The 216020-nt window shown below is 23.9% G+C and overlaps 39 protein-coding genes across 39 annotated transcripts; 17 read left to right on the forward strand and 22 right to left on the reverse strand. All coding sequences in view use genetic code 6, as the record gives it.

The window, feature by feature from the left end:
- Positions 1-1141: 1141 nt before the first annotated feature.
- TTHERM_000139729 (hypothetical protein) lies at positions 1142-1564 on the reverse strand (the record flags this gene model as incomplete). Its single annotated transcript, XM_012798497.1, has 1 exon — positions 1142-1564. The coding sequence occupies one exon, from the start codon at positions 1562-1564 to the stop codon at positions 1142-1144; it is 423 nt and encodes a 140-aa protein (XP_012653951.1).
- Positions 1565-4244: 2680 nt separating this feature from the next.
- On the reverse strand, positions 4245-7136 carry TTHERM_00139730 (hypothetical protein; the record flags this gene model as incomplete). Its single annotated transcript, XM_001019855.2, has 8 exons — positions 4245-4583; positions 4658-4791; positions 4851-5018; positions 5078-5238; positions 5294-5529; positions 5579-5712; positions 5776-6324; positions 6422-7136. 8 exons carry the CDS (start codon positions 7134-7136, stop codon positions 4245-4247), a joined length of 2436 nt encoding a protein of 811 aa, XP_001019855.2.
- A 1209-nt stretch (positions 7137-8345) lies between these two features.
- On the reverse strand, positions 8346-13125 carry TTHERM_00139720 (hypothetical protein; the record flags this gene model as incomplete). Its single annotated transcript, XM_001019854.2, has 3 exons — positions 8346-10617; positions 10703-11819; positions 12081-13125. 3 exons carry the CDS (start codon positions 13123-13125, stop codon positions 8346-8348), a joined length of 4434 nt encoding a protein of 1477 aa, XP_001019854.2.
- Positions 13126-15291: 2166 nt separating this feature from the next.
- Positions 15292-17246, forward strand: TTHERM_00139710 (MFS transporter; the record flags this gene model as incomplete). Its single annotated transcript, XM_001019853.2, has 3 exons — positions 15292-15367; positions 15457-15876; positions 16510-17246. 3 exons carry the CDS (start codon positions 15292-15294, stop codon positions 17244-17246), a joined length of 1233 nt encoding a protein of 410 aa, XP_001019853.2.
- Positions 17247-17963: 717 nt separating this feature from the next.
- Positions 17964-20907, reverse strand: TTHERM_00139700 (hypothetical protein; the record flags this gene model as incomplete). The annotated part of the gene is made up of 11 exons (XM_001019852.3): positions 20326-20907; positions 20100-20198; positions 19871-19969; positions 19668-19802; positions 19202-19612; positions 19118-19149; positions 18953-19046; positions 18732-18887; positions 18420-18673; positions 18197-18366; positions 17964-18145 (listed from the first exon to the last, which is right to left on the reverse strand). Exons 1-11 carry the CDS (start codon positions 20848-20850, stop codon positions 17964-17966), a joined length of 2157 nt encoding a protein of 718 aa, XP_001019852.1. The 5' UTR covers positions 20851-20907.
- Positions 20908-21824: 917 nt separating this feature from the next.
- Positions 21825-23549, reverse strand: TTHERM_00139690 (MFS transporter; the record flags this gene model as incomplete). Its single annotated transcript, XM_001019851.1, has 2 exons — positions 21825-22765; positions 23030-23549. The coding sequence occupies 2 exons, from the start codon at positions 23547-23549 to the stop codon at positions 21825-21827; spliced, it is 1461 nt and encodes a 486-aa protein (XP_001019851.1).
- A 764-nt stretch (positions 23550-24313) lies between these two features.
- On the reverse strand, positions 24314-26057 carry TTHERM_00139680 (Serine/Threonine kinase domain protein; the record flags this gene model as incomplete). The annotated part of the gene is made up of 2 exons (XM_001019850.1): positions 24314-25161; positions 25226-26057. 2 exons carry the CDS (start codon positions 26055-26057, stop codon positions 24314-24316), a joined length of 1680 nt encoding a protein of 559 aa, XP_001019850.1.
- Positions 26058-26770: 713 nt separating this feature from the next.
- On the reverse strand, positions 26771-29157 carry TTHERM_00139660 (rab-GTPase-TBC domain protein; the record flags this gene model as incomplete). The annotated part of the gene is made up of 10 exons (XM_001019849.3): positions 26771-26909; positions 26965-27134; positions 27183-27347; positions 27413-27559; positions 27620-27703; positions 27758-28007; positions 28065-28132; positions 28255-28639; positions 28721-28839; positions 28945-29157. 10 exons carry the CDS (start codon positions 29155-29157, stop codon positions 26771-26773), a joined length of 1740 nt encoding a protein of 579 aa, XP_001019849.3.
- Positions 29158-30458: 1301 nt separating this feature from the next.
- On the reverse strand, positions 30459-32392 carry TTHERM_00139650 (hypothetical protein; the record flags this gene model as incomplete). Its single annotated transcript, XM_001019848.2, has 7 exons — positions 32034-32392; positions 31857-31980; positions 31643-31796; positions 31356-31567; positions 30949-31302; positions 30816-30896; positions 30459-30746 (listed from the first exon to the last, which is right to left on the reverse strand). The coding sequence occupies exons 1-7, from the start codon at positions 32228-32230 to the stop codon at positions 30459-30461; spliced, it is 1410 nt and encodes a 469-aa protein (XP_001019848.1). The 5' UTR covers positions 32231-32392.
- A 1168-nt stretch (positions 32393-33560) lies between these two features.
- Positions 33561-36447, reverse strand: TTHERM_00139640 (ROOT HAIR defective 3 GTP-binding protein; the record flags this gene model as incomplete). Its single annotated transcript, XM_001019847.3, has 10 exons — positions 33561-33649; positions 33708-33858; positions 33912-34063; positions 34128-34342; positions 34429-34900; positions 34963-35471; positions 35566-35843; positions 35899-35970; positions 36028-36298; positions 36389-36447. 10 exons carry the CDS (start codon positions 36445-36447, stop codon positions 33561-33563), a joined length of 2268 nt encoding a protein of 755 aa, XP_001019847.2.
- Positions 36448-37998: 1551 nt separating this feature from the next.
- Positions 37999-39031, forward strand: TTHERM_00139630 (hypothetical protein; the record flags this gene model as incomplete). The annotated part of the gene is made up of 5 exons (XM_001019846.3): positions 37999-38061; positions 38123-38239; positions 38295-38526; positions 38584-38879; positions 38939-39031. The coding sequence occupies 5 exons, from the start codon at positions 37999-38001 to the stop codon at positions 39029-39031; spliced, it is 801 nt and encodes a 266-aa protein (XP_001019846.1).
- An 873-nt stretch (positions 39032-39904) lies between these two features.
- Positions 39905-41152, reverse strand: TTHERM_00139620 (hypothetical protein; the record flags this gene model as incomplete). The annotated part of the gene is made up of 1 exon (XM_001019845.3): positions 39905-41152. The coding sequence occupies one exon, from the start codon at positions 41150-41152 to the stop codon at positions 39905-39907; it is 1248 nt and encodes a 415-aa protein (XP_001019845.2).
- A 19-nt stretch (positions 41153-41171) lies between these two features.
- Positions 41172-41615, forward strand: TTHERM_000138609 (transmembrane protein, putative; the record flags this gene model as incomplete). Its single annotated transcript, XM_012798498.1, has 1 exon — positions 41172-41615. One exon carries the CDS (start codon positions 41172-41174, stop codon positions 41613-41615), a length of 444 nt encoding a protein of 147 aa, XP_012653952.1.
- Positions 41616-46992: 5377 nt separating this feature from the next.
- TTHERM_00138610 (IPT/TIG domain protein) lies at positions 46993-58518 on the forward strand (the record flags this gene model as incomplete). The annotated part of the gene is made up of 3 exons (XM_001019843.2): positions 46993-47044; positions 47133-47330; positions 47534-58518. 3 exons carry the CDS (start codon positions 46993-46995, stop codon positions 58516-58518), a joined length of 11235 nt encoding a protein of 3744 aa, XP_001019843.2.
- Positions 58519-62327: 3809 nt separating this feature from the next.
- Positions 62328-73842, forward strand: TTHERM_00138600 (IPT/TIG domain protein; the record flags this gene model as incomplete). Its single annotated transcript, XM_001019842.2, has 3 exons — positions 62328-62379; positions 62491-62688; positions 62888-73842. The coding sequence occupies 3 exons, from the start codon at positions 62328-62330 to the stop codon at positions 73840-73842; spliced, it is 11205 nt and encodes a 3734-aa protein (XP_001019842.2).
- A 4016-nt stretch (positions 73843-77858) lies between these two features.
- TTHERM_00138590 (IPT/TIG domain protein) lies at positions 77859-89574 on the forward strand (the record flags this gene model as incomplete). The annotated part of the gene is made up of 4 exons (XM_001019841.2): positions 77859-77868; positions 77934-78035; positions 78156-78353; positions 78614-89574. 4 exons carry the CDS (start codon positions 77859-77861, stop codon positions 89572-89574), a joined length of 11271 nt encoding a protein of 3756 aa, XP_001019841.2.
- A 904-nt stretch (positions 89575-90478) lies between these two features.
- Positions 90479-95505, forward strand: TTHERM_00138580 (hypothetical protein; the record flags this gene model as incomplete). The annotated part of the gene is made up of 14 exons (XM_001019840.2): positions 90479-90949; positions 91023-91278; positions 91422-91594; positions 91646-92040; positions 92116-92429; positions 92482-92687; positions 92751-93278; positions 93334-93558; positions 93606-93734; positions 93792-93917; positions 93971-94274; positions 94356-94722; positions 94774-94936; positions 94996-95505. Exons 1-14 carry the CDS (start codon positions 90494-90496, stop codon positions 95503-95505), a joined length of 4152 nt encoding a protein of 1383 aa, XP_001019840.2. The 5' UTR covers positions 90479-90493.
- A 260-nt stretch (positions 95506-95765) lies between these two features.
- TTHERM_00138570 (hypothetical protein) lies at positions 95766-97921 on the forward strand (the record flags this gene model as incomplete). Its single annotated transcript, XM_001019839.2, has 4 exons — positions 95766-97179; positions 97232-97505; positions 97555-97720; positions 97772-97921. The coding sequence occupies 4 exons, from the start codon at positions 95766-95768 to the stop codon at positions 97919-97921; spliced, it is 2004 nt and encodes a 667-aa protein (XP_001019839.2).
- Positions 97922-99509: 1588 nt separating this feature from the next.
- TTHERM_00138560 (inositol 1,4,5-trisphosphate receptor type 3) lies at positions 99510-110380 on the forward strand (the record flags this gene model as incomplete). The annotated part of the gene is made up of 22 exons (XM_001019838.3): positions 99510-99970; positions 100231-100517; positions 100585-101047; positions 101101-101600; positions 101661-101915; positions 101972-102229; positions 102283-102653; positions 102704-102885; positions 102947-103267; positions 103318-103936; positions 103989-104347; positions 104407-104810; positions 104863-106508; positions 106556-106727; positions 106785-107113; positions 107173-107573; positions 107688-108063; positions 108119-108787; positions 108924-109234; positions 109292-109731; positions 109785-109961; positions 110025-110380. 22 exons carry the CDS (start codon positions 99510-99512, stop codon positions 110378-110380), a joined length of 9357 nt encoding a protein of 3118 aa, XP_001019838.3.
- Positions 110381-110945: 565 nt separating this feature from the next.
- Positions 110946-115610, reverse strand: TTHERM_00138550 (hypothetical protein; the record flags this gene model as incomplete). The annotated part of the gene is made up of 6 exons (XM_001019837.2): positions 115537-115610; positions 115423-115476; positions 114682-115325; positions 114453-114631; positions 111479-114396; positions 110946-111366 (listed from the first exon to the last, which is right to left on the reverse strand). The coding sequence occupies exons 2-6, from the start codon at positions 115473-115475 to the stop codon at positions 110946-110948; spliced, it is 4215 nt and encodes a 1404-aa protein (XP_001019837.1). The 5' UTR covers position 115476; positions 115537-115610.
- Positions 115611-116407: 797 nt separating this feature from the next.
- Positions 116408-118570, reverse strand: TTHERM_00138540 (MORN motif protein; the record flags this gene model as incomplete). Its single annotated transcript, XM_001019836.2, has 10 exons — positions 117793-118570; positions 117702-117743; positions 117577-117644; positions 117399-117525; positions 117266-117334; positions 117044-117203; positions 116839-116990; positions 116748-116789; positions 116632-116686; positions 116408-116555 (listed from the first exon to the last, which is right to left on the reverse strand). Exons 1-10 carry the CDS (start codon positions 118475-118477, stop codon positions 116408-116410), a joined length of 1548 nt encoding a protein of 515 aa, XP_001019836.2. The 5' UTR covers positions 118478-118570.
- Positions 118571-119708: 1138 nt separating this feature from the next.
- Positions 119709-121668, forward strand: TTHERM_00138530 (fatty acid desaturase). The gene is made up of 3 exons (XM_001019835.3): positions 119709-120132; positions 120241-120489; positions 121059-121668. Exons 1-3 carry the CDS (start codon positions 119824-119826, stop codon positions 121557-121559), a joined length of 1059 nt encoding a protein of 352 aa, XP_001019835.2. The 5' UTR covers positions 119709-119823; the 3' UTR covers positions 121560-121668.
- Positions 121669-123542: 1874 nt separating this feature from the next.
- On the reverse strand, positions 123543-125184 carry TTHERM_00138520 (hypothetical protein; the record flags this gene model as incomplete). The annotated part of the gene is made up of 2 exons (XM_001019834.1): positions 123543-124201; positions 124386-125184. 2 exons carry the CDS (start codon positions 125182-125184, stop codon positions 123543-123545), a joined length of 1458 nt encoding a protein of 485 aa, XP_001019834.1.
- A 7708-nt stretch (positions 125185-132892) lies between these two features.
- Positions 132893-133775, reverse strand: TTHERM_00138500 (hypothetical protein; the record flags this gene model as incomplete). Its single annotated transcript, XM_001019832.4, has 3 exons — positions 133577-133775; positions 133189-133508; positions 132893-133069 (listed from the first exon to the last, which is right to left on the reverse strand). The coding sequence occupies exons 1-3, from the start codon at positions 133614-133616 to the stop codon at positions 132893-132895; spliced, it is 537 nt and encodes a 178-aa protein (XP_001019832.4). The 5' UTR covers positions 133617-133775.
- A 1655-nt stretch (positions 133776-135430) lies between these two features.
- TTHERM_00138490 (hypothetical protein) lies at positions 135431-138877 on the reverse strand (the record flags this gene model as incomplete). Its single annotated transcript, XM_001019831.3, has 7 exons — positions 135431-135497; positions 135555-135607; positions 135668-136714; positions 136767-137186; positions 137280-137922; positions 137981-138794; positions 138838-138877. The coding sequence occupies 7 exons, from the start codon at positions 138875-138877 to the stop codon at positions 135431-135433; spliced, it is 3084 nt and encodes a 1027-aa protein (XP_001019831.2).
- A 312-nt stretch (positions 138878-139189) lies between these two features.
- On the forward strand, positions 139190-154980 carry TTHERM_00138480 (calcium-activated chloride channel protein; the record flags this gene model as incomplete). The annotated part of the gene is made up of 42 exons (XM_001019830.3): positions 139190-139441; positions 139504-139894; positions 139954-140732; positions 140796-141379; positions 141446-141478; positions 141537-141768; positions 141843-142160; positions 142505-142846; positions 142912-142992; positions 143054-143193; positions 143253-143381; positions 143635-143809; positions 143866-143952; positions 144001-144114; positions 144186-144401; positions 144472-144608; positions 144661-145127; positions 145190-145284; positions 145340-145490; positions 145567-145641; positions 145698-146038; positions 146103-146240; positions 146297-146362; positions 146441-146561; positions 146621-146769; positions 146838-147141; positions 147198-147365; positions 147835-148127; positions 148189-148571; positions 148628-148754; positions 148816-149266; positions 149320-149764; positions 149814-150480; positions 150526-151019; positions 151084-151249; positions 151310-151689; positions 151747-152583; positions 152646-152798; positions 152851-153262; positions 153315-153846; positions 153911-154236; positions 154309-154980. 42 exons carry the CDS (start codon positions 139190-139192, stop codon positions 154978-154980), a joined length of 12423 nt encoding a protein of 4140 aa, XP_001019830.2.
- A 501-nt stretch (positions 154981-155481) lies between these two features.
- TTHERM_00138470 (hypothetical protein) lies at positions 155482-158889 on the reverse strand (the record flags this gene model as incomplete). Its single annotated transcript, XM_001019829.3, has 6 exons — positions 158083-158889; positions 157603-157716; positions 157341-157526; positions 157176-157280; positions 156923-157048; positions 155482-156864 (listed from the first exon to the last, which is right to left on the reverse strand). Exons 1-6 carry the CDS (start codon positions 158869-158871, stop codon positions 155482-155484), a joined length of 2703 nt encoding a protein of 900 aa, XP_001019829.3. The 5' UTR covers positions 158872-158889.
- Positions 158890-159861: 972 nt separating this feature from the next.
- On the reverse strand, positions 159862-173650 carry TTHERM_00138459 (ATP-dependent metalloprotease FtsH family protein; the record flags this gene model as incomplete). Its single annotated transcript, XM_001470817.2, has 10 exons — positions 159862-160055; positions 160159-160287; positions 160369-160619; positions 160674-161040; positions 161120-161373; positions 161708-163964; positions 164128-167102; positions 167203-172387; positions 172465-173386; positions 173549-173650. 10 exons carry the CDS (start codon positions 173648-173650, stop codon positions 159862-159864), a joined length of 12636 nt encoding a protein of 4211 aa, XP_001470867.2.
- A 1352-nt stretch (positions 173651-175002) lies between these two features.
- Positions 175003-178059, reverse strand: TTHERM_00138449 (metalloprotease m41 ftsh protein, putative; the record flags this gene model as incomplete). The annotated part of the gene is made up of 16 exons (XM_001470818.2): positions 175003-175046; positions 175101-175194; positions 175259-175419; positions 175479-175605; positions 175674-175882; positions 175940-176078; positions 176134-176426; positions 176477-176602; positions 176673-176833; positions 176887-177122; positions 177211-177334; positions 177390-177507; positions 177569-177617; positions 177670-177744; positions 177813-177970; positions 178035-178059. The coding sequence occupies 16 exons, from the start codon at positions 178057-178059 to the stop codon at positions 175003-175005; spliced, it is 2139 nt and encodes a 712-aa protein (XP_001470868.2).
- A 1370-nt stretch (positions 178060-179429) lies between these two features.
- On the forward strand, positions 179430-181442 carry TTHERM_00138450 (pyridoxal-dependent decarboxylase domain protein; the record flags this gene model as incomplete). Its single annotated transcript, XM_001019827.1, has 7 exons — positions 179430-179875; positions 179964-180214; positions 180268-180583; positions 180661-180809; positions 180863-181086; positions 181138-181308; positions 181356-181442. 7 exons carry the CDS (start codon positions 179430-179432, stop codon positions 181440-181442), a joined length of 1644 nt encoding a protein of 547 aa, XP_001019827.1.
- A 1310-nt stretch (positions 181443-182752) lies between these two features.
- TTHERM_000138428 (transmembrane protein, putative) lies at positions 182753-183463 on the reverse strand (the record flags this gene model as incomplete). Its single annotated transcript, XM_012798499.1, has 1 exon — positions 182753-183463. The coding sequence occupies one exon, from the start codon at positions 183461-183463 to the stop codon at positions 182753-182755; it is 711 nt and encodes a 236-aa protein (XP_012653953.1).
- Positions 183464-185641: 2178 nt separating this feature from the next.
- On the forward strand, positions 185642-185962 carry TTHERM_000138429 (hypothetical protein; the record flags this gene model as incomplete). The annotated part of the gene is made up of 1 exon (XM_012798500.1): positions 185642-185962. One exon carries the CDS (start codon positions 185642-185644, stop codon positions 185960-185962), a length of 321 nt encoding a protein of 106 aa, XP_012653954.1.
- Positions 185963-186645: 683 nt separating this feature from the next.
- TTHERM_00138430 (Sec23/Sec24 trunk domain protein) lies at positions 186646-190203 on the reverse strand (the record flags this gene model as incomplete). The annotated part of the gene is made up of 16 exons (XM_001019825.2): positions 186646-186736; positions 186799-186867; positions 186922-186992; positions 187055-187121; positions 187183-187435; positions 187486-187567; positions 187623-187929; positions 188041-188083; positions 188137-188250; positions 188307-188514; positions 188574-188681; positions 188743-188976; positions 189039-189189; positions 189251-189390; positions 189522-189629; positions 189763-190203. 16 exons carry the CDS (start codon positions 190201-190203, stop codon positions 186646-186648), a joined length of 2487 nt encoding a protein of 828 aa, XP_001019825.2.
- A 2059-nt stretch (positions 190204-192262) lies between these two features.
- On the forward strand, positions 192263-194013 carry TTHERM_00138420 (MFS transporter). Its single transcript, XM_001019824.2, has one exon. The coding sequence runs from the start codon at positions 192269-192271 to the stop codon at positions 193898-193900; it is 1632 nt and encodes a 543-aa protein (XP_001019824.1). The 5' UTR covers positions 192263-192268; the 3' UTR covers positions 193901-194013.
- Positions 194014-194917: 904 nt separating this feature from the next.
- Positions 194918-196060, reverse strand: TTHERM_000138409 (hypothetical protein; the record flags this gene model as incomplete). Its single annotated transcript, XM_012798501.1, has 3 exons — positions 194918-195194; positions 195244-195444; positions 195501-196060. 3 exons carry the CDS (start codon positions 196058-196060, stop codon positions 194918-194920), a joined length of 1038 nt encoding a protein of 345 aa, XP_012653955.1.
- Positions 196061-196646: 586 nt separating this feature from the next.
- TTHERM_00138410 (kinase domain protein) lies at positions 196647-199094 on the forward strand (the record flags this gene model as incomplete). The annotated part of the gene is made up of 17 exons (XM_001019823.2): positions 196647-196723; positions 196788-196823; positions 196881-196973; positions 197041-197133; positions 197219-197311; positions 197394-197486; positions 197538-197630; positions 197686-197778; positions 197840-197929; positions 197980-198072; positions 198124-198216; positions 198276-198368; positions 198423-198512; positions 198572-198664; positions 198725-198817; positions 198874-198966; positions 199019-199094. 17 exons carry the CDS (start codon positions 196647-196649, stop codon positions 199092-199094), a joined length of 1485 nt encoding a protein of 494 aa, XP_001019823.2.
- Positions 199095-200024: 930 nt separating this feature from the next.
- Positions 200025-202220, forward strand: TTHERM_00138400 (amidohydrolase). Its single transcript, XM_001019822.3, has 5 exons — positions 200025-200398; positions 200458-200663; positions 200743-200835; positions 200982-201232; positions 201296-202220. The coding sequence occupies exons 1-5, from the start codon at positions 200074-200076 to the stop codon at positions 201738-201740; spliced, it is 1320 nt and encodes a 439-aa protein (XP_001019822.2). The 5' UTR covers positions 200025-200073; the 3' UTR covers positions 201741-202220.
- Positions 202221-205511: 3291 nt separating this feature from the next.
- TTHERM_00138390 (hypothetical protein) lies at positions 205512-206324 on the reverse strand (the record flags this gene model as incomplete). The annotated part of the gene is made up of 1 exon (XM_001019821.1): positions 205512-206324. The coding sequence occupies one exon, from the start codon at positions 206322-206324 to the stop codon at positions 205512-205514; it is 813 nt and encodes a 270-aa protein (XP_001019821.1).
- A 5561-nt stretch (positions 206325-211885) lies between these two features.
- TTHERM_00138370 (ubiquitin-like modifier-activating enzyme) lies at positions 211886-215753 on the forward strand (the record flags this gene model as incomplete). The annotated part of the gene is made up of 12 exons (XM_001019819.3): positions 211886-211957; positions 212007-212232; positions 212374-212585; positions 212680-213228; positions 213437-213604; positions 213901-214008; positions 214140-214268; positions 214467-214545; positions 214708-214935; positions 215175-215250; positions 215437-215530; positions 215682-215753. 12 exons carry the CDS (start codon positions 211886-211888, stop codon positions 215751-215753), a joined length of 2013 nt encoding a protein of 670 aa, XP_001019819.2.
- Between the last annotated feature and the right edge of the window lie 267 nt (positions 215754-216020).

A 216020-nucleotide genomic window follows, 5' to 3' on the forward strand; every position in this document is an offset into this window, starting at 1 on the left:
CCCCAACCCCAACCCCAACCCCAACCCCAACCCCAACCCCAACCCCAATTTAATAGATTAAAATTCTATATATATTTAGTTAAGTATTTAAAATAATTTAGGAAAAATATTTCTTTTAAAATTAAAAATTCCAATTAAAATGTTTTTTTAGAAGATAATGTTAATTTTATCTTTCATTAAAATATTTAAAAAATTTATTTTTCTTATTTTTAAAATTAATAATTAAAAGAAATAATTTAAAGCATCAAAACATACTTACCAATGATTAAAGACTCAATACTAGAAAACTGATAGAAAAAATATATTAAACAATTAAAAATTTAAATAATTTGCTTTTTGTATTTTTATAAAAAACAATTGATGTCTTTCTAATATTTTTATTGTTTTATTTGTTTAGTTTTAAAATAAATATTTAAATTACTTAAGTTAATATTTCGATTTGTATTTTATGTATTTGCTTTTTATAATTAAAAATCATCTATTTATTTTTCTATCTACATATCTATTTTTTAGCCATTTTTAAATTAAACTGTGTAAATCCACATTTTATTGGTTTAATTAAAAATTGGTTCAAGTAGAACAAAAATTTCTAGAATAATTATAAGCAATAGCAATTTGAATTTAAAATGTTTTTTAGACTACTTTTAACTAGCTTTTGAGCTGGATTTGGAATAAGCATTCAATCAGTTTTTAAAAAATGATAGATTTAACATTTCTGCGTTTAAACAAGTCATTTGATTCATGAGTATATTTCAAAAAGAAAAATGTTAAGCTTGTTTTCTTTATAAGTCATTAGATCATACTATAAATTTTTTATTTAAATATAGGAGTTGGGAAAAAGAAAAATAAACTTGCATACAAATAGGAACTAGATGAATATTATGCAATATCTAATACCCTAATAAATATTCATATTTTATGTTTGTTAGAAGATCATTTATTTCCTTTTTTATTATCATAAAAATAGTTGTAAGCAAAGGAAGGTTAGCTTAATTTTAATAGAAGAGATAAATCGAAATTAATCTTTGAGCACTAAAGGAAGAAGAAAAAAATATAAAAAAATAGTAAAACAAAAAAATTAAGTTTTTAACAAAACAATTTATTTATTGTCAATCAATCAAACAAACAAACAATCATTCATTCATTTATTTAAGTTGAAGATACACTCTTACAGCTTTCTTATATACTGAATATTTAAATTATTTACTAAAAATGACAAGTGATAAAAATAAGAGCCACTCGCTTTAATAGTCTGGCATTGAAAATAAACCTTACGCTTTGAGGAAAGGAAAGGCTATTCATAAAAAGCCTACTTTAAAGTAGTAAAAATAGAAGCTTCTTAACAAAAGCTCTAAGTCTAAAGATGTTAAGAAGGATGTAAATAACTCCAAAGTAATTTCTTGCCCTGTTCTCCAAAACAAAATAAATTAAGGAGTTATTTCAGAGAGCGAATCCCATCTAAATGAAGAATCTAACTAAAGCTTCTCTGTAAATACAAATCCTTTATCTAACTCCTCTTCTATGTAGTAATCCAGCTAAACTAAGTAAAGATTAAGTCTTTCATCTAATAGCAATTACAGTCAAGTCAAATAAGAGGATATCGATATGACTGAAAATAATAGCTGTCTCTTATCTGTTTCTCCTTAATAGTCATCTGCTAACTCTGATTAAGTTTATATTAGAAATAGAATCAACCATGAACCCATGCTTTTCCTTCATAACAAGTGGGAAATACTTCCTAATAAGGACTATAACATATTTGGAGATATCTTGATTGAAACTGATTTCGTTTCTGATAAGAAATTTTCATCCTAAAACCACTGGAAGCCTCCTCTTAATGTAGAAGTTCATCCTGGTAAACTTATCAACAAAATGAACATTGGATCATATGGTACAACTATGCGCGACTTTTCAATAATTAGCAACTTCATGAAGATGTGCAATCATGATGAAATTTAATCATATGCTCATAATCTCGACAGATGGTAATAGGTTTGCAACAAACTCATCTTATCAAAGTAGCGCTCATCTATTCTTAAGTCAAGCAACTTAGTTTCCAGCAACTCATCAACCATTGAAGAAGAAGATGAAATTTATGCTACCCGTTTGAAAGAATTTGAATAGTAATGTGATTAAACTTTTGCTTAACTTAATAACTAGGGTAAGATCTTTTTATACTCAAAGAAAAGATACAACATTCACTCACAAAATCTCGAAGAATATGAATTTGGATTTAATTAATTCCTTCTTGCTATCATGGGATGTGAAAATGAGCATCTCTCAACAATTATCATGAGATAAGGTCGCCCTAACTTTTTTGACACCAAGAGCAGACTAAAAATTTCCTAATAATTAGTTTTAAATTATCTCAATATTAATCTCTCTGTAAATGAGCAAATTGCAAGCACTCCCGAACTCTTGTAAAAAGTTAATTTAATTACTTTCGATGACCTCCAGGTTCCCTCTTCTGCTTATTCATATTGTCTCAATTTCAAAAATTGCAAAGTTGAAGAATCAGGAAACCTAAATTCCAGCTTCTCATCCGAATCTTCTAGCTCAAGTATCTAAAATAATACAGACTATGATTTTGTTTTATAAATTATTGAGTTAGACACTGAAGCCTAAAATATATGTACTCTCTTAAATATTAGAGAGTTTAATGATCATGAATAAAAAATAATTGATCTTAAAGAAAACATATAGTACGATTTCGACATACATATACTCCTGTAAAAGTATTACAAGCCTGTAAACAATAACAACAACAACAACAATTTAAACCAAACTAACAACTAATTTTCTTCCTTCGAAGAACCTAGCTTTTGAAATGCCCTCTAAAAGCATTAAAATGAGTAATCTATAAATCAATAATGCATGAAAAACAGCTATATTAAATATATATTAAAAAACTAATTATTAAACATTGCTTAATGAAGTAAAAACTACCTTATACATTCTTTTATTATTAACTCTATATTTTCTTCAAAAAGCAAAGTAATTATAAAAATTAAAAACAGTATAATAACAAATCCTTTTTAAAGGCATTAGAAAGTATAAAAAATTCTTTTTTTGACTATCTTATGAAGGAATTTAGAAAATTTCTTTTCCATTTCCATCATTTGCCTTTTAATTATTTTATATAACAAATACTTAAAATGTTCTTTTACATAAATAAAAGTTAAAACTCATATTCAGTAAAAATGTATCATAACATAATATTTATTATTTACTTATATTAATAATATTTTTTAAAACAAATATTCATCATATTTTTTGTAGTTTATTATATTAAAAATTGGATTTTATGGAATCGATTACTTAAGTATTTTGTTCCATTGTTAAACTCATTCATTTCAAATAAATTTAATTTATCAATTAATCAAAATATATTGAAAATTAATCAAATTTTTGAAGAAAAGAAAGATTTTTTGTGCATTTGTAAAAGTAATAATCGAAATTTTTAAATATCTGAATTAACAAAAGCATTTAATAATATTTTTCAAATTATTAGTCTAATTATATCCAAGTAAACAAATAAAAGTGGATATACGTATGTATGTATGTCAGTGTTTTTATTAAATAAAAATTAAAAATCGATTGAAATAATAAAGCTTAATTAAAAAATTCTTCTATGAAGTTTCTGTAATTTAAAGAGAAAATTTAAAGAATGTATTCATCTTTAAAAAGAAATTCTCTTAAATGTTAGTAAAAGAATTTAAAATTAAGTAAATAAGCTTCATAAAAATTGAATGTAAACAGATTATTAATCTATGATGGGCATTTACCTATCCATCAGCATTCATTCATACATTCTTTTTTTAATTATTTTAATTTTATTTAAGATTGCTTAGATACATATAAGCAGATTGCTAATTACTTGCTAAACAATAACACATATTTAGTTCTATTTACGAAGTTTTCTATTTACTTTAATACCAATAATTTTGATATCTACATAGTAATTTAATTTTTTTTATTAAGTTTAAATAAGCAAGTGATTAATATATATACTATTGAGGTAAAATTTATTTGATTTTTAATTTGTCTAAAGGAATCTACAAACTTTCCAATCAGGATATATCTCTGTTACTCTCAATAAATACTCTATTTACATTTTTCCTGAGTTTTTAATAATTAAATTAAAAATCCCATTAAAGCCACTAATAATTTTTATGATTTAATTGTTTATATATAGTTTTTTATAAAATGAGTGGCCCCTTCCGTTTTCTTTTATTTGTTTTGAATCACATATTTATTTTTACATTTTTTTAGTATTGTTAGGATATTATTTTATTAAAAAACATATTAGATTTAGAGATTTGAATATTCTGGGAGTTGTCAAAATTATCAACATTTCTATTTACACCTAAATGGTTTATTTGCACTATTTAATTAATTTTAGAGTGTCCACTCTTAATAAATGGGTTGCTCATTAATTTTCCTAAGTGATCTCTTTTTTCCCACAACTTCAGCTCTTCTACTCTATCTTTAATTTTTTCTTCCAAAGATTTTTTTTTCAAACTTTCATTCAAATAGAAAGTGGTATTGTAATCTTGCTTTTTCATCAAATGCTTTGGAGGAATCTTGTAAAAAAATTAAAAGTATATTTTTATATTTAATTAAGCTAAAAATAGTTTAAGGATTTCAAATTATTTACAAATTTTTAAGATTCACTTCTATTGTGACCGAATCTAATGCTTGATTTTACTAAATAATCTTATTCTTTTTCATCTAAATCCTTTAAAATGATTTCTTCTTCGTTGTTGGCAAATCTATTTAATTGAGAATCATCTACAAACAATATTTTTTTTTTATTATTAATCTAGTAAAATTTAGTATAATTTGATTACTTCTAGGAGTTTAAATCTCAATATAAAATTCATCACTTGCAAATATTTGCTCTAATTAATATTACTCACTCATTTCTGATTTAAATCCTTTTGCATCAAATATCAATTTCACCTTGTTCTTTTTCATGTAATTATTTACAATATGTTGAGGAATTACTTCATTTTCTTCTTTTAATTTAAATAAACAAGTTATTTATTGAATTTATTTTCAAATCATTATTTCATACCAATTGGAACAAATTAAAATGGAAGCATCGGTATTTTTAAAGTTATATATTTGTCAATTGATTCTATTTTATTCTCTAAGTTTGACAAATAAAAATGCAGATTTTTGCTTGCCTACTACCTTTAATTACTATTAATATACTCTACTCCTCCATTTATTGCCCTAACAGAATTAAATGAACATCTTATTAAATTTTTATTATAGAAAATTTAATTACCTTTGATGGAATTATGCAGCTTTTTCTAAGTTTGAAAGATGAAAAAATATGAGTCCTATCTCTTCATATATATGGATCTCTGTGTCAACATCCTTTATTTCCCACACATATTGTAAAGCCTTTTTCATAAATTTTAGTGCATACTAGTACAACTTGAGCTTTTTTGATACTTAAGATAAATGCAGATGACATTCAATTTTTTTTTTAAAGTTTTGAGTGAAGTCTGAGAGGACTCTCTAGGTATAAAATATTTTAATCAATTTATTGATTTATAAAAATTCATACCACAGTGTTAAAAGCATTTAAAGCTGATTGTAGATCTCCAAACATAACATAAACATCTCCCATAGCCATAATTACTTCCATCATTAAATCTAAGTCATCATATTCAATTCCAAACTTCATTATATCCATTAGTTCTATAAAATTATATCAAGATTTATAAATATTAATCTTAATAATATATAAATAATATATATTACATAATATAGTATTATCTAGATTAAAAGCTTTAAGGTCTTTTATTATTTTAGTTCTAGAATCTAAAATCTTTATTATCATTAAAAGCTTTTAATCAATGCCATTATTCTATGCATGAACATCATTTTAATAAATAAAGGCCATTTTTTTAAATTAACTTGAAATTCTATTAGATTAATGCTTTTCCATGTGCATAGAAGGCTGCTTGTTCAAACCAACTATCTAAGAATTTTAATTTGAGCTTTATTGAATGTGAACTGACTAATCTTTGAAGTGATTTTTCGAAGAGCTAGATATTACAGACATAGCATTTCTTTCGTTTGAAAAGTTTTAAGAAGAAATCCTTTTTTGATTTCTAAGCTTCATATTGGCAAGGAGTTTAGATTAATGATCACCTCTAATTTCATCTATTTTAGCTTATTTGTTTAAAGCAGAAGTAGCTGAATGTATACCACTCATATCTTCATTATGCATGTTTCTATTAGGAGACAAATGCTGTACATTTAGCATTTTAGGGATAAAATTTTATTTTAAATCATCTGAAATAATTGCTTTTGGACATTTTTTAGAAAAAAATATAAACCAATATTCAATTAATTTTAAAGTAATGATATAGAAAAATATTTGTGAATTTAATGTTATATTTACCTTATTGAAATATTGTTAACTGTTAAAGTTACTTGATTGAGTCTTACTTAATAGCATTTTTTAAGCAATAAAAAACTTTTTTACCTTCAATTTTCTTTTCCTTATTTAATAAAGATAGTGTAAATTTTCTATTTTTTTAATCCTAATTAGGTGATCTCAATCCACTTTACTATCGAAATTAATCTCTATTGAACTATACTCTATAATTTTCAGATTGATCATTTAGAAATGTGTTACTTGATTGATTCGCTTTGCTAAGATGATCAATATTTTATGAATGAAATTTAGACTAATCTTAATCATATTCGTTAGATTAAAAAGATAATCCTAAAAAAGTCTAATTTTTAAATTTTTTTTTCTAGATTCCATTCTAGCTGTTTTCAATCTGTTTAGAGAGTATATTTATTTTATCTACATTATTTTATAAATTCTTTGTAGAATTAAAATTGAGTTATTTTTATTCCATTTATTTTGCAGTTTAAGGTTAAAAAAAGTTGTTTCTCAACTTTTGCTTACCATTTAAATTGAAATCATCAAAATTTATGTTATCTAGAACTTTATTATATATTTTTTCCTGTAGAGTTTGTTTGTATATAGGAATAGTATTAATTGATTAACTATTTTGCTTGTGGCCAGGCTATGACTAATGAAATTATTTGATTTAGTTTTGTTGCAAATTTAGACTTTGTAACTAACTTATTTATTTATCTTTCATACTTCTGGGATAATAATATGTTAAAAAGTGAATAAAGTAGTATGATATATCTTGAGCTATAATGTAACTTTAACAGTTAATACAAAAGTTAGCTATTTATGTATGAATTTTAAAAAAAATTATTGTAATTCGATTAAATTTTAGCTAATAAAGTTTTATGGACTAAAATCAAACAAAAAAAAGTAATGTTATATTAAAGGTATATTTCTGATAATAAATTTAATATTTTTTACTCTAAAAAATAATAATTCATTAAATTAAAAGTTATTGTATGATTTCTAAATTAATCAATGAATTCTAATAAACTCATTTGTTAAAATGATAAAGATTTCTTTGTATCATCAAAACAGCTTGTATTTTTAAAACTGTAATCTTTCATAAATATTAAATCTAAAATAATTTACTGATATCCTTATATAATTAAATTACTTCATAATTTTTTCTAAAATATTTGTATTCAATTAATCAATTTAAATGATTCAAAAAGAAAATAATAAAAAATTTTTATTTTAAAACTTTAAATTTTTTATAAATATTTTAATTAACAATACCATAGTATTTGATTTCTCTTTACTTAATCCCTATAAATTTGCACATACTAATCTGAGGAATATATTATTGCTTTAATATGGTGTAAATTAAATTGTATGAAAACAAGTAATATTGTAAGTAAGTATTTAATTGAATATTTATTAATATATTAAGCTTTGTTTAACTTCTTGTGATATATAATGTATTATTTCACTGATAATCTCTTTAGCAAATCAAGTAAAATCTAAATTATTCATTAATTAATTTTTTAATTGACTTCTTATTTTTTTTTAATTCTTTATTATAATAACTTACTTTGATATATTATTTTTTCTTCTTTTAAAGAATTATTAAAAATAAAATTTTGATATTTTATAAAATAAAATGAAAGAAAAAAAATAAACAGAAAATTAATTGCTAAATTTATTTGAGATATGGTTAATTGATAATAAAAGTCAAACTCTTTAAAAAATATTTATAAAATATAAAATATTTAAACATTTAAAAATGAAATATATATTGATTTACTATTGATTAACTTAAAATTGTATTTACAAGTAAAAACTAAAATATTCTTAAAAAAGAACTTGGTTGACAATTTATGATTTAAATTTTTTAAATTGAATTTAATGTGTTACATTCATTTATTTATTTATTCTTGGGCTTAATTGTATTATTTCATTTTAATGTTTCTTAAGTATTCATTTTCTTAAGTTATGAATTTGTAGGAACATTCTGTAACAAGGATGGGTGAATGTTTGTATTTATTCTTCTTTAATATGAATTTTTGTCTTAGACAAAATCTAAATCATCTTCATCTACCACAAAAGAGTAAAAGGGTATATTTTAAATAATGGCATCTAAATCATTATGAAGCATACCAAAAATAAATGGTGCTCTTATTAGAAAGGCATTCTACTCTAAATCGTTTAATATCATTTTACCTCCTTAAATTTAATCTCTAAAAATAAGAGAAGTTTCTAAATTTGTATAAATCTTTTTTTCTGCAAAAATGGAGGCTACATCAGTATTTTTAATAAGAAGAGATTTCTTTTTAAATTACGGAATCCACACATCACCTTCTACTTACTGCTTATCATCAACTGATTCTAAAAATTTACGTAAAAATAGGAATAAATCTGGAGGGTTTTCTTTAGCAATATATTCTCTGGCATCTAGGAAAAACATAAAATTATTATAATCTTCAGTAGGAATCAATAAGAGTTGATGTTCTCCGTAAACAGAAGAGCTCCTTAATTTCCAACAAAGACCTTATAGATCTTCAGTTATTCTTATACGTAAATAGAAAGAAGGTTTATCTCCTACAGTTGTTAATACTGATTAATGGAAATTAGGGAGATGGAAACCATGCTGTAAGAAACCTAGATTTACTTTATTTTTCTTGAAAACTGGAGCATCTTTAAGCAAAAATACATTTTAATTTAACCCAGTCAGATATTTGTTTAATCCTTGTATCGAAGGAAATTCTTCGTTTTTGAGTATACCAGATTAAAGTAAAAAGTTATTAGGATTATTAGAAGACTTCTAGTTATCTTTAATCATAGATTATGATTGTTTCATAGGTTATATTTCACTTTTTTCGTGTTCACTTTACATACCTTATTCTTCTTTTTCATAATTAGCTTAATCTTAGATATTTTACTAACTCTCACGTACGTTTTTTATTTGTGAATTGTTGCCGCTGCTTGGTGTACGTAACTAGCTTGCTATATTAAAAGTTTCTTTAACTTTTTTGTTTGTTTTAACACTGGCCAAATCTCTTAAATTTTCTGAAGTAAATATTTATACTAAAATAGATATCAATATCATAGTAATGTCAACATACTTTCCTGGTTTTTCTTGATATTATAAATTCATTAATTTCATATGATCATCCATTTCTAAAGGTTCCTTAGATATTATAACACTTTATTTAACAGTTAATGCGTGGTTTTCAACATATTTTAAATTCGGTAGCTTAATTTTTGGTTTTGAATTAGGTCTTTAAACATAGAATACTTTGAGGGTTGTAGTCTATGCAGTAGTACCTTATTGGTATGCCTAAGAATTATTTAGATCTAATGGATTAAGACCTTCGCTGTTTTAGTTTTCATTTTCTTCTTCACTAGTTTCTACTTCTCTCCACTTAAAATGGTTCTCGAAAAGTATTTCTTGTATACTTTGGAATGGATTTAGCTCATCTGGCTACTCATTACAACATATTTTGAAGCTAATTTCATCAGCAGAATCATTATTCCAGATATATTCAAGAAGTTTCTTAAGAATAGGATCAAAATTTTCTAACTCAATTACAGAAAAGTGGTCTATCTCAATTTTTCTGCAAGAAATAGTTTAGCGATCAACATGGATTATGCTCAAAGCAGCTATTCTTTCTGTTTATTATTCCCTTATCTCAAGTAAATGGAAATTAATTTCATCTTTTAACTTATTAATAAATTGGTTTTCATTGTGGACCAAGAGCTTGTAAAGAATATTTGGTATACGTAAAAAGTAATCTTTTAGTGTAACTTTTATTTCTCTTTCCATAATTGATCTAGGTTTTACATAATAAACTTTTTATCTAGGTTCTTTCAGCTTATTTTCAATATACTCGCTGATTGCAATACCTATTTCTTAAACATTCATTTTTACCATATCTCCATTTGGTCCTTTCTTATTAAGTTGCTAATTTTTACCATTATATTAACCTCCTTTATTTGCTTATAAACCAGTAGCTTAAGTTTTAACTCTATTTTTTTAGTATGGTGTAATCTACTTTTAAGATTAATTGTTTTGATTATTATTACTACTGTATGCTCTCTTTTACTTTTCAGTAGGCTAGGCTTGAGAAGTTATTTTTTTTAATTAATTTGCTGGCTCTTTACTATTTACATAAACCATTCCATTATTTATTGAAGATTAGCTTTCATTCACTGCATTATCCTCATTACTAATAAAGAAAAATGTGTTAAATATTTAATTAATTACTAAGTATAAGAAAATTAATCAAGATTTTGAAAAAGAAGTGAAATTACAATTAATTTTAAGAACCGTTTGACTGTTTGATTGCTTTTTAGTTAGGACTAAAAGCATAAGTTGGTTGAGATTTTGATGGTGAGTGGCTCATCTGTAAGGAATAAGGAACATTATTCGAATAGTATTACTAATCTGAGATGGTATTTTTATTAGGAGTTATATTTACATCGTTTGGAGTTATTTGATCTAAATTTAAATTTGATGGTTGCTGATTTTAATTTGGGAATCTTTCATCAGCCTTTTGAGGTGAAAATGTTTAATTAAATTATTGATCATTATATTAATCTCCTCCATTTTCAAATTCAAATTCAGGGTTTTGTTTAATGTCTGATAAGCTTAAGCTTTAATTATTAAAATTTTTATGGTTTTTTTAGTTTTTAAAATCATTTGTGCTATTGTTATTACTAAATCCATTTATACCATTTCTATATGATGAATAGACTTAATATTTATCCTAGCTTCCTATTTTTTACTTGGCACTCATTGATTTTCTCGAGCTTTATAACCCTTACCTAGAATTATTTCTTAATGTATTATATGATTTATCAACTCTGAGTGATGCCGATCCATGCATTTATTCTTATTCAAATTGAGTTCTTGGCTCATGAGATACGTTTCTTTACATTTAATTTGAATATTAAGGCATTTATCTTTCCATATTTATCATTTAATCAGAAGTATTAAGTCGATTTGGTTAAAGATATTTTGGTGTTTAAATGAGAAGTAGCTCTTTGCTTATTGGATGAAGTTTTTTATTAGCTCTATCCATTATACACTCATTAATAATTATTTTCTCGCAATTTTGAATTCTTTATTTTAAGTGATCAGAAAGATCTAAACACCCGTTTATACTTTCTTAAATTTTGTTTGAAAATTAAGAAAATTAGGCACAATCTCCTTTTATTTTGTTAGGATATACAAAAAAAGGATCATATTTAGTGCTAAAAGGGATATATCTATTCATAACTGAATGATTAACGAAATGAGCATCACTTCTTATCTTCAACATATAATTCATATGTTCCCAGAAGAATATTAGCATGATATCCTTCTTTTTGTACTTCTCATAACCCATAGCATACTTTTAAATAAAGAAAAAGTAATTTCTCCATTAACCTTTTGAATTAGAAATTATAAAAAGTTTAATAAACTTGTTTCAATATTAATTATTTAATTGAATGGCTTAATAAAATTTTGTATAAAATATTTTATGATTTTATTGTTTGCTTTTGATATCTACTTTAAAAACTAATTGCTTCTTTTTTTGTTAATCATTAGCAAAAATCTTAAATTCATAATAACTATAATCATGTCCAAAATAAATTTTATTTGATTTGTTTTTATAATTTTATTTAAATGATTTTTGAATAATGTTACTTATGGCCTCAACTGCTGATATTGTTAGGATTCTAAGATGAGCTAATAGTCTACAACAATTATCAAAGCAACTCTCTTCTATTTACTAATCTTTCTTTTCATAGCAGTCTGATAGGGAAAATATAGCATCTTTTAATTTATCAAGGCAGTTTTCTCTTGCTCTAATTGTCTTCATTGTTATTTAATACAAAGATTTTTTATCATTTATCAACTTAATTTCTCTAACTAAAATATCATAAAGTCTCTTCGAAGGCATATCTTAAATAAATAAGTCAAAATATTCCCTATGGAAATGCTAAAAATTATGGAATTCATATAGACCTATTATTTGCTGATAAAGTTCTTCCACTTTCTCTTTAAGAGTAAGAATTCTTTTATTTTTAAAATTTTAATTTTACATCTGCTATGCATCTGAGAGAGATTCCATTCCAAATTAATTATAAGCAACATTTAATATTTAATTTTATTAGTTGTTTGTGCTCATATTACCGTTATTATTTTAAAATTTTTAATCTTTCACCCTTTTATAGGTTAAACTTCTATTTCTCTACTGCGATAACATTTGCTTCTTTTTGAAATTCGCTGAAGAATTTCCCATCATTTCATCCTAATAAATAGCAGATTAATTCATATCATGTGAGTTCTAAATATTTCCATCGTTTAGCATAATTTGATGCTGCTTATAGCCGATCATTTTCCTTTTTCTACCACTTTACGTATTTATGGATTAGCTTAGCTTGTAACTCTCACTGTGTCTATCGTTGTAAGAACTGTAATGAGGCAAATCAGCATTTACATGATGGCGAGGATTCCAACTTGATTCCTTACGCTTCAATATGTCATCCATTTAAATATTCTAATTTAAATTCTGATTGCTATTCATATTTTAAGTAAGATTCATATTATAACCATTTGAACTATTCAAATTTTATCGATTTTACATTGCCATTTATTATTAAGAGCTGCTTTGCTCATTTTTTGGACTAAATGGCAACGTAGAATTTTTATCTTATTAAATAGTTTAAGCTTATATTTTTGGTAGCATACCTATCTAATTTATTTTCAAGTGATTTGTAATAGATAAAGCTTGCTTTTTTGCTTGATATTCCTTTTTTAAAATAATTACTAAGTTATACTATTATATATTCTGTTGTAACCTTTTTATTAGATTTTGAAATAATTACTTTTGTTGTTTTATTATTTTTTTCTTTAAATTTTATAATGTATTAATTAGTATCTAAATAACCATAAAATAAATAAAGTATTGGTTTTGTGATAAATATAAAAATAAATATAATTTTTCTTTCTCTTTGGAAAATACTTGTTAACTATTACCAATCAAAAAATAGAGCTACTATCTCATACTATTATCCTAATACCTTTTTAATGTATTCACAACTAATATTATTTATTGCTAACGTTGTGTGTGCAGTATATTTCTTATCATTTTATATCTAATCTTTTAATTACATAATTTTTTATAGAAGAAATCAAATGAAATTAATTGTATTATTTTATTATTGAACTTATTGATGGAATAAAGAAGATTAATCCATATTTACTAAAACTAAATAAATTATTTATTTATTTAAAAAATAATAATCTACTTTCATATTAGTAACATTTGTTATATTTTAAATTTATTTTATTTATATTAATATAATTTAATCAAAATTATGTAAATTTTAATATTTTTATTTCCTTTAATAAGATAAATAATTTTGTTAAAAATGTAAATTTTAAATATTTTTGCTTTTTTTTTATAAAATAAATTTATTTTATAATCAGATGATAAATTTAATAACTAAATTTTTAATTATTTAATTTTCTCCAAAAATAATAAATAGAAAAGCTTAAAATATTTTTTAGTAAATGACCTGATAAAATTTTAACAAAGAAAAAAATTAAAGAAGAGTAAATTAATAGGTTATTTTAGATATTGAAAATCAAATTTTAATTAGTTTTGTTAAAGCAGCATTTTTTATTTCTTTGATAAATCTAATTATATTCCATATTAATAAAAAGTTGAATAAATTTAAGAAGATATTATTAATTAATTTAATTCTTCTATTTTTTTTATATATCTGTTTTATTTGTAAAAGAATATATGAATAACTAACTTTGTAATTTAAGTATATTGTAAAATTTAAATACCTTAAAATTTACCACAAATTTTCAAATTTTAATGAAATTGTAAAGAATGTAAATCTAACTAAAACTTTTACATATGTTAATTTTTACAGCAAAAGAATAGATTGTACTTTTATCTTTTCTTTAAATAATAATTAAGGTATCTTTCTCAATTTATTACTTATTTCTTGTTAAAATAAATTTTATTCTCAAAAATTAGTTCAATAAAAATGATAGATAGTATTTTTGTAAACCAAATTAAAAATTTCAGTAATAAATTTGATCAGTATGTTAAAAAGTTATTCATTAATTCTTCTTATTTTCCATTTCATTACTTTGTTAATAATTGAAATTTTATACACTTTAATAACTCTAAACTAATTATAATATTTTAGTAAATATTAATTTTCAAAAATAAATAATTTTTTTTTTAGGGAAGAAAAAGATTAAATCTCACAAAATATCTAATTGGCAACATTTAAGTATAAAATGGAAAATAAAGATAATTTTCTTAACTAATAAACAGCGAGTTAATTCACTGAAACTGATTAAATAGAAAATAGAAGTAAATCATTTTTATTTATTGAAAACTACACTATTTATATTAAAACTTATTAATGGTAATTGTCATTAACTAAAAATTAGTTTCAAAAAAGAACGTATTATTACATCTGAAAATATGCAAATTGAGAGCTATCAAGTAAATTAAACTAATTTTGTACTCTTATCTTTTCGTTATAAAAAATTCAGGTATATTTCTCAATTTATTACTTATTTGTTAAAAAAAATTTTATTCTCAAAAATTAGTGATAAATAAAAATCATAAATAGTATCTTTGTAAACCAAATTTAAAATTTCAGTATTATATTTGATCAGAAGGTTAAAGAGTAATTAATTATTTCTTCTAATTTTCCATTTAATTACTTTGTTACAAATAATTAAAATTTTTTTCACTTTAAAAACTCTACATTTATTATGATATTTTAGTAAATATTAGTTTTCAAAAATAAATAACTTTTTTAAAAGGTTAGAAAAAAATTAAAGCTTTTGAAATCTCTAACTTGCATATTTTAAGAATAAAATGGAAAATAAAACTAATTTTCTTAACTAATCAACTGTGAGTGAATCCACTGAAACTGACTAAATAGAAAATAGAAGTAAATAATTTTTATTGAGAACTACATTTTTTATATTAACATTTATTCATGGTAATTTTCATTAAACTAAATACTTGTTTCATAAAAAGAACGTATTATTACATCTGATAATATGTAAATCGAAGAGCAATCTAGTGAATAAAACAAATTCATAGAGACAAAAAGATTTTGGATACTTCCATTCCTTTCTACAGTAACTTTTGGAGCTTACTTTAATGTGAACTTTTAATCTTTCGTTAAAGAGCAGTTAATGACATAAATGAATATGGATACTAGTGATTACAGTTGGTTCCTTCTTATACCTACTTTACCAAACATAGTACTTCCATTAGTGGTAGGACCTTTTATGGACTTAGTGGGAGCACGTACATGTTTGGTATTGTTCACATTTATAATTTCACTTGGAATGTCTTTATGCATGATATCAATTAGCGTTAGCTCATTGGGTTGGTTAATTTTTGGAAAAACCTTGCTAGCTATTTCAGTTGAGTGCCAAAACATCTCATTTAGTAAAATCAAATTAAAAATAATAAAATATTTACTAATTTATAACAATTTATTGAAAAAATTAATTATTTTATTAGACTTTTGATCATTAAAAATATTTTCCAAATTTTTTCATCCAATCATGAAAATAAAATTTTTATTTGATTCAATTAAATAAATAAATTACTAAGACTCTTTAACTAAATAAAATTTTGATGAAAAATTAATTTGATCAAATAAATCAAAGACAATTAAATATGATATTAATTAAACATCGAAAACTTATTCAAGTTGTTAAAAGTCTAAAATTTTATATAACAATTCTATTAATATATTTATTTCTTTCTGATTATAAATTGACTTTTTAATAAAAAGCAAAATACAAAATTAATCCATGGAATCAAATTCTGATATTACTCAAATTTAATTAAAATAAGCAATTGATATATTAAATACAAAATTTTCCAACTAAATAACTTTACACTTAGAAAATCTGACTAATTATTCTTTTATATTAATTAAATAAAATATAGCTTAAATTTAATTTTATTGTTTACAGTATGATTAAATATTAAGTTTTTTTTTAGACTTATATTTTCATAAAATTTTTTGTAATACACAAAGAAATAATAAAATAATTTTTTCTACTTTTAAAGGTACATTAGCAGGAAAATGGTTTACCTCTAAGGGGTTAGCGATAGCTTTTACCCTATAAAGTTTCTCAACAAAAATAGCCAGCTCTGTATCAGGAATAGCTTATCCATAACTTTATAGCCAACATAACAATTTGATGTCTCCATTTTATCTAGGAATATCTTTTTGCATCATGAATTGTTTTACTTCGTGGATTGTCTTTTACTATGATAGAAATGCGGATAAATAGACTACTCCTACACCAACTAAGGAAGTTAAAAAAAGTAAGTTTAAATTTGACGATTTAAAAAAGTTAAGTAAAGTATACTGGATGTATGCTAGTCAATGTTTTCTCATGTTTGGTGGATTCTATGCTTATGAGAACTATCTTTAAACTATTTTTACAAAAAAATTTTTAATTTAAACAACACTTGCTGGAGAACTTGTATCAATTCCTTATTGGATTGCCTTTGTCGTCCCTTTACTTGGCTTATTTGTTGAAAAGTTTGGTTATAGATGCATAGGATTAGTATTTTCTTCTTTTTTAGCTTTACTTTCAATATTTATATTGTTAGTAGCACCTTAAGGTGAAAATCTAGTACTTGTTTGTGCTTCTTTAGTAATATTTGGAATATTTTTGAGTTTTATGTGCGCTTATCTTTTCCCCACTATTCCATTCCTTTCATAAAAATAAACACTTGGAACAGGATTTGCAATTTGTTATTCATGTAAAAATGGAGGTAAAATTAAAATTTAATGATACAAAAAATAATATTTTGACGCTTTTAATTAATTAATTAATTAATTATAGGTTTAGCACTTATGAATTATATTTGTGGATAGATCATGGCAAATAAAAGTACGGGAAATAACTCTTTCTTATTATTTTTTGTAATTAACTACTTAATTTCATTGATTATATCTTGTTTGATATATATTATTGATCGTAAGTAAGGCTCACATCTAAATTCAAGCTGTCCATAAAATTATTGTTAAGAAATAAATGACAGCTAATAATAAAATACTACAGTAACTGAACTAAATAAAGTTTGAATTATAAATATATACAAATTCATTTGTTTAGATTTTTTTTTATAATCAATTTTTCTAACAAAAATTGTCTAAATTTATGCAATAAATTTCAAATAAATTTAAATTAAAAAAAATACAAATTTGACGAATCTTATTTTTAAAAATGTAAAAATTTTTCATATATAAAATATCCTCTTTTAATATTCATCTAAAATTAGAATTAGATGTTTTTTATTTAAAATCTTCTTTTAAACCCCTTTTTAAAAATGTAATTTTAATAAATTTATAGTTTTGCTGTTTTATATTTAATAATAAACTTAGCTAATTGTTTTTAATTAATTTGAATAGAAATAGATTAATAGAAATTACAAAAATTAACTTATTTAATAAGTAATAAATTAGTTTGTTAATAAAAAAATTTTTATTAAGCTCTGATATGAATTTCTCAAGAATGTTAATTTTCTTATTTAACTTCTTATTTAGCAGGGCTTTCTGATTCTTTCTCCTGCTAATTTTCTTATTATTAATGTTACTACTCGTGATTATGATTATTTTTTTCATGAGCTTAATTGAATTATCTTTCATGCTCTTCATGATCGTGGTGATCATTATTCTAATCGTGTTGATCTGAATAATATAATTATTATTAATATTTTTTAAATCCTTTTTTATGTTTACCTTCCAAATTTGTTTGGCTGCCTCCTCTGAACTAATCTCTGCTCATGTTTTAAAGTTCTCTAATTTTTTTCTTTCTTTGTTATTCCCATTCCTTCATTTACTACTCTCTTTTTTCTTCCATTTATCTTCTAACTTATTCACTTAGCTTAATCATTTTTTATCTCTCCATCCTAGTTTATTGAAAAATAAAGCTACCTATGATAATACATAATATATAAATTACTCAATAATTTATCTCTTGAGGTTATCCTTTTCAATTTTGACTAAGAGTTTCTGTTTCTTTAATTCTTAAATGTTTTCCATTCTTTTAATATTTTCTTCCTTATCCAATTCTTTTAGAAGTTGTTTGTTTAATTTTTCCTATAATTCCTGTTATTTTCTTTGTTAAGCTGTCAATACCTTTTAATCAGTTTCTCCAAATCTTTTTAGTAAAGTCAACTTTTTAGACTCCATCAAAGTCTCATTGTTTTTTAAGGTCTTTTAAATATTAGTGAATAAGAATATAAAAGATATTAAGTCAGTAAAAACATTTTACTTATTATATCTTCTGTTCTTTTTCTTAGAAGTATCTTTATCTTTCAGATTACTCATGCTAGATCTACTTGTTAATTTCTTCCTTTCTCTTTTATAATTATTCTAGTTTATCATAATATTGCTTCTTTTTTTATTCTTCTTTTTATTCGTTAGTTAACTTATATTAAAGATAATATTAGTTACTTTTTTGAATTATTAACCATAAATTAAATATTTTATTACTAACACAGTAGATATTTTCATTTATTTTTCTTAAGCTTTTTGCTATCTTTCATAAAGAGTCTCATATTTTATTTTTTCAAATTCCTTACGTTTTCTAAAAATAATTCAAAGAGTTTTATAAAATATTATTTTTTAAATTTAAAATATTATTTTTTAATTTTTTACTCTTCAACATGCTTTTATTTCTTTTCGAATTCCTTTAATAAATAAACGTATTTTAAATCAATTCAATTAATTAATTAATTTTACAATTCTTTTAGTAATTAGAATATCATCATTTGTTTTTTTGCACTATTCAATTCTTTATTCATGATGCTTTCTCTTTTCTTCTGCATATACCTTTCTCGTATAATTCATTTCATTAATAGCACTTATTCTCTTTTTATCTTACTCTTCCATTTTCTTTCTCCTTTCTTCAATTAACAATTATTGCTTTTGTAAAATTGACTCAGTTTATTATCTTAACTTTTCTTATCTCTCTGCATTTTCTTGCTCCTTTTTTTAAATATCTTTTCTCTTTTCCTTTTCCCTTTCTTACTATTATTTGATTCTTTCTTACTCTTTTTCAAAGGCCAAAGCTTACTTTTTTCTATTTTCCAATTCTTCTTCTTATTCTCTCTTTCTTCTTTCTTCTTCTAACTTAACTCTTTTTTCGTCTTACTATTTATATTAAAATTTTATGAGAAATATTTTGAAGAATAACATATTTTTTTACTTCTCTTTTCTTCATTCTAAGTTCATCTTAACGCTTAGCTTCTCTATCGTTTTATTGTCTTATTTTTTCTTCATTTATCTATCTTATTTCTTCCATTTTCTTTTCATATTCAATCATTTTTTCTATTTCCTATTGCTGAATTAAACATAAAAGGATATTTGTGTAGGCAGCTATTTGTTTAAACGATAAAGAAAATATGTTACTTATCTGCGTTTTATTTTTTCAAACATTTTTCTCTCTTTATCAACTAAGCTAATACTTCCCATTTAAGTAGTATTCATTTGAGATCCTTCATTGTTATACTATAAAAATATATATAAATTAATATAATATCTTAAACGATTAAATATACAAATCAGGCTTTTTGAAAGTAAAACTAAAAAAACTGCCTTATATTAAATAGATATATGTAACTAAATTAATTTAAATTACATAAGAAGACTTCATTTATGATTAATTATTTGCGTTGTTATTGTTAGGCCATAATCCATTCTTTTCATCCTCTTCAACTTCCTTACGTGCTTCTTTCATCTATTCAAATAAATAATTGAAATAAACAAGAATTAAGCATTTTTAGTATAAAAATAGTATAACTTAATAATTTAATGCAAAATATAAACCATATTAATTAAGATTTTCTTTTTAGAAATTAATATACTTGATTGATTTTCTTTTATCTCTTTTTTTCGAAATGAGCTTAAAACATATTAATTGTATTTTGATCAACATGATTAGCACCAGTTTTTAATTTCACTAAATGAGCAATTTCTTAATCTTATTTTTTTCTTAAATCTTCAGGGGATAAGCCTATACGGCGACAAGCTTCGCGACTCTTAGGTGTAAGAGCTCCAATGTTAATCTCTTCAACAACAGGAACCTCATATTCTTTTTGTTAGGTTGATTAATTCTACTTATACATAGAACTGCTAGTTTAATGAGGGTTTTATCTTTCTAAAGATGAATTTGCATTTTTATTGTGCGCATTTTAATTCTCCTTATCTTATTTATGATGAGCTTCATGCTTATTTTACTAGTTAGAATGCTATTATTATTATTCATGTTAATTCTCAGCATTATGATTTTCTGTTTAATGGTTCTACTTTTCTTCATGGTTCTCAGCTGCTTTTGTCTATTCATGATTTTGATTCCCTTTATTTTCTTCAGGGAGTTTGGAGCTGGACATTTTAGTTAAATTATAAATTGATTGATTTATTGTCTTTAATTTAGATAGTTTCTTTCTTTTATTATTATTTATAATTATTTGCAATAAATATTATTCATGATCAAAAAAATTAATAAAGGTTCTTCTTTATTGTATATTGATTTGTATTCGTTTTATTTTCTTATTAAGAATGAAATGAAATCAGTCTTTAGCTAAATTTTTACAAAGCTTAAATGAACTTGATTATTGTGTTAAAATTCAGATAAAAAATACATGAAATCATATTATATTTATTAAATTCACAAATCTAGCTAATTAATTAAATTAATTTAGTAATTTTATATGAAAAATATTTTATAAAAATATAAATTATTTTTAATTATTAAATACTATTCAATAAGTTAAAAGGTAATACACTCATTTCTTAATAATAAATCAAGGTTTTTAGTAAAATTTTTAAATTCTTATTATTAATTTTAAATACTATTTAAATTAAATAAATTTATAAAATTTATTTATTTAACATAAAATTACTTTAAAAATCTAAATTTATTTTATTTATCTATTTTACTAATAAAAAATATTATAGCTTGTATTGTTTAAGTGGTTATATTTCTTAACTTTAATCTATCAAAATTAACTAAGACAAATTCTTAATTAGTTTAAAATAGTAAACACTTTGCAATTATTAAGTAATAATTTGATTTTCAGAATGAAATATTAACTTTTAGATTCAAAAAAAGTTTTTATAAATAATTCAATAATAACAATACAATAATTTAGAATATGTAATAATGTTTTAATTTATTTAATTTAATTTTGATTTTAAAAATAATTCTCTTTATATATCAAATCAAACTTTTTATTTAAAGTAATAATTTCACTTTTAGAATTTAAGATAATATAACAACTTATTTATGCTTTTAATAATTAAATTTTAATTAGAAATAAAATATTTTTTTGAGTTGAGTTTTTACAGTATTTACTAAGACATATCATTAAATCATTGATCCTCCTAATGACATTCTTTTAGAAATTTCTTCTGCAACATTTGAGACGTGTGGCCTCTTAGAGTTTATGTTACCTCCAGCTTTTTTGTCTAAAATGAACCCGTATACAGAAACGATTATTGAAACAACAAATATACCAATGAAGAAGAACAAATAAGCATTGTAGTTTTCTTCATCACTTCCTAATATTTATCCTCCAACATATCCAAAAAGTGAAAGCCCAGCATTTTTAGAAGCATATCCAATACCAAAGGCTGCTTTGATAACCTCTAATTTACAAAGCAAAGGATAAACTGGGAATAAATAGGCAGCCATCATACTTAAGAACATACCAAATGCAACTAATGGAATATAAATAACAGATTCTGCAGTTGAACCTGGCATTATTAATATGACAATAATTGAAATTAATGCAACGAAGGCAGTTGCAATTAAACAAAATATTCTTTTGCCAAATTTATCAGCTATAATACCAAAGACTGGAGCTGAAAAAGAAACCCAGAAAGGAATAGAAACCATTGAGCCAGCTGTAGTTTTATCAATACCGAATTTGTGTTACAAAATTGCATGAAGATAACTTTCAAATGCATAAAAAGTTCCATATAACAAAGCTGCTTATGATGCATATATCCAATAAAGACCAGAAAATTCCTTAAGCTATTTTAAAGTTAATCCTCCTTTCTTTTTATCTGCATGAAATAGCTTTTCTGCTTGATAATCATAATAAATAACTACTAAAACACACAAGAAAGAGAATGCGCATGTACCAACGCTTACAAATAAAGGTATCTAAAGATCATCTTCGATATTATATAATTAAGGAAAGACTATACCAGCTACTGATCCTGATAACTTAGAAACAAAGCTGCCCCAAGTAAATGCAAAAGATATTGTTGTACTGTCAAACCATATACTAACTAGTGCACCTAAAATTATTAAATATTATTAAAATTTTCCTAAATTTTTAATAAGCCAACTAACTAATTTTATCTCAAATTATAAAATTATAAAGTGGTTTTCTCATGAATAAATTAAAATCATATAAGTAAAATTTATGCAAATACATTTTAAATTTGATTAATATTTAATAAATAGCTATCTATATAGATATGCATAAGAAAATAAAAAGTATTTTGATAAATAGATTATTCACTCAAAATTAATTAAAAACTGAAAAAAAGTTAATTTACTTTATCCTATACAAAGCATTTCATTACCAATTTAATGAATAGTTTTGCCAATAATCATTAATGGTAGAGATTTAGGATAAGAAGCGATCAAACACAGTGTCATACCAATAAGCACCATACTTGAAAATAAGAATAAACCTCTCCTTAAGTTTAGCCAATTAAATATATGACCAGAAAAAACTGGGAGAATAATATTAGGTAGAGGAGGAATGAGCACAAAAAGGTTATAACCAGACGAATCTATCCCCATTGAATCCATAAATTATTGTTTAATAAATGCTTGAAAGGTATTATTGAAAAAACCACCTATAAGAATAAAGCATGCAAAAGGAAGGAAATAATATCTTTTTTATTTTCTGTATACATCTTCTTTGTGATTGACAGAATCCTCTTCAAGTAAATTCTCTTCTATAGAGTTGTTTGTATAAATGGCCTTATCTTGCTACTTTAACTCAGCTGCTTCCTTAGATAATTTATCATTGGAGAGATCACTAGAAGTGCTTTAATTTTTATTTATCATATGTCTAAACTAAAAATTCTAAATATAATATTGATATGAATTCTTCTGTTAGTTGTACTGAATTTTTTAGTATTTCTACTTAATAAATAATTTATATAAAGAAAGGATAATATATATTTCAGATCATATGCATCAAATTTTTAATATGCTCTCAATTAAATTAATAGATTATTTATGAATTAGTAATATTTTATTTTTGGATTTCTAATGCCTAAAATTTTATTTGGTGAGTAATTAAATTACCTCAAAGAGTTAATAGTTTGTAATTTAGATTTCTTTTACTTTAATAAAAAAATTTTTTAAATCTTTTCTTCTGTAAAGTTTTTGATTGGTTATATTTCCTGTCGTATTTTAATAATATAAATATTTAATCTTGAATTAATTAAAAACTCTGTATAAGCTAAAGGTTAAATTTAGAAGTTATTTAAATATTTTGTAACTAAATAAAATTGGCTTGTTAGTTAATTAATTAATAATATTATAAACATATAAAAAAACACACATTAAAATTCATCACATTTTATATATTTCAAAAATATCTATCTGCACATATTTTACAGCAAATTATTCATTCTTATTTTTCCTAAATTTATTAAAAATATTAATTTTTAACATCCAGATTAAATTTGTGTATTAGTTGATTTTAATTATCTCAAGTATATTATTTAAATTTAAAACTTTATTTTTATTTTTTAACTACTTTAAATATAACATAGAAATAAATATGAAAAAATTTCTAAAATTTATTTTTTTTGTTTATTAATTCATTTAATTTTTTTATCTTTATTTTAGTTTTAGTCATCTTCGTCATTATCATCATCATCTTCATCATCATCAGACTAATCTTTTTTTTAGTTTCCTTTATCAGCTAATTAGAAGTCTTACCAGAAGAATTCTTCTATATTAAACATCTGCTTTGCTTATTTATGCATGAATTATAATCTTTTCAGAATTTAACCTTTCTCTTATTCATCAAATTCATCAATTGTTTCTAGTTTTTATTCCCATTCCTTGAATTTTTTATCTACCATATCAGCTTTTTCATTCAAGTCGTTAAAATTACTAATTAAATCACCTTTTATATTTTAGAAAAATCTTTCTTCTTTAGTAAACTTCTACAAAGACTCTTCGTAAGTTGGGAGATTTCCCCAATCTATGTTTTTAAAGTAAGGATGCTTCTTAATCTCAGGTATAGTAATTCTTTCCGTCATTTCTTTCTTCATCATTTTTAGTATTAAGTCTTTTAAATCATCTTGATTTTACCAAAGTTCCTCTTAAAATATAGGATCCTGTTTTTCTGATTGTAAAAAGATTAAATATTCACTTCTACCTAAAAATGGAGGGAATCCTGTTTAAAGCTAGAAAACTAAACCTCCTAAACTAAATATATCGCTGCTATATTCACTTGCCTTATTTCTAACACACTCAGGAGCCATAAAATTAGGAGTTCCTACAAAATGTTCAAACATCTTTTTACCAGGTCTTCCTGTACCTGCACCTTAAATACTATCATCTAAAGCATCTCTACTTGTACCAAAATCACAAAATTTAATATTTTTATCATCTTTTGTAACTAAAACATTTTCTGTTTTAATGTCTCTATGAATAATACCTAAATAACAGTAAGAGTAATTTAATTTTAAAAAAATATCTCTCAGAAGTAGTTAATTAATTACCTTTAGAATGTATAAACTCTAATGCAACCAATAATTTTGCAAAGAAATATCTTACAAGTGAAGTTCCTATAAGACCAAAGATACGACAATAATTCCATAATTCTCCTCCGTCCACGAACTCCATTTACATATACAAGCACAATTCGTCAGAAAAAGTATCAAATAATTCAATTACATATGGCGAACCACTGAGCTTTTTAAGGACATGCTTTTCCATGATTATATCTTTCTCTTTTCCTAACTATTTGAGTCTTTTCTTCTCTATTACCTTAATAGCATATATTTTTCCAGTTGATATTTCCTTCATTTTTTAAATGACACTAAAATTACCCTAACCACAGTTATCTATTTTCTCAAACCAATCAATATTCTTTTTCTTTTTCTTCTCTTCTAATCTCTAAATTTCCTTTATTTCTTCTTATTTAATTTAACAAGGCTTTTTATGGTTTTTCCAATCTGCTTTTTAACATTCAACTGAACAGTAATATACTTCTTTGCAACCAGCACAAGAACTTACTTTTTTGTCTTATTGCTTACAATTTTAACAAAGTTTTGTATTAGTATTTTTGCTTTAAGAGCTTTAACTATTCTGAATGCTTTTACTTTCTTCCAATTTTTTTTATGTTTCCTCTTCCTCTAACTAATCTAAAGCAATTTGCTCTAAAATATTCCTTTCTTTATTTTCAGAATTCTATTAAACTTCTTAATTTTTCTCCTAGCATTTTCTCATTTTTTCTTCTATAAATTACTATTTGACTTCATTTATAATATTTTAAATATTAGGGTCTTCTAACTTTCCGTCTTTCTGAAGCTTGTCCCAATCTATATTCATATGATCTACCTTTTAAACTTTTTTTAAATAGTTGAAATTTTCAGTTTTTTAGTTTTTGATTTTAAATTATTAATTAATTTTTAAAAGTAATAGACCCAACAATATTAAAATTGTATATTTTTTCTATTAATTTCTAATATTTAATTGCTTATTTGTTTATTTATTAAAATAAACAAAATATAATAAGATTTGATTACTGATTTTTCCTAATGCTTGAAAATAGTATCTAAGATAGTAGCAAATACTAAATCATAATTTATGTTAATTATCAAGTACGATTCCTTAGTGTAGTGGTTATCACGTCAGTCTAACACACTGAAGGTCCCGAGTTCAAACCTCGGAGGAATCATTTTTTATTTTTAAAAAAATGTATTATAATCCAGTAAAATCTAAAGAAAATTAATTAACAAGCAAAATAACATGAATAAAACTATTTAAAAAAGATTATTTTATTTTAGTTAATTTGTTTAGCAGATTTAAAAGTTTGAAATAATTAAGATAATGATTAATATAAATACAATAAATAGGATGTCTTTTGAAAAAATAGACAGATATTATACAATGTAACTAACTAATTAAATTTCAATTGATTATCTATATTTAACCATTTATGATGAGTAATTAAGTAAGTAAGTATCTCTTTTGATAGATAGAAAGGATTTTAAATTAAATTAATTTTAATATTTAAAACAAGCTTTATTTAATTTCTTTTCTCATTCAAAAGTATAAACTTCAAATTCTATGCATGAGAAATGTTTTTTATTTACATCACCTGTTAATACAGGGTTTTTATATGTTTTAGAAACATCTGTAGATCCTCTACTTAAACTACTATCAATTTAAAGAGCAGCACTATATTTATTAAATTTAAAGTAAAAAAAATAATCTATTTATTTATTTATTTTACTTGTCTGCACCGAATGAAAAGTAATCTAAGCAGCAGAAGAGGTGATTAGTCTGATCTTCTTAAGTTTCAAATTTGACTGCTTCAGGCTCAAGTTAGAAAACAAAAGACTCAAATGAACCAAAATAATTATTTTAAGGTTTTAAAATTTGATCGCAATAAGCTCCAAAAACCTAGTTTGAAATAATAATTATATTTTATTATCAAATAAATAAGCTTACTGAATTGTTGCAAGCTTTAACCAATAATAACATTTGTTTTCCCTGATATTATTCACACCTTTTATATAAATTTGCTAATGAATAACCATCTTAATTAGAACACCATATCTAAACACCATCTGATAATTTTAAAATCTAAGGCAGCCAGCCCCATATTGTTTCAAGCTTAATTATTTTGAAATATTTTGAAAGTATTAATTTATTTTTAATTCTTGATTAATTTTATTTACTTGTTCTTAGTTAATTATATTCGATTCTTGATCTAAATGAGGAATAAAGTATATTTTTTTTGTTGCCATTTCCACTTCATCACTTTTACGTATGCTATAACGCTACAGTGTTTAATTAACTTTTACCAATCTCAAACTAAAAGCTTTCTATTTTAAAAATTAATTTAACAATCTTATAAAAGAGGAATAGAAAATCAAATCAATTACATTTATCATTTCTTTAATTTATTTTGGTTTCATATTTAATCCCATCTTTCTGATTAGACTTTTCATTGTAGAAATATCTCTGACCTTATTTAATCAATAAAGCTAAATAAAAACTTAATATAAATATAAAATAATTACCTTTAAAATATCCTTATAAATAACTCTGCAAAGAGCATACATAAATCTAAAATAGACTTTGATTCCTTCATTCATGTATATTATAAAAATCTTAATTACAGTGCTGAAATTAAGATATCCAGAGAATATACTATTTGTAATATCTTTGAATAGATCTAAATAATCAAAGCCTATATCTTTAAAATGCTAAAGTATTTATTTAAATGTTTTGCTTTTAGATGAGACTGTATCAAAGAATGACTTTGCAAATCTAGTTAGATTAAGTATATTAAATTATTAAGTTTTGAATGCAAATATAATATAATACCTTGTAAAATCAGCTTTTTTCATTAAAAAGTGCCATCTAAGAGACCTTTCTTCCTCTGCAGATGAATTCTAGTTATAATTTTTACAAAAATATTTACTCAGAATGAGTTAAGCTAATTTTTATTATTTTAAGATATTTTTAGAGATAAATAATTTCTTATTTTATTTTGCCAACAATAATTTATAATTACTTATTTTGATTCGCTCAATAATTTAGTGGAATCTTCTATCATTAACTTTAAAACAGCATACGCTTCCTCTTCTTTCAAAAATACCAAAAGTAAAGCTGCTATTTAAACAACCATAGGATTGTAATCGATTTAATGATACATTTCTTTTAAAACCCATAATATTCTTTTAAGTGCTTCGTATCCTTTTTCATTCAGAATACTAAACTTAACAACCTCTTCTATAGGGCGATCATCATCCATTAATAGAGGTGCAGTTTTTATCTAAGATGGTATATTATCTTTAAATATGATATTAAGAGCTATCGTATATTCTTAAAGATTATCAGTAAAGGTGCGCTTATAAATATCTAATATAATTGTCCTCATCAAATTCATTGGAACTCCTCTATTTTGATTAAACAAGCATATATAAATATCATAAAACAAACTGTTATTTCATTCTAATAGACTAATTAAAGAATTTTACTTTCTTATGAGGTATTTCCATTTTAAGGCAAGTACTTCATAATTATTTTCTCTTTAAAATATGCCATGCTTAATTGTTTATCTTAAATCTAATTTTTCCCAATGCTTACTCATGTCATCCTATTAGTTAAAATGAAAAATAAGGATCTGCTATTTTTAACAAATGCTTTTAATGGTAAAAAACAATTTAAATTGATTTAGTTCAATTATCCTTAAATATTTTACATGATCTTTTTTATAACCGGTATAGAGAAATATAAATTTATCAGGATTAAAAAGAAGTTTATTGTCTTCTTTAATATACCATTGCTACTAATTGAAAAATTCTTAATCTATCTAAATTTGTTGAAAATCCTGGTCAAATTGCAAGTATCCTCCTTTTGATTCAGAGTTATTACAGCAGCATTTATTTTAAATTGTAATAGCTAATTAACCCATGTTTTTATAAGCAGTAACTAAATATAATACTACAAGTTTACTTACAATTCTAACTAAGTTTACCTAAATCTATAAAACTTGATTTTTTAATTATTATCAAAAAGTATATTTTATATAATATTTATTAATTTTGAAAAAAAAGATTAAACTGAAAAATATATGTGTATGGTTTTTATTAAAGACTCATTCAAAAAAACTTGAAATAGCAGACAAGAATAAAAAAAATACATAAAAAGCTAGTTGTTCATGCATTCTAAATAATAGAAAAATCATATTAATATATTTTGATTTATCTATCATTTGTTTATTACTATCTAATACCAATTACTATGAAAAGTTTGTCTATATCAAATTTTAAATACTTTAAATCCTATAGGCTCAGAAATATAAGTATGTTTAATCATTTTAGATTTGTAAAAACCTATTTATATATCTTTAAAACTTAAAATAGGAAAAAAAGTTCTGATAAAATTTAGAATTTAATTTTACTGGTTAAATATTTTATGAGTGCTAAAAAATTTTAGGACTATTATAACTAGTTAAAAGTTATGAAAGTGATTTTAAATGTTTTAATTTGCAAGTTCTTTAATTTATCATAAATGATAAATGTTTTTTTATGAAAGAATATATGTATTAGCGTATTAAAATTTATAACTATCAAAATACTACTATCCATTTATTTTTCTTTTTAATGTTAAATTAAAATATCCCATCAATTCTTAAAACTTAAAAACTTTTAAAATTTATTTAATAAACTCTTCATCTTTTCAAAAGCTTAAAAATTCTAAAAATTGTTGAATTCAGTCTTACAGAAAGTAAATATTACTATCCATTAAATATTTTTATTAATAAGAATTGTATTATTATTAATCATTCAAATAAAAAATAAATTTTTATTTATTATCTGAAAAGCAGATTTAAAAACTAAAATAATAAACCCATCAAAAATACTTTTTAAGATTAATTTACAAATAAATAATAACTAAAGTTTTCTGCATATAAATTTTGATAAATTCAAATGGATATTTCATCACTTTTTTAAATAAATAGCCAATATATTTCTCTTTAAATTATCCAATTATAAGCATAAGTATATATTTATTGTAAATATTAAAAAATTAAAATAAATTATTTTTTGAATCTGTTTTTTAGTAATTAAATAAATTATTTACATATTTTATTATAAATAAAAAATTAACGAATTTAACAATTTTTGGTAATTATTTAGCAAAGATTAAGAAAACTTTAAGCAATCTTTAATATATAAATAAATTATGTTAAAAATAAATTTATAAATATAGTCAAAACATATCGTTATTATAAGAATTAGTTTGATTTTTTTCTAAAGAAAATTAAATTGTATTTTCATTCTTTTTTTTATTTTTAGAATTTGCTTTGAACAAAGAAGGAATTTAATGGTCATTTTTGAGAATTAAACTGTCTTATTTATCGTTATCTTCATTTATCTAAGAAAGGCTGATAATATTTTTAGATGATGCACTTTAACTTTGGATATTATTTTTATCTAAAAAATCTTAGGAGAGACAACTTGTGTTCACTTTATGAAGAACTTAGTTTTATAAGCGAGCCTTTTTTGATGATTTAAATACAATTTATTTATTTTCAAAAAACGACAAAAAAATAAATATTTATTTTACCTTATCAATATATTTCTTTTCTATGCAAATCATTTGCTTGTGTTAAATTTGGAGATCTTTAAGAATCTTTTCTTTTTATTTCTTTTAATTTAACATTAAATAATATAACTTCATTTAAAAAATAAAATATTACATTCATATCTAGTTAATCCTTCTTATTCTGATAAATTTCACCTTTCAGTTATTCAATCTACAGTTTTTCGTTTTCAATTTATTCTAAAATTTAAGAGTTATATTATTTAATTTCCTCTTAATCAATTTTAATCTAATTTATTTCTTATAGTATTTTTTATATTTCTAATGATTTGTATAACTATTCTTAAGCCAAACGATCATTAGAAGCCATATTATTGTTATTTTCTCTATTGTACTTTACTGTATTATCCTTGGATATTTAAATTAAAAATTTTTCATTGGTGATCTCTTTTTTAATTCTCTCAATATATTCTTACATAGACTACTTTTCATATTGCAGTTCTTATATTTTCTTTATAAATATATGAATCTTAGTTAAAAAAATACTTTAAAACTCTATTTTACGTTATTTAAATTTTCATATTCATTAATTTTAACTTAAACTTAGGAATTGAGATTATCTGATTTTCTAAAACCTGAAGACTCACTTCTTCTCATTTGAGAACTGTTTGCTGTTTTTGGTGTGTTTTAAAAATTTGTGCTAAAAGTTAACATTCCTCTACTTGAGTCTAACCCTGAATTATTAACTTTTGTAGGAGAAGCTGACTCTTATTTAGCTTTATAATTAGTAAATTTAAAAAATTGTATAAAGGCAAAAATGAGATATTAACTCTCATATATTAAATATTTACTCATGTTTAAATTGCAGGAGCTTATAGATCTTATATGAATGTTTCTTTAACCCTTATTAAGAGGAGTTTAGCTTCTTTAAAATTTTTTCAATACCTCTTCTTAGTCTTTTTAAGTTGCTTATATAATCAATTCACTCCTTATTGTTGATGCTTACTATATAGAATATTAAATAATAATTTTAATTGATCTTTTTATTTTTAAAATTCTAATTACTGTATTAAGCGCTCTTTTTTTTATTGGTGAGGCGTCTTTACTTAAAAATAGCTAATTATGACCACTACAGTCGCGAATAGATAAAACATTTAAATTGTGGAACCCTAATGTTTGCCTTTATACCCTTTAAAATTGACAAATATAATATTTCATATAATATTGTTGAGTACTATTTACTTTTTGTAGGGGGAAACTATTCTTAAGGCATTCTGATTTAACAAAAAGCTATTTAGGCTTCTCTAATCTAATGAAATATTTGGATTTTGAGAAGAAGATCTTTTCATCTAAAACTTCATGGAATCATAAAGACTTTACTTTGTTTGATGAGAAATTTAAGAGCTAGTCTTAACAGGAGAATAATTTCTAATTAACATTTTTTTAAAATGGTAACCTAATGCTTTTATCTATAATCTTAATTTTATTAGATGTAAATTAGCCAAATAGTTAATACTAAAATTTTAATTTCGCTGAAATTAAATGATTGTATATAGTTAGTAACAATACTGAATTATCCAAATCTTTTTACTTTTGCCACAAATTTATTGTTTTTGGTAATCAAATTATATGTGGATAAAAATTAATATATTAATTATGTAAATGATCTAATCAGATTATTATTGAATTTATATTATTAAATTTGAGTGTACATTATTAAATTTCATATTCTTAGGTAATAATATTGAGTAATACATTTTTTGATAAAAATTATTTGAGACCATCAAATTTATTACTAAAAAATGCTTAAATTACAATGTAATTTTATTCATAAATTTTTTAAAAAATTAATTACTCCAAAAAGTATTCTAACACTCAAAAAATTAATGTATATATCTATATTGCTATTAAATAAACACCATATAAAGATATTAAATTTAAACTCACCAATTTATAATGTTTTATGATAATTTTATAATTGTATTATAAAAATTAATAGATTTATTATATTTTTTATCACAACTTTTAAAATTCTAAGCATATATTTTAAAATGTCATCTTCAAATAAGAACTTAAAATTTAAATATTAACATTAAAAATTATAAAAATTTTAACAAAATATTTACAGCCAAAATATTTCCTAATTAATTAAAAGAAAAATCTTGCTGATCTTTATTGTTTAAATCTTTTCTATATAGAGAAAATTAATAATATTTTTCAAATAAGTCTTAGTAATCTCAACTTCAAAAAAATAATGCAATTAGCCATAATAATTTTAAATTTTCATTATTTAATAAAAAAATTTAAATGAAAATTCATTCATAATGTTGCTTCTTAAAAATTAAAAAATATTATTTATTTTTATATTTTTTCATCAATAAGATAAATAAGGACAAATATAATAAAAGACATTCTCAATAAAATAAAATTAAAGAAACTTTTTATATATTTATACTTTTTAAATTATTTAAAGTTAATAAAAATTATCTGTACATTTTAAGATTTACTTAGTGCTTATTAAAATTATAAATTAAGCTAAGAAAAAATAAATAAACAAAAAATTTAAAATAAATATGAAAGAAATATTGATAAAATACTTTTTTAATAATTTAAAGAAAATTAAATTTATTTAAAGTAATTATAGAGATGATAAAATTATTAATATTATTTAAAATAATTGATAACTAAATATTTAAAAAATAAATATGATTATATAATTAAGAATATTTGAAACATTATAGTTTTTAAGTTTGCCATTTTTTATTTTTATCACTTTATTTTTAGTAAAAGTGGACCTAATAAAGTAGTAAGCTATCCAAATATTTATTAGAAAAGGACTTTAGGAATAGATTAGTAACCTATTAATATACAAAAAGCTTTAATTCAAAACATCATATTTATTTTAATTAATTTTACCTGTAGCAACACAAAGACCAATAAAGGATCCAAGTAAAATAATTGGATATAATAACAAAGGGTTAGCCATCCATCTAAGGACATCATCATACATGAAAAATACCAAAACTACCCACATCCACTTAGGTACATTAGTATTGAAAGATGTATTCTATTTTATAAGTAAATTTATAAATTAATTGAAATATTATTTAAAAGAATTACTCTTTATCTAAGAACTTGATTGTATTCTTCTTCTGATTCATCTATGAATTATTACTTAATTTTATTAATTTAAGAAGTATCTAACAAAACAGAGAAATCTTCACTTGAGAAATCTAAGCTTTACTTAGCTTAACGCACTTCATCATTCATTTCTATTTAAAAATATTTAAAATTAAAAATTTTAATAAAAAGAATATCATCAAAAAAATTTTTTACATGCTCTTCCAACAATTTCAGAAGAGAACATATTGCTCATACGAGCGCTGAATTAATGAGATTAAGGTGGACTGACTTTAAATCTTGTGAATTCCTAAAGAATATCTTCTATGCTCTTTCTAGAGTCTAAGAATAATTGCTAAATAACTGGTTCTTCTAATTCCTTCCATTTTCTGGTTAAACCTTTTTCATCCTTTAAGAAGGTTCTCTTGAATCTATTTTTAGTCAAATAAAAAATAAAATTTAATTTCAAATACAAACTTTGTATTTAATTTAAGGTTAAATTAAGAGATTATTTTACCTTTTCAATAGATAATATGAAAGCTCTCTTATTTTCTTTTAGATATCATCCTAAAGGAATTAATGGGATTAATGAATAATATTGTTCATTTCCTTGTCAACTCTGCTATGATCAAAGAATTAAGAGATCTAATCTCTGATTCTAGTTTCATTTTCTTTTAAGATTTGATTAAAACCTGATCTTATAGTTGTCCAGAATTCTAAGTCTAAAGTATCAAAGCAATTGCTTATCAAATTATCGATGCTATTTTTAATAGTCTTTTCTTAAGAATTGATATATTTAACAAATTATATTTCTCTTGCATTGTTAATAATTTCTTCAAGAACCTTAGAGAGTTGGCTATCAATCTTTGTTATCTCCCAATCAACCTTATACTCATTAAATGGAAGGGATTAATGTAATCCTTAAAGGATAACTTGCTTAATCTACTACCTAATGAAGCTTAAATCATCCATATACTTAATAAATGAAGCTTTTATGTAAATAAAAAAAATGATTTATTATATTATGTTTTTTTGATTAAAAGTAAGTTACTGTTTCTAGAATCAAGAGCATCTAAATTATTTTTGAGTTCATTTTTAATATTTTACTGAAGAGAGGTAATTTATTAATTAAAAATAGGATATAAAGCAGTTTTTAATTCATCATTTAGTACTTTTCTCATTTCAAGTTTTATTTTTTCTACATAATATTATGATTCAGTGTCATAGTGATGGAGACTACGAGTGACTATGTTCTATGCTCTTTCATTGAAATTAGTTAAATAATTGCTTTCAGCATCTTACTTTAATTTTTATAAATCTTAATTTATCAAATCGATTGCTTAATCCTTTATTTTTAAACATCTAACTTGTGATGCTTAAAGCTTTTAGTTAGGTAAGTTAAGATCTTCATTTTTCTGAATTGTGTCCCAAAGGGTAGTTGCCAAATCTTCCAAAGCTTCAATAGGGATGTTTGTATTATAGTTATAACCCTTAAAGAGATTGAAAGGGTTACCAGGATTAATAAATCTGTCTCTTAATTAAACCATATCTGATTCAAATCTGTTTATTATTAAGATTAAAATATTAAATTCTAGCAAAAGCAGTAGTAGAATAAATAAAAAATAGTCTTTTTAAAATTTAAGCAAATATTTACTTTTGTCTTTAATATTAGAAGTGAGAAGATGTGAAGAAATCGATTTTAAAGATTTATTCAGGTTGGACATTGGCAAACTCAGGAGGTTTTTGAATTTCACCCCAAATTCCATATATTTCATTTCTAATGGATTCTGTGACTTCTTTAAAGTTATCAACCTCATCATTAAAATCTCTAATAATGATGAGCATTTGCTTCACTTAATCTGATCTAAAAAGTCTTATGTTCATTTCCATAATAATTTTTATGATGCTATATTCTGATTCGTGTCCTAAATTCTGTTCGGTAGATAAAAAATTATTGTTGTGCATAATAAAATTAGTAGTTATTTACCAATGAATTGCAGTTTATAATAAGAATTTAAGAGAAAGCTAATGCAAAAAGAGCTGTTGATCTTTCATAGAACTAAATAGAAAAAAATATTAATAAATCATTTCAATAAATAAAAAAAAGATAATTTACCTCAGAGCCCTTCTCAGCCTTTCCTCTTTGACGACTGTTTGAACCTTCAACATCAAGAATTAAGATGTTTTATTCCTTATCTCTAGAAACCCAAATACCTTTAGTAGTTTATGTTCTGCTTGATCCGGAGAGCATTTGGAAATTTGTTCCAAAAACTCTATTCAACAAAGTTGATTTACCAGAATTTTATGAACCTATAATTGAAACAATATTATAACTGTTATGAGATTGGCCTAATCCGCTCTATCTAATAAAGTTTGTCAAGCCAGGTCTAATTTATATAAAAAATAAGATATTGATTTTTAATATGCTTAAGAATTTTCTTCTAATATATAAATAAAATGCTCCTAATTTTTATTACATTAATTGACACTAATCATCAATTAAATGATGATACTGATTTTAGCTTTATTCTGACATTTTTATTTCTTTTCTTCTAAACTCTTTTTTTTATTTTAATAGGTAATCTTTTTTGAGAAATTTATTTATTTATTGAATATTTATTTTTCGCCAAAAATTGATTTTGATATTGATAAAACTTTGAACTAAGTGTTTTTTGGGTGATAAACTATTTAATACGTATATAATCTAAATTAAATATGACATAATAATAAAATTTAATGTCAGTCAGCTAATATAGATAAGTATTACTACGTGTTTCATAAAAATATTGTTTAGCTGGTTTTTCTTTATTTTTCTAAAATTTTAATAAATTTTCATGATCATATGTTTTTTAATTACAAAGTATTTTCAACTTTATACTCTCCATTTACTTTAAAAATAAATTTTTATCATCTTTTAACTTATTTAATTATGTGATTTTTAAGTTTAGCATAGACAATAACTTTATATCAAATGATTTATAATATGGTAAAATTAATAAAAATTTTACTACTTATTATATTTTGCACTTAAGAAAAATTTCTTTGTATTTTAAATTGATAAAACCTTGCTAACTCTAAATATTAAAAAAAATTATTCTCAAATATTAAGATTTAATTTAAAATAAAATTTGATTTTTATCATAGTGTTGGGTAAAATTAAGCAAATCTAGTAAAATAACATTAATTAAAAAGAAAATTAACTTTATAATTATTTTTTTGTAAGTGGCTATAAAGTATGTAGAGTCCTTCAAAATAGTGCCCTATAAGTAAATAAAAAAATTACATCATTTGAGATTAATATTATTATAATTTGTAAGTTTCTTAATAATAATTACAAAAACAAAAAAAGTAATATTAAAAAAATAAAAAAAGGAGTTTACAATAAAAATATTTTATATCACATAAAATTATAAAACTAAATAAATAAATTAACTAAAAATTCTCAAAAATAACTGAAACAAAAGATAAAGAACCAAATATATAAAAAATAACAACAAGTATTAAAATGAATAAGAATTTGTTGTCAAAGGAACTAAGAATCTTTGAATATATTCTAAAATTTGAAAAAAAAAGTTCATTTAATATTAAAATCTTAAAGCATTTTAATTTACTGTAGGACCTCTAATTAAAACTCATCTATTTCTTAATTTTTTTTAGCATTTTGGTTTTAATTTAAATAGTGAAATTTTAAACAAGCATTAATAATATTATAATTGTTTATTTAGTGAAATCACAGAATATATTCTAATTTATATTATGATATATACTTTTATTCAAATTAGAAATATTCTGCTAAACATTGATGTTTAAAAAATTTTGGTTTATCTTATTAGTTTATCTTTAATCATAAATTATATTTAATGAAAAATTTCATTTCAAAACAATTTCTACTTTTAAAAAATATTCTTAATAACTAAATTATCGAATTCAGTAATGTATTTGTTTCAGCAAATACCTATATAATGTGATGTCTATCATAATAAAAGTTATTATTTTAAATATACGATAATAAATAAAATCTAAGTTTGATAAAATTTTATTAATTAAATTTTGCAATAATAAATTATTTATTAAGATATTTTTAGTTATGGAAGACAATTATTTGAACCAATCATCTTATTTTAAAGATACAATTTCATGTGGAATAAAGGTAATAAATTAGCAAGCTTATCAATTTTTAAAAGAAGCAATAATTAATCATATTAATTTAGGGAGATTACAATGAAATAAAGTTCCTCAAAGTTTATCTAGAGAAGAATCCACATTTAAGATTATATATTACTGAGAGAGAAATACCTCAGGAAAGAAGTGTGGGACAAAAAAGAAAAGTATAAATATGAAAATAATAATTGCAAATAAATCAATTAAATTTCATTGTTATAGGTAGAAGTTGCAAAGTATTTAGAAATTAGAGATTAAGAAGGTGATAAAGAAAAAATAATTATTTAAATTAAATTGGAGAATGACGAAGTGTCTCCAAATTATCCAATATTAATTGCATCAAAAGAAGTAAAGGAAGTAAAAGAAGTAAAAGAAGCATAAGAAGAAAATGTTTAGTAAATTGTTGAATTTAAAAGCGTATGCTAATTAAAATCTATGAAAAAACTAGAGAGAGGTAAAATATTAAGTCAATAAATAATAATAAAAATAGATTTACAAAATATATAAATAGGATGTATTAAAGTAATAATGAAAGAAACTGAGAAAAAAGGTTTTGATGAGACTGGTTATGATAATCAAAGTGTTATTATACCACGTGTTTATACTTAAGAAGATATTTTACCACCAAAGCCTGAAAATCAAACTGATGATGAAAAAAATAAGCCAGTTTAATCTAAAGAAGATATTTATGTAACAAATAATAACGAATAATGGGTTAAGAAATAGTTAATATCAAAGATCAAATAATTAGAAAGTAATAATGTAGATACTACTTATGCATGTATATAAGCAGAAATTAACATCAGGGTATGTTTCAAATACTTAGCTGTTTTACACTAATTATTTTTAAATTTTATATTAATTAGCCAGAAAAAACTTTTAAATCAATGCTAGATGAGTTGTGTTATCAAGAAAAGAAAAATTCTAAGAACATCTACAAACTTAAATAAGGAATATGAAAAAATATTAAAAATATGTATAAAATCTTTGATAAAGTATTTTATTATTACAAGAAAGAAATTGATATTCATGAACCTATATAGATTTCACTTATTAATTTAATTCATATTAAGTAAGGGTCAATTTACTTTTAATGCTTTTTATACAATTTTTAGGTTTCAACTTTTTACAAAATATAAAAATGTTTTTTATGAAGAAAATTATTTAATTATGTCGTGACTCTGGATATTTTAAATTACAGTTTAAAGAAATAATAAATAAAAAATAATCATAAATTTAATTTTTTATAGATTATAATGTATAAATTTCTTTTATATTAATTAAGGTTAAATCTACTTTCAATGCTTATTATATAATTTTTAAGATGTATATTTTAAAATTTTGAGTTTCAGTATTTTTGATAATTTAAATTAAGGTTTAAACAAAATAATTCATCAAATATAATTATCATTAATTTTTTTGAAAAAATGTTAATTTAAATATTTTTTACTTTAAAAAAGTATATTTTAATTTATTCTTTAATAATTTTTCATTTGATAAAATTTGATATGAAGCAAATTGATATCAAATCTTATAAATATTTAACCATTTTAATTAAATAATAACTTGAATGATAAATATCAATTTAAATTAAATAAAAATAAATCAATTTATGTTTAAAAATATTTTTTTCCTGATAAATATAGAAAAATAATTAAATTTATCTTAAATTTTTTTTATTTTCAGATTAATTTTATGAGATAAAAACAGAAATAAAGCAAATTAATTTTATAATATAATTCAAAATTAATATACTTTTTTAGTTTTTTTAGTAGGTTTAAAATAAATTTGTTTTATTGAGTAATAAAAAAATAATCTAATTATTATTTTAATCAATAATTACTTTGCTTATAATCATCACATTCAGTCACTATTTTTTCTATTTTTCTTATGTATTTTTTCTTTTTTTAATGTATATTAAATTCGGATTTTTCCAAGACTGATTTCATAGGGAGTACTCCATTTTGAATGTATTAACTTACTTTGCTTGGTGATTGTATTTTAGGAAAGAAGTCTTATTTTTCAGTTGCAACTTTGACCCACAATGGAAGCTCTTTATATTTTTCTAGGTCTACATCTTAAATGTATTTCTTAAAAAAACCTGCTCCTTTATCATTATTTTGATTAGACTTATTTTAGTAATTCAAATCTTAGTCATTATAATGTTGATTATTTTCATCTTTAAAAAAGTATTCATCAATTAAACCATCCTTATACGGTACTTATTTTTTAATAGGTTTTTGGTATTTTATTGAAGGAGTTAAAGACTTTTACTCAAGATTTTTGTAGAATTTATCTATTTCTTCATCTAATTAATTTCTATAATTTTTTAGAGCTGAATCTGCTCTGACTTATTCTCCCTTTGAGCAGCATTGAGGTTTCATATGTTTCTAATGCTTATCTATTAGATTTTAGATGTATAATTTATTGTTATTGTTGAAATTAGTTATATTATTATCTGTTATATCTTTGTAGTCTAAATGTTCAATTATTTTATCTTTCCCTGTTTAAAAGTAATCTATTAAACTTAAATCAGCATTTTACTTCTTAATGCTTTCAGCAAAGCTCACTGGCTTATAAGTAGGGATATCAAATCTATCATTTATCAATTTTCCTTTATCTGTTACAAAAACCCTTGCAGGTTAAATAGGAGTCATAGATTATCTGCTATTTATTTCATCTTTTTGCTAAGCTTAAATCAGGTTTTCTTTTAAAAATTCTTAATTTTCTGATTCGCTTGCATTGGTGGTATTTTTATCAAGCTTTTTCTTTTATTTATCGCATTTTTCTACTTTGCTAGACTATTTCTTTTATTATTTGTACTCATAATTATTGAAGTTATGATACATTTACCTAAATTACGATGACATATCTTGATTTTTATTATTTGGTGAATTTCCAATTGTTTTGCATCTTTTTTAGCGAATTGGAAGAGTCCTTTAAAGTAAATCAGGAATATCTAACGAGTTTTTTGTGGTGGTATTACTTTATTTCTATCCTGATTAACTTGAATTAAACTATTTTTATGTTAAACTTGGAATACTTTAATCTAGTTCTTAGTAAATTTTTTAAATTGGCATTTAATCTAAATCTACTTTAATGATCGTATTTTCTTTTAAATATTTCATTTCTTCAATAGAATTGAGGTAGTCTTTCTCTATTTTAATGAAGACTCTTTAGTTGAAAGTGTCTAGCGTCTTTCCTCTCCCTATTAGAGAGTAAGATTTTTTATGTTAGAGTGAAAATTATGGTTTATTTTCATTTATATGCGCTTCTTTCTAATAATTAAGCATTCTCCATCCAAAAACTAGTTAGGCTTTGAAATTTCTAATACAAAAAATAACAAAAACGAACTAAAAAGATTTATTATATTCCCTTTTTAAACAACAAAAAAATCACCATTCATTTATTATAAATTTAATAATGCATTTTGCAAAGCTTTTTGCGACCATCATTTTCTTTTTTAAATTCATAAATTATTTTAACTTTATTTCTCATAATACTATGATAAATTTCTTATATCAAACTGGGCTAATAATTTGATTATTCTTTTAAAAATAAAAAAATTTCGCTTTTTTAATAAAAAATAATTTTTGACATGATATTTTGTTTTTTGATACTTAAAGATGAAGTAAATATCATTTTAAACTAAATTTTTTAATTTATTTTTGTCAAAAATATTTTTAAGTACACTATCTTAACTATATAAACACTCAACAATATATTGTTCAATATTTCTTTAATTTACAAAATTTAAATATAATTTTCTGAAAAAACTAAAAAAAAATACAAAGATATAAAAGATAATTAAGAAAAAAATTAGTAATTTTTTGGATAATATACACATAAAAAAAAATATATGATAAAATAAGATATATATATTACATTTTAAACAAAAATCAAAATAATTTAGTTAATGTTAATGAATAAAACTAGATAAAGTTAAGTTTGTGCGATAAACATCAATTAAACTAGAATACAATTTAAAGAAATTGAATATATAAAAATGATAATAAATATTTTACAAAAAATATACAAAATTCATAAGGTATTTAATAAAATAGTAATTTTGTAAATCAAGAAAAAAAGTTTTTTCTCATATAGTTAATTAGTTAAACCTTCTCAAACCTTACATCTTCTTTTTTGTAAAAAATTAATTATTTATTATTACTGAATCAATTTTTTAAAAAAACAGAAAAAAGCTGTACTATCTTTCCATAATATACTTTTATGTAATTTTGTAAAATTAAAAAAGTATTGTCCTTATTTAAATATGCTGTATATTAAAATTTATATTCTCAATCTTATTGTGTTAAAAAAGCTATTTCAAAAGAAATTATTTTAAATATCCAAAATATAATTAAATTTAAAACAATCGTACTTAAAATTGATATAAGCACACTCTATATTATTAGGATGAAAAATTAAATATTAAATTCCACAAATTCGATAAAAAATATTTAGTTAAAAGAATCTAAATTACAAATAATCAGTTTATTTACTAAGTAATTTGTAAGATTCTTGTTAAAATTAGGTAAATATTCATTTTCTGTAATTTAGAAAACTCTATAAATTTTACATGTTGGATTTATCATAATTTTTAGGTTCAAGTGAATATTTGCTTGAATAAAAGAACAAGTAGATATTTGCTTGAATTAAAAATTTAGAAATTAATCTTAAATAACATACCTGAATAAAATTATCAAATAAATAATCAAGTGATCAAATAATTATTTGCTATGAAAAGACTATGATGCTAAATAATGAAATTATTTGTAATTACGTGGAAATTAATTATTTTCCTTTATTTTCATGAGAAAACGGTGGGAAAAACTAAATCAAACTAGGGATTTAATAAATAATCACAAACTTGAGTCATCTTAAAATATTGTTTATTTAATTAAAAAAGAAAGAATTTTTAATTTGGCTAATTTTTGAAAACAATTAAAGATTAATATTTATTTATCTTTCATGCTTCTAGTTTTCTAAATTTAAAAAAATATATATTTCATAATTTTATATGTGCTCGAGTTTAACTTTTTTAAATTTTTTGTGATATGAATGTTATTTATTTTTGTTTAAATATTTTAATCTATTAGCTAGTACAATGAAAAATTAAATCATGAGAGATGAATTCCTTAATATAAATAAATGATTTATCTCAATCATTTTGAATCTGAATATTTATTATTATATTATATAAAGAAATTTTTATTTTATTTTTTTCAACAAAGCAATAATTATGATGTGTTATTTTATATAAAATACTATCTCAAAACTAATATAAAATTTTATTTATTCATTTTTTTATTTCACAAAATAAATATTAAATATTATTTTTTAAAAAATAAATAGCTATATACCTAAATAACAATAGTACATTATTATTATCAAACTATTTGTTTCATAAATATTTGCTTAAACCAAACAATAAAAAATGTGAATCCTCTTATATTAATACCTATGTTTCTATAATTTAGTAATAATTTATAGACCCCTAAGAAAGATTAATAGAATCTCATTTCTTAGTTGGCTAGGTAGGAATTAATGAAGAATATAGGTATTCTATATATAAAGCCAAGTTACAAAAACAACCTCAAGTGAAAAAAGAATATATTAATTTCAAGCTTATTATTTGTTTTCATTATAATTTAATGTTAGTTGTTTTTAACCATGCATTTTATCAATTAAATTTTAGCCAGTTTTGAAAATTCATTATGAGTAAATATTTACTGGTTTAGAGATGATTACTAAAATCTGAAAATAATTACATTTAATATTTCTTTATTATCTATAATCAAATATTTTTGCTCACTCAAGTCTGTGTGCATATGAAGACACAAATAAAATTTTTGGTAAAAATAGTAAAGTAAAATTAAAGGTTATAAAATAGTTCAAGTCTATTATTATTATCATTTAGAACCAAAAAGATTACCACTTTTGTTAATATGTATTTTATGAATTAATATTTTATTATTTAAATAATATTTAGAAATAAAAACTTTAATTGCTAGAAGTTCAAATTATTTATTATATTGAATTGTTTTAAAAGTAGAATTATATAATTTATTGAATCAGTAGTAAGAATGCACTTTTTTATCTAAATATGAGAAAAAAGCTTTTATTTTGATTTTAAAGTAACTTTATGCACTATTAAATACATTTTGGCTAACTTAAAATGTGACAATTTTATTGAAAATAACATAAATTTATTATTTTTCTCATTTAAAATATTTTCTAAATGAGTATTTGAAGTTTATTATATTACATATAAAGAAGAAAATCAAATGCAATTATTTAAATATTGTGAAATTGTTAGTAGATACAAATATGTAAATTATATTTTCTTTTTATCATTTATTAAAATCACTTACAATAATTTATTTTATGGTAAATTAAGCAAACAATTTTTTTTAATCTTAAATCATATTTAAAGTAAATTTGTGTATTATAAAAGCTCTTAGAAAACAAAAAAATGAATATACCCCATTTATAAAAAGTGAGGAAAAATCCTTTTTAAATAAAATAATGAATTAAATTAAACTATTTTGCCATATGACAAATATTTTTTAGTTTCTATGTATTGATAAAAATCTTAGGATATTTTATTTATATTTTTCAGCCACTATTAATATATTAATGCTTCAATAAATTTTATTTTAACACTGTAAATATAAAAAAAATAAAGAAATATATTATTTCAAATCAATTTTTTTTAAATTATAGTTTAAAAATTTAAAAATATAAACATTAAAATCAGGAAAATTATTTTATTCACAAAAAAAAATTTGCTAATTTTATTATCAATTAATATTGATAAATAAAAGTAATAAAAATTTTAAGTAAATAAACATTAATTGGGATAATTTAAAACTTTGTTAGAAAAATTTTATGTTTATTAAGTTAATAAATAAATATTTATCTAATTTAATAAGGAAAGCAGATTTACAAAAATCATAGATTTGAGTGTTGTAAGAATAAATACTTAGATATAAAAATGACCAACTTTTTAATTAGAAATGTAAATATCTATCTATCTATAAAGTATTAAAATTATCCATAAATTTTATCCATATGATTTCTAATTAATTAAATTCTAACTAATTAATATTAATTTATATTTTGAAAAATTTGTGGTTCAGTTAACCATATTCCTAATTTCCTATCAATATTAAATTAGGCCTTATTTTTTTTCATATTTTAGTTGAAGTGAATATATGAGAAAATTTAATATTTAAATATGAATATATTTTTACTTTATTTTTTTTATATAGATTGCTTTGACTTTTATTTTGACCATATTTAAATAATATCTTTTTTAATCCTTTTATATTTTATTTCAATTAAAAAATATGTTAATTTCCATCAAGTTTATTTTGATAAAATATATAATTTTTTATAGATTTTAAGCACAATAATTTTTAATATGCCTTTACTTTGTTGAATAATAGCCTTTATTACTCTATATATCTCATAAACAAAAAAAATCATTTTAAATTGCTTGTATAAAAATTTTAAAATTATGGTTTAAGAATTGATTGTAAACAAGTTTTTCTAAATTGAACATGAATCTTGATCATTAAAAAAAATTAATAATTATTCAAACAAATTGAAAGTGTTAGATAAAGAGTTAAGAAGAAGCGTGAATGATAGTTAGTTTTAAAAAAATTTAGGTGCGGCAAAAGATATTGAAAAAGTGGTAATTTTAATTATGATACAAATGAATATTAAATTTTCAGGTAAATAATTTACTTTGCTTTAAATGTATGTATTTTAATTAGAAAAAAGTATAAAAGCAAACTCAAAAACAACTCTTTATTTTTATGTATGATATTTTTTTTGGAATTAATTTTTCAGTCAGAAATCTTATAGATTTGACAGATTTAACTTTTTAAACTATAAATTTAGATAGTAAAGTTCATAGCTATTGATTATATCATAAAAATTTAAGCTTTTTCTACTAAGCTGATCAATTTAATAAATTAGCAAGTTAGAGAAAAACACTGTTTACCTATTTTTATTTAAATGTAATTACTTTTTTAATGGAATATGAGGACTTTACATCTAGAAAAGATAAAAATTAATAATGATTAATAAATGGTATTTATGGATAAAAATTATTAAAGATATTTCATTTTATACCACTATTTTTATTTTAAAAATACATTCATAATCACAAATAATTAAGTCCACAACAAAAATCTTATTTTATAATACTTGATGTAAAACTATCTAGATGGAACAGCATAGGCTAAAAATTATAGTTTGGTTACAAATTTTGCCAATATTATTTACTTTTTTATTAACCTGATTTGTTAATATAAATTTCACAACAATCTAATAGGATTTTTATATTCACAATCTTTTTTGATAGTCCAGTACCTCATATTAAAGATCCTGAAGAAATCGGAAAGTAATTATTAATTATGTAGAAACTCATGAATGGCATATGAATACTAATGTAAAAACTCTTATTTTTGTAAAAACTTTATTTTTTGTGGGGATTTAATTAAAAAGATGTTGGTTCACTTCCCCTTTTATTTTTTATTTAAAAAGCCAGAATCTTATTATCTGGCATATGAATGTTACATAATATAAAATTTGAAGTGATGGGTGAATGATACAGTTTTAGATTAATTTAAAGAAGAAAGTTGCTTTTGATTACACTGATCTGCTCACTATCATATAGTAATATACAGAGATAGAAAAGAGTTTATTTTCTTTAATAAAAAGTGAATTTTAGATTTAAATGCATCAGTCAATTAGGAAAAAGACGATAATTAAATAAATTAAAATAAAAATAGAAAAACTCAACAAAATAAGACCTTCAGAAAAAAGAAGATAAACTAACTAACTAACTAAATAACTCCCTATTTATCTTTTTACATTAGATAATTACATTAAAAACTCAAAACATTAAATGAGAGCCAAACATATTACCTGGCTTCTTCTCTGTCTGCTGATAGCTCAAAGTAATCTAATAATTTTAATTTAAATTTATAATAATTAAGTACATATTCTCCATATTTAACTAAACCTTCTTCTACTAATAACTAAAAGGCAGTGCAGTTGAAATTGGTGCTGCTTAAAATTCAGTAAGAATTTTGTCAGTTTCAACTATTCTTGATTCTGATAACGCTTAAAGACTTGGTTCTCTCAATGGTGGTACTAGAGTCTATATTAAAATGGTTGGTCAAGATGCTAGTATGGCTTCAAACAATTAAGTAACTATTGGTCCTTATCCTTGTCTTATTCCAGGTAAAAAAATGATATTTATCTTTATTATTTTAAAATTGCATCATACATTAGTAGAAATGCATTTTAATAATATTTTACTTAATTATATTTATTTTTTAATCAAAAATAATACAAAATATAATTATCAAATTACTTCATAGTTGAAATTTTTATTTGGAATATTGAAAACATGTTTAAAAATTATTATTATTATAATAAATTAGATATGGGTGTTAATGAAGTTTTTGTTACTTGCATAACTACACCTGCTTATGATAGCACTTAACAATGGAATCTTCCAGTTGTAGTTAATGTTGTTAATAGAAGTGCTTCTCAATGCGCTCAAGCAAATCCTTCTTTATGTACTTTCTCTTATTCTGGATCCTACACTCCTATGGTTGACATTATCTTCCCTCGTGCTGTACTTCCAAAAGTAGATTTTGAATGGTGGGGTACCTTCAGAATTAGTAACACTAACTAAATTAGCAAGATGCTTGTTGGTAATCTTCTTTGTGATAGATTCGATTTAGGTTTGAATGAAGACACGCCCTTTAATGGAAACGCATACACCCCTCTTTCATGTGAAATTGATTATTCTCACCCAGCTGGTTTCTATCTTTCTCAATTTGTTTCTACTCCTGGTTAAGCATCAAATTAGAGTCATTTAACTACTGTACGTTCTACTACTTTGGATACTCCTTACGACATCCAAGTTGTTTCCCAATAATAAGGTTCAGGAACAGCTCAAAGTATTACTTCTTAAGGTGGTTAATTAACCGTCTATGCCTCTAATATTCCTTCAAACGGATAAAATGTATAAGTTACTTGGAATAATGCTAACTGCACTATTAATGAAATTAATACTGATTAAAACTATTTCACTTGTACTTTACCTGCTGGTTTATCTAACCCAACTGTTGATTCTACCCTTCGTTATGTATCTGGTTCTGGTGTTCATCTTTAAGCTTACAACACTTCATCATGGGATTTAAATGGATTAATTAACTAATATAAAACTAATCCTACCTAATTGACCTTAGTTTAAGACTCAATTATTCCATCCACAGAATATTACTATGATTAAGATTCAAATTAAGATGGTCTTAATAGATAATTCATTGTCCTATAGGGTTATTTTAATCCTCCTAGAGATGGAAACTACTATTTCCATACCTCTTCAAGCTATTAAGCATAAGTTTTGCTTTAAATGAGTGGAGATAGCACAAATGAATCAACAATGACAGTTATTAACAGTATTTCTTAAGGAACTAATCTTAGAAATCCTTACTCATCACAATATGACTTACAATAATCTACTTCAGATAGCATAACTATCTCTTTAAAATAGGGTTAACCTTACTATTTTAAAATTTATGCTCTAGCTTCAAGTTCTAGTAGTTTCTACCACAGTACTGGTGTTAGAATTCCAGTAGCTTAAAATCCCAACAATCCTAATAACGTTTATGTCAATTCAGTTAATTAAGTTACTAGATTTAAAATTAACTACGCATTCACAAAAGAAGTAGCTAGTATCTCATTCTAAGACTTGAGTTCTTCAAACAAGGGTACATTTGGAATCAATTTTGTTTATCCTTTCGGAACTCAATTAAAGACAAACGCAAAATAATGGGTATTTACATCTCAATAGTATAATAGAGACACCACATGTGCATAAATTGTTTGGCATTTCAACAACTACGCTGGAGATAATAGCACTTGTATTTAATAAGATATATTAGATTCTAACAAAAATAAAATTGGTTCTACCTGGGAACTTACTTTCTAATATCATCGTAATTATGACGTATAGCCAACATTCAACTTTAATTCTACTTTGTCCACTAAACCTGTTTATACAGTTATAACTCCTGCTGGCCCACCATTGTCTGGAACTTTCCGTTTGAAAGCTAATGGTAATTATGTTTAACTTAATAAAAACCCTGATATCCCCTTTAACACTTGGGAATGGGATCTCTGCTCGGCATTATAATAGACATTGAACACTACAAATATTCAATGTTCTCGTATTGTAAATTTTGTAGATGGTTCTTAATGGACTTTTGATTTTTACGGAATTGCTTCTCCTGTATTGATTGAAGCTGTTTAAGCTGAATCCAAGCTTAATGGTTAATCTGGAACTATTACTTTAGTTGTTGAATCTCTTAGAGATGCTTCTTCATCATACTTATAGTATGCAGCCATCGAAACTGAATTGTTAACTCAACGTTCCACAAAACCTTATGCTAACATTTTTGTAAATGGAGTTTTGACTCTTGCATCTTTAACAAATTAATAACTCATAGTTAATGTTCTTAATGATTCCTAAGCAATTAGTTACACTAGTTTCACTGATGACAATGTTAATACCCTTACAATCTCAGGAGTTACTGTTTAAGGATTCACTCCTTTAGTTAGTAATTTTGATGTATATTATAATGGAGTACCATGTATTGTAACTAGTTCTGATCCATTTTCTGGTACTTTAACTGCTCAATATCCATATAAGGTTGCAGGTACTTATAAACCAGTAGTATTTTATTAATCTAATGGTATAGCTCTTTCAGCTAACGTTTCTCCATAATCTACTTATCCTGTTATTACATAATTAAGCTCCACAACTGTCTATAGCTTTGGTGGAACTACTTTAACTATTACTGGCTAATTCTTCCCATAATCTAATGATAGCAGCCTATCAGTTGCTATTGGATCTGTTAATGCATAAATATAATCTGTTTCGAATACTTAAATTGTTGTAATAACACCTGCAGGTCTTTCTTAAGGTTCTAATTCTGTTATTGTAAATTATAATGGACTATCAAGCAATGCTAAAAGTATATAAGTAAATGATAGCGGTGCTATTACTATCACTAATATTGACAAGACTATAGTTTCCCCTGTAGATAAGACTCTCATTACTGTCACAGGTACTAATTTTGGTAGTGATCCAACTTTATTAACTGCTTATTTAGATTCTGTTGATAAAGATGGTAAATTGCTATAATATGCTAAGTACAATGTTAATGTAGTTACTGCAAATAGCAATTCAGCATAAGTACTCTTGGGTGGAGGTCTACCTGGCTTTTACTAATTGAGAATTGTCTAGATTGGATTAGGTAGCAATATTCCAGCTCCATCTGTTACTAAAATATAATACAACATAATAGTAAACTCCTACAGTGTGAGTAAAGTTTCTGCATACGGTGGTGCTTAATTAGTCATCTAAGGTTAGAATTTCCTAACTTCTGCTTTAAACGACAACTAGGTTTTAGTAGTTTATACATCAAATATGTCTGAATTTTGTATTATAACTGCTGCTACTTCTACTCAATTAACTTGTACTCTTCCTAACATGGTATCTCACTTCCCACCAGGAGTTACATCATAAGCTTATAGTGTTGAAGTTTGGGGTAAGTTAATTGTTTAAGCAATAATTAACCCAGATTCTCCTTTCAATAATCAAATTACTTTTGATTAAAGTTTAGCTTTATCAGTAAGTTCTGTTAACAACAACAATTAAATATTCAATTCATAATATACTATCCTTGGTAATAATCTTCCAACAGCTTCTGGAGCATATTCAGTTGTATTTTTAGGTTAAGAAAGTGTTCCAGTAACAATTGTTTCAAATAACTCAACTGCAGTAACTTACATAGTTCCTAATTTATCTTATGGCAACTATAATGTTACTCTTCGTGGGTCTAATGGTGATAGCCCTTATGTATAAATCTCTTTAATTGAATATACATATGCCCTATCTAATCCTTCTCTCTACACAGTTTCTGCTGCAGGTGCAGAGATTACTCTAACAATGTCAGGTACCTTACCTAACTAGAATCCTCTCTTCAAATTTAATGGAGTTTTAGCCACCCTTATTTCTTATAACAATTCTACTGGCTAAGTAGTAATTAGACTTCCTGCTACTTCAGTTGGATCTAATGTTTAATTATTTTCTGTAAGGAGCGCTTTAGTACCATTAGACAATAATGGAAATTTACCATGGAATGCTCACAGCAAAACTTTTACTGTAGTTGCAGCTACTTGGTCTGTTTAGAGCTTATCAGTAAGTGGAAATACAGTTACTCTTATTGGTAGTGGACTTAATAACTTAAAAGTAGCTTACCTATAGCAATCAGGTTATTCTACATAAATTTAATCTACAAACTTAAATGTTTAATCAAGCACTAACGCTGTTATTACATTTGCAAATGCTCCTGCTGGTACTTACCAATTATACTTGCTTGATTCCTCTAATAACTACCCAACTATCTCAAATAATTAAGTTGTACTTGCACTTTCAGGTCTAACTTCATCTGTAGTTACTTCATCTTATGCAGGTGGTTCATAAATAATTATTAATGGTTCAGGTTTTAATACACAAAATATCAACTAAAATGTTGTGACAATTTGTGGTAATTAAGCTAATGTAGTGAGTGCAACATCCTCTACTTTAACTGTATCTACACCTCCTGCTTACACAAGTTTTTCAAGAAATAATTATAATTTCCAATCTGATGATATCAATCCTTTAACTGGTTTCACTACTTTTGGTGATGATGCAAATGGAAATTCAAATTACTTAAATGACGGCGATTTACTTTTTTACTATTCCAGCTCTAATTCAGCTTAATGTTATTGTGGTTTCAATTTTGGAAGCTCAACCTAAGTTGTTTTAAGTAAATTCTAAATATATCCCAGAACATAAGGAGTTACTGATGCCTCTGCATTCTTTGGAACATAATTCTAAGCCTCAATTGATGGTACCACATGGTAAACTTTACTTACAATCGGAAGTGATTTCCATTTAGGTAAAAATATGTACTTAATTAGTTCATTGGTCTCTACTTCTCCATCCTAATCAGCTATATTGTTAGGTGCATACTCATAATTTAGATTACTTGATTCTACTGGTAAATCTCAATGCTAACTTGTTGAGATTTAACTTTTTGGTTGGAAATAAGGTACTTAAACTGAAAGTGGTAATACTTTGTCCTGCCCAGTTTCAGTTCAAGTTAATGGTTCTCCTGCTGTTAACTCAAATAACAATGTTATTTATGATTAATCAAAGACTTTTGTTATCTAAAGTCTATCACCTAATTATGGTAGTATTAGTGGAGGTACTTAAGTTACTATTACTCTTGACTAAGCTCCTAGTGGTGGATCTACTGCTTAAGTTATAATTGACGGAGTTGTATGCAGCAATCCCACTATATCTACAAAACAAATCGCTTGTACTACTGGAGCAAAAACAGGTTCAGCAAGTCCCTCTTTAGTAGTTTAAGTAAATTCATATAATGCAGTAAATAATGGAATTGTGTTCTATTACGGTTATCTATGGTCAGATAAAAATACTTGGGGTGGTGATTTTGCTCCTATTGATGGTGATCTTGTTTATGTTGCAAAAGGAAAGAGCATTATTGTTGATGTTCCAAATGTGCCTGCTATTGGTGTCTTGAATACTATAGTTGTTTCCTAAGCTAACCTGATTTTCGCCAATGATAAAAATATTCACTTACAAGCTCATAATATTTTAGTTTAAAATGGTAATGTAATAATTGGTACTTAAAGTTCTCCTGTTACAGGAAATATAAGAATCACATTATATGGTAATATTGTTGATACTTAATTCCCTACTGTTGGTAACAAGGGTCTTTCTATCTATAATGGTAGCATAGAAATTAATGGTTAACCACGTCCAGTTACATGGACTGAACTCTCATCAACAGCAAAAATTGGTGATACTAGTATTAAAGTATTCCTTAAAGATCCTGGCTTCGATTGGAAGCAAGGTGAAGAAATAGTAATTGCCCCAACTGATTATTCAGCAGGTCATGCTGAACGTCGTGTAATTACCAATGTTGTTAAAAATGCTGATGGACTTACTGCAACTATAAGTTTCTATGAACCTCTTCTTATTTAGCATGTTAGTGTTGAAAATGAATAATATGCTAATGGAAATTTCAAAGTTAATATGAGAGCAGAAGTAGGTCTACTTACTCGTAACGTAGTTTTTGAAGGTGATGATAGTTCTGTGAAAACTCAATATGGTGCTCATATGATGCTTCATGGCTCCTAAACAAGTGCTCATATTAGATTTGCTGAGTTTAGACACACAGGTCAACCAGCTATTATTGGTAGATATCCTATTCACTTCCACATGGTTGGTGATGTTTCTGGTTCTATTGTAGAAGGTAACGCAGTGCATGACTCTTTTGCAAGAGTTCTTACTATTCATGCTACTCACTACCTTCATGTTAAAAATAATGTTGGTTTTAATTGTGCAGGTCACAATATCTTCCTTGAAGATGGTATTGAAACCAATAATATAATTGAATAAAATCTTATTTTAGGAACTAAATAAGTATGGTCTATGCTCTAATCTGATATCACAGCTGCTTCTTATTGGATTACCAATCCTCTAAATTATGTATTTAATAACAGAGCTGGTGGTGGTGATTTCTATGGTTTCTGGTATGAAATTAAAGAGCACCCTGATGGCCCATCTGCTAGAAACGATATTTGCCCATAAGGTATGGCTTTAGGTAAATTCACTGATAATATTGCTCACTCCTATGATCGTTTTGGTTTGAGAATTTTTGTTATGACTAATTTGTAATACCCATGCAATCCCTATAGAGATGATACTCAATCAAATCCTTTTGCTAACAATCCATCATTTACTACCACTTGGTCTAATTTCCTTTCTTATAGAAATAATGAAGATGGTGTTTTGGCTGAAGAAGTTGGTAATATGGTCTTCAATAATTTTACTTTGGTTGGAAATAAGCAATCTGGTTTTAATGTTTACTTAACTAACAGAACAGATGAATACGTAATTCTACAAAATTCTCTTGTTGTAGGTTAATCATCTGGAAATCCTGCTGATGTAGCAGATTTACAAAATACTTATGGTATTATCACTCCTCGTACTGATGGTTATAAAGTTTAAAATGTCCATTTCGCAAACTTTATTCCAAATACGATAGTTTTTAAATCTTGTTCTTTCTGCTGGCACTTCAAAAAATGGGTTTAAGGTGGTAAACTTACATTATTTTCTGGTATTTCCTATGAGAATATTTAAACAACTTAATATATGTTCTGGGAAAATTGGCGTAGAGAAATTTATTAAGATTTGGATGGTAGCTTAACTGGAAGAAATTCTTAAGTGTGGCTTACTCCTGCCGGATTACATCTCATTAATTAACCTGCTTGTACTACTAGTTAGGCTGATTAAACTAAATGGAATAATGCTGTTATTTGTACAGTTCAAGTTGTAAGAGTTGAATTTAGTAACCCAGTTGATTCTAATGATTTCAGATCAAAAGCCTTGTATGTACTTCCATGCGATAATACTGGTAAAGCTGTTGGAGGTACTAAAGACTCAGATTTTTACATTTCAAAGTCTGTAAAAATCGAAAATAAAGCAGATGATCTTACTCTTGGTTTTGTTGGTACCTTCTTGGCTGGATAAATCTTCTAGGTTCAATGGGAATTATCTCAAATTGATTTTACCCACTTTAGTGTTGGTCTTTCTCCTTACCATTCAGGTGAAACTGCTGCTGATACCATATTACTTAAATTCCCTGTCATGGATTACAGAGAAACATGGTAAAATTTCTAAACTATTGCTGGTAAAAATGTTTAGCCATATAAAAATGTTACAGCTGGATAAGATCTATCAGCATTAGCAACTATGAAGACTCTAAATTGTAATCATGGTGATTGGTACAATGATATCGCTGGATAAGCATTTTATTTATGTTTAAATTCTAAATAAAGACCTAAAGCAACTACTAACTAATATTTAGAAAGAATAGATCTTAATGCTTTAAGCTGCTTAGATAACTGTCCTTTCCCTCCTTTCAAGTGCAAAAAGGATGGTATTCCTAGACAACTTAGCAATCCTTAAACTTGGTAAGGTATTACTTTTGATGGAAAAGATGGTATTTTACTTAATACTCCAGGTAACAGTACCTTATACATTCCTTGTCCTTGGGAAGTTATTGTAGATTAAGATATTACTTAGTACTCTTAACTTATAGTCGAAGGTAATTTACGTGTTGATCCAACAAAGGATATTAACGTTAAAGCTGATGGTATGTGGCTAAGAGGTGGTATGTTTATTGCAGAAGGTGCTACCCCTGGTACTCCATATACAAAAAGCCTCACAATTACTCTTACAGGAGATAGAAATTAACTCACTTAGTTTGTTGTTGATTCTTAAATAGATGTTGGAAATAAAGTTATTTTGAATACAGGTAACTTCACTTTACTTGGTAATCCTCCTACAACGACTGCTACCCGCTTATCTGCTTCTGTAAATCCTGGTGTTAACTAAATTACTGTTCTTAGCGCAAGCGGTTGGAATGTAGGCGATGTTATAGCACTTGGACCTACTCAACTAGATGCAACTGAAAATGAAGTTTTCAGTATTTAATCAATTAATGGAAATACCATAACTTTGAATGCAACTGTTTAATTCTATCACTATGGTGCTTCTAGTGTAACTATTACTGAGACTTGGGGTTCTTATACTTAAGAACTTGATCTTCGTGCACAAGTTCTCCATCTTACTCGTAATATTAAAATCGTTGGAGCTCCTGTTAGTTAAGGTATACCTTGGGGTTGCAGAGTTCTAAATCATTATTGGTAAATTGTAGCTGATTCAAATGGAAATCCTCTTCCAGATACAAGATAACTCCATTTACGTGGTATTGCAACTTGGAATGGTGTTGAAATGAGAAACTGTGGTTAAGCGGATACTTCAAGAGGTGGTCTTGATTTCTTGTTTGATGATTCTGACAGCAATAATTAAATTGTAAGTGTTGTCTAAAATTCAGCTTTCCATGATTGTCCAGGTTTCTGTGCTAATATCGAATCATCTTCAAATATCAATTTAATAAACAACAACTTCTTTAGAGGTAAACCCATCTTTATTAGAATCAATCTGTCTACTAAAATTACTTTGACAAACAACTACTTCGTTGCAGCTCTTAAGCGTGATTATGCTTACGATACATAAGGTATGCTTTATGACATGAACACTGCAATCTACTTCTTGTCTACACAAGACCCTATTGCTGATAATATCCTTATCAACAATAACTATGTTTAAGGTTCTTAAGGTCCTTGTGTTGCACTTATTCATACCCCTTGTTCTAGTGTATCTGGTATTTCAAATAAGGTTGGTATCTGGGGTAATTAAGCTTCAACATGCTTAGTAGGTGCACTATTCAAAACCTCGATTGATGGTTGCTAATGGGCTGGTAAAATTGCAGTAGCTCGTTCTACTAAAGGTATGATAGTTAATCCTACTTAACCCAGTCTTATTGTAGAACATGTATTAGCTGCTGAATCTAATCGTTCTGTTGTTCTTCGTTTTGCTCATAACGGATACAGAAATATAGGACAGTTCTAAAACTCAGCAGTTTATGCTGTTGCTATAAATAACGATCCAACTGCTTATGACAATTCTTAAAAGGCTTAAGTCTGTTCAGGTGGTTCAGGTACATAAAATTTAGTTGTTACAGAAGGTGGTGAAGATTACCCTCTCAAGACTTTCCCTCTTTCTTTTGATGTTATTTGTAATTCTGAAGTTTTTGATGCCTCCCTTTATTAAACTAATGTAAAATATGTTAATTTCAAGAAGACTTATACTGATGCTAATTTCAGCAAATGTAGCGATAATCATATGATGGTTACCCATCCTAGTGCTTCAGATCATACTGCTGGTACTTATAACAACAATGTTACATGCGTTAATTGCAGCGAAGAAGCTTATTTCAATTTCATGTCTCCTAACCCTGCCTGGGCCGGTTGGTTTGGTGGTTGTGGTCTCTTTTTATGCACTGGACCAGAAAATGTACTTAACGTTGATTTTACAGGTAGTCTCTTCAATGGTGTACCTACTACAGGTATTTCTCATAATGCAGGAATAGCTTAAGGATGTAAATCTTAACCAAATTGGAATAATGCTTACTCATGCTAAGGTACTAATTATGTTTAACTTGAATGGTAATCAGAAGCTCCTGATCATAATTTGAGATCTACTGCCCCATGTATGCTCACATCACTTGATGGAACTACTTATAGCAATAAGATAAATATGTATAGAGAATGGTAATGGGATGGTAATGAGCCTATGAATTTAAGAGAGAATAGATATTATGCTACTGCCCTTATAAACACTGTTTATAACATTGCATACAATGGTTTAAATCCCTACAACATTATCCATAGAATTTAATAAAGAACAAATGACAACGTTGGAGAACCTAATATTTGGGTGATTTTCATTTCTTAATATTAAATTCCTAATAATCTTGAAGTTTCTATTGATGGCGGCAGTCCTGTAGATCCTTTCATTAATAATGAAGTCCTAACAACTAAAACTAGTATTTGTGGTGCTAATGTTTATGACTGGCGTTCTCGTACTATTCAATTTGTTATCAATGGTGCTGCTAATTGCTTAGTTCGTGTTTAAGTGCTTGATACTGTTCGTATCTAAGTTAAAGTAGTTATCCCTGTTTCACAATTCTTCTAAGGCAATAATAAATTCAGTTTTATTTCAGCTGTAGCCTCCTTCTTAGGTATCACTGATTATTCTTAAGTTAAAGTAGTTGGAGCTACTTCAAGTAGTAGATTTTTACAAGCTGGATCATCAAGTTCTACTTCTTCATCTTCAAGCTAAAGTGGATTTGATCTCACTTTAGATATTGTAGATAGACGTTCATAAACTAGTACAGTAGATCCAAAGACAGTCCACCAAGATTTTGTAAACAAGGTTGCTAAATTACAAGCCGGTCTTTAAAGTAACTCTATTCCAGGAATAGCTCCTAATACATATTCAGTTGTTTCATCTGAAGTATATGTATAAACTAATTCTGACGGTGGTATTTATGGTTAAAATGCTAATCCAAATACTCCTATTGTCAAATAATCATCTTCCGATTCTAACAACACTTTGGCTATCGTACTTGGTGTAGTAATTGGTTTGGTTGTTGTGATTATCGCTGTTGTAGGTTTCTGTGCTTATAAGAGATACCAACTAAGAAAGACAATGTTAAAGGTTCAGCATGCTGATCATGATCACTCTGTAGAAATTGAACCTGAAAAGGAGACAGTTAAGGCTCATGCTCCTTTGGGTTTAGATCCTGCTACTGATTAATTATAAGAAAAAGCTAACAATTCATAAGCTCCTTTCTAATGTTGATTGGAAAATTAAATTTATATATATAAATATAATATTATTAAAGTTCATATTTTTTACTTCATGACCATCTATATTTATGTGTCAGTAATACTAAGTCTAAATAGTGATTCATATTTTTAAAATCTGTCTCATTTCTAATTTTTTAAACATGTTAAATTATTTATTAAAAAAATATATTTATTATCAAAAATACTATTAAATTGTTACTTAAAAACTTTTATTAAAAGTAATAAATATATTTTTTCAACAAACATTTTTAATTAATTTCAATATGTTTAAAAATAAATTTATTTATGTTACTTTATAGTTTTATAATAAGATTTTTCTTTCAAAAAGAAAAAAATATGTTATTTGATTTGATTTTTTCTAAAAAACATTGAAAAAATAACAAAATAAAATCAATATTTCAAAATTTTAAAAAATCATAATATTCTTAATTCTTTTGAGGTAAAAAGAACTGAATGAATAAAATTTTGATATTTTGAACTTCAAACTAAGAATAAAAAAAGAATCAATAATCCTATTAAGTTATTTTAATTTAAAAATAGCTAAAATACAACATTTGAAGCTAAGAGAAAATTTAAAATGTTTAAGATATTTTTTAAAAAAGTTTAAAAAATAAATCCATATTAATTAAAAACTGTATCATTTACTATGTTTATTATTAAGGTATGATTATTAACAAATAGATATAAAAAATTTTCACTCGTTTGTTTTTATTTAAATCACTATTTTTATTCATATAAATTTTTATGAGTTTTGATTGATCTTTATCATTTTTTATACAATTTCTATTTAATCTACAAAATTTATTTTTTAAATATTTTGACATATTCTTTTAAAATTTTAATTTCCTCATTTTAACCTATTAAATTGCTTAAATATTTAGTTATGATTTTATTTACCCATAACAAAATATATTATTTTAAATAATTTATTTCAGAAGGAACTTAATCTTATTGAATAAAAATTATTTAACCTTATTTTAAAAATAATAATATTTTAATAATACTATTTAATAACACATACTTTATAACATTATATCTATTTCATAATTAGCCTAATCAAGTAAAGCAAAATATGGAAGCTAAGTTAATTAAACTAATTTTTTTAGAAAAATATATTTTAACATTAAATAAAATTTTTAACCACAAACAGATTTATGAAAAAAAAGTTATGAAATTTGATTTTAATTATATCATAATTAATCAAATAAAATTTAAAAAATGTAATTTATTTTTGTTAAGCAAATGAATATGTTTCTTATTGTTTATTAAATTATTCACTAAAGTTTTTATGGCTTTTTCCTTAATCCAGTATTATATAATTAATTATTGATTATATGTTAAAAAAGGTAAAAAATTTCATTTTGAAATAAAAGATTAAATATATTTTAAAGGTAAAATCCAAATGACTTACTATTTATATCTGTTTCTAAAAATAAATTAATTGCTGAGTAGCATAAATTGTATTTAAAAATTTGATATTTTTAACATAATTTAAAAAAGAAATGTAATTCAAAATTTTTCATTTAAAATCTTTGGAATTACCATAAAAAATAAAATTTAATTATTTTATACTCAGCAATCTGTTTCTTAATTATAATTATCTATTTAAATTTGCTCTCTAATAAATCTTTGAATAGAGAAAAATTAAGCTTTTCTTAACTTAAATAGATTATAATATTTTTACACCTTTTTAATGTTTTCATAAAAAGAAAACAGACTTAAAATATCCCTTAAATTATTAATTTTAATAATATCATTAGCCTTGAATAATTGGTAAGAAATATAATAATTAAATTAATGTGGCTATAAATTCAAAATTTTGATTTGTATTATCAATATTATTCACAAGAATTGTAAATGTTAAAAATAAATATTTACCTAAATAAATTTTTTGCTCTCAGCTTAGAGATTTTAATAAAAACAATCTATAAATAAAGTTTTTGTTATTTTTTACTATTAAATAGCAATTTAGTAAAAAAAGCTGATGCTGCTATATGCTGCTATGATAAAGATATATATTAAAAATAAAAATTTCAATTCAATTTTTATTTATAATAAAATATTTTTAATTTTAATTTATTTAGTGAATGATTTTAGATTGTATATAAAAAAGCAATATGAATTTTTTTTATTTTATATTATTTAAACAAAATAAATATTATTTTTAACAATATATAAAAAAAATATATATGAATAAATGAATGAAATGTTAATATTATTAGTTAAATTTTAAGTCATTTATTTCTTCTTTTATTTTAAAAAAGAAATAAACTATAATTATTCCATTACATAAAACTAAATTTGTGATGTTTTATTATTCGATAATTGAATTACTTGATTTATTTATAATTTACCTGATTTGCTTTTAAAAGCAATCTCTGATATTAAATGTCGCTCGAGTGGTGTCCAGCTAAAAATATTAAATAGATTAATTTATTTTCTTTTATTACATATTATATGTAATTTATTCATAGTGGTAAAAAACTTAGCTCTTTATTGAAATTAATCTTAAAATTTAGGTTTGTTATTCAATATGAGGTTTACGGCTGAAGTTTTTATTAAAACCTGAATTATTTGAGCATGTGGAGAAAAATTAACTGGGGAGAAGATTTATTTTTAAAAGTAGTAAATTTAATAAAGATATCTTTTCATCAATATGACCTTACAAATTTATTTGATTTTTATTAATAATACCATTCAAATTAAAAGCTTTAAATTTGATTCTTTTTAAAAGTATGTTTCCATCTATCTTTATCATGTATGGTACAAGCAAGTTTTTCTAATTTATCAAAAAACAGATTCTAATATCTGAGTTTGCTATTTTTTTCTCCTAATCATTCAAGCATTTAGATTAAAAATAATTTAATCACATAGTCTCTTTTCTCAAATTTTATATTTTCATCAAGATTAAAAAAAAAGAAATTAATATTTATTTTATTGTAAGGTTTCATTTAGAGTATATTATTTGAAGCGGATAGGAGGATAGGAATTATAAAATTTATGGTTTATATTAAGAGATTTTATCTTATCACTCAAATACTACCAACCACTCATTAATTAATAAATTTAATCTTAAACCTTTTTTAAAATAAAAATAACATTACTTCTCTATTAATTTTTATGAATGGAGGACTTAATAGAAATTCAGAATATATCGCGCTCATATTTTTCTTAATGAGGTGATATGAAAGTATTTAAGGTAAAATTTTTATCCTAAATTATTCTATGAAGAATTTATAGAAGTATCTGTATTCCTACTTATTAATATGAATTTTATAGAAAAAAATATTAATTTCCAGTGTTTCTTTGCTAAGTTTTCTGTGAAATTCGGAAAGACAAGACAATAGAAATAGATATTGTTTCATTCATAGTTATCAAATCAATAAAGTGTAAAAAACTTGCCTCTCAAACTGTCAATTACATTGATGACAATAATCGAAGAGAGAAATTAATTAATTAATTAATTAATTAAATGGTAAATCTAATCAAATAAATATCATATTATCTAAGAAAATACAAAATTGATAAATTCATGCAAAATTTAATCAACTGTAATCCATAAACATACTTTTCCAAATAAAAACTTTAAAATTACCATTGAATTAAATTATTGAAAATCTAGAAGAGCCTATAAAAATATTAGAGGAGCAAGCTGTTGGATAAAAATAAATAATTAATAACAAAATACAATTATAAAAACTACGCGCAAAAAAAACTCAAAAAAATTAGAATAAAACATATAAATATAAGTTTTCTATTTCACTTTTCATAATTACTATAAATCCACTTGCTTATATTCTAATGAGAGTTACTAAAGCTTTTGGACTAATCTTGCTCCTACTTGCAGCTTCATGTATGTTAAGTTTGACTATAATTATTACAAAGCTAACTTTCTACTTAAATTCTTAATCTTAAAATTTTTTCTTTTAGTATTAATATTAAAAATGTTATTTTTAATGAATAGGTTTGGCTGTAGAAATTGGAGCTAACGTTGATTCTGTGAGAATTCTCTCAGTTTCTACTTAGATTGATACAGACAATTTTTAAAGACTAGGCTCTATAAATGGTGGTACTAGACTCTACATAAAAATTGTAGGTCACGATTCTCATAATGCAGCTAATAACTCTATCTTCGTTGGGCCATATCCTTGTGTTGTTCCAGGTAAAGTTTTTAATATTATTTTTATCAGATAAAAATTATGGTTTTTCAATCAATCCAAATTTTGTTTAATTTGAATCTATCCATCTATCTATTATTTCGCTTAACTTACAATACAAATATTTTAAGAAAAAAAAATTTGATGGTTTGTTTTTTTTCAGATTTCAATTTAAAATTATTAATTTTTAAAAATATCATATAGAAATGGGTGTTAATGAAGTTTTTATCACATGTATTACAACTCCTGCCTATGATAATAATAATCAATGGGGTCTTCCAGTTGTTGTTAAAGTACTGAACAGAAGTGACTCTTAATGTGCTTAAAGCGACGCTTCTCTATGTACTTTTTCCTATTCAGGATCTAAGACACCTATCATTGATTTAATTATGCCTCGTTCTATTCTCCCTAAAGTCGATGTGAATTGGTGGGGTAATTTTAGAATTACTAACACAAATTAAATAGATAAAATGCTAATTGGAAACCTACTTTGTGATAGATTTAATTTGGGCTTAAATGAAGACGAACCTTAGAATGGAGATTCATACAGCTCTTTAACTTGTTAAATTGATTACTCTCATCCTGCTGGATTCTATGGCGCTACATTTATTTCAAAGCCTGGTAAAGCCCTCAATAAAAGTAGGCTAACTACAGTACGTTCTACTAAAGTTCCAGCTAATCCTAATCCATATGATGTCTAAATTGTTTCTTAATAAAGTGGTAAAGGAGATCCTTAATCAATTACTTCTTAAGGTGGTATTATTACTATAAATGCCTCTGGTCTTCCATAAGATGGATCTAATGTCTCTGTAACTTGGAACAATTCTGTTTGCTAAATTTAAAGTATTTAAAATTCTTAATTGACTTGTAGATTACCTTCTGGTCTCTCAAACCCCACTACAGATAATACACTCCGCTATGAATCTGGTTCTGGTGTCCGTCTCTAAATATATAATACTGATTAGTGGGATATTAATACTTTAATTAATCTATTCTAATCTAATTCTCCTAAACTTACCATAGCTCAAGATTTAATAATTCCTACTACAGAATATAGCTATGAATTAGACTAAGATGGTCTCAGTAGATAATTCTTTGTTTTTACTGGCTACTTTAACCCCCCTACAACAGGAAATTACTAATTCTAATCATCATCATCATTCACTTCCTAAGTATATCTTTAATTAAGTGGTGATAGCACTGATGAAAAAACTATGACATTAATTAACTAAATAAATGAGTATACAGAGATTAGATCACCTTATTCTGGAAGATATGATTTCTAACAATCTACTTCAGACAACATAACTATCACTTTAAATAAGGGATAAGCCTACTACTTCAAAATATATTCATTATCTAGTAATCCTCAAAGTTTCCACCATAGTACTGGTGTTAGAATACCTACTCCTAAAGACGATAAAAATTCTTATATCAACTCTGTTAGTTAAGTTTCAAGAATAAGAATAGATTACTAATTTACTTAGGAAGTTGTTACTATCACATTCAAAGATAGAAGCAGTGCTAAAAAGACTTATTTCAACATTAACTTTATTGATCCTTTTGGTACTCAATTGAAAACTAAGGCTAAGATATGGACTATTACCTCTGAAAACTATGGAAGAGATACTACTTGTGATTAAATTTCATGGCATTTTAAAAATTATTTTGGAGTGAGAAATACTTGCAAATAAAAGGACATACTTGATGATAGTAAAAACAAGATTGGTTCTATTTGGGAACTTACTTTTACTTAACACCGTAATTAAGTCCAACCTACTTTCAAATATGATTCTTCAACAACAGATTCTCCTGTATTTACTGTTATTACCCCACCTGGGGCTAACTTGGCTGGTACTTTCAGGATTAAGGTAAATGGTAATTATCTTTAAGTTAATAGCAGTCCCGATATTTCTTTTGACATATAAGACTGGGACTTAAACTATGCTTTCTAATAAGCTCTAAATACTACAAATATTGATTCCTCCCGTGTAGGCAATTTCATTGATGGTGCTTAGTGGGTATTTGATTTTTATGGTATCTCATCACCTATATTGATTGAAGCTATCCAAGCTGAATCTAAGTTTGGTGGTGAAATTGGAAAGGCCACTCTTTACGTAGATACTCTTAGATAAGCATCTAACTCTATTTTATATTATCCCACAATTGAAAATGAATTACTAACATAACGCTCCACTTCACCCTATGCTACTCTTAAGATTAATGATGTATTATCTCTTGCTTCTTTGACTAACTAGCAACTTATTGTTAATGTTTTGGCTGATGACAAAGCTATTAGCTTCACAGGTTTTACTGATGATTAGACTTCAACCCTTCAAATAACTGGAATTTCTGCACCTTTCACTCCTTAAATATCAAATTTTTTAGTAACATACAATGGAGTTTAATGCGTCATCACTAATAAATCTACTGATACTTGGGCTAATTAGTTGACATGCAAATATCCCTATAAAGTAGCTGGTTCTTATAAACCAGAAGTTTTCTATCAATCAAATGGCTTTGCTCTCTCCACTTCAGTTAATCCTCAATAAACTACTCCAACTATAAATTCATTAAGTTCAGACACCGTTTATAGTTTTGGTGGAGCTGATGTTACTATTACAGGTAATTTCTTCCCTACTTCCCTAACTTCTGATTTATTGGTTACAGTTGATTCAAAACCTGCTACTATTTTATCTGTTAACAATAAATAAATTATTATCCGTACTCCAGCCAATCTTACTCCTGGAACGGTTAATATTGTAATAACTTATTAAAAAATTTAGTCCACTCCAAAATCTATAAAAGTAGATGACTCAAATGCAATAACAATAACTAATATTGACAAGACTGTTGTTTCTCCTGTAGATAAGACTTTAATTACTGTAACTGGTACTAATTTTGGCAATGACAAAACTAAATTAACAGCATTCTTAGACTAACTTGATGATTCAGGAGTATTATTAGTTTATGCAAAATATCAAGTAAATATTGTAAGTGTAGAAAACACTAAAGTGTAAATCCTTCTTGGAGGTGGTCTACCAGGTAACTATTAACTTAGAGTTGTATAAGTAGGTATTGGTAGCAATAATCCTACTGGAGCTAATAATAAATTAGAATATAACATTATCCTAAGCTCTTTCAGTGTCAATAAAGTCTCTGCTTATGGAGGCGCTCAATTGGTAATAAAAGGTACTAATTTCTCAACAAACAAACCTGATAATTAAGTACTTATTAACTATGGAGCAAATGACTCAGAGTTTTGTTTGATTACTGATGCTACTCCAACTTAACTAACATGCACTCTTCCAAATATGTTCCCTCATTTCCCTAATGGAAGTACTTCATATACTTTCTAAGTTTAAGTTTGGGGCAAGTTACTTGCATAAGCTAAAGTAGATAAAAACACACCATTTAAACCAGAAATACTTTTTGATACTTCTTTAGGTATTGCTGTTAATAGTATAGACAACAAGTATCAAGGCTATACTACTAAATGTACTATAACAGGTACAAATATCCCTACTGCACCAAGTGCCTTTTAGGTAGTATTTATAGGTTATGAAAGTACCTCAGTAACAATAAATTCTGTTACATCAACCACAGTTACTTATACAACTCCTAACTTGCCTTTTGGTACTTACAGTGTTGTCCTTCGTCAATCTACAGGTGATAGTGCACCTTTTACTGTTAATATTTATGAAAAAACTTACAGTTTAAACCCTGCTTCACTTTATACTATTTCTAGTGCTGGTGCTGAAATCACTCTTACAATGTCAGGTAACCTTCCTGATTAAGATCCCGCTTTTAAATTTAATGGAATAAAAGCTGATGTTATTTCTAACAATATCCCTGTTGGCTAAGTTACTATTAGGCTTCCTCCAACTAAGGTTGGTAGTGGTTATAACTTATTTTCAGTTAGAAGCCCCCTTATCCCTCTTTAAAAAGATGGTTCCCTTCCTTGGACTTAACATGGAAATACTTTCTAAGTTGTTTCTGCATAATGGGCAGTAACAAGTATTACTGTTTCAGGAACTGATATCACAATTTAAGGTACTGGAATATCTTCTTTGCAAAAAGCTTATTTATCATATCCTTAAAATACTAAAAGCTAAATTTTTTCAACTAACATTAGCTCTAAGACATCTACAAGTGCTACAATTTCATTTAGTACTGCCCCTGCAGGTACATATAATCTCTACTTATTAGATGCATCTAATAATTATCCAACTATCTCAAATAATCAAGTTGTAATCAAATTGCCAAATCTAACTTCCTCTTAAGTTACCTCTTCTTATGCTGGTGGTTAATCTTTAACTATTTCAGGATCTGGATTTAATACTAATGATTTGGCATAAAACATTGTGACAATTTGTGGAAATTAAGCAAATGTTGTTAGCGCTACTTCCACAACACTCATAGTCACCACACCTCCTGCTTACACTACTTCTTCAAGATAAGATTATAAATTTGTAGCTGATAATAATACACCATTAAATGGTTTCACTACTTTTGGTGATGATCTTTCTGGTAATTCTTAATACCTAAATGATGGAGATCTCCTCTTTTACTATTCAAGTTCAAATGCTGCTTCTTGCTTCGCTGGATTTGATTTTGGTAGTACGTAAGTAGTATTAACTAAATTCTAATTATATCCTAAATCTCAAGGTGTCACAGATGCATCTGCATTCTTTGGTGTTATATTTTAAGGAAGTACAGATGGCTCTAACTGGAAAGATCTACTTACTATTGGAACAGATTTCCATCTCGGTAAAAATATGTACTTAGTTGATAATTTAATTTCAACTACTACAGATAGCACATTACAAAACAATTTGAAAGCAGCCTATAATAAATTTAGAATTTACGATGCCTCAGGTTTATCTAAATGTTAACTAGTAGAAATTGAGCTTTTCGGTTGGAAACAATCTGCTATTACTGAAGTGGGAAATACTTTAACTTGCCCTGTATCTATTTCTGTTAATAATTCCCCTTCAGTTTCTACTAGCTCTAATGTTGTATATGACAAAGATAAAACATTTTTAATTAGTTCTGTAACTCCTAATTATGGTGATGTGAGTGGAGGAAGTATAATCACTATTAATTTAGATAGAAGTCCTTCTCCATCTGCAACTATTAAAGTTTTAATTGATGGTATCGAATGTGGAACTGTTAGTTTATCATCTAGTACTATTACTTGTACTACAGGAAAAAAAACTAATACTGCTGAAAGCTCTTTAGTTGTAACCATTGATTCTTACAATACTGTGAATAATGGAATTTATTACTACTATGGTAATCTTTGGTCTAATCCAGTTACTTGGGGTAATGATTTTGCTCCTATTGATGGCGATTTAGTATATGTTACAAAAGGTAGAAATCTTATTGTTGATGTTCCATATGTAGGTGTTCTCAATACTGTTGTAGTTGATAATGCATCTCTTATCTTTGCAAATGACAAAAACATTCATTTTGAAGCTCATAATATATTAGTATAATAAGGTAGAGTCATTATTGGTACTTAAGCTTCTCCTGTAACTGGTAATATTAGAATTACTATGCATGGTACTTAAGATGAAAAATAATTCCCTACTGTTGGTAATAAAGGTCTCTCTTTATATAATGGTAGCTTGGATATTTAAGGTGCCTTGCGCCCAGTCACCTGGACTGAACTTTCATAGACTGCTAAAATAGGAGACACTAGCATTTAAGTTTTCATTAAAGATCCTGGCTTTGATTGGAAAACTGGTGAAGAAATTGTAATAGCATCAACTGATTTTGCCCATGGCCATGCTGAACGTCGTGTTATAACAAATGTTTAAAAGAGTGGTGATGGAAAATATGTAACCATTTCATTCTCAGATCCTCTTCTTGTATAGCATGTTAGTATTACTGGAGAATCATATCAAGGAGGTAAAAAGTTAGTAAATATGAGAGCTGAAGTAGGTCTTCTTACTCGTAATGTTGTTTATGAAGGTGATGATTCATCTATTTAGACATAGTATGGTGCTCACTTGATGCTTCATGGTTCAAAGACAAGCGCCCGTATTAGATATGCTGAATTCAGGCATACAGGTTAGCCAGCTATTATTGGTAGATATCCAATTCACTTCCACATGGTTGGTGATGTTTCAGGTTCTATTGTCGAAGGTAATGCAGTTCACGACTCATTTGCAAGAGTTCTTACAATTCATGCCACACACTATCTTCATGTTAAGAATAATGTCGGATACAATTGTGCTGGACATAATATTTTCTTAGAAGATGGTATTGAAACTAATAATGTTATTGAAGAAAATCTTATTATTGGTACAAGATAAGTATGGTCAATGCTCTAATCAGATATCACTGCTGCTTCTTATTGGATTACCAATCCCCTCAATACAGTTGTTAATAACAGAGCTGCAGGAGGTGATTTCTATGGTTTCTGGTATGAAATTAAAGAACACCCTGATGGCCCATCTGCTAGAAATGATATTTGCCCTCAAGGTATGGCTCTTGGTAAGTTCGATGGCAATGTTGCTCACTCCTATGATCGTTTTGGTTTGAGAATATTTGTTTTGACTAATCTTAAAAATCCATGCTCTCCCTATAGAGATGATTCTAAGCCTAATCCATTTATTGATAATCCTTCATTTACTATTACCTGGAAAAATTTTGTTTCATACAGAAATCACGAAGATGGTGTCTTAGCTGAAGAAGTAGGTAATATGGTCTTTGATAATTTTTGGTTGTTAGATAATAAGCAATCTGGCTTCAATGTTTATCTTACTAATAGAACAGATGAAGAAGTAATTTTAAGAAATTCTTTAATTGTAGGAAAATCTCTTGGTAATCCTGCTGATGATTCTGACCTTGAAAATACTCGTGGTTTAATTACTCCTCGTACAGATGGCTTTAGGGTTGAAAGTACACACTTTGCTAACTTTGATAAAAAAATGACTGTTTTTAAGTCATGTTCATTCTGCTGGCACTTCAAGAAATGGGTATAAGGTGGTAAACTTACCAAATTTATTGATATATCTTATGCTAATATTAATTCTAATAAAATCTTTTGGGAAAATTGGCGCAGAGAAATCTATTAAGATCTTGATGGTAGTTTATCAGGAAGAGGAAAACCTTCATGGATTACACCTTCAGGTCCTCATCTCAAATCTTAAACTTCTTGTGCTACTACAAGTGATGAGAATAACTAATGGGATGATGGTGTTATTTGTACCTAATAAGTAGTAAGAATAGAATTTTCAAACCCTGAAAAATTCGATGAACTTTATACTAAAGCTCTTTATGTTAAACCATGCGACTCAAACGGAAATCCTTTGGGTGGAAATACAGACACTGATTATTATGTATCTAAGACTGTAAAGATTAAAAACCATGCTCATGATCTTTAGTTTGGTTTTGTAGGTACATTCCTTACAGGTCAAATCTTTTCAGTTTAATGGGAATTATCATAGATAGATTTTACTCATTTCTCTGTTTAACTTTCTCCATACCACACAGGCACAGGAGCATCTGATACAGTTTTATTAAGATTCCCTTACTCAGATTTTAGAGAAACATGGGAAATTTTCTCAATGGTTGCTAATAAAAATGGCTCACCTTACAAAAATGTTACAGATGATTAAAATACTACTAAATTAGATACTCTTAAGAAGTTAAACTGTTAGCATGGAGATTGGTACAACGACGTTGCTGGTAAAGCTATGTACCTCTGTTTAAATGGTAATGGTAGAACTAAAACTACTACAAATTAATACTTAGAACGTACAGATGTTAATGCACTTAAGTGTAAGATTGGATGTCCTTTACCTCCTGGATAATGCATAAAAGATGGTTAACCTAGAAAACTTAGTGATATTAAATCGTGGTAAGGCATAAAGGTTGATGGTATTAATGGTGATATTGTTAATGCAGTAGGAGCAACAACTTTAGTTATTCCTTGTCCTTGGGAACTTTTAGTTGATTAAGATTTGACTCAATTCAGCTAAATTATTGTTTAAGGTAATCTGCGTATTGATAATACTTAAAATATTAACGTATCTGCTGATTCAATATGGTTAAAGGGTGGTCTTTTTATTGCAGAAGGTGCTACTGCTGGAAGTCCTTACACTAAAAAATTGACTATAACCCTAACAGGTAATAGAGATTAATAGACTTAATTCCTTGTTGATAATACAATCGAAGTTGGTAATAAGGTTATTCTTAATACTGGTAACTTTACTTTGCGTGGTAATCCTCCCACTTCTACAGTAGCTCGTTTAACTAATCCTCTTAACCCAGGTTCCACTACAATTAATGTTTCAGATGCTACTGGTTGGTAAGTTGGAGATAAAATTGCTATTGCCCCTACCTAATTGGATGGTACTTAGAATGAAGAGTTTACTATTACTGCTGTTACTGGTAACAAAGTAACTTTGAATGCTCCTGCAAAGTACTATCACTATGGTGCAAGTGGTGTAACTCTTTCTGAAACATGGGACTCTTATACTTAATAATTAGATCTCCGTGCTCAAGTTGTTTACTTATCACGTAATATTAGAATCATTGGTTCTACACCTACTTCTGGAATAGCATGGGGATGTCGAGTTCTCAACTTTTACTGGTAGATTGTTGCAGACAAAAATGGTAACGCACTTCCAGATGATTAATAACTTCATATGAGAGGTATCTTAAACTGGAATGGTGTAGAAATGGATAACTGTGGTCAAGCTGATACAGTTCGTGGTGCACTTGATTTCTAAAAATTAGGTTCTGATGATAATAATTAGATTGTTAGCACAGTAACTAATTCTGCAATTCACAATTGTCCTGGTTATTGCGCTAATATAGAAGACTCTTCATATATTCAAATTACAAATACAAGTTTCTACAATGGTCGTCCCATTTTAATGAGAATTAAGAATGTTAATAATATAGCTATTTCTAACAATAGCTTCGTTGCTGCACGCAAACGTGACTATCCTTATGATATTACAGGAATGTTATATGATATGAATGCCGCTATATACTTCTTATCTCCACAAGATCCAACTGTTGATAATATTTTGATAAACAACAACCAAATTTAAGGTTCTGAAGGTCCTTGTGCTGTTTTACCTCATACTAGCTGTGATAATGCAAGTAAAATCACAACAAAGGTAGGTGTCTTTGGAAACTAAGTATAAACATGCTTAATAGGAGCTATGTTCAAAAGAAATGATTTAGGTTGCTAATGGGCTGGTAAAATAGCAGTTGCTCGTTCAACAAAAGGTATTATGGTTAATCCAACTAATCCTGGTATTATTGTTGAACATGTTTTAGGTGCTGAATCTGATCGTTCAGTAATTTTACGTTTTGCTAACGAAGGTTATCATAATGTAGGTTAATTCAAAAACTCAGTATTATATGGTGTGGCTATTACTAATGATCCAACTGCATATGATAGTAAAGATAAAGCTTAAGTATGCTCAAATGGTACAGGTACTCAAAATTTAGTTGTTACTAGAGGTGGTGAAGACTTCCCTCTTAAGGTAATGCCTCTTGCCTTCGATGTTATTTGTAATTCAGAAGTTTTTGATGCCGCCTTATTCCAAACAAATGTTAAATATGTCAACTTTAAGAAAACATATGCTGATGCTAACTTATCAAATTGTGGTAATAATTTCATGATGGCTACTCATCCTAGTGCTTCTGATGCTACTGCTGGTACTTATAATAACAATGTCTCATGTGTTAATTGTGATACAGAAGCTTACTTTAATTTCATGTCACCTAATCCTGCTTGGAATGGATGGTTTGGTGGTTGTGGTCTTTTCTTATGTACTGGACCTGAAAATGTTCTTAATGTTGATTTTACTGGAAGCTTGTTCAAGGGTACTCCTTCTACAGCTATTTCCCACAATGATGGAATAGCAACAAATAAGTGTCAACTCTAGAAAAATTGGAATAATGCTTATTCTTGCTCAGGTACAGAATATGTCTAATTAGAATGGGAATCACAAGCTCCAGATCACAATAAAAGATCTACTGCTCCTGTATATGTAACTTCTCTTGATGGTACTTACAAGAATAAGATCAACATGTTTAGAGAATGGGAATGGGATGGTAATGAGCCAATGAATTTGAGAGATAATAGATATCTTGCTACTGCTCTTGTTGGAACTACATACAAGGTTGAATATAACGGACTTAATCCTTATAATATCTTCCATAGAATTCAACAAAGAACCAATGATAATGCAGGTGAAGCTGATAAATGGGTAGTTTTTACTTACACATATCAAATTCCTATGAACATTGAAGTTTCTATAGATGGTGGAAAGGTAGTTGATCCTTACTTAGTATCTGACAACGTTGACCTCACCAAGAAGGCTGACATATGTGGTGCAAATATTTATGATTGGTAAACACGTACTGTATAATTTGTAATTAATGGTAGAGCTGATTGTCTTGTACGTGTCTAAGTATTAGATACTGTACGTATTCACGTTAAGGTAGTCTTAAAGGTTGAAGAATTTTTCTCTGAAACTAATAAGGCTAGCTTTATTTCAAAGGTTGCATCCTTCTTAGGAATAGCTGATTACTCTCGTATCAAAGTTGTTGGTGCTAATACTTAACAAAATAGATTCCTTTAAGGTTCTAACCCAGCTAATACTCAATCTTCATTTGAAATAATACTTGATATTACAAATAAACCAACTGGTTCAGCCACTAAAGATGCAACATCTGTCTTCAAAGATCTCACTGACAAGGCCAATAAGCTTAAGGCAGCTTTGGATTCTAATTCAGTTCCTGGACTTAATCCAAACACTTATTATGTCACAAATTCTGAAGTCATGGTTTCCACAGATTCAAATGGAGGTATTTATGGAAAAAATACTAATCCTGACTAGCCAATTGTCTAATAATCTTCTTCTAATTCAAATAACACTCTTGCTATTGTTCTTGGTGTTGTTATTGGATTAGTTGTTGTAGCTATAGCAGTTGTTGGTTTCTTTGCTTATAAGAGATACCAAAAAAGAAAGGCTTTATCAGTATAAAGTGCTGAAATTGATCACTCAGTAGATCAAGCAGCTCCACAAAGAGAGACTGCTAAAGTTCATCCCATAACTTTGGATCCTTCTCATGATTAATTATAAGAAAAGGCTAATAATTCAGCAGCTCCTTTCTAATATTGATTATATAATTTTATACTTAACTGAAATTTTATAAATTAATAATACATTTTTTTATTTTTGAGTAAACTAATAATATTTTTGATTACTTTTTAATTGAAATTTTATAAACTTTAATTTAAATTAATTTATTATATTTAAAAATTTAATAAATGGTTAAATACTTTTATTTTCGTTCAGTCTTATTAAAAAAGATTGATAAAATTAAGTAGATATCTATTTAATTTCTACATTATTATATTAATTTTCATTTCCTATTTAATATATATTTAATTTAACAATAAATCTTTATTTTTAATTTACAATACATTTTTTTTCAGTAAAACAATTATATTTTGATATTTTTGAATTAGTTAATTGAATTTGATAAATTTTAAATAAAAGACTGACAAAATTAAGTAAATATTTTTCTATTTTATTTTATTAAATTATCACTATTAAATAAAATTAATACAAAAATAACAATATATATTATTAAATTCTTTTTTTTAATTTATTTAAATTATTCTAAAACATAGTAAATTAAAAAAATATTATCTTCAATTTTATTTTTTATTAACTATTTCGTTAATAACAATATTTTTTAAAAAACAATATTTATTGTATTTTAAGATAATATTGATATAATCTGATTTAATTAAAAATAATATTTTTTAAGATAATCAAAATAACGTTTTATTAGTTTTAAATGAAAAAAATTGTAGATTTCAGAAAACTATTACTCTCGTTAATCATTTCTCATCTTCAAATCCTAAAATATAGAGGATGAAATTCAACAAACTTTTTTATTAATTAAGAGATTTAGCCAAATCAATTAGGTTATATTTATATTATAAATATCACTGAGAATTATGACAGCATGAAATTTAAAAAGGAACACAAATTCAGTAAATTTTATAAATTTTTTAGAAATTTTAAAAATAGATTTTCCTTTTAGTACCTCAATTTTCCACATAAATCTCATTATCCAATACATTTTTAAAACTGTATCCTAATACACTGATTTACCAATATTTTTTAAAACACACTTCTAATATCAAAAAACAAAATTTCCTTGTTCACTAAAAAATCCAATTAGAAATCTACCCCCTAAACATTATATTTAAACACTACTCTATATTATTTATTCTTTTAAATAAGAAAGAGGGTGTTTATTTATACAAAAAATTTAAATTCAAATCATAACACTCAAATATTAATTTAATTTTTAGGCGAGATATGAATTATGGAACAATCTATATTTTTGCTAATTCTTTAAAAAATTTAAAGAATTATATTTAATAAATAATAAAATTTATTATTTTAAATTACTCATTTATTTTTAAAATGAAATTCTATTTAATTCAATAAATATCATTTACCATATTTACAAAATAAAAATATGCATTAAAACGTTTTTAATAATAGATATTTAAAAAAAATATTCATTTAAGAAAATATGTAATGATAAAAAGAAATAAACAAATTTTTAGGAAAAAATATAATTATAAACAATATAAAAATATTTACCACAAATCTATTAGTAAAAGAAAGTACGTGAAATTTGATTTATATTGTATCATAATTAATCAAAATAATTATATGGTATTTCCTAAATGTTAAGCAAATGTATCAATTCCCTATTACTTATTTAATTATAGACTTAATTTTTAAGGTTTTTTTCCCCAAAATCATCATCGTATAATTAATTCTTTTTCAAAAAGCTGAATGATTAATCATTTATTTGGGAAAAAGTTAAATTTTGAAATAAAAGATTAAATATATTTTAAAGATAAAATCTAAATGACTTACACTTAAACTTGTTCATTTAGATAAAATAATAGTTATATAGCATAAATTATATTTAAAAGTTTGATATTTTTAATTTTTATTATAATAGAAATGTAAAACTAAATTTTTCATTTAAGAAGCTTAAAAATATTTCAATAATAAAATTTAATTATTTTATGCTCATCAATCTCTCTCATTATTGTAATAATCTATTTAAATATTATTTTTAATGCATCATTGAGCAGATAAAAAATTGACCACACTTATAAGATTATAATATTCATATTTCCTTTTTCAGTGTTTTCAAAAAGTTAGCAGTATTAAAATATCAATTATTTTATTAATGGTAATTATATCTCTAACTGTGAATTGATAAAATATAATACTTAAATTAATGTGGCTAATAATTGAAAATTTTGATTTGTCTTAAGATTATCATTCAACAAGAACTGTAAATGACTAATATAAATATTTACCTTATTTAAATCTTTCTACACTTTACTTTTGAAATCATAGTTTTTAGAGATTTCAATAAGAACAAGGTTTTATAAAGTTTGAGTTATGTTTTTGATATGAATTAACAACTAAATTAAAAAAAGACAAAGTTAAAATATTTTTTTATTCACTCGACATATTATAATTATAGGAAAATATATTTAAATTTTTATTTACTTTTTTTTGTAAAATATATTTAAATTTAAATAATGTAATAATCAAACAATATAGCATGTATGGTAAAGAAATCTCCATAATTTTTTTATTTTATGTTTCTTAACCAAAAGGAATATTATCTACATCATTTCATAAAACAATTTAGGTGAATTCATGAATAAAACATTAATTTTTTTAGCTTAAATTTCATGTTATTTCTTCATTTATTCTTTAAGAGAAATAAACTGTAACTCTTCCATATGGCTAATTTAGTGATGTTTTAGTATTTTGTAATTTTAATTACTTGGTTTATTCAAAATTCACCTGACTTACTATCTAAAACAATCTCTAATATTTAATTGTCACTTGAGAGGCATCCAGCTAAAAATATTAAATAGATTATTTTATTTACTTTTATTACAGATTACGTGTAATTATTCATAGTGGCTAAAACTCAATTCTTTATGAACTAATCTTAAAATTTAGGTTTATGATTATAATATTAGGTTTAGAGCTGAAGTTTTTACTAAAACCTGAATTATTTTAATATGTGGAAAATATTTAATTGGGGAGAAAATTTATCATTAAAAGTGGTAAATTTAATTTAATTATCTTTTAATCAATATGATTTTACTAATTTACTTGATTTTTTTAATACCATTCAAATATAAGTATTGGTATTTGATACTTGCTCTCTTAAAAATATATTTTCTTCTATATTTCATGTATGTTTGACAAGTAGATTTTTCTAATTTACTAAGAAACAGATTTGCTAATCTGAGTTTGCTATTTTTTTTTTTTTACTATTAGCTCAAGCATAGATTAGATGGAATTTAATCACATAATCAATTTTCTCTAATATTTCATCCTCAATGAATTTCACATTTATTTTAATGTAAGGTTTCCTTTAATATATTATTTAAAGTGGAAAGGGATTATTAAACTCGATGGTATATATTAAGGTATTTTGTCTAACAACTCAAATAATTCAAATATTACCAATCACTCTTTAATTAATTTTATCATAAACCAATTTCAAAATAAGAATATAAAATTACTTTGCTACTAATTTTTATCAATGGAAGGCTTAACAATAATACAGAATATCACATATTTTTTATCTTTATGATAATTAATGAAATATTATTAAAGATAGGTTTTTCTCTTAAATTAATATATGTTAAATTTATGGAAATATTTCTATAAAAATTTAATAATATGAATTTTATTAAAACATATTCATTTCCAGTGAGCTTTACAAATTTTTCTGTGAAATTCGGAAATAAAAGTGAATAGAAATAGACAATTTTTAATTCCTATTTGTCGAATCAATAAAGTGTAAAAAACCTGCCTCTCGAATCATGAATTACATTTGTTATAAAAATCAAAACTAAATAAGTAAAGAGAAGTAAATTAGATAGGAAATCCAATCAACAGAATTGGATATATGATCTAAGCAAATAAATTCATAACTAAATTTTATCAACTGTAATCCATAAACATTAATAATTTAAAATTACCATTGAATTTAATAATTGAAACTTTAGAAAAAACTATAAAAACATTAAGTGAAGATGTTGGATATAAATAAATAATTAATGATAAAAAGTAATTATAAAAACTTTGAATAAAAAAAACACTGAAAATTAAAAATAACACTTATAAATTATAAGTTTTATATTACACTATTCATAACTACTATAAATCCACTGCTTGTATTCTAATGAGAGTTACAAAAGCTTTTGGACTCATCTTGCTCATACTTGCAACTTCATGTAAATTAACTTTGACTAAAATTAAGGAATATGATTGTGTAGCAAGCTGTCTACTTTAATTCTTCTATTTTAAGTTTTTCTTATAATTCTAATATTAAAAATATTATTTTATTTGAAAAGGTATGGCTATTGAAATTGGAGCTAATGTTGACTCTGTGAGAATTCTCTCAGTTTCCACTTAAATTGATGCAGAAAATTTTTAAAGACTAGGCTCAATTAATGGTGGTACTAGACTTTACATAAAAATTGTTGGCCATGATTCACATAACGCAGCTAATAATTCCATCTTCGTTGGACCATATCCTTGTGTTGTACCAGGTAGAATTTTAAAATATTTTTTTATTAAATAAAATTTATTATATCAATTTATCTAAACTTAATTTAATTTGAAATATTTTTTTTTCAATTATTTCAATTATATTACAATTAAATATTCTAAGAAAAATAATTAATTAGTTCTTTGATTTGTTCTTAATTTTTCAATTTAAAAAATTAAACCTATTTATTATTTTTAAAGTTTTTTTGTATTAATACTTTTTTTTTAACTAATTTAAATTTTATAAAAAAATAACTTATAGAAATGGGTGTCAACGAAGTTTTTATCACTTGTATTACAACTCCTGCCTATGATAGTACTAAACAATTGAGTCTTCCTGTTGTAGTTAAGGTATTGAATAGAAGTGATTCACAATGTGCATAAAGCGATGCTTCTCTATGTACTTTTTCTTATTCAGGATCTAAGACACCTATTGTTGATTTAATCATACCTCGTTCTATTCTCCCTAAAGTTGATGTTAATTGGTGGGGTAATTTTAAAATTGCAAACACAAATTAAATAGATAAAATGCTTATTGGAAGCTTACTTTGTGATAGATTTAATTTGGGTCTCAATGAAGATGAACCTTATAGTGGAGATTCATACAGCTCATTGACATGCTAAATAGATTACTCTCACCCAGCTGGATTCTATGGAACTACATTTATTTCAAAGCCTGGAAAAGCCTTCAATAGAAGTAGATTAACAACAGTGCGTTCTACTAAAATTCCAACTAATCCTAATCCTTATGACGTATAAATTGTTTCTTAATAAAATGGTAAGAGAGATCCTTAATCAATTACTTCTTAAGGTGGTATTATAACTATAAATGCCTCCGGTCTCCCATTAGAAGGATCTAACGTCTCTGTAACTTGGAACAATTCTGTATGCTAAATTTAAAGCATTTAAAATTCTTAATTGACTTGTAAGTTACCTCCAGGTCTCTCAAACCCCACTGTTGATAATACACTCCGCTATGAATCTGGTTCTGGTGTCCGTCTCTAAATTTATAACACTGATAGTTGGGATATTAATGTTTTAATTAATCAACTGAAAACTAATCCTTCCTCGCTTAACTTAGCTCAAGATTTAATAATTCCTACTACAGAATATAATTAACAATCAGACTAAGATGATCAAAGTAGATAATTCTTTGTTTTTACTGGCTACTTTAACCCCCCTAGAGATGGAAATTACTAATTCTAATAATCATCATCATACACATCTTACTTCTATCTTTAATTAAGCGGTGACAGCACTGATGAAAAAACAATGACTTTAGTAACCTAAATAAAGTAATATACATCAATTAGATCACCTTACTCTGGAAGATACGATTCCTAACAATCTACTTCAGACAATCTTACTATCCCTTTAAAATAAGGATAAGCCTACTATTTCAAAATATATGCATTATCTAGTAATCCTAAAAGTTTCCATCATAGCACTGGAGTAAGAATACCTACACCTAAAGGAGATAATAATTCTTATATCAACTCAGTCAGTTAAGTTTCAAGAATAAGGATTGATTACTAATATACTAAAGAAGTTGTTACCATCACTTTCAAAGATAGAAGTATCGCTAAAAAGACTTATTTCAGCATAAACTTTATCGATCCTTTCGGTGCTCAATTGAAAAGTAAGGCCAAGTCATGGGTTGTTACTAATGAATAGTATGGAAGAGATACTACTTGTAATTAGATATAATGGCATTTTTCAAATTATAACGCAGTCAGAACTACATGCGTCTAAAAGGACATACTTGATGGCAGCAAAAACAAGATTGGTTCTATTTGGGAACTTACTTTTATAGAACACCGTAATTAAGTCTAACCTACTTTCAAATTTGATCCTTCAACTACAGATTCTCCTGTATTTACTGTTATTACCTCACCTGGAGGTAGCTTATCAGGTACTTTCAGAATTAAGGTGAATGGTAATTATCTTTAAGTAAACAAAAGCCCTGATATTCCTTTTGACATACAAGATTGGGACTTAAACTATGCTTTCTAATAAGCTCTCAATACTACAAATATTGATTCCTCTCGTACAGGTAATTTTGCTGATGGCGCTTAGTGGGTATTAGATTTTTATGGAATCTAAACTCCAATATTGATTGAACCCATCCAAGCTGAATCTAAGTTTGGTGGTGAAATTGGAAAGGCAACTCTTTATGTAGATACTCTTAGATAAGCATCTAACTCTATTTTATATTATCCTGCAATTGAAAATGAATTGCTAACATAACGTTCCACTTAGCCTTATGCTGCTCTTAAGATTAATGATGTCTTAACTCTTGCTTCTTTGACTAACTAGCAACTTATTGTTAATGTTTTGGCTGATGACAAAGCTATTAGCTTTACAGGTTTTACTGATGATTAGACTTCAACCCTTCAAATAACTGGAATTTCTGCACCTTTCACTCCTTAAATATCAAATTTTGTAGTAACATACAATGGAGTTTAATGTGCCATCACTAATAAATCTACTGATGTTTGGGCAAATTAGTTGACATGCAAATATCCTTATAAAGTAGCTGGTTCTTACAAACCAGAAGTTTTCTATCAATCAAATGGTTTTGCTCTCTCTACTTCAGTTAGTCCTCAATAAACTACTCCAATTATAGAATCATTAAGTTCAGACACCGTTTATAGTTTTGGTGGAGCTGATGTAACTATTGCAGGTAATTTCTTCCCTACTTCCCTAACTTCTGATTTATTGGTTACAGTTGATTCAAAACCTGCTACAATATTATCAGTTAACAATAAATAAATTGTTATTCGTACTCCAGGCAAACTTACTCCTGGCACAGTTAATGTTGTTGTAACTTATTAAAAAATATAATCAACTCCAAAAACTATAAAAGTAGATGACTCAAATGCAATAACAATAACTAATATTGACAAGACTGTTGTTTCTCCTGTAGATAAGACTTTAATTACTGTAACTGGTACTAATTTTGGTACTGACAAGACTAAATTAGTAGCTTTCTTAGATTAATTTGATGATTCAGGAGTATTATTAGTTTATGCAAAATATCAAGTAAATATTGTAAGTGTAGAAAACACTAAAGTGTAAATCCTTCTTGGAGGTGGTATACCCGGTAACTACTAACTTAGAGTTGTATAAGTAGGCATTGGTAGCAATAATCCTACTGGAGCTAATAATAAATTAGAATATAACATTATCATAAGCTCTTTCAGTATCAATAAAGTATCTGCTTTTGGAGGTGCTCAATTAGTAATAAAAGGTACTAATTTCTCAACAAATAAACCAGATAATTAAGTACTAATTAACTATGGAGCTGGAAATGACTCAGAGTTTTGTCTCATTACAGATGCTACTCCAAATCAAATAACATGCACTCTTCCAAATATGTTCCCTCATTTCCCTAATGGAAGCACTTCATCTACTTTCTAAGTTTAAGTTTGGGGTAAGTTACTGGCATAGGCTAAAGTAGATAAAAACACACCATTTAAACCGGAATTACTTTTTGATACTTCTTTAGGTATAGCTGTAACAAGTATAGACAACAATAATCAAGGTTATAATTCTTAATATACTATCTCAGGTACAAATATCCCTACTATGCCAAATGCCTTTTAGATAGTATTTATAGGATATGAAAGTACCTCAGTAACAATAAATTCTGTTACATCAACCGCAGTTACTTATACAACTCCTAACTTGCCTTTTGGTACTTACAGTGTTGTCCTTCGTCAATCTACAGGTGATAGTTCACCTTTTACTGTTAATATTTATGAAAAAACTTACAGTTTGAGCCCTGCCTCACTATATACTGTTTCTAGTGCAGGTGCTGAAATCTCGCTTACAATGTCAGGTAACCTTCCTGATTAAGACCCAGCTTTTAAATTTAATGGAATAAAAGCTGAAGTTATTTCTAACAATATCCCTGCTGGCTAAGTTACTATTAGGCTTCCTCCAACTAAAGTTGGTAGTGGATATAACTTATTTTCAGTTAGAAGCCCCCTTATCCCTCTTTAAAAAGATGGTTCCCTTCCTTGGATTTAACATGAAAATACTTTCTAAGTTGTTTCTGCATAATGGGCAGTAACAAGTATTACTGTTTCAGGAACTGATATCACAATTTAAGGTACTGGAATATCTTCTTTGCAAAAAGCTTATTTATCATATCCTTAAAATACTAAAAGCTAAATTCTTTCAACTAACATTAGCTCTAAGACGTCAACAAGCGCTACAATTTCATTTAGTATTGCCCCTGCAGGTACATATAATCTCTACTTATTAGATGCATCTAATAATTATCCAACTATCTCAAATAATCAAGTTGTAATCAAATTGCCAAATCTAACTTCCACTTAAGTTACCTCTTCTTATGCAGGTGGTTAATCTTTAACTATTTAAGGATCTGGATTTAATACTAATGATTTGGCATAAAACATTGTGACAATTTGTGGAAATTAAGCAAATGTTGTTAGCGCTACTTCCACAACACTCATAGTCACCACACCTGCTGCTTTCACTACTTCTTCAAGACAAGATTATAAATTTGTAGCTGATAATAATACACCATTAAATGGTTTCACTACTTTTGGTGATGATCCTGTAGGCAATGCTTAATACCTAAATGATGGAGACCTCCTCTTTTATTATTCAAGTTCAAATTCTGCTTCTTGCTTTGCTGGATTTGATTTTGGTAGTACATAAGTAGTATTAACTAAATTCTAATTATATCCTAAATCTCAAGGTGTTATAGATGCATCTGCATTCTTTGGTGTTATATTTTAAGGAAGTACAGATGGCTCTAACTGGAAAGATCTACTTACTATTGGAACAGATTTCCATCTTGGTAAAAATATGTACTTAGTTGATAATTTAATTTCAACTACTACAGATAGCACATTACAAAACAATTTGAAAGCAGCCTATAATAAATTTAGAATTTATGATGCATCAGGTTTATCTAAATGTTAACTAGTTGAAATTGAGCTTTTCGGTTGGAAGCAAGCTGCTATTACTGAAGTGGGAAATACTTTAACTTGTCCTGTATCTATTTCTGTTAATAATTCCCCTTCAGTTTCTGCTAGCTCTAATGTTGTATATGACAAAGATAAAACATTTTTAATTAATTCTGTAACACCAAATTATGGCGATGTAAGTGGAGGAAAATAGATCACTATTAATTTAGATAGAAGTCCTTCTCCATCTGCAACTATTAAAGTCTTAATTGATGGTATCGAATGTGGAACTGTTAGTTTATCATCTAGTACTATTACTTGTACTACAGGAAAAAAAACTAATACTGCTGAAAGCTCTTTAGTTGTAACCATTGATTCCTACTCTGCTGTTAATAATGGAATTTATTATTACTATGGTAATCTTTGGTCTAATCCAGTTACTTGGGGTAATGATTTTGCTCCTATTGATGGCGATTTAGTATATGTTACAAAAGGTAGAAATCTTATTGTTGATGTTCCATATGTAGGTGTTCTCAATACTGTTGTAGTTGATAATGCATCTCTTATCTTTGCAAATGACAAAAACATTCATTTTGAAGCTCATAATATATTAGTATAATAAGGTAGAGTCATTATTGGTACTTAAGCTTCTCCTGTAACTGGTAATATTAGAATTACTATGCATGGTACTTAAGATGAAAAATAATTCCCTACTGTTGGTAATAAAGGTCTCTCTTTATATAATGGTAGCTTGGATATTTAAGGTGCCTTGCGCCCAGTCACCTGGACTGAACTTTCATAGACTGCTAAAATAGGAGACACTAGCATTTAAGTTTTCATTAAAGATCCTGGCTTTGATTGGAAAATTGGAGAAGAAATTGTTATAGCATCAACTGATTTTGCTCATAGCCATGCTGAACGTCGTGTTATAACAAATGTTTAAAAGAGTGGTGATGGAAAATATGTTACCATCTCATTCTTAGATCCTCTTCTTTCATAGCACATCAGCATTACTGGAGAGTCCTATCAAGGAGGTAGAAAATTAGTAAATATGAGAGCTGAAGTTGGTCTTCTTACTCGTAATGTTGTTTATGAAGGTGATGATTCATCTATTTAGACATAGTATGGTGCTCACTTAATGCTTCATGGTTCTAAGGCAAGTGCCCGTATTAGACACACTGAATTCAGACATACAGGTTAGCCAGCTATTATTGGTAGATATCCAATTCACTTCCACATGGTTGGTGATGTTTCAGGTTCTATTGTCGAAGGTAATGCAGTTCACGACTCATTTGCAAGAGTTCTTACAATTCATGCCACACACTATCTTCATGTTAAGAATAATGTCGGATACAATTGTGCTGGACATAATATTTTCTTAGAAGATGGTATTGAAACTAATAATGTAATTGAAGAAAATCTTATTATTGGTACAAGATAAGTATGGTCAATGCTCTAATCAGATATCACTGCTGCTTCTTATTGGATTACCAATCCTCTCAATACAGTTGTTAATAACAGAGCTGCAGGAGGTGATTTCTATGGTTTCTGGTATGAAATTAAAGAACACCCTGATGGCCCATCTGCTAGAAATGATATTTGCCCTCAAGGTATGGCTCTTGGTAAGTTCGATGGTAATGTTGCTCACTCCTATGATCGTTTTGGTTTGAGAATATTTGTTTTGACTAATCTTAAAAATCCATGCTCTCCATATAGAGATGATTCAAAACCTAATCCATTCGTTGATAACCCTTCATTCACTATCACATGGAAAAATTTTGTTTCATACAGAAATCATGAAGACGGTGTCTTAGCTGAAGAAGTAGGAAATATGATCTTTGATAATTTCTCTTTACTGGATAATAAATAATCTGGCTTCAATGTTTATCTTACTAATAGAACAGATGAGGAAGTAATTTTAAGAAACTCCTTAATTGTAGGAAAATCACTTGGTAATCCTGCTGATGATTCTGACCTTGAAAATACTCGTGGTTTAATTACTCCTCGTACAGATGGCTTTAGAGTTGAAAGTACACACTTTGCTAACTTTGATAAAAAAATGACTGTTTTCTAATCTTGTTCATTCTGCTGGAACTTCAAGAAATGGGTATAAGGTGGTAAACTTACCAAATTTATTGATATATCTTATGCTAATATTAACTCTAATAAAATCTTTTGGGAAAATTGGCGCAGAGAAATCTATTAAGATCTTGATGGCAGTTTATCAGGAAGAGGAAAACCTTCATGGATTACACCTTCAGGTCCCCATCTCAAATCTTAAATTGCATGTGCTACTACAAGTGATGAGAATAACTAATGGGATGATGGTGTTATTTGTACCTAATAAGTAGTAAGAATAGAATTTTCAAACCCTGAAAAATTAGATGATCTTTTAACTAAATCTCTTTATGTTAAACCATGCGACTCAAACGGAAATCCTTTGGGTGGAAATACAGATGCTGATTACTATATATCTAAGACTGTAAATATTAAAAATCATGCTAATGATCTGTCACATGGTTTTGTTGGTACTTTCCTTACAGGTCAAATCTTTTCAGTTTAATGGGAATTATCATAGATAGATTTTACTCATTTCTCTGTTTAACTTTCTCCATACCACACAGGCACAGGAGCATCTGATACAGTTTTATTAAGATTCCCTTACTCAGATTTTAGAGAAACGTGGGAAATATTCTCAATGGTTGCTAATAAGAATGGTTCTCCTTACAAAAATATTACAAATGATTAAAATACTGCTAAATTAGATACTCTTAAGAAATTAAACTGTTAGCATGGAGATTGGTACAACGATGTTACTGGTAAAGCTATGTACCTCTGTTTAAATGGTAATGGTAGAACTAAAGCTACTACAAATTAATACTTAGAACGTACAGATGTTAATGCACTTAAGTGTAAGGTTGGATGTCCTTTACCTCCTGGATAATGCATAAAAGATGGTTAACCTAGAAAAATTAGTGATGTTAAATCTTGGTAAGGCATAAAGGTGGATGGTATTAATGGTGATATTGTTAATGCAGTAGGAGCAACAACTTTAGTTATTCCTTGCCCTTGGGAAATTTTAGTTGATTAAGATTTGACTCAATTCAGCTAAATTATTGTTTAAGGTAATTTGCGTATTGATTATACTTAAAATATTAATATATCTGCTGATGCAATATGGTTAAAGGGTGGTCTTTTTATTGCAGAAGGTGCCACTGCTGGAAGTCCTTACACTAAAAAATTGACAATAAAACTTACAGGGAATAGAGATTAATAGACTCAATTCATTGTTGATAACACAATCGAAGTTGGTAATAAGGTCATTCTTAATACTGGTAACTTTACTTTGCTTGGTAATCCTCCCGCTTCTACAGTAGCTCGTTTAACTAATCCTCTTAACCCAGGTTCTACCACAATTAATGTTTCAGATACTACTGGTTGGTAAGTTGGTGATAAAATTGCTATAGCTCCTACTTAATTGGATGGTACTTAGAATGAAGAGTTTACTATTACTGCTGTTTCTGGTAACACAGTAACTTTGAGTGCTCCTTCAAAGTACTATCACTATGGTGCAAGTGGTGTAACTCTTTCTGAAACATGGGGCTCTTATACTTAATAATTAGATCTCCGTGCTCAAGTTGTTTACTTATCTCGTAACATTAGAATTATAGGTTCTACTCCTACTTAAGGAATAGCATGGGGATGTCGAGTTCTCAATTTTTATTGGTAGATTGTTGCAGACAAAAATGGTAACGCACTTCCAGATGATTAATAACTTCATATGAGAGGTATCTTAAATTGGAATGGTGTAGAAATGGATAACTGTGGTCAAGCTGATTCAGTTCGAGGTGGTCTTGATTTCTAAAAATTAGGTTCTGATGATAAAAATTAAATTGTGAGCAAAGTAAATAATTCTGCTATTCACAATTGTCCTGGCTATTGTGTTAATATTGAAGAATCTTCATATGTTCAAATTATAAATACAAGTTTATATAATGGCCGTCCCATTTTAATGAGAATTAAGAATGTTAATAATATAGCTGTTTCTAATAATAGTTTTGTTGCTGCACGTAAACGTGACTATCCTTATGATGTTATAGGAATGTTATATGATATGAATACTGCGATCTACTTCTTATCTCCATAAGATCCAATAGTTGATAATATTTTAATTAACAATAACCAGATTTAAGGTTCTGAAGGTCCTTGTGCTGTTTTACCTCATACTAGCTGTGATAATGCTGGTAAAATTACAACAAGGGTAGGTGTCTATGGAAACTAAGTATAAACATGTTTAGTGGGTGCCATGTTCAAAAGAAATAATTTAGGTTGCTAATGGGCTGGTAAAATAGCAGTTGCTCGTTCAACAAAAGGTGTATTGGTTAATCCAGAAAATCCTGGAATTGTCATTGAACATGTTCTTGGTGTTGAATCGGATCGTTCTGTAATTTTACGTTTTGCTAATGAAGGTTAACATAATGTAGGCCAATTTAAAAACTCAGCATTATATGGTGTGGCTATTACTAATGATCCAACTGCATATGATAGTAAAGAAAAAGCTTAAGTATGCTCAAATGGCACTGGTGCTCAAAATTTGGTTGTTACTAAGGGTGGTGAAGATTTCCCTCTCAAGATTATGCCTCTTGCGTTTGATGTTATTTGTAATTCAGAAGTTTTTGATGCCTCCTTGTACCAAACAAATGTTAAATATGTCAACTTTAAGAAGACATATACTGATGCTAACTTATCAAATTGTAGTAATAACTTTATGATGGCTACTCATCCAGGTGCCTCCGATGCTACTGCTGGTACTTATAATACTAATGTCTCTTGCGTTAATTGTGATACAGAAGCTTACTTTAATTTCTTGTCTCCTAATCCTGCTTGGAATGGTTGGTTTGGTGGTTGTGGTCTTTTCTTGTGTACTGGACCTGAAAATGTTCTTAATGTTGATTTTACTGGAAGCTTATTCAAGGGTATTCCTTCTACAGCTATTTCCCATAATGATGGAATAACAACAAATAAGTGTCAACTCTAGAAAAATTGGAATAATGCTTATTCTTGCTCAGGTACAGAATATGTCTAATTAGAATGGGAATCATAAGCTCCAGATCACAATAAAAGATCTACTGCTCCTGTTTATGTAACTTCTCTTGATGGCACTTACAAGAATAAGATTAATTTGTTTAGAGAATGGACATGGGATGGTAACGAGCCTATGAATTTGAGAGATAATAGATATCTTGCAACAGCTCTTGTTGGTACTATATATAAGGTTGAGTATAACGGACTTAATCCTTATAATATCTTCCACAGAATTTAATAAAGAACAAATGACAATATAGGTGAAGCTGATAAATGGGTAATTTTTACATACACATACCAAGTTCCTATGAACATCGAAGTTTCTATAGATGGTGGAAAGGTAGTTGATCCTTACTTAGTATCTGACAATGTTGACCTCTCCAAAAAGGCTGATATATGTGGTGCTAATATTTATGACTGGTAAACTCATACTGTATAATTTGTAATCAATGGTAGAGCTGATTGTCTTGTACGTGTCTAAGTATTAGATACTGTTCGTATTCGTGTTAAGGTAGTCTTAAAAGTTGAAGAATTCTTCTCTGAAACTAATAAGGCTAGCTTTATTTCTAAGGTTGCGGCCTTTTTAGGAATAGCTGATTACTCGCGAATCAAAGTTGTTGGTGCTAATACTTAACAAAATAGATTCCTTTAAGGTTCTAACCCAGCTAATACACAATCCTCATTTGAAATAATACTTGATATTACAAATAAACCTACTGATTCAGTTTCTAAGGATGCTGCAACTGTCTTTAAGGACCTTAATGATAGGGCTAATAAGCTTAAGGCAGCTTTGGATTCTAATTCAGTTCCTGGACTTAATCCAAACACCTATTATGTAACAGCTTCAGAAGTTATGGTATCCACAGATTCAAATGGAGGTATTTATGGAAAAAATAGTAACCCAGACTAAGCAATTGTCTAATAATCTTCTTCTTCTAGTTCAAATAACACTCTTGCTATTATTCTTGGAGTTATTATTGGTCTAGTTGTTGTAGCTATAACAGTTGTTGGCTTCTTTGCTTATAAGAGATACCAAAAAAGAAAGGCTTTATCAGTACAAAGCGCTGAAATTGATCACTCTGTAGATCAAGCTGCTCCACAAAGAGAGACTGCAAAGGTTCATCCTGCAGCTTTGGACCCTTCTCATGATTAATTACAAGACAAGGTTAATAATTCAGCAGCTCCTTTCTAATCATGATTATAAATATATAATTTTACATTATATTAAAATTTTATAAATATATAATACATTTTTTTTATTTCAGTAAAACATAAATATCTTGATTAATTTTATATTATCAATTGATATTTTATAAACTTTAAAATTAATTAAATATGTTTAAAATTGATAAAAATAAGTAAATATTAGTTGCATTTCTATTTTCTATTATGAAAATATTCAATAAAATCCTTTATGAAATAATTATATAAATAATTTAACAATAAATTTAAACTTGTAAAATTTAATATTCATATATCTTAATACTGATAAATTTTTAATATATTTGAAATTATAAAAATTAATTTGTTCATTTAAAAAAATAAATTATTATTAAATATAATTATTTTCATTTAGTTTATTCATTTCTCCGTCATTTCTAATATTCATTAAAAAATAAATTTAATTGAACATTAAATTTTAATAATTTATATTAGATTTTTTTTTGAGATTAATTTATTGATTAATTTTAAATTTTATTGAGTTTGATAAACTTAATTATAAAATTTAAAACCATCAAATATTCTTATTTTTATTAAATTTTATTTTTAAAAAATGATAAAATTAAGTAGATGTTGGCCTAATTTCTATTTTATTAAATTAAATCTTTACTACTAGATAAAATAAACACAAAAACAAAAATTTAAAATCTTTTTTTATATTTTATATGAATGCAAATAAACATTTTATTTGATTTTTTATGGGTAATTATTCTAAATCAAAATAATATTAAAAAATTATATCAAAAATTTTTGTTTGTTATTCATTGTTTAGCTAATCAAAAATTATTTTGAGAAGCTATATTGATTGTATTTTACCATAATATTGATATAATCTGATTTAATTAAAAAATAATATTTCTTATTATTTTCAAAGTAAAGAGTTTTATTTATTTTAAATGAAAAAAATTGTAGATTAACCTTCAGAAAACTATTACTCTCCTTATAGTCATAACTCATCACCAACTCCAAAAATAGAGAGGATAAAACTAAATACACTTTTGCAAAATTAAGACAATTAGCCAACTCCAATTAATTAGATTGGCCTTATATAATAAATATCACAACATTCGCAGACATAATTTTAACATAAATAAAATTAAAACTATCCTAATCTCTTGGACGATTTACTTTAAAGCGCTAATTTAGGAGGTGTTGTATTAAATTTTGAGAATCCTATCGTATTCAATGATACTATTAATGAAGAGAACTCTAAAATGATAGGGACAGGATAAATCTAGTCACCAAATGGAACAATTTACAAATAAAGTTTAAAAGATTATAGAATAAAGTAGCACTAACTCAAGAAAAGTAATCAAATGGCTAAAAGAATACAAAAGAAATTTGATAATAGGGTATTTTACTTAAAATAAATTTTAAAAAGTTTATTATCTTTAAAAATGTATTAATTCAAATTTAATTTTAAAGCCAAAAATATTTGTGAATAAATCCACTGATACAACTGAAGATTTGAGGATTGCAAGATTATAATATGATAGAATTGAGAAAGAAAATATGTTGAGCTAAATATAAAAAGAAACAGAAGAAAACATATAAGAAATAACAAAGTATCTGAAATCAACAACAGAAATAAAACTTAACTTTTCAGGGGTGTCTTCTTCAATTAAAGAAGTTGCAAAAGCATTATAAAAGAAAAAATTTGACACAGATTAAATGCTTGCTCGTAAATATATTAATTTCCTTAAACAAGAAAATACTCTTAAAATTTTTGTTTGATAATTAATCTACTAATTATAAATAAGCAAATTGTGATTTAAGATTACATAAATTTTATAAATTTACTGGATAAAAATATTTAATTAAAAGGAGAAAATGTGAGAGATGAGGAGCTTGGAGACCTTGAAGAAGAATTAAATTAAATAAAAGAATATTTAGAGTCTGAGTTTGTAGATGTTTAGAAAGAAACCGCTCATAAAATTTTAGAGTTTGTCAACCGTGTGCTTAAAGAAAGAAAAGCAATACCCGAAAAAACTTCTAATGTATTTATATTAAAAATTACTTGATCATTTGGTTCAAAACATTTTTTTAAGAGTAAAAAATAAAAGGGAAATAAAGAAAAGACATAAGTTAAAAAAGATTAAGAGATATAATCTCTGAGAGAAAGAGTAGGATATCTTGAAAATAAAGTAGAAGAAAATATAAATGAGCTAGATAAAAAATAAGATGAGGTAAAAGATCTAAAATTTTAAGTTGACTTTAAAGATAAGGACATTAATAAGTTGAATAATGAAATCAATTACACAAAGGATGAACTGAATAAGGCTGAAGTTGATAAGAAGTCATTATATACTTAAATTGAAAAATCGAAGAATCAACAAGATAAGCTAGCTGAATAAAAAATTTAAGAAGAGAAGTAGAGAGAAAAGATATAACAAAAACTCAAAAAAACTGAAGATAGAGTTATTGATATTGAAAGAGAAAACTAGTAATAATTGCTTTCTAATAAAAATTAACACTTTTTAAATTTGGTTGTTCATGAATTTATTTTAATAAAATTAAGCATGCTTAGAGATGAAATAATGAGGATATCTTAGCTTACAAAAAATGTTGATGAATAAGAAAAAATGAATATGTAGGTTCTTTGTCAGATGGTTATGGATTCTGGTATGTCTGCTGAAGACTAAAAAAGAGCTTTAATGAAAATTTAATAACTATATTTAGAATCATCAAATGGAAATGGTGAAATTAATTAAGAAAGGTAGCGATATATCCAATAAATGATGAATCAATTTAAATCTAATAATGTTAAGACTTTTGAAGAGTTAGAATAAATGAACTAAAGAAGTAAATAATCTTTGTCTAAATTATCTTAATGTAATTTTTAGCAACTTTGAAATATATTTCTTATTTTAATATATTTTAACAGAGGAAATAAGTGATAAAGAGAATCCAAATCAAAAAAATAAAAAAGCTGCTAAACTTTCTAACAAATCTAGCTTAACAAATATAGAAGAAGAATAAACTGAAGTCACATATAGAAAAGAGAAGAGGATTGTAAAATAAAAAGTCATTAAAACTGTTATGCAAAAAAAGAAAATCATAGATGAAAATGGATAAGAAATCGAAATAGAAGTAATTCAATTTTTAATTAATAATTTTAGTTTTTAAATTTATGTAAAATGATAATAAATAAAGGAGCCCATTTAAGTTGAAAGTGAAGAAGAAGTAGAAATTGAAGTCGATATTCCAGTAGTCAAGTAGAAAAATTAAAAAAATTAAAACAGTAATGCTACAGCCAGCAATAAAAATGACTAGAAAAAAACGGATAAAGTAACTAAAAATACTTCTAATAATTAAAGTAATGCTCCTAGTGCAAGCGATAGTAGAAGACCATCCAACAGAGGATAAATAAATTTAAACAATTAAATAAATTAAAAAAATATGGCAATAAATAATAATAGCAATAGTAGTCTAAATACTCCTAAAAAGAAATAATTTTAGAGTGGGAGAAATAGTTTTGCAGTTGAAGAAAAAATAGCTGAAAATCAGTTAATAAATAAATAAAACCCTTAATAAAAAGAAATTTAGAAAAGTGATTCAGTCTAATTATCGAATAGAGAAAAACCAAAACCAGTTGTTCTTAAACTATTTGAAGGTAATTAACAGTTAGGAGATAATGTTTTTATGAATGAAGACGACTTTTTTGAAGAAGTTGAAAAAGAAGTAATTAAGAAATATAATATTTAATAAAATAAATAGTTATTCATTATAAATAAAGATAGAAGAGTAAGATGGTTTTGAGGAAATTGAAGAGTAGGTTGTTGATGAACATGGAAATGTTATGGTTGTTAAAAAGACAGTTCCTAAAATGGTTAAAAAAACTATAAAGATCAAAAAGAAATTATCAAATGTAGATGACCTAGAAGTTGTAGAATAAGAACATGAAATAGAAGAAACTGTTGTTGATCCTATAACAGGATAATAGAAAATTATTAAAAAAAAGGTATTTTTAATTTATTTATATGAGTAAATACTTATTTTTTATAAAAGGTTTTGAGAAAAGTTGCAGTACCTAAAAGTAAATTAGACTAAAATTATGAATTTGTTGACTAAGAGCAAACAGTTGAGGAATTAGTTTTTGATCCAGAAACTGGCTAATCTAAAGTTATTTAGAAAAAAGTAAAATTTAAAAATAAAATATGAAATACTGTATTAAAAATTTCACTGATAAAAAAGATAACAAAGAAAATAGCTATCCCTAAAACATAATTAGACAATTATAAAATTTAAGAAAAGGAAGTCGAAATCGAAGAAACCATTATTAATCCTGAAACTGGTTAACCTTAAGTAGTGAAAAAAAAGGTATATTTAGAAAAGTTATTTGTAAAAATTTTAAACTTTTATTAATAAAATAGGTAATCTAAAAAATAGCATAAAGAATAGATGATGAAAATATTTTAAACAACTCATTTGGATAAAACAGTAATAGAGATACTCCTTAAAACGGTTAAATGAAACCAAAGAAAAAATAAATTAGATAAGTTATGGTAGAACAAGAAATCGAAGTGCTTGAAGAAGAAGAAATAATTGATGAAAATGGTAATAAATAAAAAGTTTAAAGAGTTGTAAAAAAAAAATAAATGGTTCCAAAGTTTGAGGAGATTGAGGTAGATGATTTTGAAGATACAAACAATCCACAAAAAAGTAGAACAAACTTAAGTATATTTATTAGTTTTTTAATTTGAAAATCATAAATTAGTCATTTTGCTTAGATGAAATTTAAAATATATTAATTAATAGATTCAAATAAGAATAATAATGCTCATGATTTTAGTGTATAATCAACTTAAACAGACTAATTTTTATTGTGGCCAATAGTTGAGGCACTTCTTTATGAACTAGATGTAGACCCTTCTAAGATTGAAGGTATATAATAAAAATACTTTAATGAAAACTCCCCTTAAGGAGCTAATGGAATCAGCTTAAATTTAATGGATTTAGCTAACCAATTGTAGGAGAGAAAACAGTAATTTTAATAAAGGCAAAAGGAAAAATAAGAATAAGAGTAAGAACTAGAAAGAGTATAAAAATAATAATATGAATTGAGCTAAAAGCAAAATTAAGCTAGCTAAGATATGTTTAATAGAAACGAAGATGAGTTGTTGATGTAAGCATTTTAATTAGTTTTTTAATAGTTTATTTATAATTATCAACTTAGGCTTAATGAAATTTCTCCTATAAAATATGATAAAAATGGGAAGATATTAGAAGATGATGACGAAATAGATGAAAAGTAAATCGAAATATTGGATGATAAACATCTTTTAGCAGAGTCGACAATCAAAAAAATATTTTTAAAACTTTAACAAAGAGATAATAAGGTTTTTTATTTTATTTTTTTAATAATTTTCATTTTGATAATAATTCAAATAAATTTTAGGGAGCTCTTCAAATTAAAGAATTAATCCGCAAATACTACAATAAGCCTAAAAACTCATAAATTTCATATGATGAGTTCAAACATTTCTATATAAAAGTGTTAACCATTCATCAGAGATGCGGAGATTAGTGTCCACATTTAGCAAGATTTTTTAGTAAAATAGGATTCAAAACAAATAAATATGGAAATCGAAGAGAAATAAAGCCAACAAAACAAAAATTAAATCCTTTCATAGAGCAATAAAATAAAAGTTCTAGTGCAACCCCTTAGAATAAAACTGCAATTGGAAATTCAAATTCAAACTCTATTTCCAAAAACAGTTTTTCACAAGCAATTTAAAATAAAACTTCACCAAACCATTATATGACGGATTCCCCAAAAACTCCATATAGATCTTAAAACTAGAATAGTGTTAATAATTTAACAGGTAGTACGACTAAATTACCTAAGATAAGCAAAGATTCAGTTATTTCTAGCTATTCTGGATTTAAGCAGAATTCAATATTTTGAAAAAACTAAAATTAATTGTTAAATTGGTTAAAATATAAAATTTGTGTTACATTATTTTTATTTGTTTAAATCAAATAAATATTTTCTTAAATATTTTATTATTTATGTTTTAGTATCTGTGATAGTATCATTTAATGCTAAAATAAGCTAATTAACAATACTTATCCATCACAAAATTTATTATAATTTATGATTTTTCAAAAATAACTTCAGCTTACTTAATAATTATAAAAAAATTAGATATTTAGCGAACTATTTGTATGGCTGAAATTAAAAATGATTTATAAAATGAATAAACTTAAGTAAAATAAACTCCATAGTTGAGACGGAGAAGGGGTTCAAACTCTGTTACTAATATATTGTAAGCTAGTAACTCATAATTATTAAACTCTGCTTCATAAGCAGATAATAACTAATAAATACTTAAAAATGATAAATAAATAAAAACTATTAAATTCAAACGTAGCTATTCTTAAATACTAAAAGAAATAGAATAACTAAAGCCACAAAAGTAATAATTCAATATTACTAAATTGAAGTAAAATTACATGGAGATGAAATCTAATAAATCACAAAGATAAAGAGTAGATGAGTTATACAATTAGCTAAGCTAGAAGTATAGACTTTAAAAAGTGAGTAAAGAAGAGCTATTTTAGAAAAATATATCCGAATTCAAGGGACTAAAGACTTTTGTTGATCTTAAGCAATAAATTTAAGAAATGAATATAATGGAGAACAAAGATTTTAAAAAGAATTTAGAGATTCTGAAAATAAGAGAAAGAGTAAGCTAGCTTAATGAGGAGTTAAATAAAAATAATTATTTGGAAGATGAAGATGGGGTTTAATAGTTAAAGTTTAAAGAAAATATGCTAAATTCTATAAAAAAAAATTATGACACTAGCTAAATTAAAAATTAGAGACAATTTTTCTTTAAGAAGTTGACAAGTTTTCTAAATAACGATACCAAAATAGAAGTTATGGATGAAAATTGTTTGGAGTGGAGTAAATTGCCTGGTCCTTTGCATTCTTACCTAAAAAATCTTATGATTAAATAAAAAAAATCTAAAGCTATGAAAATAAGGGAAGAAGAAATTAAATAAAATATTATTGAATCTTAAAAGGAATAGGAATTCAGATAAAAAATTTTGGAATCATAATACGATATTAATGGATAAAGCTAATAGAAATTCCCTCAAAATTAATATTATGAAACTTTTAAGAGAAAAACTGATTAAATTATTCTAGATTCTAAAAAGCAAATAACTAAAGAATTCAGAAAATCTTTTCTTCTAACGAATTCAAATATATCTAATAATTAATCTAGACAAGGAGCTCCTTTATCTCCAACTGCTAAGGAAACCAAAAACCAAAATAGTAATTTGGTATCAAATGAAAACTTTTTTCTAACAGAAAATATTAATGGGAATAGTAACTCAAACAAGATATTACCATTATCAAAAATATAATCATAAAGCAATTCTTCTTAAGGCTCAGTGGTTTCTTCAATAGTAGGTACTCCACGTCATTATCAAGCTTATATCTAACATTAATAAGTACCTGAAATAAAATCAAAGTTTATAGATTTCAAAAAAAAAGCTAGATCCTCAACAGTGGATGATGTAAAATCTTTAGCAGCAGTTGCATCAAGCGAATTAAGAAGCAAGTTGTATCAAAGTAAATTAAAATTAAAATATTTTTTCTCATTTTTTACTAAATGAATATATAGATACAGATTCACAGAGTTCCATAACTAGAAAACCATAAAACAGCTTAGAAAAGATTTCAAGATAAGTTAGTAAAATATTGTGTTCTTATAAAGAAGATGTATAGAAAATATAAGAAGAAAGAGAAAGAAGGGAGTAAGAAGGGTTTAATAGTAGTTCAATTTTAAATGGCTCATTATAAGCAAAATATATTCCAAAAAATGATAAATTAGATTAATCAATCTAAAACATATAAAATAATTCATTAAGATCTAATTCACATAATACCTTCTTTAGGTAAGTTCTTAAATATTTTTTTTATTAAAGATTGTTTACTTAAAAAAAGATAAAAATCTGATCATATTCTTACTGTTTAAAGAGGAGTAATGAAGAAATTTCTTCAGTAAGTAGAATAAGCAGGAGACTGTTATCAAGTAGAAAAATCAGAAATAAATAATGATTTAAAAGTAATTTAAGAAGAATAAGATAAGCATGCAAAACAAATAAATGAGGTAATATATTAATTTATTTGGGTAGAAAAATTAATTTTTTAACATATTTAGGCTAATTAATTTAATTGGGAGGGCTTTACAAAAGAAGAACTTTCTAACTAAGTTGTTAATCATTATTTGTTTAGTAGACTTAGATAAAGAAGAATCAAATCTTAATAAGAATTTCTTAGGTAATCTAAAATATCTAAAGCTACAAATTGAAGTGTATTAAAAAGTAAAAAAATTGCATTTGTAATTAATGATTTTTCTCAGAAACTATTTCTAGTTACTCTATTAAAATTATCAATAAATTTTATAATTTATTGTCTTTTTGAATGAGGAAATTTAACTTTATATTAAAATAAAAACACTCTTTAATATGTTTTTTAAAAAATCACTTTAACAAAATTATTTTAATTGTAACTATTGCTTAAAAATTTTAATATTTATGTTTAAGATATTATATTATTCAACTATTTATATAGTAAGGAAACATTGATATAAAGCTATAAAAAAAATATTTATTTAGTAATCTTGAAAAAATTTTTTTGTTTTTATTAATTTTATTTTATTTTTATAAAATTTTATGATTATAAATTTAAACAAAATTAATGAAATATTTATTTACTCTCTTTTTTATTTTCTATCCAACCAATTAATTAAATTTTATTTTTTAATTAAATGAAACTTCAAATTTTTAATAAAAAACATTTAATGTTTTTAATTTAAAAATATTATTCTAAAAAAAGTTGGCTATTTATAATCTCATAAAATAATTTTAAAATTATACAAATCCAAAATTTAAAGATGTCATAATCTTCCTTAATTAGAAACAGGTTTAATTAACACCAAAATTTAGGAAGTTTAAACCTAAATTGTAGTATAAAATTTGTAATAGGGGAAGGGGTCACCTCACCCTGCAATAATAATGTTTGATTATTCAATGGCAATATAATAATTTTTTTTTAAACCATCTTAAATTATAAGTTTTATTAATTTTAATAAGATGAAAATCAAAATATAATAAGAATAATATTTATTTATGATTTTATATTTTATATTTTAAGAAAAGTTCCTATTAATTAGTTATTTATAATGTAAATTAATTTTATGGCTACTAAAGTAAGATTAGCTATATTATCTTTATTGCAACTTTTCAAAAAATAAATGAATATTAAATTTTAAAATAAAATAGTGATTTTTAATTCAAATTTTAATGAAATAAACTGAATACTTTTTTTAGTATCAATATTAATATGATTGATAATATTAAATTTAAAATTTATTATTATCTCTATATTTATCTAATTAAAGATAGTAAAAATTATTATTTATAATCCCATAAAAAACAATTTATTAAAAAAATGATATTTAAATCCAATTTGATTTTCTGTGATTATTATATGCTATGTAGATTATTTAATAAATATAATTTAATTGAGATGCTAGAACTATAAATACAGTATTAACTCACAGTATTTATAAGTATTTAGTAATATTTATAAAAATAATCTGCAAAAAATGTTATTAAGTTAGATTGAATGAATTCTAATTTTGAATTTTATTAATAGCAAAGAATATTTGTAAATTTTTAATTGAATATTTATATTTTTAAAAATAGTGCTCCTTTAAATAAGTAAAAGATTAAGATTCAGAAGTAATTTTATCAAATTAATAACATTTATTATCAAATAACAATATCTATTCTTTATTTTTTAAGAAATAGTTTAAACAAAGGACTATTTAACAACTTAAAACAAAAGTTAAATAGATACCCATATTAATTTGAAACAATTATTTAAATACAAAGATGGATTTGCAAAAAAGCTTTGAAAACAATCAAAACGATTATAAAAGTTTAAAGGGATAAACAAATTATGATTTTGGTGCTTAAAAAAATTTTATTTAAGATAAAAATGAAGCTCAAAAATATTTGAGATTTGGTGATTATATCCTTCTCTAATCAACAGAAGGTGCTACAAGATTTCTTTCAGCTAGAAGTTTATATGAACAAAGCGTTTTTATGATTCAATCAGATGATCATCCGTTTATGGAATATCCTAATCTCTCAGAATTAATATTTTGTATACATCCTAAAATAATGTATGAAGCTGCTTAAAAATTTTAAAAATTTATCAGTGAAGGAGATATATAAAATGAAGTTAAGTTAAATATGCTTTAAAGAAGAGTAGAAGCTGAAAATGATGTAAATCAAAGGAGAATGCAAAAGTATTTAGGTGAAATAGTTACGATTGGTTAAGAAATACAATTGTAATATTTTTAATTGTTTGTTAATTAGTTAGTAATGTTTTTAAAGAATTGTAATTATATCTTCCAAAATATTTTTAAAAATTAATAAAAGAAATCAATCAAATTATACAAAATTATTTTTTGGAAAAATAGATAAAAAAGAAAATAGTTTTATGAAATTTTTTAACACAATAATAGAAAAGATTTTTATATTATTTGTGATTATTTAAAGAGATTCTTAAACGACTAACTAGAATTTACTGGTTATTTTAATTAAATAGATATCACATTCATTCTAAGGCATATGTCAAAGCAACAAGAGGAAAAAATTCAAAAAGTTCTAATCTATTTTTTTTGAAATTAAGTGATAAATCTTCTTCTGGAACTCATTTTAATATCAAGATAAATCCATTTCTCAACTTTAAAAAAGAGGGTGAAAAAATAACTTTCGAAGACTCCTTTTACTTTGAAAATATTAAGTTTAAAAGTATAATAACTAACATAGAGTTGCCATTGGTTTATGGTATTTAGTAAAACGACAAAACACTTAACTCTATCAACGAGATTGGTAAATTCAATAAGAAATTGTTTTTAAATTTACAGCTTTGTTAATATATATTTAACTTTTTAATTAGGAAAAATAGTTAGTGCTAATCAAATAAATACTACAGAACTAGCAAATGGAAAAAAGTTTATTTTGGATATTCCTCTTGATGTTCCTCCAACTCTAGAAAAAGTATAGAGTTTTATATAATATGATGCAGGACATAGAAGAGATGAGATTAGTCCTTTTAAAGCTTTATTACATACTGCATACGTTTCAACAGTTTAGCTAGTAAAGCAGAGATAACTAGTTTGGGGAGATTATGTTAGGATATCTCATATTTTGCAAAAAGATAAAAAATCTGGTGTTTTATTTTCTGAAAATAATGTTTCAGGTACAAGTCAAGAAATATTGATGGAAACTCATAGTGTTGATATTTTGAGTTCACCTGAAAACTTCTCCAGCATATTTTAAATACTTCCGCCATCGTCTGATTTAATAGGAAAACCATTAAATTTAGAAATCAGTAGTGAATTTAAATATTAGAAAATAAGGTAGATTTATTCCATCATTTAATGCAATTAAAAAACAAATTCAATTATTATAGATTGAGACATGCTTTAAGTGGCAGATATGTTAAATTTAATGAAGAAGATTAACTCATAATAGGCTAAAATTATGATGAATACTAAATTTTCAAATAAAAATAGCAAATACTACTCAAGAAATAATAATAGCTTTAATAATTGTAGTATTAGCAATAGCAATAATAACAATAAAACTCTACATCAAATCAAATTTCATCAAAAAGTAAAATTGGGTCTCAGGTTTTAGAGTAGAATCAAGAATAAAAGAAAGAATAAGTAACAAATGACTAAAAAGGAGCTCAAAAATCAGTTTTTGATTCTATATCAAATATATTTTCAACTAATAAAAATACAAAATAAAATGAAATTTAAAACTAGAATTAATAACAAAGTGGGAAATAAAATTAAAATAACAATAAAGATGGTAAAAATTAAGATTAATAAATTTAAATTTTTGATTAAATGGGTAATTCAAGCTATCCAAATTACATCGTCACTTTAGCAAATGAAGGCATATAAGGTAAATTGACATTTAATTATAAAATAATATTCTTAATCTACTTTACTTAATAAAAACAAGATACAATAGAAGATGATAAATATAATATCAAGCAAAGCATATTTTATGAAAACGGTAATACAGCAAATAAATAAGCTCCTAGTGATCTAATAGAGTAGTATTCTTTTATAATATGCTCAAATAGTAGTGAGGAGAATATACTTACAACAACTTGTGTTTTTTCAATATAAAACCAATTCAATCATAAAAAATTAATTATTGATTATAATGATGATCCTTTACTACTCATCAACCCTGAGCTAGTTTAGAAAGACGGTAATATTTCTTTCTTTTAATGACTGAACCCTTTTACTGATAATATTTTTTTTTAGGAAACTACTTTATAAACAGCGATAATTTTTAAGGTGTTTTTTAGCCAATGAATAGTTTATCCAGACATGTTTACAAACTCAAAGCATAATTTACAAAGAAGCCTGATTATTTCTTCTTTTAAAAGGTGAATTAAAAAGAAATTAATGATATAATGTCAGTTCATAGCAAAATATCTTAGATCTTGCTAATCAGTGATGATTCTTATTTAAACATAGAAACTTAATAACTATTTTAAAAAGCAGAAGATGACCTTTATGGTAAAACTTATCTAGATTATATTATTTAAAATATATTCAATTAAATTATTTAGGATTGGCTTAATGGATGTGTAACAATAATGTAATTGATGATCAAAGAAAGTAATAAATAAAACAATAAATTAAATAACCTTTAAAATAAAGATAAAACTTGTTGAGAGAGCTTGGAATAATAGATTTAATAGTAAAAATTATATGTAATATTTTTAATCAGTAGTGGATGACAAGTGACTTAATGAAAAAAAACTATTATCTTAGAACATTCATAAATTCTACCATTAAAATATTGGAATTAGCTTGTTATGAAAACTATCCTAATTCTGTATATACTTATCAATGGTATTTTTTATTTAAGTAAATCATCTTAGACATTAATGTTTACGAAGATTTCAGATTCGATATTCTAATTAATTAATTATTTTAAGTAAAATATTTTCATAAAATTTAAAATTTGTAAACTTTCTTTTTTTTTAGATAACTCTTCTGAATGTTGGGTTAAAAGCTGATTTAAATTAAATTATTGAATCAGTAAACTTTGAAGACTATAATTTAAAAGCTTTAAATCTTATGACGGCTTTTTGCTAATACAACACTTATCGTGAAAAGTAGGAATAAGAATAGATTATTGAAACTCTTTTTGAAAATATAGAAAATAGGTATGAAGTTAATTGAATTTTTAATGGAGAGAAACTTTTTAATGTTTAATTGTTTAAATAGAGAGCAACTTTTTAAGAGACTCATTGAAAATGATAAGGGAGAAGTTTGCTTAGAAATTAAAAAAGACGAGAACTACTTAGAATTAAAATAGAAAAATTTTGATAACAATTCAAACATTATTTAGCTACAATATATTGTTGGAATTATTTAGCTATTCATTTAGCTTTGTAGAGGTGGAGTGTGGCTTATAGATACTTATATTAATGAATTATTTCCTTAAAGCTATGTAATTTTTTTATTCGAAAGCTAGCAAGTCTCTATGAGAATAAGAAGTGCTTTCCTTGATTTATTTCGAGAGTCCTACATAATGAGAGACTTTTAGTAACATTACATTACAATTAAAAATTTAAAATTCTTATTATTTTTCAAAGAAATATATAAGAAATAAAAATTCCAACATTGATCCACACTGCAAATGATATTTGTATCGAAAGTAAAAGTTTATAGAAATTGTAGGATTTAAGATAAAATTTAACTACAAGATATTTTAATGATAGCTCATTTGGTGATGCATCTCCTTTAAGTCCTATAAGAAGGAGTTATAATATAAATTTGAAACAAATTGTTATTGTATTTTTAAAAGAATTTTAAAACAGAGTTTAAAATGAATATAAATACTGTGAATCTGGCGTTGACCATCAAAAATTTTTAATTTCAAATGTTTTCACTAAAAATAATCACTCTTCCCTTCTTTTGTTGTCTGTACTCAAACTAACATAATATATAATTAAGAGGGATTTTTATACGAGTTTAGAAATAGACTAACTCAATGATTAAATAGTTTAGATTTTAATAAAATCCTTAGAACTGGTTTAGCTTATTAAAAAGTATGACAAAAAAATTGCAAGCTCTAATAATACAGTAGAGAGTGAGAATTTTACAATAGAGAATTTTGAATGGATTAATTTCTGCATAACTTTATTGAAGGATATATGTTAATATAAACAAAATTAATTTTTAAATCAGTTTTATTTAGCTAAGCCAGATTTGGTAAATATTTATTTTTAAATAAACAGTAAAAATAAATACTAATTAATTTTAGGCTTATCAAGCAAAAAGAAAAGAGGAAATTAAGGAGGAATTGGATATAAAAAACGCTGAAAAAAGGACAAATAGAAAGAAAAACAGTAATGGTATGTTATATTTAAAAAGAATGTAGCAACTTATGATAGATAAAATTCTTCTAAAGGAGCACTCTATTAATTTCATGACAAATAATAGCACTCCGCTGAGTGAAGAATTTATAATGTTGTTGCACTTGTGGATGAATTTAGGGCATTAAGAACTGAATACAAACATTATGAATTTAGTTTTGATGTTAAACTCTTCAGATAAAATATATTTGCAATCTATTAACGACTCTCTTACTATTAATAACTAAAATTTTAGCAAATATGAAATGTATTTATTTATTTAATCACAATAAGTAAATTTTTCTTTATAAATTTTTATTTTTATAGGTTTTTAGATTTATATTACGATCTTAATTTTGAAATTACTGACTATTAAAGAGTTAAATCAAACGAAATAGAGAGAGAAGAAGCTTAAATCAAAAAAATGAGCTAGAGGATATAGGAATTAATTAAGGAAGTGTTTGCTATTAATGTAAAATATGAAGAAATCGTTGCAATGGGTGAGAATTTAAGGGAATAAGATATAAATTAAAAAAAAAATTAACCACTAAGTAATGGAACTACTGTCATTTAAGATAGAGGTTATAACAGTAATAGAGATAGTGCTGCTAGAGGCCTTCATGATGTTATAGAAACATATAAAGAACACGAAAATTCAATAAACGAAAACGATTAGAGAAAGTTTAGAGTTCAATCTACTTAATCAAAGCAAGAAAATGGAATTTTAAATTGTAATTTTTAGATATATGTTCATTAATTTATTTGTCTTTTGTTTTCTTTTAGATCTATATTAGTAAAAATCTTCAACTGGAGGAGAAGTAAATGGGGTGGGATCTGAAAATGGTGAAGACATTGTAGAGTCATCTTAGGCTTCAGGTGATTTAAAAATAGTGAATTGTATATCTCCAAGAGATATAAATAATTACTTTTCTTCTCCTGAACTAAAAGAAGAATTGAAACATCTCTCAATCTTCAGCTAATCAAACTAACTAAATGAATATTCATAGAATTTTACTTCAAGATACAAATTTAATTAAAATGGTGAATAAATCTAACCTTTTTTTGGGAATAATAAGGAAAATTAAAATGAAAATTAACTAGGTCCAAATTAAATTAATTTTAGAAATAGTCAGAAAGAATTAAGTTCTAAATAAGACTTTGACAGTAGTAATCCAGGATCACCATTAAGAAATTCAAAGCCTGTATATTATTAGCTATATTAAGGATACATACTTGACATTAACATACTGATGAATTCTCAGAAGATGATGAATTGTATAGGGATTTAAAATTAGCTGATTGAAATATTAATTTAAATTTCTTAAGCCACAACAATAGGAAAGAAAGATAATAAAAATCAACTAATTTATGATTGTTTGGCATTATTAAATTATTTTATCTTAAAGAATAATAACAACCAAAGCTTTCTATTAAAGAGCTAGTAGTTTCTTGAAGAGCAAAATGGATTGCTAAAAAAGCTTATTTAACATTCAGATGTTTAAATTATAGAGTTAACATTCCTTTTATTAAAAAACATATATTCAGACAATTATTAAATATTGTTGTAAATTGACAAAAAGGAGTAGCATGACTTGATTTAAAGATTGAGTAAAAAGTTTCAAGAAAATTTCAAAAAAAAATCAAACTTATTCTGCATACTTTTTATTTAATTTCTTCCTTATCTATTTTTACTTTAAGGCAAATCTTTGATTTAAAACTAATCATTTGTAATTAAGTAACTGAATGAGAATTAATTAGATATGAACTAATATATATTTTATTTTGCCAATAAAGCTTTGGAATCCAAAATTCCAAAATCAGATTGGTATTTAGATGGAGGTTTTAATATACACAGTACTCCTCCTTCTAACAAAAATTTAGTTACTCAAGTCAAGGATTTTGATCCAAACTCACCTTAAAATAGAATTTTTTAGGAACCATAAGTTAAGGTTATCTAAATTACAGAGGATATATTATTTTTGATTAGTTTTTTGAGAACTTTCAGATAAATAGCTAAAAATAGTAGCTCCTATGTAAATAACTATATTCGCTCATTGTTTACTATAAAATAAATCAGCAATTTAATTCAAGAGTTAGATGATTGGTGGCTTCTAAAACTTGAGCTACTCTTATACCTCACTGAAACTTATTTAAGTTCAAACTTTATCGAAGAAGAAGAAACCTTAGAATTAATACACTTGTTTAGTGTGGTATTAGCTGAAGAATTATACTAATTCGAAATTTATCTTTCTAAATAGAAAAATCTCAAATATGATTTATAATTTATATCAGAAATGCAAAATATTTTCAATGAAACTTATATTGGAACATTTCCTAATTAACCTTATATTTAAACATCGTTTGAGGAGTCTTATTATTAGTTCATAGTATTGGGAATATTCAGGTCTTTGAGATATTTCATTTTTAAAGTAATATTAAAATTTTTATAGATTTGACTAACTTTATTTATATACAGTAATAGGATAATCCAGATGATACATTTTTAGGAATCATGAGCTAGTATAAAGAAATCATAGAAGATTTATAAGAATATATAAATGGTCCTAATTTAACAAAATAATTCGTTTTCAAAAGAAGAAAAAACGAAAGGAAAAAAACTCACAGAAGATCTTCATAATTTTTTATTCGTAGATAAATAATTTTTAATTTTTATTTTTTTATTTTTAACATAATATAAAATTTAGGTGAAGTATCACCAGCTAAAAATAACATGTAAGTTTACACTGAGGAAAGCAGTCTAAATCCTTAAGGATAATAATAAATATTATTTCAAGAAGTGATAGCATTGCTAGATTCTGTCATCAAGAAAGATTACATACAATTAGTTAGTGTTAAAAGATTTAGATAGTCAACACTCTAAAAAGAGTAAAGAAATGCTTTTATCCGTTAGTAACAGGTTCTCCATTCAAAAATTATTCCTGAAACGGACATCTAAATATATCATAACCTTTAGAGCGATAAATTAGCTGAGTTAGTTATAGACATAAGAAGAAGAGATACACAACAATTTTAGGTAGAATAGTTTTTGGCAAATTTAATTTATCATATTAATTATTTTATCAATTTAAAAAGAAAACTCTGATGTAATATTTGAACGTTGTAAGTAATGTGAAGGAAGTTGATTCTGATACCCGTTCAGAAACACTTAAAATATTAAGAAATATATCTAATTTCAAAAAAAATTAAACCGTATACGAGAAAATCTAATAGGATTTAGTATCAATTGGGTTCATGAAATTTCTTTGCGATGCTGTAGTTAGTGAAGCAAATCCTTAAATTAAGAGCCTTTATATTGAAGGATTAGTTGATTTCCTGGATGAATCTAACATACTAATTTCAGATAGCTTTTATGATTATTTACTTAATGATGAATAAAATGATTTTGTACATACTTTAAAAGATTTTCTTTTAACAAACTTTAAGTAATATAGAGAATACCAGAAAGCTCAATTTGATAAAAATGAAAACAAGCTGTAATTTTTATTAAATTTTTATTTGAATTGATAACACTTTTTTTATTTATGATCTAAAAGTATCTAATATAAAATATTCATTTTTAAAACTACATTTTTTCATTAAATAAATAGTTTGATTTTGGAAGATTGGAATGAATTTCAAGCTAATAACCTATCTTCAATTTAGTCATAAATATAATAAGAAGAATACTTAAATGCAATTAAAGCCAAGCTAGATAAATGTATATCAATTATCACCTTAATTAGACTATGTTGTGAAGATCACTGTGGTAAATTTTAACATTTCTTCAGGGTTTAAATTACAAAAAATTCCAAGTTGAAAAAAAATTCAATTAATATGATAACTTTTATATGTGATATCTTTGCTTAATTTGTGAAAAGAATAGATAAAAGTAATCTAAAGTTTGGTATTAGTATTTTAGAAACCCTTATCTCACTAATTGAAGGACCGTGCATAGAGAATTAAAGAGAGCTAGTTTCATCAAAGGTATAATTTAAATAGATAATTCTGTTAAAACTAAAAAATTAACCTTTATAAATAGATTCTTGAAAATATTGAAGATTTGATGCTAGAAATTTTTGAAAAAGAAGTAGACGACTCTGAATATCCAAAAGATGTTCTTATGGATTTCAAGAAAAATATTATAAGAATAGCTTTATCTATTTTTGAAGGTAGTGGAGATAATTATATAATAAATAAAGTTGGATAATTTATAAACCCTAGTATACTTTACAAACAAATGTCTTATTATTTTGAAGAGTATACCAATACTATTCAATTAATTGGTAACAAACATAAGGGTGTTTATTTAGAATTTACAAAATACAAAATCCCACCAAAAATATCTCAAAAAATTAAATTGATAGATAATTCTTAATAACTTAAAAGATACGTTTTTGAAAAATACGGTAATATACCTTAATCTTAAAAAAATGAAGAAATGATTATCATTGTTTACAAAAAGGCACATTAATTTTTAAGTTTTTCTCATCAATGCTTAATCCTATTAAAAAATTTAAGATTTCAAAATTAAGACTTTAAACAAAAGTGTAAAGAAGAAAAGAAAAAGCAATCAGCTTAGTTTTAGAAGTAGTATAAAAGCCTGACTGCATAATGTAAATCCATAGAGATTGTTAACTAATTTGGGAAGCTACAAAAAGTATTTTTCCCATTTCCTTAAATAGCTGGATATCTATCATCAACAAAATAAGTAAATAAATAATATTTTTAAAAAATATATTAAAAATTTTCATATTAACATATTCAAACTGCTTTTTTATTAGTTCTATCAATTTTTTGTGTTAAATCTTTAGCTTTGATATAATTTTTATTCTTTTTAACAATAGAGAAGGTTTCTAGAAGATGTCAATAGAGACAGTGCAAATGAAAAAATATAAGGTCTTCTTTCTATGGAAGACTAGTTTATGGATGAAATGAAACATTTTTTAACTTTAAACTCTAAAGGTCTTTATTTTAAATTGAGTGTTTTATAAAACTTTAAGAATACTCATTTGATAATCATACTGATAACAAACTTTTTTGTTGTTAGTGGATTAGATGAAAATATTAAGGCAATTGAAAATATCTATGGTATTATTTAACTGCTTTCCTCATCTTGTATTTGGCTTCTTTGGGCAATTATGGAATTACCACTTGAGTATTTTCTATTTTTTATTTTAAAACAGAAAGTAAATTAACTTTTTAACTCTCATAGCTACTTCTCAGCGAAAAGAACATTTTAGAAAAACAAACTATTATCTTCTCAGTCTACAGAAACTAAAATGTCAATCAGCAATGAGAAATTATTTATATTTCTTAAACTCATCAAAGATAGTCACATGGTTTATTTGAGTTTGAATATATTGTTTAGCATTTTAGGAATGTAGGCTTCAAAGATATTTTATTCATTTCTTCTGATTGATATTATAGATAGATCTCCTGTGTTAAGAAATGTAATTAGCTCTGTGACGAAGAATGCAAAACCTTTACTTTTAACAGGAATTTTAGGTTGTATTTTGCTGACTATTTATTCTAATATTGCTTACTATAGTTATTTATCAGAAACAATTGTTTATAAAGAAGATGAAAATTTACCAATTTGTCACTCTCCTTTTGCTTGTTTTCTTTTTATGGCAGGTTTAGGTTTGAGACAAGGTAAATTAAAAATAGATCAAATTAACATAAATTATTAATTTTTTATTTAAAAGACGGCGGAGTTGGAAATATATTGGTAGATCCTGATCCATATGATTACTCTAATTATGTAGGGAGATACTTTTTTGATATGACATTTTATATATTCATTAGTGTTTTATGGCTCAATATTATTTTTGGTATAATTGTCGATGCATTCGCTGAGCTAAGAGATGAAAAAAAAGAAAAGGGTATTTATTGTTTATTTATAAAAATTAATTTCCATTTTATATTTAAATTTTAATAATTAATAGATAAAGACCAGGAAAGTAAATGTTTTATTTGTAATATGGATAGAGATAAATTTGAAAATGAAGGTCTAAGTTTTTACAAACATAGATAAAAGGAGCATTAACTTTGGAACTATTTGTTTTTCATAATACATCTAAAATAAAAAGTATAAGGCTAATTTAATGGAACTGAGTCATACGTATATAACAAATTGGAAAATGGTGATACTACTTGGTTTCCAATAGGGAAGTCACTAAAAATGTTTAAATTGCAAGGTGAAAATTAATTTAGTTAAGAATAAATACTTTAATAATCAATTGAAAAATTATAAGAAAAAATATCTAATGTTGAAAAATAAATAAATATATTAAAAAATTGATTTTTTATGGAATAAAGAAATATAAATAAAATATTTGGCTTAGCAAAAATTGTTAATAATAAAAAGTTTTAAAATTTAATAAAATTAAATTCCAACACTAAATTTTAATCAATTTAGTATTTTTCAATATATTAAATGTATATTTTATATGTTTATAATTTTATGTCTTCTTTCAATTAAACTACAAACAAACTCAAATAAATCTATCTCCAATAACAATAACAGAAAAAAAAATTTTTATTATGAAAAACTTTTCTCTTACATCTCAAAATAAAAGGCTAAACCAATAAACTTATGAAAATAAAATTTTTTGGAGTTATTTATTTTCATTAATTTAACTTATTTTAAAATTAAATATGATGAATTTTTTTTTTTTTTTAATTTTAGTCAAAATAAATAAATTTTAGATAAGTTAAATTATTTTTTTTAATTTGTTTTTACATAAATTAGTTTAGAGGAGGTTATTAAATTAATATTATTTGTAAATTTTAGTGCTTTGTCAATTTGTTAATGATAGAAACAAACAAATAAATAATATATATAATAAAATTATTAGAAAATTTTTTCATATTTTAGTACTGCTTCCTTGATACATAGTTTAAGATTGTATATTAAATCTTGTAGGATCTCTCCTCGTTTCTTTAGGGACTTCTTGAACTATTAAAGTAGGACATATTATCATTTATCTTTTTTCATATGGCTTGTAATTGAAGTTAAGCTTTTCATAAAATCTCTTTAAATGAATACACATAGGCCCACATCTCCTGTGCTATTGTATCAATTCTGAATAATATTCTTAGAAATCATAGAATCCAATATTATTAGCATCGTATTTACCAGTTGTATTGAGCTTATTTTACAAAGCAGATCCAGAAGATTCTATTGTGTTTAAGTTTGTTTAGCTTTTGATCTATTTAGCACTTAAATCTAACTCTTAAAGTTTTGAAAAATTGATTTGACCTTTTTAAAAGTGCTCATATAAATCCCTTTTATTTATTTAAATAATATAAAGTGTTGTTAAATTATTTTTATAAAATGAAATTCTTTTTAGTATTAAAAGTATTTAATAAAATTAAAAAATTAAAATGCTAAATTTACTAAGTAAATTATTATTCTTCATTGAAAGGTTTAGTGACCTTTATATTATTTTGGTTTGGGATAAATTTAGGTATATTTTTTTTGGGATAGTCAGCTCCTAAATTTTGAGTGGAATGTGAGGTAGTATATACAGGTTTTTACTATAAAACTTAATGAGGATCATGTATTCTAAATTCATCCTTTGTAGATTTCCACTAATTGAGATATTAACCTCTCTTTTAATCTATATTACTAAGATTTCTTTTTTAATTTTTTTCTATTGGCATTTATTAATTGTTTTAGCTACCATCTCTATTTGATGCTTAAAGTGTATCACCTTATAATCTACTCATGGATATTTGGTTCTTTTTTTTAAATATATCTTGCAAAACTTCCTATTTTTCTATAAGCTTTTATAGGTGTTCTTAGTCTACTGGTTTTACTTAGAGATCTTTGAAAGATACTTGAGTGGCATACTTCTTTTATTTGTACTATTGATTTATTTCACTTTATGATTAAGATTAGTATTTTCCTTAAATTGAGGTATTTAAAGAACTTTCATTTAGGTTCTAATCTATTTTTTCAAGTGTAGAATCCTTTAATTCTATTTCTTTGGCACTTGCATGAAGAGAATTATTTTCAGATTTAAAGTATTTTTTATTTGTTTTATCTATATCTTAAAATCTTGTACTTTTTTATTAGTTATTATTTAATTAAGAATCTTATTATTTTTTTTTATCTTAAGCATTTGTATATCTTAAATTCTATTAAGTAGAATAAGGAGAAGAATTAATAGAATTTTATGTCTTCTTATATTATGTCTAGCCTTGATCTGAAGAAGTAAATCCAGTATAGGTGCTTATTTTTTCTGAATATTTTTATTATTTTGCATGATTTTATTATAACTCTTAATTCTCATTTTTATGCTGATCCTGTTAGTTCAATACAGCAACAATTGTATTTATAATCTCTCTCCTTTTAGGATTCTCTTTGTTTGTTAACACTTCCAAAATTTTCGTGGAGTGCTTCTTTTCTTCTTCCTCTTCTTGATTGAGATCCAAGGCATCAAGTATATCATTTAAATCGAATTTAGATTTTAGTCTTTCTTGATGGTTACCTTGCTCATGTTCTTCTAATCCATTTTAGAAGTTTTAAGGAATAGTTTGAATAGAAGTTAAATCTGTATCTCTTGTAGGGAATAAAGAGTTTTAAGAACCTCTCATTTAATTTTATTTGGATGAGTTTTTAATTTAATTTTAACTTTAAGCTTAAATACTTTCTAAGTAAACCTAGCTATTTAAATCATTTTCACTTTTAATTTAACCAATTAGTTATACTTATGCTTCCTTTTCTTGCTATAAATTTAAATTTTTAGAAGAATGAACTTGTGATTTAATTTAGTTATATTATGCAGTATTAGAATTATGATTGGCTTAATTCATTTAAACATTGTTCGTAGAGTTTTAATTCATATTATTATTTGCAAGATTAGAAGAATCTAGTTAATCCTGTTTATTGTTTTGATTTGAATTTGCCTTTAAATTTTGGTGATTACTACTGTTTTCTCCCCCAGAAGAAATCAATTTATTTTTTTAATTCTTATCTTAGCTTATTTCTCTTATTTGTGCTTCAGCCTGCTGTTCATTAAGCTATGAAAGAGAATTTACTTCATGTAAACTGCTAATCGAAGCATTTTTACTACTGCTTTTAACATTCTTAATGTTCTTCTTAGTTTTCTAATTTGTCTATTTATCATGATCAACTCCATGTTCAATTTCTATGCTATTTTTTTTAGATATCTTACCTTTATTTTTGGTATTATGAAGGTTCTTTTCTTCTTTCTAATCATTTTCTGAATTTTGAATTTGTTATTTATAAGATTTATTATTTTTAGAATTTTTATGCTTTGCATCATTTTATTCATGCTCACTATTTATTTAAATATTTAAATGTGCAGCTTAACTGTTCTTTTGATTTTTTAAATCTTTATTTTGAATATCTGCAACATTACTTTAAATTTAGTTTTATTCAAATCCTGATTATTAGAAACTATTAAATTAGCTTTATTAATTACTAGATAGTACATTAGCATTATTTTATTTATTACTTTTATCAGGTGAACCCAAATCAGTTATCTGAGTACTTTTAATTTCAGATTATATACCTTATTATATCTATGGTTTTCCTTAAAATGTAAAAGTATTTGAGCTATTTATGTTTAAGTTATTATTAAAGCTTTAGATAAATTCGGAGTCTTTCTTAATGAAGCTTTCTCTGCTTTCATTAGACTTTAGCTTGTTACTAGATGAGTATCCTTATGGTGAAATAGGTAAATTAAATTACTTTTATTCTGCACCAGATGGGCTTAGAATATTTGTTTGACTTGTTATTAGCTTTTAGCTTGGATTATATTAGTTTTCATCTACTTCAATATCATTTTATTATTCATTTGTCATATCAAGTTAAAACTCTGATTAAGAAAATTGTTAATTTGATTTAATATTTGTTTTACTATTTTTATTTTATTATTAAGCAGCTTATTTCTAGTTTTTTCCCTTCTATTTAATTCCTCCTTTTTTATTTGAATTTGAATCTGCACCGGTCGCCTAATTAGTCTATACCTCTTGCTTAATTGTGATAATCTAGTTTGCTAAAGATTTTTTATCAACATTCAAGTCTATGATGATGTTATTTAATCTCTCTATTTATTTATTCTACTCTTCAATTTTTTACATCAGAAGATGTTCAGGGTTTTCGTCTTTCCCATCTTTTGCTTATTTTAAGAATTTTATTTATTTTTCCAGTTCAGTAATCTTTTAATCTTTATGAAGAGTTTCTTTTAAAACCTATTCAATATTTCTATCTGCCTCATAAACACTTTTATTTAATTTAGTGATTTAAGATTCATATCCATCAATGGTTTATCCAACAATTTAAGTCTATTTGATATAAAATAACTTAGAATTAAGCTTTAAAAATATATTATTTATAGTACTTAAACTGAAGCATTTTTTTTAGCAAATACATTTTTCATGTTTAAAAACAAGTATTCTAAAACTCTTATGAGTCTTTTTTTGGCGTTTTAATCTAAATTTTCAGTAATTGTGTCAAGAATACCTTTTACTTAAGTTACACTATCAGAAAAAGCTAATTACTTAATAGCTTGGAGGGATTCTAATTTAATAAAATATTTTCATAATTAATTTTTAAAATAAGAAATGTACTTTCTTCGAAATCTGTTACAAATGCCTTTTCTTTCTAAACTATTTTCTTGATACCTTCTATTTATCTATAAAGATATCTTCCAGCTTTGGATTCTTTAAGAGTTAAATTACGCCTCTTCTCTTCCAAGACTTCAATTAACTACTATTTTGTCATTGAATATTCACGCAACAGAGGATCTAAACTTACCCCGAGTCTCTTTTTGACTTCATCAGATGGGTCACTAATTAGGTTGTTTTGTTATGCTTTTATGACATCTTCATCTACTGTACCTCTAACAATCTTTACTTTGTGCCTAGACATTTGCTAAATTTAGGAAGATTCCCAGTTTTTTAGTGACTTAGAGTCGTTATATTAAATTGTCTAATCAAGATAATTGAGAAAACACCTTATTTAAGTGAAAAGCATGACTTTCATAGTAATTAAGATATTATTCAAAAAAGAACTTATCAATTTCTCTCCATCTATATCATAAGTTTAAGAAACCTCTTCGATGCATAGAGCAAACAAATCAAACTCCTTTTTCATATGATTAGCGTATTACCTATCAAACTTTAGGTACTAATCAGTCGGAAATTTCATGTTAAAATCCTACCTGATCTTGGCAAATATCTGATTGCATTTATCCAATAAATCTATTTTCTCTCTAGTTATTAAAATTAAATTAATATGAATTACAATTAAAAAAAGAGTTATTATGATGATACTATGAAAAATAATGCTTTTTTAAATAAAAATAATACTCTTCCAGCTCTTCGTTGGTCTTTGTCTGCGCTTCCTTTTTCTTCTGATTCATACTAAAGCAATATATATTTATAAATCTTTGTCCTATGTGCTTTTAATAATTAACAAATTACTAGCTTTAGCAATGATGGAATAGATGGATTGTTTTTAATATTGGATGTTAAATTATCTAAATTTTTTGTATAATTAATTGTTATAATTTAGTTTATTATTAATATTTTAAAGAAACAAAGATTAATCAGTCAGCTGCCGTAAAATAATTGTGTGGAAAAGATAGCTAGTAACTTAAAACACTATAAATAAATAAAGTAATTCAGATATAAATTTTAGATATTATTATAAAAATAACAACATAATAAAATCAGTATTCTTCTTTTACTTTTCATATATATTTTTCATTATTTATTATTCTAAGTTCAGTATTTTTAAGCAAATTATGATTATTTATAATATATCTTTGCTGAATAGAATTTTTAGAATAATATCTACAATCAATTTTCTGCTTAATAAAAATAAAAAGGTGTTTATAGCAATTTTTAATTGCTAATTTCATTGTGCTTTGTATTTATTTATTTATTTATTTATTTATTTACTGGTGAAAATTATAAAATAAGATTGTAAAAATATATTTAAATAGTTTTTTTAATTTAAATGTTGGTAAATATAATAAATTAATATTTTCTTAATGGATAAATAATGGTAATTAAATTGTATGATAGTATAATTAATTACTGCAAATTTTAATAAGAAATAATATAATGGTAATACTCTTCTTCAAATTTATAAAGATTTTGATTGATTTTTATTTACTCATTTATATGGTTGATATATTATTTTATTATTTTTGTAGTATTAGTTCATATTAAAAATTTATTTAGAGATTTTTATTGTAAAAAGCTACTAAGAAAAAAAGTATTTAATCTTTTATAAATAATAATACATAATAACTAAAAATTAATATAAATTATAAATAAAGTGCTTTCTTCAGAAAGGCATAGCTTACTATTACACGTCATCAACAAATACTACATTTTCTTACACTAAATTTCCATTATCATCCTTATAAGTAAGAACACCTTTTCCATGCTTTTTATTATTTCTAAACTCTCCTTCATAATAATCACCATCATAGCTTTTTAATTGAAATTAAATTAACTTCTAATTCATCATTTAAAAATTTATTTATAAATTAATTCAATCATATTTACTTTAACCAAACTAACTTTCCTCTACCCCAGTGAGTATCATTCTTCCATTCTCCTTCTATATTTTAATTTTTATCATTAATATTTTACAAATCTAATGCTTAACCTATAATATTTACCATATTGAATTTACATATCAGGATAGTATTACTTTCCTATTGCTTTATATTAAAATAAAATAAAATTTATTTTTATCTTATATTTGCTTACTTTTTTCTCCTTATGTCCATAGACCTTCGTATATATCTCCATTTGAATATCTCATTACTCCTTAGCCATGTTGCTTATTGAGTTAAAATGACCCTTCATACTAATCTCCGTTGGCAAAATATAAAATTCCTTTAACCATATTTCCGTTGGCTCTATTTATTTTAAAAGTTTTTTATTTAAGTGCGATTTAATAATTAAATTTTACATGTAACCATCGAATGCATCTCCATTTATGAACTCTAAAGTACCGTTTCCAGATGGCTCATTATTTTTAAAATCTCCTGTGTATATTGTACCATTTGCATAAGTCAACTTCCCTTTTCCTTCCTTTACATCATTCACAAAATCTCCAAAATATAAATCACCTATAAATTTAATACATTCAATAGTTTTTAGTTTTAATTACAAAAATACAAATAAACTATACCATTTCCGTATTTTAATTCTCCTCTACCATGTTTCTTGCCATTTAAATACAGACCAGTGTAGGTATCATCTAATTAATAATTTTAAAACATAAAAGGACACATAAAAATTAGACAAAAGTATTTTTAAATTACTTGTCAAATTAGAATGTTTATATCCCTGGCCATTTTTGAGATTATTCTTCCATTATCCATTGAATACATCACCATTATTATAAAAATAAATACCTTTTCCTTCCTTTTTACCAAATTAGAACTCACCCTATATGAATAAAATTACTCTTATTCAAAGTTTTTTTTGAAAACTACTTACTTCATATCTTTCTAAATTATGATGGATATAAACGCCATATCCATGGAACTTGCCTTAGAAAAAATCGCCTTTTTGAATTTAAATATTATTTTTAAGCATAAAACTTTGAATTTTTTATTATTTACCTAAATAAATGTCACCATTTTACACCATATACATACCTTTACCTACAAAAATTAATTAATTACAAATATGTTAGATTGGTTAAATATTTACCTTCATTGATGCCTTATATACTTACTTAACCAAAGTATAAAGAATTATCTTAATATCTCTTTTTTTTTATTCCAGGTTAGTATTAGTTAGTTTATCTGATCTTTATGAATTAATAAATAAATTCGTTTTTGAGTTCATTGTTTTTTTGAACTAAGGCTTCCAAAATTTCTCTATTTGGAGCATTTTAGGGTATCTACTATTAATTATTTAGCATATTGCTTGAAATAGATCCAGATGGTCTATTAGATATCGTAGTTTGCGAGCCTCTTAAGCTATTTGTCTAAATATTATTATACGCTGGTGAATTAAAATTGTTATTCATGATTTGAGGTGAGTTATTATAAAAAGGTGGAAGATTTCCATTCGTAGGTGGAAAATTTATGTTGCCTATTTCAGATTTAGGAGTTTAAAATGTTTATAACTGATTTCCCTAAAAGTTATTTTATTGCTATTGTGTTTAGATGTTTAGATTGTAATTCTAATTTTAATTAAAATTTTTTTAACTTTCTTGATTGTTTGGCATAAATTAATCATCATATTCATCGTCTATGCCTTGCAATATTTTGTTAAAATCCTCATTATTATCATTATGAGCCACCTAATTCTATTCAAATCGATTTGATTTGGTAAAGTTATTCATTCCTTGATTTTGGAAATTTTGGGTTTATTAATTATTTTACAACATGCTTAAAACTTTTTTGATTAACGCTTACCTATTTTTTTATTATTTTTGTAAAGATAGAATCTACAAAAAAAATTTTTTTTGTTATAAATTTTATATTTTTTATTAAAGATCACCAAATATCTAACATATGACTGTTTTATTGAATCTATAATTTAATATTTATATTGAAATGTGCAAAAATTTATTTTTATTATAATTTATGTTTATTTTAATAAAAGCTTTCTAACTTTTAAAGTGTTTATTTTTCTTAATTTATTGGATTATGTTTTCTTACAATTTTAACAACTATTATTCATTTAATTAATTTGTCTTTATCATAAGTATTTCTTCATTTCTACTTATTTTAAATAACTTAAATAATACACAAAAATATAATTTAATATTTTGTAAATCTTTGATATCTAATTAATTTATCTTTTGTTTATTTATTATTTTTTTAAGTTGAGCTTAATAAGCATGCTATTGATAGATAGTAATAGATAAGCTATGTCTAATAGTAAAGGTTGATTATCAAAAATCAGCAAGGTTATTATATTAAAATGGAAATACTTAAATTGTAAAAAATTCAATTAAAAATTAAATTTTTTAACCCAAGTTTTTAATAAAATCCATTCTTAGCTTTTCTTTAAAGCGTTTAAATTACATAAATAAAGTAGTATAAAATATTATTTAATTTATCTAAGATGGATATTTTTATAATTTATAATTTTATAACTTCCAGTTTAATTAAGAATTTTTTAAAGTTAAAATATATTAAAAACTATATTTTAGAATATTATAGATTCTTTGATTTATTATTTATAATATTTAAACATATATTTTATTTCAATTTATAAATAAAATGATAAAATACACTAAAATATGCTAATTAAAAAAGTATTTTTTTGAGAATAATTTTTCTATTTTAATAATTAAGATTTTTTTATTATTAAAACGATTATAAATATACACAAATTAAACCGAAAAAGAGTTAAAGTGCTAATATTAATAATATAATTTATCTAAATTGAAAGATGGTTCAATTAATTTGAAATTATTTTGAAGCAAAATAATTCGATTCGTGTAAGATGGAAATTGAAAGAATTAAGGTTTAGAAAAGTTCTTTTTGTAAAATAATAGAGTTAAAGTCAATAAATTTTATATTACGTAAATCTTAAAGTGTGCAAATGTTATCATTAACAATTCTAAATGATGCAAAATATTTAAATTATTAAAAATAATGATAGTTAATAAAATCAATATTTCATAATAATAATAAGGTATCTATCTATCTATCAATATTTCAATAAATATTAATTAAAAGGTTATAAAATAAGTAAGCAAACTAAATTTAAAAAACAAGCATTATGGGAGTTGATAAGACTTAAGAAGAAATTGTTCTTGAAAATAAACCCGAACTTCTCAACGAATACAAATTTATTTACAAGGATACTGAATATGACTGCACTGAATATGCTAAATCAAATAAGCATCCTGGCGGTCTTAATTTCCTCAATTTGTTTATTGATGAGAAGTAAGATTTGACTGAATATTTCAGAACACTCCATTCTAAGTAGGCTTTGAAAATTTTAAAATCCTTCCCTAAGACTGGCGCAAAATAAGAGGAGACTGAATCTTCAAAGAGATTCTCAATATTAAAGAAAAAGCTTAAGCATGTAAATACATTCAAATGATATCTTTATTGAGCATATTTAGCATAATTTGATAATTTTCATAAGCATATTTTAAATTATAAAAATGAACATATTTTTAAATTAATTTAGTTATTCGAACCAAACTGGCCTATCGAAATTGGTTTATTCTTAACTACCTTTACTTTATTTGTCACTGGATGTTTGACTCAAAAGTGGTATTTCTCTATTCCCCTTCTTGTCTTAATGCAAATCATCAGTGGTTGGATTGGTCACTCTATGAACCACAATCGTAACCCTATATTAAGAAAATTCGCTTTAGTCTACGCTCCTCTTTGTGGTGGTTTCTCTAATAAATGGTGGGGTAGGAAGCACAATCAAGTAACCATAATATTTAATATAAATATATAAAGATTTTTTGGTTTTGCGAGGAAAAAAGTCATATTTTGATGCTTTAATAGTACAAACAATATTTGATTGTTATGATTAAATTATTAAAGATCTTAATTTAGCCTTTTTTAAAAATTTCAAATAAATTTGAAGATAATATTATTAAAGTATAATAAATGATTAAGCCAAAATCTGTACCAAAAATCTGTAAATACAAAATCAACTTCACACAAAGATTACACATAGCATTTTATTTTTTATAATAAAATAAATGAAAATAGTTTTTTATTTTAAGAAATGAAATAACTTTTTTTCCCTATGATTTTCAATTAATAAAAAGCATTGCTATACAAATAATTGAAAAAAGCTAAATCTTTTTTCTATTAAAATTAATTACAAATTGTAAAAGATTAATTTTACCATTTAATTTAAGTACCGCAATAAGCAAATCTCTATTTTTTTTAAGCAATGACGTCACTGATAAATATTATCATACTATTCCTCAATAATAAATCATCTTTAAAATAATTTAAAACTAATTAATATAATTCTAATAAAAGCATCATATGTTCACAAACAACATTCTAAAGGACGAAGATATCTAACACGATTACAAATTGTGGTAATTCCCCTTCTTATTTTTAAAGTGGAAATTAGACTCCATCTTAGCTTCTTATTATGAATTTGAAGGAATCTTCCTTGCCTTGCACTGGGTATTATTATTCAACTAAAACTTCTATATCGTAATTCTTTCTGAATTGATTGCTGGTTTCTTCAGTGCTTCTATTCTTGTTGGAAATCATGAAAATGAAATGAAATTCGAAAGAAGAATCACTTTACCATTTTTCGAACATCAAATAGCTGCAAGCAGAAACTACGCTTTCCACGACATATTCTCTCTACTTATTATGGGTGGTATGTAATATTAGACTGAACATCACTTTTTCCCATAAATTCCTTTCTACAGATTACCCAAAGCTCGTGTCATAATTGCTGAAGAATTAAAGAAGTGGAACCTTAAGATTCATGAAGGACCTATTTTTGAAAAATCTCACCTTTGAAAATAAATAAATTTATTTTAAATGCATATTTTATTAGTAATACTAACAATTGTAGGAAATGTGTTATGGTTTGTTTACTTATTACTTTTTAATCTGAGAAAACAGTCTTAACATTTATTCGATTTTATTTAACATTACTTTTTAAAAAACAATTTTGCTTACTATAAATTTACATAAGTATAGTAAGAAATTAAGTTGATGGTGTTATTTTTTAATTTTTCTAATTAATTTGTGAATAAACGATGATTTAATTTATTAATCCAGCAAATAGGCATAATTATATTACAAATATTTAAAAATTTTACCCTTCTTGAAAATTTTGATAGGCCTTGCAAGCTTACTTATATATTATGTTTGCTTAATTATATAATTATTAATTTATTCTATATTTATAATATGCAAGAATTAAAATTATAAATAGTAAACCAGTGATTTTAAGCCTTAAATAAATAAATTTAAAACATTAATGTGATAGAAAACAAATACATTGAAAAAAAAATTTAACAAAATGATTTATTTACAAAGCAGAATTTTAATGAGAGCTTGATACACATTTAAAAATCCCAATTTTTATTTTATTCTCTAAACTTAGCTTGAAAATTCAACAATTTTAACTATTCTTTTCTTACTATTTAAGAGTCGTAAATTTAATATCGAATTTTTATAATTTCAGTTTTTTTTTTATTTAGACAAGTTTTAATTTAAAAATCATACTTACATATAAATTTATTTATTATATCAATGAATCAATTTTAAATTTTCTATTAAATAACACTTTATGTAAATTTGATGTACTATTTTTTAGAAGGAAGGCTCTAGCAAGTCATTTTTCAGTAATTTTTTTGCTAAGTATTTATAATAATAAATTTTTGTAGCTGAAAACTTATTTTTAAACAAAAATACTAAGATTTAAAAATTATTTTAAATTTTCAAGTAAATATATTTAAAGAAGACATAGGTTACTTTTATAAGATTGAGATTTGATCTATTCTAAAAGATTATATTGATAGAATTGAGTTTTTAAAAGTGTATTTTTCGATAATTATTTGTAAAGAAATGTAATTAGAACTCTGCAAACACAATAAGAAATGCGTGCTGGAAATTATATCAAATTTCGAGTAAATGATGAAATAAAAATAAGCATAGAAAATGAAAAAAACTTGATAAGAACTAAAATAATTTTTGATATGATAGGAATTACTTAAATTTATATATTTTTTGTTTTTCATAGCAATTATCTACATTAATCACATACATGTCTTGGAAATTGCGATATTATCAGATTTAATTAATTTAGAAGGGAATTGATAAAAAAACTACTTTTGATTTAAGTTAGTCTCCGAATAAAAAGAAATTGCTTATATAAAAGTTTGTAAGCAACTAATATTTTTTAGGATAGTATAAACGCAGACAAATATTTACATTTTGCAATTTGGATATGAGGTTAAAAATTGATTAATATAACAATTGTTTGATTGATATCTATTTAAATAATTAGGAAATTTTCTTTGGTAATAATATTTCAATCAACTTTTTAGATATTCAAAAATTTTTAGACAAATAATTGTCTTAAATTTATCAAGGAGAAGGAGAAGATGAATTTTAGATAATTTAGTAAGCAGAATAAAATGAATGATTAATTAAGGGGTAAGGAAGATACTTTTAAATACTGCTTTCTGTGGGAAAATGTAGTAAATAGTGTAAAGTTAAAGAAGGAAAATTTGTATTAAAAATTCTGTAAAGTAAATTAAAGAGTTTGGGTGTAGAATGTGTGTATATATAGAGTTAGTTTTAAGTAATACAAATGTTATTACAAAAGATTTTTTTTAAAGTATATGTACATTTTAAAATATAAATTAGTTCAGTAAGGGTAGTTATTTTGATCTTTTTAAATTATACACTTAATTTTAATAGAAATTATTGAGTATGTGTTTGGTAGTGAGTGACTTAGTTAGTTAATTTAGAGTAATTAGTTAGATATTCTCATTATGAACTTTGAATATTTTGAGTATTTTTAGTAAGTAGGTGCTTGTAATATTTGTTAATGAAAATTTAAGATTTTCTACTATAGTCACAACTGTTTTTTTGCTCTGATTTTCTATTATATTACTAAATGGAGCAGGTTACAGTTGACAAAGGTGAAAAACTTTAATTTAAGGTTTTGTTTGTGTAGGTGTTTTGGTAACACTTTGTCGTTTAGCATTATTAGTATTATTGTTAAGGAGAGTAGTTATTTAAATCAATTTCACTGAAAGTTTCTGATGTGTGTTCAAGTACGAAGTTAGATCCTTGGCTGTCATCACAGCTGTCAATTCCTAAATTTAGATTTAAGGAGATCTACTAGGTAGAAATTGTAGAATTTTAAGATGACATATTCTCTCTCTTGTTCTAGAGAGTTTATATATCACTTTTGTTAAAAATGTATGTGTAGTGAAGAACTTGTTAGTCTCTAGATTCGTAGTGTTTTATGTAATTGAGGGTTTAGTTTGAGATAACTTGTACTTTAACTGTGCATGGTATTTCGAATCCGTCTCTGGTGAGTAGAGTTTAGGAGAAGCTGTAGGCACTCTCTTTACCGACAATATTCTTGATCATAAAAATTGCCTTTGAAATACTCTCTTGACTTCTGAGAAGATGATTTTCTAATTAATAAAATTAAGATTAGTTAGATGTAATGTTAATATAATTCAGGAAATTGTATGTTCAAAATTTTTTTGCTTCCCAGAAAAAAATAATTACAAAATCGGGTAACTACTTATTGAAAAAGAAAGAAATTTGTATGAAAGTAAATTAAAGGATTTTGAAAGAAGTGTAATCTGTAAGTACCTTGATTTTTAGAGAAGGCTTGTTACTTGCGCATTTTCCAAAGTAAATTTTAGTATTCGTTTTATACTGAGACTCCAAGGAGATTTACGAGAGATTCTGAAGTACCGTACTTCTTGATTTCAGGCTATCCAGTTTTATAATTGGTAGTTACAGTTCTATAGGAATAATATTAGCTGGTCATTGATGAAGAATTTTAAGCTTGAATTTCAGCAATAGTTTTTAACTAGAAGGCGTTAAATTCTTCTTAGAGTTTAGATTAAAGATTTTAATCTTTCTTGAGTTACTTATACATACAATTGGATCTATCGAATTCTTGTTTAATGAATTTTTAGTATTAGAGAAGTACATTAGCAAGTTCTGAGTATTTTGAGCTTTAGTAGCGCTTGTATAAATTAATGAGAAATTGGAATTTGTCCAAACAAGGCTTCAAAGTGGAGACTTACATTTCGACTCCCTTTTTTTCTGTAACTTATACTTAGTCTAGTTTGTAATACCCGTTTTCGACTAAACATTCAGAGGTGTAAGGGCATTTTGAAGTGTCTTCGCTGTAATTTGTAAAAAGATTTATATTTCCATAAAGTAAGAATTTTTCAGGAGTTTAATTTTCGCTAAAGGGTGAAGCAATGTGAGCCCACTTAAGAGCCTTCTAGTATTTCTTTTTGGAAATTTTCTTTTGGATACCAAGGGGAGAGTGAATTTGTTGTTATTCTTATTCTTATTCTTGTTCTTATTCTTCGAAGAAGTAATCAAAGTGAGGTTGTTCTTATTCCATGTAGTAGTAAGAGTTCATGTAATCCATCTGTGAAAATGTTAATTGGAAACTAAAGTTATGATTTTTTATAATTTTTTAATTATTTATTTATTATTTGTTTTTATAGGTAAGGAGCGTGTATTTTAAGTTAGGAATTAAACTGATTGATTGATTGATAGTAGGTAATTAGGCAGAAACTATTAATTAATTAATTTATTTATTAAATGAGAGAAAATCTTTTATTTAATAGTATTTATTGTGTTTTCTTTTGTTTTTTTTAATTGATATTTAATATTTTTAATTTAAATTATCAAAAACTTTACTCCTCTACTAAATGTTTTTATAAACTCAAAACTTCTAAGAATCCGAGAAATTAATTTCAAGAAAGCAAAGAAAAAAAGAAACAGAAGCCAGTCAAAAAAATTTTTAATTTTTGCCAAATCTGATGAGCTGCTTCAATTTATGATATAGTAGAGTGCATACAGTAAATTAGTACTGAAAGTCAGCTGCATTTTAATAGTTGATTTTTATAACAACCATAGGATTAAAATCACATTCAAGAATTTGTTTAAGGCGTTCCTTCATTTACTTTGCTAATCTTCATTTTATATTCTCTTCTTACTATAAAATTAACAATTATTCCTTTAATATATCCTTTAATGAAAGTTCGATGCTTTTATATTACGCATAAAGTTTCGTAATATTTAATACTCTTATTTCAAAAACTTTTTCTATAAAATACCTAAAAAGTTATTATTTGTTTAAAATGAAAATAATATCTAGCTTTGTCCTAGGCTATGCTCACTCATCCTTGTAATACTCTCTCAATCAGAGATTCTCTTTAAAAATGGAATGAATGTAAACTAAATTTTACCTATCAAAAATTGGAATTGTAAAATATATTTGATAAATTCAATTAATTCAAGGGCAGGATAGGGTAAGGTGGGCAGCCTATGTTTTCTATTAAATTTGAGTTAATTTTCATACACGAGAAAGAAATAAATGATTAGTATATTTATAATTATTAAATTACTCTAAAATCTTCTTTATTAATTTGCTTATCTTTAAATATACGCGTATCTATTTATCTCTCTTTGCTTGTATTTATCTATTTTTCAAGCATTTATATATAATGTTACTGATATAATTAATCTATTATATCGCTTTATGCATTTCTCTTTTTTAAGCATATTTATGAAGTAACATGTATGAAGAGGACGATATTTTTTGAAAAATAAAAAAAATATTTTAAACAAGAATTTAAAAAAAACCATGGACTCACTAGTCCAATCAATGTACAGCTAAATTATATTTTTATATATAGACTAAAATTAGTTCGAATTCACAAAAAACATTGAATAATTTTTTATTAATTTATTAATATGACACTAGAATAAATATAAATACTAAGTAAATTGTTAAAAATTTCTACTTCCAAATAAAAATGTAATAGTATTATTTTTTTATTGAAGTTCCTTCACATATTCCTAAAATTAACAACCGTATTAACCAAAAGATGTTTATCTAGAATTCTAGCATATCAAATATTTAAATTGAATAGCGATTAGGTTATGGTGAATTATGAGTAGGAATTTTAAAATGAATGAATGGACGGACGAATGGATATATTATGTGGTCAATTAGAAATTAAAACAATATTCATAAGATTGTTTACAAATATTTACTATCAGATGATCTTAATTAGAACTTTTTTTAATTGAAAATGAATGAATGAATATTAACTAATTGCATAGGCTTACTGACTCTATTATTTTCTGATGTATAACAATTAGTTAATTAACTATTTCGAATATAAATAGAAAGAAAAATTATTAACAAACCAAATGGAAAATCTTTAATTAAATAAGCTGACTATTGCTTTAATTTTGTAAGGTTGATTTAAAAATATCAGAGGGATTTTCACATTAATTAAAAATATAATCTAGTACCCACTATGTTATTGAATCCTCCAACACATGTAAGCCAATCTAGTGAATTCGTTTATTCCTACCTCTGTCTAATAATAATAATATTAAAATATTAAATACGTCTTACTTATTATTATTACACACTTAATAGTTAATAATATTTTTAATAGAAATGCTAATAGTTAGTATTAGGTGATGCATAATTCAATAGTAAGTAATCAAGAATGCATTAACCTAAAACAATTTTTTAGATTTATGATATATTTAGATAAGCTAAATTATATTTTACTTTATCAATGTAAGCAAGCGCATTAACATCATATCAAAATAAAGCAATAAATAAATATTTGAAAAACAAAACAAAAAGCTTTTGCAATTTCTATATATGGCATAAACAATTCAATTATTTGTAATTGATTCTTATTTATCTATTCGAGCAAAATATATATTAAATCTAGATTGCAAAAACATTAAAGTATAAAAAACTCTTTGATTATTCACCACAAGTTTATGCTTCCAGAAATAATAATTAAAAAAATTCAATAAAATGTAAATTGCCCAATTATTGATAAATGGGATATTTGTATTACATAATCGTCCATTTCAATTCAACCATCCAAAAGTTGATTCATTCAGTAATTTTGCTAATAATTTTATAATACTCATTATTTTTTCTTCATAAATTCATTTAAATGTTACACAAAAATAATTTAGATCAAAATAAGTATCTTTTTCATTATTATGGTAATACAAGCATGTAAAAGTAAAAGTATTTGCGTATTACTTTTAGTTTAGCTAAATACTTAAAAATACAAATTTAAATAACAAATTTGCTCAGCAATACTCATACTAAATAGTTAGTAAATTAATTAATTTACATACTTGTATCTATAATTAATAAAAAAAAGCCAATTAACAAATCTAGCCAGCCTTAAATAAATAAAAATATCAAGTAATTGAATAGAAGTATATTAGTTAGCATTTAAAATTGAAACATTTTCTTAATTCTTATTAAGTATATGCAACTTTATACTTTTAGCTTTTAACGCTTAATTTCTTTGTTTATTTATTTATTCATAGATCACTCTCACTTAATACGTAAAGGACACTTAGTGAGTAAAAAATTTTAATTGACTGTAAATTCTTCGGTAATCATTAATATCCTATCTTTCTTGCTAATTTAATATTATTAATGTTAGAACTGTGTTTAAGATTAATTTAGCAAATGCTTGAATTCAATCATGATATTTCTTTCGAAACAGAATCAAGTATTCACACCTCGAAATTTATAGTACTATAAAATATTCATTTTTATTCAATTGCGATGGTATTTAAAAACTAGAAATTCTAAAAATATTTCATTATTACTATTATCGCTGAAACTTGAAAATTTGTCTTAGCCTATTGGACTTTACTTGAAAAATGCAAAACCAAATTAAGGAGGAAATTAATTAAATATCATCGAATTTTTTATCTTACATTTTGATACTTTAAATGACATCATAAGATGGATGTTTACTCTGATAAAAAGCATTTTCTCAACATAATTATAATAAATATAAATCTAATGATAAAACAAAAGGAATTGATAAAGTCTGACAGTACTTACTAAGAACTTTTTTTAAGTTATCATCATCAGAATAAAATTTATTTGACTGCTTGCTTGTTTATTTGTATATTTATTTACTATACTTTTACCTAAATTATTTATTTATTTACTATTATTTTACTTAATTCATTCTTTTTTACTTTCATTATTAATATTTACTAAAAATAAATAAAATATATTATTTTCCTTTGCAATCAAGTAATTTGTTACTAACCTAGCGAACTTTATGTGATTTTTTATTTTGATTTTAATTCCTTCTGAAGTATTTATCATTTAATTTTAGTTTTTCTGGGTATTTGAAAATAAATAAAAATTTAAATCAATTAATGATTGAAGGTTTAGGGAAAAATGTAGTAAACAAAATTTAAATATTATTTTTGCTAAAAGCTAGAGTAGCTTTATCAAATATAATAATTAATATACAGATGCATTTATACATATTCTATTGAATAATTAATTGTATATTTTTAAATAATTAGCTCAAGCTTTTTCATTTACTCATTTTTTTTGTAGTTGTATTATTTTTTCTGAATTTTTTTCTAGGTAAGGAAAAAAGAAATTTTTTTCTAAAAGCGTGAGAGGGATAAATAGATAAATAAATACTAACTTATTGTATATATGATAATAAGTATCCGGCATTTTATTGCTTATAGCTCATGTAAAAAATTTTTTTTTAAGAAGTTTGAATTATTCTGAAAAGAAATACAATATATTTTAAAGATATTTATGAAATATTAGGACAAAAGAGATGGAAATGTATAATTTAAAGGACAAAAATATGTACTATGAAAACTAAAATTACTCCAAGCATTCTAAAGTAAAATGCTGAACTATAAAGTGATTTTACTTTACAATTTTAAAATTTAAATTACAATTTATTGGAAATTTATTTAAATAAATTTTATTTCCTTACTAAACACAAATAGATCGCTTATACAAAAATATATAATTTATCAGATATCTTTTGAATTTTTTAAGCAGTAATTCTTAGATGATTGATTGAAAAAAAATAAACAAAGAAAGAAAATTTACTCACAACAAAAATCATAGATTTTGCTTTGATAAATATTAATGATTAAATATTGTAAGTTAAAAATTAGAAATCATATTCTTACATTTTCAATATTATGTATGTGTGATTGATAATATTTATTTTTCAAAACAGAAAGAATAGAAATTTTATAAAATTACAAGGATAGAAAAAAAAAATGAATTATATTCGGTATTTAATTTTATTTTATAACTTTGTTTTATAACTCAAGAACATACTTAACATAGATATTCTAAAAGAGAATGTTCACTTTACACTGAATTTTACAGTTGAATGAATTAATTAATATTTATCATTGAGAAATCAATTTTATTAGCTTACATGATTAAAAAGAATAGCCATATTGCTCAGTAACTTAAAGATTGATTTCAAATCTATACAAAATTTAAATTAAATTAACTAAATTATCTTAACAAATTTTAATTTTTCACAACTACAAAAACTTAGATCAATGAGAAGTAACTTCAATACAACAATTATGAAAAATTTAAATCCAAATAAATCAATAAAATAAAGCAAATTGATTGACAAATAACCCGTAAACTATAATAAAATTAATTATCTAAATTTTAAATATGCGTTGTTGCTTCTGATAAAATATAAAATGAAAGTAAATTATATCGAAACTCAAATTTTATTTAATTAAAATATAATAGCATTACAAATACTTTCTATTTATATAACTTCAGTTAATTAAATGTTTATTTTTGAGATGCTTTAAAATAAAACTTAACTGCTCCTGCTCATTTGTGTTTTCACTATAAGCAAATAACAAAATATGTTTCCAAATATTTACTTTTCATAAAAAGGATAAACAAACAAATTTATTAATTTAAAAAGATCCTCTCCATATAAAGCTGCATTCTATAACTGGCTAAAAAATTAGCCATGCACACAATTTATTTATCACTAGAAGTTTTTGGAATGCGCTGTTCAAAAACTCAATTAGTTGGCTTTTACAATCAGCTGGAATAAACTGATTAGATTTACAACTGATTTATTTTTTATAATTCTTTGATACAAAAATTTGAAGGAGAACCAGTAACAGAAAATTAATTTTTCTAAAAGGAAAAATCTCTTAGGTTAATTTACTTAATCAAAAGAATGCCAAAAAGGTTTTAGACTTAAAGCAGGATTAAAATCAAATAATAAGCTAAAAATTTAATTAACTTTTTACCACTCTTTAAGATATAAAGCCAACCAGCTTATATCTTAACTAATTTATAAATGCACAAATAATACCCAAATCATCTTTTTTTATAGTATATAAATAATAGTTACTGATATCAATCATGCTATAAGTAGTTTGTTTAAATCTAATAAACTTACTATTATTTTTTCAAATTAAATCCATTCTTTTTAACAGAGCTTATACAATTTGATTTACCTAGTGCCATATAAAATAACTAAATTTTTTTTTTTTCTCCACTCATTATTGAGATTCACTTAATTGTAACTAAGATCATATACTTCTAGAATAGGTTCAAATATAAATGTAAGATAAAAAAAAAATAAATTTAATAAATTATATTCTAGATTCTCTGAAACAGTAGCTAGCATTATCATTAACTTAAATATTTAAAAATGAATTGAATCTGTTTCAATTAAATTTATAAAGCAGACAAATTATATTAAAATTTTTAAAATATTTTCTGTAGCTTTTATGAAATAATTAACCAATTAGATCATAAATAGATTGAAAGTTACTTATAAAATAATTAACAAACCAAATAAAAAAGAATAAATACCTCTATCAATTAATCAAAAGTTACTACATAAAATTTTATAAAAGAAAGTTTTTATATTTTTAGATTTTTGAGAAAATTCATTTTTAATTTAATAAAAATCAATATTTAAGGTGTCTAAATCGCTTGCTCACTCTTTAGATTGATATATTAAAGCTAGAAAAAAAAATTAGTTTAACAATAAATAATACCATAATTTTTTTAATTATATTCAAAGTAATATTTTGTAACTAAAAATTAATAAACCAAACTAACATTATTTATTTTTTTATTACTTAAATCTTTCTAAATCTTTTGTAAGCTAACAAAAATATTCTCTGATTAAATTATTTGATATTAATCATGAAATCTTGTATAATTATGAATATATTTTTCACCTTACTTTCTTTATTACTCAATAAACCAAATAAATTATTTGAAACTAAATACTTCAATAAAATTATACCTCAAACACTGTTAAAAAATGAGTTTTTTGTTCTTAATTATTTTATGTATGAAAAATAAATTCAAAAATAATATAAAATTACAAAATATTCGCTGGTTAAAAGCCAATTATTTGGTATTGATTTTATAATATTATTCTCTTTTCATATTTCACTTGGATAAGATTAATCTTGTTTTGGAAAATATAACCATAATAAAATATTTAAAATTCTCTCTACTCATTTTGATAAAATAAATTAAAATAAAATAAATTTGAATTTAAATTCATAAGTTAGAATTATCAATAAAATCTCTTTTAAAAGTAGATGAATTACTTATTCATTTATATTGCTAGAAGTAGAGTTTTTAAAATTAAAGAGAGCAAAAATTTTGGATAATTAAAAATATAATTATTAAAAAGAAAAAGTAATCGCAAAATATATCTCACAAAAGTAAATAAATTTAAAGGAATTATAAAAATTATTGCTTTTATTTTGGTTTTATAATTTTAAAATATCAATGAAGTGACATTAAAATGTTATTAATTTAGAACATTATTTTTCAGTTTTAATTTAAATAATTTTTTTAAAAAGATTTTTTATTATTTAATATTATAAATAAATTAGTGCATTACAAATAAATAAATGGAAGGAACAATAATATAAATATTATAATCTTATAAGTTTTTTTAATTAGTTTTAATTTGAATAAATAATATTGAGGTAAATGGTTTTATATTTAATTAGAATTAAAATGATATTTTAGATTTAAATGTCAATAATATTATTTTTATTTTTTAAATCTTATATAAGTAGCTAGATGATTTGCTGTATGGTTGTGAGTTATAGTGATACTATTCCTTAATTAATCGATCTGAACACTAAAATTGGGTCGATAAATTATCAGGAAATAGATAAATAGATATACATCTCTCCAAATTAGTATTTTGTCTTTTTATAAATTAAATCAAGAAATAATATCAGAATTTAAAACATTAATGTCAAAACCCAAAATCCTACTCTTTTTGTAAAATATTCTTTTTAAAGTAGACTATACCACTAGCAGTATTTGTATAGTGTGATTTAATCGAGTTATTATATAAGTTAATAACTTTTTACTTTTCTTAGTTACTAAACATAACTTAATCCATTTCTAATTTCGAGGAGATCGACCTGTTCTATTTAAATTTAAGTTAAAAAAAAGATTATAAATTCACCATTTTTATTTCCAAAAAAAAAAAAAAATTATGAAATGCTTAAAATTTAAAATTAAAAGATTGAGTAATCTTATATTTACTTTGAAATGCTCGCTGATTCTATATACTTTTTAATCAATCGAATTAGATATTTAGCGTGTATAGTTTGTTTCAGTCTTTATAGTATCATCAATTTATCCAAGAAGAGATACAAACTTATTGTTTATGGAGAATTTTTACGATTTATTTACTTAAGGGGTATTTTTAACATCTCGCTAAGTATATGGTATCCTTGGAGAAATTATAGAAGGTAATTTAATCGATTTTTCACTCTTTATTTCTTTCAAAGTAATGAATTTTTTTTCCTATGACAAAGGACTGTTAAAATTTATAAGTTTCTGAGATCTATTAGGGCTTCTGGCTAATTATAACATTAAATATTTTAATAAATATATCCAACTAAAATACTCGAGTAAAGCAAACAATTACATTCTGGAAGTCTAATTTACTTAAGAGATTTTATGCTCATTTTAGGTATTAAACTTCTTGTTTATATTTATATAAATATTTGTTATAACACAAAGTTTGTAATTAGTTTTTTTGTATTTTTTATACTGATGTGTTATTTTTTGCTATGCTTTAATTCCTTTTACTTTTTTTGTAAATTTTCTTAATTTATTAACTCTTTAATATAATCGACGATTACTTTGCAGTTTATACACTGAATTGAAATTGATATTTTATGCTAATCATAAAATATTTAATATCCTTTTTTTCAAAAAAATATTGCAAACTGCTTTTTTTCAAAAAATGTTTATAATATAATTCTGAAATATTCTACTTGTATTAATTGAATGAAGATAAATATGCACAAAATTTAAAAAAATGTTAACTAATAATGTTTCTATATAAAAAAGTGTAAGAGGATAATCTTTAATACATGTAAAAAATTATTAATTTATTTATTTTTTTAAACACTAATTTTAAGATATCATGAAGTTCTAATTAAAATAAAGTATTTTATTCATTTTTTTGTGAATAAAAATAAAATCACAAAAAAAGTATTTTATTTAAATCCAAATAATTTTCACAAAAAGAAATAAATTAAAATTTAAGATTTTATTTTAAATAATTTTGCTATAATTTAAATTTATTTTAAAAAAATATTCTTGAACTAAATTGTAAATCAAATTGGATACGTTTTTTATAAATTGCAAAATAGTATTTATAATTTTAGCTAGTAATTTTATTAAATTGATATAATTTTTAAATTATTTTTTCCATGTTTTAATCTTGTTTTGATGTGAATAAATTAATATAATGTGACTAGATAAATTATTTTAATCAATATTATTTATTGATAATAAATATTTGTTATTACTTTTATCTATATGGACTTTAAATATTCAAAAAGTTCTATATTTATTATGATTTAATGGTTTATGCATTAAAATTACATAGCTTTATAGCTAAAAAAGTCAAATATTTTATAATTAAGATAAATATTATGGCAACATTAAAAGATAATTAATTGAAAGCAACGAATTTATTGTTTTTAAAATATTAAATCAACAATGTTCTTGTTAATACAGAAATTACTAAAAACTTTTAAGCATATTTTTACTTAGTTTATAAATGTATTTCATTCATAATGATTCTTTTTGCATTTCTTCCCTAATAACTTTCCATTATTATAAACTTTGACACATTTAAATCCTGAGCAACACTTCTTAAATACATCGCACTCATTTTCTTCTTAAACGCATTACAATTCATTTTCACTTAAACTGCGCAAGCGACTGTTTTTCTCGTTTAAAGCTTTACCTTAAACGCAGAATATTGATCCTAAGAAGAAGAAAATAAAAATTAGATAATGAAGTCTCATGCTGCTATTTTATTAATATTTTAATTTATTATTTGTATTTTTAAAAACTAATTTTTTTTGTATTTAAAATAAAAACTAGCCGTTTTTAAATAATTATTTTTTTACAGTTTTTTAAAGTAGAATTACAACTTCAATTTAATAAATATTTTTTTAAATTAAAATAATATTAATAATTTTGATTTTATTATTAAATACAAATAAATAAATAATTTATTGATTAATAAATTGCTTAGCTTGTATTTTGGAAAGAAAAAAATGTTAAAAGCATTAAAAAATAAAGGTGATAAATAAAAATATTTAAGCTTTCATTTGATTTTTCACAGAAAATATATTTTATTCATAATAAATATTATATTAATAATTTAAAATTAATTTGTTTTTATGGTTGATTGTAATGTTATTTAATTTATGCAGATCTTATCTTAAGTTTAAAGAATATTGTTAGTAAGTAAGAGTATTCAAAAAATATTTAAGAACTTTTAAGGAATATTTTTTAAAATATCTATGTTTTTGAGCTTGTTTGTACTTTTTTATTTGAAAAAATATTTTTAATTACATATTTAATTAAAGAAATTTATTTACCTCACAGATATGATGATTTTATTTTCATTAATCTTTCTAAGAAATGTTACAAACTAATTTAATTATTGAATTATTTTAAAGATTTAAACATTGCTTTTATTAAAAATATTTACTTTAGATAAAGAATCTTCTTGCTAATTAGACACCTCAAGAGATACCAAAAGTAAAGCTCTTAAAAATTATTATAAATTCAATAATTAATTATCTAAATTTTGTTTTTAATTTGCAATTTTAAAATTTATTCCTACTTAATTATCAATATCAATCTAATTTTCTTTATCTAAGCTTTAATATTAAACAAGAGTTTTAAATATCTGTTATAGCTTTTGAAATGAAATGTAAGTAGGAAATACTTCAAATTCAGAAAAAAATTTGATGTACATTTTAAAATTAATTTTATTATTAGAGGATGAGTAAATTTAGAATATAGTAGGAAAAGAAGTTTAAAGTGAGTTCAAAACTTAATTAATATCAGCATTTTATGCTAAATTTTAGAGCAAGCTTATATATTTATTTTAGCCTGACTAGTTATTTATAGGCAAAATGAATTATTTTATCAACTCTTCAAAATAATTAGCCTAGTCTAAAAGATTTTAGTCTTACTGAGATGAAAAATAAATGAATATTTTTTCTATAGATTGTAAGAAGCCCTTAAAATTTAAAGAATTTGTTGAATTCTTGCATTAAAAAAATATTATTTCAATCTATTACGAAGGGATAATTTAATCAAGCTGAGAATCTTTTAGAAACTCTTTAAATGATAATTTTTTTAAAAGCTTATTTACCTTATCTATATATTGGTTATAAATTTCTTTCAAATCGTAAGAATAAGAATCAAGAACAGCTTAAAGGTTTTAACTATTATCATTTATATCATTTTAAATTTAATTATTTTTAAAATCAAACATTTATCTGCTATCATCTTTAGATTTTTTTAATGCTTATGTTTAATTTTAATAATCTCTTATTAATACTTAAGATTCTTCTGTTTTAATCATTTATTTAGATTTAGATTCTTTTTAGTTTGACAAACTATATTCAAAAAGAGTGTCAGCTTCACTAATCAATCTATGATTTCCATATTAATTAGCGATTTCTTATTTTTCTTTCTAACAATTATCAAGGACTTCATAGCTATCTTTGTTTATTTCTTCTTTGATCTTTAAATTTTAATAAATTTTATAATAATAAATTCTAAATATTTAAATTTACTTAATTTTTTAGTGTAGCAACAAGAGCAGTGTCTATATTGAAGCCTCTTGAAATAACTCTTTCACAAATTAAATTTATAAGATCTTAAAATAAAATAATATTCATGTTTTGCTACATATTTTTAATCAGCCTTTATTATGAAATAGATGTGCAAATTATCAAAAAAAATATAAATTTAGAAATTGTAAATATCTTTCCTAATGAATGATCCCAAGGAAAAGCACTTTGAATCTAATTTATTTTTAAATCTTGAGGATTCATATCAAAAGTAAATTAAAATAAAGTGTGCATACTTGCAACGCTTATTAAACCAGGGAGAAAATCTAAATCTTTTAGCAACCTTGAACATTAAGTTTCGTTTTCTTTTTACAATACTTCTTTTTTTATTATTTTACTGCTGACATCTTTTATAAAGTATTACTTTTTTAATAAATTAAAAATTTAATCAATTTTTGTAAAAAAAATTCATTATTTAAATATATTTTATTGAATGTTTTCTTTGAAATAAAATACCTGATATATGTCATATAAAAGAGATATAAACTGAGGAGAAAAGTGAAATTAATCCCAATTAATGCTGCTATATTTGAAAAAGATTATAATATTTTGACCATACTCTGTGTGTTCAATAATTTTTTCATATAGAGGTTTTAAGTGTTTCACATATAGCTACGTAAAGTTTGATTGAAAAATAATATTTGAAACAGAATTCAAAATAATTAGAAACCTATCAAAATCAGCATAATGTTTATTTCCATTTTATTAAGTCGACTAAAAGAAAATTAGATCAAACTTTTATTAATGCTAGCTAAATCCACAATCATTCATCATTTTAATAAATTTAGAAGATTTTAAATTTCTCACATTATTTCTTTCACCATATGAAGAGTAATATATAAAAATAACATAAAGAACGCGTTTTAGTTATTATTCATCATAGTCTTCATATAAGTTTTTATCTTAAAACTGCTTAAACTCACTTCTAAACTAATCATCAACATAAATTTCGTCTTTCAAAATTTTTTTTATTTAATTCGTATTATCAAGTTAGCTTCTCTAATTACCAAAAGATTTTAAGTTATTTATTATTTCCTCTTATTTTTATTTATGCTTATTCTCATTTACTATATCTTTATTTAAAAAATGTTCCCCTTATCTGTTTTAGGTTTAAAATAAATATTTTAATTATTTAAAAATTGTTATTATAAATTTACTTTTTAATACTGTCTTAGTTATTTGTTTGATTCAAATAGCTTAAAAAAATATGTAATTCATCTTAATTTCTTAAATTCAAATTATTTTCAAATTATTACTAACTAAAATCTTAACTTTGAAATTATGGATTTTAAATGTCCTCTTCTTTAAAGGTTTCAAGTTCAAAAGAAAGCGCAGATTAATAAATTTCATTTTGTGTTTATTAATATTAATTTTACTAATTCAAATCTTTTTCCTATTGATTTTATATTTAAAGCAAAGGAAGTTTATTCATTAATTTATTTTATTCTTATTCTAAAGAAATATAACATTTTATCTATTAATCATCAAATTAATCATCAGTATATTTCCATTTTATATCATTATTACTGCTTTATTCTTAGCTTTACATGCTTTTTTGTTCATGTTATTAAATAAATGGCTGAACTTAAAATTCATGATTATATTAATATTATATTTGCTTGCTGAGCTCTAAATTACATATATTATTTCTTTGAGTTTCTTCATTTATTCTACTTTCATTTTGTTATATAAAATTCTAAAAGCAATGCGAGGATATTTATGAGTTGCCTTGCATATCACTTGTTAATTATAGCTCTTACTAATATTCATAATCTTAATCATTTTCGTTTGGTAGTTAGAATTATTATTCTTAATTTATGCTTGTAGAAAGCTCAGTCTCTACGTAATCACTATTATTTTATAACTATTAATCTTAATTCCTTTTATTATCTTATTAAATATCCCTGTAGTATTTCGCTTCTATCTCCAACAGTTTCTATGAAATCACATGCAATTTTTCTCTATTTTATACTTAAAAAGGATAAAATATTAAATAATAAAATTTATAATTTACATTTGTCTAGATGAGCAAATGGTTCTTTTGACATACTCATTATTAATGATGGTTAATTTTATTTAGTCAATATTAATTTTTTTTTAATATTTTTAAAAAATAAAGATACTCTGTATAATAAATTCAAAATTAAAAAATTTAATTAATCTGATCCGATATTTAAAATTAATCATTTATTTATTTATTAATACATTATAATTCGCAGAAATTATTATCTTAAATAAGAAAGTTATATATTGAATTATTTAATAGATATTAATTATAAGTACAAAGTTGAATTTTAAATATAATTTTTTGAATACTTAGCAATTTAATTTCATCTACTCAGATTAAAAAATAAGATCTGTGCTTTATGAGTGAAGATAATGAAAAGAGTTTAGCTCATTCTTCATAAAATCAATTTGAAAGCAACTTTAGGAAAAATAAAAGAGCATATACTAATGTTGCTAGATTAGCTTAAAAAGAATTAATAAAAAACTAAATATAAGAAGAGTAAGTAGAAGAAGAAGATCCTTACGAAAATGAATAATTTTTATAGAGTACATTTAAAGATTTAGGATCAAAGTTGTATAAATCTTATTTGTATCTCCTGCTTGGTGACGAAGTATGCTATTTGATATTTAAATCTCTTCTTAAAAACATTTTATTTAACTATTATTTCTAAAGGCGAGCATGAAAAATCAAAAATATGATTTAGATAAAATTATGAAAAGCTACTTAAATAATGGAATAGAATATGAATAGGACTATTTAGATGAAAAAGATTTTCATATGGGCGATCTCGTTATTGAATTTCCGAATCCTGATTATTCAAAAGAGTTTATTTTAACAGAAAAGAAAAAGAAGTAAAAAAAACAAGATAAACTTGGTGATAAACCTTAAGAAAAGTCTTAAGATAAAGATTATGATGAAAAAGATACTACGAACTTTGATGCTAGCAGTAGAGTGGAAACAGAACAAGATGAAAAAGTAGAAAATTAATAGAAAAAAGATTAAGGCTCTAAGATAAAACGTATTAGTTTACATTAAGCTTAAGATGACTTCAAAAAAGCTTTCAGTAATAAATATTTTGCTTAAATCAAAGGAACTAATATTTAAATCCATTTTTTAAAATAGGTATGGTTGATGCTTCAATTAGATCAGATGTAAGTGAGGGTAAGATATTTTAGATATGCTTTGAAAATGCTTTCAAAAAATTAGCTTAATCCCCTGAAGGTAAACCAATAATCAAATAAGAAGACTAAGATAGCCATATAAATGAGTCTCTCTTTGATGAAGAGGATGATGAAAATGCTTAATATAGAGTATCTGATAAAACAAGTGATACTTTAACTATCTTAAGAGATTTGTTATTCACAAATAAATAGGTTACCTAAAAAAAACTTACAAAAGATTTAACTAAAAAAGCTAATCATTTGCTAAATTAAAGAGCAATGAAAAAAATTCTTGATTAAAATAATGAAGAATAATAAGAAGATTCTAATAGTAATTTATATGATCTAAGTGATATTATATAAACAGATCCTAAAAATGATGAAGAAGAAGATGCACTAAATGCTGTTCTAAAAAATAATTAGTTTTAACAAAAAATAATAAAAAGTTAGAACATCAGAAAAATATTTAAAGGAGGTAAATTTTTAAGGTTGACAGAAGATAAAAAGGCCTTTGAAAGAAGTGAAAATTTAACTTAAGACTATCTTACACTAATAAGACATACAACTTGGATTAGGTTAATAAAGTATGGCTTTAAATTAAGACACTTTTTAAGTTAAGATGCAAAATCTATTTTCACAGTATGTTATGCAACTGATGAGAATTTAAAAATCACAGCAGAAAAAGAATAGATCACCAAAGAGCTTTATTTGGAATTTACAGATTTACTCTCTTTGGAACCAGTAAAATGATGATAAAAAATGCTTTAAATAATTTTATTTACATGTTTTGAAATATAAAATTAGGTAGATGCAACACTTAGACCTTTGAGATTAAATACAAGACTAAGGAGTTTTTCTAGTGCTCAGTAGAATTAGGATGATGATGAAGATGAGGAAGAAATAAATTAGAATGAAAAAATAACGGGTTATTTAAGATACATTAGAGGAGATATTTAAAGGTTACTTTAAGTTATTGATTATAAAAAAATAGCTAGAGAAACTAATTTATCAAAATTAAATCTTGAAATTTTAAGTGAGAAAGCTGTTGAAATAAAAAAAGACTAAAATCTAACCAATGCATAATGGGAAATTTATCTTTAGTATTTAAAATAATTAGCTGATAAAATTACTGAATTAAGAGTTTAATATAAGTTTACAAAAGGTGATAAAAGAGCCTAAAGGATTTGTGAAATAATAGAATTTTAATAGTTTAAGCATCCACTACAATAAATTATAAAAAAATTCTTACAAAAAAGTGAAAATCTAAAGTCTGAAAATAGAACTCTCAATACAGAAGATAGTGTAATATACTTAAAAACTTAAAATGATGAAAAGGATGAAAGTATTCTTGCTAAAAAGTCAAGCAGTGAATTGACTTACATATTTAGGTAAAAAACTTATTTTTGTCTTTCATTTACTTAATTAAATTTGTTTCCATTTAAAAAATAAATTAGGATAATAAAGGAACATTTAAAAGATATTAAGAAGTACTCATTTTATTTTTTGCTATAATTTATTTATCTTATTCAAATAAAAATATCAAAGGGATTTAGAAGAAGTAAGAGATGCTAAAATTACCAAACAGAAAGGATAGAATAAATAAGATATTTAAAAGGAAATTATTAAACAAAGGTAAGATGACATGAAAAAGCTGAAAAAAATTTACAAAAAGCATCGCTTATTGCAAAATATTATGGAAATAAGAAGCAAGAGAATAAGGTATTTAATGCTTGAATTAATCAATAACCCTTATCTTTTAGATTAGAAATATGAGCAGGTAAACTATTAACTTATTAAAATATTTAGTAAAATAAGAATTAAATTTTATATTTTACATTTAACATTTAACAGCTTGAATCAGAAGTAAAAGAACACGAAACAAAATATTCTAAACTTAGAGAAATATTTAGCTTAAAATAAGATAAGCTCATTCATGTTAAATATATAAAGCAATACTAATACTAAATCCTTGCTTTTAAATACAGAGAGGAGTTTATAAAAGCTCTAGATGCTGCAAATTACCCTTATCCCTTTCATCAAAATTTAAAGAATTTGTGGGATTATATGAATATGAACCCTTAAGAAACATATGTAAACTACTTTAGAACCCCAAAGAATATTTCATTCCAAAAAAAAGTTAAACTAAACTAGGCTTGGGTTAAATACGAGGTAATTTATCAATTTTATCACAATTTTTTATATAACAAAATAATTGTCTTCTAATTAAAACTGATATTTATTGGTAATGTTTGGTACTTGCTTCAATTGAATTTAAAATTATTTCAATTCTATCTTCTTTCAAATCTTAAATATTTTCAATAAGATTAACTAAAAGATTAGCAATTTTGTCTTATTGTAATTTTCAATAAATAACTTATTTAATAGAATTATTGAAAGCCTATTACTTTTTTGGATTGATAGATATTTTTAAGATTTTAAATTAGTTAAATTATTTATAAAAAAACACCTTTTTTGTTGGAAATATTTATTTGTTCATTTAAAAACTATATTAGGTAACTTAAAACGGTAAATAATCGTTATTCAATAACATGGAAAGGCTTAAGATTGTAAATTTAGCTATTTAAAAGGCAGTTAATTTATATTATTTGCAAGAAAAAGGATACATTAAATAATCCTTCTTCTTAAATGATATTTATGATTTAGAAGGAAAGACTTATAAATATATTTTTAGTGGTTGCCCTTTAAATTATAAGGAAGTTAAAAAAACTGAGAAGTTGAATAAATTAAGAAATTTTATAATTAACACTGGAAAAAATGAATAACCAAATAATTAATATAGTCCTTAAATAGATCCTTTAGCTCTAATAGGTGGAGATAGCTTAAACTAATCTAAAGTAAAAAATACTTTTCAACTTGTTTCATAAAGAATTAATTAACATGTAATACTATTTAAAATTAGGAAGCTTTAATGCTACCTGAATCAGAATAAAATCAAGTTAGAAACAAAGAGCAAACAATAGATGATTATGACTATATTTCAGTAGAATTTATTTGATATGATACCATAATATATATACTAACTTATAAATTTCTTAAAAAAGTAAAACTAGCTAGCTTAGAAAGGAAATTAGAGTTAATAGCCAAAGTTTATGCTTGAAACATCTTAAGAAGACAAAATTTATGTTAAGAAAAAAATAAAAAATTTGATTTTCGAATGGTCATTTAAAATTAAAATGCCTTGGTATGATGTTTTATTACGTTTAATAAAAACTTAATTTCATACATCTATTTATTAAAAAGGTACATTCCCACTTAACAAATTAGAGATTATTATGGAGAAAAGGTTGCTCTATATTTCTCTTTTTTAGGGTTCTACACTAACAGCTTATTAATTATAGGCATTATTGGGTTAATTATCTTTATTATTTAGTAAATTATTTAATTTATTGAAGTTTTTTTTGAGCTTAGATAATTCTCCAAAGAGCTTGATTTTTTTTTATTATTTTCATTTTCAAAATTATTTAAAAAAGAAATAAGAAATTATCATTTTCGAATTAATGAGTTTTATTTTTATTTTTGTAAATTATTTTAATTTTTATGAAAAATAATGTAAAAATGAATGAGAATTAAAAAATATTTGTAAAAAACAAATTAAAGTAAATTTTTTAATTTTTTATAAAAGGTAATTATTTGTTTTTTAAAATCCTGCCAATGCAAACTATCTAAATATTGCATTTGGATGCTTGAAAATAGCTTGGACTTCTAGAACATTGTATAATTGGAAACGTTAGGAAAAATTAATTGCTTCAAAATATGGTTAGCTATAAGACAAGAAAGGGAATGACGATGAAAGGAATGTAAATTAAGCTTTTTAATTGTACTTTTTATTATTTATCAATAAAATTAATAATAGGTAGAAGATGAAGAAAGACCTGGATTTGATGGTATCTATATGAGGTCTTTAATCACAGATAATATGAATAGTATTTACTACCCAGAAGTATATTGCTTAATTTTTATTGTCATATATTTATCTATACTTTGATAGTTCAAAAGGCTCGTAAAACTTAGTTTGACAATGCTAACATGTGTACTTATGTTGGGTCTTTATTTTTCTTTTGTTGCAGCTATTTTTATTGTTCCTCAGCTTTTAGAGAAATTTGTAAAATTAGAAAATTTGTTTATGAAAAATATATAGATTTCATTCATCTTAAATTATATTAATATTTAAAGGCTGATAAAGCTCCTTTTTTATAAAATGATGTCTATAAAGTAATTATCCCTGGATTCTTAAATGTGATACTATTTTTAATATTTGATGGTTAAGTTTATGGCCCTTTTTCAAAGGTACTCACTGACTTTGAAAATCATAAAAGTTTTGTTGACTACGAAAGAAATTATGTTGCTAAAAAATTTATTTTCTCCTTCATATCTTTGTCAGGACCTATTGTAAATTGCTTTATATTCAAAAAAATAACCCAAAAACAATAATTTATTAATTTATTTTTACTAATTAAAGTTTTTAATTGCTTTTCTAGGCTAATTAATCCAAAATGCGTACACTGAAGAAATATTTAGATGCTCATTTTCTAACTGCTATAAGCACGCTTAATATCATTATGCAACTATTTTTATTAGCCTGTTTTCTATTAATCTGTAAGAATTTTTCTGAATAAAATAAATTACATTTAAAATTAAATGAAAATAGGTTTGATATTATAGGCCCTAGAATAGTTAGCAGCTATAAACAGTATATAAAAAAAAGAAACTAAAATGTTTTGATAACCTAAAATAATAAAGATTTAAAAGAATCAAATATCCTAAATAAAGACTAGCTTAAAAGTGGAGTAAGCAAAATAAGTGGAACTAATTCTAATTAAAATAAATCAGTCATTGCAGCAGATTCATCTTATTAGCCAGACTCATTTTTTTATGAAGAAATGGATTAGAATGTGGAATAAATAAAATTTAATGATATTATAAATAAAATTAAAATATCAAAATTATTTAATGATAATGTTTACAAAGGCCTTACTCCTGACTAATAAAAGATTATAAATAGTTATCTTCAAAAAAATAGATTCCATATTATAAATTTGTACATTAATTAAGAATCAGATAAAGAATAATATTCTGAATCAGCAGATATTTATGGTACAGTCGATGAATATTTAGGTAAAATTACAAATCTTTAAATATGCAGCCACAATTAACATTATGCATTTATAATAAAATAGAAATTTGTTTGCAATTCTCCCTATTAACGATGTTTGGTATGATATTCCCTCTTAGTTTTTGGATAGCCTTTATATGGAATGTTATCGAACTTTAGGTAAAAAAATATTTAATTATTAATAAATAAGAATGCTTAATTTAATATTATATAGACTGATAAAGCCAAACTAATTAAATTTACTTAAAGACCAATCCCTCTAAATGAAGGAAGTATTGGAAGTTGGTTAAATTTAATGGACTTAGCATCATATATGTCTATCTTAACAAACTCAATTTTAATTACATTTCTTTAAGGCTAAATAAGTAAAATATTTAAACAAATATCTACAAAATTTAATAAGCTAATACTTAAATTTAAATAAATAAATAAATTTAATAGATGAGAATAACTTGATTCAAATTTTCCTTTCTTTGATTGTATTTAACTTTTTGTCTAAATTTACCTAATCTGCTAGTAATTTACTAAAAATAAAGTTATTTATATTTATGTAAAAATTTTCTTTTTTAAAGTTCTTGGTGATATCCCTTATAGACTATCAAATCTTCTAAAAAGATAAGAATATATTTTAAGATCTACTGTTGAAGTATTTAAAAAAGTAGCAACACCAGACCCAGATAAAAACTAAAACAAAGAAGAAGATGAAAACCAAGGTAAAAAACATAAAAAAGGAGTTAAAAAACTACATATTGAGAATCAGTAATTCGATTAGTTGACAGAAGAGGAAGAATAAAGAATGAATAGATTAAGATATTTTATGAACAACAAATATGAAGCAAGGCCTGTTTTTAAGATATATAAAACAATTTGCAAACCGAGAGAGTAGTCTTAGCTTCATGATAGCATGAATCAAGTACAAAATTCTTTTAATTTATTGATTATAAAATAAAAATTAAACACCTTATATTTTAAATCAGTCTTTCGAAATCTTATCAAGTGACGATGAAAATATTATTGATAAGAAGAAAAAAAATAAGGATTAAATCTCTAAATAAGAGCAAGTTGTTTAAATATAGCCAATGCTCTGGTTAAATTATAAATGGTACTGTCATTAGGTATTTTTTTTCTACTTTCTTTATAATTTTTAAGTTTAGTGTTAAAAATATTTCAGGGAGTAATTCAGAGACCGATCATGATGAAATAATAACTGGCTTAACAGATTCAAGAATATAAAAACGTAAAATAAATACTTAAATCCAATTTGCAGCTGAATTCTTTTAATTAATGCTTTATTTATATTATAAATTAAATTAAGAAATTCTATGAGTAAACAAAGGCTTATTTGCAGATTGTTAAAAACGTTAATATTCATAAGATACTTTTAGAAAAAATAGAAAAATATAACAGAAAAGTATAAGTTTTCAATATAAATGCCAGTAAGATTAATTTAACTTTATTAAATACATTTTTATCTGTGGTGTCTTTTAAATAAAAGTTTGGGCTGATTAATTTAGGGTAGTTGACAATTACAAATCCACTGAGTAGGTATTGGAAATTCTTTATAGATTAAGGAATGCAGAATAGAATTAGGAGAAAATGGAATATGACAAAATAGATGTTAACATTAACTTGATCACTTAAAGGGTAAATGATTAAGTTTTAAAACAACTAAATAAATATATTAAGCAATCAATGTTTATTATTAAAATTAGGATATTGATAAATATTTTGTTCCTAGAGGACCTCGATTTTAATTTTCTGAAAGCTTTCTTAAAGCTTCTATTTATCACAAATTATTAAACTCTATGTAAACAATAAATATGAAGAAAACAATTCTGCAGAAATCTCCTAATGAAATATTTTAGTCTCCATACTTTGAAGAAAAGTTGCATTAAGAAAGATTAGTATGGGAAATAATAAAATAAAGATTTCTTATAGATATTTATATGCCATAATCCCTGAACCAAACTCCATAGCTAGATACATGTATTCCTTCACAACTTTACCCAATAATATGTAATTCATATTCCCACTGAATTAAAATAAATTTTGTTTTTTTATTATTTTGTAAGAAAATTGGAAAATACAGGTAAATAGCTAGGAATAAATGTTATCATTTTAAATTGTAAAATATGATGAAAATTTTGGAGTTCCTCTTTACTTGAACGAAGAAACTGAACTAACTATGAGGACGCATTCAACTGAATTGTATAACAGCGGAGAGCCAGGATTTTACATAGGTATTTATTCAATCAAAATATTCAGAAAAATTATTAATTTTTTGAAGTTTTTTTTATCTAAAATTTAATAGATTTAATGTTAGTAAAATATAAATATATAAAAATAATTTTTCATTAGAATGTTTACTCCTTTTAATTATTTAAGTAGCTAAAATTTTATTATAATTTTATATTTTATTTTTTTTATAGCATTTTAGTTAATTTTTATTAATCTAAGAATGAGTAAAATATTATAAGAAAAATAGAAAAATATAATTAATTGTAAAAGTAGATTCAAAATCATCTCTTAATTTTTATGAATCATAATATTTGTATTAAATCCATTCTTAGTAATTTAAACTGGAAAAAAACATCTATAAGGAGTTTTTTTAAAAAAAGAATAATTTAAACTATAAAATCAAATTTCTTTGAATTAAATAAAGTTTGTTTTATAAAATATGGCTAAATATATTTTTTAATTAAATAATAGCTAAGTAGAATGTTTGCTACATTTACCCAGAGTCTATGTTTAACTTCACAACTAGAGATTAATGCTATGTGATTAGATAATTTAATGAAAAATACATTTGCAATTTAGAAGATGCTGTTAGAATGAGAAGAAAAGATAATAAATTTAAACCATATTCTTAAAATGAGTTACTTGGGTTTTTGAATTAATGGCTAATAAATTTAGGAGGGTTTTAAGATTAGTATTAATTGTATCACTCCAATATAACACCTCAAACATTGATTTAAACTGCTAGTTCTAATAGTGAATATAAAGTAAATTATTAATTAATTGCAAATGTTTTGAGTTTAAATAAATGAAAAATAATTAATTTAGTTGATAAATTTCTAAAATTTAATATCTGGTGATATTGATATCCAACTTTTAAGATAAATCACAGAAGAAGAAATGATATTTATAGCTCCAGAGCTTATAACTACATTTTTCTCATCAAAAGAAAAATAAGTTACAGTTAATATGTATTCAGCTGACCTTTATTCATTGTGTATGGTTTTACTTTATATGGCTACTCTAGGAGACAGCTAAACTGAATTTTTGAAGTGTAAAGAAGCTGCATTAAAAGTTGCATTCCCAAAATAAGTAACTAAGCAAAACGGTAGTATGAACTCTTTGGCATCCTCTATGAGTGATGCTTCTTAAATTATGCAAACAAAAAAGTCAGAAAGCTTATCAAACTCTTTAACAACAAATAACTTTTAGTAATATTTCAATTCATTTAATTGATTTTATTTAATAAAATTTTTTTAAATAAAAGAACTAAAGAAAAGAAAAAGAATCCGTTACAAAGTACTAGTAATCTTAGTTTGCTTATGGCTAATAGAACAGATCAAAAAATGAAAATTGATAAAGAAATGGAAGAAAATACATTTGATCCTAATCTTGTAAATAATAAATAAATTGATAAATCAATTATTGAATTAAAATTTGAATTTAATAAAATAGAGTGAAGGATAAAATCTAATTCGAATATTAGAGAATTACTTTAATAGCTAAAGTAGCAAAGTTATGAGAGAAATGTATCCAATATTGTTTCAAGTTATAAAATAAGTTGTCCTATAATCAGATCCAGAATTACGTCCTAGCAGGGAAAAGCTGTTAAATATGATTCAATTAAATTAGAAATAGTAATTTTATGAGAACTAATAAATATTGAGAAATTGTTTCTAAGATTTAGATTCTTTGAGTAAATCAAACATAGAAAATGAAAAGAAATCTAGATACTAAATTTCGAACAATTTATATCAAAAGGTTTTGCTGTATAATAAAATTTCTTTATTCCCTCAAACTATTAACCTTTTAAAAAATCACCATTTCAATACTGAAATACACATGAATTTTGAAGACATTAGGAGACAGATAGAGTCTTAATTACAATTGATCATAGCATATATAGGTAAATATATATTTAATAGGAAGTAATTAATATTTTAATTTAAAATTTTGTAGGAACCTATGAGCTGTAGGCAGCTTTAGGTCAATTAGAGTTGTGCAAAGAATCCATTGATAATATTCTGCAAGGAAACTAATTATTTTGGTAGAATAGTGAGATGTTTAAAACAAAAGAATCTCCTATTTCAGGAAACATTAATCAGAGAAAGAATTTTTATGATCCTAAAATACAATAAAGTGAAAGAGATATAATAACAAGATTTTAAAATTATTACTTTTACCTGAAAGCTTATGCATAATTCCTCATTATGGATCTTAGGTACATTGAGCCTGAAAATGTAAACGATAAAAGAAAAGAGAGAAGAGAGAGAAACGAAGAGACAGAAAAGGCAATACCAACTTTATTTAAAAATTGCTTACAATGTCTGGATAACATAATATAAACTATTGTTAATGAAAACAATGACAATAGAGAAAAAAATGGAGAGGAAGAAATTATTTTGTAAAATTTATTTTATTGAAACATTTTAATAATTTTAAATTAAAAATAGGTATATATAGACAGTCATTTTAAAGATAAAATTACTTATTGATTCAGGTTTAGAAAGGTAGTGCTAAAAATAGTTTAATACAATTTTTAATCAAATCACATCCATAAAATCTAAATTATCAAAATAAGAAATAAATAAAATATTAATTGATTAGTTCTACTTTGAGATTACCATTCTTGAGTCTGAATTTTACATGTAACAAAGCAGGTATAATGATGCTCTTAATGTTTTAGAAGAATATAAAAAAAATACCACACGATACAAAAGAATCAGCTAATTTAAGGAAGAATATCTGGATAATAATGTGAAGATTTTAAAAGATTAAATGATATTTTATTCACTGTATTCAGATCTCTGCATAGTTACAGAAAACATTGACGGCTATTAAGAGAAATATCAATTATTAAAGAGAAACTTTTTTGGCATGATAAATAATGCAAGTTATTCATTTTGTTTCTTTTACGATATACTAGAGTAGCTTTTCCATTTAATTGAATTGGATTCCTTAAAGTATGATATCTTATATAAGCTACAAAAATGTCTATAGTTTGTTTACATTACAAAATATGCTCCAGAGAAGTAACAAGGCTCAATAAGCTCCTTTTTAGAAATGAAAGCTTCTGAAGAAAAGCTTTTCAATCCCTATTTCTAATTTCTTATTGGAAAAGTAATGATTATTATGAGACTTTACACATTATTTATTTTTTATTAGTCGTTTATAGGTATGGATAGTCCTAGAGACAGAGAAGCAGGATATGTCTTTCTATACAGAGCATATAAAATTTTGAATTTTACAGTAAGAGATTCCTAAAAGAAGGCTTAAATATAAGAAAGGGAATTACTTTAAAATAGAGGCTCTTTAATTCTTTAATAGAATGCAGAAGATGATTAAGGTGATATACCTGATAGGCAATACTCTGACTTTTCAAAATACATAAATTCTCTTGAAACTGATAAAACAAATGAAAAATAATAGAAGCTCAAATTTGTTTTTATTTATAATGATTAATTTACTAAAATAGTAGAAGATATTTAGATGAAAATGGTTGAAAAATCTTATTTCTTTTAGCAAAGATTAATAGAAAATATCCTGTATTGTGTCGATGTAGATTTAGACAAAGATTAAATAGAGATTATAGAAAAGCTCAATTATTTATATAGAATGAGACCTTAGAGAAAAATATCTTCTATGTACTTTTCAACATCGTAACATTTTTTTGTTTTTCAAACTAAACTAAACTAAATTAAAATAAATTAAATTTGAATAAAGAAATATAGAAAAAAAAAAGAAGGAAATTGAGGAATATAGAAAAACAAAAAAGAATACAAATAAAGACGTGATTTTAGAAAACAATGAAAGTATAAGGATTGAAGCAGCTTACATTCATTAATATACTGAATTTATGAGGAAAGCTAAGTTATATCTTTAATTTAAAGTAAAAAGTTTATTAAAAGCTATCTATCTAACATTTATTTTAATATTTTTAACTAAATAGAAATTTGATTATGCTTTGACTTAGTTAAAAATTTTAAATAACTTGATTTAAACTTACATTAAGAACTATGAAAGCAGTAAAAAGAAATATTTAAGTAAGCAAAAAAAGAAACAAAATATAGACGACTAAAATGATTAAGACAAAATCTTAGATGATTTGTCTGTTTTTGCTGAGAAAAAGCAACTTACTATCAAAATAATAATTGATCAAATAAGCGTTTTAAATATGATTGCTTTATGTTATTACGGAATGCATGATATTAAGTAAGCTAAGACTAATGTAATGAGAGTATTTAAATAAGAAAATATAGACCATTTAGGTCCTAATTTTACCATCATAAGGAATATTAAAGGATGCACTCTATTTGCCTTAGATTACAGGTATTTTTATACAAATTAAAATAAATTTGAATAATTTAATTTAAAAAATAAATTCAGATCTTTAGGTATATTTTAGTCAAGTTTAATGCTAATAGAAATAATTGATAGGGTTTTGCAGAAAGTTGGCCACTATCCTTCAGTATCTAAGACAAAAATATTGCAAGATTTATAGATTCTAAAAAATATTGTATTGTTTGAGGCAGGATAGCTTGAGCTCTATTATTCTTTTGATGAGTTTAGAGAGTTTATATAGAAATAAAACATGCCAGAAGATGGAAACCTTGAGAAAGGAGAATAAGATGATGATCAAGAAGTTTTCATAGATGAGTAAAAGATAAAAAACAGAAAATCTAGACCCTCTCTTTATAGATCAAATTAGTTTAATTTAGAAGAAGAATTGAATTAAGAGACATAGAATCAATATAAAATGAGGGGATTCTATCTCCACAAATAATCATAAACACTGATTAATTTACTAAATTCTCAAAATATCTAGCAATTTAAATTACAACAATATGAACTAACTTTCTTTTTGTCTATTGTCTTCTTAGAATTAGGAAGATATAGTAAATCACTACTTGCTTTTAAAAAAGTTCTTTAGTTTGATTACAATTAGTTTCTCATAAATAATGATAATATCTCATAAATGCAGTTTCTCTATGAGAAAGAAGAAGTCAGAAACATCAAGATCAGTTTTACTTATGCACAAATTTTGCTATGTATGCACCAATACAAACAAGCTCAATAAGAATTGTTGAAATTAAAGGAATATTGTGAAACTACATTGTAAACTAAAAAAGAATAGATGTAGGATACAAATATTTATTATAAGCAAACTTATGATTCAATAGAATAAATATAAACTTTTATCGTTAGCTACTTGTTCCTTACAAGGTATGCAAATCATATTTATTTATTTATTTCAACATAAAAATATGATTAATCTTTCTTAAAAGTATTAAATTAGGGCAGGAAAATGTGTAAGAGAAATTAAACGAAGTTGTTAATTTAAATAGAAAACTTACACGTCACTAAAAAGATACAAAAGATGAAAGAACATTCTTGCTTCTTTAAATTTCAAACTGCTATTATACAACTGCAATTTATCAGTATTTTTATTTTTTTTATTTTATTGAAAAAATTAATTTATTTTTTATTTAGTGTAAGCTAAATGTAGCACAGACAAGCCTTAGAAACAGTAAGAAAAGCTCTAAACATTATAAATAAACTCATGGGAGTTAGAAAAAGAAAAGCTAAAGAAAATGACTTTAAGACAAGAATTTCTGTGAAAACTTTAGTAAATATTGAAGAAGATGATAATGATGATGATGGAGATTAGAGCCCATAATTAAAACTTAAAAAGAACTAGCCTAGCACTCTGTTAGAAATATAGCATAAAGTGGATCCAAAATAAAACATTGATATATTGGAACAGAATTTATTTGAAAATCTGATATTAATTGACAACTTTAGATGTACTTTAGAGCTTTCAGAGCTTGAATTGGAATAAAATTTATTTTCAGGCGTTTAGCTATATGAGTTATATTATAAAACATAAGATCTGATTTCATCAGTAAATTGCAAAAAAATACTTTTTTTTAATTGAAATTACATTTATTCAATAGATAAAAATCAGAAAAGGGGAATAGTCATGGTTCTACTTTAAAATACTTATAATCAGAGTTCAAATACTGCTTAAATTGCTATCAAACTAGGGAGGAAATAGTGTATTCGGTCTCATCGAATACTAGAAAAAAATAAAAACTGAAAAAAATTAAAACTTTGAGAATTAGGTTTACAATATCTTTGGAATAAATACTCAAGGAGACAACTTTAGCGAAGCAGATGAAAAAATAATTTTAAAGCAACCAAAGGTACAAAAATTATTAAAAAGATTTTATTCTGAAAAACTAGATGAAGAAATGGAGGGTTATGGAATTTAAGGAAAAATTAAAGTTATTCTAGCTTAATTTGAATCTGAATTAAATGCTAAAGATAGAAATGTATCATATGATGAAGTTAAAAGAATTATATATGATGATTTAAGGGTATGTGAAGAATTACTAAAAAAAATATATTCTTCAAATGTAGACATAAACCATTCAGCTAATGAAGATTTTGCATTATTAAATATGTCTTATGGCGAATATTTACTTTGTAACATTTTTGAAATAAATTTTTTATTAAAATTTTATGTTTATTTTTAACAAATATATTTTAGAAGCCAGAGATCTTTTAGGTTCCATAAGCAGGTTTAGATAATCGCTTAAGATATTTAAACAATCAAATTAATCGTTTATTTAGAATAGTGTAGCTGTTATTTATTTAAAAATGGCGAAAATGTAAGATCATATAATAGCTTTAATCCATTAAAATATCGAACTACTTTTAACTCTTGATATTTCATCAGTTACCTAAAAGATATAAGGCAATCTCTTTGAATTCGCTATTAAGAGGATGATTATGATGGATGAATCTGTCTACAAATGCTTTTTCGAATATTCAACAAACAAAATAGTTATCTTTTTAATTGATACTCTAATTAATGTATTTTATTATTATTATTAAAAATTTTATTCAAACAATTAACTTTAAATTTATTAAAATTGTAAAATAAAGATTAAATAGCAATTTGATAAAAATGATTCAAATGAAGAGCAAAAGAAGTTAGTTTATTATTAAAAAAGTAAATAATAGCTTGAAATGGAGTAGCAAGTGAGTAAGATAACAAATACTAGTAGAGACATATTAGAATAGATCATTCATGATAAAGAGCAAAAAAAATCAATCTCAAAACAAGGCAATCTAGTAGAGGATATTTATAGCAAATCCTTAATTGAAATAATTTAAAGTAGAAGATCAGTTCATGGACTAAATATTAAGTATATGCAAAAAGACAGTGAGATCATCTTTGAAAACAAAAAAATCAAGTATCTTCGTATGGCTTTAATGGTTCTAAAGCAGCTTAACTGTTCGCATACTGATTCCTTCAAAGAAGTTGAAAAAGAGTATATGAATGCCCTTCAAAGCAACTTTGATTACAGGGAAGAAGAGTATTATCTGTAATACGATAAAGATTAAGAAATAAACATGCAAAGAAAAACCTATAACAAAATATTTTAGTTAGATTAAGATGATGAAGAATCCTAAGAACACGGTAGCAACGGACACAATTAATTTAGTTAAAATAAATCTAAATAGGGCAACGATGATTAAAGTGAGCTAAGTCACAATATTTATTCTGTTGATTTTTTCAGTGCAGTAAGCTCGCCCTAAAAGATAAAGAAATGATAAAAATATGAATACTATTGATGGATTCGATTATTTCAATGTTTAAATTTTTGTCTTTTTCTATACAAATAATTATTGTTGAATTCATTTATTGATTTATTTGTTTATTTATTTCACTTAACTTTTTATGTTGAAGAAAATTTGCTAATAATTTCTTTATTAAAATTTTTAAAAATTGAATAAAGGTGCTTATAAGTATGAGAGCTTTTATTTACTTTAAAAACTTATTTTTTAGCCTTAACACAATTTAATTTTCTTATTAAAAAAAATCAATATTTTTTTGCAAATATATATTCGTTTTATTAATTATTTGGAAAGTAAATGAATAATACATACATATTTTAATGTACTAATTGTTTATTATTTTTAAATATATAATAATTATTATTACATGCAGCTTGTATATTTATTAAGTAAGCTTTATTAAAATTTATTTTTAGTATTTAAAATGATCAAACTTATTAATTAATTAATTATTTTATTTTCAAACATGTATTTTCCTCATTGCCTTTAGTATTTTATATTATTTATTGGAGGGTGTTAAAAATTAGGTTGAATTGATTAAAAATACATAGGTTAAAGGCCTATAGGTTGTGGAGGTAGATATTATACATATTGATACTATGGATTTGGCATTACCATGTGCATATTAGACTGATATTAAATTGGCTAATAATATGGAAAAGTATTTGAAGAATTTGGATAAGAATATTAAGGATTTATAGAGTTTTATTAAGGCGATTCACTAGCTTAGTGTATCATTTAATCTTATTCTTTATACTCTGGATAGCTATAATAGTTATCATTTTAATCATCACTTTCAAAAGTTTTAAATTAAATATTTTATTAAGCTTCATATTTTAAATTTTATAAATTTTAGCTTTCTTAGTATTTTTCAACTTTAATTTAGTCTTTCTTAATCAGATAAGAACTATCAATAGATTTTTTATGAGACTTCTTTAATTCACTACTCTCAAAGAATTTTTAATCATACTATTCATCTATTTACTTAACGTAAATTTCAGAAAACTTAGGAGGTAACTCACTTTCATTTCCATATTAATGATTGTGAAAGTTATTTTTACTAATTTTATGATTTTTTTATTTAAATTCAAGAAATTAATTTTAATTATTTTCTTCTTTTTTTACAAAATTAAAATTTTAAGCTTTATCTTATTCATTTAAATTATTTTCTTATTTTACAAAATCTTATTTGCAAAGTTTTTTATTTAATTTATCTTCAATTATCTAGTCTTAACATTTTTCATCAAATTCTATTTTTTTGTTAATTTCATATGATGGATTTATTTCTTCTTTTTATAAAAACTTATATTTTTATTAGGACTGGCAAACTGGCTCATCCATCTACTATTAAATATTTTCGACTTATTATATGTTAATATTATGACTTAAATGGCTCTCTTGGCTTTTGCTAGGACTATTAGATTTATTTTATATATTTAAATCAAATAGATCCTTATTTTGGCTATTTTTAATAGATTTAGTAATTTTTTAGTTATTAATTAGCTATTTTTCAAGTTAACTTTCGCATATCTATGAGCAAATAACAAATATCCTCTAATCTGATTTAACGAAATCTCTATTTAAGGTGATTTCTAATTTTGGGATCTGGTACAAATTATCAGAAGTTAAATCTTTTTCAGAAATTATATCCTAATTATAATATCTTAATTACTTTTAAATTAAATTAGTGCTCTGCTAATTTATAAGCATCATTTCTAATTGTGGATAGGCTAACTTGTAAGCTAATTGCATATTTATTAAATTATCTGGGTTGTATAAGATAAAATCATCTAAAATATTTGTATCATTATCAATAAATTGAACCATTTCACTATATATTGATTGTAGAAATCCTTTCACCTTAAATTTTAAAGTAAAAAAAAGAAATTAAATTTTAATAAAAAATGGAATAAAATACTTTTTCATCCATCCCTTTATTTTACGAATGCTTAATTTTTAAAGCAATTTTTTTTTTTATATTTTATTTGCTGCTTATTGACTCTATGAAGTACTTGTGAATGTTTACGAAGAGCTCAACTTAATACTTTATCAATACAATTTGAATAAATTAAATATACATAACTACTAAAAATAAAATTATAAATTTATCTAAAAGGACTTTATAATGAAACAATGTGTGATTATTTTTTAATCAATTAAAAATTTATTACTTTTAATCTGTCCTCTTCTTCTTTGATTGTGGGCTGCAAATCGCTTTAAAAGTAGAGTTTTATTGTTTTTGCAAATTTTATAGCTATAAAAAGGGGATGACAAATCTATTTATTAGATAAATGTTGATTTTTAATTAATCCTTAATGTTTAAGTTTATACTTTACTTTTTATTTAATCGTCGATCCTTTAAAATAATCTGAAAGTCCTTATATATTATCATAAATAGGAATTTATCCAGCTTCTTTATTATTAAGAGTAGCGACTTAAGAGATTTTACTTTTTTATTATATTATATTAGTGCGGTTAAGTACAGCTGGCATAAAAGGCGAAAAAATTGAAGACTTTGATGGCTATATAATTTAAAGTAAAGTTAATATTTTTTTAATAATGAAAAGCTTAAGAAATGTATTTAGATATATAAATTACCTTATCTTTTAAATAATTCTTCCATGATGATATGTGAATTTTGCTAGATATATAACTTTCTATAATCGTTTTGTTTGAGTCTAATATAATAATGAATAGTCTGACGCAGGAACCCTTTACAAAATAATTAATAACTTTTTAAAATAAAATATATTTAAGATCATATAATGTAAATGGGTAGGGTTATTAGAAATAAAAAATAAAAAAAATAAAAGAAGAAAATTAGATTAGAATTAACTATTTTAAATAAAATAATTTGATTTAATTTGAGTATCTGTAACAAAAGATTAGCTGCTTTAATGTGGTAAATTTGCTTTTATATTACTAATAACATTCATTTTGAATGATTAATTTATGAATAGATTTTCTTTAATTTTTTGAAGATAGATCAACCGATATAAATTCATACGAATTTATTTTTTTTTTAATTTGAGGGTTTTAAGATGATAGATTTTTATTGAATATAATAATAGTTTTTACATTCAAAATATATGAGGTCTTTACAAACTTCAAAGACTAAAAAGAGCACTAATTTTGATCCTGCAAGCAATTTTCACCTTTTAGACAAGTGATAGCAAATTTGCTTTTCTCTATATAACATGCATTTATATAAAATGTGTATGTATCTTTCTTTGAATTAGTAGTTTTTCTGTTAAATTTTACTTAACTTTTTTAGTCTTCATCTTTTTTTATTTATATGGATGGAATATTTCTGTTTCTATACCACGCAAAATAGTTTTCCTAGTATTTCATTTTGTTTAGTTTCGAGTGAATTTTGAATATTCGATTTAAATTTTCGCTTTACACATTTTAATCTTCATAAATTATTCTAGTAAATGTGAACAAGTTTAAAGATTCTGTCTCTGCATCGTTGTCTAAAATGCATTATGCTTAAGTAGATAGTTTTTCTATGAGAGAATGGCATAGTGAAGATACTTAGTTTGTTGTAGCCATGCAATTTAAGTATACTATTATTGCAATAATTGATATATTATTTAGTTTAAGTTTATTATTTGTTTGTTTCTTTATAGTTTCAGTACCTTCTTGTTATCTAATTATTGTTAAACAGTTTTTGTAATATAAAATAAAAAAAGTAAATTAATTTATTATAAACAAATAGGATTACAATTAATGTTGAATATTAATATTTAATTAATTAGTTATTTTTAAATTAGCACCATTTTCTTTTCTGATTTAAATAATAACACGTTTTATGCAACCTTTGCCATTAGCTTTGGTTAGTACTTTATTGATATAATTATGTTACATATAAAAAAACCTTTTGTTTACAATTTAAAATAGGTAAACAACCAACATATTATGTATTTGCATAAGTATTTCTTGATTAATTCTTGCGAAAGTCATTTAAAAATCTAAGTGAATATTACTAAAATTCAATATACTTAAAGATATTCTAAATAATTTGCATTTATATTTTCAATAATAGAAACCATTTTAAAAATTCAAATAGTTAGTATCATAGAAATACTTCATTACTTTGAATGTGTACATAAAGAAATTAAAAAAAAGTTATTTACTCATTATTCATTTAAGGAGAAAAAAATGTATACATACGAAGTCTTCAAATATAAATATTTCTTATATATTAATTTGTTTGATTGATTTACCTTTAAAAAAATAGAACTTAATAAAAATAAATAATCAAAATCAAGAAAAATAATAATAATTAATTATATTTTTTCCTCAGAGATCAAAATCCGACTTTTAGTTAATTATTTAAATTTTTTTTTAATTACCCCCCTCAGTACTGTTAATAGACAAAATTTATTTAAAAGGAAATTGAAATGAATTAAATCTTAAAATATAATAAGAACATCATAGTAGAAATAAAATTATTTTTTAATAACTACTGTACTTTTAAATTTTAAAGATACAGCACACATTCAATTAATACAATTTATTTTAATATATTATACAAATTGTATTTTAATAAAGAAATTTACTTTTTTTCTTGATCATTAAATTTAAATGAATTGTATTTCTGTATATCATACATTCATTTGCTCTTATTAATTAGCTCAAAAAATGTAAAAAATACATGCTAATAAAATGTAAAATATATAATTAAAAAACAAATACTCGTTTGTTTAAATAAATATAAAATTATTTTATAAAATTTAAGAAAAATTTTGTTTTAAAAAATGCTTAAATCAAAATTTTTGATGTAAAATTTGACATTTAAAGTTATTTATTTTATATTTTTAAACATAAATCCAAAAATTAAATATTAGTCATGATTCAAGCTAATTCAAATCCTTGGCATTCAAATAAAGCTTTTCTCAGAGCATCTTCAAGCCTTTCTTTTGTAGGGTAGTTTGGAAGATCAATAGAATTTGCACAAGTATGAGAAACAGGAAGCCTTTCTACTTTTTGTGTTAGAGTTATTGTAATAGGGAACTGTTTAAAGCCTCCATGAGGTAAATTCATACTTCCTGTTATTAAAAAAATAATTATGTTTAAAGATTAATGTAAATAAGGTTTTAGATAACCATGCTGAAAATCCTAGCTAATAAATTAATTTTGAGAAATAATTACCTGTTATGAAGAAAATGAAACAAGATTTTTCATAATTATTAAAGGATTCTAATATTTCGAAGAGCCATTTAATTTATTTATCATTTTTTGTGTATCCTTATAACTGAATAGTCTCTTTAAGTTCAGGAACTATAAAATTAATCATATAACATCGATTAAAAATATGTCATTTAAATTTAAATAAGAATGAGGTGAGAATAAAAAATTTACTAGAAATTTCTGGGTTACCACTAAATATAAAAGATAACATTTGTTCATCTAAAATCTGAAGAAGATCTTCGCAAACAATTTCTTTGAAACCACTAGTTATAGCATGGGCTTAATAATAAATTTCTCTGATTAATTTAGCATGGCAAATACTCTTTACATATTCTTTCTTGTTTTAGTTACAAACCTACATGTTTCTACCATTTTTCTTCAACTCAATTTCATACTTTTATCCTGCATAAAACTTGTCATACCTTTTTATATTTATATATGTTGTAAATTTTAGTTTAAATATATTTTATAAATACGCAAAATTTATGTCTATTTCATCAGCATTAATTTAATTTTTCAATAACCAATTCAAATTCTTGTACAACTCAGGATCAATTTCTTCTATATCAGATATTACAATCTTTTTCTTTAAAAATAATTTCAAGAACGGCTTTGCAAAATTTGCTTGTACAGGATAGTTCTCTAAAAATGCTTTTCCTAGCAATATACCCAAAAATTTAAAGTAGATTAGGTGATCAGGAACTAAAAATGAAAAAGGATTTGGCATATAAGTGTAATTTTTTTTGCTTTATACAAATAATCCGAAATTCGGGTCAAGAAGTTAATTAAAAATCAAGCTAAACCACTCTCTTCTAGGACCACCTTCATCAATACCAGATTCATCTGTTTTTCAAAAAATTAATATTAAAAATAGAGCTCAATTTTTAAAAAAAATGTAAATAAAACAATAAGAAACTTTTACATTTCCATTTGACATACAAAGTATTTAAGCAGAGTTATTCACTTTTTATAGTCATTACAGCAGGAATACTCTCCTCTACCATTTTAGTTCTGTCAATCGTGATCGACGAGTTTGAAGTATAATTATTATTTATATTCTTTTTTACTCTGAATTTCGTTTAACTAACAATAAGCATTTTTTTCAAATGGAGAGAATAACGGTTTTAAATATCTTTTAAAGGTTAAGTTATAATCTTAGCGAAATCCTAAGGTGTCCTATTTTTCATTATTTTAAAATAATTTGTACATTTGCTTTTTGAAATTCGCATTAAAAAAAATAAAGTTCATTATGCTATTTATCTATAAGTATGACTAAATTTTATTTAAAATTTACTAGTATTTTTTCAAAAGAAGCTTAATATTATCGTTGTTATAGTATGAAATAATATTGTTAAAAATATTTTTTTTGTTTCATGGAATTTTACTCGTTGTCTTGTAAAATTTATTTCAAACATTACAACAGACATTTTTTTATCGATTTAAGTATTTGTTTATTAAAATATATGCTAAAAAAGAGTGAATAAGTGAAATAATCAAAAATTCAAATTACCTCACGATGCAAAAGTAAATCACGTTTTCTAAACGAATGAAAAATTTAAATAGCTCATGATATCTTACAGCATTGCTCAAATTTAATTCCTATAGAGATATTGAATTTAATCCAAGAAAGTCCTCATCATCAAATCCTTCTTCCAGGTTATGAGCTGTTTTAATTAGTTTATTGCTATAATGTTCTTAATTTCCAAATTATTCTTTTTTATCTGAATTATTTTAAATATTTAAATGATGATTTTGAAGTAAAGAAGATGTATTTTCTTCCTTTTCTTAAAGACTAACAGAGGATACAGTCTGGTAGATGTGATCAGCATAATTATAATTATGATGCAGCTAAGTGTTTTTATCTTTTCTCTCTTCATCTGCTAAATCTACTTCTTTAGGTAAATCAGATGTTCTGGATAAGGATTATCTTTACAGAGTTAGCAGAAATTCGTTTTAATCTATTGAACTATCTGAAGGAAAATCAAAGCATTCTTCGACATCGTCTAAGTCTTTACTTCCTTTGATGATACTATCTACTTGTGAGTAATGGTTTGAATGAATTATTTTATATAAATAGAAGAGTGATTGATACGATTTACTAAAGTAAGAATAATTGCTAAAGTATTTGCTTTACCTATCATTATATATCAAACCTGCTTGCAATGAAATACTATAATACTTTGAAAATATTAAAATTTAAGAATACAAATTGAAGCAACCTGAGTCAAGTAAAATTTCTTCATATTTTTCTTTGATACTTTCCTCATAGTTGCGAAGACACTCTAAAAGTCTTTAATAATAGTTATCAGCAGAGATATATTCTTTATTACTAAGTATTTAGTTGTTAAAGGTATTATTTTTCTTAAGCAGGTCAATGGGTTCATTTTCAAATTCCTAAAATTAGATAACATTTTGTAGAGGGGCATTTAGATGACTCTACTCCTAATTTATTTATTTATTACTTTAAATATTATCATCAATTATAGGTTCTTCATTAGTATGAGTTAGATGCTACTATATATCATTAAATATTTTTCTTTCTTCAGTATTAAACTCATTTAGTTTAGGTTTGCAATCAAATATATTATTAATTATTTACTGTTTAAATTAAACTGGAAATTCTGATTGAACCTTTTATTCAATCATAATTTTAAATAAATTATTCATATATTTTATTAAATAAAACTGCTTGTCGCATTTGGAGTGAAGATTATCAACATATTTGCTTGATTATTATTAGAAGGAGTTGTAGTAAACATCTCTATCGTTATTGTCTATCTTTTCTAGATTTTGGGGATTATTTCCTAAGTCTGATTTCATTTACTTATATATCCTTTTTATGCACTCTAGGAGTTTATTTACAACAGGTTCTATCTACTCTACTATTACGTTAGATATTTCCTTAATTAGAGAAAATATTATTTCTTTGTTTAAATTTATCATTATCTTTTCAATATGGAAATTTATTTTAGCTTTGTAATTTGTGCTGTTTAAGTCGTTCAAAAGCATAGCAGTGTAAACTTTAATGAAATCTTAGTTTAATATGAATTTATTTATAGAGGATTCTCTCTTTTTTAAAGTTTATTCATCAAAAAATGGTTCAAAACTCTCCTTAAAATATAAGAAACTTCTATCAAACCAGAGAGTGTAAAAAGTAACAAATAATTTATAGTTACTTTTAATTGTTTTTTAGTGCTAAATACTTTTTATTGTGTATTCACTTTTTCCCATTTCTCTAATAAAATTTTATATCATACTAGACTATTTTTCATCCTTATAGTTCCTATTTATTTTGCTATCTACTGATATAAATTCGTTCTCTTTATATCTTTAAATATTATCAGTTTCTTTAGTTTATATGCTAAAATCATCGCCACTGTCTAAGAATAATTCATAAATACCTTCATTATTACTAATAAGTAAATTTAAGAACAAAAGATATCTATTTTATAACATTGTTTTTAATTCTTCAAATGAGTAGTTTTTCCTCTAATAGGAATTAAATTGGAGTTAATTATTTTATTCTCCTAAATCTTATAAATTATATACAGAAGATTTGTTTTAATTATTTTCTTCAAATTATTTTTATTTATTATTTTATAAAATTTCCATTTTTAATTTCATCTATTTCATTAAATATTTTCTATTTTCAGGATGTTAGAAAAATATTAAAAGAAACTCGTATTAATCGCTACTACTTTAAATAGTAGCTAAATAATCTTCTTCACAGCATAATTATTCTTACATCGTAAGTGATACTTCGATTACTTATTTTAAAGAAAGAAATTATTTTAAATATTGAAAAAAAAATTTTAATTTTAAATTTAAATATAACTTATAAATTTTTTAAAAATTGAATGAATTTATGAAAAAAAGCAGTAAGATTTGTTTGTAAAATTTTAGTTAAAAAAAATTCAAAATAAAGTTTACTTTAGTTGGGAAATTCAATCAGCAAATCTTAAAATTATTCACCAAAAATAATATCAAAATAAGATTTTCTAAGTTTGATTTCTGATTTTTAATTATTCATAACTGAATAAATGTTAATAGTTTGATAATTAATCAACGAATCTTCTTCTTTTATTGAGGTCGGAGAAAGGAATTAGTTTATAAGTTGCTTAGTGCTAATAGAAGTGTCTACTTTTGTTTTGTTTTATTGCAATTATTATTTAACTTTTTAATTGTATTAATTAATTTTTTTAGTTTAATCTACTATGATATCAGCAATCTTTTTATCAAATTTATTCTTTGAAGCTTTTTCTATAGTGTATGGGTTTCTATTTTATAAAAATGGGTATTCTTTTCCTTATATTAGAATCTTTAAATGGTTTGTTGAATCGTCTTTGATAGGGAGAACATTTAATAAGTTCTATCCAGGAAATAGTTAATTAAAAAGTGTTATAAATGTTTTGACAATCTAAGCATTAGATTCAGACACTTTTTATAGAGATGTTACTTCATTTTAAAGGAAGATATCGTTATTGAAAGGAGCAAAATACTCAAATAGTTCTTTAACAAAAGTAAAAGAATTGTTTGCTAAGGTTTCTTTAATTCTCTAACAAATGTATGAAACATCGTAATAAAAATATTTAGCTATTACTGTTAATATTTTGTTGCGGATTTCGCTAGCCTTTACAGGTCTCAATAATTTTTTAACTTCTTATATATGTTTTTATATCACTTCTTGTAATTATTCTTTTTGCTATTCATCATTGGCTAACTTATTAGTGTAATAATTAATAATTATTTCTTTATTATTTTCATATATTTCTGTTAGTAATCCATCTTCTTTTTCTTTTTCTTCTTCGTCTGAGCTAAGCTCTTAATCCTTGAAAGCCTCATATGATTTAAATTTAGATGAAGATTTTTTATCGCTTGCTTGCTATTTACTTTGAGAATTAGATTTAGGAGAGTCATCTAAGATACTCTATTTTTTCTCTTCAGCTAATAGTTTTTTAATTGCTGTTTATTCATTTTTGTCAATGTCTAATCCTGAATGAATTTACTTGTTATTGTTTCTTTTATTCGAGAGTATTTTAAATAGTTGTTTATTTTCTATGAAATCTTTTCCTTTTTAGTTCTAAATTTTGAGTTGAATCTGTTAGTATTTAAATAATGCTATTTTATTTACTTCTTTCAATAAGCTGAACTTTGTATTTTCAGTTGGTATTTTTTAGAAATATTTTTATAAAGAAGCTTACAAATTTTACTAAGAAAGAGGAAATTAATTGTAAGAGTTTTTCCATTTAGTTTTGTAGTATGTATTAGTCATAATATACTAAGAAGAGTCGTTAATAATTACTTATATGTCTCTTCCCATAAATTAACTTAGAGACTATTAATTGCAAAATTTATTTTCTACAATCCCACAATATTTTATTCCAACTTAAAACACATAATTTGTAGGAATGGCTGCTCCATCTATTTTAAGTCCGTACTGCAATTCCTTTAATCCTTCAAACAAATCATTTTCTGATGAAGATTACATATTAGTTAACTCACTGATATCACATTTTTATAAATTTTCTTTTTCATCATCTTATCTTTTTATTATTTATTGTTGCTTCGAAAATTCATTAAAAGATTCTTACAATTTATTATTTGATTATGAATCTAAGCCATTTTAAAGATTATTTTAAGAACTTTATTATTGCATAGAAATAGGTTCTTAGTCTTCACTTTCTTATTAACAACAAGTTAGCATTTATTCATTGAGTTATTCTTACTATGCTTCTTATGTTCTATCTTGGTCTTCAAGAGCAAAAGGAAATTCTTAGCTGACTAGCTATATTTCATCTATTCTATTTTAATCTAAATTAATTTGATGGATATTATCCATTTATGAAATAGAGAGATTGTTCAAATTAGTATCTTATCTATTAGACTCTACCTATTATTCTTATACTTAATTTGTTGTTTTTTCTATTAAGTTTTAAGTTGAATTATTGTTGCTTTGATTATTTTATTATTTAAATATATTATTTAGTGCAGGAATATAATTTTGCATAGATGTCATTTATAAGCAATATTTAAGCTCCTTCAAGTAATCGTATATTTATGTTTAATTAAATATGTCATCAAACCCTAAGTTATATAAGCAGTTTTTCAGATAGTTCTTATAGAATACTGCAAAAAGAGAAGGAATATTCAAATAATTTTAAAAGTAATAAAGATCATCCTATTTTTGGCACTAATTGTTTGAAAGTTATTTACCATCCCATAACTTAGTTAAAATATTTTGAAGGAAACGTTTCATATATTGTAATCCTTATTCAAACTTCAAATGAGCTGATGTTTCTTATAATAAATCAATCATGTGTAATTATTAAAAGAGTTTCTGTAAATTTTTAGTACTGACAAGCCAATCAGATATTGACTGGTCTATATAATTGATGTATAAATTCCAATAATCATCAATTAAATTAAGATTATTGTGGTAAAGGGAATAAATTGTGAAATACAGTTTAACCAATCTTTTTGTAGCTCCCATAGAATCTTAAAGCATAAAATCAATTAATATTTTTTAATATTCAGGTATTTTTTATCCAAATTCCACCAAGCAAGGATAATATTGAAGTAAGTTCAATATAATTTTACCAAAGCAAAAGTTATTCATACAGTTAGTTTCGATTTCATCTACTAAATAATTATTTGAGCCAGCTAGTGTATCTTATTATTTCGCCATTCCTTCATAAATTTATCCCTCCATCTCATTATTTTGGCAAATCTCAAAAAGTTAATAAATTACTTTTTACTGATTTTCATCTAATTTTATTGGATAACACCATTTGTTTCTGTATTTTTTCTTTATTAAGCATTTAAGCTTCTGCTTTTTTTATTTGTCAAAGCTCATAATTTGATAAAAAGCCTTCATAAAATTTTTTGGACCCTTCATAATTAGTTATCTAAATTATAAAAAATTTATTAATTGTAAGTAAAATGTAATAAAAAATAAAATAAAAAGTGATAATTTATAATAAATAAAAAGATTTAAATAAGAATTACTTTGCTTCGTTGTAATATGAATTTAGATCTAAAGGCTAAGCGTATTTTTCACTAAATTAAAATTTTTGGTAGTTAGATTTTGAACAAGTTAAAATATGGTTTTTGATAGAGAATTCAATATTATTGCAGTAATTGTATGGAGTATTAAATATTTCGTATATTATTGAATAAATAACTAAAGATAAATTATTTCTAAAAACTTCAACTTAAGAAATTTTAATATCTCTAGCTATTTGCAGAATATTATAATGTATAAATAATTTTATGCTTTATTCTCTTTGTACTAAGATTAATTAAAAGCTTAGTTGCATAAATCTTTGAGCTAAATTTTATTGGACTAAACTAATCTTTTTCTAACACTAATTTTACAAATAAACACTCTCGTTTAAATAGAAGTTTTCACTATTAACCTGGTCTTAGCAATATTGAAATATGCTAATTGATCGAGACATTATTTTAAAAGTTTATTTTATTTTCTTCTCTTCACTCTCTTTGATTAATTAAAACTAAAGATAATATGAAATGACTGAGAGAGTAATTATGATGTTGATTATTTTACATTTCCTATCTTAGATTGCATTTTAAATACTTTATTACTAATTTTAATCACTACTTTTTAAAAATTCTATATTTTCTTGAATAGTTTTATTGATATTTTAAATTTCTGGAATCAACTCATCTTGAATGTAATTTAAAACAGTTTTACAGTTTTAAATAATTTTCTCACTTTAATTAGAATTAAGAACAGTGATATCAAGAAACATTAGCTTATTTTTTTTAATTTTTTCATTAATTTTTTAAATTATTGAGGCAAACTATTGTTCTTTCTTTTTTTCATCTTCTTCTTACTATTTTTTATTTATTTCTAGGTCAATAATTTCATTAGATTTTTATTAAGCAATAGTAGCTTTTTCATTTTAATTTATTTATTCTGCTATTTCATTTTGTAATTCTGAAAATTCTACTTAACATTCACTTTCTTTTGGATTTTTTCTTGGACTATTAGATTTATTTTCTGATTTTTAGTTATCCTAAACTTTTATTTATTCATGCTTACTATCAATTTTAAGATCATCTTTGAAAGTGGGATGATAAAAATTATTCATAAATTATTTAAAAGAAATGGCTTCATATAAGTCAAACTATTCTATGGAGTCAAATAAAATTTCAAAAAATTAAATTGCTTTTAACCTGTCTATTTTAAGTCCAATTTATTTTTCTTAAATTTTGATCATTATAGCTGAAACATCACAAGTTTCTATTTATTGCAAATTATTTAAAATTATTGATAACAAATATTTTAATTTGATAAAGTAAATTTCATATTTTTATTTTTTCAAAGTTTCTCTCTACTTAATATGCTCTGCTTTACTAATTTCTAATGAATTTTTTAATGTTTAATTTTCATTCTCCATTAAATTACTGTTATGTTAATTTTTATCTTGCAAATAAAATTATTCTTATTTTTATTAAAATTAATCAAAATCACCATTTTGACTAAATTTTTTATTTTAATTAATCTCGTACTCCAGCTTATCTGCATAAATTTGCTCTTCTAATTCAATCTATTCAGCGTCATCATCTTTTTATGATTAATTTATATTTTTTAATGCATCTTACTAGATTTATTATTCTTAGTCATTTTAATTTTAAGAGTTAGGTCTCTCAGCTGATATTTAATCTATGACATCAACATTTTTAGAGTCATGATTTATGGTTTGACTATTTAAACTATTTTAATCTGAATTTAAATTTTCAGGTGAATTTTAAGTTGAATTTTCTTAATTTGAGTTTTTATTAATTGGATTGTTTTCTTCTGATTCTAAAAATTCATCATCATCATCAATGCTCTATTCACTTTCAAAACTTTTAGAAAAGTAATCTAGTTAATTATTGTCTTGGTTTATTTAAATAATTTCTTCTAAGTTAATATCTTCTTCTCCAAGAGTGCTAATTTCTTCTTCAAAAATATCAATCATACTCTCAGATGACAATTAGCTTAGTGTTGTATCATCGAATTAATTATCATCTTAAAAAATTAATTAATTATTGTTAATATTCCTCCTTTAGCCTGAAAAGACATTTTCTACAGACTCTACTAATTAACGGGTATCCTCAAGCAAAGGAGTTTTTTCATCTGGTTTTTCTTTTTTAGTTTGTACATTTTCTTATGATTAATCTCTGCCTGAAAATCTATGCATTAAAAATACAGAGAATTCTTAAAAAATAAGCTGCACAAAACTGCTCATAGCTAGACAGCTTTTTTTAGAGTATAAATTAACATCCAAATATCCAATATTAATGTTGCTTGAGCCTCCACCTCCAGCACCACCAGTTATAAAATTAGGTTATTGGCTTTAGTTTTTAGCAAAAGCTTCTTTGCATTACTAAATATGATAAAGTGAATTTTTAAACAGATGAATAATAGAGTTAATAAATGAATTGCTTTCAATATATAATACTTTCTTTTTTGATTTAGCATTGAATTGTGATTATAAGTGAAAATGCATCATTTTTTGAAGAGGGTTAAAATATTTCATGCAAACAAATTAATTTATAACTATTTTTTAATTAAAAGTTGTGCTTTTAGATTTCAAAAATAAGATTAATCCATTCTTTCCTTTATCTTATTTATTGCCATTTCTATTTTTTTTATTATTTCTTTAAGAATTATTAATTGCAAAATTATCATCTTTTTACTATTTAATTTGCTATTCTTACTAAAGGGTTTATTTTTGCTTTTTAAAAATTTTAGGCGCATCAACAGAGCCGAAAAAAACATAATTAAAACTTTATATTATTGAATCGCGTATAAACACAAAGGCTTGCATTTACTCAGCACATGCACCATGCACGTCAATAGATAGACCAAATCTTGTTACATTTAAGAAGCACTTAGTTCTTTTATAAAAAATTTTTAGCTGCTCTTCATCATTTATAAAATTTATCAAAGCTTATTTTCTACTATTTTCTTCTAAAAAGTAATGTAAATTTCTCTAGATTAGTATGTCATCAAGTTTAAGCTTAAAAAGCTCTTTTACATATTTTCTTTAAACGCTAGCCGCTATTTAATAGCAGTTATTAATATTATTTAAATGATATCTTTGAAAATATTTTGTGATTAGCTATTTTTTACTAGAATCGCTCAGCTATTTTATTATTTTTTTAAGAATGAATGATATTGTCTCTATATTTCTGGCTTCATTTACTAACTACGCTTCTGCTGAATTCTAAATTCTTGACAAAAAACCTTCTTGATCAAAGTAAAAGTTAGAAACCAAAGTAAAATTTTAAAACAGCTACTAAATCCTTTGCTTATTTAACATATAATTTCCATAAGAAAACTCGTTAACAACTTTGTCAAGGGAAATGCAAGATGAGCTTTAATTGCTTTTTGATTTTTAATTTTCTAAGCCCCTGAATAATATTTAAAGTAAAGGATTAAAATCAACATCTTCAGAAGTATTCGAAGTGATTATTTCGACAAACCTCAGCACAGTAACTCTGATATTGCTCAGATAGGAAAGAGAGGTGCTCAGGCCATAAGTGAAAAGATTATTAAGAGAGAGAAGGAGTCTTAGAAGAAGAAATGAATGCTTCAATATTTCTTCTTTAATCTCCTTTTTTTCAGAGGGTGTTGCGTTGTTATTACACAAAGTCATAGTTGTGTCAATATATTATTTAGTATTATGTATTAAGAAAGTGTACTTAGCATTCAGCATAGTTTTATAAGTTTACTTGCAAATTAAATTCTCTTTTTTGATATTATTAATGTAATAATTTAATTCTAACTCATAATCCATTTCAATTTTTTCAACTATTGCTTATAAAACTCCGCTTTTAAGTAACTAATTTCTAAGTTAAAGCTTAATCCCTGGCTAATTAAAGAATTAGGTATGCATCATTACTGTACCTTTATTTAGGTAAATCTGAGGATAGTATTTTACATATAAATTATAAATCTTATTATTTTTTTCAAGATCTTACTTACAGTTTAAGCTAAAAGGATCTGTTTTACTTAAATTCATAAAAATATCATAGCAAAACCCATAATCCTTAATTAAACTTTCAGCGACACTCAAAATTATATTTTTTCTTATTTATTCTACATCCTCTTATTCAACTTATGGATCTTTTTCAGATTTTTCTTCAATATCCTAAGATTAGCTGCTATTCATTTAAGGATTTTGTTTATCTTCTTCTATTAAAACAGGTTGAAATAAAGGAGTTTACTTTGAAGTAACAATAAATTCAATAATTTAATTGCGCAACACTTCACTACTGTGCTCTAAAAGCATAAGAAAAGTAAAAGCAGCATGACGATTTTTGCAAGTTAAAATTTATTAAAATAATTAATCAAAGTATTAAACCCCCTTCAACTAAATTATTTCTAATTTTTTTTAATCACTAATCAGGCTACTACAGTTTATGACAAATCTATGAATAAAAATATCAGTTAACTAATTATTATTTTAAGTGTCTAAGCATCGATCAAGAATCATAATAAAAATATCTTTGAATAGATCTGTGATTGTGATTCGAAATTAATCATTGTATCTCCTAATTAGCTCATTATATTAAATTTAGCTTATTATTCCTTGCTTTCCCTAAAAGGTCTCTGGCTAATTTAAAACATTTGTTAGCATTTATATCTACCACACAGTAATAGAGTTGTCGTAATCATGTAATTTTTTTTTTACTGGGCAATTATCGTTGCTAAATATAATTTTTTCATAGCAATTCTTGAACTGTTAAAAGAACAACTAAAAAAATCCACTAGAAGTATCTATATTAGCACCATTAGGAAATTGCATATCTTCATAAGTATAAATAAATGCGTTGTTTTTAGTATTAAGATAATATTGAAAAATGAAATCTTCAATTTTCCCAAATAAATCGCTTTCTATTTTGTATTGTTCTTATAAATAGTGCAGTATATTCCCATTCTCGTATAATATAATGTCCCATGCTAATCTAAATAGCTAATCTTTCTTTAATTATTACACCTCATCCTGTTGGACTTCTTCACCGTTTCTGTATATCCAACCTTTTTTCTCCAATTTTTATATTATATCTTTAATTAAATAAAGACTAAACTAGGATATGTTTTATCTTTAAATATAATTGAAGTGGATTTCACGTTTCATGTATTGGAGACAGAAATTTTTTAAAATGCTCAATTTATCTTTTATAATAAAGTAATTATTTAAATATTTTTCTAAAACGAAAATTATAAAACTAAATTAAACTTTTTATTTTTACTTGAAGATGCAAAAGATGCTAATCTACGATAAAATATTTAGAAATAAGCTGCTTGATTAAAGTTTTCTTTACAGAGGACAGCATATTTAAATTCAATAAATGCTTCAAAAATTTCAATCTGCTTTTAACTTTTATTGCTCTCTAAGTACGTTTATTCGCCTATTGTCTAAAGAAAATGATCCCATAAAGACTGATTTCTCTTCTCATTATTTTAAGAAGAAATGTCAAATTTGTAGATTATATCTCCTTATCCTAAATTCAAATTCTACAAATTTGTGACTAAAAAAGAAGATGACCCTCTTTTTTTAAATAGAATTACTTCATCATATTTATACTCGACTAGACTGTTATAGCGATTTTTATGATGAAAATGATTTTAACTAGTCATAGCTATAACTATGTTAGTAAATAAATAAAATCCCATATGTATTTATTGCTCAAAACTTTACTAGACTATGCTGGGTTTAATCTAAAATTTAATAGCCTCTTCAAATTTGATGTCTTATAAAATCTAAATTATTCTATAAGAAAGCTCCCAATCATCACAGTAGATAAAAACGTCAAATATTGATGGAGACAAAGGAGTCTATTTCCATAGATACAAAAAGAAATTGCAACTCTATCCTGAACTATTATGTCTTTTAATAATCAAATATATAAAATTTAATAAATTCAGCAAATTAAATTCTGCTTCTTAGCGATTTTTGTAATTTTCCTTCATTTATTCAATAAATCTTGTTGACTATTACTACCATATTTATTCAAGTTTCTCTTAAACTGCAAAATTAAGAGCAAAATCCTCTAGGTTAATTATTTTTTCACACTCCTTATCAAAAATTCTACGCAATATGTTAATACTTTCATCTTATTTTTCATCTATCTTTTCTATTTGCTAGATTAAGCTTTACTTTATAAATTTTACCTAAATTTTTAAAAAAATATGCTCATTTTAAATACAAAACTTCTCCTTTGAAATAATTGAATCTAAAAATCATATAGAAAAATGAAAAAATACAATTAAAACATAAAAATTATAATTTCACTTACGCAAAAATAAAATAAAATGGAATGCAAAAAAAATTACCTAAGGTTCTAAAACACTCTTCTTTGAAAAGTCTCTTAAAATATCCTTGCATATTGATACTTAATACTTTGGTTCAACTATTATTGAATACTAATCAATCATTATTTATTTAACAGTTTAGATCTTTATATTATAATTAAATGTTTTTGGAGAAGATCTACGACTGACTTTATACTATGAAAATAATTTCAAGCCTTTTTGCTATATTTATCCTTTCCTATTTATATAAATATTGCTTACTAGCTTTTAGATACTTATTTATCAGTTTTTATATTTTCAACTAAAATAATGATAATCTATCTATTCCGAAATTAATTTTTAGTTTAAAAAACTTTTTAAAGAAAGTGATTAATTAATTAATTCCTTATTTAATATGTAAATCAGATGAGGTGATTTGTATTTCAAATGATGTGCCGATTTAATATTTATATCTTGTTGTATTAATTCTGTAATTTAAATATTAAAAAGTTAATAGAAAGTTATATACAAGTCTTAAAATAATATTATTGCCAGATATTGCGCAAGGAAAAAAAAATGTAAAATAAATTGACATGATAAAATATATTTGAGAATAATTATTTTATTTAAAATTATAAATAAAATTTATGTAATTCTAAATTAAAGTTACTAAAAGAATTTCTGTAATTAATTTTGAGATGTATTTATTAAATAAAAAATGTTTTGAGAATTTAATTTAAATTTTTATATTTCATTTTGAAATGGAATAGATTATTTTTAATTTGATAAATTATTTAAAATTTTGAATAATTTAATTATTTACTAATTGGTTAATAAGTAATTTATTCCTTTTAATTAATCTTAGTTTGTTTGGGAATAGTGTTAAAAAAATTGAAAATCATATATTTTATTTTAAAAAGGAATATATTTTTTAAAAAAACTATGAAGCTATTTATTCTTTAAATTATGACAAAAATATAACATTTTGAATAAAATAATTAGTAATTTAATTATTTATTAATTTGTTAGTAAGTAAGTAAGTAATTCTTTTTAAAGTATTTAGCTTGTTTATAAATTATGTTAAAAAATTGAAAATCATTTTTTTTCTTTTTTATGTAATTATAAATATACAATATAGATATAAAGTGTGGAATTAAATTTATGATTTTTTTTAATTTGATAAATTATTTAAAAATTTGAAGCAATTAATTGTTAAAAATATAATTAAAATTTAAAATTTGTCATAATATATATAATTAAAAATCTAATTATTTATTAATTTGTTAATATGTAAAAAATTAATATATCTTAGTTTATTTTTTGAATTATGTTAAAAAACATATTAGCTGATTTATACATACATACACAAAATCAAATCTACAAAAATAAAAACATCAAAATTGAAATAAAAATTTTTAATTTAAATTTACACAAAAATCTATTTTTTATTAATTAAAAAGTTGCTAAAAAAAATTAAATCCTCTTTATTTTTAGCTTCAAATTTTTTTTCCTTATAAAACAATTTCTTTGATTTATTCAGCTATATTTTAAATTATAAATATTTAATTTAGGTTTTTTCTACAATTAACATTACCTGTAAGTGTTTCATTCTTTACTAATGAGTCTACAAGGTTCCATAATCCTTTTTCATTTGATTTTAAAAGCTTTTTAACTCTATCATATGACTCCTAATATTATTTTTTTTATGTTATATTATGATAAAAATGAAATAAAATTAAAAAATAACTTTACCTTTAATAATTTTTAAACTTCTAAGTCAATTTGGTAATTATAAGTATCAGAGGTTTAAATTTTATTGCTGGCAGATATAAGTGTTAACTCTTCATTCATACCTAAATTTTTTACATATTAATAGGCTATTTCAGTAGCTTTAGATAAATCACTGCTGCATCCTATATTAATTTTTTTGGTTAGTTTCAATAAATCTTTAAATTTTAGTTTTTAAAAATACCTGTAGTAATTTAATCATTGCCAATAAAAATATCTTCAGCAGCTCTTCCTCCCATAGCTACATCAATCATTGCAATCATAGATTTCTTTGTGTGATTTAATTTATCAGTTTCTGGAATCATAGATGTCTATTTATTAATTTAATTATTTATTGTTTATAAATTGCTTTAATATTTAATCAAATAGAAATTATTACAAAACCTAAGGCACCACCTCTTGGTAAAATAGTAACTTTATGGAGAGGAGTAGCACCATCAGTTAGCAATGCAGCAATAGTATGTCCACCTTCGTGGATGGCTGTAGTTCTTTTATCTTCTTCTGTAATAAACATATTCTTTCTTCCTATACCCATAGCTATTCTATCTAAAGCAAAGTCAAAATCTTTCAAATTAGCTATTGTTCTATCTAAAGATAAAAAAAATATTTATTTATTTATTAATAGTTAAATTATTTGGAATTTACTATTCTTAATGGAATTTAAGATAGAGATGTTAACCATGTTTGAAATATCTGCACCAGAAAATCCACTTGTTTATCTAGCTAACTCTTTTGCTTTTACATCAGGATCATATTTTATATTTTTCAAATAGTATTCAAAGAGCTTTTCAGATTAGAAATTCATTTTAATTTTAATTTATAATTTTTTTGTAATTTACCTGTTCTCTGCCACGTATATCGGGGAGAGGTACGTGAATTAACTTATCAAATCTTCCAGGTCTTTTGATAGCTGGATCAATGGCTTATTCAAAGTTAGTGGCTCCAATAACTATAACATTGTCTGTTTATTTGAAACCATCCATTTCTGCTAAAATTTAATTAACTGTATCTCTAGAATTTGATGGATCTGTACTTCTTCTACTGCCTGCAACTGAATCGATTTCATCGATAAATATAATTGAAGGAGCTTTTTCTCTTGCCTTTTTAAAGAGTTCTCTGACTCTTGAGGCACCTATAAAAAATTTTAATTAGCTACAAATCATTTTAAATTAAATATCTTACCAACACCGACAAACATTTCATCGAATTCAGAACCACTCTTATAGAAGAATGAACATCCTGCTTCTCCAGCCAAAGCTCTTGCAAGTAAAGTTTTACCAGTTCCGGGAGGTCCTACCAATAAGATACCTTTTTTTATTTTAAATTTATAAAATTGAAAAGAGCTTGATTAATTTATAAAAATTAACAATTTTTCTACCTTTTGGAAGCTTTGCACCTGCTTCATGATACTTTTGAGGATTTTTCAAATAATCAACAAGCTCTATGAGTTCTTCTTTGAATTCATCGATGCCCAAAACATCAGAGAATCTTGTTTTAATATTTTTTTCTTCTTAAATTTCAACTCCTCTATTAAAGAATCTAAGATAAAAATTGAATACTAAATTTAGTAATTCATATAAAATTCAATTTACCTATTGAGTAAATTGTTAGATTTTGGTGCATTTTAGTTTTATTTATTATCATTTCCTTATGCTTCTTACTTACTATTCTTATTGTTATTTTCGTTGTTCTTATTTTTGTTATTATCTATTGTGTTTAAGTGCATAATAAAATTCTTATTTTAAATAGTAATTTGCTAATTATTTATACCTTTATCGCTTCCAACAATGTACTCCCAAATTTTAGAAAAGAAGGACTATTCTTCAGACTAAATTTTTAAAAATAGATTTTTTAGTTAATTCAAGCAAAATAAATAACTAATTATATATAATAAAATTGAATTAAAATAATCTTACTGATTAGGAGGATTCATCACTTGAAAAATCAGCTTATATAGTAAAGTTACCAAACAGGAGGTAAAAAATATAAATATATAATAAATAGTTAAAGATCCTCTAAGTGAAACTTTTGCTTTATATTCTATTTATTAAAATAAGCATATTAGAACTATTTGATTAATATTTTGTTTAATTACTGGGGGACTAACTGCATAGGACCATTTTTTAACTCGAAGCAAGTTCTTGCATAAACAATTTATGCGTTTACTTTATCTTTATCAATATCAGTACTAAATTTAAATTTTTTATCTAAATCTATTATAAGGTATAATTTTCTTTAATAAATATTTAAACTATGCTAAAATTTTGTAAATACTCTATGTTAATTGGAGGATCTCTGCTTGTTTTTACTATCTATTTAGCTCCTATTTATTGTAAAATTTTCAATTAAAATATTTTTATAAAAACAAAAGTTACTCTTAAATATGGATATAAGGTTGTATAGGATGTATTTTAATAGAATTTCTTTTGCAAATAAAGCAGTTTTTAAGCCTATTATAAGTATTTTTGAAAAATAACATTTTTAAAATTTTTAAATCAATCAATATGATAATTATTACTGAAATAGCTTTTAATAGCAAATTAGAATCCGCATATTTATATTACTCTATTAACTATTGATCTAAAACTGGTTGAGGTATATATTTTATTTATTTGGATATTTCGCTTTGCAAAACTTAAAAGTTATCTCTTTATCCCATCATAAAGAATTTAGAATCTATTAATTAATATTTTATAGCAATTATTATTATATATATTAAACATTATTAAGATCTAAATACATGGTTTTTAGCCCATTCTCCACATTCTCGATTATTAATGAAGGAGACCTATATTCTTAAATTTAAAAAAGATTGGTCAATTTTCATGATGCTATTTAATGGTAGGCAATTTACTTTTTATAAAATTTACTTCATAAGGTAATTAACTTATATGAAACTATCAAATAAACTTTTTGTTTCTAGAAAAATAATTACTTTTTATATTAAAGAAATCTATACCTTTAATTAAAAATATGTTAATTACTTCAAAACGATATCATAAAAACTCATTTTTGACAGGAATAGAATAATTCAAGAAATTAAAAATCAAAACTTAAGAATTTTCTAAGAAATTCATATCTATCTATTTATCTATCTTTATACTTTCTTTCATTTAATCAATTTAATGCTAAATATATCAAAAAACAAAACAAAAAAATTAAAATCTTACTTTAAATAAATATCCGACATCTTTACGATAATAAAGTTTATTTAAATGTTGTTATGTATTAATTGCTATAAGAAATTTATTTTTATTATTTAATATGAAAAATGAGATTTTTCTTAAAAATATATGTCAAAAAATAACTAAATTTGTTTTTTATGAGATTAATTTTATAATATTTAATTTCAAATTTATTTATAAATAATTTTTTTAGTTGACATTTTAAATACATTTTTTTATAATTTTCAATTCAATTTCATATTTATAATTTTTTTGTCTATTAAACAAGATAACATAAATTTATGAACATAGATATTAAATTAATATATAAATTTGAGCTCTTATTCAAATTCAATTGATTACTCTACATAAAATAATAGATTTGTTCGTTAATTGTTTATTTGAAAAAATTTGTAAATTTCAAAAGTTTTTTTATATTATCATAAAAAAAATTAATTTTTCTTTATAACCTTTTATATAAATTTTTAAAAAACATAACTCCACATTAACAATAAAAATAGAATTTCTTTATGATATATTTAAGAAACTATAATTTATTCAAAAAATTTAATAATTTCAATAGTAAGATAAAAATGTTGAATAAATAATAAATAATTGATTGATTTAAAAATTTATTAATGATTTTTTAATTAAATGGATAAAATTTAGCTAAATTTTAGTTAAATTTAGTAAATGTAATGCCTTTTACTTAAAAAAAAAAGGTCAAAAAGTAAAAATTAAAATAAATTGTTTACTTTCAATATATAATATGTAAACTCTAACAAATTATTCTAAATCCAAAATTTATTTTTAATTTACAAACAACTTAATTGCTGTTTCACGATTATTTTTTACAATGGTTATATTTTGATGAAAAAATATTAAAAAGATTGCAATTATAAATTAATTTTTTATAACAAATAAATATTTAAAAAATTAAAAACTGAGATAATTTGGTGAAATAAAAAATAATGGAAACAACAAATTAAATTTATTCAAAATTAACGCAACTTGTGCAATCATTTAGTAAGGAATCTCATCTTAGGAAGCTTGAGCATTTTATAGTGCTTATTGCTTTGATTAAGATGTACTAAAGCCTAAATAAAAATGGGGGATTTTTCAAGAATTGTGGAAAGATGTTAATCAGACTGCTCAAAAAATCTTCAGCCATATCTTAAAAACTCACCAAAGAGCTATAAACTGAAGCTGCCAAAACTGTTAAATAACAATTTGAAGGAAAACCACCTCCTAAATTTACTTAACTCCCTCCAAGTGGTTTGAGTGAAGAGGAAGTTTTAGAAATTATGAAAGAACGCAAAGCTTTTGATTTAGATCCAACTAAAGGAAAATGCTGGGCTTATGTGTACGACCACTCACACAAGCATACAGAATTCGTCACAAAAGCTCATAATTTATTGTAAAAATATTATTTTAAATATCACTTTATATATGATCAGAGTTATTTCCATTTGTTTCTAAAAATTATTTAATTGATAATATTATAGTATACACACTAATGCATTAAATCCTATGAAGTTTATTTCTTTAAGAAATTTCGAAATTGAAATTGTTGCAATGACAGCTAAAATGATGAATGGAGACCCACATAAATGTGTTGGCTCAGTAACTTCTGGAGGATCTGAAAGTCTTTTACTAGCTGTAAAAACTTATAGAGATAGACTATATAAAATTAACCCAGAAATTACCGAACCTGAATTAATAATGTGTGTTTCTGGTCATCCAGCAATTAACAAAGGTACTTAAAATATTTACATAGATTCTAAATTTTAAATAATTTATTTTTAAAAGCATCTCATTATTATGGAGTCAAAATAGTTTATGTTGACAGTGATCCAAATACATTTGAAATGAGAGTTGATTAAATCAAATAAAAAATCAATAAAAATACTTGTTGTATTATTGCTTCTGCCCCTTCATATCCTCATGGAATAGTAGATCCTATAGATTAAATATCAATTATCGCTGAAAGAGCTAACATTCCTTTGCATGTTGATAGCGCTATTGGTGGGTTTATGTTACCCTTTATTGAGAAATTGGGGTATAAAATACCATAGTTTGATTTCAGAAATAATGGTGTTACTTCTATATCAGCAGATGTTCATAAGTAATTTAAATTTAATTTCTGAAATTAGTGTCATTTACTTTAATTTTCAAAGTTTAACTATATTTTTTACTATTTAGATACGGCTATTCTGCAAAAGGAGCTTCTGTTCTTGTATTTAAAGATTCAGAATATAGATTGAATCAATTTTATTCTTATACTGGATGGCCCGGAGGAATTTATATTTCTCCTACAACTCTAGGAACAAGGGGTGGAGGACCTTTAGCAGGTAATTATAATATAAAGAAGAAAATCAAATTAAGTTTTAAATTTATAATGAAGGTGCATGGGCTTCTATGATGGTGCTTGGTTAAGATGGTTTTATGGATGTTACGAAGAAGATTATTGATGGTGCTAATTATATTAGAGATGAAATAAGAAAAATTGAAGAATTAGAAATTTTAGGAAATCCAGTTACGACAATTATTGCATTTAGAGTAAAGAAGAATTAAGAAATAAATATTTATCACATATCAGATGCCTTAAAAGATATAAACGACTGGCAGGTAATAATTAAATTGTTCATAAGATTTTATTGATTTAATTAAATTCTAAAGGTTGAAAATTAAAGATTCCCTGAATGTATCCACATCAGTTTTATGCCACAGCACCTTTAAATAAAAGAATAATTTATCATTGACTTAAAAAAAGCTATCAATATAGTTAAGGAAAATCCAAAAAAATATGCTAAAGATGGCACAGCTGCCATGTATGGTATGATGGGAATGGTAATATTATTAAATATTGAAATAAATATTTTATAGATTTGTATTAGGTACCTGATGAAGAAGTATTAGAAGAGTTTATGGCCCATTTTATGGATTCAGTTTATAGATTACCAAGCGAAAAAGCCAATTCTTGAAAGATAAACATTTAATTATTTTGCCAATATAAAGTTTATTTCTCTGTTAAAAAATATTACTTTTTAATTATTAGAATTTGTTTCTTTATTTTTTTATTTATAGTTTGAAGATTGTATAAAAAACCTATGTAGGGAAAGATATTTTAAAATAAATAATAATACATCTTTCTTCAAAGAATATTCTTTTAAATAAAGAAGACTATTATTAGCTTTATCCGTATGTGTCTGTCTAACTCTTTTTTTATATTAGTTTGGATTAAATATTTTTTAAATAGGTTAAATTCAAACTTTTAATGGGTAAAATAATAATTATAAAATAAATAGAATGAAATAAATTAAGTTTAGCTTACTTATTTGATATTTTTGCTCGTTTTTTTAAATCAGATATTTTATCAGACAATTCATTTTGTAGTATTATTTATTATTTTATTGCTAAATTATATTTATTATTCAAAGATATCTATTTTTTATACATTAGCGCTACAAACTAAAATTTTGTTTTTAGCTTACTTTCGAATTCCAAAAGAAAATTAATTGGCTTTGCAGGAAAGAAACTTAAAAGAGTGAGTTAGTAAACATAAAGAAAGATAAAAATATTTGAGTAAACTACTTAATATTAAACATACAAAAATTTCTTTTAAAATATCAGAATATTTATTTATTCATTTATTCAATAAAAATTTGAAGAAAATTTATTTCGTATTTGAAAAATTTAAGAAAATTTAATTTGCTAGATACTCTCATTGATGAATGCTTATATAAATCTTTAATTGGAAATAGAAACTAAAAATAATTGTCGAATTATCAAAATTTTTTTGAGAGATTTCTTTTCTATGTTTATTGATTATTTGTTTGTATTATTTTTATGATTTTTTTCCTATACTTACTTAATGCATGATGAAAAATATACCAAATTATATGAACATATTTTTTATTAGAATTAGGTTTGATCTCGCTCGCTCGAAAGAGAAAAGAAAATACTTAATTAAATTAAAAATAAAACAAGTTCGAAATCTACTTTTATAATAGGTAAAGAGATAAATAATATTTCTAAGAAAATTTGGATACTTTTTATAAAATCAAAGGATTTTCTAGCAATTTTTAAGCAGCAAACAGAATAACCAAGTTCTTATAGTTGCCTTTTTAGCAGATTAAATATCTCATAAAATAAAATTTATTAAACATATTTGGCTTTAGGCATTTAAAGTTCACTTCATTAATCATTATTTATATGAAACCCTATTTGTTGTAAGTCGAAAGTGTGAAGCAGAACTTAAGAGAGGATTTTCTTTACTTAACAGAGGTTCTCCTCAAGAAAACTATTCCCCATGCCAATAAATAACTTTAGGATACCCTTACGAAATACTTTTTAGAAAACTATGTTTCAGATCTTCTTAAAGATAAAATGAGAAAAAATAATAATAGGGCTGTTTTTTAAGAGATTTCGAGTACAATTTCGAGTGGTCGTCCAAAATATTTAAAATTACTTAACGCCTTTGAAGATAAAATTAAATTCTACTAATTAGACTCATAATATAACAATATGCTTTTAATTCTTATTCTTGATGTCGGCAGGCATCCAAGAGAAAGTGAAGAATGGCGCACTCACACTCGAAAAAGAATGCTTTCATTATTATTATATGTACATTGGAATGAGCAAGATAAAAGGGATGAATTTTAATCTTTTTTTGAAATGTGGAAAGTAGCTTATCCAGAGAATCCTCTTCCTTAGCGCTAATTTAAAAATCCTAAAATCCATTCTTTTGATCAAAAAAATATGTATAGTTCTTAGTCTCTAGAAGAAGATTCACTTTATAATTAAAAAAATAATAACAACGGCGGTGGCGAAATGTCAAATGATGATGCACAATAGCATTAGCCTAGCAAATCTAAAAAAATAAAAACAAATAAAAATGAGACACATTCTTCGAATACGCTCCAGTAAAAATCTGAAGTTTAAAAACCTTTTACAAGTGGAGCAGCTAACGGAATTTCGAGTGCACTGAATTTCGGTTCTTCATTTTGCTTGAACTCTTAATAGAATCAATAAATTCAAAATTCTTAATAATAGCATGCAAATAACATCATCCTCCACTAGCAACCTCATTCGTTTTTAAATCAAAATATCATAAAAAATCATGTGAATCAATAAAATGGATTTAGATTTAATGCAGGAAATAATCTTAGCTCAAACACTAATTAAATTTAAAATATTAATCAAGCTTAGCAATCAGGAAACTTATTTAATTAAAGTAACAAAAACGAGGGTGAACTTAATTAGAATTAACAGTAACAAATATTGAATTAGCACCACAAAAATTATTTCAATGGTCAGAGTTAAATAGGAAATAGAGATTTCATAATTAATATTGAAAATTAAAATTTCAGTTCTTAAATTAAAAATAACCCAATTAAGCAGGAGTCCACGGAAGACAATAACAATTCTACAGATAATTAAAATTTATAGCAATAATTTTTACAGGAAATCAACTCATAAAACCCTCTTTAGATTAATTAAAATGGTGATAACAACTTTGAAAATTAGCTCAATAACTAAACCAACAGCATGTTTTTTACAAACAGTTAAAATATCACTAATTAAAATCCTTTTATGCCATTAAATGGTGGTTAAAATTATTCTAATTTCTTTTAAAATGGGGGAAATTAGTCTTAATATTTCTAGCAAGGCCTAAACGGCAATTTCTTAAATTACAATGGGAGCGCTTAGTAAAATATTGTTAATCCAATAGGAAACAGCATCAATAATAGCATAATTAACATGACATCCTCATTCAACTAATTCAATTAGTAAGGAAATAACATTGGTTCAAAAATCACTGACAGTTAGAATTTTATCAACAGCTTAAACCCTGAAAAATAAATTTTAATGGAAAATTCATATAATAATGAACTCATATTAGCAGCTAGCTAAAATCTAAACTCATATTAAAATAATGCATAAAATATTTCTCTATTACCCATATAAATTGTTGCTGCTATGCAGAATATGCCAAATAATCGAGCAGATGCTAATAACAATTTAGCTTAAAATATGGCAAACAACTCAAATCATAATCATAATGGTAATAATTAATTTAATTCTTCAAACAAAGGCAATTAAAGTCAAGCTACTTAAAAGAAAAACTTTGCATTAAATCAATCAATTAACTAAGGTAATTAAGATGCTAACGACATTTCTCCTATTAAAATTGAATAGTAGTCTTCCTTTTTGCAATAGCAGTAAGCTTAGTTATAGCAAAATAATCTCTACCAAAACTAGTTTTTCACCACTAAATTACTTCAGAATCCAACAGATTCTTTACAAAACTTCAACAAACCCAGATTTAATATGGGTTAATCTGTTTCTAATATGAATCAAATGCAAAATAACTCTTAATTAATTAACTCTACCTAACTTAATTGTAACTTATAAAATATGAATTTCTTTAATTTTTAGAATGAGATTTATAGCTTCTTTTAGTAATACTACCAAGAGCCTAAAGAAGAGATAAGCTGGGAAAGCACTGAACCTCTTTATTTATATTAAACTAACTAAGCTCCTTTAATGAATGATATTAACAGTATTTTACCAGTAATTCAACAAATAAAAGAAGGAAAAAGTAAATTTAATATAAATAATGCAAAACAACAACAAATCTAGCAATCCAATTAGTAAAAAGAAAAAGAAAATGAAGAAATAAGTGAGGTAGATTCATATGAAGTTTAAGAAAATCCTGTTTCTTAATGAGTTAATCAGTTCTCTGAATTTTAAAAAATTTAATTAAAGAAACAAAATAAACTATTTTTTAACAAAATTTATTAATCTTTTAATTATTACTTTGAAAAATACTTTCACTTTTACTTTATATAATTCATATTCATGGTTTTAAAATTAACCAAAAACTCAACTGCTCTTTTAATAAATATAATAATAATAAACAAAATTTACAAAGAACATTTTAAGAAATTATTTTTTGAAGGTCAAAAAAATTCATTAAAATATTAATAAAATCATTTTTTAAATTTATCTAAATTAAAAAAATTTGTGTTTAACAATTTTGTGTAAAGTAATTAATTCATTTTTCATTATAATTTACATTAGAAAAATATGCCACAATTATTGTTATAAGAAGAAGGTAGAATGCATTTAATAAAGCTACTACTGATTGGCTCTAAGATTATAATTTCAAATTACTTGAATGAACTTTTCATAGTTTAAATTTATCTCCAAAAGAAAATATCCATGTTATATTGAAAGATTTGATACTTTAAGAAGAGGAGCCTTATTACTTATGCTAAAAGTATATGAAAAATCATTGGTATACAAAAGACACAAAGGTCCTTAAAATGGAATAAAAAATGATCTTAAAATTATAGTCTAAAATCTAATATTAAATTTAGCAGGCTCAACTAACTCATAAATGGTTTTTGTGATTATACTAAATATGGCTTAAAAGTTAAGAAATAATGAATAAAAATCAATTAATTTATTTTAATTAGTTCTTTATTATATAATTTGAGTTTTATTTCCTCTATCAATTTCCTTCTTAAATGTTAATATTACTTTTGAAAGACAAAACTTTGTCTCTTTGTGTTTAATGATCATGTTCTATAAGAATATGAAATTTGCTTTTATATGGTTTGGTTTTATTACTAATCAAATACCTAAAATATAATTATATATCTTTTCTGAGGTGCTTTTAGTTTGAAATTAATAATTTTTAATAGAAAAAAAAACATTTATTATTTACTTAAAATAAAAATAATTATTAAAATTTTTAAATTTCATTTTTAAAAGATTTTTATTTGTGTAAAATAAAATTTTGCACTTTCCAAATTTGTCTTTTATTATTAAAATTTTTGTTTTCAAAGAAATATCAATAAATTTAAAACAGTTTTAATTAATTAGGGTCATATGCTAACAATATATTATTATAATTAAATAATATTAACTTTATTCTAAATTTTTAAAAATTAGTATTGAAAAGATAATTTATTTCAAATTTATGAAAGTTTAAAATATCTTTTAAAAATTAAATTTTTAGAATAAGGATTTTAAAACTTCATAATATATATTTATATTTAATTTACTTTATGTCTAATTATTATTTATTTTTTACAAGATTTTTACAAATAAAGATATAAAAAATTTATTTAAAATATATAGAAAAATTAATTAAATGATATATAGAGTTTATGATAATCACATCAAAAATTTAATAAACTCTTCATAACTAGCATTATAGCCCATAGAGTAATTAACGTATTTATCTTCAACCAGTTTGTAATAGAACCTTTGAAAATATTTAATATTATATTTATTTATTTATTTATATTTATTATTTTTAAAAATTACAAATTTTCTAAAGGTGAACCAGTACCAGCTATAACTATATTTAGAGGACAATATTTTGTACTCTTTCTCCTTTAAAAATAATTTAAAATATTAAATATGGAAGACTTTTCAAATTATATATACTTTCTTAGTTCCTAAATTAAATTTGATAACTATTCATTTATTCTGTTATGTGTATTTGCATAGAGGTTTTCCTTTATAAAAAAGTAAGATTATTAATTGCTTTAAACATTTTTAAATTTAATTATTTATTTACCTCTGTGAAAACTTAACTAAAGTCTGTGGATCCAATTACGTCTGTAATGTAATTCCAATCAGTACCGCTGTTAGTTAGGTTGATTAAATTATGATTTAGATTAATTATTTAAAAAATAAATAAAATACTTTGTATTAATATATAATATAAGCTATTGTCCTAAATCCATTAGATAAATTGTTTTTCCTAATGAGCTGAATGCTGTTAAGGATGATTATGGATATACAAATAACCCTTAATCATCAATGTATGACACATTTTCATCTTTCATATCATCGATACAGAATAAGTAGGGCACAAAATGAACAAGCAATTCATCAACAGGCATAGAATTAAATTAAAGTCTTTAAACGTTTATGAAGTCAGTAAATGGTGTATTTTCTTTTTTATGTTTATATTTTTAGATATTATTTATTAATAAAATTTTTTACAATAGTTGCTTGTGAATATTGCATGCTTCATAATTCCCAATACATTAAGAGGAAGTTAGGCTAAGTTATCAGGTAGTTGTTTCTATTTTTATTCAATAAATTTTAATTAAAATTCATAGATACTTACTTAATCTTACTTAATTAACGCTTATAGCACTCGAACAAATTCTTTTAGTAATTCCAATTAGTTCTGCTTTTAAATTTGATATTGGTTAAAGATATATTTTGCTTATTGCATTTCTTGCAAGGTAGGCAGTTAAAGCTGAGCAATCAGCTTGTTTGTAAATATCATAAGGATCTGAAGTGAGAGGAATAATATAATTATGTGATCTAATTCTTCTTTCTCCATCACTTGTTGTGTATAACAAAGCAGTTTAAATTGATAAGTTTGTTCCTCTTGCTATTGTGTCATCCATCTCGATTTCATAAATTAAAGACTTGTTCCTAAATTTTAAATAATTAACGTAAATAAATCTTCAATTCTTAAAATAAATAATAAGTAAGTAAGCAAATATTTATGGAATTAAGAAAGTAATGAATGAATTAATTAATTACTCATCACAAGGATATGATAAAAGATCTGTTGACTTTACTGAGACTATTATGTTTTATTAAAATAAAAATGGTTGTATAAGTAAAATATTTAATTACAATTTCCGATAACATTAGTAATTCTAAATCCTTGAGTAATACGAATTCTAAATACACTTTCCCAGGACATTGATTTTTCTAAGGAATACTTCAAATCTTACTCTAATTGCTATTCTAATTTTAAATAATATATTTATAAATTTATAAGAAGGTTATTTAAAGATATTTACATCTTGTCAGCTTATCATAATAATAAAATATGTCTCCATTAAGGAATCTTGCTAGTTCTCCAAGAGTAATTGCATTTTTAAAAGTATCAGAGAAAATAAAAATTGAAGGATTGATGAAATTGATGTGCATTTCAGAGCAGACATTTCTAAAGTGAGATGAAGCTGGTAATTGATATTAATATTAGAGGGTCTCACCAGGCTAAGGTTTCTTTTGAATATTTAAATTAAAAAGTTTTTGTTTTTTTATTTAGCCTATAAAATATTTACTTTATTAGGATCTTATTTGCTTTAAAATACAGGCTCATTGATAATTGAAGCACTATTTTAGAAGATAAAAAGTCTACCACCCACAGTTTAAATGATTTTATTTACAGTCTTTTTAATAATTAATTTAGTTAAAAAATTAACTTTTTGAATGAATCAAATTATAGATTACATTTAAAGCAAAAGTTAAACAACTTTCATTTATTTGTGTGTTTTCAAACATTTTAGGTAACGAATCGAGGAGGTTCAAGACAAGATCTTTAGAATCACTTAAGGTGACAATCAAATCATCAGGAATTGGAATTTCTATATCAGTGAGATCAGATAAAACAAACATTTAAGGTTATTTTAGAGAAGATTTTAAATTATAAATATGTATCTTGCTATCATAAGTCACAAACCCTACCTTAATAAAATTTAAAAAATGATTATAATTATGCTTATCCTAATTTTATTTATAAAATTTACTTATGTTCTTTCTTTTCCTGCTAAAAGCTAATCATTAATTGTTGCCTTTATTTGATTTGAAATTACACTAAGCATTCCAGATTCTACAGAAGCTTTAGAAACATCGATCAAGAAGAAAAAAGTTGGAGGCATTGGAGGTCTTGCAACATAACTATATATTTTAAATTAATCAACTATTTTATTTTTCAAAGGAATACTGTAAGAATAATTACTCTTGACCTGCAATTATATCAAAAGAACCATAACAAAGCTCAGGTCTATCATACATGTCTTTTCTATATCCGTTTTCGTCAAGTGGACTATAGTAAAAATTAGGCACACTTTCAAATCTATCACAAATGTTGCATTTATACTTGTTAATTTTAATAAAAAAAATAGAATATTTGCAATTACATTTTACTTTTAATAATAAATTTATCTCAAAGTTGTTGCTTATTTTATTAGTCTTTATATTGAAAGTTTTACAAATAAAATAATAATTACTTTATATCCATCATTCATAAATCTACAAAATGGATTTAGATAGGCACGGCAATTGTCACACCTAATAATATTTTTGCATTTAGTTGAAGCTACTGGAAAATCTACATCCTAATTTTATAATTATTTATTTATTTATTTATTCATTCATTCATTCATAAAATTATATTTAAAAAAATGCCATAAATAATTTCATCTTATTAAACATTTTTCATTCATTAATAAAAGCAATAATTATTTTTACTTGAGAACCATAAGGCTGTATGATCAAAGCAAATTTATAATTTGAATCTTGATATAATTTTTTTGATTTAGGAAAGCAGTCAGTAGTACTTCTGACATATAATTTAGGTGCATTGAAGTTTTCTGCCCATTATTAAATTTCTTCTATTTAATTTTTCTCATTTATATTCTGAACATATCCTCCTAAATTATTATTATATTGCATACTTTGTTAGTAAACGTTTTAGTATTGAGCATTATTTTGATATTATCCTTATTACATATTGTTATTCTATTATACAAAAGGACCTGTATTGCCAGATGTGGTATTTTGAGACTGATAATCTTATTGTTGTTAATTCAATGATGGAGCTTAAATACTTTGATTTTATCCAGTTTATTCATATTGCTAGTTCTAATTATTTTGCTAGTGCTTTGCTAGCATCTTTTGGTGAATACTCATATTTATATAAGTCTTGTTGACAAATTGTTTATCACTCCTGGTTAAATAAGCTAAAATATTTTGGATTTTCTACTAATCTAAACTAAACTAAACAATGTGATTGATACTTTATTTTAAACAAATTAGTAATTTATTTTTCTTAATATAAATTTGTTAATTTTTTAAATAAATTAAATAAAATATCTTCTTATTTCTGTTTATTTTAAGTAATTGTTAATTAAATATTATAAATTACATAATAATTGAATGTATTAGACAAATTTACTTAAGATTCAACGCGCGTCTTAAAATCATAAAGATTTTATTTCATAAAATAAATGACGATATGTAGATTTGATGATGCTTATATTTCATTCAATTATAAATGTAAAAAATTTTCTCTAAAATAAATTAGTACTAGCTTTTATAGAGAATAAAAAAATAAAGGAAATTAAATTTTTTAAGTAATAAAAAACATTTTTAAATTTGAATTAATTTCTTAACAATTTTATCAGCAGTATGTCAATTTATTTTCAATATTTTTGTTTATTAATTTTAATTTTAATCAATAGAATCACACGTCAATATAAATATCTATACCATTGAATTTACCTCAAATATTAAATTAAAATTTTAAATAACTATACTTCAGAAATGTTCAATCAATAAATTATTTCTATAAAAATTTAAACAAATGTTATTTATTTAATTGAGTATTACTTATTATGATAGCATTAATAATTGTAAAGTTTTATATTTTAATTCATAAACACTAACATTATTTTTAATATTATTATAGTTTTAGTTGCTATATAAAATATTTATTTTAACTAAAAAATCAATTCTTGAACAGATTAAATTATAAAATATAATTATTTTAAAATAAATAAATTAATTATTAATAGTAATAATATTTATATTACTAAAATAAATAACAAAAAATTCAGATTATTTTATAAAACACAAATATTTACATGAGATTTAAAAAATATAATCATATTTAAAAATATTAATTTAAAATAAAATTAATTTTAATCTTAAACAATCAGGTAAATGCAAGAATTATAAAATTATTTTGTTTTTCATTTAAAATTAATTTATATTAGATAATTATACTGGAAAATTCTAAAGCAAATATTAAGAAGTTCTATAAAATAAACTTCAAAATTTTAAAAATTTCTTGAAAACATATTGTTTTTGCTACATTTCATAAGTTTTCATTTTATTTATTATTTCCTATCTTCTTTTTTGCTCTTCTTAGTGCTACTTAAACTAGATTAAGAATTAGTCATTGTATTAAAACTGATTTTATATTATTTATTTGTTTTTTTGATATAATGCTTTCATATTATCAGGAAGAAAAGGAGAATCTTTTTCCGCTAGTTTTTGGATCTAATTCATGTTTAAGTATTTATTAATTAGGTTTTTAAACCTATGTATTGTTCCTGCTAGTATAACTAAGCTAAATGTTTAAATTTTATTTCTCCATCTACTGTTTGGGGATCTTCTTTGTACCATTTGCTGTATTTAATTTTATATTTTTTAAGTAAGTGGTATCTGTTTATAAAGAAAAACTATATTTTATATAAATTATATTAAATATCGAAATATCATTTAAAAATTAAAAAATAAAGTTAATTCTAGCAATTATGAATTAAAATATAAATTATTTTATAATACAAATTTTCAATTTATTTAAATGACTCAATTTTAAATAATAATCATAGTGCACTCTAAAAAAATATGTTTATTTTAACATTGTTATTTTTGTGTTATTTATAGCTTTAATAAATAAAAAAACTCTTTGGTTTTTTTTAGAATATTAAATATAATTTAATTAAAAATAATTTTTAATTTATATATTGAAAAAAAAGTAGATAGATTAAATAAATATTAATATTCAAATAAAGAAGAACTTATTTTAGAATTCATATGCTTTTTTTACAACTTTAAAAAATCAATTTTTTGATACGTTTGGTAGTTATCATGCCCCAAAAAAAAGTAAGCTAATTATATTCAATCATACTTTAAGTGTTGCATGAAATCAAAAATATTACTTTTAAATTATTATTAACTAAAAAACTAAATGAATCTCGAAGAAAAATAAAAATAGATACATAATCGCTAATAACATCAAAATTCTGAATTTTCAGAATTAAATATAAATTAGCAAAGTAGTTTATCAACATAACAGCTCACATTCGATCAAGCACTTGAAAAAGTTGGATCTGGAAATCGATACCAAATTATTGTTTTTTTATATTTTTGTTTACAATGGTTCTTCTGTTCTTGCCTTCTCCTTTAGGTGAATTTTGTTTTAATGGAAGCAGAATACGATTGTAAAAATCAAATACCTGCAAATGAATGCAATTCAAATTGGGTGTGTAAATAAGATAATTTTATGGACTATGTTATTGTAAATAAAAATACTTTGGTTTTTTATTTTGACCCTCCTTTGATATGTGATTAAAGCTATTTGTATGATATTCTATGCTCCTTAAGCTAAATAGGGTGCTTAGTAGGATTTTTAGTTTTTTCTTGGTTTGCTGATAATAAAGGTAGGAAAACTGCCCTATTTTTTAGCTGGATGATTGGAACAGTAGGTGTATTTTTATCAGGATTTTCTAATAGCATTATTCCGTTTGCTATAGGTTTCTTCTTACAGGGTTTTGGCACTAATCCAGCAATTATTATACATTTTTCATTTTTAAATGAGCATTCTCTAGGAAAGTTTAGAGAATTAAGTTCTATTGGAGTCTAGGTTTTTTGGGGTATAGGAGAGAGCTTTCTTGTTTTAGCTGCTTACTTAGTTCCTTATTGGAGATATTTAATTCTATTTGTTTTCGGAATACCAGTGGCTCTCTTAAATTTTGGTATATTTTTTGTATAAGAATCTCCAAAATATCTACATGAAAAAAACCAATAAGAAGCTATTAGAGTTCTTAATAAAATAGCTCGTATTAATAAAAGAGAAGAATTAAGCTATCAGAGCTTAGAATATCCTCCAGATAATAGTCAAAACGACTAATACTCACTAATTGATTTAATTAGATATAAGTCTTAAAGATGGCAAACCATCTTTGCCTCTATAGAGTTCTTTGTAATATAAGTTGTTTATTATGGAATTACATTTGCTATGTCTGAAATAGGACTAAATATTTATTTAAACTCAATAATTATAGCAGTTTTTGAATTAGTTGGGTTTTTTTTATCTAACTATATTATATTAAAGTTCTAAAGAAAAAGAGTTACTCTCATAGGTTTGATAGCAGTAGCGATCATGTCCTTTTGCTACATATTTCTTAAAATTCCAGAAGATTGTGCTGGATCAGGTTTCTGTTACCAAAAAGTTTTACAAATCATATTTGCAGGAATAATGAGATTCTCTATCTGCATAGTTTAATGTATGAACTTTGTTTGGTTTTCAGAACTTTACCCAACAACAATAAGAAGCTTGGCTTTAGGTTTTATTTCAGTAGCTGGAACAGTTGGAAGTTCTTCAGCACCATTTGTAAAGAGTGCATTCGTAAAATTAGGACTATCCCCTATGATACCATTAGGAATTAGTGGAGTTATTGGTACATTATGTACTCTACCATTATCAGAAACAAAAGGAAAACAATTAATAGATTAAATTCCTGAATTAGAATAAAAAAATCACGAATAAGTTTAATTCAACGAATCAAATAATTTATAAAAAAACATTCTATTAGAATGAAAAAATATAATGTAATTATGAAAAATATAACATATTTTATAAACATTTTTGTTTGTAATTAAGATAGATTTTATTTTATAGATCAATACTATATCAATTAATAATCAATAAAATATAAATTATATTAAATTTCTATTAACTCAAAAAATTTTTAATATTTTAAAAAATAATTAAATCAAAAATTTTTTAAATTAAAATTTAAATGATTGACTTTTTAATTCAGTGAGTATTTAATTAGGGTGGTTATTTTAGATTAAAAAATAAATGGTAATATTTGAGAAAAAAAACAAGAAATAATGATATTTTGTAATTTGAAGGAATGTAAAAAATATTTCAAATCTAATAAAAGTTTTAAATTGACTAAATTTGTATAGAAAAATAATTTATTGATTTTTTAATTCAGTGAAATTTTATTTCAAATTATTATTTTAAATTAATTAAAATCAATAAATAAATTGAGTAGAATTTAAGAAAAACAAGAAAAGAAATATTTATTTTAGTTATTATAAATTTACTTCAACATTGATAATACTCTTTTTTAATTCATGCATGAAATTTATTTTATTTCAACTGCTTATTACACTTTTAAATTATAATTTGAAATTTGATAATTCTAGATAAAAAAGCTATTTGATTACAATGAAAGAAATAAGGAATGAATGAGCTGAATATATCGAGAGGCAGAATTGTATATACAATTCTTAGGATTTAAAAGAGCATAATTTAAAAAACTTTTATATAAAGATACAATTCTAATAAAAATGAATAAGTTGTGTTAAAATTCATAAATAGTAAAAAGTTAAATAATTTATTTTATAATTCAGTGATCATATAAAGATAATCTCAAATTAATATAATACAATAAAATTGAGTAGATTTTAAGAAAAACGGGCATAAAATAAATTTATTATAAAATATATAGAAAAGTGAAATAATTTATTTCTTTTTTTTGTTATTGTACATTTATTTTATATTCTTATTTGTTTTCTGAATTAGTAACAAACACTTTTTATTAATTCAAGAATGTATTTTATATTTTTTCAATTATGTTAACTATTAGTCTATTTCAGCTATATTCTTAGCCCTCATAGATTTTTATTACTTATAATTCGCTAAAACAAGAGAATCTTTCTTTAGCTAGCTCATAATACTATTATTCTGATTTTTAAAAGAATTACTATTACTACTAAAATAAAAATTGCTATTATTATTATAATTGATTAAACTTCTACTACTGTCTTTTTTTGTAGATGTAATTTTATCAGACATGCTTTTTTCTACATCCTATTCATCTCTTTTATAGATAAAAATTATTTTATATATAATTATTAAATATTTATTACTAGAGAGTGGTTATGTTATGACAATAGCTATCTTGGAAGCTTTAATCTTAAAAACCAAAAATAGTTTTCTTATTCAAAAGGCTATTATCAATTTATTATAGACTCAATAGTTCTTGCCCATTCTTCTTAATATCTTTTAAATTATAAATCCTAGGTAGAAAAATTTAATCTTCTATGCTTATATTATTGCTATTTCTTTTTCTAAAATATTTTAATAAATGAGAATTGATTGATCGATAAGATCTAATAATAATTACTTTTATAATTTAAAATGTTATAAGACATTTGATGCGATTTATGAACTTGATATTGAGTCTTCTTCATAGCGCTTTAACTTATTTTAAATATTCAAAAGTGGAAGAGGAATCTATTGAGATGATATTTTAGGAGTATAAATATAGCTTTGATTTTATGATTGATTTAAATGTGGATTAAGATAGTTTTTTTACTTATTTTTTTAAAAATCACTCTTTCTTTTTGTATAAGCAACAAATTATGATTGCAACAAATCTTATGAACTCGATTTTATGATCTATTTAGTGCTCTATTTAGGAGATAGAGACACTTCATTTAATTTATATATCCTAGGATACTTATCCTTTACCACTATAATTTTGCTGTTTAGAATTGGGGCTTCTGATATCATTAAACTTATTTTTTAGATAATTTATAAAGTAAACTTGATTTGATTATTTTAAGATTTATAAACCCTTAAAGCCTGTGGCTCTTTGATTAGGCTTTTAATAAATAAAATAATTAAAGCAATAAATTTAAGCAAGAATCTTATTTTAAAGCTAATATAAATTAAGCTCACCATCTAAAAGAAACATTTCAAAGTTATTAAAAAATTTACATTTTTAAAATATTATTTCTTATTAACTAAGTTGAAAATAATTCATTATCTTTTTTATTATAGAGAAATATTTATTCAAAATATGGTTAATTAATAAGAATAATTAAAAGGTTTTGATTTTTAATGGATGAATAAAATTTATTAGAAAAAATATCTATGTTTATACATTTATGTCGATTTTTAATTACTATAAATAGGAAATCGCTTGCTTGCTGGTTAATTTATTGATGACACAATAGTTTACTAATTTTAACATTCTATTGATTAAATTGAAATAATTAATTGTGAAATAGAAAAATTTGTTTCAAATATTCTGAATAAGATTGGATTAGAATTAATAAATAAGTATATTATTGGATCTATTACATTTAAGATATTTTTCATTAAATTAAGTTTTTATATCTATTCAAGCAAATAATCAATTAATTTATAAAAATAATAAAATATTCACAATCAAAGTTAATCAATAAATCAATTAAATACAAACACATAACTTAAGAAAAACTAATTCTACTTAAAAAAATAACATAAAATTTTTTAGTTAAATTAAATGTCAATTTCAGAAATATCAGCAGACTGTTCGATAGAATATCAAATGAATGATATTTTTTAAGAGAAATCTAAAATGTAAATATTTTAATTTTCTAATTTACTGAATCCTAACAAACAAATATTTATCTATTACTAAAAGCACTTACGATGATGAAAATTAGCTTGTCACAATGAGGTAAACACAATTCAATTAAATGTGTTTTAAATAAATTCTAAAATATTTTATCAATAGCTATTGGGGTGAAGGAGCAGCAGGTGTTGTAGAATTTGTTAACACGCTAAATAAATTTAAGGAACTTAATAAATTGACCATGAGAATAGAAGGGTAATTAGTTACTTTAAATATTTATTTAAAATGATATTTTATATTAAAACCTTTTTTATTTTTGCAGAGATAACAAAATTGGATCTAATGGATGTAAAACAATCACAGAAGGAATCAAACAATGTGAAAATCTTACGTCTCTCTCACTTTATATTGGACAGTATGTTTTATTTTACTAAAAATATATTGCTTACACTAATATTTTGTTTGCTCTTTTTATAACAAAGTATTATTATTTTATATAGTGCAAACAATATTGGAAAAGATGGAGCCAAGGAGTTGGCAAATGGAATTGCATATTGTAAAGACCTTATTGAATTCTACTTGACCATAGATAGGTAAATTAGAAAAAAATATAAGACTCAATTAAAGTCTATATTTTAATTTAGCCTTTTTATCCATATATTCTTTTTAATCCAGTAAAAATGATATGTCACAAGATGGCGTTAGGGACTTAATGAATGGAATATCTTAATTGCAAAATTTAGAAGTTTTAGACCTTCATTTCGGAGTGTAAATTTAATTTAAAGCTAAATTCATATAAAATACATTCAAATCATTTAGATTTAATTGTTTTGGTGTATAAGGTTCATAGTCACTTTGTAACGCTCTACAAAGTCTATAAAAGCTGAAATAGCTTTCATTATATTTCGATAGGTATGTGAAATTTTTTTGAATTAAAAAATATTTCTATCATTTTATTTGTATAAAGTCTTAATAACATTGGGAGTGAAGGAATGAAATACATAGGAGAGGGAATAAAGAGCTGTAAACTTATCAAAAGACTTAACATCCGGGTTTTTGGGTAAAATAGATTATATCTAAAAGGAGAAATAAATAATTTATATTAATTTATTGTACATTAGAAATTAAATTGGACCTTAAGGAACAAAATATCTTGCTGATGGAATTAAAAATTGTCCTATATTAGTTCAGTTAACGTTATAGATCGGATAGTAATATTTTTCATAATTTTCAAATCAATTTATTTGAATTTTTTTATAAGTGATAACAAAATAGGTTAAGAGGGAGCTATGGCAATTGGAGATTGCCTAGGTAGCTTGTTTAAATTATAATAACTAAAGCTGAACATTGAAAGGTAAAGAATATAAATTTATTTAATACTATTTTAACATGATATTTAAAATAGGTGTAATCAAATTCATTCATATGGAGCAGTTGCAATAGGTAATGGACTCTAAAATTGCAAAAATTTAAAGCACCTTTCTTTTACCATTGGTTGGTAAGCTATTACAAGTGTTATTTTTGCTTGATTAAATAAATTTTTTTTTTGTTAAAAAGCTTGAATAACATTGGGGAAGAAGGAGCTTTAGGAATAGGACATGGGATTTTTAATTTAACAAAATTGAAGACATTAGAATTCCTGATCGAATAGTATTATATTTTTACATCTATAAAAGCAATTAATTAAATTACTTTTTAATCTAGCAATAATATTGGGGAAAAAGGAGCTGTTGGATTAGGAAAAGGATTAGAAACCCTAATCAATCTCTAAAAATTAGAATTCACAATTGGATAGTACTAAATTATTCAATCAAAATAAAACATAAATTATCATTTTAATTTAATATATTTAGTAGTAACTATATTGGGAATGAAGGAAGCAAATCAATAGGGAATGCAATTAAAAAAATGGATTCACTAAAAATCCTTAAGTTTAACATATTTGGGTATATTTTTATTTCTGATAAATTTTCGTTATAAAGTAATTAAACTTTTTAAAATAAAAGTGATAATAGCATAGATTAAGATGGTGTAAATGAACTCGTAAATAGTTTTGGGTTTTGTAAAAATCTATAGACTTTATGCTGCATGATCTAGGCGTAAGTATTTTATTGAATGAAACTATTTATAAATATAAATATTAAAATGAAAATAGAGATAAAGCTACAACCTTCGATCACATGAAGACTTCTTTATCAAATATAGATAATTGTAAATTGCTAGAGTTTGTTCTTTTCTAAGTTCCACTGTAATTTTTTTTTGAAAATATTTTAAGATTAATAAAAAAATTTTAAATATAGTCAAAACCAAAAAGATTGGAAAAAAATCTTATGGAAATTCAAAAAACTGTAATCTCTTGTGTACATGAGAAGATGAAGGACTAGTTAATAAAATATCTAAAAATAAAAAAAAATACATTTTTTCCTATTTCAACAATTAAAAATTCAAGAAACTATAACTTAAAAACATTTCAATATAATATTAATTAATAATTTATTATTTATTTTGTAAAAAAAAATATATTTGTTCATAGATCGCTATTTATAAATATTCAAAAAATTCAAAAAAAAATTTTTTTTAACAGATTTAAGTCATAAGTAATGTTCCTGATATTCTATTACTAATTACCAGAATTATTTTATTTTTAAACTAAAAATATTATTTAAAATCAGTTCCAATCAGCTAAATATAAGCTTGTAAACTAATCTTTATTGATATTATTTTTTAAATTATTCCAAATTCACCAAAAAATAATATTTTAGATAATCTATTATTAATATTAGAATTATTGATTTTTAAACTAATAATTATTATTAGGAAATAATTATAATGATCTAAATATAGTCTTTATTGGCATTAATTTTTAAAAGCATTCTTAATTTAGCTAAATAAAATATCACAGATATTATATTATTAATTTTAATAAACATTTAATTTTTAAAATAAAATTATTATTTAGAAATTATGTCAAACATCTAATTATGAAATTGTATTTAATCATTATTAAAACTAAATAACTTTTAAAGTTATTTATATTTAAAAGTTTTAAATTATTTCTAAACTTTTTCTATCAGCTAAACTGAGTTTGGAAATTAATCCTTTCTGATTCTATTTTTTTAAATTATTTCTTTATTAGCTAAAACATAATATATGAAATATTTTATTATCAATATTTAAAATGGTTTTTAACTAAAAGTTATTATTAAGAAACAATTCCAATTCCAGTCAGCTAAATAAATATAGTAAACTAATCTTTATTGACACGTAATTGAAATTAAAATATCTACTGCTTATTGAATATTGTTAAAAACCATTAATTAAAAAAAAAATACTTATAAGGTTTTTATATTCAATAATGATAAGAATTGGAAAACTGTGTTTATAGAATAAAATATCTTTTAGAATTGAAAATATTATTTAATTATAACAAATTCAATAGATTGAAAATACAATAAGTCCTTTTAAACTAAACTTGCCAAAGTATAAAATGTCCAGTTAAAATAGCAAATTCGATATTAACAAGCTCATTAAATTTAGAAGAAATATGCATTTGAATCCTGAAACTGGATTTAAAGAGTTCTAAACACAATAAAACATTAAAGAGTATCTTCTATCGATAGGGATTTAAGAAAATTAAATAAAAGTATGCGCTTAGACAGGGTTAGTTGTAGATATTAGAGGTATTTACTTTATAAAATTAAGAGCTTAAATAATTTATACCAATCATATTTAAATTTAGGTTAAGCCCCTTCTGAGGGAGAAGATAGATTGATTGCATTTAGAGCTGATATTGATGCACTATCAATGAAAGAAGATAATCCTCATTTGGAATATCAAAGCACCAACGGAGCTGCTCATATGTGTGGTCATGATGGACATACAACTTGCCTTCTTGGATTTGCAAGTCTTTATATGGATATCCTGCACAAAATTCCTTAAAATAAGGTTGAAAGAAAAAAAATATTTTTTTTCTCATCAAATAGTTATTCATTAATTAATTAAAATTTGTACAAATAAAATGTAGGTTATTCGTTTGCTATTCTAACCCAGCGAAGAAGGTCCCGAAAGTGGAGCATTTGTGATGATTTAAGATGGATGTCTTGACTAAGTATAAGAGGTACTTTGAATTTTTGAATACATTCATAACTAACTTTTTTCTTAAAATAATTATTGAAAATATGTCACCAAAATAATTTTTTTTTTTTTTGGAAATATGTCTAAGAATTATTTTAAATATTAAAAATATTTATTTAATTCATAAAGGTTTATGGATTTCACAATTGGCCTACTCACAAAGTAGGATATTTGATGGTAAAACCAGGACCTGTTATGTCTGAAGTAACAGTCATAAATTTAACTATTATTGGAAAGGGAGGACATGGAAGTGAACCAGAAAAGGCAAATGATCCTGTATCTGCTGCAGTTGATTTTCATATAAAATTTAGAAAAATTTAAGAGAAGTATAAAGGAAGATAATATGTTTGTACCTTACCAACATTCAATGCAGGAGAAAGGTATTCAAATTAAAAAACTATTAAACAATTTATAAATTAATTGATATATTTATTCATAAAAAGATTTAATGTTTTTCCTGATAAAGCTTTACTCACAGGCACTCTTAGATCTTTTGAAGATGGATTGTCTGAGGAGTTTAAAAAGGATGTGATTTAAGCTTTAGAAGAGCTTAAGTAAGAAAGAGGAATAAATTATTAATTAAATTGGAGGATTTACTTCCCTGCTACAGTTAATTCAGAAACTGAAGCAAATCATGTTGAAAGAGTAGCTAAATAATACTTTGGAGAAGCTAATGTAGGTATTGGTATTATGCCAGCAAGAGCATCTGAAGATTTTTCTTTTTATCTCAAAGAAAGACCAGGTGCTTTCTTCTTTTTAGGATCAGGCAGAATTGAGAATGACACTATGCTTCATGATTGTCATTTTGACTTTAATGAGGATTTGATTAATCCAGGTTCTGAATTCTGGGTTAAATTAGCTTTAGACAGATTGAAAGTCAATCTTTGAAAACATTTTTTGATATTTAAAATTATTTAAATTTCAGTTTCAGGCTTATTAGTAAACATAAAAATACAAATAAAGCAAATAATAAATATTAGAAAGTTGCTTGTTTATATTTTGAGGTTACTTCTTATAAATAAAAATATATAAAATTAAAATTTTTTACATTAAATTCAAAAATAAATCAAAATATATCAATAAATACAAATAAAAACTCATTTTATTTTGAAAAAAATTTTTGCTGCAATTGTAAGATTGAGGATCTTAATTTATTATTTAGCCTGATTTGTTTTAAGAATTGATAAAAGTAGAGGCTTTAGCTATATATATTGATAATTTGATATTATTAATAAAAGATTTAAAAATAATCTAATGAATTAATATTCTTACATTTTTATAATTGTAATTATGTTCTGTTCAATAAAGACTATATTTATTTTTATTTGATAGTTAGAAGAAAAAGAAAAATATGAATTTTATAGCAGAGGTATTTTGTTTAGTTATTTATACGTTACTTAAGATATTAAAAAAAAATTCAGTAATAATTGATAAAAAATTCATAACCCTTTATGGGTAATTCTAGAAACATCTTTGTTTTTAGCCAGTTATAATTTTATAATAAAGAGTATTTTTAATCACTAATTAAATGAGTTTTTCTTTCCCCCTCTTACCTTGTTTGCTTTTTTATCTATTTAGCTTATGAGTATTTAAAAATGAGATAATATATTACCAAGGAATAGAAAGTTTTATTAATAATGAGTGAATTATTTGTAATAAGAAAATAATAATGTAAATAGGTTTTTATTGAATAGAAGATTGATTTTTTTTGCTAAGAGAAATTGATTTGTTTTAATTTCATATAATTATTATGCAGTCTTTTTAAATAATTTTGTTACACACCAACTTTAATTAATCTTTTCGCCTCTATGTAATCTCTAAACAAAAAGTTATTTATAACTGTATAGTATTACACAATTATATAATTGATAGTTTTTTAATGGATAGTATATTTTATTTTCATGTTTTATTTTTAATATTTGACCTTAAAAAGAAAATTTTAAATAAGAATATATTTAAAGAATATTTTGCTTAAGATAATAGATTAATAGCTGAAGAATATTATCTTTTTGAAGGTAATATCTTTGTATTTGATAAAAATGATTGACAAATTGTTTAGCTTTAATATCAGATTTTATTATTTGAAGCATAAAATAAAGTTGAAAATTCAGTAATTAATTCGGGAATTCTGGTAATTAAAATTAAACCAAATCGGATTTTTCAGAATCTCTGATGTTTTTGCCTAATTCAAATTTCAAAATAATTAATACTATCTATTTATGAAATCAAAGTTAATCTATTTTCGTAATTAATGAATTTAATAAATTAAATATATTATTTCAGCATAAAATAAAAATGAAAACAAGGAATAATTATCATAGACATTAATACCTGATGATAAAATTATAAATAGAAATAATTATTGTTTTTTTTTGCTTTTAAGGAAGATATGTCAGAAGCTAAGTGGGAAGCTTTAACAAAATTTAAATAAATAAATAAATCAATCAATCAAAGGGTGGGGAAATAGATACAGTTACTTAGGAATTTTGAAATGTAATCTTTCTATTCATTACCTGATGTAAAAGTATTAGCTATATAGTGAAGTGAAAATGCGTCAATTAATTAATTGATTTAAAAAGTGATTTTTTTTAAATGGCACTTATTAGCTTGAATATTATTGATTAATTAATGTGATTGATTATATCGATCATTTTGCAAATTATGTATAAAAGTTAACAAAATTAACAAAAGTAAGTCTGCTTGCAGATATACATAGTAAAATATATGCTAAGTAAATAAAACATTTTCCTATTTTCTAAAATACTTTGAATAAAATAATAATTAATAAGCAACTTCTCTTAATAAAAAAAACCTAGGAAAGGTTGCGTTGGCAGTATATTTTTAATATTTTTGTAAACAATTAAATATTAGAATGATAAAAATAATTAATTGGAAAGGTATTTAGTATGAATAGATACTCATAGCAATATTTTAAAGAGCGCTGAAAGATATTATTTAAAAAGGATTTTAAATTTTACTCATAAAAGAAAAAAAATAAACAAAAATAGATTGTAGAATTCATCAGAAATATGTAAACAAAAAAATCAATTAATAAAAGAACTAAGCAGAAATTCTGTGTAACAAAATTATCAAAATAATTTACTTCTAAAAGAAAAGCATCCTACAAATTAATCTTAGTGATACGCATTTTATAACTTTTCATAAAAGATTTTTAAAATCACCTTCTTCAAATATTTTCTGCTAATAGGAGCTTCTATTTATTAATTAGATGCTTATACATTCTATGTAAATAATTTTAGATTATTTTATTAGGTTTATCACCTCTCTCTTATTCATGATCTAAAATCTAGAACCACTGGTGTATATTTTTATAAACAATATTATAGTTTTATTATTATTAATTGTATCAATCTCTATTATTTTAAATTTCATTTAATATCAATCGATTCAATGATTATTTATTCTTTTAAATATTGCTAAAATTTGTCATATTTTCCATATTATAAAAGATTATATTGACCCTAGTGTGCTTTGTATTGTAAATTTTAACAAGTAGTGTTTAATATATTCAGCTTAACAATATGAAAATAAATTAATAAAGGCACTTTTTTTAAATCCATTTATGTGTTAAAAGATAAAAAAGCTCCTTTTATTATCATTTATTACCACACACATATTTTATAATTGTGTTTTTTTATAGAAAATACAGAGTTATTTTTTCTATATCTTTCTCTACATTTTACAGGTTATTTAAATTTTATAATTTTTGACATTTATGTAAAAAAGTTTGACTGAAGCTCATTTCTATATGTTATCTAATAAGGTCAAATAAACTAAAAATAATAATATTTTTGAAAAATTTTGGTAGTTTTGATTGAATTGAAAGCAAATATTTGTATGATTTAGTAAATTTCATTAAAGGTGTAGGCAAGATGTAGATAAATAAACAAAGTAGATGGAAATATTATATATTGCATATAATCATATAATTTAAGTTTTTGTAATATAAAAACTAGTAAAGTTTGATAGTTTTAATTAACATATCTATGTATATTTTTATTGATTTTTTTGTATGCTTTTTTTTTTTTTGATCGATTGTTTAATATTTGAAAGAGTAGATTCTGTAATTATAATTTATTAAAGGTAGTAAGAATGAATTTCTTGTACTATTGTTCTTCAGTTTAAGTATTTAAGATTTTATTAGGAAGTGGTTTGATAAATATTTAGAAAGGTATTATGAGACTGAAAAGAATTTTGTGGTGAATCAAGTTTTTGTTTTTCAAATTTCTTTTCATCTTTTTATGCTTGATTGATTAATCACCTTTTAGCAGTAATAAATGAAATTTATTGTCTCATGAGCAATCTATTAAATTGACAAGGATGGTCATTCAACAAATAGTAATGATTTTTAATTTAATTTGCAATCAATTTTCAGTTAATAAGACTTATAGATAGGTAGTAGTATTGAAATCAATTAATTTAGTGATTGATTGTTTGATAAGTCAACAAGTAGAAAGCTCCCAGAAAAAAATTTAAATTTTGTTAAGTGCTAATTATTCTATCAAAAGTTGCTATAATTAATATAATTTATTATTGTTAGGTTAGATTGCTTTTTAACTATTTTTTCTTTATTAATATACATACAATTCATGTAGGAATTCTTTTTATTAGTCTGTCTATGGTTTAAAAATTAGCTATTCAATTGAATGATTTGATAAGATCTTGTAAGAAGAGAGAAATACTCTCTTTATTTTCATTTAATAGGCTTGGTAAGTTGACCATAATGGCTTTTTAGTTTGTGACTTGAAGAGCACGGTAGTAAAGATAATTGTTAGAGTTTAATCCAGGGTTAGTACTTTCACTTGCCCAATAATTATCTGAGTGTAAGAAAGTTTTTATATAATCAATAGATAATTTAGTTTTTAAAGTTGAGTTATGAGGTCTATTTTAATCAATATTATGGGAGACTTATTCGTTGGGGAGACAGCTCATCTCAGGTAAAACAAATGCTTTGTTGTTGTAAGCACATTGCTCTAAGCGTATGAAGGGAGTATTATTTACGGCAAAGTGAATGTATATAGTTTCAATACCTTATTTTTCATTTTAATGGATTTCTTCTTACAAATCATTAATGTAGTTATCAATATCTTCCCATGATTATTTAACCTATTCGAAGAATTCAAATTATTCATTATTGTTAAGGTAGTCATATAAATATTCCATAGCATGAGAACTTGAGTCATAGCCGTTAGTACCAAAGCCTCCAATGATAAATTTTCTTTATAAATATTATCTTGGGAGATTTTATTATTCCTCAAGGGTAGAGGTAGAGGACTCAGAGGCCTAAGGCATAAAATTCAATTGTTGTTAAAGATATGCTTACTATTGCATAATTTATTATTAAAGAGCAGAAATTAATTACTCTTAGCTTATACCTTATTGCTATGAAATAGCAATCATTTTAATAACTTCGTTTAAGTTTGCGTCAAAGAATTATAATCCGTCCTTCATTCTTGATAGATTGAGTGTATGGGTTTTTTGTATAATAATTTAATGAGATTCGAGTTTAGGAAATATTTTTAGAGAGGTATTCTGTACTGATTGATTATGTATCTATGTATGTATGAATTTATATATGCTCTTTTGATATAGCGTGTTATCAGTTGAGTATGAATTGAATTAGAAAGAAAATTTTATTTAATAAATTTTCAAAGATTTTGAATGAGTTTTTTAATTTTTTACTTAACAATTTATTATATTTTTTTTAATCTTTGGTTTTTAAAAACTTTGATTGGCAATCAAAGAGCTAGCTAATAGTTTTAAGATTTTTTTTTGTTTTAAAATAGTAACAATAAATAAATTAAATTATTCTTTCTTTTTTGGTTAAAATAATTCATCAGATTAATTAAAGTAAAAATGTAAACCTTTCTTTTTAATATCTGATAAGCTACTAATATATTTAATTGCAGTATACATACATACACATATTCATTCATTTATTCTTCATATTTCATTAAATTTATTATGTATTTTCTTTTGAATCTTAATCAAAATTATTACTCGAAATCGATTATATTCTTATTACACACATTATTTTAAATAAATATTATTTTGTTTAACGCACTTTACAGTTACAAAAAACACCATTTAGATAATATAGCAATGTAAATTACTCTATCCCTCCTTAATTTATTTTCTTTTAATATAGCAAGTGTATATTTCTGCAATCATATTAATTGACTACCTATCAAAATTTCCTATAAAAAGGTGAAAATATATGTATAACTAATGTAAACCTAGTCTGATGAATATAAAATCTGCAAATAACAAAGATCTTTACTTTATTTCATTCGATATTATTTACATAATTATCTGTATGCTATTTTGTAAGGTCAGTTCAAAAAAAGTAATAGTAAAGTTTTTTTAATTTAGAGGTAGTAAAGAGTGTATTTAGTTATGGAAGACAAAATGCAAAATATGCTTAAATAAAATATTTAAAAGAGTAATATATTTTAAGGTGATTTAAAATTATTGTTACTGTAGTATTACTTATTTGTTACTAGAGCCACAAAATAAAAAAATTAAATCTAGATTTTTTTAGATTTATTTTTAGTAAACCCCATTACTTTCTGAATATAAAAGAAATTACATAAATCCTTGAGTATTTTTCTTTTATTTGTAAATAAATTCAAAGACAATAATTATTTTTAGATCATTTTTCAGAATGCGTAATGAAATACATTTTGTTTCAGATTAAATTCTTATATAAATATTAACTTAAATGAACAATATGCTTAATGTAACCTGTTAAAAAATATTCTTGTTTTGTTAAAATTAAAAAGTGAAATATACATCAAATAAGCTCTTTGATAGCATTGTGCAATGAGTTGAAATTAAAACCCTTGCTTTAATCACAATAGTAAAAACTAACTTAATTAATCATCAACTTTTACTGAGTAAAATATATAGTCTACTATTTCTCGTTTCAAGCTAAGCGTTACCTTAACATCAATGGACCTCATTCATTTCACTTTTTTTCTATTTTAACAATTTACTGCCTCAATTTCAATTACAAATTTAAAAATTTAGTGAATTGATATAAAAAATCTCTTACTTTTGTTTGAGAAAATCTTTCAATTAGAAAAAGTAATCAGCTCATGTTGCTGGTTTGTAAGTATTATCGAAGTTCGATTGATTAAATTAAGCGCAAATCAAGATATATTAAAAAGAAATTTTCTTCTAGCTAGTTAATAAACCTTGTTATATTTTAAACAAGCTTACAAGAATAAAGAGCCCAAAATATATTCATTTTGTTTGTATCTATGTTCTTTGTACTAAGTTCATAAACCAAATGCTGTTCAAAGTACAACTCGTTCAATATTACATAGCACTAAAAAATACACTATTATGAATGAATTTTATTCTTCCTAACCATATTATCTGTAAAGAGCAGATATTAAGGTTTAATTACATTCTTTAACTTTATTTGCATCTCAACATTATTTTATAGTTAAAAAGAAATGCTAATATTTAGATTTAGTCAGAAAAAATATTTCTATAGATGTAAATAACTGTAATATTTATCTGTTCAAATCATTAAATCAGATACATCACTCTATCTATAGTAATTAAAAGGTATTAATTTTGATTTTTGATATCAGGGAGTAGAATCAAGAGATTACAGAGGTATCAATTTAATAAGGCTTTCTATAACCACAAGCTTGCTTGAAAATAAAATTTAAACTAATTTCTAAATATTTTAAAATTGTTTGCAGCAAACAATACTCCTCAATATAGCATGCACCATTGCAAAATGCGATTAATTGAGAAATAAGCGCATCATTCCAAAACACCCAATAAAACAAGCAGTAATCACATTTATAAAATAATGCTCATCTATATAAATCAAATTTACTTTCATCCATTTTAAATCACTAAATCATAATAAATAATAATCTAAAATATCACCTATGCTATCAATTAATATCTTATTTAAAAAATTGTTTCACTTGAAATTACATTTTACTAACTAAAATATTCCACATCCAGATTTTAAAGACAAAGCACTTATTTATAAGGCATTGAAAATTTGGGTCATTAGATTTCAAAATTTTACTTATATCAAATAAATTTAATCTTTGATTTGGCTTACTTTGAATTTTTCTGAGGATTTTTTTGGTAAATGGTATAGATAATAATTTAATAAATTTGAAGAAATTTTCTTCTAATTTTTAAACAAATTACACAAGCTGATTTCTGTCATACAAAAGCAGTATTACGATGTAAGTTCTTCTTTCTATTTATTGTAAACAAGATACTTCTTTACTAAAATTTTCAAATAGAATTTTTCTTTTAAAATAATTAATGGCAGTATTTAGCACATAGAAATAAAAATGAAGGATTTTAATATTAGTTAGTAATAATTTAGGAATTATTTTCAACATAAATATATTTAATTAGAGTTTCTAATAGAATCTGAAAATCCAAAATAAAATTCATTAGTATTTTATTAAATTTCAACAGAGATATTTTTAATGAAATAATTAAAAAATTTAATTAATAATTAAAAAGCATCAAACAAACAAATTGTATTTTCTCTCAAAAGTTAAATAATATAAAATTAATGAAAATTCATTCAAAAATTAAATAATCAAGTTACCTTAAAATACTTTATAATATTCTAAATCAAGCTGAAAAATATTTTGAATTTACCATTCAATAATCTTAAGTAATTTTTGATAGAAGCATATAAGCTTTTAAATGAATGATAAGCTAAATTATTTAATTCAGATCGTTTATTACAATAAATTTTAATACACATTTATTACTCATTTTCAGAAAGATACTAAAATATTCTTAAATTTTTTGTTTGAAGTATTGTTATTTTTAAAAAATTAAATAAAATCAACTTAATTAAACAATAAGCTGTCATTTGATAAAATGTTTATAAAATAATTATCTATCCATCATGACTTTTTTAATTTTTAAATAGAAAATAAATTTGAAATGTAATTTTTAGCAAGTCTCAAATAACATTTAATGCTAAGAAATATTTTTAAGTTGTTTTACTCTTGTCATATAATTGCAATTACATTAAAATGAAAGTGTTTTTTTTCTAATTATAGAGTAATTAATTATAACTCATTATAAAAAGGCATAAAGAAAATATCTAATCTAATGAATCAATTTTTTTATTAAAATATAAGATTGATCTGTTAAATTTTTTAATTATATTTTTACACTTATAAAATTACACATTCAAGATTTTATTAAATTTTTAAAATTTTATCATAAAATAAGATCAGTATTAAATAAAGAAAACATATACTTTCAATGGTCATTACATTCTATTTTTTCTACTAGATATCATAAGCAGGTTATATTTTTTATTCATTTTAATGAATATTCCATTTCAATAGGTTTAAATTATTTAAATGAGATAGGATTTGACATTTTTTATAATATATATGAACTACTTCAAATATTATATTTAAAAAGGATAATTTTCATTGCTAGAATGAAATTTTTTCAAATAATAATTAAATTATGAAGCAATTAATTTTGATTTGCTAAAAATTTACAAACCAGAGTAATAAAAAAACAAAATTATTTTTATTATTCTTTGTTTTTCGAAAAAGTATCTATTTATATTTGAATGAATGAAATTTAAAATTCAATTTAAATATAAAATATAAATTCATTTAAAACAATTTTTATCTTACTAAAAATTCAATAATAAAATTTGAATTTATTTACAACTAAAATATTAATCATTTTAAAAAAATTAATTTGGTACTATTTTTTCAATTTAATTGAAAATAAAAAGAACTATTTATCATTTATAAAAATAAATTTAAATGAGAGTAATTTAATATTGATTACAAATAAAATTTAGCTGACCAAAATCTAAAACAAGAAAATTATTGAATTTATTTTTAAATTTGTTCTCATATAAAATTAATTTATTAAATATATAAATTGTAGAAATAAAAATGCTTTAAATTATTAAATTTTTTCTGAAATAGTTTTTTTTAAATTGAAAAATTTTTTAAGTTTTAGTTTAGAAAAAGTAAAAAGATATTATAAAATTGTTAAAGGTGAAAAATTAATTATTTTATATCAATCTAATTTTATATTTGAATATCAGTTACAAATAAATCTAATTCTTTCAAAAAAATAAAATAGAATTCTAAATATAAAAGTAAATTTTGATCTTAAATATGTATTAATTTAAAAAATAAATATTATTTTAAATTAAAAGTTAATATTACAAACTAAAAATGATTTTTAGGTTTTAAATTATTTATATTCAATTTTTTTAAAAATAGTATTTATTTTTTTAACTCAAAATATTTTTATATTTATCATACATTTTTTTAAACTTATTAGAATTTTAAAACTTATTTATTCATGTTAAAAAAAAATTTTAAAGAATTTTATTAGCTGAAATAAATATTTAATATGTTTATGAAAACATACTTTTATCTATTTGATTTAAAAAATTTTAAAAAGCTACTCATACTTAGAATATTTAAAGAAATTAAAAGATTATGATATAATTAAATAAAATAATTTATTTATCAAAAAAGCTTAAAATATGTTTCTTTTTTGTTTCTATTTTAAACTTTTAATTTGGTTTATAATTATTAAAAGAAATTAGTGCAATATTAATTATTTAATCTATTTTATTTATGAAACTAATATAATAATATAGTTAAAATATTTTAATAAAATCATTACATGTCAAATAACAAACAGGGATTAACTAAAAATAAATTCATTCAAAATTTATTATTTTTAATTAATCTATTTTATTTAAAAAATAATAAATTTACTAATAAAAGAATATTAAAATTTACAACTTTATAATGAGCGAATAAATAATTAGAATTAGTATAATCAGGTCAGAGTCTTTTCGATTCTTTTAGAAAGATTTATTTATAATAAAATATATATTGGTTTACTGATATTACTTTTTTATTAAAGTCTGCAATAAATCTTATAAAGATATTAATATTTTTATCAAAAACCTTAGAAAACAGATTTTATTTCTGATAACATCAAAACAAAATATGGACAAAAAATTTGAAATTATTCCATTTTCTCCTATGGCGGACATAGGATTTTGGAGTACATTAGCAAAGGTAAAATGAGAAATGTAATCAATTCACTCACACGTTTCTTATTATATAGAAAAAGCTCGAAGAATGGAAATTAAATTCAGATCCTTAAGATATTTTTGTTAAATTTAAGATTAGCAATTTCACAAGCAAAAAGGCATTTTTAAATCTAGATGTTTACAGCTTTCAACAATGGGAGCTACAGTTATAGGGACCTGTAGAAATTGTCATTTAAACTTAGTTAAAAAATTACAATACAATTGAAGAGTTCAAATAAATAAACTACCATGACTTGTTTAGTAAGAATTAATCTTGTTTTTCAAAATAATTAAAAATGCATTTAATGATTTTTCAATTTAAAATATTTTGTTTTAGAATAAACTTTAAACAAAGCTTTTTAAGTGAGTATAAATAAATTAATAAATATTTTATATTTAAAGAGGACCTAACATAAAAGTAGATTTCTGCAATTGATAACTTTTTAAGTGGCAAAGACGAAAATTTAAATGCATTCATAATGAAATTAGTTACATTTGCAGATCTAAAAAAACATAATTATTCATACAAGCTATGTTCTCCCTCAATTAAAGTGGATGATTTTAATTTACTTGAAAAGAGCTCGTTTAAAACTGCTTTTAACGATGAATAAAAAGTATTACTTTTCTTTTTTTTGTTAAGTATATACATATGTATTTAATACAAAATGTTAATAAAATGCTCACTAATTAATATTTGAACATTTAAAGCAAAAAGCATTTGATGAGTCTTTGAAGCAATTTTTAAAAAGCGGAAAGATTTCACCTTTCTTCTACTGTAAAGAAGTTGACGGGGGAAAATTTGTTTTTGGTACATTAAGAGAATATCTTAGCGAATTAGAAACAGGAAAAACAAATGATTTATATGGAGTATTTTTTGATCCATATAACTAAAATACAGGAACACACGCATACTTCACCAATTTACTTGCATTAGTACTTAAGTTAGCAGAATAAAAAGGGATTAAAAATATTCTATCAAACCTAAAATTTATCTTGCTTAAAGATTCCCTCATATACAATTTTGCTAATAAATATGATATGAAAAATTCTTTGGTTGTGTCTGTTGACTTGACTAATGCTAAAATTGATGCTGAATCATACACAGGCTGCGACCCAAACTAAATACCCCCAAGTATAGACTTAAAAAGCTCTCTAGATGAAGCTACCTTAGCCACAGATGCTGTAGATTTAAATATTAAGCTAATGAAATGGAGGGTCTTGCCTACCCTTGATCTCGAACTGTTGAAGAGCACAAAGGTATCACTTATGAAATAAAATACTATTTACTGATGAATTAAAAATGGAGTTTAATGAATCAAAATGTTTAAAGAAATTTATTAATTTATTAAAAATAGTCAATAACTTAATTTTTGTATATTCCCTAAGAAAAATGGCTTGATTTAAAATATATTTCAATGACTTTACCATATTTTTGAAGGCTAATTTTTTTATTTATTTACAAAAGGTATTGATGTTAGGTGCAGGTACTTTAGGATGCTAGTTAAGTCGTAATTTGATCGGTTGGGGTATTAAGCATATCACTTTTGTTGACTATGGCAAGATATCTTATTCTAACCCTGTGCGTTAATCTCTTTATGAATTTGAAGATACTATCAATGGAGGTAAGCCTAAGGTAAAAATTTAAAAAACCCTTCTCTTTATTCTAGAAAATGTTATAGACAGTTTGAAAAGATAGGATGATAGTATTAGAATTATTTGAGCTAATACAAACTGTTGAATAGTAAGTAAAAAGAGAGGAGGAAAATCTTGAAGCAAGTTTTCAAAAGTTCCCCAACCAAAAAAAGGAAAACTTTTATATCAATTCAACTTTCTTCCTTTTCTGAATTACCTACAATAATTTTGTTTGTCTGTTTATCACACAGTTCTAAATAATTAACAAATCATGATTTTAAAATTGTATAATAATAGGCTGAGACCGCTGCTGAGAAATTAAAAAAAATATTTCCAGATATTGTTAGCAAGGGCTATTAAATTAAGATTCCAATGCCTGGCCACTATCTAGCAAGTGTTGAGCATGTAAAAAATTTCTCTCATCACATCAATTCAAATTTTTTCAAATTGATTTTATTGCAATTTGCATTAAAAAATTATCCACTAAATTAAATACGTTCAATTATTTAAGCTATTTTAATTTTTTTTTTTTATAGGCTATTGAAACACTAAAAGACGTAGATCTTCTAGAAGAACTTGTTAAAGAGCATGATGTTCTTTACTTAATGACTGACTCTCGTGAATCTCGTTGGCTACCTACCATATTAGCAAACAAATACAATAAGGTAATCTTTCCTAGAAATATAAATATTTATTCCATGTTTAATAAACTCCTCCCCATTTTACAATGAAATTAAGCAGGAGAAAAGACAAACAATAAAAATAATTGATTTCATTTAGTGTTTCAGAGCTTGAATCTCTCTCTGCATATTCAAATTAATTTACTTTAATTTTATCACTTTTAAATTTTGAAATATCAATAGATTTGTATTACTGTTGGCCTTGGATTTGACTCTTTTGTTATTGTTCGTCATGGTCTATCACCTAAAGTGCATAACCCCGGTAAATTTAATTTAAAAAATGTGTATCTCCATTGATAGTTTTTTTATTTTGAAATCAGTTCAAGTTAGTTTTTTTCATCTCTTTTTGAAATGATTTTATAGATTTTTGTTTATTTTTATTAAATTAAAATAATTTTATTAAAATGTTTGATTAAAAAATTAGAAATAAATGGTGAAAGATTGAGTTGCTATTTCTGCAACGATGTTATTTCTCCTGGAAATACTATGAAGGATAGAACTCTTGATTAACAATGCACAGTTACTCGTCCTGGTTTATCTTTTGTAAGCTCAGCCTATGCAAGTGAATTATTGATTTCTTTACTGCACCACCCACTGAAAAATGGAGCTCCTGCAGCTGATGAAATCGAAAAACTACCTCAAACTGATCTAGGTAAATTAAAATAGTTTTGATTTTATAGGTTAAAGGCTATATTGATGAGTGATAGATAATACAATCTATTATATAATGCTTTCATGAAAACAAATAATTTTTCATACTTCATTAAAAAGGATGAAGATAAAGTATTAACGTAGTAAAAGAATTTGAAATAGCTATTCAACCATTTAATGAAATTTACAATCTAATCTGACATATATTAATTAAAATTTTGTGTCTACAAATGTAATAAGGTATTCTTCCCTAGCATATCAGAGGAACTATGGGTGAATTTGAGACAAGAGTGATGTATGGCAGAGCATTTGAACAGTAAAAAACTTGTTTATATTTTATCATATAGAGATTTATTTTCATATATTTATTGAGAGAGAAGGGTGGGGAAATTAATTTTATAGTATTAGATATATTTCATATTATTTATGATTTATTGATAGATTGCTTTAATGAATGAATTTATTTATTTATTTACTTATTTTTATCGTTGCATATAAAAAGCTGTGTAGCCTGCAGTGAATTTGTTTTAGATGAATATCTAAAAGACCGTGACAATTTCTTATAGAGAGTTATTAATGATCCTGATTATTTGCAGGTGAGTTTTTTATTTTCTTTAAAAAATTTAATTTAAAAAAGGGGTTGGCATTTATTTTAATCTAGAATAGATCACAATCATCCTCATATTAAATTTACATATAATAAACCAATGTTTTAAAAATTCTAATTTTTAAACATATTTAAAATAGTAAGTAACTAAATTGTCTGAGCTTCTTAGGGATTTAGATGGTACTGATGCTTTTATAGAAGTAGATGATTGATCGATCTGGAAAATTCTAATATCTTTCACTCCACTTATAGCAATTTTTTTTTTGACAACGTGCTTTAAAAATAGATAATCTGAGTGATATAAACAAAGCAACAAATAGCCTTTATTTATAAAATTCTTTTTAATATCTTCCCACTTTTGTTAGCTTTTAAATATGAAGATTGTTACGAAATTCAAAACAATGTTAATAATATTAATAATATGTTAATGCCTGTAAAATATTTTATATTTTTTTCATTTTGTAATACCCATTTAAAAA

The sequence above is a fragment of the Tetrahymena thermophila genome, assembly GCF_000189635.1.
Source record: "Tetrahymena thermophila SB210 genomic scaffold scf_8254582, whole genome shotgun sequence".
NCBI lineage: Eukaryota > Ciliophora > Oligohymenophorea > Hymenostomatida > Tetrahymenidae > Tetrahymena > Tetrahymena thermophila.